This window comes from Neurospora crassa, linkage group III (genome assembly GCF_000182925.2).
Source record: "Neurospora crassa OR74A linkage group III, whole genome shotgun sequence".
Taxonomy (NCBI): domain Eukaryota; kingdom Fungi; phylum Ascomycota; class Sordariomycetes; order Sordariales; family Sordariaceae; genus Neurospora; species Neurospora crassa.
Genome location: NC_026503.1, coordinates 1,042,378 through 1,258,168, shown reverse-complemented (window position 1 = coordinate 1,258,168; position 215,791 = coordinate 1,042,378). Strand labels below are relative to the sequence as shown.

Genomic DNA, 215,791 nt, shown 5'->3' with positions numbered 1-215,791 from the left:
CATCCTTCACTCCTCCTCTAAATTCGACTTAGTACAATTTAAATATTAATTTAACCCTTCCTTCCTACTAGATACAAATTAAATACCTACTTAAAACATTACATTATTATTATATCTTCCAATAATTATACTTCTTCTAATAATAAAGTTAAGGCTACTTCTAATAGCGATAATACAAGTAGATCTACTAAAACTAAGGGTAAAAGGCTTTAAACTACTTTAAACTAAAGCTATATAATTAAATTTAGTAATACTAATAGTAAGCAACTTTAATAACCTATTATTATTCGCAATATTTAACTTTTATACGGTTATAGTAAGGTACCGATATTTAACTACCTAAATAAATGGATAACTATACCGTTATTAAACTTTCAATAGGTATAGATTAAAGAAGCTATTAAACTTATACTTAATTAGTAACTTATTAATTATATACGTCGACCTAATATAAATAAAGCGTTTAAACCGATATTAATTATATTCTAAAACTTTATTAATAAATATATTTAAGATTATTAAAGAGTTTTTCCTAATTTATTATAAAGGATCGAAGTATAATTGAATATAATAAAAATAAACTAGCTATGCAGTTAGGTCCTAAGATATAAGAATAAATTCCTATATTGCGAAGTATATTTTAGTTTCTTTCGAAATTCAAATTTAAAGAACGGATATATACCTTTAAATTATTCTATACTAAGTAGAATTCAGCTAGACTAATAATATAACTTTGTATTACCTTATAGGGAATTAGAATTTAATAAACTATTTAATAAATTCTTCCATTCTTACCTATAGCTTAATTAAATAAGCGTTTTCTTACTAAAGAAGGTAGGTTTTTATAATTGGAAACGATTTGTAATACGCTTAGCTAATCTTTGGTATAGTATCGATAAATATACCTTTACCTATACCGATAATTTAATTACTCTACTTTTGTAGGTAATTAGAAAGGGGGCCTGAATAATTTTTGTACTAAACGAATATATTTAATTTAATAATAGGATTTTGAGATATTTAATTAATCCGAACGATATTGCGTTACCTATAAAAGAAAAGAGGTTTTGAGTAATCCCTCTCTACTTTAAAAACTATTATTTTTCAGTAGCTATTTTTAATTAATTAGCAGGTCAATAGGACTACTACGATTTTAATTTAGAAGACTCTATACTACCGAATATAAAAATAACCTTAATTTTGTTGTTTTAAAAATTTAATATTTAAAGAGTATTAAAGTCTAACCCAGGCCTTATTATTCGACAAATTGAATTTATTACCCAAAAGTCTAATTAAATCTATAGATTAATAGTAGTAGAAGTTGTAAGAATAAGACTAGTAGAATATAATCTAAACTTTTAAATACTTTAATTAAAGACCTAGAAATAGAGTACAATATAGAAGGAATATATAGTATTTAATTAGGAATAGAAAGAAAACGTTATAGTACAGTAATATTAGAGAATAATCTATAATACTTTACAAATAAAGTAATAGTACCCTAATAGTCTATTTTACAAACCTAAATTTAAAGTATTATATATAGTCGATTAAAGATTAGATAGCTTCTTATCCTGGTAAAGTAAATATATATATAATATTAAAGGAAAGCTTTAGCGTTTTATATAGCTAAGGAATTATATTACTTAGAATATTAACAGTTATATATAAAGACTAGGAGGTATAAAGATCCTCTCTCGGTATTAGCTATATAATAGCCCCAATACCTTTATCGACCTTCCTCTATTTTAGTATATATTTACAAGACCCGTTAAAAGAAGTAATAAAGACGATTCCTCGTTATCTAACTCTTTATCGTCTATATTTTCCTCTCCTATTTCTATAGTAGAACGAAGAGAAGTTAGAAGATTAACCTCTTCGTCTAATAATATTTATTTACCTCCGCCTACAGATTCTTCTATACAATTAATTCTAATTCCGCCTTAATAAATTATAATTCGTTCGTAAAGTTCTAAAATAATAAATTAATTATCTTTTATTCTAATTTTGTTTCGTTTAGCGGTATTATTACTCTTAAATTTTTAATTAATTAGGAAATAGAGTACTTCTATTTAATTAACTATTAATAATAATATATACTATAGTTTAACGTTAATTATATTTAACCCTTCTAAAGGAATTAACGTTCTTTTTCTTAATACTTTAATAAATTGGATATAATTGCAAACTCTTCTACCGCCTAAGAATATAAGAACTCTCGAACTATTATTAAAAGATAAAGCTCTATTAGTATTAAGAAATATTAATTTATTAGGTAGTTTGGGATTACTTATAAATTTAATATAAATACCTACTTAAATAAAGCGGATTAATTAATTATTAATCCCCTTAGATTTTAGGAGGCCGTCGAACCCATTTACCCCTCCCTATTCCTCTTAATATAAGCGTATACTATTGAATCCTATATTTATCTTACAATAAGGATTATTTCTAATAACCGGATCTAAGAACTTCTACTTTATAAAAGAAATATTTATTATAGGCCGAAGCCCAATACTTAATAAAATAATTACAGATATACTATTTAATTTTAATTCCTATAAATTTATAGTAAATTTATTAATCTATCCCGTTCGCCGTACAGAGTATAAATTAAATAGCCTTCCCAATTATAATCCGAATAACCCTACTTAAATTCTAATAGAATTTGAAGAAAGGTTTGATCTAAATATTCATTCAAGGCTACGAAGACTTTTAACGCTTATTAGAATAATTTAGAACGATATTATTAGAAATACAAATAATTATCTCCTTATTAACAGTATTAAGGAAAAGGATTTAATTTACAAAGGTAAAAAGGGGTACAGAAGGAATAGAAATAATAGAAGGGGACGCTAATTATATATATATATATATATAATAATAAATCTACTTAAGGGATTTATCGCAAATTCAAAGGGAAGATTTAATTTAGGGTAGTATATAAAAATATATACGTTAATTTTCTATAGTGATTTTTTTCGAATTTTCAGTAAGGATATTAGATTAGAAGACGCACTTCCTAAATTAAACGGATTTAAATAATTAATATAAACGAAAAATAAAATATAAAGGGCTAACCTAATAAGATAATAGATTAAAAAAGGTAGAAAAATAGGGATAATAAAAGGAAAAAAGATAGAAAAAGAAAGGATAGGATATCGAACTTCGGAGGATAATATAAAAAATTATTACAATATTTATTCTTCGCTATACTAGATAATTAGTCTTTTAATTTTAAATTCTTAAAGAAAGAGAATAGTTTTCTTTTAGTAATCTTTAATTATCTATTTCTATTTGCCTATTATGTTAACTAATCTTTTATCCCTCTCGAGGGAATGTTTACTCATTTCTTTATCTACCTCTAGGAAGAGGATATTAAAAGATCCGATAGCTATCCTTACTTTCTAACGAAAATTGAACATTAAGCCATACAACAAAATGCGTAACGCCAATAAATCGTATCTAACTTAATACCTCCTATTTCGACTATCCGAGAAAGACTTAGAAATCACTTACTACCTTACTCTACCTAATTAGACATCCGAGAACTACGGTCCTTATACTGACTGTGGTAGTGGTAGTGTTGTTGTTGTAGTTTTCTCGCCATTTCAATATATATAGCTTTAAAGCGTTACCGACTTTTAAAAAGATAAAGTATACTTTTATAGATTAGTTCGGTTATAATTAGTATAGGTATAATATTAACGGTTGTTAATTAGAGGATTATACTACCGGTATTAGTAAAAGACGGCTCCCTAATATAAACTTTATATATTGATTACTTATAATTAATAGGTTTAATAATTATTATAATATAGCGGTTAAGTAGTATATTGAGGCATTTAATATTTAAATCCTCGCTTTACCGCTATACTCTACTTATATTATATAGCCGCTTAATATAGGAATTTTCTCCTTATTTAAATCTTATTACTAGAAAGTTCTTTATAAATTTATATAGTAAGGAAAATATAATTTCAACTATATAATGTTTGTTAAAGAACTTAATAGGATTATAATTAATAACTTTATAATTTATAATATTATAAATAAATTTAAAAATACTAGTCTTTAGCCAATTAATAGATAAAGGGTATTATTATAGATTAAAACTAAGTAACACTCTTTTAAATTCAATCCTACCTATCCCTTTATAATATTATATAAGGATTATTTTAAAAAGATTATTAAAGTTATTAACTATATTACTAACCGTTATTATTATATATTTAATTCTCCTACTTGTAATAATTACCCTTATATATTTTAAGTTACTAGAGAAGTTATTCTTAACTTTAATAAAATTTAAGAATACAATTAATACGACCGTAAGAGGGAAGCTAACCTTAATCGTTGTATAAGGAGGAGAGTATATAAAATCCTAATTAACGGTCCGTTTCTCTCTCTCTCTAAAGATAATTTTAATACTATAGTAATTGAGTGAACTTAATGCGAAATACAAGAAAAAATCAAGTAGCAAGAGCGAATTATAAAAAGGATTAATAATATTATATAGAAGTAGTTTAAAGAATAATAGAGAGAGGATAAAGAAGGGGGGAAGCTAACTAAGGTTACGTAGAGTACGTAGTTTAAGAAATATAAGAAGGATAATTAATGGGAGTATATACCTGTTTATAATAATAATATACTTAATATAGAGGAGAGTCTCCCTTATTAAGTCGATAAGGAGGGTAAATTGCTAGTACACTAGCAAGCCTAATATTATATAGAGTACCCCCTACTAATTATTTTTAATAATGAGGAGGATATTTAAATTATTACTAGCCGTTAATTAGCCGCCTAATTCCAATCCTAGTCCCAATTAGAAACCTTCTCTTAAGTTATTAAAGACCCCCGTATGTAAGTATAACTCGAAGATAAGATAGATGAGACTCTTATTAAGGATTTCTATAAGGATAATATTACTATAGTAATAGGGGAGAAAGTTAATAACGAGGAGGAGGAGGAGGATAAGGGTAACGATAGGGATAAGGAAGGCGGGGAGTTTCTATTTAGTGAGAGGAGGATTAAGCTAATTGGTTAGCTAATTATTTAATTAATTAAACCCCTAATTATACTAACTCCCAAGAAGAAGTTTGAATAGTGTGTGCCCCTTACTATTAATATAACCTTATTGCCTAAATCTAGTCCTTCCTTAGTAGTTACCCCTATAATTCCCTTCCTCTTATAAGAATGTAAATTTGAGGATACTATATAGGGAAGTATAATAAAGCTATTAATCGAAGGTACAATCCGACTTAAAATAAGGTATTTAAATGGACAACGGCCGGGGTAAGCCTTATTAAAGTAGGAGGAGGAAGTCTGAGGCATATACGAGTAAGGGAGAAGTTCAATTGGCTACCTATATTATATAAAATAGTTAAATAAATAAAATAAATTATCAAATCCCTTATTATATATATACTCTTCCTATTTGGGTAGTTTACTGGGCTTCCTAACAACGTTGTGTTAATAAATCTCGATTTATAGTATGGGTGTTGTGTATGTAGATGGGTCACTTTGCTAGTAAATTTCTATGTGGGGTGTCCCATATTAAAATACTGTCCCAAATTTTTGGCGCCCCCTATATGGAATGTAGGGGGGAAAGAAAGCTTGGCGCCCAGAACCCCCCAAGTACTCTTTCCAATCATCTGTGCGTTTTAGGCTAGGCACAGGGAGTTCAGCTCCATTTCTGTTCAGTTGCATCGCACGTCTTCCAGTCCTTTTTTCTTGTCGTCAATTCCCGTCGCCCTCTTCGCCTCGAGAACATCAAACCCAGCAACCCCGTCCTTTTCTAGAGAGGTATACAGCTACACGACCCGGTCGGTCATGGATTGTGAACTCGGCACCCGGTCATGTCTCATTTCAGCATTTGGGAATCGATGAGTTGATCATGGACGCTGCCTTTCACTACAACGAACGGATTCTGTAACCTCGCTTCGACATCACGCGATTCACAAAGGGCATCATGCCAACCTCGCTTTGTTTACGGAGCTACTGGACCAAGTATGCAGAATGTAAGATCTCGGCAGCAGCACAATCTCGAGCATGTCCGCACCGGCGCACATATGGGCTGAACACATACCTCTCATTTGCATGATGATACTCAAGAGCACCTTGATTTTCCAGAGACTAAGAACACGGCGTTGGAGAAACCGAGCCCGAACCAGGACTGAGGGGTCATCTTCGCCGCATGTCCATGATGGCAAACAAAAACTTGATCTAATCTGACAAAATAACATCTACTTGCCTTCACATTGGTTTCGCCGCATCCGAAGTAGAGAGCCGTTTTCTAATCTCCATCGTTAGGCCTTTCACCCCCTTCAACCTCTTTTCGCGGGCAGTTGAGAGAAACAGCGACGCCACCGGCCACGCGTGGATTCCGCCTTCCTCAACTTCGCTCTCGACCCGCAAGCCTGCTTCGTTGAGCCTCGCGATCAGACCATGAATCTCGGGTGAGAACACCTCCTCCTCCCCGTATGTGATGAAGATACCATTTGACGGACTTGCCCGCCTCCACCACGCCGCGTCATTGCAGCATCCCGGTGATACCAGCGGATCACTCCACGACATTTTGTTGCCGGCGAACTGCTTTCCGTACGTACTCAGCTGCTCGGCGTTCAGGTAATCGCTTGTCGTGTTGGTGTGTCGTGAGGATACAAGAGTCGTCCATGGTGAGATCAAGACGGCCAGACCTGGCATTGGCAGGCCCACTCCATACCTCTTTGCGCTGGCGTCTTTGCAGCTAAGATGCAGCAAGAGGCTCAAAATTAGTGTTGCGCCTGCCGAGTCACCGCTGACGCATACGATGGCTGGGTCGCGTGCCACTTTGAGAACGTATCTGTATCCCTCGATCGCCTCTTGGATTTGAGTAGGGTATGAAGCATCAGGAACGAGTGTATAGTCCAGCGCGAAGATGGCGGGGTTCTTAAACCCGGACGAAGACAACACCGATGCCCAGCTCAGAAGAAACTCGAGGTAGAAGTAGGCCGAGCCCATCGAGAAACCGCCGCCTATCCAAAATCAGCCAAGTACATCGTTTTAGACCGGGAAGATCGTTTAACTTACCGTGGGCATAATACAAGACAAAGTCTGGCGTTGCCAACGGATCTTTGATGACCCATATGCCTCTAAAATTCGCCTATTTCTCCCTCGTCAGCGCAATTCACGGCCTCAAACAGCATCGCACTTACGGTGACATGTTCCCTCCAATGCATAGGACTCCTCAAATACCCATGTCTCAACATGCGGAACTTCAAAAACGGCAGCGCCACCTGCTTGGAGAAAAACACCCGTCCAATCTTCGGCGGGATATTCGCAAAGGCGTACCGCACACATCGGATGACAAAGTCCTCAAACGGCGACGCCTTCCGAACAAACGGTGACTTGTCATGAGAGCTGCTGAGCCATCTTTCATGGATGAACTGGACAGGGATTTTGAACACTATGTAGCCACATCCGGTGTTAGCAGCTTAACACACACACATACACAAATTACTGACAGATCACTGCTCGTTATGATACATGTAAGAAAGGCGAAAAGGTGGAGAAGAACGTACCAACAAAAGGCAGCGCTTCCAGCATGCACTTGATGGTCGGTAGCAGACCGACATTCCAAATCAGTTGTGGAGCAAGGAAGATGCAAAAGACGATACAGTCGAGGTAGGATACTGGTCCGAGGATCATTCCGCCGCCGCCGCCGCCGCCGTTGTCGCGATTCCGGCGGTGCCCGGGCATGCTGTGGACGAAGAGACGCCCGATTAGGTTGCGGATTCCTCCAAAAGTGGTGCGCTACACAGTGATCAGTTAGCAAAATTGTTAATTCATCCGTTGCGAAATTTGGACTGGAGACTTACCAACATCTCAGCAATAACTTTTTTTTCTACCACATTGTTGTTTGGATCAAAATTGTGAGTAGAGGACGGGGTAAGGTTGGGTTCGGTGGTGGCGGGCGCGTTGAGACTAAATGAGGTGACGTCGAAGATAATCAGGCTACCTAGTCGTCGGTACCTTCCACTTAGTTCTCCCAAGTGCGTGCGTGCTTGGCGAACCCCCAAGTGGTCGTTTGTCGTTTCGGTTCTTCTAGGTAGATGATCGAGATGATATCTGATAGGAAAGTGCGGCCTGCAGTATATGATTACGTGGCTTCCACTAACAATCAGTATCGGGAAAGTAATCACCGTGTCAGGTCGTCCCGTTTCAGTCAGGCAGGTAATCTTTCAGAACTCTGCTCCCAAGAATGGGGAAACCACTATCTCTGACCTCTTCGAAATCATGATCAGCAGGCTGGCTTGTCACAAAGTCCTCCTGATGTTGTTATCCAACGCCTTTTGGTGAGGACAATATGTGACTTATGTTTTACTTCTTGGCCGTTCCAGTACCAGCAGCGTTCAGTTGTTAGCGTTGATTCAGGGGTAATGTAAACAAAAGCAGCCACTTTAGCCCCGGGAGCTCGGCTGGGGACGTTTGGTATGATCATCACAACCACTCTTCTCTGGCAAGTGAAGAACGGAAGTATAGAGTTATTGGACGCTTGCGAGCTGAGTCCAAGTATAAATACCTATTCTTCAGAGGTAATGTATATTTTGACAATATCTAAAAGGTCGTGCAAAGTGAAGAGCGCAATCCCCGTCCTTTACAACCAACCTCTAGAATCTCTTGTCTAAGTCATCTTTATCTCACAGTTACAGACGACAGATTTCGGTCATCCCACTTCATCTAAACCATCAATACACCCCCCTTACTTATTCCTCGCCACCTCCAAAACCTTCCCCTCCATCTCCCCAAACGCCCCCAACACATTTCCATACCCCTCAAACACCCCCTTCTTATACCCCTCATCCACCTTCCGTATCGCCCCTTCCTCCTTCCACCTCTTGCCAATCAGCTCATCAAACGTCTCCGTCTCATCCCTTCTCTCAAACGCCCAAACGGCCTTATACGCTCCTCCCAGTGCACACGCATTACCGCCCACGTCGAGCTTGTAAACCCCGTCCACGCCACCTAGCACGTCGCCCATGATGCGCGCAATGGCCGGGTTGAGAGAGCCGCCTCCGACGAGATAGATGCGGCGGGGTTGGGCCGGTAGTGCCGAAGAAGAGGACGACGACGACGTTCCGGAGGGAGTGGAGGGAGGCGTGGAAACCAGGTTCTGAGAGCGCAGACGCATAGAAAGCGCTTGTGACTCGACAATGATGCGCGCATCCTTTTCCACGGGCCAGGGCTGGTTAACCGGTTGGAGATTGGAGCCGTCGGTGGCGGAGCACTCGTACCGCCAGGTGCCGGCCGAGATGTTGGGGACGATTTCGGGGAGGTAGAAGTAAAGGCCCAGTTTGGCTTGATCGGTTGCTGGTGAGGAGACATCCAACGGAGGGGTGGAGAGGGCGTGTTGGTTGAAGGTCTCCCAGGGGTCTTTGGAGCTGTTGGATGGGGCGGGAAGAGCGTCCCGGACCTTCTCGCGGGCCAGACCGCCGTTCTTGTAGCAGAGCATGAACATGTACTGACCCGGGGTGGTCGGGTGGTTGAAGAAGTGGTAAGATGGGTCAGGCTTGTAGACGGGCGTGATCATCAGGAAAGTGGTGGAGGTTCCCAGAGACACAATAGCGTCGAGCGGGCGAAGCGGGAGGGCGAGGATCGTGGCCGGGTTGTCGCCAGTGAAGGGCGCAATCTCGCAGTCCGGGGAGAAGCCGTACTTGCCAACGAAGTAAGGACTGATCTTGCCCATGCTGCCGCCGCCGTCGAGACGGACTTCGCCTAGCTTGGCCTTGAGGTCGGCGGCGCCTTCGGTAGAGCCACCGGCGGCCAGGGCGAGGAGTGTCTCGGACCAAGTGTTGCTGGGAATGTCCCAGAGATTCATGCCGCAAACGTCGGAGATGTCCATGGGGGCCACGGAGCCGATGAAGAGAGAGGCGAGGAAGGAAGAGACAAGGGAGATGCGCGAGGTGGAGGCGTACATGCCGGGGAGCTTGCGGCGGAGGCGCATTATTTGAGGGCCAGTGAAGCGCTTGTGTGGTGCTCTTGTCAGTCTTTCCGGTCGGTCCATTGGTCTGTTTACCTTCATCTCAAAATATGAGAAAAGGGGGAAGTAAACAACTCACATGATGTGCCGCACTTCCCGTAGCGTGGGCCAACCTCTCCGCTGTCCCAAGAGCTTCATCAAACTTATCACACTCAGCCTGCGTGCTGTGGTCCTGCCAGTTGGGCGCATAAGGATGGGAGAAGGCTCCCTTCAACTGATCCACCAGATCCCCCCTCTGCTTATCCGCTTGAAGCTCTGCGAGAAGCTTCTCAGCCTCTCGGCTCCAGTATACACTGCCATGTTGTTGGCAAGAACCACTGATGCCGCGGATGCGGTTGAGAGGGGTCTTGGCCTCTTGAAGGCGTTGGAGGACGAGGTCGAGGGCCTCAAGCCACATGGCAACGGGCGCAAAAACCTCACCATCGACCTCATTCACTTGGACGCCCTTCTTGATGCCATATTTGGCGCCGAAGTCGCCGTCGAAGTCGACCTTAGCGGAGGAAACAACGGAGAGGTCGGACTGGATTACGATTGCTGTGTGAGAAGAAGGTTATTAGTTTGAGCTCGGTGTAAGTGAACGAACGAAGCATGCTTTGTGTGCTTAAACCAACCTTTTAGCTGCTGAGTTGACAAGTCAAACCCAAGGTAAAGAGGTCCCTCCGACATTCTGTGTTTCAGCGTGTAAATTGTACGTTGTCGATGAATTCAATCTTCTATGAGTCGAGGAGAGCTCGACGACAAATATGACGATACTGCGCAAGAGCTCTTTGGGATATCACTCGCTGGCTTCAAAAACTCAAAACAGTACAGATGAAAGACAGGAAAGGTTCAGAAAAAGCAGATGAAGAGTCACAAAGGAAGTCAGGAACCCAATGGATAAAAATGTCGAGGAGGGTCGTAAATAAGTTTAGCAATCGACCGTCACTTCATCCGGAAGAACCTTGAACGTCCATTCCAGTGGGGTGACGTATAGGGATTAGCATCCCGGTATGAACATCCCCATGGCGGGTATAGCGGGGCATCAGCGGTCCAGACGCCAGCGTATCCTAGCTGTGTCAGGGGAATGGTGGAGGGGCAGCAAGCCGCGTGATGCGCTGCGAGCCGTAGCGGACTGGCGCGCTCTCCTATTTAGCCTGAATGCGCCTCTGACCAATCAGATGTTGTAGATGATTCAGGGGTGAGCCGCGAGTTTGATCTCAGTGTTGTCGACGTTCACGAGACAACCTCGTCTTGGTGTTTTTGTTGTCCATGGGAAGAATGGTATAGACATTGTCTCCCGTGTTTTTTCTTGAGCCCATCACCACGTTGTCAAATACCTCTACAGAGTGTTGTGGCCAAAGCTGTATGAAACTGAGTAGTCATCATCTCTTCGCCTTCAAAGTAAGATAATGCTGGCTCAAGTCCAAACGGTTGCCAGCACTTAAGCGGGGAGTGAACGAATGTGGATGATCTCTTAAGGTGAATGCGAAGAGTCTAACTCGTCGTCCGGGTACGATACACAATCACACTATGATTACAATGAAAGTAACGCTAGCGTTGGTTCAACCAATATTAACGAGAGAATCACTTGATCGCTTGCTTGTTTTTCAGGCGAGTCAGAGGAATAAACCAGAAGTGAATGGACGACCATCCCCATCCCACCAGTGATTGACTAAGCAAGTCAGTAACAGTCAACCTCCTTCACCACATAATTAGGTATCCATAGAGGCGCTGCGACAACTGCATAGCAGGATTCCCTTCACTAACTAACCCCTACATCAGTCCACTAACCCAAGACAATACTGCTAGAAAATAGATCACCCCCTCCCCTCCCGATACTCGGTGTTCAACGCTAACGAGGACCCGGAATGCTTTTCAAGTACGACAGCAAAAAGTTGCGATCAGTCGGCGAAATAGGCGTTTGGCTACCGCCACTCGAAGTGGGTCTGCTACCCTGATCATGGCCTTGAGGAACAGCGAGCTCCCCACCGCTCGTCGAGGCAAACGAGGGCACCCTAGACCTCGCCTGTGCCAACATAACAGGCTCCTTCATCTTCAACTTCTCCTCGACATGCCTCGACCCCATTGATCCCGCCGGCGAAGGCTGCGAGAAGCTCACTGGAGGAGATGGCTGATGCTTGCCAAAAAGCGAGAGCAACTTGTTGACCTGCTCGGGGTTGGGACTATCACCCCCGTGGCGCTGTTGATATTGCTGGAGCACATTGGGCACTTGCGAAGCTTGGTTCTGGTATTGCTGAAACGAAGGCGCAACGTGGGCGGTCTGAGGAGACCGATCCTGGTTGTATGGCTGGCTCGCGGTGGCGGCAAGATTGGCTACGGGCGACTTGTTGGCCCTGGCCTCGGCCTGTTGCCTGAGCAGACGGTCCTTGGCAGATGGCAAGTTGGGATAGACTTGGTTCTTAAGATCTTGCAAAACAGTGCTTGCGGGAACAGCGTAACTGCGCAGTTGCGCAGGCGTGAGCTCCTGAGCTTCTTGAGCCTTAGGCCGGGCCAGGATCTGAGGTCTATACGGTAGGGTGTGCTCTGCGTTAGTAGGAACGACTTCTGTGCTGGCACCTGCCGTGCAACCTGGCCTCTGAGTAAGTGGTTCGACATTGTATTGACTGGCAGAATCCGGCCTGGTGGCCAAGTCAGGCCGGCCTGCAGTGTGTAACTTGGGCGCCATATCGCTACCGGATGGCGAGGCCGGTCCTGTTTTCTTGAAAATGTCCAACAAGGCATTTCGATGCGAGTCCGCAGGCTGGATCGGCCTAGGGGCAGCACCCGCAGGAACTCCTCCCAGTCCAGGATGCGGCACGGAATTGACCAAAGGTGGTTGAGTGACCTGAGGCGCATGTTGCCCGTAGTATTGTCCGGCAGGGCTAGGCTGTTGCCCATGCTGCCAACTACTGGGAGGTTGCTGTCGAGGCTGGTCTGCCATTTGAGGGTGGACGTTTTCCTGGGTATTGACACCAAGGCCCCGATCATGGCCAGAACGCACACTGTCGCCCTTGAAGACGTTCAAAAGAGACATTGCCTGATTCGTCAGCTGAGGGGGATGTGGGTTCGACGCCATCTGCCCTTGCGTAGGATCCAGCCTACTGTGAGTCAAGAACGCCTTCAAACTGGCTTGAAGAGGCTGCTGATGTCTCTGGCCCGTGGTGTCTGGCAGGTTAGGTGTTGCCACTCCCAAGATCCCTCTAGTAAGCATGGACTGCTGAACCTGCGGCGGCAGAGGCTGCGGGTGTAGGAGAACAGGCTCTTTTCTTTGGGGAGGTGGTACATTCGTGTACTGATCTTGCCCATAGCCATAACTTGGAAGAGGGGGTTGCGGCTGGTTATGATACCCAGCATTGGGGTTCTGGTTGGCCTGTGGAGGAACTGGAAAATTAGGCGGAGGCTGGAAGTTAGGAACAGGCAAGCGTTGAGCAATGTGGTGATGATGTGGAGTTTCCGGCTCTGAAGGGTTTTGGTAAGTCAGATCCAGAGGCGTATGGGGTACATGATGGCGAGTCGCTTGAGCCTGTTGAGGCGCTTCGGCCTCCCTCTTCTTCAAGAGTGCCATCAACGCCCCGCCCTTATCCGTATTCGAGGCAGCGGCGTGCATGCCCACTGGCGGTTGCGAACCGACGGTCGAACTCTGAACCGACAGCAACCGTCGGAGCTCACGGTTAGCTCCCTCCAAAGTGTCCTTTGATGAAGTTGCTGGTACCTCTCCCATCGTTTCAGTTTGGGTGCCCATGTCATCTTCGGTCAGAGGTTCCTCCAGCTGTGCCGCCGCAGCGAGATGAGGATTCTGACCAGCCCTGAGCGCATCCTTCTTCTTCTGCTGGGACACCCACTTCTTCAGCGGTCCCAAAAACGGAGCTACCATGTAGAACTTGTTGGCATTCGCGGCGGCGGCGGCGGTATCCTGCTGCTGATTACCTTTCTTCCGAAATGCGGGGAGATCAGAGAGCCTATACCACTCCACTTTGCTGATCTCCTTCCTGGTTTTGGGTTGGAAGACTGTGTCCATAGGGACGTTGCGAAACACGTACAGTCGTAACTGTTGATTTCTGATAGTAATCTCGATGAACTTGACATCTTCCGGTTTAGGAACAAGACCGGCTTCTCTGATATCGAAACCGGTCTCTTCATAGACTTCACGTATAGCGCAGTCCAAATCGTCCTCGTCCTTGTTGATTTTGCCTCGGGGGAAGCTCCAATTAGCATTCTTCTTCCAGCCTTTGACGAGAACGGCGTGGTCCATGGCCTCATTCAGCATGATGGCGCCGCGGACAGGGATTCGGGTTTTGTATTGAAGAAATCGTTCGAAGGCCTGCGTATGTTCACCGACGGTGAAGGTCGAGAGGAGCGGACAGTGGGCGAAGATGCGCAGGCAAAAGGTGCGGAGGGACATTAGGGGTAAGCGGTCGTCCAAAGGACGGATGAAATCTTCGTAAAACCATTGTGCCTCTTCAACTTGGAAGCAAATGCGCTCGACAGATCTAAGATCCTCTTGGGGGAGGTTGATGATGAAGCGAACGCAGAGGTCGTCCAACCCTAAGCAGAGGTATTAGCTGTTGACTGCCTCGAGGCCCGGCAGGATAGCCAAGATACAGAAAGGGGACGGACAGTCTTCGAGTTTCAGCTGCGATTCGGTCATATTGGAACGTGTCAACCATTCGAAGCATGTCCACAAATATATACTTGTCGGAAAAGGAGGCAAGGCGCGTAGCTCAAGCTATGCCGTCGTACACCGTCGCCTAATGGACGAAGTTGAACGGGGGGACCGAGCGGTAGCGACAGCGATAATAGCAAGGTGGAGCGGTGCGGTGCGGTTTGTAGTGCGGGATGATGATCGGGTAGGTAGGTCTCGGTGATCCCGTGAGGATGGCGTATTGGGTAGACGGTCTGGAGGGGAACAGGGAAGTTCGGTTCCGATGTGTGTGGGAGGAGTGACGTGGTGATGTTGTCGCAATGGCGTCCACGTTCGAAGTCGGAGATCCCAAGGCGATGTAGTGTGGTATTGATGTGTTGGCGAGAAGCCCTCTGGTGTTGAGGAATTAAGGATGTCGTTGCGGGGATGGAAGAGGGGAAGCTTCCAAGCTCGCCTGTGTTGTTCGGAGCCTTCAGTCGCACACAAGACCGGTTGGTAGCGTAGGGTCGAAGTCGGATGAGAGGGGCAGGTTGGGCTTGGGCGTTGCTTCTTGCGCCTTTGAGCTAAGGTGCTGTGATAGGTACCTAGGTAGTGGTGCAGGTTAGGTAGAGGTACCTAGGTACCTACCTGGGGGAGAGCTGTCACGGTGCCTATCAGCTGAGACGATAAGGAGCGGCCTTTGCTGTGCTTGCGAAGGAACAGAGTGACGACCGAGAATGTTGGCTCTTGGATTGGCTGGAGGGGGGCGGCTGCCGGTAGATGCGCTGGCCGTCACTGACGGGCCGTTCTCCACTTGTGCATACCTAGGTAGCGGACACTCTAGCCACAATCCACTAGTATGTATGCCAGATTATACATCAACCCTGGTTTAATTGTTAGCGTGGTTCTTGCTCCACGTCCTCGTTCATGAGGGTTAACAGTACCAGGCTAACAATTAAACCAGGGTTGGATGGTCAGTTAGCTGGAGACCTCTAGTCACTTTGTCCAGGCGTTGCCACAACAGATCGATATATTTTCTTCAATGATGGGGGCATGAATGTACCTACTAAATTGATGTACCAAATCAGACGTCGATAATGCGTCTTTTGAGTATCGGTTATGCATTTCGAAGTACCATTACAGCGTTCAGGACGGGTCAAAATGTGCCTCATTCCAGGTACCAAGCTAACAGCTGAAACAAGGCAGCATTGACTGTAAGGTAACTTGGCACGGTTGACCTCCAGGTCAGTTTCCAGTCATCCGTCCTCTGTCAATGCATTGATCTGTGGCGCAAGATGGGGGGCGACTTCGTTCGATGCCGAAGCCATTTCAAACGCACTTGAGATTCGGGCGGGATGAACCTTTTCTTGTTGGGCACGAGTTCCCGCCCTATGGCAGATGACAGCTCTTGTGGTACCTGGATGATCATCCTAATGGTGAAAGAGTGGAGGCAGGAGGACACAGCCCGGAGGGAGCACGCATTATTCGCCCAAGGGCAGGGACCCTCCAGAAGAGAATGGGAGGGCTCCCGTCGGGTCTTTTTGGTGTCGCTTGTTCACTCCAGTCCCGTGAAGGAATGGACGTCATCGTCCAAACAGGAAATAGGCACTAACTAAACAGGCGCGCATGCATTCACGAAGCAGATGACCGGTTGTGTCCGTGGAACACCATTTGGTAGTAGATAAAGCCAAGAGCCGCCCACGATAACTGCATCGTAACTTTACATTTTGAACCTTACGTGTCGATACCTCTCTCACCAAAGTTCGAGTCGCATTGTGGTTTCTCAAGCGGCATTCGTTGCGACCCCAAGCGCGGGACGTGAAACCGACAAAGAAGGCGCCCTGACCAATCCACCCACCAAATCCAAACGACAGCGTCAAAGGCTTATAGAACAAGGGTTCGAACTCGATAAAAGGGTGCCCCTGGCGCAGTTGGCCTTCAAAACAAACGGGTTCAGTCCTTTCCAAGTCGAAGCCAGCTGCTCCCTCTGCGCCTTGAACAGAGTGGACATTTACTATGAACGTCCTCATATCGATATTGGGCAAGAGAGCCCTCAAGAGTCTCGACACCGACAAGATCAAGCCAAACTCTGACGTAAGTCTTGGAGCAGGGATTCCATGTATGAGCGGCAACCCTTGCACGCATTTTACTGACACTGCAACTTGATAGAATCCATACGAGGAACGAGTCCCGGTATACAAGAATGGTCAAATCGTCAAGTACAGGACTCAGGAGCGACCAATTCCGGTTGAGCTGTCATCAAACGACCAGGCGATCCTGAAAACGGTGCGGAAGAGAGCATATAAATGGGACATGGGCTTCAAGTGCTGCTGCGTTCCCGTGCGGTTCGGCTGGTCCTTCTTTATTGGTTTAATTCCTATGTGAGTGGTTCGCGACCCACCTACTTCTGATGCGCCGTGTAGCTGACACCATTGTCCCCAGCATCGGTGATTTTGCGGATGCTCTCATGGCCCTGTGGTTGGTAAAAAAGGCTTCCAAGATTGACGGTGGTCTACCAGCAACCCTTTACGCGAAAATGATATCCAACATCATGTTCGACTTTGCGATCGGTCTGATTCCCATCGTTGGCGACATCATCGATGCGGTCTACCGAGCGAATACACGCAATGCCTGGCTACTCCACGTGTACCTGATGGCGAAGGCTGATGCGGTCAGGAACGGAAAAGTCTCTGATCCGGAGACCGGCGAGACCATTCACTTGTTAGGAAATGGAACTGGTAATGGGGTTCTCCAGCCCTCAACTCGACCGGCTCAGTCAACTTCTGCACCGAAAACAACGCACGGCCGGGGATGGGGCTGGAACCGCGGTGGTGGAAGAACAGCAGAACCAGACTTGGAGTCCGGGATTGTGGAAGCTCGACCGGAGCGGGAGCTGCGGGATAGTCACGGCGGTCGGGGTGACGGCCGGGGTGGATCTACAAGGGATTCCCGAAGTCAAGGCCGGAGATAAAGTGGTTTTGGTGGGTCCAACACGAGCCGATCGCGGTCTCGACACTTGACGTGTGCGATGTGGAGAGGTTCGAGCTTCGGAGCTCCGACATGGAAGACCTGGTGAGGTCGCATGCTGAATAATGAATGAACAATGACGGCACGAATTAAGTTGTGAAAAACGCAAAAGATGGAACTATGGAAGCAAGCAAGGGCATGAAGGCACACCTACCTAGGAGTCTCTTTTTTGTTTTTCAATGTCACTTACATAATGCACCTTGTACAACAATAATGATTATAAGCTTTTCACCACCGTTCACTTCTTGACAAAGGTAGCAGTGGACTGTCTAGCAACCCCTTCTTAAGGGTCTCAGACATACTCCCCGATCTGGACTATTGCTCCTGATGCGAACGTGACACGTTGAAAGATGCGGACTCATCGGACCGATCTCAACTCGAGGCCTGAGGCCGATCACACAACAAAGAAGAGTTCAGGATGTTCGTCAGTGGCAACGACCGGTTTCTACCGTCTCCGTAGTGCCATCACATCCGGTCTGGCGTGTTGGATCATCCCATCCTATTTAGACAAAGGGCGCAATGATACTGGAGTCACAGTTGGACCCGTGGAAGCTCCTGGACTGCTGTGTGCGGGCCGGAGGGGTGACAGGTGGATCGGGATGCCTGGAGTCCAAGACCAGCTAGGACCGATTGATGGATGTGTGACGATCTGATAAGAGAAAAAGGCAGGCATGGCGGCTTGACGACGGCTCGGATGGAAACAAGGGAAGACGCGACATGTTGCTCGAGGGTGGATTCGATCATGTAATTGGGTGGTCGGAATGCTGACGGAGCAATTGTAACTGGTTGTAAAGCGGAACAACGCGACAAATAGCGATGGCAATGGAACAAAGTTTTGAGTTGAAGCACGCTCCTACAGGGCGCATGCAGGGGAGAGGCTCGTCTGGCATCGGGGAAACGCTACCTGTGCCTGGAGGTGTTGTGTCACTGCAAGTGCTTGCCGGACGGCACGGCAGCAGAAGGAGCTCCAGGCATGGACGCGCTCCAGGCGTTACTACCTCTAGGTAGAACGCGTATCCTGGTGTCCAGACGCGCAGATTTGTCTGCCAGCCCAGGGCAGTGTGGGTTGCCAGTGGTGCCTCTCGTCCGTTCAGGTTCTCTGGTGTGGGCACCACGTGCGGACGTGCTCAGTACTTAAACCTTCTAAAGAACTGAAATCACGAACCCATCTTGTTCTTCTTCCCCGTCTTTGTCCAAAACCACTACTTCTCTGACGCAACCCATTTTATATCCTCTTCGCACCAAATCGTCTTGCGTCGTCGTCCTTCGCAACGCTTGGTTTTGTGTCATTTCCAACCGCATCTCATCTCTTCGTCCTAGTTCACCATGTCTGTCCAGACCAGCCCGTCCAAGCAGGTCAGTACTTAGCCTACCCACCTTACATCTACATAAACAATCCCGCGACGCGACCTGCAACCACTACCAACTCTAAACCACCGCATCAACTTACATACCCGCCACCAAGACTGTAACTGACACGAGCACTATACAGGTTACCTCCGGTATCCAGAATCTCAACATGGACTCTCCCGCCAAGAAGCTCGACTTCGGTGCCACCGACAAGGAGAACAAGCCCTTCGACGAGGACCTTGCTAAGCTCGAAGCCGAGATCGATGCTGAACACAACGCGAACAAGAAGGCCGCCGAGGCCAAGAAGATGGCCCCTACCCTCAAGCCCGAGGAGGCCAATGAGCCTCTCCTTACCGAGAACCCTCAACGCTTCGTTCTCTTCCCCATCAAGTACCATGAGGTATGCCACGCGTCCCAGACATTCCAAACAACGCGTAAAGTGGTTCACGGACTAATTGGATATCCACATTACAGATCTGGCAAATGTACAAGAAGGCCGAGGCTTCCTTCTGGACCGCCGAGGAGATTGATCTCTCCAAGGACCTTCACGACTGGAACAACAGGTTGAACGACGACGAGAAGTTCTTCATCTCCCACATTCTCGCTTTCTTCGCTGCCTCCGATGGTATTGTCAATGAGAACCTCGTCGAGCGCTTCAGTGGCGAAGTCCAGATCCCCGAGGCTCGCTGCTTCTACGGTTTCCAGATCATGATGGAGAACATTCACTCCGAGACCTACTCCCTCCTTATCGACACTTACATCAAGGAGCCCTCCCAGAGGACTTATCTCTTCAACGCTATTGACACCATCCCTTGCATCCGCAAGAAGGCTGACTGGGCTCTTCGCTGGATTACCGACAAGAGCTCCACCTTTGCCCAGCGTCTCGTCGCCTTTGCTGCCGTCGAGGGTATCTTCTTCAGCGGTGCTTTCGCCTCCATCTTCTGGCTCAAGAAGCGCGGTCTCATGCCTGGCCTTACCTTCTCTAACGAGCTCATCTCCCGTGATGAGGGTCTCCACACCGACTTTGCCTGCCTTCTCTTCTCTCACCTCAACAACCGCCCCAGCAAGCAGCTGATCCAGGAAATAATTGTCGATGCCGTCAGAATTGAGCAGGAGTTCCTCACTGAGGCCCTCCCTTGCGCCCTTCTTGGCATGAACGCCGACCTCATGAAGCAGTACATCGAGTTCGTCGCCGATCGTCTCCTTGTCGCCCTCGGCAACGAGAAGATCTACAGGTCGACTAACCCCTTCGACTTCATGGAGAACATTTCTCTCGGTGGCAAGACCAACTTCTTCGAGAAGCGTGTTGGCGACTACCAGAAGGCTGGTGTCATGAACAGCACCAAGAAGGCTGACGCTGATGCGGAGGTGGCCAAGAACGAGAACGGCGGTGACTTCACCTTCGACGAGGACTTTTAAATGCCGTTGTCGTTGCCGTTTCTCGTTTCTCTTTGCGACGCCTCTTATGACTTTGTTTCATCAATACCCCCTTCACCACACTGTACCTTTCCGTTCTGATCTAACACCGAACAATCCCACACGAGCATGACTAGCAACTTGCTTATCAACTGCCATTTGGAGATGTTTTTCTGTGTTGGATAGAAAAATCTTTGCTGCCATCAGCAACTCACCTCAAAAAAAGGCGAGCGAGTTCAATGTTTTCCTTTTTCCTATCATCAAGCACATGGGCGGAGTTAGAGGCGTTTATTGGGACTCAAGATCATGGCTGATTTGATCAAGCTATCTTGTACATACAACTGGGCTGTAACTTGAATGAGAAGATGGTCGATTATTGATAAACAAAAAGAAAAGAAGCTTCCTAGGCAGTAGCTTCTACATGTATGGGCAGAGTTCGGTCTCTCCACACGACATGGCAATTGAATTATAGACATCAGCGAATTCGTATCGGCGTGAACTTGTAGTGACCATGACGCCTGACGTGACCCGTTCGCCGATGCGCAACCAAGGTAGACTTCACTTGACACAAATGTTTCCACAAAAAAATGTTAAACGCTTGCTTCATTCACTTGGTTCTACCCACCCTTTATTATCATGGCATTTTTCCTGCTCAGCCCCCCGATCCGCGCGTTCGTCCCCTTCTCACTTATACACAGCGCCCTCTCAAAATTCACCTCTTCCCCTTCTTCTTCTTCTTTCCCTGTCCACCGCCTCCTGCCGCAGGCGCAGGCGTACTCGCACCCGCAACAGGCGTAGCAGTCCCACTAACCGCCGCCGCCGCAGCACCCTCCTCCGCCGCAGCAGCAGCAGCAGCAGCCGCATCAGCCATCACCACGTCTGCCGACTCCTTGGCCTCGTCCACAGGCAGCGCAGCCATCCTCCTCCCCAATTGTCCCAGCATCTGAATCAACCGACCCACCTCGGCGGCTTTGGACGTCTTGTATTTCAGGCATACGCCCGAGTGCGGGTCAAAGGTCTTGAGGACCAGATGGCCTCGGGGTGGTTTTGCCGCCGCCGCCGCTGCCGCCGCATCCTTGGGGGGTTCTTCTCCTTCTGTTGTCTTTTTGCTGCTGCTGCTGCTGCTGCTGGTTTCTTTTTTCTCTTTGGCGCGACGAGCTTCCTTTGCCGCGAGCTTCTCGGCTTTAGAAGGGCGGATGGCGGGGCGGAGGGAGTACGAGGTTGTTACTCGGGTCTGATTGTTGGATTTGCATGTTAGCATGGGCGAGAAGTTTAGATAGATAGCTCATAGCTACTACGCTGTAATGATTGGAGGGCGGAGAGAATGAAGGGAGGAAACACATACAGTCTGAGGCCTAGCCTGCAACAGCAAAGCAGACTGGTGAAGCCAGTCCTCTGACTTTTCGTAGTATGGCATCTTATTATCGCCGAATTGTGCTCTAGACGACGACGTGTGATGGGACAGTGGTCGCGTGCCGTGCGACTGGATTGTTCCGTCGAAGTAGTGATCGCTTCGTTTGTACTCTTCGTGCACTGATTAGGATATTCGGTACCCGAATGGTTATTTTGTGATAATTGGTGTCGGCTGGCGGTTTGGGAATGTGGCGCGCAGCGGCGGTTGGTGACTTGGGATAAATGCGAAGGCGTCAAGGCGACGTGATATGTTGGAGGTAAGGATGATGTGGGTTCACCTTGTCGCTTCCCCGGGAAGTTTTGGTGCCACGGTTTCGGTGAGCTCTCTGCTTGCACGCTGAAACGGGTGTTGCATTGGTGGGGTTCACCGCGGTCCCATCCAGCTCAAATGCGGGGCATACCTCTAATGACAGGGGGCAACAGGGGATGTGTTTACTTTAAGCTCCCGTCGTCCAAGGCCTGACATATGGGATTCAGGGTGGTATTGAACTCAACCTTCATCAAGACTACCTGATGGTCAGATTCTTTATGGACAGTAAACAATATTGAGCTTCCTCTATTTGCTAATGCCTATCATCCCCTCAGTGAAAATCAACTTGATCAACCATTACATGCTGTTCATCTTGACCATTCCTTTCCATCTCCTCCTACGAGCCTGGTTAAATCAGCCTTCCAGACCACTTGCCTCGCGACCTGAACCCTTTGAAGCATGCTAACTACTCCCATACGCCGGCGAATAATGCAAAATGGGTATCTCATGTACAGTGCATCAAAATCTTCTTTTGTTCCCGGCGTCTCTCATGTTCTCTTACCACGACGCTCTTCTGCTCTGCCCTGATGTAGCAACAGGATACCATCCAAGACCTTCGTACATCGCGGCATGGGTCCTGTGCAGTTTGAGCCACAACCCCCTTCCTCGTGCGTGCGGCTTTTGGGGAACTCTCCAAGTATCCCGGCGCCACAATGGGGACAACGCCCCCACAACCACGAAGCGATCGGTGTCCAGAAATAATGAAAAGTTATTTTAGAACTCTTGATCATCGACTTCGGCCCAGATAAACGTCGCCAATTCATATTTCTCAAGCGGACGTTTGCGCTGAACCGGCAAAGCCCGGTCCCACATATTCCGTGGGGTTGACCATGGAGGTGAGGTCCAACAGTTTCCGATAGACTCCGTTTATAAATCGGAGACCGGCAGCCAAAACATAAGCTCCTTATCCGCAGTGGCAATCATGTTGAATCTTGGGTTGTACTGCACAAGGACTGGTTCCTTCTTTCCTTCCTGGGGAAGGAAATTCGGTTCCAGAACCTTGTTATTGGGAGTTTGCAATGTGTCCCAAACCAACAGGTCCTTGGCCGCGCCCGACACGACATATCGTCCATCTGGCGTAAAGCAACAGTCTCCACTGCTCTCTAGCGCACCGCTTCCACCATCAGCCTCGCCAGGGGCTGGCCGTCTGGTGCCGCCTTGGGGCTTTCGCAAGTACGCCTTCAGGTTCCCGTCAATGGCGTCAAAGAGGAAGTGTCCTCCGGTCCGTGTTCCTAGAAGAATATGCTTCCCGTCGTTGGAGAACTCGAGTTTCGTCCAGCCTCTGAAGACGGCATCCGCATCAGCTGGCCCCTTCTCTTTCAAAACGTCGATGATCTTGAACGGTTTCACGTAGTTGCGGTAATCGTAAAGGAGAATGCTGGCGCTGGCTGGTAGGGCGATGGCAAAAACGAGACCAGCAGGGTCCCAGGCCGCTAAAGTGGGATTGGTGAGATGGAATTTGGCAACCCAGTTCCTGCTGTTGAGGTCCCAGAGCCTGACTGTGGTGTCAAGACTGCATGAAAGAAAGTTATCGGAGCCGGGATGGAGAGCAATGTTGGTAACGGAGGCCTCGTGGCCTTCGAAATATCGGATAAACGTATTGTCGTGGGTTGCCAGATAGCGGATTGCGTCTGTGGCGATCCAGGTCAGCGAAGAGCAGTCATTGAAGGGAGAAAGGGCGTCCAGTGACATACCGTTTTGCTTCGTGCTCGCATAGATGATGCCCGAGCTGGAATGTGTAAACTTCGCATGCTTGACGCCGTACTTTTTGCTCAGCAAGCTCTTGTCATGCCGACCTTCCCTAACGTTATATATCTGGATGGTCTCGTCGCTTTCAGACGTCATGCAAAGCTCGCCAGGGTCGTCAAAGTCGATCGATAGAACGTATGGCTGGGGCCTACCCTCCTTCACGTCGTCTCTCTGGAAGAACTTTGTCGGCCTAAAATTCTTGATCACCTCACTGATCTTGGAGGTACTGGGCCCATTAGGCCCAAGTAACCGAGTAACGTTCAGGGAGGGTGTTCCCGCGCCGGGTTCGTCGATGTCCATCGGTGTCGATGACATTGCGGTCGATTGATCGTATTGAAACCGGCTAGAACCAGAGAAGATGGCGGGGCAAATATATTGGGTCAAATTGTATAGTATCGGATTGATGGTAGTTATTTGATGTTTGGTTCAAAACTTAGTAGCATCCGTCAACCGCGTTGGTGTTTCTGCCGGGCGGAGAGACAGAGCTTCAGTAATGCGACGTCAAGGTACATACAATGGCTTGGCAGTGGCCCAAGACCCTAACCCTTGTTTCGATCCATGGTCACTGCATGGACAACGACACCAGTTGGGTAAGTAGGTATCGATGTCAGTGACAGCTGGACAAACTCCATCAACGCTGGGATACGTTGGTGATTTGGCCGCAAACCGAGCAGTCAATTGACAACGGTGCTAGTGTATGTTCACGAAGCTAAAATGGCAATCGTTACACACTACGGTAGGATGCTCAATTGAGGTCCCAGTATGACTGTCTTCCAAGCTTTCGGTACCTTCGTCTTTTTCGAAATTGTCATCAAGCTCCGATTCGGACACTTGTTGCCGTCCATCGCGCCTAGGCCCTAACCCTCCCTCGCAGCAACGACAGCGTTCCCCGGCCCAGACATTTCCGGTTCTGATTCAGGGTCCACGTCTGGGCCGCCCGACCCGCCACGCCCCCTTGTCATACCGCAGAAACTCCACATTAATCTGTTGTCCGCGCGCCGAAACCGCAGCACTTACAACTCCTTCGCCTCGTCGCCATTGGGCACCACCCCCATCCACGGCATCGGAGGAGGATCTTGACACCAACTTCCGTGCCTGACCCAAAGCGGGAGTTGGTCCCAGTCGATCACTTCGACCCCCTTGTCTGCCCGGCGACTGACCGGCGAGGCCACCTTGAAGCTCCAATAAATTTCCCGGACAGCTCTCGGTGGTCTTCTCTTTCCTTCCTGTTCCTGGAGAAAGAAGCAGTCGTCGTCGTTCGTTGTGACTTCGTTCAGTTGTACACCTGTACATACACCGATCTGATCTTTCCCCAGATCATCCCCTCATTGCCGTCGTTACTCTCCGTGATACGGTGACATCCACTCCCGCCTTCCCCGGCCTACTCCCGAATTAGTTCCCGTGTTCCCCCCTCTCTCTCTCCGAACACCGGCAAGACTCGGCATTGCGCCTTTCTTTGACTTTGCGCGCCAACTCCGTCGCAATCAACCCAAAGACTCTGGGGACTCGACTTGAGTTCTCCCTGATATTTTCCCCTCCCTCACCCTTCTTCCCCATACATTCTCCCAAAACAGATACCCTAACGTCACTATGTCAACAACAGCAGGGTAAGCTCTCCCTTTCCCCTCCTCACAATGCGCCCAGTGCGCGCGCGCAACCCAACCCAACCCAAACCCCCCCCTCCCGGTCCCAAGCCCAGACTAACATCCCTCCCTCCCTCACAGCGCCTTTATAGCCGGCGGCATCGCAGCCTGCGGCGCCGTAACCGCCACGCACCCCTTCGAGACCGTCAAGATCCGCATGCAGCTCCAAGGCGAGCTCCAATCCTCTACCTCCTCCCCTCACTTCTACCGGGGTCCGATCCACGGTGTCTCCGTGATCGTGCGCAACGAAGGACTGGGCGGCATCTACCGCGGTATCGGGTGCGCGTACATTTACCAGATCCTCCTGAACGGATGCCGCCTGGGGTTCTACGAGCCGATGCGACACGCGCTTGCGACCACGCTCTTTAACGACGCAAAGACGCAAAACCTGGGCATCAACATGTTTGCCGGCGCGGCGAGTGGCATCATGGGCGCCATGGCGGGGTCGCCCTTCTTTTTGGCCAAGACGAGGTTGCAGAGCTACAGCCCCTTTTTGCCGGTCGGCACGCAGCATCAGTACAAGAACGCCTGGGACGGGTTGACGAAAATCTACAAGGGGGAGGGTGTGAAGGGGTTGTACAGAGGTGTTGGGGCGGCCATGATCAGGACGGGCTTTGGATCTTCGGTGCAGCTCCCCACGTACTTCTTTGCGAAGAGGCGGTTGGTAAAACACTTGGGCATGGAGGAGGGGCCGGCGCTGCATTTGGCGAGTAGCACGGCGAGTGGATTTGTGGTTTGCGTAGTGATGCATCCTCCTGGTATGTTTTTTTTTTTTTTTTTTTTTTTTTTTTTACTCCCCTCCTCTTGGCTCTCTTCCCCCTTGACCCTCTTCTGGCACTCTGGGACAACTGAAACTAACAATGAACGAAATTAGACACAATCATGTCCCGCCTCTACAACCAAAACGGTAACCTGTACAAGGGCGTCTTCGACTGCTTGGCCAAGACCATCCGCGCCGAGGGTTTCTTCGCCATCTACAAGGGCGTCATCCCCCATCTTACCCGCATTCTCCCGCACACCATCCTGACCCTCAGCTTGGCCGAGCAGACCACGAAGCTGGTCAAGAAGCTGGAGGACAAGATTCTTGGGCCCGAGACCCGGGTCCTATAGACGAGCGCACGAGTCCTATAGTCTTTGGAGACTGCTCAACCATTGGGCATGGGCCATGGGCCATGATGGAGGTGGTGCCTACTAGGTCACCAGGCCCCAGCTCGATATATGATTGAAGAGGGGAGGGGAAAGGGGCACCAATGAAAGGGGAGGATATAACCAAAAAAGAAAGGAAACGGACGGGTTTGAAAGAACGCGGTTCGGTGGGGAGGAAACGGTGATTTTCTACAATCGAACATCTGGCTATAGACTTCATCGGCGGGCGGATATCCTCTTTTTGTTCTAGACATCAGGCGTTAATCTCTTCTTTTTTTTTTTTTCTTTTTTTTTTTCTTGGCTTATGGGAAGCGTTTTTACTTCCTCTTACTCTTTTTTTGTGGAATTGGTTGTCGGGTAGGGAGGTAGGGTAGGCGACAGGTCGGGTCTCATGGGGAGGTCTGACGGGATCATATACACATTTTCGTTTTTTGATAATCGTGGTTACCAACTAGAGGGCAGCGAAGGCTGGCGTGCTTTTTGTTCAGATCGGTTTTTTGTAAGCATGGAGGGTGATATATCTAGATTTCGGGGTGCTGGATTGTTTGATGTAGGTTAACGTTACGTTACCTACCTTTGCCTTCGTTGTCTCCCTGGTTGTTGAGCGAAGAAGCAACAAGGGAACAAGAATTAAACCACGGCATCTGGGGCCAATACCGCATGATAACCTTTCAGTTTCAAATATAGAGGAGTGGAGAGTGATGCTCGCACCATGCCTAGAAATCAAATGGAGCCTAATTGCAAGTCTACCATGGTTATACCAGGGGTGAAATGTGCACATGTTTCCCGGGTGCCTTGTGCCTCGTCCGCCTTATGCCGCCTCATCATCTTCCTTTCTTCGCCCATAAACTTTAGATACAGCCGGTGAGGACGGCGTGGAATATCTGCTGCCTCCTGTGGTCCTGATCCGCATCATGAACGGGGACTTCTGAGTTGTTTCAAAGGGCCTAGACTTGTAATACTAGAATGACAAAACGGAGTGATATGGTGCCCCCTATGAGCCGTTGTACATATATCCTTAACATGGTCTCGTGTACTGAAGGTAGGCATTCTACGCTTACCGGGACTGGTCGTATGGAACTTCATCCCTTGGTGACGCCTTGGTTAAGTTGTCTTCTCTTCATTCGATGGGCCTGATGGAACTGCCCTACACAGCAATGCCAACCCTTTTTTTAGACTGAAATGCTGCAGCAATTTCGTCCTCGCTATCATCGTCCAAGTTTAGGAGCTGGAAGCGGTTTGCGGGCGCAGCAGGCTTTGGCAAGTTGACCTCCTTAGGTTGCTTTGGAGCGGGCAGTGGGTCATAGGGCTGGGCACACTCATCGACGTCCCAGTCAATCCTGAAGGTCTTGTACTTCCTGGGCACGTTGTCAACATTCAAGTAGGCAGAAGCCAATGACCACCTGTCCATGGTTGACTTACAGACGACTCATCATGCACGTTTTGGCGTAGACGGCCATGTGTACAGCGTTCAGACTGATATAACAGTTTCCGCCCGTGAGTTCGATTTTGACAACAGCAAGGTTGTGAATATGGTCAAGATCCTCCCGAATACCTTCTTCGCTGACTTTGGGACCGCACCGGCGAATGACTAGGTTTCGGGTGGCTCCCTGGGCTATCTTTCCAGCGATATGCCCTGGCAGTACGAATTGGCGGTCACACCACTTGATGTCAACCTGGGTGCCTGGTCAGTATATAACCTCCCCTAATTCCATATTTGACACACCGACTTACTCGCTTGTTCTTGATGTAAAGATCGTTCTTCCGGACGTGTTCAAAGAACTTCCTGGCGTCTGCAGCGTGAAGAAACGATACGGTGGCATACCGATCATGGGCGCGCAAAAACACATCCAACAGCATACCGCCTCGGACAGCATTCGTAATGTCTGCGTGGGTAGTGCTCTCGGAGAGGTTGTAGAGCTGCACAGTTCTGGTGCACTGTCGGTCGAATTGCTGCTTCTTCATCTGTGGCTTGACTTCGCTCACTCCCTCGGGGACACTAGGGCCGTCTGGGGAATAGACTTCGTCGCAGAATGAGTCCTCATCATCAGGTTCGACTTCATCAACCTCTGCCCAGGCACCTCGGCCTCCATACTGATAACCCTCGTTATGACCACTATAGCCGCTGTAGCTGTTGTGGCGCTCGTCATGTTGAGGTCTGGATCTAAATGTTCTCGGTTTGTCGAGGCCGGGAGGGGATGTTTGGGTGGGTGCCGTGCTTACATCAGTAGCACTTTTGTGCGTCGCCTCACGCTGGTGCTGCGATGTCTCCGGAACAAGTCCGCCTTGGATGGTAGCGTCATCTTGACTGAGAAGCTATCGAGTGTGGATTCAATCAGTTAAGCGGCCCTGGGGTCCCCACGGGGTAGGCTCCATATATACGGGTCATAACCGGATGCACCAGGGAGACATACATCAATAGTCTCCTCAACCACTCCACCGCGCATCAAGTTGCGCTTCAGGTTTTCTGGACTCGAGTCAGTTCTGACATGTATTCAGAGTATCTTCCATCTCTCTTTGGCTGTTATTTTTGTTGTCGCGGTGACAGCCGTCTTCAGGGGGTTTCAACTGCCAGTAAACGCACCATACTGCCGGGCAATGAGGTTGAGATTGTCATATTCGGCCTGCGGGAGAGTGACACCCTGGCCGTGGTTTCGATTAAAAGCTTCGGAATTCTTTTGACGGTTATGGCAGGTTAGCTACGGGTGAGCTACGAGTCAAGTTGATTTTATGTTTTGACGGAACGCAACGTACAAACTGGGCCCTGGTAGACGAACAAAGACAAGCCAAAATCAGCAACGGTAACGGGATATACCTAGTGGTTGGCGGGACGGGCCTTGAGTGATCTCTGGTGTTCTAGACAAGAACCGAGCAAAAGGCAGGATGCTACCATGGACAAAGAAGCAGTACTTACCTTCGCACCAGGATTTCATAATATGCCCGATCAATGGTGATATGTGCCTCCATGATGTTGGACGCACGGCGCGGAGAAATATGGAAAGCTGGAGGTTGGGGAGTTTAATGTTTTGGGTGAGCATGCGAGGGGCGCGTCAGATAGAAAAGGAAACGGATCTTCCCTCGTCTACTTAGTCGAAAGTCTCCCGTCTGAACCCAAACATCCCATGCACCTGAGGCGTTCCGGCAGGCGTTAATGTTCGAAGCTTCCACTTCCCGTCCCGTACCCCTCCATTAGAAGTGCATTCACTGCCCGCAGTCACCTCAAACCGAAGTGACAGCCCGAGCTACAGACGATCCTCAGTGCGGGCAGGTGCTGCAACCCACCAAAACACGTCCCCCCAGAAAAGCAGCCAAGCCCGCTACAGGAAGCTAAGGCATGCCTGGAGATCTGCCCCGCCCAATTAGGTTCGATCAAGCGTGCCCAAGCTGCAACCACTTTGACCAAATCACGGCACCTTATCTTGGCATGGAAGCGCAACTTCCACTCGCTAGGTACGTAGTCTGTACCTACCCTAGTGAAGGCATATATCCTCACGTGCGACATGGAAGCCTCAACTTCAAATATCATCAAGAAGAATAAAGGTCTGGAACTTGAACCAAGCCAAACCTTCACCCCCCTGATCCGCACTTTGTTGACATCCATTTCCTTTCCAAGTTGCAAACTCGAGGCTACTTGGATGACTGGCAACAAGAGCACCGTATGGCGCCAAATGATACGGGCCGCCGTCCAAGAGGCAAGCAGACGAGGCAGATTCGGGGGCAGTGAACCACCATCCTATTGCCCAGAAACCAATGGCGATAGTCGAGGTGCATACTTGTCAAATGTGACGCCATTCACGAGCCAATGCCGCATCTCTTCTCCTCAGAAACGACTGCTGCAGTATGCTTCCTCTCGGCTGCGGGACTACGCCATGTCATCCATTGATCAAAGCCGACTTGCACCACATTCACTGCCGCAATGCGGGCGCCCCGGGTGCACATACGCACTCTGCTTCTTCCTATCAGACGCCTTGGATGGGAGGGGCAGTCATGAGAACCAAACCCGCCAATGCGACCAAGCGATATATCCCCAACCTCACATCGGCAGCTACCCACAAAACATACCACGACGGGATGGGAAAGGCCTCCCCGAAGGATGTATGCGTACTACCGTTTTCTTCTACCCTGAGAGACGCGATTTAGGTGCTTGTCAAGGGTTTCCTCTTCACGCCCAGAGTTGACGCCCATCGACGACACCAAGATCCTAACTCAAGATGAAGTTCAACCAATGGCTAGCAAGTAAGCGCGGTAAGTCGTTGCTCGCATAGTTAACCTTCAACTCAACGTCCTCAATGTCAGCAAAGGTGAACGTTAAATACGCTTCTCGAGCCGTCAGGTCGCGCCGTATGTGTTTGGGTGGAGGATGTTGACCACATAACAGCGTCATCACTGCAAAGGCCCCAATTTCGGCTGGCCCGCTATCATCTCGACTAGCCTGCCCAACAGCTTGAACTATTGCTTGACTAAGGCAGGAACCTGAAATTGACACTCACGACAGCTCTGCCTAATTCATCGCATTGCCCAGCCAGGCACATCTACATGCATCTGACATTCAGCAACTGGGATACCCAACGAGAAGGGAGGACGGTCCGAGTCGCCCCCTGTCAAGCACGCCGCCGTCCACCGATAATCGCCATCGCTGTGGATATTTTGTGCTTCGATAGGATATATAAACCCTTTGACCACCCGGCAACGGCGGGCATTCTTTGGGCTGTGATACCGTGTCGGAACGCTAGGAGATGGCGGCACTCGGTGCTGTTCGTGTCGCATCCAGTCAGTGCCAGTGTAGCCATCGGTGTAGGTGCCGGCGAAGAAACGGGCTGTCGAAGCCTCGCAAAGCCCCAAGTCTGAGCGATTCCTGTGCTCCCCATTGACATGCAAGAAAGCTTGTTAGGTAAGTGAGACAACCAGAGAGTGGGAATCTCGTCTGCCCGGTCAACGAACGACATCCACAGATCTGCGCCTGTTGAAGAACGCTAAATTGCCCACCGTCATAACTGGGCTGTACCTTGTGGATGATCATGTGAATCACGGCAACGTGGCTTAGGGGATGCTTGTGTCCAAGGCATTCTGTGCGACTGAATTCCGGTTAATGGTGCTCATCGTTTCCGGGCCGTCTGGGGAACTCTGGGGAACGGCATCGGTTGCCTTTATATCCAAGTGTCGAGGTATGAATCTCGAAGCATTGAAAAAGGGAGATGCGCCCACAATGCTCGGTTATTTTTAGCTCGCACATGATTGTCATCCATGCCGCTTAGGCGAGAGGGGCAAAAGGGGTCCAACACGAGAAAAGCCGAACGAGCACGAGGAGAGTCCAGTCGAGCCCGTGCTCCGCTGTGGCTCGTATCCATCATGGCTTCGATACGACTTTGAACTGAATGGACCTGACTCGGTGAATTTTTCGTCTCATTCACTGAAGGCGCCACAGCGTGTAGTGGTGATGATTCCAATGGAGCCAGAAGAAGTCCAGGGAGAAGCCCAAAACAGTCAAGTTCGAATGTTTACTCGGCCCCTTATTGGCCGTCTCACCCGGTGGGGTGTTGTGGCTTCCCTCTTTTTTCGCTGGTGAGTCCAGTCCTTCCCGGCGGAAAGATGCAGAAGGACGGAGCCACAGACCCGGTCCGTGAAGTTGATCTCCAGCCATTTCAGTCTGGTTCCATGATCGATGTCGCCCATCTTCTCCCTTATCCACTCACCTCACCCCAGTTGCTCTTTCGCTCTCCTTCTGCCCGCTTTCTTCAGCAACCTATTCTAACCCTCACATTCGCTTTTCATTACCTATCCAGACCGTTCGCTCCGTTCGCTGTTCCCAGCATCCTCATCATCCTGGATACCCGTCTCTCGCTTATCTGATCCTGTCGCTGTCTAGCAGTCGAATCATTCCGACGCGAAGCAAAGTTTTTCAGCTATCCCATCGGCTCTCAAGTCACAATTTCTCACCGGCAACGTCCATCCATTCCATTGTTCGGTTAGCAGCCAACCGCTAGTTTAGTGCTCAAGTCCCAGGCTCCCAGCATTAGGGGTTGGTCCACCGCGCTACCCGCACACCAAGACAAGCGTCGTACCACGATTTCTCTGTCGCTCAGACTCTTCAAGCCACCATCGACGAGGACGAGTACCACAACACCCAAAAGCTATTCTCCGACGTTAAACAGCTTTGTATAGTGCAACTGCCGTGCAGCTATTCTATATACTTTATTTTGGGGTGAAACCTCTTTTTTTGGATATCGGGCTTGGATTGATATTGGTCGCTCGGACCTCCTACTCGGGCATATTCATCTGAACGCCTGCTGCAGACTGCATAACGTACTGCATATAACACATCCTCACCACCATCAACAAATACCAACACTATGAGGACATCACTCTCTGTTAGCCAACTGGCCGTCGCATTGCTCTCTTTGTCACCTATTGCGTCCGCTTCTGGGCTATGGCCCAGGTTTCTTCCAGAGATTGACTCCCTTGTCGTGAGGGCAGACCCAGAGCCAGGTACGTTTAAGACGGATTCACCGGGGTTCATCCAAACCCGTGCCGAACCGTGCATCAACTGACTTGGATCAATCGCAGCATCTTCCGAAGCGCCAGCACCAACAGCGACAGCGAAAGACACGGCGAAGCCTACAGGCAGCGCCAGCGATAACCAAGATGCCACAACCACCGCGCCCCCCACCACGACGAAGAAGGGGGGCCCAGTAAGCACCAACTACAACACCGGCCTGCTCTCCGAAAGTGACTCCGGCACCGGCACCGGCACCAAGACGAAGACGGGTACCAAGGCCACAACGACCAAGCACAAGACCTTCGACCCGCGAGACCCGCCAGGCTCCATCACCATGATCACCCCCTCGGCCTTCGCCGGCTCCCAGCTCTACAAGATTGGCGACTACATTACGTGGGGCTGGAACTACACCAACGTTCAGGCCACGCCCACGGCCGTTGACGTGCTCGTCTCGTGCAGGGACGCCTCGGCGACCTGGACGCTCACGCAGAACATGACCTACGCCACCCCGGGCTCCTTCACCTGGGACACGCAGGCTTACCAGACCCAGAACGTTGAGAATCCGCTGCTGGTGGATCAGTACACGCTGATCATCTACGACTCCGACTCGAGCTTCACCGCAACCCCCGAGGCTGGCTATCTCGCACCCTTCGCCGGCTTCACCTTTACTCTGTACACGCCGCAGCCGTACACCCCCCTTTCCAGCGGCTGGGTGTGCGCGACCTGCAGTGGCGGTGTTTCTGATATCGATAAGCGGGCGTTCGGCGCGGTGGTGGCCATGAGCGTGGTCACGGTTTTCAGCTTCACTTGGTTCGTTACCGGGTTTGGCGGACTCATTTGAGAACCTACTCTCGAATTGTTGGTTGACTGGAATATGTTGATGACAAAAAAGAATAAAGGACAAATGAGGCTCTGACTTACCGATCAAACTATGCTGAATCATGTGGAGCTGGAACTGGAAGAGACGCGAGGGACTATGGAAGGATAACGGCCGTGGTATGGAATGGCATGGAGGGTGGAATCTTTGGCTAATGTTTTTGTAATAGAGTCTGTTGGATGGTTGAATTTTGTTTTGCTTGCGAGAAGAAAAGGAAGGAGTTGAGCGTGTGTTGGCATTGCTTTCTGGCCTTTCTGGTCGCTAATCCCATGTTTCCCGCCAGTCGGTCACAGTCGGTCAGCAAGCACGCAGTACGCCACATATACGCACATAATCATTGAATGGAGTCGAGTCGAGTGTGTTTACGCGCAAACGGCAATGGATGCGGCGTCGGTTTTTGTCTTTTGGCTTATGCTAGGAATTGCTTCCATGAATGAAAAGGAGCAGGAGGAGAACAAGACATGGGGAAAGAGAAGTTGGAAGCGAAGCATAAATGTCTGTTGAATTGGGAGAAAAAGACATTGCATTATCCGTTCGCTTTCATGAGAGCCTCAATATGAAGGTGGAACCTGACACGATGATTCATTCCTGTGTGCTGTATCTTGACGTCGCTGTATATGGCCGGTATCATCGACCATATCATTATTGCTCAAGAAGACGGTGCGAGGGTAAACGCCATACCTCGAATATAGTATCGTGCGGCTGTAACTATACGCCAGCATCCGGGTCTCTACTTTCTTCCGCCCAACTGGATAGAATACATACAGATCGCAGGTTGTAGCATACGGAAACACAAATGCTGCCGCCGTCCCAATCAGTCTAGACACATCTGTACCTGGCTCGTCTAATGTTGTCCGATGACTTGTCCGTCGTCTCACATTATACATTGATGGAACTAATAATTTCCCTAAACGCTGCAACGCCCATCAACCCTCAAAACACTCAGGTCCACCAGAGACGGACAAGAAACAAACACGCTCGCAACCCATTACGTCCAATCCTTCCACAACACAAAACCAAGCCTTGTCCCATACCCCAGCCCTAAACCATTCTCAAACTAAACCCCCCACCCCTCTCCTCCCTCTCCCTCCCACTCCCGAAAATCCCACCCAGCGAACTAAAATCCACCTGCCCTAAATCCTGCACCTTCTGGCCCCGCTGGGGCGCATTCGGCGTCTCTCTCCGTCTTCTCTTTTCCTGACCCGCTTTGCTGGGGAAAGTAGGGAACATGGCCTCCTGTTTCGGCTTCGGATCCTGGCGAAAGTATTCGTGCTCCAGCATTTCCGACGCTGTCGGGCGACGGGAGGGGTTTAGCGATAAGAGGGAGGCAAGCAAAGAGACGCCGGCGGCGGTTAGAAGCGGGAATTTGGCGCGGATTAGGCCCCCCGTGGAAGGGGGTTTAGAGGAAGAAGAAGAAGAAGAAGAAGAAGAGGGCAAGCGTAAAGAGCGGGCGTTGGGTAGACGGCGGAAACCGGGCCATGACTCGTCTGTTGGCAAGCCGCAGAGTTCAAAGATTTTGGTGAGCTCGTCGACTTCGTTTTTGCCTTGCAGTAAGGGTTCGCGGGTAAGAAGCTCGCCGAAGATACAGCCCACGGACCACATGTCGATTTCGGGCCCGTAGCGGGCCGCGCCGAGGAGGAGTTCCGGAGCGCGGTACCATAGCGTGACGACCAGCTGGGTCAGTTTGGGTGGTGGAGGGTCGGGCACGTAGCGGGCCATGCCAAAGTCGGCAATCTTGAGCTGGCCCCGGTTGTTAAGCAATAAATTGGAGGTCTTGAGGTCTCGGTGTAGAATATAATGCGAGTGCAGGTAGGCGATGCCGGAGCAGAGTTGGAGGAGGAGGGTCTTGACTTCGGAGGCGAGGAAGGGCTCGGGCATGTCTTCGAGGATGGACTTGAGGTCGTGTTCGAGAAATTCGAGGACGATAAAGATGCTATGGAATAGTCGTTAGTCGAATTCCGACAGAACGTGAAGGAAAGAAAAAAAAAAGGCAAAGTTAGAGAAAGGGATTGTAGCCTACTTCTCAATCTTGCTCGTGTCGTCGCCTACCACCACCTCCTTGAGCTTGACAATGTTCCTGTGACTGCAGTCCTTCAAGATCTGAATCTCCCGCAAGCCAGTGACGGGCAGGCCGCTACGATCCTTCGGATCAATCTTGAGTCGCTTCAGCGCAACAACCTTGCCGGTCTCAATCTCGCGCGCCCGCGCCACCCAGCCGTATGCGCCCTCCTCGATGTCGTTAAGCTTATCGTAGTTTTCGACGCTGCGACACTTGCCGAATCGGCCGCCTTCGAAGCGTAGTAGTTTGCTGCTGTCATTACTGCTCGCTGTCGGTGCTGCTGCTGCTGCGTCGCGGTCGGGAGAGAGTCTTCGTCGCTTGGCCGGGGGCCCATTGGCGTCGTCATCGTCACCGGTTTGTTGTTGTTGCTGTTGTTGTCGTTGTGCCGCCGCCGCAGCTTCTGCTTCGCGCTTCTTCTTTTCGGCTTCGGCTTTGCGCGCCTTTTCGGCCTTTAAACGCTTCTTCTCCTCCTTTTCCTTCTTCAACTGGGCTTCGAGCGCGGCGTCTTCTGCGCTGTCTGCCCAGCGAGACTTGCCCTTGCCTGTCATGTTGTGTGTGGGCGGGCTATCGCGAAGGCCTGCTTGTAATTCGTGATCGCTCGAAGCGTAACTGCGGGTAGATTCTAGTGTCGAGGGTACGTTTCCTGAGTCGACGTGTAGATGTCGTTCAAGATTTCCAGAGCTGGAAGGTTCTTCTCTTAAGACGTGGAAGAAACTCCAAAAGCTATCAAGGTTGTTTTGGAGATTTCCTGGGTTAGGTGTTCGTTCGGAGCTTGCAACACACTGCAAGTATCAGATGTATCATGTCTTGGCGTGGAGGTACTTGGGGATTGGTAGATGTGTTTGTAGTGCGGTCGTCTATTGGACTTGACAACATACTCTGCCCACTTTGATCACAATTCAATTGAATAGATATTTTCATTCATGAAGCTGCCACGGTGCTTCTTGGCCGCTTTATACACTCCTTTCACTTGTTTGATCTAAAGGTTGTTTTCACCGAATTGTGTCCCTCCTTTGGACCTAGGGCCACCTACTGATATGTATCAACCACACCCCTCGACCACAGTACCACGACTTTCTATTGGAAATACGTACAGAACACCTGGACCGAGGATCCCGACAATTATGGCGCACAGCATTTATTGGAACACATAGCAACATAAGACTGATGATGCGCACGCTGTATCATCAGGTATTCCGGAGTCAGGTCCCAGGCCAACAAGAGAAGCTTGGGCCTTCAGGGTCCCTCCAACTTACACAGTATACCCCACCATAACACCTGCCGGGCAACTGTACCTAGGCCAGATTCGGCAAGGGACACGAGACCATAAAGGTTCCCAATTCCGCTGCAACAGCTTTGCGAGCCAAGATGCCGCGTCATGGCATTCGCGTCGTCCCATTCTGAGCCGGGCCATGGTGGACTCTACCTCTAGGTACAGTAGGCTCCGGCTGCCCTGGTGGTCCCTCTCCGATTCCGCATCGTTGGATCCGTCGAGAGAGAGAAAAGACGCCAGTGACGTTGGCCTGCCTGCCCGCTTGCCCGGTCCGATCCCGTGTCCGGGTCTGGCCATGACATGACTTGAAGCAGAAAGGCCGATCAGACCCAATGCGAGTGGGAACAGAGAGCCAAGGGAACGGTTCAGGTTCCCAACGGGAAACGATTTGAACCCTTTCCCGGCCTCTCAAACTTGACTTGTAAACGAATGCGATTTCGTTACATTGAATCCGTCACTCCTCCGATCCAGGAACCACAGCATCATCGTCCTCAATACTCTGGAATTGCTGGAGACTTCGTCCCACTCACAACTCAGGCTCTCTCTCCGCCATTCTGTCCACGTACCTATCTGACGTACGACTGCATTGCGGCATCCCTTGGTCTCCAACAATTCCCCCTGCCACGTCTCATCCAGACGGTCCCTTGCTCATACGGTACTGCAAGTGGCTACCGTACGCGCGTCAGATACTAATCTCTCTCTCTTGACTCTTAGCCGTTCTTCCCTCTCTTCTTGTTTTTTTTCCTTTTTGATGCCTTCTCTTTCGTGTACAAGTAGGCAATGTACGGCCCCGCTGGTGCGCCTCCGTGACACTGCGCTTGCGCCCACTGCTGCCCATCACTTCCATCCCGCCGTTTGCGTCTCGAAACGACCCCGGAGCCTGCTTCCGTTTAGCTCGTCTGCCACTTCGTCGAGGAGGACACCTCGCCTTGAACTCCTACTGCAACGCCAATGCTTGGGGACACATACCTCCACCACCACACCAACAACCACAACTCCTATTCCTCCTAGTCGCTGTTTCGACACTTACTCAAACAGTCGCTCCTTCGAAGATCGCTTACGCCGCTCTTTGATCCCTGTCTCCTCTTCGAGCAACCCCCCTTATCCGTCCCTTCTCTCCCAACTCCTACGACCACGGAGGAGGACAGCAACAACAACGACGACAGCAGTCATGACCACGCCCACCCAGTCTCGAGGCCACGCCGGCCACTCCCACGGCCTCGGCCATCACCACCATCACCACGACAATGTCTACCTGACCTCGCGAAACAAGGCCGACGCCGGTGTGCGCATCACCCGGATCGGCCTCTACTCCAATCTGGGCATGGCCATCGCAAAAGGGCTGGGCGGCTACGCCTTCAACTCTCAATCCATGGTCGCCGACGCCTGGCACAGCTTGACCGATCTCGCCTCGGACATTTTGACGCTCGCGACCGTCTCGTGGAGCTTGCGCCCACCAACCGAAAACTTCCCCCTCGGCTTCGGCAAGGTCGAGAGCTTGGGGTCGCTGGGCGTGTCGAGCATGCTCCTGTTTGGTGGCCTCTTCATGTGCATGAACAGCTGCACCTCTCTCTATGCGCACTTCTTCCTCGACCCGGCCGCTGCGGCGCAACTGCTGGAACACGCACACGGCCATGGCCATGGACACCATCACCACCATGGTGTGAGCGCCGAAGGCCCTAGTTTGCATGCTGCTTGGCTGGCAGCCGGTACAGTGGCCGTCAAGGAATGGCTTTACCATGCTAGTATGTTGCCGTCCCCTTTCTCTCTACCCCCTCTTTATCCCTTTCCCAATTTCACCTCCCACAATCCCTACTGACACCATGTTTCCCCTTTCCAGCAATGAAAGTAGCCCGTGAACGTAAATCCTCCGTTCTAGCCTCCAACGCGGTACACCACCGTGTCGACTCCCTTACCGGTATCGTCACCCTCGCCGCCATTCTCGGTGCCAACTTTCTTCACAACGCCTCGTGGCTCGACCCCGTCGGTGGCCTTCTTATCTCCCTCCTCGTCATCAAAGCCGGCTACTCCAACACCGTTTCTGCCCTCTACGAGCTTGCCGACCGCTCCGTCGACGACGAAGTCAAACATTCAGTCCGCAAACAATGTCTCAGGGCCCTTCAGGGGGTATCCGAGGGCCACGAGGTGGAAGTCGTCGAAATCACGGGTGTTAAGAGCGGTCAAAACTATTTACTGGATATAGAGCTGGCGGTACCCAACATGTGGACTGTGGAGGACGTGCGGGAGGTGGAAGATGCGGTGAGGACGCAGGTGGGCGCCAAGGTGAGGGGTGCGAGGAAGGTCAGGATACGGTTCGTACCTAAGGAGGATGCGGCGGCGAAGATCAAGAAGTTTGATGAGTTTATTCCGGGGGATGTTAGTCCCAAGACTAGTCCGGAGCCGGAGGAGGAGGAGGTTGTTGTTGGTGAGGAAGAGGAACATGAGCATGATCATGACCATGAGCATCATAAGCATAAGTAGAGGAGCAAGCACGCAAGTAGGGCGTGTGTTTGATTTGGGTAAAGGTATCTCTGTTCATCTACGGCGTATATATATATATACAGTACAAATCTGTTGGGTGGTGTTGCTGCGTGGGGAGAAGGTTGAGGGGGACTTGAAGCATTTTGGAGTAACAGGGTTTGCTCCATGTATCGAGGAAAGAATGAGAACAAAGGCCTTGTGTGTGGCTATTGATCCTTCCTTGTACATAAGCTGTGTACATATGGGACCCAGTTTCGCACATACGACCATGTCACTGTACGTATGAAGGATAGGGTTCAAGCTTACTTTTTGGTTGTTGAACTATTTTGCATAAGACGATAAAAAGTCAATGTAAAAAGACCGTTCGACATCTCGTATGCTAGAAACAATAGACGGGCTGGTATCAGCTGGCCAAAGAAGATACAGGAAATTAATTAGAAAGGGTCTTTGAGCTTGGTGACTTCAGCCTTGTTGAGCAAGGCCGAATGCGCCCAGCAGCTTCCTTCCTCCTGTTACGTGTATAGCGATGATGAGATCTCTAAGAAGAGGTAAACCGTAGTTAGGTAGTATTATGGTTGATGTTACAAGTACACAGCAGTGAGGAAACAGCATCCCAAGCGGTTATCGGGACTTCAATGTAGGTAGCTACGTATCAGACTGTAAGAGTAGGGTACACACTACACAACAAAGCGCAGAGGTCTGTGCTTGAGCTTCAATCCATGTGCGCTTGACGCTGGGCAGTGATCGGCGTTGCAGGGCGCCCAAGGGTCAAGTGAAGCGGGAAGCATTCAGAACTCCTGACGCGACAACCCCACGGCTAAGAATATACCTAGAGACACGCCTCCCGCGCTAGCTGCTCCCTCATTCTTTACCGTCCCAAACCTTAGGTTACCTTTCCTGAGCTTTGAACCTTTGTCGCCCTCCTGCGCAGCTGCCCTGTGAATGCAAAGTCCAACCGGAAATCCAAAAGAATTGGCGCATCACTCATCAGCCAAGATTTAACTCCAACAACCCCCATCGACAACGTATCCTGTTCATATCCTGCAGCATCACAACCATCCGCGACCGTCCCTCGGCGAATACTTAGACAGTCCGCCTCACTAACTTCTTTCGACCGACCGCACTTTCTACAGCATCAGTCAACTCGCCGACACAATGGGGAAAGATAGAAAGGTCGCCGAGGACTTCCAAAGGCTCATTCAGGCGGACCGCGAGAAGAAAAAGAACGAGGCCCTCGCGGCCAGGATCTTTAACCGGACCAGCACGCCCGTCTCGACGCCGAAACAGACCACCGGTGGTTCGCTTGCAAGTCGCGCCGGCGTCAAGAAGGTATGCTCGCAACTTTTGGAATGCGGCCCTCTAGATTGCGCTACTCTGCGTTCAGAATCGTTGACCCTTCATGTCTGTTCCAGCAACGCGGCGGCGGCCCCCAGTCAGCACCTTCGAAGAACAACAACGAGAGAGTCGGCTCATGGACCGTTGATCTTGGTCCTGGCTCAAGGTCCGCCAACAATACCCCCAAGTCCGGTGGCCTCGCGGCGCGCATCACCAACCCGAATGCTGGACCTGCGGGTAACCCCCGCCAGAAGAGGCGGGCTGCGCAGATGGCGGAGGCAATCATTAGGAATGAATTCCAGGAGCAGTCGGATCAGCGCAGGCAGCAAGGTCAACAGAGGCGTCAGCAACACCAGCAACAGCATCAAGCCCCTGCCAATGCGCCCAAGGGACCGGCAGCTGCGTCAATTCCTACGGGTCCCAGCAGCAAGGGATTTACAATCAGGGGTCTGGCAGGACCTTTTGCGGTAATGGCGCAGAACTTTGCCCCCGGAACGACAGCGGCAGATATCGAAAACGCCATGACCCCCATTGGCGGCCTAATACTCAGCTGTCGTATCATGAAGCACCACCCGATTGTGATCGCCGAGATTGTGTTTGAAAGCAAGGAGGGTGCCGACAATGTGATTGCTACATTCGACAAGCAGACAGTCAGTTGAACCCCCCATTCCGCTTGACCAAGCTCCAGAGAAGCTAACAATTTTCGTCCAGGCCGACGGTCGTGTTCTTAGTGTGTATCACAAACCAAGCGGTCCTACGTACCCCCTAACCTCCCAGGTACCTCCGTCTCGCGCCCCCACCGGCCCCCGCTCCCAGCGCTCGAACGACTACTATCCCGAGGATGATCTGATTGATGGCACTTTGGGTTTTGAAGACGCTATGGAGGAGGACGACCTGATGGCTAATGGCAACGGACGGCAGCCACCTAAGGGACCGGCAGCTATGAATGGCGGCGGCACTGGCGGGCTTTATAGCGACCAGCTGGTCCGCAATAGGAAGGGCAGAGGTTTCAATGGCAACGGCGGGAGGTACTAGTACTCTCGGAGGGGAAGCTGTTGCGCAAGATCGAGATTGAACAAGGGATAATGTGCGGGTAAGGGTTAGGGTCCCCTGAATGCGCCATCACAATACATTGGAATGAAGGACAGCCGAGCAGGAAGAGGAGGCCACAAGGGAATTTTAGGAACTAAACAATAGACACTTAGGATGGTGCACGTGTGGATTTGTTTATCAGCCCTGTTTGGCAGGAAGGCGCATATGGCGTTAATATGGAAGGGAAAGGCAGGCAGGCAGGTAGGCAGGCAGGGGCTTGCCTTTTGTATGAAAGCGAAGAATAGTGTACGCTTATGAACGTCTCCTAAGTATCAGTCGAAGGAGCACCAGCAAGTCTCTGAAAAGGGGGAAAAGGGGAAAAGGGTGTTAACAATCACCACACATTAGAGCGTTATAGCTTATCGATACCTTGCAAAATGTCGAATGGTATCTCGTTCTACGCCAGTCGAATGGTATCTCGTTCTACGCCAGTCGAATGGTATCTCGTTCTACGCCAGTCGAATGCTCTCTGTCTTCCTTGTCCCACGACAAGACGCCAGACACCATGAACTACCCCCGAATCGACCTCTCACACCCATAACATATCCTCTGCTTCATCCTCTTCGCTCCCTTATCCACCACCAAAGCATCCCGATAACTATCCTCGCCCAACTCTCCCTTCCACCGCTCATCTCCAAGCACATCAAGCGGCATACTACACAGCCCGCACAACCTCTCTTCGTCATTATCCTCACTTCCATCCTCTCCCACTGCCTTACCGCCGCCTTCCTCGTCCCCATCCCCATCCGCAACACCAGCACCACCAAACAACCTCATCAACTTCCCCGTCGTCCTCGCCACATTCGCCACAATGCTCGGGTAATTCTCCTCCACCTCCGCAAAGTACCGGACCATGACCTCGTCGATGCTCAAATCCTTGTGAGAAACCACCGCTGCTGTTGTCGTGAACGAGTCCGTCTCGGGAAGTAACTCCGCGATCGGTGTTGGTTGGCCGGCAAGTTTGGTGAAAGTGACCAGCTCCTTTCGCAGAGCGTCACGAAGGGGGTGGTACACCAGCATTCCTGTTTCCTCCATCTTTGTCTTCTTGCCAGCGTCGGCGGGCGACGAAGGGGGGGAAGGGGAGGAGGAAGGGCTGAAAGAAGGAACACCCAACACTCCATCATTAATCTGCCATGGCAACGAAAACCCTCTCCCTTTGGCCGTCTCGGACAGCGTCAACTCGGCCAAGGCGGTGGTGCTGCTTCCCAAAAGCAAAGCGTGGCAGTGGGATTTGCGCGCTTCGGCAATGAGTAAGTGCCGTGTGAAGAGGCGGAGGAGGTCAGTGCGGGAGGTGGTAGAGGGGAGGTTGTCGAAGAGTTGCTGTAGCTTTTCCGCCTTTGTCGTCGTCGATGTAGAAGAAGAACCAGCAAAATCCTCCAACCCCAACCCCTCCCAATCCACCGTCTCCAACCCAACCACCTCCTCCAAATAAACCACTCGGAACTCAAACCTGGGATACCTACCTCCCAACCTCTTCAGCACCACCTCTTCCACCTTTTCCCTCTCTGTTGTTGTCCTCCCCTTCCCATCATCCTCCAGTCCTCCCCCTCCACCACCACCATCAGCACCAGCACCAGCAGCACAACTCACATGCACCACCTCCAACTCAAAAGGCGCATTCCTCCCCTTGGACAGCTGAAACTCCACATTCTCATTCAACAACTCCAACAAGGCCGCCGAGCTGGCGCCCAGCGATAGTCCCAACAGATACCGACGGGAAGAAGCCTGCGGGGGGCCCGAGTTTTTTTGGGAGAGATGGTAGGCGGAGAGGGATTGAGAGGAGGAGGAGCGCACGTCCTTGTTAAGCAGGCCGATTTGTTTGATGCATTTCTGGGAGATGAATTTTTGGAAGCAGATGCTATCGTGAAAAGAGAGGGGGATGTTAGTTTAGGTATTAGAGATGGTGGGGGGGGGGGGGCTAGAAGGGAGGGGAGGGGGCTAGAAGGAAAAGGAAAAGGAAAAGGAAAAGGAAAAGGAAAAGGAAGAACGAACTGGCAGACGAGTTGGCCGCGGGAGTCGAGGGTTCCTGGATTGGAACGACACTTGATGCAGGGTTTGGCTGTTGCGGTGGTGGCTGTGGTTGTGGTGGACGACATGGCGGCTGGTGAAGATGTGGAAGGTGGCGATGTTGAGGCCATCCGTCTTAATTAAATCTTTTTGGAATGGTGTGCTTGAGTTGTTGGGAAGGATGTGTTTGATAACTGACTTCGCTGGTGAAGGCGTCGTGAGTGTGGTGGCTCTTCTCAGAATTCACGGACTACAGCCCTTCAAGAATTCTGAATTGGGCCTTGGAAAGGGAGTGTGGCAATTGTTGATTTGTGAGGGTTGAGTCACTCGAAAAGTGAGTGAATGTGATCGATGCGTGCTCATCCAACTTTTTGTTGTTGCATGTGCAGTTTTTACAGACTGTGCTTATTGTCAAGGGTTAGGGTTACTTGTGGATGATCCCCTGAAAAAGGGGGTTCGAAGGCGGTTGTTGGAATCGTCAGGATATAGAGTTGCCGAGGAGCTGTGTCATTGTTCACAGAGTGACAAACTATAGCTATATTCATGTCAAGGTCCCTTTTCAGCTAGTGGCGACGTCACACCTCACATCTCCAGTAGTGATACTCAGCATCACGTTCGGCATCGACAGCTGCTATCCAGCACTTAAAGTGAAGGCAGATCATGTAACTGAGCGACTGGAAGAACTATGATCGCTATTTGGTTATTGCTTTGAGACCCGAAAGTAACGCTATTAGGGACGAATGAATATACAATGAATCGCTTATACTCCCTTGGCCTAAGAGCGTATATGTACCCAAACCATGCCAATCCCAAGGATAATAGAGGCCTTTTCCTCTTACTCCACCACTTGATCACCACTCTTCTCTGCGGATGATTTCCTAGCCAACTCCCACTTATCGGGCCCAGGGTGATCTTCGGAATGAGATACGTCAAAGAGACAGCATAGAAGAGGCCTATCCAGAAACCATTTCCTGTCTTCAGGTATAGCATGACGTATAATCATCAGTCCATATTTGAACAGTCCTCGAATCCTTGTGTCGTTTGTTGTATGTTTGGATTTTCCATTGTCATTGGCAGTGCCTCCATTGCCGTTTCCTGCCTGGTTACCATTGTTCTTGTCTTTAGCAGTATTCTTGCTTTTGGCGGTGTTCTTGCTCTTGCCGGTGTTCTTGTCTCTGCCGGTGCCATTGCTCTCCTCCAAAAGGCCATGGCATCGTATAATCATGCACACACCAATGTGTACCAAGACGTGGAACATGAACTTGTTGTTCAGGCAACTACTGTTCTTGACCTTGGCAAAATATCCTTGAGTGAATCCCCGGGCCACATCACCCGCGAGTGTGGTGTTCTGTGCGTGGAGTACAACCAAGTCGGCCATCAACGAACCGAGGTCAAACGCAGGATGCCCTTCACGAAAATCACGCCAATCCGAGACGTAAACAGATGGCACATGTTTTGGGTGGTCCCGCTTATCAAGCGGGAAGTACATGATATGGAGGCTACGTAAAATGATCATGTCAGTCTCAGTACCTTTGGTGGTAATCGATAACACAGTCGCCGTGCCACGCTCACCTGACTAGGTCAAAATTGCCATTGAGAGTATGAAAGGCTCGTTTCTTTCCGGGAACGGCATAGTTTGTCCTTATTAAGTTAAGAACTTTGTCCAAATTTTTCTGAGCGTTATGAGTGTCTTTAGGAAGCTGATGAATGGCCTCCTTTAGCTTTTTGGAGATGGACTTGCAATGCTGGTCAATGACATCTGGGTCTCTCGCAATTGTCTGAAGTTTCTCAACCACATGTTCTTCTGAGCCCCAGTTGTGAAAATGCCCGAGCCAGTTTCCAATGTCATACCTAAGGGGGTTGGCGGCGGCGGGAATTGTTGAATCGAGGTCCTTCGATTCCTCCAAGGCTCGTATGTAGTCCCAGAGTCTCAAGCTGCCGTGGGCGGGAAGCTTTTCAATGACGACGGTTGTTCCGTCGTCAAACATGTGTGAATAGTCCCGTACTTCGTAATGTGAAACTGAGTGCTCAGGCATGGCCTTCTCGTCAGGTAAAGGCATGTGGTTGAGTGCCTCCCGGATAACATGCTTGAACGAGGCCACATGGGCGTCAGTAGCTACAGGTTCAACTGAGGGTGCTTTGCTGTGCTGATTCTGAAAGACTCACCTGGCGGGCTCGAATGTTGGGAACTCGCCCAACGTTGACCACGCAATCTGGTAGTGCATGTTGGGGCAAACCATCTACTACTCCTTTGAAACGGAAATACTGTCTGTCACTCGGTAACTCTTCTTTGATGATTATCGATATCTCACCCCCCGTGTCACAGAGCAGCCGCGCAACCGCAAGGGCAGCGGTGCTGGCTCGCAATTCTTCAATAATCTTGACTTGGTCGGTCTTGCTTTCACGGGATTTGTTAGGTTTGGCACGCCCAGACGACTTCTTGGTGGATTTAGGTTCCATAAGGAAATCTCGGGGCAAGTCGAATGATAGTGTGCGAATCAATTGCTGAGTGATCTCGTGAGGCAACCTCTAATGTAACGAGTGGAATAGAAGCTGATAGGGGTACTTTTGTACTGATTACTTGGACATATCCAACAGCGAAGGTATTGACGTAGGGAGCAAAGGTGAATAATGTGTATGGTCACGTCAAATGCGATCTCGGTTCTCCCATCCAGCAGACTTCAGGCGCTCTTGAAGGCCTTCTCCCATCGCATGACTTGTCTTGAGGAAGGAAGGACACTTGAGGCTTTTCCATTGCCGCAGCATCAGACGGCACCAACCTCGTCTGGAAGTGCAAATGAGGAAGTAAAGATAGCAACGACTCTGATCGTGGCCAAGATGGCCCGAGGTGTCCAAGCAGAAAGGCAAGAACTCGAAGACTGTGACTGCCATGTTACCCAGACAAATTCACCTGTAGAGATGCTTGGCACAAGTTCAGAAGAGGTGTGCGGGTCAATGGGTATCCGGGCAAACTGACGTGCCAACTTTGTATGCACGCACTTGATTGCCGCGAGAAATGAGAAATGGATAGAAAAGGGTAGGAAAGGCATCCAGTTGAGGCTCTCTGGACTGCAGCTTCCCCGCATCTCGGCATTCTTGGTCGCTCACTTCCAGACCTTCTTGGACGTTTCTCTCTTGGTTGGTAGTGTAGTATGGTGTTTCCTGGCCAAGCAGGCCAAGACGGCCAAGTAAGGCCAAGCTCTGGGGAAGGAGAAGCGATTAACCTCTCGATGGAAAAGCCGTGGAATACCGCTCAGAAGACCCCGGGGCAAGGTGAAGGACCAGGCAAGTGGAATGGGATCCGCAGTTCCATGGCAGTAGGTGGTTTCCATAATGAAGCTCCGTATGCTCCATATGTAATTATGCCTCAACTCAATTGTTTGATGTCGGCAATCTCGCTCCTCGTGCAATCTCCGTTAGTTTCGTCTTCATTGTTTTCGTTGTCGCCGGTCTCCGGTCGGCACTTGTGTGCATTTGTGACACATGCCGAAATTGGGTGTGAGTAAATAGTGACTTGTGCTCAACAGTAGCCTCTCCAATGCTTATTCGGTGTCACTGCAGTAGTGTACTAGACGGCGACTGCAAAATCGAGACTGCAGTCCATTCATTGCCGCTGGTCTGGCGCTTGTGAGTGATGGTTCGTTGGAGGTGAAAAAGGTGAGGGGAGTTGGAGAAATGCTATGCAGTCGGCAGGGGCATCTGCACTCTCCGCATGCCATCTCCACCTCTTGAATTGCTTGGGTGGAGTCGGGTTGGTCGTGGGCGGCCAACGAACGCCGGGAAGCGTCAACGTTCAAACGCTCGGCTCCAGCTTCTGAATGTGTCCAGTCGTCGCACCTGCTGTGTTTCTGAAACCATTTCGGACAGCGAGCACAATGCTGACCTACAACATTCAATGCTGGTGTATTCATTACTTTGGTACTCCTAGGTAGTCCCTATAATCGAAGTATCTCTCCCGAACTGTCCCAGCCCCCCTTGCAAGGAGAGTACTTATGAATGGCCAAGTACGATATAGAAAGGCGAAACGAATCAAGTAGATATCAGATGAATACGCCCAGGTGAAGTTGACCTGAGGTCTCGAGCTCCAAACAAATCAAGCGGTTCTCAATCACTAGTTCGGTGACACCACCAGATGAAGCCCCGAAAAACAGAGCATGGACTGCATCCTCGGTAGTACTCGATGCCCCTGATGGATCGGGATTGCCTGCCGATATGTAGTGTACATAAGTAATTTCGATATGGGACATTGATGGAAGGTTTGTGAAGAAGAGAAAGCCCAGGCACCCCCGTCCATAGCTTAAATATAGGTTCATAGGTCGTCGAAGCAACATGGTCTGTACCCGTCGACACTTGTGGCCCTCAAAGGGTAGGTACCTAGGTACCTGTACGTGTCGTCGCTACAGTACATCTGCTCAGCTGCTTCATTACTTATATCATAAACCAATCCATCCAATTCTCACCGTGCACCATCATTATTCACATCACGTACGTGGGCGTCTATGACCTTCAGGTTAGTCAAGAGCTATTGCCCATGGTTCTCTTGGTTCAAGTCTGCCGTGCCTCGCCCTTCTCCCGAGTAAAAGGTTGGCCGGAAGATTAACTTGTACAAGCCTTCCTCAACTGTTTCAAAGTGTCTCGGCCCGGCGAGCCCAGCCTCTGCTTATCATCAACAAACGACGGACCACCTTGAGACGGGCTTCCACCGGATGAGCACCTACGAGCCAGGGTGTGGTCGGTTGCCCTGAAGAAGCTTGGAAAGTGTGCGTCCGTTACCTGAATCCAGGTTAGGTGCTGCTGGAACTTCAGGCCGCACCTACCAGAACCCCTGTGGACTCCCGCCGTGAACTGCTTGCTCCTCCACACATGATTCGAGTGGGCTTCCATTTCCTAGCCCGGATTGGCCGCCCCGGCAACTGCTCCAGAGTCTCCACCCCGACTAATAAGTGGAATGCCCGTCAGCGGGTCTGTGCCTGGGTGGACACTGGTTTCGGACCTCATCAAAACACACTGCACTCACCCCGGTCCATTTCATCAACTCAACTCAAACTGAATGATTTGAAGCTTCTCGCGATTTCATCCTCTCCCCCCCGCCAGTCCGGCTTCTGCATCGCTGCCGTGAGCTCACTCATGTATCCTCCTTTTATTGCTTGACCTGCCCGTCCGTCTGCCAGCTGCTGCACCATTTCGTCCACTCGATTACCTACATTTCGGCTCGCTTCAGTTGCTGCTCCATCTGCCCGCTACACTAAGGTAGCAGCAGCAAGGTCATCATCATCTGTGGAACGGCGTGCTTGCTTCTGCTTCTGCTTCTGCTTCTGCTTCCATTTCCACATCACTTAGGTTCCATTGCTCGTTAGCTGCCGCCTCAACGCACGTTGCCGGTTCTTACCCTGCGGCTTCATAATCCCTCCATCACCCCCGTCGAGGGTCGTCTTCGCTCACATCACATCCTTACCCTTCGTTCCGCCTTTTCAGCATAACACATTGCTCCTTCTCTGCTGCTGCTGCTACCAACGACGACGACGACGACGACGAATAACAAAGAGTGGTTGACATCATCATCATCATCGCCAAACTCACCACCACGATCACTACTAAATCCATTTACATGCGCTATCCGCCATCATGACCGAAATGTACACTCAGCCTCCGGCTTCGTCGGCTACCGCCTCACTCCAAGATCGCCGCGTCAGCGTCGCCACCCCGCCTTCGTCTATTCCTATGCCACCTCCGCCTACAGGTGCCCGGCTTAGAAGTGGTCTTGCCGGCGAGACGTATTCGCCCGTCAACCAGAACGGAAGCTTTGAATTCGACCGTGTGATCAAGAGCGGCTATGTGCAAAAGCGCACCTCAAAAACCAAGGTACGTCTTTGGCCTGTCATGGGGATCGTTTAGGACCGGGCTGTATCTCACCATCGCGGTTCAGGCTTGGAGGACTATTTATCTCGTCTTGCGCCCCAACACTTTGTCCATCTACAAATCGGATAAGGAGGAGAAGCTTCGACACAAGATCTATCTGTCGGATCTGACGGCCGTCACTTTCCTCAAAGACCCAAAGCAGAAACGCCCAAACGTCTTTGGCCTGTTTTCGCCCGCAAAGAACTTCCATTTCCAAGCTCCGACTTTGCAGGATGCCCAGGAGTGGGTTGACTTGATCAGGAAGGATGCCAGGATAGAGGAGGAAGAAGAGGAACTTTTCTTGGCCAGCCCACCTCCCCGACGACAATCCGACCTTAACCGTGACTTTGCCGCTGCTGCGGATCGGGAGCGACTTGCTTCGAGCTCACCGGAACCCCTCGAACCTCCTGTACGGATTCTGGTGTCTCCTGGTGGGCGACGTTCATCGGCCATTGAATCATCGGGAATGTCGGGGACAGAACTTGCGTCGCATTCCGATTTCTCCGATTCGGAATTTCAACGGATACCGGGCCCAACAATCGAAAGTTTGACTGCGCGGTCTCCATCCGTGTCACAAGCACGAGGACGAGCAGCACAGGCACAGGGTGCCCCCATGACCCCAGGAGCGATGAACGTCAGCCAATCTAGCGGCATCAACGTCGAGCAAGACCCGGATCGGATTATCTGGCAGGGATGGTTGCGATTCCTCCGAAGCAAACGCGGTGTCAAGCAATGGAAGAAATCGTGGGCGGTATTACGACCAAGAAATCTCATTCTGTACAAAGACGAATCCGAGTACTCGGTTCTCTTCGTCGTCGCTTTTTCGTCAATCGTCAATGTTGTGGACATCGATCCGCTGAGCAAGTCCAAGGCCCACTGCATGCAAATTATCACGGACGAGAAGAGCTATCGATTTTGTGCTCAAAATGAAGAGGAGCTCGTTCAGTGTCTGGGTGCTTTCAAGAGTTTGCTGGCAAAAAGGAGGGAGTTGGAGTCAAAAGCGGCAGCGTCGACAGCAAATGCTACCACCGACCAGCAGCCTCGCCTGTCCGCATGATTGGTCGAGGCTGTTTTGCATTGCGAGGCTGGGCCAATCAACAAAAAAAAAACATATAAATGGGTTTTGGAATTGAAATGGTGTTGACGGGCATGGTTGGACCGACGGACGGACACATTCGTTGTTGATTGTTTACTTTTGTTTTTGGCGCTTTTTGGAAATACCCGATGCGACGATGAAGCCTGGATAGGTTTGTCGTCTCATCAAACTCTAACTCTTTGTTTTTCTTTTGTTCTCTGTCTGACCTGCTTTTCCTCTTTCGCCAAACCATTGGCGCTAGCCGAAAATTAGGGCATTCATACAGCGGCTTTGGTTCTTTCCGCCTTTTTTTCTTCTTCTATTACTTGTTCAAACCCGGTGTTTGTCTTTTGTAATTGTACTAACCACTATTGCTTACTTGGAAACGACTCACGAATACCATGAAGGAAGCAGGAAAGGGGACACACACATACTTTGTCTGTGTATATAGCACAATGCCACTTACCTGAGCTTGGTGTTAGTTGTCTGAAGAAACTGAGTGTCTACTCTCCTGTACAATCTGGGACTCTCTTAATTCGGCTTATTTCCAGAGGTGCCGAAGAATTGGCCAGGAAGAAGGACGGGATGCAAGGAAATGGTAATGCTGTACAAGCAGGGACAGGAACGGTGAATCAGTATGTTCGATTCATCTGAACTAACACTCGAACATACGGACACTGATGGATCGTGTGACACCGGAACAATGTAGGTAGCTATCGATGTGTACCCATGCGTGATGGAGCTGTAAGATTAAACTGGCAGTTGTGGAATGGTAAGCGCAGCGAAAGGGATCATTATCATGTGAGCAACAGGTCACAACAATAATTAATATGTCATCTCGAAGCAGACGCAAAATGAGGTGAACTTTGAATGTTTTTTTTGACATTTGACGATGGCGCATGCGTCAACAACAATATCAAAAAACTTTCCACGGTCTTTGCATTCGACTTGGCATGGCATTAAGTGTACATGTACATAACCATAACATGACAATTGCAGAGGATGCAGCAGCAGGTACACAGTATTACACTACACTACACTACCGGCAGTTCGACAACACTGCACACAAATGATAAGCAGCACTGTATGACAAAAAAAGAAATAAGCTCGGTATGACGAAATTTTGTCTCTAGTTTTAGTGTAGCTCCAAATGCTTGGTTGGATTGGACAAGCTCCGTCCAGACAAGCTTCTTTTCTACACTAGTGTAGCGGTCCATGATGTGTGTAGGTTGGGTTGGGTTGGGGGGGGGGGGGGAGGGGGGAACGAATTGAAGTTTGATCAATGAAAGAGCGCGAAATGTGGTGGTGATCAGCAACGGGTGATCGACATGAGTCGCTTTCCCCCAAAGCTTTGTGGCTTTCCAAGGCAGAAGAAGTGAAGTGAAGGTGGGTGGTGTGGGAAAAAAAAAGTCCGGCCACGAACGCTTATGTATGCCCAACTACACTAGTGTAGAACCAGCGAGTGTCCGAGTAATAAGGAAAACCTGCAAGGCTAGATTGTTAAAGAAATACAAACCTTTGCACAAGAATATCATGAAAAGGAGGAGGTGCTTCACTAACTGACGACATTTGCTTTGGGAGGGGGGGTTAACTTGAGAAGATCATGATCTTTCTTGCTGTTCGTTGGCGGTGAACATGACCAGTATGGTAGACCTAGACAGATAAAGAATGAATGTGGGACATCCATCCATGTTCAGAGAGCGGATACTTACAAAATGACCGAGCTTCCTACCTACCTACGTACCTCACTGATGAAGAAATGAGGCTGATAGGTAGACGTGGGTGAAGAACAAATACACCGCTGTCGATTCTCTTGTGATCTTCGAAACAATATATATACAAATATGTATGTTTTTATGTACTCGTCTTTGTCTTTTGCCTACCCTGTATTTCCTCAAAAGCTACCTCCTCCAAGCAGCTTCCTCGAAACAAGAGACCGAAATTGGAAGATGTCTCTTCAAGTACATCTTTGACTGTTGGGGGGACAACACATGGGGGATATGTAATCCTGTCTATGCGGACCAACAAAAGCAATGTCCATCACCACCAGCCTTGGCTTTCGCGGGATGTTTTCAGGATATCTGGATAGCGGTACAGAAAGGGCAGTCATACATATGGAGAGCATGGACAACCACCGCAGCTGGGTACTATTCTGAGTAAATGTAGCCATGCAAGTATATACCCCCGCCCACGCTTGTGCGAAGAGATAAAGGGGAAAGCAGCAAGATGTATTTCGTGATACGTGTTGTCAACTAGGCCACACGACATGCATTTATGAACGTCGGGTGAAGAGTGTCTTGAGAGCTTCATTGGTGAAGCTGTGTTTTCAAAGAGAGACTGACCATGTTTCATTCTCCTATTTCGCTACTATCGTCCAAAGATACGATCACGTTATCCTTCCCTTGCTCGTATTTGTATTCTACGCCTTATCGACTTGTATTACGTCCCGTCGCCGTCCCATTTTCCCCCTTCAGATCAATCGCTCGTCGGCAAAGCGGTCGCCCTCAAATATGACGAAGTCGCTTTAAAGACGCCCCCCATAGTTACGTATAAGCCCCAAGTGGTATCGTATCTTATGTACCCATTAAAAAATAATCATCATGAGAACGCCATCTATCCATCCATATTCCTTTGTCCCCTCCTCTTCCTCTCTTCTCTTTCCATATACTGCTCCGTCCAAGTGTCGTCCTGATCCCAGCGACCTTCTCAACTTGACCATCTCAACCCGACCTTACTACCCCTGCCTCCATATGGTTTTCCTCAGATCCCTATCCAATGCTTCTTCAATTAATGTTCGACCGTGTCCTGAATCCCCTCCTAAAAGTTGTAAAAATTCGAGCCATCAAACTCGGTGTTCTGCGTGGTATCGTCGCCTCCGCTGCTGAAGTAGAGATCGTTGAAATTGCTGTTGTCGCCGCCCTCCCCGCCCAGGTCGTAGTTGATGTCCTCCATGTTGTCCATGCTCCCTGACCCCAGGTCAAAGATCTCGGCGTTGGACATGTTAGCGTCCTCTCCTCCTGCTCCATTGCCTGTGGCGTTGTTGATGTTGGCATTCGGAGGAGCCGGTGCTTGATGGCTCACGTTCGGAGCGGGTGGGTTCGTGGCGTTCGTCATGTTGGCGGCCGGCTGATGGTTCTGTTTCGGTGCTTCTCCTGGGGCAGGTGCTAGGGAAAAGGTCATGTTCGTGAAGAGAGCTTCGGCTCCTGGTACTGGCGCTGGCGCTGGCGCTTTGGCTGTAGCGGAGGGTGGAGCGTGGAAAGCCCCTTGATGCCCTTGTGTTGTCTGAGGTGGTTGTGGCCCTGGCATCGCTTGTTGCGGGGGTGGGTTCGATGTGTTGATTTGATTAGGCGGCGCGGTCGGGCCAGATCCCAGATTCCCACCCTGAAGGACCGCAGACTTGGTGTTGTGAACTTGATGGGGGGCTTGGGGTGCTGCGCTTGCTGGTCGGGGCGCCTGTGATGCTGCGTTTGCCGCATGTGCTAGTCGGGAGGCTTGCCCTGGCGGGGCCTTGGAATCCTTTTTCGGAGGTGCACTAACAGGGCGTGCGGCACCCGGCCGAGGCGAGTTCTTGGGATTGGTCTTGACCAGCTTCGGGCTCGGGGAGTGTTTGGCCACGGGAGACGCGGTAAGGTCGAGTCCCATATCAGGGATGGGAGCCACCGACTTGTTAAGAGGCGGCTTCCCGGGCTGGGGTTGAGGGGGGCTGGGACCTGCCGGAATACCGACTGTCATGGGGGCCATTGGAGCCATGGGTGCCTTGGGTGCCTTGGGAGCCATGGGCGCTGTCGGGGCCGGGAGAGACGCCGGTTTTGGCGCGGGTACCGGGACCGGCGGTGGATTGCGCTTTTCCCGTGCTTTGTTCAGATCCCTCAAGATGGCGGCCTTGGCTTGCAGCTTTTTCTCCAAGTTAGCCCATAGCCCAGGTCAACCATTATCTTGCAAACTTACGATCTCGGACTCGACCTCATCTAGGGCGGCATTGAACTCCTCAACATTGTACTGGATACGGCTGGTATTCGCAACAGGCAACTCGGCAACCGAGCTACCACCCTCCTTGGCCAGGACTTTGAAGATCTTACCAGTTTCAACAAGCTACAACAGCCCATGTTAGCGAATACATGTGAAGGAAGGTACAGTCCTGCTTACCACATTATTGTACAGCCGATCCAACTCGTCCAGGTTGAGGTTTGGTAGGTTTGGCCTCGTGGGGGCTGGGGCGGTCATTTTGCAAGCCGATGATGCAAGCAAGCGAGGTTTAAAGGACGAGCCGTGTGCCGAAGCTTCTAGAAATGAGAAATATTGGCCAAGTTGTGGTTGAGTTGCCTTTGTTTTGTGGTAAAGCGGATGGCCCTCGCTAGTCCAAAGGTGTGACAATGGTCGCGCAGCAAAGTGGGATGTTGACGCATATAAATCCCGGGGAATTGTTTTGCTTAGACGGCGGGCAGACAAAGGGGGTCGTCCAGGGTCAAGGCAATCCACGCATGGACAAGTTCCTATCTCCCTGTTGCTGTGCGAGCACACACTCCAGGGATAAACTTCTGATAAATATGGTATCTGAACTCTTCAGGCTCGATGGAACTATGACCTCGCGTCTGATCCAGTGGTGGTTGAATTGAGAGGTATCTGGATCAAGGTTCTGGGTGACTGCAAATGAAGGTTGTCCAAGGTCGTATGAAACCTGGAAGTTGAGGGGATACTGAATGGAACTTGAAGTGGGAATTCAAACAAATGGAAGAATGGTGGGATGTTACTTATGCGGTGTTCAGAAGCTGATGGATGGTAGCTGCTCTGCACCTTGGAGGGGCCGGTGCTGGTATGTAGGTAGGTAGGTAGTAGGTAATTCCAGTTCTAGCGTCGGAGTGTGCAGTCGGGTCCCTGGAACCTCCGCGCGGTTGAGGCTCTTTGTGGGGTTGAAAGGCGTGGGTGCCTTGACCGCCAGCGTCGGGTGCTTCCCCGAGTTGGCCTTGTCGTTCCCGCAATGAAATCCAGGGGACGGGGCGACGGGCCCAGAGGGCAGACAGAATCACCTCACACAGATCCAGCAAAAAAAGGTTCCCTTGCGATGGGACTGTCCGTTTAAGCTTCATCTTGACCACCAATTGCTGTTTATTCAGCGGTTACACAAACTAGAAGCTCTGCGAATCCACTCGATTCAACCCCACACGTAAAGGCTGTATTGTTGCTCGACTAGGTTTAGTTTGAGCTGTCAATAGGTACCTGGCAATTAGCACGGCAGTCAATGACCTATTGTGCGAAAAAGCGGCTGCCGTAAACTCCTCCGTTCGTCACTCTCTACTGCCATACGTCCTGCCAAAGAAGGTATAATTATATATAACTGTGACTTTACTGGACAGAGTGCCAAACCCTCATTGACACAATGAGCCGTTACAGTGGTCGGCGATGACAGATCGGCCCAGCTGGCCGTTCCGTCGTGCTCCATTGGCACGTGTTGGGCGGACTGATGAGATGGAGGGCGAGTCGGGTCATGCATTCACTGCAAGTATCACCCCGGTCTACCCACGCGTTCCATCCCCCTTTTATAGAAAACCATCCAGGTGCCTGCGTTGCGAATGTGGCATGTTCAGCATATTCAGCCCGCGATGAGGTTGTACCGACATCTCTGCATGGATATAAAAGGGCAGTGCCGTTTTGGAGAATGGCAGGGAATGGTATATCTCTTTTGTGTCCATGCAGAGGTGTAGGGCTGGTAAAATCATAGTGTATTTCGTTTCTGCCAAGGTCGTCACAGGGCGCATTGATGATCTCGAAGGGAAAGGAAAGCTTCCAGTTCGAGAATGGAAGAGGGGACCAAACCAAGAAAGCCTGAACCTTGAACCCTTTGGGAGTCAATATCTCAGCTACCCACGACACAGTGTGGTTGGCTACCTTGGCGCCTTGCCTCCAGCCCCCGGGCCGTGAACCAACAACAACTAACCTCCTCGATACCCTCAGCACACACCCATTCATATCTGGTGCTCCGCCTTCAGGATCAAAATGATCAGAATAGGTATGGACAGACAACACGCAAGTCGATGAACGGGAATATACTGATACTCGGACTCCTCGTATCTGTGGTATATATCAGACTATAACAGGTACCTAGGTCCCTTAGCGCCTTACTGGTCAATAGTTTCGATACCTCTACGTCCCAACGATCATAGGAACCACATATGGCATCCATTTACTCAATCAGAGCTCTTGATTCTCTAGACTTTACTCCTATGTTGACACCAAAACGCCCAGAACCTCCATGGTTCTTTCGTTCGAGATTGCTACGGCACGTGTGAAGAAAGGGTTGATTACGAGTATCAGCCCTAGATAAAGACGGCGACGGCCAGTTACTACCTAGGTATACTCTGGTTGCTCGTGCCCGTCCACCAGTGCGAATCGAATCGGCCGGTCATGATCCAACCTGCCTCTGGAGTTCGTCCCGCCCCTCCTCCGCTCTGCAAATGTGCCTTTCTGTCCCTTGACCCTTCCGTCCTCGCGTCTCAGTGGCTGCCTGCCCGCCAATCCCAGGACGATGGCACCATCAAAAATCCCCGTCTTCCCTTCCCCTCCCGTCCTCGTCGCATCTTTCAGAGCTCACCCCGGGCCGTCTTCTCCATCAGGCTCATTGTCAGCTCCAAATGTTTCCCCCCCTTCTCCCTATCTTCTTCTCCCACCGAACAACACCATCGCAGAAGAAACCCAGACAAGTCATCTCTTCGGACAGGCTGTTGTGAATCTCGGGGCGTTTCCTTTTGGGTTTACGGCCGTTTTCCAGTTCATCTTGTCTTTCTTGACTATTTTGCTGTTTAGTTCAGGTCATCACTGCAGTTCCCCTTCTTCTTTTACTTACCTAGTTCCCCTTGTCGGTTATTCGACTGACCGTCACCAACCCATCATCCCTGTCCTCTACTGTTCGCATCAACGGGAGCCATCCTCGTCCCCCGTCTCCGCATCGTCATCGTCCCTGGCTTCAGCTGCTGTTCGCCGGCTCAACAACGATCGCGTGTCTAGACCCCCGATACACGCCGAGATCTCCAGCCATCTACGACAGTGCCATTCCGTTCAGATTCCTTCCATTTCGTGGGCGCAAAGTTTGTCTGTGCACCCAACAGTCTCCTACCCACAGCGAGTCTGCTCCACCGAACGGCCTCCGTTTGCCATCCCATCTTGCGCTACCGCACTGCGCCCGCCCGCCTGTAACTACTATAAAACGAGCTACAAGAACGTGGCCGAGACTCGAGCAATCTTCTTCCGTCGCATCTTTCGCGCGGGGTCAATTTTCTTTTTGCAATAAGAAGTCTGCATCTCCCCGACTGTGATCGGTCAGGTCTTCCTTCTTGCAAGCTTATTCAGTTTCCAGTCAAAGTCCGCTGGAAATTACAGTCGCAGACGCTCCCGTAGTCGTCTACAATCACTGCCTCACCCCATCGTTTCAACAGCTGCTTATAGTGGGGCCTGCTTCGCCAAGGAGGGTCTCTGCGCTGCTCGTCCCCCAATCATCGCCATCGCCGCTCTGCTCGTTGATTTCTACCAGATCCTCGACCATTTCTCCGACATGGCTGACGTTGGCCCGCCTCCCACCACCGGACAGCTTCCCCCTCCACCTCAACCAAACGCAGGCGCGCCCGGCTACGAGAACGGTCAAAACAACAACGCGAATTCCGCACACATGCCTCCTCCGCCGCTGCACATCCCGCAAAACACCAATCCCATCCCTACGGCGATTACGTCGCCCATGGGTGGGAACGGTGACACGAGCGGCATCATGTCGCCCACCAGCGCCGGCAACCCCTTCGGCCGCCGCGCCGCCCCCGAGCCGAACAAGCGCGCTCTCTACGTCGGCGGCCTTGACCCTAGGGTCACCGAGGACGTCTTGAGACAGATTTTCGAGACGACTGGCCATGTCCAGAATGTCAAAATTATTCCCGACAAGAACGTGGGTAAACCTGGCTCCGAGCAGCCGCGAGTTAGTTCATTTTTCACATCAGCCTGTTGAGGCTGCCAGTTTGATTCCTTGACGCCCAAGACATTCTGCTAACAATTCAGGATGACAAACAGCAAAAGGGCTACAACTACGGCTTCGTTGAGTATGATGATCCCGGTGCGGCTGAGCGTGCTATGCAGACGCTCAACGGTCGGCGCGTGCATCAGTCCGTAAGTTCGCCCATTCCACATTACGAATCTTTGGCCATGATTCCATAGAGCAGAGCTGACCACCGGTAATTATGCAGGAAATCCGTGTCAACTGGGCCTACCAGTCGAACAACCAGAACAAGGAGGATACTTCGGGCCACTTCCACATCTTCGTCGGCGATCTCTCCAACGAAGTCAACGACGAGGTTCTGCTTCAGGCCTTTTCTGCCTTTGGCTCCGTCTCCGAGGCTCGAGTCATGTGGGACATGAAGACTGGTCGCTCCCGCGGCTATGGCTTCGTTGCTTTCCGCGACCGTCCCGATGCCGAGAAGGCTCTGAGCTCTATGGATGGCGAATGGCTTGGATCTCGTGCCATTCGTTGCAACTGGGCCAACCAGAAGGGTCAGCCTTCCATTGCTCAACAGCAAGCTATGCAGCAGATGGGTCTTACTCCCACCACTCCTTATGGCCACCACCACTTCCCTACCCACGGAGTTCACAGCTATGACATGATTGTCGCCCAGACCCCTGCTTGGCAGACGACCTGCTATGTCGGCAACCTGACTCCTTACACCACTCAGAATGACCTCGTGCCCCTTTTCCAGAACTTCGGCTACGTCGTCGAGTCTCGTTTCCAGGCCGATCGCGGCTTTGCATTCATCAAGATGGACACTCACGAGAATGCTGCCATGGCCATCTGCCAGCTTAATGGGTATCAGGTCAATGGTCGGCCTTTGAAGTGCAGCGTAAGTGACAATCTCTTATCTTGGACGAGGACATTATTAACCTTTCGTGTGTAGTGGGGCAAGGACAAGACGCCCAACCCTCAACAGTTCGACCCAAACCAGCCTTATAGCCCTCAGAGTGCCCAGACGCCTGGTTATCCCGGCACTCCCTCCACTTATTTCAATAACTATGGCAGTGAGTCTTGACTCGGTGAACTAGTCTCTACATGTCAGCCGCTAATGCACAAAGTAGACTCTTACCCAGGCCAGCAAGGTAACTACAACGGCCCTCAAGCTCAGTCACCTGCCGGCTACGGCTCCCAGATGGGTTACAACGGCCCGCCGAGCGCTGGTGGTTATGGCCGTGGTCAGCCCGGTCCCAACGCCCAGTGGAACCAGCCGTCCCCAGCCCAGAACTTCGGCAATGGGTTTGGTGGTTACCAGGGCTAGAAGCCTAAGAAGCCTCGGTGAGCAGTTGCTTAGTAGTGGTCACAGCATGGGCCACGTCTCTTTTCCGTTCTATTGAAACGCCTTTGCCATGTGGTGGAAAAGTTAATGGCTTTCTCAGCTCCAACTAGAGGTGGGAGGCTTTGCGGCTGCATTCGTGTTAGGATGGTTCTTTTTCACACATCCAGGATGGAAAAAAATCCTCGCTCAAGTCCGGTTGATCAAGGACTGGATTTTGGAACTGGAAGTCATTTTGTTGGGAATTTGGGAGCCTGTCTTCTTTACTTCTCTGGTCTCATGTATCACTCACTGCTCTTCCTTCTTTTCTTTTATCTCTGACCTGTCAAGTTTCGAATGCGTTTTCTTTCTCGCGCTTTCTTCTCTATCTTCGTTTCTCTGAGTGATTCCCACGGGCCAATGGTTCTTTCTGCAAGTTCTTCTCCGTTTGGGTTTTGTGTAATTTCCTTCGGTTTTCTCTCCTCTTCTCTCAAGCTACGATCGAAACGTCTTATCTTACTCTACACTTCTACGTTTGCTAGGTGTTTCTCTCTCGTCTTCCTGATGATATGTTTCCAAAATCTTTCCAACGCTGGATACCAGATTTTCACAAAAGTTAAGTCAGTTTCGAGGTCTTTTACCAGAACACGTCACGACAAGATCTCTTCTTCCCTTTGGCGGTTCTCCAATTTCGTCTCCTTCAGCATTTCAATTCGATGTGTACGCAAGATTCAAGGCGGCATTTTTCTTCCGATATACCCATTGCGCGTTTCCTACCGTTGTATTTTCGTGGGCCTTTGGATGTTTCTTAAACAGATACCCATTTTCCACGTTCCGTTTTCCGGTACGCGATTTCATCTCACGTAGCATCATGTCCTTCAAAATGTACGTTATACCCTTGAAGGACTTAGTAAATGAGGAGGGTAGACTTGTATGAGTCTTTGTATAGAATTGGATGTCCAACAAGCCTCTAGATCGCCGTTTAAAACTTTTGGACTGGATCCAGATGACCTGACAAGATGTCGTTGGTAACCACCAGCGGGGATGATAAGCTTGTTGTGGGACGGAAGAAGGTGTTACGGAGATCGTTCGATCATGACAAGAATTAAGTCCCGTATGCAACGCGTGATAATTATGCAATAGGTGTATGGGACGAAAAGTGAAGGGCAAAGCCATCCCAAGCCTTTTAGGCACGTGGCTTCTGAATGTGCTGATAATGGTCCAGACAATTGATGTCCTGCTGAGCAAGCAGCTGTGGTTCAAGCCGTCTGGTCTTACGGTTCACCTTCAGGTGTAACCCTCTGCCCGTATCTGAGGCAAACATTTGAGAACTAATCGCTTAGTTACCTAAACACTCCTCCATGGAGCCAGACTAACAAGCTCGAAACCTGCGATTTGTTTACCTATTTCTGAGATATGCCACAGGATAGCTGGGCGCGTCGTCCATAACAAATTTGATGAGACCAATCCTCTGACCAGCCCTCTGGTCAGATAGATCAATCCGATACCACTTCTGATAATCATGAAAGGCCGTTGCAAAACTGTGATAGGGAATACGATAATTCGAAAAGACATCGGCCAGAGTCCTTTTGGCATGGTTCTATACAGGAATTACCTGGGAATCAAATTCAAAGGAGTTGTCAAGACGCTTCGGCTACGTAGTGAGAATATACCCAAGGTGTAATGTAATGTCCAAGGTTTCAACCAACAATCTTATCCAGGAACGAGGGCGCTTACATCCAGCCTTGAGAGCGATTGGGATGCAATTACATATGAGCGCTTATCAGGGTTAGGGTTGTCTCGTCACAGGTGAACAATGTCACATCCCAAATCATCATCCCTGGGCTTTTGGACAGCAACAAGTTGATGCCCAATCCCAATCGATCCCATGAACCGAACGAACCAAACCACCACCCGCACCCATGCTGATCTCACATGCCTTGCTAGTACTATGGTAGGTTGCAACTTACTCCGTGTTACACGCACTGCGCGAAATCCCCAATTTGACGGGAGTAAATGGTAAAAAACAAATCCCCCCCCCCCCCCCCCCCCCCCCAAAAATGTCAAGGGACTCTGACTGGGATATGTATGTTGGCTGGTCCGAGTACATAATATTATTTTGTCTTCACCATATGGTGGTTGATACAAATTGGTGATGCGTGTGAAACGAGACACACGGACCAGGATGGATATCATGCACTGAAAGTCGCGACATCCCCAAGGCTCGACGGTCTGGTCGGAGAGGCCAGAGGTAGAGGCAGAGAGGATATTGGAAGTCAGATTATGTAGCTACATAGTACCTAGGACTAGACTCAGTCAGACTCCCAGCCGTTGTCAGCTCGTTTCCAAAAGCGGTGCAGGCGTTTGGAAAGAGTCATTGGTCCACGCTGTCACTGACGACCCTCTGATATCCGCCATTTTTTTATTTTTTTTTTCATCTTTCCTGATGGTGTATGGTATTAGTAGCTTGCTGCAGTTGGTGGTGATGGCCGTCGGTGTGTTTAGAATTGGGACAGATAATGGAGTGCGTGGATGGGAAAAAGGGACGGATGGAAAGCAAAGTAAAGTAAAGCAATGGTATCTGGACACGGTTTGTTTGTTTGTCCGAGTAAGTAGTGAATGCAAGGAAGCATTGAAGCAGTCAAGAAAGATATGATCTCCCACCGACGACGATGATACATATGTACCGTCATCTTTCGTCGTGGTCGTGGCCAGGGAAATTTTACACTACATACATACGAGGAATAAGTCCGACAAAGGTGGGTTTGCATCCCCCAGGTCCTCAAGCCAACCTAAAACAAGCAATCACTCAACCCCCTGTCACTGCGTATGTAATCTCCTTTTAGCAGTACATATGGAATACCGCGGGGTCGTGGATCGTGGTGAGGGTGAAAGGTGAGGAGGAAGGAGCATAGGCGCTGAACGAGGGACTGCCTGGATTATGGTTGCTGATCGCCTGAACAGGATGTGGATATGGATGGGGATGGCCTCGTAAAATAACCCAACACATCGATGCGATCAGTTGCAAGGTAGGTGGGTGGATTTTGATTCGACTCTCAACTATCATATCGGTCAAAAAGGCATTTCAAAATAGGTTCGTTAGAAAGCTGCCTCTTTTCTTTCTTCGTATTGAGTACTGGTGGTGCGGAGTTGTGTGGTGTTGTTGTTGTTGTTGTTGCAGCTTGACGTTCAAGCTGGGATCGATTGATGATGTTGCTTCAGGTCAGTTCGGGTTTTTTTTTTTTTTTTTATGACCGCTTCGCCTGGATGGGCAGCGAGATGGGCTGCCCTGGCTGCTTGCAGCGTGCGTGGCCTGTCGAAACGCCACCTGCTGGAGACTGGGCAGGCACTCTTCGTTCAATCTCAAGGTCCTTTTAGTACTCCCCACTTTATCTGGATGTGTCTCAATGACGGGCATCATGAATGATCTCCGGTGGTTGTTTGCAGCTCCAACCGGACGACGAAAACGTACGCCAAGAGTTTTGTCCGATTACCACCAACTTGAAAATCATGAAGCTTCATAATATATTAGGACCCGAGATCTGCAAAGGGAGTAAGGGAAGAAACGTAACCAAAGAAGGGATGCGGTCGAGAAGAGAAAAGCCATGTCAAACACCAACCGTTGGCGCCAAAGGCGTTCATGGTCAGACCTTTTAGGTCCAGGTTGTTGGTTATGTATTGGTGAAGGTATTGGTGTTGGTGGCTATACAAATTAGCAGTACCGGCCTAACATACCGGACATTGCGGGCATAATATCAGATGTTTCACTAGACAACCGCTTGCGCTGAACTGCTCAGCCAGCTGCACGCCCACAACGATCCATCCTTCAACCTGGAAAGACACAAAAACAAAACTAAGTGCACATGAAGCGCAGATTCGAAATCATCAGGCCAGGTTAGGAACCGGCTGGCTTTCTGCACTGCATTTGGTGCATTTATTGGCAGAGGCTAAAGTTCCTACTCCTTAGAGACTGAAATTGAAGGTTCTCGACGCGGGAGTCTCAAGATCTACGTCGTCGTCGTCGTCGTTGTCAAAACTGGAGAGCAAGGGCTCCTCCACTTGACACAACATTGGCGGGCGGGGAGTCAGACTCTCACCACCCAATTCAACCCACCTGTGTTGTGTACCCTGTCTGGGCATACCTCACCATAACGTTGGGAACCCTTGAATAAATACGAAATCCACCGACTATCACGAGCAACCGGAACAGGAACCGCCTACGGATCGGTCTCGACGGAAGCCCCGTTGTTTCTGCACATGGTGCGAATGACTGCGATTTCCCTGCCGTACTCTGTGTACCTCTAGGTGTACAGCCTTGTTGCCCGGACGTGACTGCTTGGTCACTGCCTCGTCCTCATTCTCGTCCTCCTCCTCCAGGTCCTGCTGCTTTCTCTGACGTACTGTATTTCCCTTCTTCTTGATTACAGCTGGAGAAGCAACAAGCGACGGAGGCTCATTTAACTGGTGTCTCTTCCTCCTACCTGCGACCTACCTGGCCGACTGAACCCTGCCCGTAGGTCTGGCTAAAGACAGCCCGCCAACAGCCCCAAAACCTCTTCCCGGGCCGTCTCTGTTCTGCCCGTCCGTCCCAATCGTCCAACCGAACCGCGTCTAATCCACATCCACGAGACAGCCCACCACAGCTTTGTACTGCCCGAGCTGAAAGGAAAGATTTTGGCTACCAGGGATTACTTGGCATTCCTATAGGAGAGAGTAGGTTTTATTCGCAGCGCCTTGGCACCGCTTGGCCCGCTTTGCTCCTTGCGCTTTGCCCTCTCCGCCTCCCCGTACACAGGTTGTTGCAAGCAGAGAGCGGGTCCTCTCGACGGCACCAACAGCCCAGGACAGGGCACTCATCTGGCTACCTAAACTTTGAGCTGCCCCAACAGTACCAGTGGAGCCCAGAGGTAGTTACTTTAGGTACAGAGGCTACTACAGTCCAATGCTGGTTTGATTGTTAGCTTGGTACACCAGGCACTCCTACTGTACAATAATAAACATAGTATACTAGACAAAATCTATTTCGAATAGTCCTAAAGGTTAAATAGATAAATTAAAAGGTATTAGTTGGATTTAATTTGGCATTTTGAATGTGAAAGATGGCCTGCCCAAAGTAAGATTATACATTAGTTAGCTATGAAAATGCTTAGGAAAGTTGACACGAGGTCTCGAGCTAACAAACAAACCAGTACTGGACTGTACACTAGAGGTAGCAGAACCTAGGTAGCCACTGCCCACTGGTGCAGTCACTACCTCTAGTTCTAGTGCGCACCACCCAAGCAGGCAGTCCGCGGTCCGCACCTCCATCATCAGGCCCACACTTGTGACCTGCCAGCCAGCGACCCGAGTCCATCGTCTTCGAAAGCTTCAAACCCTCCCTCTCCTTCCCCCCTCTCGCGCCGACGACACCACCGGCCACCGCAACAGAATTCATTGCCAAACCAGACCCAGCAACAGCCCCGAGCCCGTCCCGCGAGCTGGCCTTCGCCCTGCCAGCAGCCATGGAGCAGCAATGGCAACCGTACTCTGACTCTGCCGCCAGCGGCTCGTCCAGGAGATACAACAACGGTTCCGGCCAAATGTCCATGTCCCCTCGAGACTACGCCAGCAACGGCCAGGTCCAGGCGCAGCAGCAGCCGCTGGCCGGATACAAGTATGATCCGTACCAGGCCGGTCTGAACCCAAGCGCGCAACCACAGTCCTCCTCCATTTCCCCAATGACGTCGTCCCAGTCGCGCGACGCCAACGGCGACGTCGCTATGCAGGATGCCCACGATCCATACTCATCCCAGAACCCTACCATCAAGTACCCCCTGAGGCCGCATCACTCTCTCTCCGGTGGTCGCCCCGCCAGCCTTAGTACGTCCCAAGAACCATCTGCTGCCGCGCAGCGATACTCGCCCATGGAGGCGCTCTCGCCTGCCTCCCAATACCCCAAGGGAAGCCAATTCTCCCCCGCCCAACGTCAATCCCCTACGCGACCGAACGAATATGCCCCGCCGCAATCACAACAGCAACAGCAGCCGCCGCAGCAGCAACAGCAACAGAGCCCCTACTACACCAGCCGTCAAGCATCCCAACAGCTTCCCCCCATCAACCCATACGCACCCGCTCAACACGACCACAGCTATCCAAACTCGGCAATCAGCTCTACCATGGACGGCTCTTATATGGACCCCAAGTCGCCGCCAAGGCGCATGAACTCGCAGTCGCAACAGATGCCCATGCCCGAAAGGACGCCAGTTCCCGAGTTTAGGAAAATACGAGGACCCCAGGACCTTCGACCAAAGATTAACAAGCAGCCGGCTCATCGACGAGCGAACCCGGAAGGCGGCTTTATCAGTGTATGTACAAGTTCGCGAGAGAAATAGCTTTGGGCAGCTTGCTAACGAACCACGGTAGCCCCTCCAAGCGCTAACAGTTCACCTCCCCGCCACCTACCGAATATGCAACCCCGGCTTCAAGTACGAGTCGTCTAGGAATCCTCGGCGCGTCCTTACCAAGCCTAGCAAGGGAGTGAAGAATGACGGCTATGACAACGAGGACAGCGATTATATCCTCTATGTGAATGACATCCTGGGCTCGGAGGAGGCTGGTCATAAGTAAGTTGCTGCCCACCACGAGTCGAGAAGCAGTCACTTACATATTTGTACCAGGAACCGCTACCTGATTCTCGATGTCCTTGGCCAGGGTACCTTCGGCCAGGTCGTAAAATGCCAAAACTTGAAGACGCAAGAAGTTGTTGCGGTCAAGGTCATCAAGAACCGAACAGCTTACTTCAACCAAAGCATGATGGAAGTGTCTGTTTTGGATTTGGTTCGTTTACCAGCATTGTTGACTTGATTGTTTGCGACACGCGCTAACCTCCTGCTCAGCTCAATACAAAGCTCGACAAAAACGACGATCACCATCTGTTGCGACTAAAGGATACATTTATCCATCGCCAACACTTGTGCTTGGTATTCGAGTTGCTTAGTGTCAACCTATACGAGCTGATCAAGCAAAACCAGTTCCGAGGCTTGAGCACGACACTGGTTCGCGTCTTTGCGCAGCAGCTGCTGAATGGGCTTTCTCTGCTCAACAAGGCAAGACTGATCCATTGCGACCTGAAACCCGAGAACATTCTCCTGAAAAACCTCGAGAGCCCGATCATCAAAATTATCGATTTCGGATCCGCTTGCGACGAACGGCAGACTGTCTATACGTACATTCAGTCCAGATTCTACCGATCTCCTGAAGTGTTACTTGGCTTGCCTTATTCTTCGGCTATTGATATGTGGTCTTTGGGATGCATTGTGGTTGAGCTTTTCTTGGGTCTTCCCCTCTTCCCCGGTTCTTCCGAGTACAACCAGGTGTCACGAATCGTCGAGATGCTGGGAAACCCTCCAAACTGGATGATCGAGATGGGCAAGCAGGCAGGAGAGTTCTTCGAGAAGAGGCAAGATGAGTTCGGCAGAAAAACCTACCACCTGAAGTCTATGGAGCAATACTCTCGGGAGCATGGCACGAAGGAACAACCTAGCAAGAAGTACTTCCAAGCCAACACACTACCCGAGATTATCAAGACGTACCCGATGCCGAGGAAGAACATGAAGCAGTCAGAGATTGACAGAGGTGAGTCGAGCGCATTCGGTGTGTTCGGCTATAAAAGCTGACCTTGTCCTAGAAATGAACAACCGTATCGCTTTCATCGATTTTGTCAGGGGTCTGCTGACGATCAATCCCTTGGAACGATGGTCGCCTCAACAAGCCAAGCTACATCCTTTCATCACCCAATCGAAGTTTACTGGACCGTTTGTACCGCCCATGAACCTCAAGTCAAGTTCGCTCAACAGATCACCAGCCCCGGGAACTCAACAGCAGATACAGGCCGAGGCATTCAGCAAGCAAAAGGCGCAACAAGCGCAAGCCAACGCCATTGCGGCAAACCAGGCCCAAAACCCTTACGGGTCGATGGCCACTGGGCAGCAATATCCCCAGCAGACCCACACGCAACCTCAGCCCTTGTATTCCAACAACAACATTTACGCTCCTGGTGGCAGCAGCAGTCACGCTAGCGCGCCTCCACCCTACGGCTCTCAGCAGGGCGCATACCCCCAACAAGGAATGCCCCAACAACAGCAGCCGCAGGTACCGCAAGTACAGATGCCTCCAGCGAACTACGCGGGCGTGTCCCAGTCAAATCTGTACGCCCAGCAACAGGCGGCGGCGGCGGCGCGCCAGAGGCAACGGTCCTCGACAATGGAGCAACAGCAAAGTGGTATTCCTGTGTCCATCCAGCGCGTCGCGAGCCATCTTGATCCCACCCAGCCAATTCGTCTGCAACCGAGCCCGGCCTACTACCCACCGCCACCAGACGGTCTCATGGGAATGGACTCGCAGCCCAGCCAAAGGATGCCGAGGAGGGGAAGCCGTGCTCAGGCGTCTGGACGGGGCCAGGGCAACAACCGCGACTTCATCAGGAACTTGGAGGAGAGGACGTTGGAGGAAGGGTTTATGGGCGGGAACGGTGGAGGTCAGGGTCAAAGTCAATGGCATTGAGCATAAATTGCTGGACCAGGGAAGGTGGATTGTGGTTGGTAGGGAAGCGGGCTTTTCGTTGTGGTTGTTGTACCATTCAGTTTGTACTCACAGATACGATACCTCTTCTTCTTTTTCTCTTTACCGAAAAAATTGTCATTACGCATCGTCACTTTTGTTGGGAGGGCTGGTTTTGTTGCCGAGCGGAATCGAACGGGGGAAGGGGGAAGAGAGAATCGGTGCAGAGTGAAGAAAGTCAGGGAGCAGGCAGATGGCAGCAGAGCAGGATTTATAGAAAGAAGTAACGATAGTATGATATGCTGCACGAAGGGTATCTTCTCTTGATGATGCTGATATGTGCTTCATGCATTTGTTCGAAAAGGAATCTCCAAGGGAGCGAGTTCAGGGGTAGGCATCCTGCCTGCATTATTATAGAACTCTCAAGCACCAACTGTTGATGTTGTTATCCTACTTACCTTTGTGCGGTTCAGTGTGTTTTCGCCGGCGAGGTTTTCTCTTGTAGTATAGTTATTTACCATTGGTCCCATGGAGCTCAGACAGATACTCCCACGAGAAAAAGGGAAAAGGGGGAGAATATGAAGAACATACTGTATTCAACCATAGAGACACACATATGTCCAACAAGACCAATTGAGGTATCAAAAAAAGTGTATTTATATATACAGTAAATGATCATCTGCCGGGCAATCATCCGGAACCAAACTAACTTACAGCCTTATCTAACAAGAACCTATCCACCATTCATCACCAGCTGGGTTTCCTCCCGCTGCTGCCCCACCGATCCTGCTGGCTGTCCCTATCCCATTTCCCTCCTTGACTCTCTCTCGACCATGACGAGCTGTTATTACTCGTTTGCTGGTACCCGTACTTGGAACTGCTCTTCTCGTCCCTCCGCAACTCGTTCCTCAAACTCCTCGTCTTGTCTCTGGGATAACGACTTTCCGTAATATCTTCCCACTCTTCCTCTTCCTCATCCTCTTCGTTCTCCTCTTCTGCCTCTTTGGGCCGTTGTGCCTGCTCCGCCTTCCTCTTCTCATTCGCAGCAACCGCCTCCTCCTTCTTCTTGTTAAGATTCCTCTCAAACTCGTTAGGCTTCGGCTGGCCAAACTCATATTCTTCCCCGGCATTACTAGCCCCCTTCTTCTCCGCTTCTCGCTTCTTCAGGCCCGCCTCCCCATACCGCTCCACCATCTTCTCTCTCCACCTACCCATCATGTCCCCGTCCTTGGCCACATACCGCTCCACCATGTTCTGCAAAATCACCCTCCGTCGCTTCAGCACTTTGAGGATTTCGTCATCGGCACACATGCTATTCAACATGACCTTGTCCATGGCACTGATCATCCGGCGAGCGGTGACCACGCACTCGGACATGTGCGCCCGCACAGCCTTCCACGCGTCTTCCGGGCTCTGCGCCTGCACACGACTGCCAATCGGGTACGAGTATTGGTTGACCATGATCCGATACGGCTGCCACATCTTGTCGAGGGCGAGTATGATTTGCTTGCCCATTGCCTGGCGGGACCCCAGGGGGTCGGTCTCGGCCATCTTCTTGATGTGGCGGAAATTTCCTTGGGCGGATTGCAAAAACAGGCGCATGGCGATGGCGTCCGGGTAGCGGGTCTTCTTGGTCATCACGTCGAAAATGGTGCAGGCGTGCGGAGAAAAGGCGTGCGGGTTTAGTTCGTCGCGGATGCAGGTCGTGAAGGCCGTCTTGAGGATCATGGGCGTGATGAACTCGGCAGGCATGGACTGGAGGACTGCCGCGGTGGCGGCGGAGCCACGACCGATTTGGAGGACGCGCAAGTAGCGGAAGTAGTTGTCCTTGTCTGGCTTGATGGAGTAGGGTGTGGAGGTGAGCAGGTCCCAGTACTTTTGGGCGAGCGAGGTGCGGCGCGTGTTGGAGAGGACGGAGAGGATCAGGGAGAGGGTGTTGTTGCCTGGTTTGGCGTAGAGGCTGGGACTGTGGGTGACGGATTTGGGTTTCTTATCGAACTTGGGCTTGGTTTCGATAGGCTGGACGGTGGGTGTGGTTGAACCAGATGTGGTGGTTTTCGTTGGTGTCGTTTCTGGTGCTTCTGAGGCGGTGGCTTCTGGAGAGGCTGCTTCAGATGAGACCACTGGCGTGGTGGTTATGTCTACGGCCTTAGCGGTCACTTGGGCAGCTGCCTTCTCGCCAGCATGGAATCGCGGGAGCTGCATGGATGAGGACAGAAGCTCAAAAACTCTTTCGTTGTCTTCCTTGGTACCCAAAGTCAGGAGCCTTCCAAAGGAACAAACCAATTCCTCGTCGATCATGAGGTTGGCCTTCTTCCATTGACGCTGTACATCCTCCCATATTTGCAAGCCCCTGTTGATGGCCTCTTGTTTCTCCCGGTTGATATCTTCTTGGTCGCGCTGCATGGGATCCCGATCGAGTGGCAGTCGTGGGTTGAATTGGGCCCGAAGGGCATTGAAGATGATTGTATAGGTCAGGTTGTCGGGCTTGCGCGTGCTTTCGTTGGCTGTTTGTACTGTCGTGAACATGCTGTCCAAATCGCCGGCGCGGGCACATGTCTCGAGGACAGCGTTAAGATGAATTGTGGTTGGCTTCACGCGCTCATTCCTGAGCAAGCTGTGGTAGATCTTGACGGCTTCTGCAACTGCCTGCTTGGGGTGCTCGCTCATGGCGCAGCCTCGGAAGATGATGGTGTAAGTCCTGGCATCTGGAACCTGGGCGCGCTTCTTCATCTCGTTGTAGATCTTGATGGCGGCAGACAGACGCTTGTTCTTCATGTGGTAGTCGATCAGATGGTTCCACGAGACTTGGACCTTTGCGTTCTTGCTGGCCTTGCGGGTGAGAACAAGGGCCTCTTCATATTTTCCTTTGTCAAGGGTCAACTTGACCTGCTTCTCGATGTGGAAGGGATCCTTGAAGTGCTTTAGTTGTAAAGCCGCACTGCGCTCCAGCTTCTTCCGCTGCTCGTCGCTCAGGTCCCTCTTCTTCCTCTTCCCTTCCGACCCGTCTCCATCTTCTTCCCCTTCCGGCGCTTCGAGATCGAGGGTAACGGAGGGATCGGCGGCAGTCTTTGGCTTGAGGGCGGGCAAGTGGTAGGATCGTATGGTGGTCGTGGACTGGCTTGGTGTAAGTGCGCCTAACCTTGGAAGGGCCAGACGAGATCCAACTGCAGGCGCATTTATCCTAGCCAAAGCTCCAGGAGCCAGGCCTTTCCGCAGACAAGCCCGGCACACAAACATGGTTTGCGGACAACCGAGTTTGCCCTTGATTGTTTTGAATCTTTTTCTTCTGCGAGGTACGGGCCGAGGTACCTGTGTTGCTAATGGTCGGTTGGTGGGGTATCTGGATCGTCGAGTTTCCTGTGACGATTTCCTGTTGTTCTAGACAACTTTGAGAATTGGGCGATGTGGTATCAAAGCTATGGCCCGGGAAGAAATCGATATTTGGTATTTTGCTGCGGCGGGCGCACAACTGCCCTGGACTCTGGACGGAGGATGATGCTGAGATGGAGACCGTGAATGATGGCCAAAAGTTAGGATGACATTCCGAAATTTTGGAGACTGATCTACAAAAATGCCTGCCGCGGCCTTTTGCACTTGTGGAGACGCGGTGGGTCGGGGGTCGGCATCAGGTACACTGACAGGGGCCCCGTTGCTGAAAGGTACGTACACTATGTACGTGGGCCACTACGTTGCTTTCCTTAGGTATCCGCTTAGGCCAAAGCAGCAGAACTGCCCCACCTCTTAAACACGACCGTGACGGGGACAAGGGTTCGCGCTTACAGTTTACAGTAAAGTACGCGACGAGTAACGAAACTAAACGCGACTTTCTTTTTGTTACTGGAGGGGACCAATTGAACCCTGTAATCCCACTATATTTCTCTTACGACTCTTGTCACCAACACTACCACATCACGGTGGCCCCGTCGACATTCTCTCCAGAGTGTTGGCCTGGTGCTCCTCTGTTGTCTCGTCACCATCCAATCTCCAATCCTAAAGGCAACATCACAACGGCCTGTCAAAATGTCCAGACGAGTAGCCAAGCGAGACAAGTACGCTGAGCTGCGCGAACTGCGCCAGTCCGGCAAGAAGAAGACCTACGACGTCGGCGAGATCGACGAGCTCTACGAAGAAGTCGACGAGAACCAGTACAAGAAAATCGTCAGAGACCGCTTGAACGAGGACGATTTCGTGGTTGACGACAATGGCGAGGGTTATGCCGACGACGGCCGCGAAGAATGGGACCGTCTCCCCCAGTACCACAGCGACAGCGAGGAGGAATTAGGCCTACCCGGCAGCAAGCCGCGCAAGTGTGAGCAGATCGAGACGCTGAAACCCGACGATGGGAGCAACTTATAAAGCACTCTGGTTCTGGTACTGACCTTCGTTCTCCTCCCTCTTAGCCAAGAAACAAAAGGAACATGAAGATGCGAAACGAGATGCCAACGACAGAGACATCACCGAATACTTCACGAAAGGCGCCGTCAAAGCCCCACCAAAACAAAAGGTCATCAAAACAGAAGAAGATGAAAAGTTCTTGGACGACCTCATCGACCAGGTCACCGCACAAATCCCCGTCCCGGTCACACGAGTATCCAAGAAGCGAGATCGATCAGTCGAGAGGAGAAAGGTCCGGGTGCTCTCCCCGGTACGGGAACCTCGGCCACCCATGGCAAAGAGAGCCAAGACAGTCGATGATCGGGCATCATCCCCAGCAGGAGACGACGACCTTCTACCAGACGACGACTACCTGCCTGCTATGGACGACGAACCTGCACCAGTCTCCGATTATCTTATGAGCGACGCCATCATGCCCTCCTCACCGGCCGCCAAAGTAGCAACACGGAGGACGTTTGGCAGGCCGGAACCCAAAAAGAATGAGGATGATGAGGACGAAGATGAGGACATGATGGAGGTTGCCCATACTGGAGCGGTAACAGCCGCCAGCGTCAACATATCAGCATCCCGTCAAATCAAAAAGATTCTCAAGACAGAGCCCGTCCCGGCCAGTTCGTCACCCGCAAGGGCACCAGCGCCAGAGGTCGACGCTGCTTCCTGGAACGAGATCAATCAGAAGCTCAATGTCGTATCCATGTCACAAAGCGAGGGCAGGAGCGTTGGCAAGATTGACTACAAGGACGCTATCGAAGAAGACGGCAGCTTGAACATGTTCTGGACAGACTACACAGAGGTCAACGGCAGTTTGTGCTTGTTTGGCAAGGTCCTAAACAAAAAGACCAAAACCTACGTCAGCTGCTTTGTCAAGGTTGACAACATTCTCCGGAAGCTTTTCTTCCTGCCGCGCAAGTACCGTGTGCGAGGTGGCGAGGAAACAACAGAAGAGGTGGAAATGATGGACGTCTACAACGAGGTTGATGAAATCATGACCAAGATGAATGTCGGCATGCACAAGATCAAGGCTTGCACCCGCAAGTACGCATTCGAGCTTCCCGACGTTCCCAAGGAGAGCCAGTATTTGAAGCTCCTCTACCCATATACCAAGCCTGCGATGGAACCCACCCACAAAGGCGAAACCTTCTCCCACGTCTTTGGTACCAATACCGCTCTGTTCGAGCAGTTTGTGCTCTGGAAGAACATCATGGGCCCCTGCTGGCTCAAGATCGAGGATGCAGACTTCACTTCCTTGAGGAATGCTTCGCACTGCAAGCTGGAGGTCCTGGTAGAACATCCCAACATGGTGTCGGTCCCGGATAACGCCGAGAGTATTGAGCCTCCTCCTTTGACGTTGTTAAGCCTGGCTATGCGCACAGCGTTCAACCCTAAGGATAATAAGCAGGAGATTCTCGCGGTTAGCGGGAGAGTCTACCTTGATGTGTCGCTCAGTGACACCACTCCCCCAGACAAGCTTGCTTCTCGTAGTTTCACCGCTGTTAGACCTTACGGTAGCGCATTTCCTATCGGCTTCGAGACGCTTGCCAAGGAAAGAAACAGAGGTGTGCTCAAGCTCTTCAAGCAGGAACACGAGATCTTGAATTTCTTGCTCGCACAGATCGATGTTGTCGATCCAGACGTTATCCTTGGCCACCAGCTAGAAGGTGTTGACTACAGCATCTTGCTGAACCGGCTGCACGAGAAAAAGACACATCAATGGTCTCGTTTGGGCAGACTCAGGCGCTCTCAGTGGCCCTCGTCCATTGTTAAGATGGGTGGCAATGTATTTGCCGAACGTCAGATAATGTCTGGCCGTCTGCTATGCGATCTTGCTAACGATGCCGGTAAATCAGTAATGACCAAGTGCCAGACCTGGTCCTTGACCGAGATGTGCAGTCTGTATCTGGGAGGCGAAAGTCGTAGGAGGGATATCGACAACGAAGTCGCCCTGAAGACGTGGGCTAACGCTGACAAACATGGTTTGATGGACTACATCTCCCACGCCGAGACTGACACTTACTTCATCGCGGCTCTTGCACTCAGGACTCAAATTCTTCCTCTTACCAAGGTTCTCACCAACCTGGCTGGTAACTCGTGGGCAAGAACACTTACCGGTACGCGTGCTGAGCGGAACGAGTACATTTTGCTTCACGAATTCCACCGCAACAAATATGTCGTCCCGGACAAGCAGACCTTCAAGGGTCGGCAACGCATCGAGGAGGAAAACGCAGAAGAGGAAGGCGGAGAAGGAGGAAAGAAGAAGGACAAATACAAGGGTGGTTTGGTTTTCGAGCCAGAAAAGGGTCTTTATGACAAGTTCGTTCTCGTCATGGACTTCAACTCCCTTTACCCTTCCATCATCCAAGAGTACAACATTTGCTTTACCACAGTTGATCGAACATCACTGGTAAGTCAGGGTCCTTCCTCCGTTGACGTCACAAGCTAATGCAAAGTAGTCCGAGGACGATGATGCTGTTCCCGAGGTTCCCAAGGAGCAGGCGCAGGGCATTCTTCCCAAGCTGATTGCCACACTCGTTAGCCGACGTAGGCAGGTCAAGTCTCTGATGAAAGACAAGAATGCCACACCTGAAGAGCTCGCCACCTGGGATATCAAGCAGCTCGCCTTGAAGTTGACTGCCAACTCCATGTACGGCTGTCTTGGTTATACCAAGTCGCGCTTCTACGCCCGTCCTCTTGCCGTGCTCACCACCTATAAGGGTCGTGAGATTCTGCGGAGCACCAAAGAATTGGCGGAGAGCAACTCGCTCCAGGTCATCTACGGTGACACGGATTCCGTCATGATCAACGCGAACAAGGACAACGTTGCTGAAGCCCTGCGTGTCGGCCACGAGTTCAAGAAGGCCGTCAACGAGCGGTACCGCCTCCTTGAGATTGATATCGACAACGTCTTCCGGCGCATCCTCCTCCAAGCCAAGAAGAAGTATGCTGCCATCAACATGGTCGAGGTCAACGGCAAGTGGGTTGAGAAAATGGAGGTCAAAGGTCTCGATATGAAGCGTCGTGAATACTGCGGGCTATCCAAGGAGATCTCCAACCGTATCCTCACCGAGATCCTCTCGGGAGACGATACTGAGGTGTCTGTCCAACGCATCCACGAGTACCTTCGTGACATATCTGCCAAGATGCGCGAGGGTGCCGTCCCTGTGCAAAAGTACATCATCTCGACTCAGCTTGGTAAGGCGCCCAAGGATTATCCCAATGCCGACTCGATGCCGCAGGTCCAAGTCGCCCTTCGCGAGTTGGCCAAGGGCAAGACCATCCGTAAGGGCGACGTCATCTCGTACATCATCACAGGCGACAGCAAGACCACCTCAGAAGCCGTCGCCAAGCGTGCCTACACCCCTCAAGACGTGCTCAAGGCCGAATCTGGCCTGTCTCCGGACGTAGAATGGTACATCGGCAAGCAAATATTCCCTCCAGTCGAGCGTCTCTGCGCCAACATTGTCGGCACGTCGACCTCCCAACTCGCAGAAAACCTCGGTCTCGACGTCCGCCGCTACTCTTCCAACACCAACAACAACTCCTCAGGCCCACAAGACCTCGAAATCCACCCTCTCGAGTCCCAAATCCCCGACTCCCTACGCTTCCAGTCCTGTGCGCGCCTCTCCCTCCGCTGTCGCAAGTGCAAAACCTCGCACCCCTTCGAGGGCCTCGCTTCCCCATCATCCGTCAACAACGTCACGCCCTCCGGCATCCAATGCCCCTCATGCCAATACGTCCTCCCCATGCTCAGCGTCGTCGCCCAAGTTGAAGCCGCCGTCCGCGCCCAAACAGCACGCTACTACGAAGGCTGGCTCGTCTGCGACGACTCCTCCTGCGGCAACCGCACGCGCCAGATCTCCGTTTATGGCACCCGCTGTCTCGGATCCAAGGGTCTGGCGCGCGGCGAGTGTGGCGGCCGGATGCGGTATGAGTACACGGAACGGGACATCTACAACCAGCTGGTGTACTTTGCTAGTCTGTGGGACGTGGATAAGGCGAAGAGTAAGGCCAAGGAGAACAATGATGAAGATGTGGATGCTGCTAAGCTAAGTGCAGAGGAGAAGGAGAGGGTCGCCATCATGGCGGAACATAATCGTGTTAGGTTTGGTACGGTCAAGGGCGTGGTGGAAAAGTATTTGGATAAATGTGGACGGAGATGGGTGGCGATGGATACGCTTTTTGCCAAGTTGGGGTTTGTTCCCCAGTAAGTGGGCATGGACAGGAAAGCTGGATGGATGGGTATGTGTGAAAACGGGTACTAAAGTTGAGCGGATGGTTTCCCTCCAGTGTTCACATTGTCGACATCGGCGTTAAGGATTGGGCTTGTTTCCGAACTACGGGCTTCTTTTCTTGAATGATTATAACTTTTTTTTCGATGCCCTACGTTTGCAACTATTGTCAACCCGTCAACCCCTTTATATATCGTCATGTAACCAGTCTAGGATGGTGTTGGCCCGATCTACAATTTTCTTTGGTATATCTCACTCCCACTCCCAGGGCAGGGATACATCCCCGACCCTCTCGCCTCAACCCTAATCCCCACCCACATCCACAACTACCACATTACAGCCTTATAGTCCATACACCCAAACCAAACATACAATAATAGGCAAGATGGCCGAGCGGTCTAAGGCGCCACGTTAAGGTCAACCCTTAATCCGAGTGAAAATCTCAGTTCCGTGGTCCGAAAGGGCGTGGGTTCGAATCCCACTCTTGTCAGCACATCATGTATACCCCCACCAAGCTCAGGTGGATTTCACTTTTTCAGTATTCTTTTTTTCGCCTTTTTTTCTTATCCTGCCTTTTCCTCTCGGTTCTCGTTTGGGGGTCAATATGATAGAGACATAATATGAATCTAGGCCAGGCTAAGATAAACAAGATGCAAGAAAGATCTCCATATGCTTAATAGCCTTGTAAGACTCCCTTGATATAAACGCCTCCGACGGGACTGCTAAATAAAAGTACAGAGTTGATAGCCGACCATTCTCGATGGATGTGTGTTGAATCATTCCCGCTGCATGAGTAAAGATAAATTGAAATGACTTCCAAGAGACTCATTCCGTTGTTGCCCTTGATGTGATGTGATGTATCAATGACGAAATCACCTAACACCACCCCATCTCCCCCTGGAAGCAGCCGACTTATTCAGCGCCAACCTCCTCCCAATGTTTCCAAAGCACACGCAACTGCAAAACAGCACACTGAGCATCCAAATACCCGTCTCAATGACGGCCGCGTTTTCGCTGCTCGCCCCTCCCATACCGCTCATCCTCGCCGCTGCTGCGCTCCGAGGCAACCCGGATGTAGTCCCATTAAGCACGTCCATCGCAGGTTGCCCGCTCGTCGTCAGAAAATGATGGTCGTGATACCCAGCTCCAGCCACGGGTGCAGGCATCATATCGGGGTTACCCAACCCCATCAGGATGGCGGATCCCGTAACGCCCACGGCGGCACTGAGAAGGAACCCGGGTTTGGAGCGGTCGATCAGGTACCACAGGAACGGATTCGCAAGCGCCAGGGTGATGGATACTTGCATGGTCGAGGCCCAAGGTAGACGGCGGATGGCGAAGACGATGCCGACAAAGGCGCCGATGCTGCGGACGACGAGGGGCCAGTCCGCTTCGGGCGGGCTGGTGACGCCTCCGCTGTTGGAATCCGTCTCAACGGGGAGGGTGGTGGTGACTGGTGTCTTCCTTGGAAAAGTCCTTGATGACGATGGAGGAGCTTGTTGCAACAGAGCGGCGGCGGCCTCTGCAGCAGCAGCAGCTCGTCGCCTCTCCTTCTCTTTCTTGGTCATCCTAGTCCTCTTTCCAAAGGCTTCCTCCCATACTTGATCGAACCAGGGAAGTAGCCTGCCCAACACTACGCCGGCCGCTCCCCAGAAGGTGAGGTACCGCCAGCCGTAGCCGCCCGTGACGCTATCTCCGTTGGGCAAGCGAGTCACGAGCACGCCGTAGCCTGCGCCGAGAGCGAAGAGGAGAGTTGTCCGGAGTAATGACCAGAGCAGGCCCATTACTGGGTTGCCATTGCCGCTGTTGATATCTGATGATGAGGGTTCGCCTCTGAGGGGGGGGATGGTAGATGTTATGGAGGAAACTCGTCGTTGGCGCTTGGGGCGGAGGGTGATGGTCTCCTGGTAGTTCTCGTCCTCGTCCTCATCATTTTCATCGTCCCTTGCGTCCCCGGCAATGCCTAGTACGTTGTCTTCGTCCTCAGTTTCCTCCTGGAGTTGATTGCCAAAGTAAAGTCCATGGCGTAGGTTCGATGCTGACCGACCTACGCTGGGTGTGGTGGCGGCCATCCCGAGCTCACCGGGGTCGGAGAAGATGCCGAAGAGAGTCGAAGAGGTTAGGTTCCGGAAGGAGGTAGCTCTGCTGAGGTTGGATGAATCAAGACCGCTGGTGACGGCGCCGCTGCCAGCGGGGGAAGCGCTGCTGTTGAAGGGAGATCGAGGGTCCAGGAGGAAGCGGAGGTCGGCGGCTGTGATGCGTGGTTGGGGCGAAGTGTTGGAGTCTCTTCCAGGAGCTGGGGAGGGAGACTCATCCTTACGAGAGATGGTTGGTGGTGATGCTAGGCTGAAGGGTCGTCGAGGGATTGGGCGGATGATTTTGGGACCTTCTTGAGTCCCGCCATTGGAGTTTTGGTCCATCTTGGTAAAAACTGCCCCTGGTGGCTTGCTTGCCGTGCCGTGCCGTCCCGTGCCACGCTGGTGCTGAATCGATGTAGACAAAGGCGTTATCAACCTTATTGAAGCTTAACGAAACTCAAAAAGGGTTGAAGATTGGAGCATATAGAGGCTCGGGGAGTCAGGGAAACTGTACGAATATATATCCAGCGTACTGTTTTCCCTCCACAGTTGCGAGACACAAGAGGTCGGCCGACTGGCGTCTATATTGCTTCAGAACCGGGATGGCTGCAAGCCGGATAAATCAATGGCAAGCGCGTTGATGTCCAAAGAGGATGCCCAACTCGGTGAATCCAAAGCGCCTCGAAGAGTCGGGAAACAGCTGAGCTGATGGTTGTGCGGTGGTACAAAGGTTTTGATAGGTCAGTCTTGGGATGCAAAGTGATGGATCGGAAAGGTAAGTAAGTGAGTGAGTGAGTAAGAACTTGAACAACACCCCGCTTCCCAATGCTTGTAGTTTGCTGGACGTGAAGGAGGAACAACAATTCAAAGCTGACGAGTGTGCGGGACAAGAGAGAGAAGAAAAAAAAGTTTATATGGAGATTAAGGATTAAAAGGAGTTATATCCGTCTAGCTCGATTTAAGCACGCGGAAGGGAGACGAGAGAGGAAATAAGAACATGGGTCAGGGATATGGCATGTATTCCCAAGGGTTCCAAGGGATGGTCTGACTTTGCGTTCCCCGTTTGGTTCATCTGGACACACCCAACCACACAAAATCAACCCCGGATTTTTGAGAAGTCGTGATATGAATCAATGATCGCCAACATTAACTAACACCCAGTACCCGTTGTTTTTGCCCACCGCGCCAATGTATGGGGAAACACTACCTACACTAGGTACGGGATGCATCCGAGGTGTGCACCAGATGCACCAGACGCACCCTGTGATGGCCCATCATTGGTACACTGGGCTACGCTGCAGTTACAGTGCAGTTGCATCCACGCGGATTCACAGCCGAAGATGCGGAGACAGGCAACACCGTCCAGTGAGCATCAAGATAATTCAGGAGGAATTGCGCTCGTGCCTTGCTCTTCAGCTTTCCACACTTTCTCATCGTCGGTCACCGCACCCGAATCCAAAAGGATGCAATGGAAACCAATGACTGTTGATTGCCCTGGAAATAGCATGTCGCTACTGCAAGTTGCAAACGCCAAGACTAGGCCTCTTGCCAAGGGAAGTGGGAATGAATTGCCACTGTTGCCCGAGGTCGCTCAGGTCCTGGTCCGAATTCCTGCCCGTGGTTTCCGTTATATTTTAATTGCCCGAGGCACTTGCCGTTTCAGGGACCTTACACACGGGAGAAGCCACAACTGCAACCAGACTTTCTGTCCGTCGAACCTTCCTTCCCAGGCAAAACAAAACGTTGCACCAAGAAGGAATGGAATGGTTGAGGCTTATTTGAAAGCGGGGTTCATCTCCCGTTGTTGCTTGCCCTGAACACGGGACGATCAGTTTCTGCCGATGATTGCCCGACGCTCAGTTCATTCGCCTCTCATTTTCATGGCAGGTGACGCTGTACCAAAACACCAAAGCAGCAATGTCGTCCATTTTTTGCGGAGAAACATTACGCAACACGTGAGCACAGATGCTGTAGAATGACTAAGTAGTCTCAACACCAAATAACTAAACTTCTTTTTCAGTCGGTGTTCCAATCTGTTTAGATCTATGATGCAAGTCCAGATTACCTTACAGTCACCGGACAGCCCTTTCTGCTACATATCTGAATACCTACCTACACTTCTACACTACACTACTCTGCACAGACCCACACCACATTGATCAGATCAATCAATTAAATCACTCCACCCACCACACAACCCAGCATCTGCAACCTCTTTTCATCCATTCAGCCCTGAATCTTACCGCTGACCGGCTCTATCACATGTCAGCAAACAGGTCAATCCTACGCAATCCCGCTCGCCTCCCAGGTTTTCTTTTTTTTTTCTTCTTTTTTTTTCTTCTTTTTTTGACAGGTGTGTACTGCGTACACGTACACGTAGAACACGACAACCAAACAACGCAACCAACAGGCGTTACACAGGAAGCGAATCGACGGACTACCTATGAACAGGGTTCCTAAAACAAGGAGGTGTAATGAACTAAACGAGCTCCTCCTCAAAACAGAATCTCCTCTCCTCTGCCTGGTGGTCCCATGACTTTGACTTTGACTTTTCCACCCCACGCCGCTTTGCTTGCTTGCTTGAGAGAAACCGCATGACGGTAAACGATACCGCGGTATATGCTCTGTGGATTACCTATGCTACTAGGATTGTGAGCGAATCCTGTTAACAAGATGCTATGTACCTACCTATAGGTGCAGCCAAGAAAGAGCAGGCCAAAACTGCCTGCCTGCATAAGCCATCTTTCTTCACTGAAAGAAGGATACATATTTGTTATGGATTATGAATACACCTCTGCTGAGATATAACTTGTTAGTATAGTACGATAGCTCTACAAGAAACTTGGGACGGGCTGACGTTAAGCTGGCTATCTCCTGTGCCAAGTTTCAAGGTTCTTTATGCATCCCGAGAAACCACGCTAACAAGTTATATCCCGGCAGAGGTGTAGAAGCGGTATGTACTATGTATGCTCAGCCCTCTCTCCCCCTCCTCCTCCCCCCTCCCCCCTTGGCAACGCGGACTGCTCGCCTTAATTTATGTCGGTTCCAAGCAGCATTGGTTATTGGACAACCTACTCAAGGTTAGTACTTAGCATGGATGGTTTAGTAGGTCCATTAGTAAAACAGGTTTTCTCCATCATGCATTGCAGCTTCATTCTTTTGGTAAAGAAGCTGGCTCGTACGTATGAACCATCGTCCTCGACATCGTCACAAAGTCCACAAATTCGTATATTGAGATTCTGAACAGCATTCAGTTGACAACACATTTTGCATGATGTAGGACATTGGTGTAAGTGGCAGAGATGACTATGGTACACTACCGCATTGATGAGAACCCCCTTTTGGGGTGGGGGCTTCCAAGGCAACTTGGATCAACAAAAGCGATCGCGTCTGGCCTTGCTTTCGATGCGAACACGACACATGGGCCTTGACCGTGATGATCACAGAGCGAGTGAGCGAGTCGATTGTGAAGGGCTATGGACGAAAATTGGCATAGTCGACTTCGAAGTAGTCCACACACGCCTACCTTGCTTGACGGGCCCGGGATCAAGAGTGAACCTCGATGGGCTGTAAACGATAACTGAGTAACTCAATAATTGGGGGGTGGACGACATCAGACAAAGCAATTCCATCCATCTGGTATTTTTGCAGGTTTGAACGGGGTTTCCGGGACGTTTTTGGAATTGTAGACATGCTGATCAGGTCCTGCTGTGAACAGCTCACCAAAAGATACAACACACGGTAACCACACGTCACAAAGATTATGGAAGAGGACTAGACAAATTAAACCCGTGTATTTGCGTATAAACCGTACGTACAAGAACAGAAGATTTTGTCTCCAGGTTTGCGAAGCCAAAAACGCACATACAAGAGAACCGAACCGAATCAGCCATGCATCTCGTCCAGCTTGCCACGGTCATCCCTACTTCGCTGCCCAAAGTTTTTCCCCGGCCAACGTGAGGTTGATGATGGGTAAGGAGACTCAAAGCCCCGCTGCCAACGGGCCGCAGCAGAGACCCTATAAAAAAAAAAAAAAAAAAAAAAAAAAAAAAAAAAAAAAAAAAAAAAAAACCACGGCAAAAGAGGACAACAAAGACGGTGACAAGGTACAGCAATCCGAAATGGAAACCGGAAAACTCGCATCGAACCCAATGTCTACAAAAGGCACTTCCAAAAAGACGAACGAATGAACCCACCTCCGCGGAAAAGACCAGTATCACATGGACAGAACAAGACTCACAGACAGACAAAGCCTTTGGAATGAGAAAATGTCAATTTTTATCCGTCAACCACAAATTTGATAACACCGACAGGGGGGGAAAAAAATAATTAAAAGCCGCAGTAGTAGTAAGTTATTGTTCGGGAATAAGAAAAAGAAAAAAAAAGAAAATCGCAGAGAAATTGATCATCGGAGAACCAGAGTCATTGCCCAACCTGATTTCCGTGAAACGCCCCCGAAAAGAAGAAAAACAGATCAACCCTTTGTCGCCAGCTGTGTAGCCATGCGCGCGCGTGTGTGTATTCCGTGGGTAAAGAAAAGCGGAGGAAAGCCGGTGGGCAAGGCAAGTTTCAGACATCTTTTTCCGTCATACCTTCATTCACATCCTTTGTCATTTTCCCACAGTCCGAAACTTTCTCATCATAAAATCCTCATTCATAATCCGAACTTCGAAACGTGATCTCATCTTCCATGTTGCTGGTGCTTTGTGTCCGCCATTTTAGGAGAAACTGAGTCTATGGTATGGGGAAGGTAATGGTAATATCTTGTTCTCTGATGTATGTGGGAGAAAAAGAAGAGGTATCACTGAGATATGGAGGAAAAAAAGTTAAAGTAATAAAGCAGAACTTTTGGAATGATCCCCGACCCGCGCAAATGCATAATTTGGAGAAACCCGCCCGGTCTATGCTCACAGAGACAGTTCCGGGTGCTCATGATGCGGCACACCGTTGAACTTGTTTTGGGTAAGAGAGAAAAAGAAAACCATCTGCCTTATTCGTCCTTCTTCTCGTCATTATTCGTAGTATCGGGTGTCACCTTGGACAATGCCGGAGAGGCAGAGGCCGAAGGGGGGGAGCCGGGGTGGTCTCCAGCATCAGCAAGAAGGCTGTAAACTACGTTAGTTTGCAGGTTCAGCATGTTAGGGGGCACAATTATCATACCTGAAAGCATTTGCGTGGGAAACCGAATCGTTACCGCGCATGGAAGCAGTACGGGATGACCCGCCAGAGTCATCACCGCCGCGGCCAAAAGCACCGCCAGGACCACCGACCTGACGACGACCACTGTTGCTCCTAGAATTGAACATGGACGTAGGCGGGCCGAAAGACATGCCCTGGCTACCGGAGCGGCTAGTGTTGCCCTTCAAGCGCTTGAGATCACCAAGCTCGACCTGGTTGTTGGTCATGCTCTGGTTGTAAGGGAAGCCCCTGGCATCTCCGCGACCGGAAGCAGCACGGCCTCCAAGGCCACGCTGGCCGGTGCGAGCATTCTCAACCGCCTTTGCGGCGGCAGCAGCCTCAGCCTGTAAATGTTAGTTAGCATCATCATACCAGAATAACATAGATGATGTTCTGTGTCTTACCTCAGCGCGGATCTCCTCCAACGTCTTAGGACCCTTGTTGGCCTCCTTGGAATGCCAGCGGGCCTTGCGAAGGTCGACAACGTCCATAAGCATGAACTTCAGACGGCTTGGGAGGTCGGGAAGATCCATAATCTGCTGGATGCGACCGAAGTAGACTTCCATCAAAGGCCTGCCCTTTTCGGTGCTGTCGAGGTTGCCACCGACCGTCCTCAAGAGCTTGGTGAGAGACTCAATCTCGGCCTCATCGGGAACACCCGTAAACTCGAGCAACTTGCGGACACACTCGTGCATGATACGTTCCGTAAGCATGCCAAGCTTGAAGAGTTCACCAATGAACTGGACAAGACCAAGACCACGACGCTTGGCGGCGGCGGCGATATAGTACTCATCGGACATGAGAACAGCCTCGGAGGCCTTCTTGTCGCCCTCCTCACCCTCCTTGGGCTTCGGAAGATCCACCTTCCAACCACGCTCGAACTCCTCCTGACACCTGTTAAGGAGGTACTTACGGAAGAGGGCGCCGCCACTGACGACGTTACCCTGCTTGTCCATGATGTTCTCGTCGCGGATCTCGGGGCTCATGGTCTCGAGCATGCGCTTGCAAAACTTGGCATACATGGAAGCCCAGTGGGCTTCGTCCGTAGCCTTCTCAAACGTGAGCTGAATGACCTGGCGCAGAGTGCGACCATCCTGCTCGTTCTTCGACTGGTGAGCGATCTCAAGGATCTGGTCGGAAATCTTGTCGAACTTCTCAGGGGTCATTTTGTTGAGGGCGGCCTTGACCTTGCGCTGAACGGTCTCAGGATCCAAGTGACCGGGGGCAGGCGCCTCCGCCTTCTTAGCTCCTATGCTCATGGGCTTCCAGCCTGTTGCAGACACAGTGATAGGCTTGACCTCCATGCCGGCAGTGAGCGGCATGTTCTTGGCAGCCTGAGCCTCGTTCTTGGAGTAACCTTCACGCGGCTTGCGACGGCTGCCCTGACGAGGAGAGTCAGGAGTAGCAGTAGACGAAGGAGTGCGGCTGAGATTGCCAGGGAATGTGCCCTGGCGGCCAAAAGCCATAGTGCCCATAGCGCCAGGTCTGCCAAGAGAGCCCATACCACCAGCCTGTTGCGACATAGCGAAGCGCTCCGCCGAAGTGGTTCCAGGGGGCAGCGCAGGCTTGCCAGAGAACTGGCCCATGGCAGGGAAGCCGCCGCCGGAAGCACCGCCGCGGCCTCTCTGGGATCCAGCGCCAGGGGTACGAGCGGAGGCCGAGCGACCACCGTCCGAATCTCCGATGAGAGACTTAACCTGCTGATGGAACTCGGGAGACGGCTGCTCCGTGAAGACAGTCTGGAACTGGAGAAGGAAGTTGGCGTCATACTTGAACATCTTGCCCTTCTTGGAAACAGCCTGGTTGAGGGCTGGATTGGGGGAAGCGATGCCGGCAGGGTAGATATCATACTGCACGCCAGGGAGAAGGCGAGCGGAGCGCAGAGACTGGAGAGCAGCGCTGGGCTGGGGCGCCTCAACGGACTTAGTGTTGAGGGGAGCAAGATTGAGAGCAGCAGGCTTGTTCTTGCCAAGGGTCTTGGAGGCAGCATCGGTCTCCTTCTTGTCATCAGCCTCCTTGGTGAGAAGGTCGGCGACAGACTCGCCCTGGCCAGACTCTCTCTCTTTGCGCTTACGCTCGCGCTCTTCCTCGAGTCTCTCCATCTCACGTTCCTGCTCGCGGAGCTTGCGGTCGTTCTCGGCAGCGTTGGCCAAGCGCTCAGCCTCAGCCTTCTTCTTGGCCTCTTCGGCCTCAGCAGCCTTCTTCTTGGAGATCTCGGCCTGCTCCTTCTCGCGGCGAGCATCTCTCTCCTCGAGCTCGTTGAAGTAAGCGTCCATTTGCTCATCGCTAAGCTTGCTGTGATCAATGTTGTTGAGCTCCTTGTCAGTCAGCTTGGCGAAGTCGAGGTTGTTGTAGTCAATTTCAGACTCCTCCTTGGCCTCAGGCTTCTTGGCGGCAGCAGCAGCGGCCGAGGCATCGGCATCAGCCTTAGCCTTAGCCTCAGCTTCCTCCTTGGCCTTAGCTTCTTCAACTGCCTTCTTCTCGGCAGCTTCCTTTTCAGCCGCGGCCTTGTCAGCAGCCTCCTTTTCAGCAGCAGCCTTCTCGGCAGCGGCCTTCTCTGCGGCCTCCTTGTCGGCAGCTTCCTTTTCAGCAGCGGCCTTGTCGGCAGCCTCCTTCTCGGCAGCAGCCTTCTCGGCAGCGGCCTTCGCGGCCTCTTCCTCGTTGGTCTTGTTGTCAGCAGGAGCTTCGGTCTTGGCCTTCTGAACCGCATTCTTAAACTCGTCGCGAAGTTGCTCGGCAGTCTTGCCAGTTGTGCTCTCGGTACGACCGTGGGAGGGGGCAGTGGGCTTAGCGGGAGGGGGTGTGGGTGTCGAGGCAACAACAGGCGGTGTCTTGGACTGTTGCTGAATGCTGGGTGCCGGGGAGACAGGGCCCTTTATCGCCGAAAGGTCGAGAGGGTTGCCGTTGGGATCCTTAATAGTGATGCCTGCGGACTTCTTGGGTCTAGCAAAGTTAGAGGAAACAATGGCAGGGGCAGCTTGGGCAGGACGCTGCGTCGGGGTGCTCTGCGCAACGACGGGCGCTTGGACTTGGCCAGTGCTCGACGCCGGGCGATCAGAAACCTGTGAAGCGTTACGGGACATCGGTTGGGCAACAGGCTGTCCTTGAGGTACAAAGGTAGGAGGGACGTATGCGGGCTGGAAATGGGGCACCGGCTGGCCCATATAGGGCATGGGCTGGCTGTAGGGGTTAAATACGGGACCACGATAGTCCATGGGGGCAGGATATCCGGGCACCTGTTTTTGTTTTGTCAGCACGTTTTCGAATTGGCCGCTCTCGGGTGACAGGTCAATGCCGAGCGATGGCGGAGAAAACATAGGAACGGAGCGAAGGGGTACAAAGTCGTAACGAGCTGGCGGAGCGTTTGAGTATTCCGGCAGAGGCGGACCACCGTCGACTTCTTGGTATCCATCTGCCTTGGAAGCCCAACGCTTGCTCTGACGTCGAGGCTTCTGAGTTGAATCATCGCTCGTACTTGACTTTTGCTGCGAAGGATTAGGGTGCCTAGGATGGATACTGTCTGAATCCCGGCGTGTCCCTTTGTTCTTCTTGTTGACAGGTTTGAAAGAGGAATAATCGTTGCTAAAGGAAGGGGGCTTTACTTGTTGCTGGTACATGTTCATGCCGGGGTAAAAGGGCGGCTGAGTAGGTGCCAGGCTGGCAGAGGCCATGGTAGGGGTGCCGTGAGTAGGCACAGCGTGAGCCGGAGCAGGGCTCGAACGGTGGGGCTGAGGAGAGTTGGGATACTGCTGCATGCCTCCGCGGCCTTGAAAGTTGTTCATGCCACCGCGACCAGCGTTGTGCTGGGGACCGTTGTAGGACCTGGTTGGAGGGAATCCCATGTTGGGGTTGTTGTACGAGTTGTTGTATCCGCCGCGACCACGACCCTGACCCTGGTAGCCACCACGATGGCTAGCCATGTGGCCAACTGTCTCACCGTGGGCAGAGGCCTGCGAGTCCCGTCGTGTGTGGACCGGTCCGTTGCTGTGAGATATGGAGTGTTGCTTCATGTGGCGCTGAAAGGGGGATTGGTTAGCAAGTGTGTTCCAGAAGATCTGCTTGGGGAGGTCTTACATCGTTGTCACCAGGGAAACTGCCGAACGTCATAGGAGCAGAGATGTTGGAGGGAGCCCGCTGGCCACCGCTCTGCTGAGGCACCTGAGGAATAGGCGAGGGCGAGGCGGCGGGAGAGGGAACTCTGGCGTTGCTGCCAGGAATCGGGATGGGAACGGAGCCAGCAGCGTGGGGAGTGCTGTGGGTGATGGCAGGCGACTCGTCGAAGCCGAACTGAATGGCCTTGGCGCCACCGACAGGACCGCCGTTGGCGTTGTGGCTGGGAGGAGCGGCGCTGATGGTGACAGAGCTCTTCCTAGAGTGGTCAGCAGAGGCTCCGTTAAGGCCCGAGCTGCCTCTGGCGATGGGCACGGCGGGGGTGATGTTGGGCCGGCCGTTCACCGGGGCAGCTTGAGGCTTGCCATTCTGGGCAGAGGAACCAACCACGACGGGGGGCTGAGAACCCGTCGCAATCAGCGGCGTGCTTGTCGGCTTCTTCGCACCGGCTGCGGAAGCATACGACGTTGCTGCAGGAGCGGACGTAGGTTGAGCCGGGTTTTGGTTCTGTTGACTCGCAGAGGAAGTCATAAGGGTCTCGGGTGACTCGAAAGCCGGTTTCTTTGTGGATGGTTGGGTGCGCGGGTGAGGAGGGGAAAGGGTCGAGGATGTGGTGGTGATCCCGGGGTGGGAATGTCGAATATCAAACTCGACAGAAGGTCGCCGCGCAGTGGGGGCAAAAGTCACAAAGACTGGGATCAATTTCGACGCGCAAAAAGAGCGGCGGCCGAAAGAGAGAGAGTGCCTGGTGGAAAACCGCGGGTGGGTTTTTGGCGGATTGGATTAGGCGGTTGTGAAAACCGAGAGAGACCGATACCGATGCGCGTTGCACTGACGGTAAAAGTCGAAAAAGACTGGAATGGAGTCTCTGGTTGAGAGAGTGAAGGCGGTGGTGGGTGGGTGGAGGATTTCCTCTTGGTGGGTGGGTTGGACCTGGCCAAGTGGGTTCGTCGCAAAAAAAACGAAGCGGCCGGCGAAAACCCTCGTTGTGTTGCTGCGTCCGCACTCGCACTCTCTGGTGGGTGAGGTGGGAGGTTGCGTTGCCTCAGGGTTTGGGTTGCTGAGGTAACTTTGGTTGGCCTGCCTGCCTGGTTGACCAATCTCGTAGGTCTTGCCACTACAGTACCGCGACGGATAGGGTGTTCGCTCGCCCAACGCTCAATCAAGTGAGTTAGGTATAGCGGAGTGGAGATGGATCAAGGGCAGGCTCTGGATCTCTGGGAAGTGAATCCTGAGAAGACAAGAGTACCAATGTAAATTCCGAGTGGGGAAGAGAAAAAAGAGAACCCTTTGAAGTTGGGTTTCCTCCGGGGTTTCCTTCACAAGACGGATGTGAAGATGGGTTGGAAAGAAAAAAAAAAAGGTTTTTGGGGCAGCCGCTTCAGATACACTTTTTCAAACTGTGTGGAAAGAGGGCCCGGAAGGAAGGGGGGGGTCGACCAATTGCAAACGCGAGGTGCAGGGATGCTAGTGGACGCCCCAGGTACGTAGGTACCTTTTTGAGGAACCCGATAACCCCAACCTCCATGCCCGGTGAACATCACTATAACCAGCATCTCAACGCCTGGCAACGTCTGGCCATTCCCCAGGCAGGGTGCTGTGATATGCGTTCGGAAACACAGTCGGTCTTCTAGAAAAAGATCTCTCTTGACCTCGAGGGAATTTCACTTTTCATTCAGTTGTCCCTTGAAAATCACACCGACCGCTGATGGGCTGTCAGCGATCTGCTTGGACTTGATTAGGTGGCTATCTGTCGTTTCACTCTCGGTCCGCCGTTCGGTCGTGCGTTGGTCGGCCGGAACTGAAACTTTTCTACACACACGTGCGTCTTCGGACTGCCACGCCAGGTGAAAGCAACTGGATTTTCCTATGTCCCCGTTGAGCCTGTGCTATCTCAGCAACTTAATGACCGTGAACGGGGTTGCTTCAAGCACTTGACTTGGTTTTTTTTTCAGGGTTTTTTTTTTTTTTTTTTTTTTTTTTTTTTTTTTTTTGGGTGAGCCATCATGTTCAGTTGATAACCTTGACTAGTGCCCAGATAACCGGGGACCAAAACGATCTGATGCAGATGCGGCTCTGACACTCCGAGCATGGACAATAATGCCAAAGTGTACAGCCACATCACATGTGGCACAGCTCAATTCCCTTCAGGACATGGGGCTACCGCTACCATTGTACAGACGTTCTGTCGGAAGAACAGAAATTATCTTGTAGAATATCAAATGATGTATCATGAGGCGTACCCGAGGGCTGTTGTCGCTTGTCAGTTCGTGTACCTACACCTCGTCCCTTTGTCTAGCCCTCGTCCTAAACGATGGGGGTACGATCAAGCTAAAAATCGAGGGTGGGCCTGGTCCAGGATTCTCCAGACATCTCTTCTCCAAATCTAAGACCGAATGGGGTGACATGGGCGACTGGTCCGGGGAGTTGGGCGCGGACACGGACAATATGAAGAGAGTTATCCTCCAAGGGTGGAAGGTCGACTCTACTAGTATAGTAGTACATCGCGGTAGGCACTGCCTGATTGCAAAGACGACGTATATGTTGTCCCCAAATGGCGTACGGCTCAACGGTTACTGGCCGGCATGAGACCTGACTGGCAGGAAATTCTCATGCCCTAGTAAGTCTCTCTCCCAGTGGCCGTGGTATTGATAAAGCTCCAAGTGAGTCTCTCAATTTTAATGCGTCGAACCAGAATTAACCAGCAGATCATGTTCATCCCCCGATGGTATTTTCAGTCCAAGAGAGGCCCGCATCTGAAGGCGCACAACACGAACAACGTGGTCTATGTGCACCTCCCAGGTCCAACCGGGGCGCCGGCGTCGATGGAATTGTTCTTTGCATGTGTCTTCAACTGATCATAAGCCAAGTGAGCATTTTCGGCCTCTCTGTGAGAGCGCAACGCTACTCGACCGAGCTGGCTTATACTACAACCTGCAACAGTGATGAGTGAGTGGCAACATATACAGGAGGCCGGGGCGACAAATGCTCTTCGTCTGTGCTTACCACTCTGTACTCCCTCGCATGCCTCCTGGTGCCCTCCAGCCCTCTTATCGCCGATAGTATGTATGGTACGTATGGCACACATTTGGAAATTCGGAAAAACACACGAATCACCACGCTGCAACCATATCTGACTCATTCACCACAAGCCCTCAAGCGCCCGTTTACGACGCCACGATCTTTTTTCAGTCAAATTATTTTCCCATATAATCTGCCATTAACCAGTCGAGTTGGTCTGCTTCTATGTCTATTATGACGTCAACCCACAAGTGTAGACCTTATGTTCTCGGGTCTTGGTTGGTATTTGGACGCTGAAGTTTTTGGGTTTGCCGTCTCCTCACTTCTCCAAATCTCCCGTTCTTTGGGACTAGGATTTGAATTGGGGAACTCAAGCACTCTCACCAGCCTCCGGCCCCTAGGACAATGAGCCAAGCTCGTCCGAGACAAAATAAATGAGACCAACCAACAGGCTAGGTAAAACAGTCCACTACTGCTCGTCAAGATTAAAGAAAAGGCTGTTGCAAGATTGTGATAGGGATTACAACAATTCGAAAAGACATCCGCTAGAGTCCTGTTTGTATATTTTCATTTAGAAATTGCTTAGAACTTACAACCAGAGGTGTTACAAAGACGCTTGGATTCGTAGTGGGAGTAATTCCAAGGTATAATGTCAAAGGTCTCAACTATATTGTCCACGACGAGCCAAGTTGAACAACATCTGTACCCAATTGGGGGTTTCAGGGCATCGAGTCTAGGCATCCCAAGTTCCTCCTTGGTGGGCAAAATGTCCCAGCAAGCGAACAGCAACATTCTCGGCGCTGGTCCATTTTCATACCCCCTTGAAGTCTCCGCTGCCCCTCGCTCTAGGCAAGACCCCCACCTCCATGCACCCCAGGAACTCCCCAAAAAAAGTTCGAGTCGATTTCGTCGCCTCCAAAACCAGACACAACCTAACGACCTGCAAGGCATCATCATCTGCGAATCTCTCCAAGAAACATATCTGCTGCCTGAACTCATCACCTCCTAGATTCCAAAGTAAAGCTTAACCTTTGGCCCCCTTCTCACCTCCTGAAATCCAACTAGAGAAAACCACCATCTTGTATATGACTATGCCCGTTCTACTACCCTAGAAGGGCGAGCTCACCTTATCTACCAGGCTATCAGGGCTCCCCAGCGTTGTTCGCATGTAGTGTACTTGTACCTCGCAGAGTCCCAACCCCCTCCTCGTCGTTTGTCGTCGTTCGTTCCAATTTTTCAAAGCAGGGAAACCCCACCTCAACCAAGACCGTGTACACAGTACCTAGTTAGTAGATGGTGGGGCAGTGGAGCCCATGTATCGGTTCGTACCGTCTGCATTTACGAACCCCCTTCCTTTTTTCGTACATACACTACACCATATCGTTTCCTACGATATATCAAACATGATCGGAAGGCCACAATAGACAGTATATTCTTATGCTGGCCGGCCAAAATCTACATAAGAAAACCGTCTAGGTCCTAGATACGTAGATATAACAGGACCTGAGAAGTATCTATCGCATGCTCAGCAGTGGCCTGGACAACAACCATCTTCATTGGTTTCAAGTTACTCCAACCCACCATCCCATCGGCTGGCCATGAACTCTGGCTTTGTCAAAACCCCCAGTCCAAGCCATAAGCCATAGCCATCAACCAACAGACACCCACGCAGAGACCTACATACGTGCCACAGACAATGGAAAGAAAGCCAAACCCAAAAAGCGACGCCGCATTGATACTTGTACCCCCCTTGTCCCCTTGCATAGAACCTCAAATGGAACAACCGACGAACAAAACGAGACGTCAAAACAAAGGTCTATCAAGGCCTGGCCAGGATACCGGTATGAGGAAAAAGTCCGTGCCCTTCGCCTCAGCCTCACACTCTTCAGAGCCTTTTCCATCTATCTGCCCATGTTCGGCATCTGGGCGTTGGGCGTTGTTGTGCGTTGGGCATTGGGTATTGGCGTTGGGGGGGAGGGGAAACTCGAGGAAACCTGAATGAAGCACAATGCCACGCGTTACACAGTTGCTTCTCATTGTTCTCCTTTTCCTTCATACTCTTCCATCACCCAAAGCTGTTGAGAACTTTAAAAAAAAAACGGCCCCACGACCGGACTCGGAAGCGAACTTGCTAGAAGGCTGAGCATTTACAACCACGTGCAGCCAGAAGATGCAAGCAACGCATATTTACTGAGTAGGTACCTACACAATGTATTTGAAACTGGACACTTTTGCGTAGTAGGTTTTGTAACCGGACGTTGGTGGGGATTGATCCAAGATGTGAGGATGTGCCAGCCAGTAGGTAGGTAGGTACGTAGGTATGCATGCCGACTTCCAACTTTCAACTTGCAACCTGCGACTTGCGACTTGCGACCAACGAGCCATAAGGTACACCGACACCGGGCGGTTGTCGACCTCGGAGATTCGGACGGGGCCAATGTCGATTGTCCTCACATCAATTATGAAAAATAGAAAATTGAACAAGAAATAAACAAAAAAAAAAAAAACAATGCCAAAATGCCAAATTACCACGCCAACGAACCGCTGGACCCTTCGCGTAGTAATTTGGGGTTCCTTAACCTCAATTTCTTTGCCGCTTCGTTCGGTAGTGATCGGCTCAAAGGCTTGGGGGAAAAAAAAGTTGGGGTAATATGGTTACTGATCACCGGTTTTTTTTTTTTTTTTTTTTTTTTTGGTATGTTTTTGCTTCTGCTCGTTGGAGATAGCTAGCTGAGCTTGATCAAATGCCATGAGGAGCTAAATACGTATCCTGGTCGGTTGCTGCATGTGATGATCATCGCTCGATTACATCACTTTCATATGCTAGACTAGAGAACCAATTGACAATACTTTAATAGCCAAGAGTTGGACGTGCTTGGTTAAGTTGACGGCTGGGTTGACAAAGACAGTAAAGAGTAGGTCAAGCACAGGCCAAGTTACAAAGACACACAACAAGAGGAGATATTCGTGAGAGGTACATTAGAAATGATGCTGAAGGAGCACTGGCGGTATCGTCAAGGTCACTTCCAAACATATGTCTCATATGGGTTTGTCAAATTGCAGTGTCTTCCAGGTCCTCTATTTTATCGCTTGTTCTCAAACCAAAATACCATCCACATGTACTATGTGGTACAACTAAACACTACCATGCATATCTAAGATTCAGACAACCCAGATCTAAATCTGAATCACTCCTCCTCAGCCTCAAACCCTTCAACTCTTACAGCCTCCTCCTCCTCCTCATCCGGCTGTGCCAGTTCGACAACCTCAGCACCCTCCTCCCCTTCCGCAGCCATCACCTCCACCTGCGCCTCGCTCTCACCAGGAGCGGGCAATTGCTTCCCCTCCTCCTTCAACTGCTCGATCCTGGTCTTGGTCATCTCGAACACATACTGTCCCAAGTGTTCCACGCCCTCCATGACCGTCTCTCCTTCAAGTCCTTCCTTACCGACTTCGTCGGCCAGAACGCGCTGCGAGGGCCACAACTCACCGGTGACGAGGGTCAGCTTGTCCGGACGCTGTAGAAGCAGTTCAAAGGCTTCGCGAAGCTCGTAGCATGATTCAAAGACGGAGCGGCGGCCGAGGATGTACAGACCCAAGCGGGCACGGGAGAGGGCGACGGTTAGACGGCGGATGTCGCGGAGGTAGCCGACGCGGGAGGTGCGGGTTAGGGAGAGAATGATATCTGTGAATTAGCGTCTTAGTGGCTTGCTAGAGGAGGGATAAACAAAGGATATGGAGAACGTACAATCATTCTGCTCGCCCTGGTACTTGTCCACCGTCGTAACGATCCTCGGCATTCCAAAAATGGGATTCTTCGCGCACCGATGGCCCAATACATCCTTAATCAACGCCCTCTGTCCGGCGTAGGTAGCGAGAATGCTGATTTTCTCTGCGGGGTAGCCCAACAAGCGCATATACATGAAGATAGCCACTGCGTACTCAGCCTCGCCCAGGTTCTGGATAAAGTGCGGCGTTGGCTCGCTCTCGCCCTGGCCTTTGTAGTCAGGTACGTCGATGAACTGGTAATCGTACCGGAAGCCGGCGTTGGCAGTGAGGAACTCGGTAGCCGACATGGTGTGCGGGAGATCGTTCAGGGATGGGTAACGCCACTTGTAAAGGCTCGAGATGGAGGGCCTGGCCCGGCCCTGGAGGTCGAGGTTGATGGTGGGCACGCCGAGGCGGACGAGGCGGGAGAAGAGGGACTGCTCAAGGTTGGCGTAGTGACGGAAGGCGAGCGACTGGATAACGGGGGAGTTTTGGTAGTGGTCACCGCAGAGGACGATGCGTTGGAGTGGGACTTTGCCGTCCTTGGGCTTCTGCATGGCAAAGGGGATGAAGTTCTCAATTTCCGTGACCTGAGCAGCTTCCTCCATAACCACGTTGTCGTAGTGGAAGCCTAGAGAGGCGATTTTACCACGCCGCATGGCAGCGTGAGTGGCTGTCATGGCGATAATGCGGGCTTCGTTGGTAAGGAGGTAGTTCTCCTTATCGCGATCTCGGCGGAGGATTTCGAAGGGCATAACATCGGCAAGTTCTGTAAAGATCTTGGAGATGTGGCGGTAGCAGCCGTTGGCAATCTCCCGAACAGTGTCGACGTCAGCATCGGGAGGGAACAAAGGCTGGGGCGCGTCGGCAAAGTAGTAGTGGAAAGGGAAGGCCTTGACGATGTCCTCAGCGGTTGCATCTTCAGCCTTCGTAAGTTCACTGAACTTAGCCCATGCGGGTTGGACATAGACCTTGTTGAAATAGCCTGCTGTTTCGGCCGAATTTCCGTGAGCACCAGGTGCGCCTATACTGGCAGCGAGACGATTGACTTCAAGAAGATACCGATCACGGTTCTCAAGGAAGGATTCTACACGTCCGTGCTTGCTGAAGCTGCCCTCCGTTTCCAAGTCCTCCTCACCATGTCCGAGACGTAGAAGATGGCGCTCATCAATGTCTAACGCCACAATCTTGGCAAAAAGCTGGTTCAGGGCCTGGTTGCTGTGTGCTATGAGCAAAGTCTTCTGCTCAGGAAAGTTGTGGTAAATGTTGTTGATGATCTGGGTAGCAACGTCGGTCTTGCCTGTTCCTGGAGGCCCAACGACTACCGTGAGGCCAGGTTGGGAGCCAGAGATGATGGCCTCCACTTGCTTGGGTGTGAACCGGACCGAGTTAAGCTTGGGCGCATCAATGGGATACGGCCCATTGTTCGGAGGCTTGTAAGATGAAACCTTCACTGTTTCTATCTCGGAGATAAGAGCAGGTTCAGCATCTCGCCTCCTCTTTTTGGAAGGCTTGGAGGCTCCATCTTCGGCCGGCTTCTCAACTGTTTCGAGGACGAAAGGGGGGTTGATGGTTCCGGAGACATCTTCGCTGGGCTCAACATTCTTACCGGGCAAGCTCTCGATCAGATGCTGCCAGTCTAGGAATGTGTCGCGGTAGTCCAACTTCTTTATCCTATTAGGGAGGTTCTTATAAGTCGCTCCAGCTGGATCACCATATCCCAGGAAGACGTCATGCATCCATGGAGCGAGTGGTACTTCGGAGAGGGTGAGGTCCCGAATCGACTCCAAGACCGGCTTGAAGTTATTCTCACGACCGCTGCGACGGACGATGAGGTTGATTCCATCATACACGTTCCGCTTCCCCTCCGAGTCCCGCTTGTAGGCATGAGCGTCCAAACGGACCTGGATCTTTCTTGCGTAGCTCCGATTGTGGTTCTCAAAGTACGCTTGTGCATCGCGGACCGCACGACCTCTGTCATCCATTATCTGAATCACCTCTGCAGTACGGACAGTCACCAGTCCCAACCTTTCGGCTTCGCTAAGAGGCGCCCCGCCGTTTTCAACATTCTTTGCCTTGGAAGCATTGACTTCAACCAGGAACAGCACGTCATCGGGCCGAAGAGCGTCCCAATCACGACGAACATGTTCTGTTAGTCTGCGCAAATCGATGGTTACTTCAGCCTTTACAGTGGAAGGAACATCAGTACCAACAAGCGGTGGGACGACATCGAGTATTGTTGGCTTGCTGATAGGCAAAGCCATCCTTGAGAAACCCGTGAATACTGTCTCGCCGGTGCGTCGAGCCTCGGGTTTTAGCCTTGCCAAGGCTGCCTCGATATCTTGTCGGATAGCGTAGAATGCCTCGCAACGATAGAGTGTCAGCGACCGCCAAAGGAAGTCTCCAACTGATAGATACTGCAGATTCACTTTTGGCAGCGCCAAAGGCCGCGAGCCATCATAGTGATCGGTCCTTCTCAGGCCAGTCTCAAAGAGCGTCTCTTCCGTAGGAAGAACACTCAGCTCAGCCGCCTCTTCTTGGAAAGTCTTGTGACGCTCGAAGGTTGACAATAGCACCTCCATCAGGAACCTCCGGTCCACCACCAAGGTAGAAGATTCTGGGTAGCTGATTCGCAAGCCTAATAATCGAGCCAGCTCGGTGAGCTCTTCGTCGGTCAAGACATCCAGCAGCCCGAAGAGGTCGGATCTCTTGTCGATGGAGCCATAGTTAGACAATGCAAGCACTGTCAGTTTGTCCTTGAAGTGTTTTAAGGATGTCCTTTGTAGCTTCGCGAGCCTGGCGCAGTGTTGATCGTACGCCTCCGTCTTGCTATACTGCACTCCTGTCTGGTCGTCGACCGTGAAGTACACAAAGTGCGAGAGCAGCTTGGCAAGATCCCGCAAAAGACCGTTTCCTTCATCGTTGTACATGGGCGACAGGCGCAGAGCTGGCAAGATGTGGAGGTCTTGGAGCAGGGTGTTGGCGTAGCGTCTTGTTGGGAGTTGGCTGAGGACATCTATCAGGAACTCAAGGAAGCGCTCGCAGTACATGACCTGGTCCTGTTTGGCGTTTTCGGTATAAAGAACCCTGAAGAACTCCAGGACGGAGCTGTACAGCCATGCCCTCTCGAATCGCAGACGGGCTTTCCCTGCGTCGTCCGCCGCATCATATCGCTTAGCGGATGCCCTCCAGGTTTTCCTCAGTTGTGGATTCGAATCCAGTAGCTCGTTGCGCTTCTCTTCGGTGGAGAGGTTGTGCCAGATGGATATCGAGACAAGGGGTGCGCATTCCTTCCGGACAATGGCGCAATCCAAGCTCTCGAAGGCGTAGATAATGAACTGGAGAACCTGGGTCCTAATGCTCCAAGATAACGAGTCGTCGAGGGTCATGGACAGGGCACGGCGGAAGAGGTCGGAGAAGTCGGCCGGGCGGTCATTGAAGAGGCCTGCACAGGTATCTGGTTATTCATCATTGCCATGAAATATGATGTCCTGAGCATTGACTTACCCCATGCGTCCAGTCTTTCCCTGCGCTTGGCATTGACTATAAGAACGATCAAGAGAACATGGTAATTGGATGAATCTTCGCCGTAGCCAGGCCAGAGATAGCTATAAGCCAGTTAGCGACAGGCATCAAGGTACACACATCTCTTTGGGGAGGGCGATACATGCCTCTCTAGAGTCTGTAGGCCTTCCAGCACCAACAGAGATTTGAGAGGGAAGCCATCCTTCTCTAGCGCGTCCCAGATCTCGCTCTTGAGCACGTCGTTCTTGACCTTGACTTTGACGTCGTCGGCGCGTTTTGTCGCCTTCAGCCAATGCTGGCGCGCAAGGTTGGCAAACTCGCTGTCCCCTTCCAAGTCTTGGGTTGTGGGCCGTCCCGAGCCAGCGGCTGGCCCTTTGTCTGCACTCGCGCTGCTTTTTACTCGTTTCGCCGGCGGCATTTTGGGGTAAATGTGTGGGAGAGTCGTTGTCGCGTGCAGAGGGCGAGAGATTCGTCCAACCGCGTTGCTGGTATGTTTGGAAATTTGGAAGTCGATATTCCAATTGCGAGAGTGACGGTACGGGTCACTGCCGGGATCTCTATCAGCGATAAGTTAGAGGTACCTGTGTTAGCGTTTACAGCTCCCAAAGGAACTGCGAGCAGGACGGGAGGTACCTCGAGTGGCAGTAGGTACACCGCAAATTGCAAGGTACCTTTCAGAGTTGAACCTCTTACCTCTAGCGCTCCCACAGCCTTGCAGGAGTATCACAGTCCTCGCATCCACACCTACCCCACATGCACGAATTAGTGTACCGAGCTACCAAACAAGCCATCCAGCATCGGACTGTAAATGGAGCCTTTGCAGCTCAAGCACGGACAAAAGACCCACTTGCATCTAGCCTTGTCACAGCTTCCACTGTAGTGTAATGCTCCCATCTCTGGTGTCTGTCTCAGTAAACAACAAGTGAACTTCACCTGAATGCTCACTCTTTTCCTTCTCCCATCTTTACTTCCACTTCCACCAATCTTACAAACAGCGCTGTTTGCTGATCTTTCCCTTTCTGTCAGGGCTCACTGACCTTCTACACCGGACAAAGGCATTCATTCTCCAATCCCTAGGCTATATCAGCATCATCTTCACAGAGAATTGCTGGCAACACTAGACTCACCTCTTGCCAAACCATCTCGCACTTCGTTCAGCCTTCTCGCGCGATCGACTTCGACGAAACTAATATCGATAGCATAAATCCACTCAGTATCGACATAAGCTGCGAGGCAATGAGTAAAGATGCCTTCCAGCGTGATTGAGAGCCACGGCGTCCCCGGTGTCGCCGCCTTTTCGGCCTTTCTCGAAAACCTCTTGGCACGCGCAGAAGCAGTAAAGCCGACTGCATCCATCGAACCTCCTCTCGACAAGGCCGATTTTCAAGATCTCCAGACCCAGCTGAACGAGGCCCTTGGCGTGGACCCCAGCCAAGCTAGTGAAGCGAACGATGCAAAACGGACACAGCGGCACGCCATCATCGAGACTGCCGTAAGAGATACGTTCAGCAAGCTGATCGTGAGTTTGACTTCAGATCCTGCCGAGTTTGCCAGCTTAGGTTGCGCCCAAGCTGACTGACTTCGCCAGGCCACCACCTCTATCGACTCGCCAGATTTTGCCCGAGTATGGAACCTCTTTGACATCCTGTCCATTCTCTCTGATGACGAGCAATGTGATCCCGCCCTGCTTCTGTGGCTGGTTGAGGAGCTGCTTGACAGTCAGACTATTGCCGGTTGTCGCAAGGTGTTTGACTTTCTTGAGTCCCGCAGAGAGCGCATCACAGCAAAGCATTTTGGTCAAAAGAAGCTGGTCATTCTCCGCACCTGCAATGAGCTTCTTCGACGTCTATCAAGGGCTCTGGATCCAGCGTTCTCCGGTAGAGTGTTTATCTACCTCTTTCAGAGCTTTCCGCTCGGAGATAGAAGTTCCGTCAACCTGAGAGGAGAGTACCACGTCGAAAATGTTACCACATGGGATCAGGAGCCGACAAAGACAGAGGATGCTTCTGCCGATAGAATGGATGTCGACACGGAGACGCAGGGCGAATCTGCCCAAAAGACCGGCGAACAGCGATCAACTCCCAAGCCCGGAGCTACAGATGCCAAAAAGCAGCAGGACAAGGCGCTTGATCTGGAGGCTTTATACCCTATCTTCTGGTCTCTGCAGGAGAGCTTCAATCAGCCAAAGAAGTTGTTTGAGCCCGCGCAGTTTGCCTCCTTCAAGTCTGGTCTAGAAGCGACGATGGCCACCTTCCAGAGCATCAAGGTTGATCAAAGCGCACGTTCCAGGGATTCCAAGGACAAGTCCGATGAGAGCAAGCGTGCACTAAAGAGGAAGCGTGGTGAAGGTGAGGATGACGAGTTGGCTAATGGTTTTAACCCAAAGTATCTTACCAGTCGTGATTTGTTTAAACTCGAGGTCCGTTCCCTGTTTCACTATCTTTATTATGTCCCTTAACTCACCAAGAACAAAACGCAGATTGGCGATCTTGCCCTACGTCGAAACGTACTCGTTCAAGCCTTGATCATCATGGAGTTCCTACTTTCACTCTCACCCAAGGGTAAGGAAAAGATCGCCAGCATCAAAGCACCCAACAAGTCCGTATCACATTCGGATCAACAGTTGAGTGAGGAAGACACCAACTGGGTGCTAGACATGAAGAAGAAAATTGCCGATTACCTCAAGCTAGGCCCAGAAGGTCCTTACTTTTACAGGATGGTCGAAACTGTCCTGAGCAGGGACAAGAATTGGGTGCACTGGAAGGTAGAGGGCTGCCCGCCTATCGAGATGCCCGCCGTTTCCCCTCAAGCGTTCCTTGATGCCAAGATTGCGGCAGGCAAGCTAGCAACAGCAAAGAAAATGAGAGATGCACCGATGGGCTCGATGAACTGGGACTTCCTACAAGATGAGGACCCGGACGAAGCTTGGAAGAAGCTTGAAAATCCGGAACGGTATCAACAACCTGACCTCAAGACACTTGAACGAAAGTTAGAGGATGCCAAATTTGATATCGAGATGGCCAGAGATCCCAAGGAGAAGCAAAGGGCAATCGAGGCCAAGAACAGCCTTACCTGGGTGGCTCTCAGAGTCGCCAGCAGATCCAAACTGGCGATGTTCGACGACATCGATAGTGACGACAACATCGACGTCATTTTTCAGGACAAGCCTAAGCCTAAAGAACCCGAGCCACAAGAGGCAGAGGATTCCACGGCTGCTGCTGATGCCGTCTTCCCCGATGACCGGAAGCCAATAGTTGTCGTAGACGTCAGCCGGACCAGCAAACTCAGTGTTGCGAAGCGACTAGCCAGCCAACACCCCGGCGTCTTCACGCGAGTACCAGCTCACATCACCCGGAAACCTCAAGAAGGCGAAAAGGAAGGACAGGATTACTACTTTGTGGACACACAAACATTCAACATGATGCGAGACGGCGACCAGCTTATCGAGTTTACGGAAGGAGACTACAGCCAAGGCACGAGCAGGAAACACATACAAGCCGTTAGTGAGGCAGGCAAGGTTGCTATTATGGAGATGAGCCACGATGTAAGTTTCGATCATCCCACCTGTCACTCCTAAGCGGTCACATGCTCACCTATTCAACCCCCCAACAGAGCGCACAACAAGTCAAAGACTGGGACTTCTCAGCGCGCTTCATTTGCATCGAGCCTCCCTCGCCAGAAATCCTAGAAGCGCAACTGAGAGAAACCGGCAGCGGTCTCGAAGGAAACGAGGATCAAATTCAAGCCATCCTCAAAGACGCCGCCGAACTCGCAAAGCAACAAAAGTCCCCAGACTTCTACGAGTCAGTCATCGACGGTGGCGACGACTGGACCGCCCTTGAGGTCGCTGTATACGGCAAGGCGATCACCACCACCAATAGTAATGGCTCGACCGAGGAGGACAATGAGAATCGGGAACCTGAAAACGGCGATGTCTCCATGTCCGCCGGTGAGGGCGCAAGTAAGGAGGAACCCGCGGCAACGACAACAGCAGGTGGAAATGATGACGATGTTCAAATGACGGATGCGGCTTCTGCACCTGAGACTTAGAACCACTGGGTTGGGAGCTGGATAAGTCGTAATAATCAAGGTCAGGATCGTGCTATTTTCCTGATGATGATTTGGGGATGGATGTTATTGGTCAGATAGTGTTGACTATGGTTGCTCGAAAGGCACAGCCAACATTGGGTTCGGCGTAGTGTAGTTGCAGCAAGGCTAGGGCTTGGGTTTCGAATAAAATGCAACATTTGTTTATTATCGCCAACGAACATTGAGCAACAGTCTCGTGCCGACAAGCTTCTTGAAGCGGTGCTGTATGTTTTCCACAGTAGGCATTTATTACTAGGAACCGACGACCATTTTGGTCTGCTTTTCTCGAGTAAAAAAAGGTGTCTCATCTCTTGACTCTATCCTTGCCTTTCCGAACAAGCCCGTTCGCTCACTTTACACTCATTGCCCAGCAGAAGAAACACAAAGATGAATTGGTGTAGCAATCTAACCCCATTTATTGACTACCAAAAGCCAACCAGCCACAATGTTAGATAGAGCAAAAGCAGAAAAGTCAAAAGTCAAAAAAGGAAAATGAACTTTTAAAAATAGGGCACCCCACCCGAGCTTGGTGGAGTTGATTGATTGAATCCTTTTGACAAGAGTGGGATTCGAACCCACGCCCTTTCGGACCACGGAACTGAGTATTTAACTCGGATTAAGGGTTAACCTTAACGTGGCGCCTTAGACCGCTCGGCCATCTTGCCTATTATGGTTGTTTTTATCATATTCAGGCTCTATGTAGACAGATCATAAAACTGGGGTCTGGACATAAATCTGTGATATATTTGTCAAGTATCAAAACCACCACTGAAAATCTCTAGGGCGTTTAAAAGGAATATGGTAAAGTGCTGGACAGGGTGAAGGGGCTTCAGACAACGTAGAACATTGATGCAAATATAAAGACAGATCCAGTGACAGAGAAAGGGTCGCAGAGGAGGAACCAGGCGGACGAAGTTGTAATGATCAGCTGGGCAAGCGACGGGTTTTTCATCTCCAAAGTTTCTTGGTACTACACGAATAGACATCTCAAGCACCAACATAGTGTCGATCACACGTCCCCAATACATTATCCCAACTTCGTGAGAGGTCATGACCAATCCTTGCTTTATACATCAATTATGCTAAACAAATAAAAACATCACCTCCAACCCCACACTACTGCACTGCTCTACTCATCATCTGACTCCTCATCCTCCGACTCCTCACTATCAAACTCATACTCGCTCTCGACCGATCCCTCGGGTCTGGGTATCATGACAAACGCGCCCAAGCAAGTGATTCTGTTCTCCGTCTCGTACGTGCCCAACAGCTCGCCGACCTGTCTGCCGGCCTTGACGCCCTCCTCCTCCTTGCCAACACGAAGGTCGCCGCTCTCAAGACGCCAGATCCTGATGCGGCCATCGCTGCCCGCGCTGGCAACGAACCACGACCTCTTACCGCTTTCCTCGTCCTCCACGGGGAGAATGGTAAAGTCCTTGATTCTGCCCGAAACGCCGGCCGTCTTGCCGCCGAGCTGAGCGATCAGCTTGGCGTTGGGCGTCTTGGCTTCGAAGAGCTTTGTCTTGTGCTGCTGCTCCTCCTCCTCCTCCTTGGGAGCAGGTGGCTCAACCAACTCGGACTCAGCCGTATCAAAGAACAATATCCTCCCATCCTCCGTCGCCACCGCCAGGACATGCTTCTCCTCCTCTTGTCCCTCCTCCTTGCCAAGACTGACATACTTGATCTCATGCACCTTCGTCATCTTGGTCCCCACCACATCCTCCCTCATGACCCTGCACCTCGGGCGACAGTCCATGCCAAACACCAGCACATCACGATCAAAAGTAACCGCAAACTCGTCCTCGCCCCACACAATCCTTCTCGCCTCGCCCGTGCTGTGTTTCCCCTCGCCAATCTCCATCAAAACGTCCTTGGGGAAGTTCAGCACGCGGCTCTTCTTGCCCGTCTCCAAGTTCCACAGCCGCATGCTCCTCTCGCCTTTACTAACGCTGATCATGATCTTGTTGCTCGGGTGCACCGCAAAGTCATTGACACCCGCGGGAACCGCTCCCAGCGCAGCCGTGTCGCCCGACGGCCTGCCCTGCGCCTTGGGAATGGGGCACTTGAACGTATGCAGCAACGCCCAGTCCCGAACGCGTGTGACGGCGACGGTGGAGTCCTCCGAGGCCGAAAGCAGCTTGGAGCGGTTGGGAAAGACGAGGCGGGTGATGTTGGAGGAGTGGTGCAGGAGTGTGCCGAGCTCGCGGTTCTTGGGGTTCTCGAGGACCGGGCGGGGGGTGATGCTGTTGAGAAGCTTCTGGTCGTCAGCGGCCTTGGCGGAGGGCGGGTGCGCAGAAATGTTGTAGATGTTGATGCGCTCGTCGGTGGCGCCCGTGGCTAGGAGGACCTTCTGACCGCCCTTCTGGCCGGGCGTGGGCGCCGAGGGAGGGGAGAGGGCGAGGCATCGGATGGCGGAGGCGTGTGCGTTGAAGAGGAAGGTGTCGGCAAAGGAGACTTTGTATGAGGTTTTGGATTCGGCGGCGGCGGCGGCCTTCTTCTTGCTGTTCTTCGAGGGGGTAGCAGTGGTTGTAGTAGTGGTCGTGGGAGTAACGGTGGCGGTAATACCGTGAAGGACGCGATCGTAGGAGCCGGCGACGACTTGGATAGTTATCGGGGAGGTGCTGCCCACTTTGAATGGGGTCGCGGAAGTGCTGGAGTTAGAGCTGGCGCGCGCAGCCTTGGTCGGTGCTGGGGCCTTGACTTTCTTAGTTGATTGCTGTTCTGTTTTCTCGACAGGTGCGCTCTCGGGCGCATTATCTCTCTTTCTCTTGTTGGCCATTTTGAGCTCTGTTGTGGTGGTGGGATTACAACGAAGAAGGTGGAGGTCGGACGATGTTGAAAAAGTGATTGATCAAGATAGGCAGAGAGAGCCAAGTCTTCGGTCTTCAGTCTTCAGGCTCTGGTTGCAGTGCTGAACGACTGCCATTCGATTCCATTGACTTTCCTTCGCAACTTTTTTTTAGTGGGGCTTTGCTTCAAAAGTCTTATCTTATCAGTGCACATCATACGTCCGGGTACACTACATAGAGTTAGGTACGTACCTACACTGGCTGGACAACACATCTTGGCATGCCTGGTCGTTGTCTACGAGCACCGAACCTACGTCTGGTATGGCTAGATAGGTACCTGGACAATGTGGCATCTCGAGTCACTTTCAAACGGAACCGAGGGTATACGTACTAATATCTATATTCAATGCGCTCGTCACTTCGTTAGAACGCCTTAATCATGTGCAATCGCTGCACGACAAGCCTTCCCTATACGTACAACATTCGAGTAGCCCTTACATCTACATGTGCCTTGTGCTTAACTAAACCTCTAATTTCCTTCCCCCCAATCGTTGACCCTATCTCCAGGACCATCATCTGCCGTAACTCATGATATTGGCAGTCAAAGCATGGTATGGCTACTGCTCATTTCCTAGTGTCGGCATGAAGCAAGTATTTTGGTGGTTCTCTCTCAGTTTATTATTTTGTTGGAGCAGGCGCAGCGCTGCCGCTCCCCTGTCCCTGTTGTTGCTGCGCCATTCCCGCCTGCTGAGCAGGCTGAGAATTTTGACTAGTCTGGGAAGCGGACTGGGGGGTAGCTACAGGTTGCTGGGCTTGTTGGACCTGTGGTTGTTGAGCTTGTTGAACTTGATGTGATTGCTGACCTTGCTGGCCTTGTCGGTTCTGCTGGCCTTGCTGTCCAACCAGACCATGCTGAACTTGCTGACTAGCCTGTTGCGGCTGGTGCGCCTGTGGTTGAGACTGAGGCTGCGGTTGCGGTTGCTGTTGTGGTTGAGTTTGCGGTTGCATTTGCCCGTGGCTTTGAGCCTGAGCCTGAGCCTGAGCTTGCTGAGCCTGAGCTTGCTGAGCTTGAGCCTGCTGTGCCTGAGCCTGCTGAACCTGAGCCTGCTGAACCTGAGCTTGCTGAACCTGAGCCTGTTGAGCCCGCGCCTGTTGACTTTGAGCCTGTTGACCTTGAGCCTGTTGACCTTGAGCCTGTTGACCTTGAGCCTGTTGGGCTTGCTGAGCCTGCTGAGTCAGCTTAGCCTGTTGCGGCTGTTGAACTTGCTGAGCTTGGGCTTGCTGAGGCGGCTGAGGCTGCTGGGCTTGAGCCTGGGGAGCCTGAGCCTGTTGAGTTTGAGGATGCTGAGCTTGAGCTTGATGAGAATGTTGAGGCGGTTGTGCCTGCGGTAGCTGTGGTGCAGGGTGAACTTGTTGACGCTGCTGCTGCGTCTGCTGTGCCTGCTGCGGTTGCTGCTGCTGATGCTGGTGCTGCTGATGAAGTTGTTGCCCGTTCCCATGGACTTGTCCGTGTCTCTGTCCCTGAAGCCCTTGAGGTTGCTGGACATGTTGTGCTTGCTGAACTTGTTGGGTGTGATGTGCTTGCTGGGCATTCCGAGCGTGTTGAGCTTGCTGGGTGTGTTGAGCGTGCTGGGAATTAGGGGTGTGTCGAGAATGCTGAGCGTGCTGAGGTTGAACCTGACCCGGAGCTTGGCCTTGGACCTGACCCTGGACCTGACCTTGGACCTGACCTTGGACCTGACCTTGGACCTGACCTTGGACCTGACCTTGGACTTGACCCTGAGCGTGGCCTTGACCCGGAGCTTGGCCTTGACCCGGAGCTTGACCCTGCCCCTGAATTTGGCCTTGGCTTTGAGCTTGTCCATGCTGTTGCTGCTGCTGCTGTTGTTGGTGTTGCTGCTGCTGCGCTAGCTGTGCTTGCTGGGACTGCTGAGCTTTCTGGGCCTGTTGATGAGGCGTTTGTACTTGCTGCTGGGGTTGCATTTGCGGGGTCTTCTGGGATTGCTGAGGTTGTTGAAGCTGCTGAGGTTGCTGGGCTTGCTGTACCGGCTGTCGTACCATCTGAGGCTGTTGCGACTGCTGCCGTGCCTGCGGGGATTGCTGAACCTGCTGCTGAATCTGCTGTGACTGTGAACCCTGCGGCAACTGATGTGCCTGCTGCCCTTGTACTTGTTGGACTTGATGAGCTCGCTGGGTTTGCTGAGGTGGTTGGCCTTGCCCCTGAGACTGAGCCTGAGGATGGGCTTGGGCTGCTTGCTTCTGGGCCGCCGCCTGCGCCTGGAGTTGAACCTGAGCTTGAAGCTGAGCCGCTGCCATTGCTTGTGCTTGAACATGAGGCTGGGCTTGAGGTTGATGAGGTTGATGCGCTGGAGTTTGAGTCTGCATCTGAGCCTGTGCAAGAACTTTGGCTTGGGCTGCTGCCGCTGCCGCTTGTTTTTGCTTCTGAGCAGCCGCCGCTTGTGCCTGGGCTAACTGGGCCGGGGTAAGCTGACTTTGGGCGGGTTGCGGAGCTTGCTGTTGTGCCTGCGCTTGTTGTGCTTGGGCCTGTTGTTGGGCCCGTAGAAGCTGCGCATATTGGTGAGGACTCGTTGTAGTGGCCACGGTACCTAGACTGTGTCCAACTCCACCTGCCGCGGCGTTCATGGCATGTTGTTGGGTTTGAACTATCAATCGACCCAAGTGTTCCGTAGCCATCTGCCTGATCTGGTCTTGGGTGGCGCCGGGATTCTTATTCCTGAAATGGGTCTCAAACTCCTTAAGTCTAGTGTGGATATGAGTATACGGTAATTGCTGAGCGGGTATCTGAGGACCACGCGGCGACCCAGCCGGTAGCATCGGCATACTCAACCCAGCACCTGGAGACGTCACCATCCCAGCAACGCTGTTTGCCGCATTAAACGAAGCCATCATCGCTTGCGCACTGACGCTAGACATGTAGACGCCATTGTTCAGGCTATTCACCACCGGCCGCATTGGTGTTGGCGACCCTTGAACACCGTTGATTTGAACTTGCGGCACTGGCGGCGGCTGCTGAGTCACTTGAGGCTGTTGTGGCTGCTGCTGTGCTGGTTGAGGTGTTTGGACCTGTTGATGCTGCGGCTGTTGCTGCTGCGGCTGCTGCTGCTGTAGTTGTTGTTGCTGTTGCGGCTGTTGCTGTTGCTGTGGCTGGTGTTGTTGTTGTTGTTGTTGTGAAACCACTTGTTGTTGAACCTGACCCTGCTGCTGTGGCTGCTGTGGGTGTTGTTGGTGCTGATGTTGTTGGTGCTGTTGTTGCTGCAATTGCACCGCAACAGCTCTCTGCTGATCTTGGATCCTTCGGGCCTGCATCACGAGGTTGATATCTGGCGTAGGATTGACCATTGGCAGCCGGTGCTGTGCTTGCATGGCCTGGAGCTGAGCTTGAGGGATAGCGGCGACGGGAAGGGGTGGTACAAGACCACTGGCGGCAAGTTGAGCGGGAACCGTAGGGATCCCGGCTGGAGCCTGCATCGGGACGCGTCCTGGAGCGAGCTTCTGGGCCGTTACGGCCATCTGACCTGGAATATTGAGTCTGGCTGCGGCGTTGTTGAGTGAATTGGCGGCGGCAAGTTGCGCTGCTGTCTGGGGCACCTGAGCGACGCCAGGCGTGGCAGCCAGTTGGGCTTGTCTTTGCGTAAGGAGCTATTGTAATGTTATGTCAGTATCTGTGATAACTAGAATAGATGGATCCTGCTCCGCTACTTACCCGTTTCTGTATTATCTCGTGCTGCCGCGCCGCTAGATGAGCCATCTTCTCTGCAATTTGCTGGTCACGAGCAGCTCTCATGAGACTGTACTCCTGAGGAGTTTTCGCCTGGAGGTGGAGTTGCTGCTGGGGTTGCTGCCTCTGCTGCTCATTTGTCTTGCGCATGGCTGTCATAGTGGCCTGAGCCTGCTGTTTCTGCGCCGCCGCCTCTCGTTTCTTCGCCAACTTTCGCATAGCATCAAACAATGCCAGATGTTTTTGGTTCCTACGTCTCTCAACACGCATAGTGTTGGTGGGCCTCTTCCGTGGAATAGGGGCCACCGCACCGTTAGGTCCAACCTGCTGCCCCTGTGCCGCGTTCTGGTTGTGCTGTAGAATGGTCCGCCCAGCAGCATCGATCCTGGCCTGATAAGCCTTGAAGTAGGGCGTCTTTGCAAAATCACTAGGCAAACCCTCGAGGTTCACCCATCGCTCAAAGCACTCCCAAGGGGTACGCCGCTCCACAGCTGATGGGAACGATGACCTGCTGGAGATCATCGAGGAAATGAGAGACCAATTATACGAATACTCACGTACCAACGCCCTAAGCTGATCATCCTCTGCCAATGTCCATTGTGAAGCAATCCGGCTTTCAAAAAAGCTCTGGACAGGCATTGGGTGTTCTGAAGGTGGGCGAAATTGATGGCCAGCATGTAGACGGTCTCTGGTCAACTTCATTTCCGGAGCAAACAAGGCAACATCAGTACTTGTGGGCGGCAGTTTGGCGCCCTTGTCTGGCTGAGCACCAAAGACATATTCCTCCTCCTCCTCCTCGTCTTCACCCTGGAACTGAAATCGGGAACGTTTCTGAGGCTGTGGCTTCACGTCCAAAACCATTTCGCCCTCAACATACTTGCTGAGAGGCACGGCTGGCCTCTTCCACTTGGCGTCGGGATCGTAGTCCGGAATTATCCAGTCGAACTTGGGAACCTTGAGCGGGGAACCATACATTGGCAGATTTTCTAGCAGAAGATCAGCCGTCCGTGAAGGCTGTAGCTCAAAGACCACCTCGTCATCCTGCAAGGCAAAAATGGTTGCTGGTGCAATGGTGGTGATTGGCAGCTCCGGTACTTCTTCATCGTTACCCACGGGCGAATCCGAGTGATCCAGCTCCGGGACCAAAGACTCGCCAGTTTCGGGGGCATCTGCCATGCTGGTATCAGCATTGTCGACCGCCCGGACGGGAGGTATCTTAGCGTCCACCTGTAGGAGTTTCCGATCAGCAGGACTGGAATAATACCATTCTGCACAGGCATACGCAAGGTTTCGAGCAACTGCCCGCTTCCACTTGCGTTCCTCCCGAAAATCTGTCCGCATCCATTTCATCTCCTTAATCAATAAATCCTGATGGGATGCGGGCCTTGCCGGTTCCAGGCAACGGACAGGTTGCCTAAGCGACCATTTGTCGTGCTGTTGGAGATGGTAGACCCTGCGCAATATCTTGCAGGCTTGGTGATCGAGTATTGACAACGTTTGATCAGAGGTGGACACAGTTTTGTGGGCGGAGTGCAACAATTTCTCGAGCGGTTTCATCCAAGATGAAGTTCGAGCAAAACTCTCAATGAAAAGCGTCACGAAGTAGTCTTCGGAAGGAATATGGCCAGGGGGCTTTGGTTTGTTGACAATCAGTGCGGTATCGTCACTAAAACGAGGTTTCCTGTACTGTTTTCCAAAGACAACCGTTGGCACACTTTTCCTCCGCCTTTCACGGAGCCTAGTAGAGAGAGACTTGAGCCGATGAGTTAGCAAGCCCGGAGGCATATCACCTTCTTCGTCCGCAACAGCAGATTCCGTGTCAGGGTGAGATGATTGGGACGTCCTGGCCTGGGTCTCAGTCTCAGTCTCTGGTGGTGCGTTGATTTGAATTCCGGGAACAGTTTTCTCAAGAGATACTGCAGGCTGCGCAGATGGTGGCGTGGTTGACGGAGCGGTCGAAGAGGGTTGAGGCTGGCGAGCAGACTCTTGGGATGGAGCTTTCTCTTGCACTGCGTGCACACTCGGGATTGGTTTCGGAGCCTGCGCAGTTGGAATCCTGTCCAAGTCCATCGGAGTAGGACCAACATCCGCCCTATTATTGCGACTTTCGGGCCCTTGAGGAAGGGGCCCTTGTTTTGCAACCTCAGGCAAAGCGGCCTTGGTCACTGCAACACCTGTGCTAACACTTGCCTGTGAAGCAACGTGCTTCCCTGGGATATCTCCGTTCATCATATTCCGGACCTCACCATTCACAGCTGACGGGTGTTGCGTCTGCAACCCACCAGTAGAATGCGCCCCATGGGGTCCCGCAACACCCGCCTTTCCGATGACTTGGCTCGTCCGCGTTGCAGCTGATTCTTGGAGGAGCTGTGCCTCTGCTCCGCTAGCTGCTGGCCTGACTGAAGGGGCTGACGAGATGGGGACCTCTGGAGCCCCATTGGCATACACACCTGGTTGTTGAGGCTGTGGGCGCAATTCTGGGACGGCGACAGATGGTCCTGTGAACTGACCCACGCCCTTGTTATCGGTGGTGGCCCTCCTGAGTTCCTGCTCGGGCCTGGAGACTGGCTTATCGAAAGACTGCGATGCCTCATTATCGGGACTAGTGCTTGCTGACGCTTCATTACCGAGGGGAGTTGGGGCGGACTGAACAGTTGAGCTGGGTGACGAGAGGGTATCGGGGTAACGAATCGAATCGCCATTCGATAATAGCTGGTTGACAGAGGTGATTGTAGGCTTAGGCCGAGCTTTCTCTTCTGCATCTCCCCTAGACACCGTGTCGTCCTTGGGTCCCGCCCTACCTTCACCCAGATTCGCCGTCTTCGTGGTTGATGTAGGAGCTGTCGCTGGGGGTGCAACCGTCTGCGGAGTCGGCAATACGCGCCCTTGAGGTGCATTGTTGATGATGCCGTTCCATCGCCCATTTCCATGAGGTGCTGCGGGCGCAAGGAGCACAGGCGTCTCCTTCGCCGGCGGTTTCGACTCTCCGCTGGGACCATCGGCTGTCTTGACTGCACTCCCTTGAACCGGCGCCAGCTTCTGAAACTCCTGTCGAGGGGCGAACGCCTTCAAGGCCTCCTGCGGTCCGGCAGCCCCATTAGGTACTTGGTTGTATGGCACGGTCCGTTCGGGTTCATGACGGATGCTCGACGCTGGCGGTGCCGGCGAAGGTAATCCGTTGTGCTGTACATTTTTGGGAATCGTATGGTTTGGGTGGATTAACGGCGAAGGTTGAACTTGTTGGACGACATGAGGGCCATGTCCGAGAGAGGATTCATCGGCGGTTGCGATATGTTGTAAGGTATCGAAGCGAGGCCGTTGGAATACGGGCAGCAGTCGCTCGGCCAGTCGTCGGCCTCTGAAGCCCAAGGTTAGCCAAGTTACCGAACAAGACAGGGTGCAAAGATGGGCGCCTATGCACCGGAGAAGTGGACGGTAAAACGTACTGCAGTATTTCACAGTCGAAGAGAAACTTTGCTTCGCCGGGGGAGGCGGGACGCGTGTCGAGGTCATTCAGGTCGTGATTGGGGAAGCCATCTTCGTCGGTTGCTACAGCATACAACTCTCTGAGCTTCCGTTTGCGCGACGTCACAATTGAACTGTGTCGAGTCAACACCAAGTCCCGTACACCAAAATGATCGGAAAGATTCGCTCGATCGATTGGGACACATCTTACTTTGCTTCCGCCCGCTTTGAATGCAGCAGCTTCCGGCGGTCGGCGGGTCCGACCTCAGTCATGTCATCGGCGGCCGCGACATCCGTTTATCAATTAAACGGATGTTCACCTAGGTGCTATGGGACCGTAGCAGATGGAAAAAGAGGCGGCGATGGACAGATTACGATGGCGTTGCGATCTTGGTCGCTGCGTTGATTGATTTAGCGACGCGAATGAAGGTGATAAATTCTGTTTTTTTGCCTTTGGTCGCGCTTTTGGAGGGGGGTTCATGCCAGGTAATTGGCCGAGACGTTTAGCACTGGTAGGGAGGGAACTCTTTTGATGGAGGGGAAGCACGGTAGATAAGGCTAAAAATGCTAAGGGTCTATCGGGCGGCAAACAGCAGTGAAAAGAACAACAAAACCCGAGTGAGTATGCCGGGGCGTTCCTGCTGCAAAAAGGTGCTTCGAGATGCAGTACTATAGGTTGTACCTGTGTTGGATGGGAAACGGCGCTGGGGGGGCGAAGGCTTTCAGCGCACAGAGGTTCTGTAAAATGTGGCCCAGGAACGAACAAACCCAGGAGGAGGTAGGTACCTGCTACCTACCTACCTCGTCCTGGACAAAATAGTTGAGACCCTAGGAGAGAAATATCCAAATGGGACTCTGGCTGGTGTATTTTCGAATCGTTCTTTAATCCCTATCACTCTCTCACAACGGCCTTTTTTTTTTTTTTTTTTTTTCTTGACGAGCGGTAGCGGACTGGTTTCCCTGACCTCTTGGTGGTTGGTCTCATCTATTTTGTCTCAGACGAGCCTACCTACCTAGAGGTACCGAACCGTTCCCCAACTCCGGGCAGTCCGGGATGGCATGGGAAAGGCAAAATGATGGCAGGATTGAGTATCAAATGCTACTGCAATTGAATAATTCGTTGCCTGGGATGCGGGGTGGAGTTTTCCTTCTTTGAGAAGAAGCAGCTCTCCAGAATCTTTGATCCCTCCTCAAAACAAACGGATCCCTATCATTCGATTCCCTTCATTGTAGTAGTTTCAGAGGGTGAGACCTTCTCGTCACTTATTCTTAAACCAACGAGGGCTTGATCTTGACGCCCGACATCCATCCCCACTGCTCGGTGCGTTCCTGGGCAGGAGGCAGATCTCACTACAGGATCCATCCGTCCACGGCCGTGGGAATTCTCGCGGGAATCGCAATTCGAGCGAGTCAAGTTTATCAAGTGTGTGATCCTGGGCATGGCTCGGACGGACTCTTTTTTCATCGGTACAACTCAAACAACACTCGTTGTGAGAAAACCTGGGAGCGGACGGAAGCAAACCATTGCATGTGAACAAAAGGGGCAACCCAGAAGTACCTAGAGGTAAGTGAAGACGGTGGAAGTAAAGGTGCTGGATGTGGTAGGATAGGCAACAACTTCATTCACCTACCACCAAGCTTGAAGAAAGAAATGTGCGTTTGGGGGGTTCGGTTCCGGTAGCATCCAGATGGGTGCGGCATGATGACGAAGAGATCTTGCAGATCAAGTTGCTCTGGCGACTGCCTTGAGTGCGAAGAAGAGGACAAAAGAGGCAAAAGAGGTCTCTTGAAAAGAAGAGCAACCTGCTGGACATGGGGCATCAAGAGAAGACACGCTTGTTGCTGGAGTCGCAGCCCGCTGTAGAGTCCATATAGAAATTGGAAGTAAAAGGCTGAGTAGACAGGTTGTTCGTTGTATACTCATGTTCAGGACATGTCTCCGTCGGTGTTGTTGACGCGGGCTACATCCAGTCGTCCGCTTGTACCAGACTTGTGTCAGTCAGGAGACTTCTGTTGCCTGCCTGCGAGTCTTCAGCCAGACGTGGGTGACATTCCGTGGTCTGTGCACCACCCAAGCGGCTCTCCATTGTAAGCGATAAGCAACTTAACTAGTATAGCAGAACCCTTATCGCCTCCAGCGCGTCAACCAGATCGCATTGATCCATCCCCAACAGCCAAAGTCTAATCCTGACAACATCAACCATTAAAACAACAGCAACCACAATGACCGACCAAGACTCCAAACCCCGGGTGACCATCGCCCTAGGGACATCATCTTCCTCGTCCAGTTTCAAAACCAAGAAACCTAGTCGACCAACCCACACCAGGCGTCATCACGCCCGCGCTTCTTCAAACCATTACTCCTCCGAATCCGAAGACGACGATGACGAAACCGGTGGACAACGCACTGGACGAGTGCAAGCAATCACCGAAATATCAACCTATGGCGATGACAACGAGTTGGAAAACCGAGATCGCTCAGATCGCCGCAGAGACCGTAGCAGAGATAGGGATAGGGATAGAAATAGGGACGGGGACAGAAACCGTGATCGCAGGAGAGACAACAGGTCCCAAGATAGAGACAGACACAACAACAGATCCAGCAGGCCATCAAGAGACGATGATGCTTCTCGCTCCCGCCGACGGTCAACATCCCGTTCCCGCGACCGCGACCATAAGCCCAAAGACCCCAAAGACCTCCAAGAACCAGAAACCGCTCCCCCCAAATGGGGTCTAACAATCAACCCAAAATCCACCACCACCGCCACCTCCTCCTTTCACCACCAACGACAACCCCGTTCCCCCTCCCCAGAAGAAAAACCCCCACAAACACTTGAAGAGCAAGCCCTCTCTTCTCTCCTCTCTCTCGATAACAAAGGCTCCTCCACCGCATCCAAGCGCAAACGCTCCCACTCCCCCTCTTCCCACGACCGCGATCGCTCTCCCGATCACTCAGACTACCGTGCCGTGCCCATCGACGACTTTGGCGCCACTTTACTCAAACAGTTTGGCTGGGACGGCAAGATGCGCGGAAAGGTGAAGGAGGTGACGCACAAGCACGCGAACCTGGCCGGGTTGGGAGCCAAGGACGCCAAGGGGGCGGAGGAGCTGGATGCGTGGAACCAGAAGATCAGTGGACGGGGCGGAGGAGATTCGAGGGGGAGGGACTCGAGGCCTGTCAGGCTGGAGGATTATAGGAGGGAAGAGAACAAGAAGAAACAGAGGATGGAGTATCGGCACGGGGAGAGCAGCTACAAGCAGGAGAGGGAAAGGGAGAGGGAGCGGAGGGGGGATAGGTGAGAGGTCATCATGGCTCGAGGTGCTCTCATTACCACCAAACCTGAATGCTGCAAGAAACAACTCATTGTCACTATCTCGAGCGGGCCGGTTGCTCTTGATCCGGACCTTTCATGTGGCCAGACAGCTCAGGCCTTATCCTGACAGCCACCACATCAAACGGAATTCATGGAATCATCAGGCGAGGTACGATTGTGTAACGTGGTTTTGTTCCTAATTCAATAATAGGTAATAAGGAAAGACTACAACTTAACCCTATAGAGTAGGTCAATACTATTTTTTTTTAAATCCCACGTCACCGGCACCGTTGTTATCCAGTGCTAACTTCCAAACCCCGCGATGTAGAGGGAATGACAGCACCGCGTGTCCTCCAGCACTGTCTCCGTCCTCCGTCATAGGTATTTTGCCTCAAAAGCTCCATTCCTCCATCCTGCGCCGACGCCAAAACTAGGTAATCTAGTTCATAGGTAACATCTTCCTGCTCAGTTGTTGTTCTTAACAGACGCAGCCCTAGCGGGAGAAGCAATCTTAGGCTCCACAGTCTGGTCAAGGACTGAGACGGTGTTATCGCTGATGCTAGTCATGGAAGCTGCAGCCCCCTGCGATTTTTCCAGCTCCGCAGCCTTCGTAGCGCTGAATTTGCTCGCCTTCACTTTCTCGTTGAAAAGAATGCTGAGTCCTCGGACAGAGATATCCTTGGTTTCCGGGATGCGGTAGAACGTGTACAGAGCTCCGAGACCACAGATGCCTGCGTAAAGAAAACCCGTCTTGGCGCCCCAATTCCAGCTCTTCGAGTCCATTCCGAGCATCTTGGGGGTAAGGAACAGATTGAAGAGATTGGCCGCCAGGTAAAGGCCACGTGCGAGAGCAATGGTCTCTGTGCGGAGGCGAACCGAAGGGATATCGGAAACAATTGAGTAGCAAATGGGGCCGATAGTCAGGTCATAGATGGCAGTATACACAACAAGGATCGCTCCGGCAGCGGACACGGACTCCGGAGTTGTAGCTAGTGAGGCGGAACCGCACACAGTGAGCACGATGGCCATGCTGATTAGGCCCCAGAAAAAGATCCGTCGACGTCCCATCTTTTGCATCAACCACCAAGACGCAATTGTGCCCACAATTCCGGCACAGGGCAAGGCAATGTTCATGGCCAGTGCCTTGTCGCTTGCCATGCCGACAGACTCGAATAGCTTGGGAGCCCAACCAATGAGGCTCGAACCGCAGAGGGCTTGAATCATCCATGTATTGCAGGTAATTTCGGTACGCCTTCTGTCAGTGCCTCTGAACATGGCGCTGATTCTCTGCCATCTGGTCTGGTTGTCGGCAACGTGCTTCATTTCATGGCAGATGGCGTGCTGCATCAAAGCAAGCTTCTCCTGGGTGCGTTCCTCGGATCCCTTGCGGACGAGCTTCTTGATGGCCTTGTGAGCATCCTCTACCCTGTTTTTCTGGAGATACCAGTATGGAGACTCGGGGGCAACGAAAATGGCAACAAAGAGAAAGGCGATGAAGACCCAGTTCAGGGCGAAGGGCACCCTGTAGGCCCACTCATTTTGAAGACTATGGAAGCCATAGGCGACGGCAGAGGCCAAGAGTTGACCGATGATCCAGCAAAGATTGTTCCATGTGGTCAAGATTGGCCGCATCCGCAATGAAGCAATTTCGGAGGAGTAGGCGGGACTAGCGACTTGAAATAGGCCCCACGGGATGCCCTGGGCCAGACAGCCGATCGCCAAGATGACGACGTTGTTGGCGAAGAAGGGTACGAAGCCAAATGCCGCGCAGAGGATGAGCATGAAAAGAACGGTGTGCTTGTACCCAAACCACTTCACGAAGAATGATGTAAGGACGACGCCGAAGATCGCGCCGACTTGGGCCAACAAGGGCAAAAGGGCCTTCCATTTGTACGCAAGCTGATGAGATATCCGTGTTAGCATTGTCCTCTATTCTAGACGACACGGTCCCAACCACTATGGGACTGAGCAGTGCAACATACCTCATATTTTCCGGTCGTGGTGTCGAAGACACCGAACTTCGCGTTGAAAGATTCCACGCTGAAGAAATACGTGAGGAGTGCCATGCCGTAACCCTCCATGATGATAGTCCCGGAGTAGCCGAGCGAGTACATGATCAAACATAGATCTCCCATGAATGCGCGCTTGAAACTCATTTCTTGCTCCCTTTTCTCGGCAAGAAGGGCTAGATCTTGGTCGTATTCACTCGCACCGAAGAACTGGGTGCGGTGGGGTGTGGCATTTTCGTGTGCCGCGGTGGAGAGAGGGGGCGTTGATGCTGTTTTCTCCTCATCGTCGGATGTGTGTGGTCCTCGAGGGGCAAGGTTGTCGTTATTGGACATGGTAGTGATGCGTTAAGTGTGGTTGTGAGGTGACGGAATTGTCGACACGACGGAAGGTATCGAGCTTGGTGATGGTGACACTGTTGGTGATGCCAGAGACACGGGAAGGTGTTTCTGGTTTGGGATCGTGTAGTGTGGTAGATGGGTTTGATGATGAAGCGTATCGATGCTTCGTTCAGAACGACTGATGGCAAGTTTGAATGATATGGAAGCCAATGGAGAGAGTGTGTGATGGGAGAAGAGACACCATCAGAATCTGGGTTGCGGGCTGGGTATTTAAGGAGCTGAAATGACAAAGCTTTGGGGAAAAGAGTGAAGTGGCCAACTGCGAGAGGAAAACTGTTGAAGCATGCAGTCCTGCTTCAGTTCTTTCTACAAGCCGGTCATGTCCGTAACCAGAGAGAGAGGGGGGAGCTGCATTTGTGGCCAAGTGGTAGCAGATGCATCTTTGGAGTTGAGCATTCGTGGCGGACCTGCCATAAAACATTGTGCGGCAGGATGGTTTCTGCATTCCACTTGCGGCACCGCGTGCGTGGTTTTCCTTGATATAGGCACCTACTAGGTAGGCATGCAACAAACTACTTTCCAGTGTGGCCTATGCTATCCTCAAGGGAAAGAAGTACGCAGAATTTTAATAGAGAAAGGAAGAAATGAAGGATCACCAGAGACTGCAAGAAGGGCACGACGGGGGAATGAGCAACTTTCTAGTAACTAGTGTCGGTGGGTGTCCTCAACAAAATCAAGTTGTCAAGAACAACAGGTAGAGAGGTAAGTAGGTCTTGAACTCTATTCCGCATCGATACGACCTGCACCTCCATATGACTGATCGATCCAAGATGCGGGCTTTCCCACATATTCAAATATGCTGACCATGACTTGGTGGCGGATAGGAAGGAACTCCGGTTTGTGTAGTGATCCAAGCATCGTCCCGGCTTCCGCATTCGATGAGCACATGACTGGAGTAGCAGCCAACCATTGATGTCATCACCGCCGCCGAAGAAGACAGCATCTCTCTTGCAGTTTTGGGCTCGGGGAGGAACCTCCCAGCTTTTACAGACTGATGCGTGAGGACCCCCTCTGTAGCACTGGTCTGATAACTTGGAATCTCATGTTGGCATCAAACCCCATCAGCGTGGTTAGGTACTCGTCAGGGAGCTACGATATTGATTTTATGCTACGTATTCGCTGACTGAAGATACCTGTGAGCTGGAGATTTTCGACGCAACGGAACATCCGGTCTGAAACATTGAGGGACCGGTCCGAGTTTCCCAGGTCTCTACGATACTTCAACCAAACAGCCGAACATAAAAGGGATCCCCGAAATGCAGTGCATAAATGCCATGCAAGGGAGCCGAGTGCTGGGCACAATAACGACTTGGCCGGATAAAGCAAGTTGATACCTCTACGCTTGCTGTCCGGCATCGACCTCCAAGGACACTTACCGCAAGAACTCGGCCGATGATTTTTTGGGGTTTCCTGGATATTAGACATATGAATGTCTGATCATGTACATTCTATGCCCCCACGAAATATCGGGAGAGACGCGTTGCTACCTCGAAACACTAGTATACGTTTAATTCTTTTGGCGCCCGGACTTTCTCCCTATCTTCTTACGGGCACTGGAGGATGGGGACTTCAAGATCACCGTCTTATATACAATCTCTGGCGGGCACGAATGTTGCAGTCTGCCTTACAGAATGTGCTTGATTTCCTGGAACCTGAAAACCAACAGCCCGAGCCTTTGTGGCATCATAAAAACTCGTTGAAATCAGAATGGCTCAGACGCGGGCTAAATCAGTCGTCGGGGTTTATCTATGTCAGTCGCTTTGCATTTATCATTAGGCAATGGTTTGACTGCCGGGCATGTTTGACCCTATAGTGCCATTTCTGAGTGACACGAGATTTCACAGTATTCTTTGATGTTCGGATGCCATATGTCACAGAATTAACATGCCGAGTTGACAAGATCAAGTCACGATCGCTTTTCTCCGTCATTTTCTTTTCTGGTTTCCTTCTCTTCGGATTGAAAAGAAGTTGTGTTTGCCCTTTTCAATTATATCGCCTTCTACCGGTATTATGACGACAACAAGACCACCTTAGAAAGGGGCCGCCCTAACGATGGCATCGTGGTCAAGACTTTACCGTGTTCAATGAGGTGTTGGTGTTTCTGTTCTGAGCAACCACAATCTGTCTACAGAACCAGGGAAACATCAAATTTCGATGGACTTTTGTTTCTTGTTATACAACAGCGAATCGGCAGGCGTGCCGTAGTGCATTGACCACTCAGCTGTGTCTTCCTTGCTTTATCATACATATCTGGAACCGATGATCGGCAGTTTAGCTTCAGGTTGGTGGACTGTTGACGTCGATTGTAACTACCTACTGCAGTAATGCCTAACGTGTTATTACCGGCTCTCTTATCTATAAGCTGAAGAAATATATGTCTCTTCACCTCACTTCTCTCGGCTTCTCAAAATAGCGCACACAACATCCAACATCTAATTTCAGAGTGATTTCTGGCCTACTTCTCAAGTCTGAATATAGTTTTTCTCCGAGAGACTTACAGAAAACAAGCATCACCATGGCCGACAATCTCGACAGGGTCTGGTGGAAAGATGGAGTGGTCTATCAAATCTACCCGGCGTCTTTCAAGGACTCGAATGGAGACGGGTTAGGGGATATACCGGGCATCATCAGCAAGTTGGACTACATCCAGAATCTGGGCGTTGATATCATTTGGGTTTCTCCAATGTATGTGTGCGCCAGTTGTCAAACACTTTGAAATTGATGGTGAAGCGCGAGTGCTGACTTGGGTTGTAACAGGTTTGAGAGTCCACAGGTAACAAGCCTCTTCCTCATCAACGGTTGTGTTCTTACGCGCTGATGACCTTTTTATATAATTCCTACAGCCTGTTTGGAACTACTGGCTGACACGTCTGATATGCTAGATTGACATGGGCTACGACGTCTCAAACTATGAGGAGGTCTACCCCCCGTACGGCACAGTCAAGGACATGGAGAACCTCATTGAAGCTTGCCACAAGAGGTAAACCTCATGCATCGCAATGCCATAATTGGACCTGTACTAACGCGTATTTAGGGGAATGAGACTGGTCTTGGACCTGGTTGTCAATCACACCTCTGATCAGCATGCCTGGTTCAAGGAGTCGCGATCCTCCAAGGACAATCCGAAGCGTGACTGGTACATCTGGAAGCCTCCTCGTTACGCCGAAGATGGAACACGCCTTCCACCGACGAACTGGCGGAGTTACTTCTCAGGCAGTGCGTGGGAGTATGACGAACATACAAACGAATATTATCTTCATCTGTTTGCCAAGGAGATGCCAGACCTCAACTGGGAGAGTGAAGAGTGCCGCAAAGCCATTTACGACAGCGCCATGCGCTTCTGGTTGGATAAGGGCGTGGATGGCTTCCGAGTTGACTGTGTGAACATGTTAGTACTCTTTATGCCCTGCTCTCCTTAACCAAGACCAGATACTAACTAACATTGGTTTCTTTCAGGTACTCAAAGTCCACAGAATTTCTCGATGCTCCCATCGTTGACTCACGCTTCTACGAGCAGCCGGCATGGTGCTATTATGCCAACGGGCCACGCATGCACGAGTTTCTGCGCGAGATGAATGAAAAGGTGCTCGACCGCTACGACGCTATGACCGTCGGCGAGTTACCGCACACTCCCGACCCGAAGAGGGTGCTCGACTATGTTGGGCGCAAAGATAAGCAGCTCAGCATGGTGTTTCAGTTCGACATTGTGGACATCGGCCAAGGTGGCACCCACAAGTACCATTTTGAGGAGTGGAAGTTACCTGTGCTGAAGAAGATTGTCGAGAAGTGGCAACGCTTCATCGAGGGCACTGATGGATGGACAACATCCTTCTGCGAAAACCACGACCAAGGCCGTTCCATTTCACGCTTCGCCTCCGACGCCCCCGAATACCGCGTCCTCTCGGGCAAGATGCTCTCGCTGATGATGTGCTCTTTGACGGGAACCCTCTTCATCTACCAAGGCCAAGAGATCGGCATGATCAACGTGCCCAAGGACTGGCCCATCGACTACTACCAGGACATCGAGTCGGTCAACTTTTACAAGCTGATGGCCGCCAAGACCAACAACGACCCCGAGGAGATGGCGTACGTGATGCGCAGCCTCCAGACTCTGAGTAGAGATAACGCCCGGATACCTATGCAGTGGGATGACAGTCCGTATGCTGGGTTCACTGAAAGGAAGGAAGGTGCCTGGGCGCACGTCCACGACCTGTATCCCGAGATCAACGTGGCCAAGCAACTCGACGATCCGAACTCGACGCTCAGCTTTTGGAAAGACATGATCCGTTTCCGCAAGCAACATAGCGAGGTACTGGTGCATGGAACGTTCGAGGCGTGTGATATCGAGAACGAGAAGACGTTTGTGTTCGTCAAGAGATTCGGAGGTAAACGGGTTGTAGTTACTCTGAACTTCAGCAATGAAGAGCAGGAGGTGGTGTTGCCGGAGCATGAAAAGGGGTTGAAGTTTATGGTCGGAAACTATGGCAACGAAGAAGGGGGGATGGGCGAAAGGAGAAGGTTGAGGCCATGGGAGGGAAGGTTGTACATGGCTGGAGGTGAGGCTTGAGAGGTGTGAGACACACTGACCGACCCCCTTTTCAGTTGATCTTGGATTTCAGCTTGAGCTTCAATGACATGTCGGCAAAGTGTCTTCAATAACATGCAAACGAATGTTGACTTGAGGCTCCTCGCTTGCGTCCAAGACATACGCTAGGCTCCTTCTAAACATAGAATAGGGGTCCAGGCCAAAGTGCAATCTAGATTCTCAAAGGTGGAATACTTGAACGTGGCTGGTTTCTGGGGACGAAAAGGTGAGTTTGAGGATGTTGTCGATCGAGGTGATGCGGATAGTGATCCACTTACGTTACGAGTCGTTGGGTAATGGTATGGGGTCGATACAAGGATGGGGGGACTTGATCGTTTTCTCCAGTGATTGTTCGATTTTATCTTGGTTTCCACTTGAGTCCTGGCATAGATAGATAAGACCGGGAGAGCTCCGATTTGGTCACGGAACTGAATCTTCGCGGGGCAAGACCAGACACACAAGACATGACCACACCGAAAGGAAGGAAGACAGAACATTCCATCCTACTTAGCTACCCAGCTTTACAGTATCTTTGGAACAAAGCCCCGGGCATTCTGAATGCCCCTTTCTTTCCCCTATCAACGTTTCACCAAACCAACAATGATGGGATGCATATCCGTGCCAGCATAGGTGGTTTGGGGAACCCTGAGTGCGTGATGCGGGCAGCTTGGAGGAGACGAATGTGGGAACATGGAATGAAGTTGAGCAAGCGTTCAGTTACGACTGAGGATCCTTGCGGTCTCCCCGGGTGCCCGTGCACGGTTACTACTCACTTCCTTCGTGTGCAGTGGCAGTCGGTCTGCTTGTGACAATGGAGGACTGAGTACTATGTGTAGTGTACCTAAGGTAAACAATACCTGTCCTGTTTGATGCCATTGCCCATTGTCGTCGTCCCGTCCCGCCAAGGCACAGCTTCAGGTCCCATCTTCAGACTACCTACCTTACCTAGCGAATGGGTTCTACTATGTACGTACCTACAACCCCACATCAAGTGGCCGGCCAGCTGTCCCAGTCCCAGCCACGCATCCACACCGCCCAGTAGCTCATGCACCTCGCAGCGAGACCTAGGGGTCCAGCCAGGCGCACCTCCAGTGAGAACGCGTGAGAGTCGGGTACTACTATCAACTGGGGCGGGGCTAAGACCGTCCAGTTGCTGAGGAAGTGGAAGTTGTGGTTTACTCATTCCACTTGGGTTGAGACCACAGGCCACACACACACAGAGCGGCGGCGGCTTCAGAAGCTGCCCGGGATTGGGATTTGGGACATGGGACGGGACACACTGGCATAACCGGGCACTAGCTCCAAGTTCATCCCATCTTTTGCTGGAGACCTGTCACGTAGTAGTGTCCTCAAAACGAACCACCCCCTCCTCTTCTCTCCTCAGTCTTGTTTTTTTTTTTCTTTCTTTTTTTTCTTTTTCTCTCCATGTACTACTTGGAATCTTCCTGATCCCAAAGTACACACCACCTCTCTTTACACCCACAACCACACAGAGTCCGTACCGCATTGCTCTGCGGCGAGCTTCTGTCATCATGTCGGAGTCGCATAGCGTCAGCGGCGCGAGTCCCGCGTACACCTTCGTCGAGACTCCCGCGCAGCCCCCCTCCAACACCGAAAAGCCCAAGGAGGAGTGTGGTGTTCGCACCACCACTGTATGTCTCTCTCTCTCTCTCTCTCTCTCTCTCTCTTGCTGTGTTGGAAAGACGCGCTTCAACAACGCGTCCGGTAGAGCTTCGCTAACACTCCGTTTCCTGTGCTAGTTCCCGGCCATCAAGAATGCCCCGCTGCCCGCCGATGCTGCCGGTACCGAGAGCTTCTCCAACCTTGCGCTCTTCAGCATCCTCTTCGGTGTCCCCTACTACTTCTCATGGAAGGTCGGCGGTGGCTTGAAGACCACCCTCTTCTTTGCCCTCTTCACCACTGTCCCCCTGCTTGCCGGCTTCTGGGTGGCCCATTCCATGTTCTCCCCGCGCAAGAATGAAAAGGCCAAGTTCCCCGGTCGCCCGGTGGAGCACTACCTCACCTTCAAGAACCCCGAGGACAAGCTCAAGTACAGCGGCAAGAACAAGATCCCCATGGAGACCTTCCACGAGATGTACTTCAACGAGGAGGTTGACTTCAACGGCGATGCTCTCGACGTCATGGAGTACCGCCACGACTGGGCCAGCTTCCGCTTCACTTATGGCCTGATCAAGTTCTTCGTTACTGGCATGATCCCCGAGGTTCTCATGCACACTCGTTCCCAGGGTATGTCTCCGCCTTCTTCCGTTGCTGCCCAAGCCATGTCTTGAACACTGTGCTAACAAGCTGGCGCCACCAGATGAGGAGCAGGTTCGCGACCACTATGACCGCGGTGATGACTTCTACTCCTGGTTCCTTGGCCCCCGTATGATCTACACCTCTGGCGTCATCTCGGACCCCAACAAGGAGGAGACCCTCGAGGAGCTCCAGGATAACAAGCTTGCCATTGTTTGCGAGAAGGCTGACCTCAAGGAGGGCGAGAGACTGCTCGATATCGGCTGCGGCTGGGGTACCCTCGCCCGCTTCGCCAGTGTCAACTATGGTGTCAAGGCTACCGGTATCACTCTCGGCCGTAACCAGACCGCCTGGGGTAACAAGGCTCTCCGCAACGCTGGCATTCCCGAGGAGCAGAGCAAGATTCTGTGCATGGACTACCGTGATATCCCCGTTCCCGAGGGCAAGTACAACAAGATCACCTGTCTCGAGATGGCTGAGCACGTCGGTGTCCGTCACTTCAAGGGATTCATGAAGCAGGTCTACAACATGCTCGATGATGATGGTATTGCCGTCTTCCAGCTCGCCGGTCTCCGTAAGAGCTGGCAGTACGAGGATTTGATCTGGGGTCTGTTCATGAACAAGCACATTTTCCCGGGTGCTGACGCTTCTACTCCTCTCGGCTGGTACATTGATCAGTTCGAGAAGGCTGGTTTTGAGGTTCGCGCTGTTGATACCATTGGTGTCCACTACTCTGCTACTCTCTGGAGGTGGTACCGTAACTGGATGGCCAACCGTGAGAAGGTTGTTGCCAAGTACGGCAAGAGATGGTTCCGCGTAAGTTTAATATTCATTCGTCGTATTGTCAAGTGTTCACGACTAACACGATCCTTCAGATCTGGGAGTTCTTCCTTGCCTACTCTACCATCATCGCTCGCCAGGGATCTGCCACTTGCTACCAGATGACTCTGGTCAAGAACCTCAACTCTGTCCACAGAGCCGAGGCCATTCACACCCAGCAGGGTTTGCTCGGCGCTCTCAAGAACACCCGCGCCAACCTCGAGTCTTGGGCCCAGGCTAACGCCGTCGAGTTCCCCACTGTCCCTGCCAACTAGAAGCGGCAAAGGACGACAGATGGATCGAATGTTCATGGCGTTTTCAATGCTATCCACTGGCCAAGCTAGGATCTTGGCCATGATATGAATGAGCGCGAAATGAAGGTTAGGTTCTCGCATATGCTCTAGATCTATCAAAGAGATCAGGTCGTGTGGAAAAGAACTTGTACCCTCGGATAAGTCACGGCATACCGGGAAAATTCCGTTATGTAGACTGATATATGTCTGACATGACCGTGTGGGATTAGACAAAACAAAAAAGAATGATATGCACTGGCCACACAAGGTGGTCTATGTAGGAATATGGTTGAAGGAGGCGAGCATAGCCTTGCACAATCACATGTTTGAGTAGCAGTTTTGCCGCGAATAGACCTATGTACAGAGCGATCTTGGAAGCTGTCGTCAACGTGGCTTATAAGTGATGTTATATAGTGTACCATTATGTATCAAATGCTCAGAGTCCGTTGAGCTTTCTAGATCATTACTAGGAGCTTTCCTTATATTCGAATGGCTGAACCAGATGTCAATAAACCTCAACGGAAGTGGATGCAATTCTAAATTCGAGTTGAGCGGTGCCCCTGCCTATCTCCTTGATCTCGTTGTCCTAGCCATAACATATGTCGAAATACCCCCCTGGTTCGGAGCAAGGAGGTAAAGTCCGGCATCCACGGAGGACCAAACAAACAATTTACAAAGACTCAGAGAACAACTCGCTAGTAACTCGTAGAGGCCAAAAGATGATGACAGAGGAGCGAATTTGCCCAGCAAAATACATAAATAACATCATACACCCCACACTCTTCTATACTCGGCCAACTGTAGTTCATCTAACCTGTTCCTCTACCTTGTATATTATCTCCCTACGATATCGAGTCCTGTTCTGTTCTGGTCTGTCTCATTTTGTTCTGTTAAACCACCAGAACCATATCCTCCCCAGCATATGGTGCTCTATGTCTTTTCTGCCTCGAATCCTAATGGACACCGAGTCCTGTTATCATCGCCGCCAGCCAGCCAATCATCATGAGTCGAATGTCACTTCCACATACATATACAAACTTCGCCCTCTTCCCCCACCCCCTCATGAATCCTCATAACCATTTACTCCCCCCCCCATCCTTCTTGCCCAGATCTCACTCATACCCACAGCCTAGACTTACTCCCTCCAACCAAGCGGCACCAACGCAGCAGCAACCTGATCCACTCCCCTCTCCGTCGCTAGCAAGTTGTACTGCGATGCCGCATTTCTCGTGTCCAGCACTTCGACGCGGATGCCCATGCTGTTGATCATGGCTCTAGTAGCAGGTGAGAGGGGACGGAGGGAGGGACCGACGCCGAGGATCAGGAGGTCTGTTTTTTTTTGTTTTTCCCATTGGGTAGGAGTTAATGTTTTTAGTTCTGTTCTGTTGTTGTTCCTTATTCCTTGCGGTACTGTAGGTAACCATAGATCCACTGTCATTGGGGGAGAGAGAGAGAGAGAGGATACGACAAAAGAAAGAAGAAAAGAAAGAAAAAAAAAAAAAAACAGAATGAGAAAAAAGAATGAGACGTACCTGGCCGAGGCCACAATCTTCCCAGAAACCCCCACTGCTCTTCACTCGACACATCCCACTGGCCCTTTTCATTCACAAGCTTTCTTCTTTTTGGTGGTACTGCCGCCTTTCCCATCTTCTCCCCCTCAGTACCAGTACCAGTACCGGTACCAGCAACAACCGGCACCCAAGGCCTCCACTCAAATGCCTCACCACCCACCAACAACACCCCACTACCCCCCGTCACTTGCACCCCACTGTTCAGCGCAAACCCATCATGGAAGCACTCGTCTATAGCCGTGGACGGGACGGGTGTCTGGCCTAGCATGTCCATCTCGCCAAAGTCGGTGGTGGGAGGAGAATCGGGAACGGGTTCATTGTTGTGGGCTAGTTTTTGTTTCGTCTGTTTCGCGGCTTGAGGGGTGGTGGTGAAGCGTCTGAAGCCGGGTGGAAAGAGGGTGGTGGCGGCATCGTTGTGGTTGGTGGTGGTGGTGGTGGTGATGATGAGAAGTGAGGGTGAGAATGAAATTGGGCGGGAGATTGAGACACGCGGGGTGGAAAGAGTCAACGCTGTTGTGCGCTGAACAGCATAGCGGAGGACTGTTGAGCGCATGGAATTGATTGAAAATGTCATCGCGTTGGCATATACGTTTTTGCGGAGGGTGATGAGTGGTGGAATATGTAAGGTTGATGTTTTGAGAAGGTGAGGTGTTCATAACTGGGGATTGAAAATAAGAAATCGATGAGACCTCGACGTCATATTCTCGCTAGCCAAAGATTGGGTTGTGCATGCCCAAACTAACCCCCTTTTCAGATGACACAGACTGAAGGGGAAAGTCTCTAATCGAGCAGCACAACGCGACTGAGGAACAAGTGAACATTAATGGAAAACAAGCACTTAAACTGGGGTATTATCATTATCACGTAAACCAGATATTGCTGCACAAATTTTTGGCGGTCGTATTGAGTGTCTTGCGGTTCATCGTCTTGCAGTCATCCACGGACGCCTGGACGCCCTCCAAATCCTAAGCCAAATCTAGATATATAGAGATATAGCAGAGGCAGGGCAACGCCTAGGCGGCTGTTCATCTCCTCCCAGCAGCATTGCCCAGGTTCGGTTCGGTCGGTGTGAGCACGGCTTGAAGTCCAGTTTCATTGATGGAACCTCATTCCGGGTGAGAAAGCAGCCCTAAGAGAACAAGAGACAACCGATAAGTCCCCGGCTGTATTGTGTTGCTGTGTTATGGCATCGCAATGCTGTGCAGCCCCCTTTTCCCAATTGAACACCGAAGCAATGAGACCGTCAACCTTGCGCAACCATATTTGTTGATTTCCCCCAAGACAAAGACCCAAAGAAAGCTGACAATTTAACTTGTTTACTTCTTGGACTTCTCGGCCTGGCTCTGCTCCTTGAGGACCTTCTTGACGATCTTCTGCTCCTCAATGAGGAAAGCACGGACGACACGGTCGCGGACGCAGTTGCCGCAGCGGGAACCACCGTAGGCACGCTGGACAGTCTTCTTGGGCTTGGAGAGCTGAGCGTACTCGCGGGGGCGGAGGGCAGGGACCTGTGTGATAGCAAAGGCTCCGTCAGCATATGTGTTTCGGCGCGTCGCAGTCGTTGCGGTAATCCATAATTCCTCCTTCAAGATCTGTCATGCTGGGGGGGGGCCGGGCCACGTTGTCGGTCACAATCTCGTCTCCGCCGTTCTCGCTATAGTCGTCGCCGTCACGGTCCTCTCCATCCCCCACCATTGCCGGGCATCGTATTTGCTCTCAGTCCTCCCAAGTTTGTAAATCTTCCGTGATCTGGTCGTTGGGACGTGGTTCGTTCTTCGCGCGAGTCGGTCGAATCGTTTGGCCGTCCGGTACTCCCCCCACCTCATCTCTCCAGTTTGTCTGCTTCGCGAAATCGCCAAAAAGTGTGATAACTTACACCAGGGAGCTTGATGCCGCAGTCACCGCACTTGGGAGCAGTACCGCGCTTCTTGATGTGCAGAACACGCAGCTGACCGCCAGGGGTCTTAACAATCCGCGTCTTGTTAGACGTGGTGTTGTAGCTGTTGCGTGAAGAAAAGGCAAAAAGTTAGCCCATCGTGTTCTCCCTTTTCCCAGCAATTCTCCTCATGGGAATGTGAAAAAGGATCAAAACTCACGGGTTGCGGCGGCGGTAGGTGACACGAGAAGACGCCATTGCTGCGGTGTTGCTGTCGAGTTTCGATGCTGCAAAACTATCGCTCACGACTGCGAAGTGGATGAATTTTGAAGATTGGTGGTTAGGAAATTTCTGTGCGGGCGCCCAGCGCAAGCCCCACCCAGCCCCAGTGCGCGGTGCTGCCGCCCAGTGCCGTCCGCGAAAGTTGGCTAATCCTGCTTAAGTAATGATGTGGCTGGTGCTCTAGCTCTCAGCCATTTTGTGGATGAGCACCGGACAAGGCTAAAGGCCGCTTAAAACGAACGAAGCCAGCTGCCAGGGTGCACTGTCCACCTTCAACTATCAACTTGAGCACGCACCAGCTGTCACGTCACCCCTTTGTTGCAAGACATGGTGACAACGAGGAATCGATAGTTTGTGAATGTGAACCTTCAACGACAGCGCTGGCTCTACTAAATCTGTCTTGGCATCAGCCAGCATTACCGCATTATCAACGTCAGCCATGCCAGTTTTCTTTGCACACCAATGTAAGAACGTACCACTTCGCATCCTCCCCTCCGTTTATTAGTGACTAGCAAATGTTTGCCTCGATCGACATGTGAGATAACGACCAATCGCAATCGTAACTTTGCTTCTCAGACCGCTTCAGTTTTCACTGCATCCTTCCAGGTGATATGAACGCAGCCAACTATTCCCATGCAAGAACTGTGCGCCCAGAAATCCCTTTATGCTGTTACTTGATAACTCGTTGGGTATTACCAGAGCAGCCCACTAGAATCGCAATCATGTCTTCCCAAACCGACCCTAACTCCCGGCGCCAATCCCATACTCCAGAAGCCAATCCCAGCCCTTATCAAGGAAAATTTATGAGTCAAAAAGCATGTATATGCTGGTGTCGTGGTCCATCGTTCTTCGTCAAGACTGCTTGAGCCCGTTGTCCAGCTTTCTCCTCTTTCTCGTCGTCCATTCGGGATCGTCCCTAGCTCTCCATGGCTTGATTCCCATGGGATTTGCTCGCCGGCTTTCGTTGGCCATGTTGAAGACCTTTTCGCTCTCGCTGCTTAACATAGTGTCTTTGAACTGGCGAATTTCCTTCCCCGTGTCTTGCACCGCATCCGAAAATGCGGCGAATGTATTCTGGGCTAGTGACAATGTTAGCTATGCGAAATGCCCCGGATAGGGCTATGGGTGTCCGGATGTGTTTGCCCATCGGGCGGAAGATAGCACTTACGTGTGGATGACTTCACGGCCATGGGGTGAAACATGCGCGGTATGGCAGACCGAAGACGCTGAAGCTGTTGGCCCAAAGATGGCGAGTTAGAATAGGATCCATGGAGGGGACGATAACCGGTATGTCTCTGACTTGCCTGCACGTGCAGCTCGTTCAGGTAGTCGAGCGCATCCTCGAGACGCTCCTCTTCCTGGAAACTAGCATCTTTGGGCGTTTGCGTGTGGTTGTTTGCCATGGCGGCTATCGAGGATGCGCTCCTGTGCTGGCACAGCGACGGGTCCTTGGGGGTGCAAGCAGCTCGGACCGCAAGGTTCTAGAACGCGTAGCGAAGCACAGCGTGACAGCAGGCGTGATAATCCAGAGGGGGAAGACGGCGAAACAACATGGAATGCCAAATGCAATGGCGATCCAGTTCCGCATCCGGTCCTCTGTTGAATCACAGGGCACCGCAACGACACTCCGAGGCCAACTCTCACAGCCCAGGCGCAGTTGGAGGGGGGCTGCGAAGCTAATAACGGAGACAGCAGTCACCGATACGGACGGGATATGTCAGGTGGGGCAGAGATTGACAAGTCGCAGTCGGTCCCGAGCGATGGTGGGAATGGATATCAGGCCCTTGAACCAGTCGTTGTTATCGCCAGGCGGGACGGTTGTTGAACGTCAGCTCGACCAGGAAACGGGAACCTCGACAGGGACCAGGGTGTTGAGCAAGGAAGGAGAATGGATGCGGAATCACCAGGAAAGGCACGCGGCTTGGCTGAGGTGGTCTCGGGGGCTACGGCCTGGTGCGCAAGGTAGGATAGTGTAGCGTACTGCGTAGGCGCCCCGTGTAGCGGTACTACTTCTAGGTACCTAGGCAATTCACGAGCAGCTGTCGTTGAATGATTGAATCGCGTGCTGCGTGGGAAGAGAGGGGGGGGGGGTCTGGCCGGACGGAGAAAGCGAGAAGAAACAAAGAAAAGGGAGGGATGCGGTGTGATGTCCAGAGCTCTGGATTGGTGCAAAGTCGTGGCTGATGGATCGATAGTGTAGACGGAAGAGGGGCGTACCCTTTTGGAGAGTCGGTGCGGGAAGCGCAAGACAGAGGGAAGGGCCGAGCTTGGAAAAGGGAAGGGGGTGTGTCGGTTGTCGGGTGGTGACGAACGGGTGTCTCTGGCAAGAGGTGGACATTTAGGTTGAGATGGGAAAGGTACCTCTACAGGTACAAAGCACCAAGGCCCCGGTGTGCGGGCCCAGGCTTTGTTTTCCTTGCGCCTGGAGCGAGCTAGTGATCCGGCTTGGATGCATTTGGCTGGGCTTGCCGGGGGGGCCAAAAGGCCAAGAGGGTGCGCGCGCTGTGGGTTTGGCAGGAGTGCGTGTGTGGTGGAGGGCGGGCAATAGGTTGGTACGGGAACGTTCCTTCTCACTGCGTGGGATCCCATCCCAGAGGTGGCCCAAGCTCATATGGATGAATTTTTCGCGGAATTGCCTTGTTGTGCTAGCAAATAACCGGAGGGAAACTTCCATGGGAAAGAGGAGCGAGGGCAAGCCACCTTCTTCTCAATCAAACTTTGCTCATCAAATTTTCAGACATTACCGGGGCGTGGTTCACAAACAGACAGCTAAGTCTAGGCCGTTAAAAGCGTCCGAGACGGAACGACCTTCATCCGAGTGCACGACGTTGATCTCCAGCAAGGCAAAAAGGCCCCGGCATCGAATCGAGGCACTCGACGACGCATCCAAGAAAGAGACGGGCTGCGGTCTATCTTTGCAAGTAGTGGTTCTGGCTTCAGTTCGCTCAAGTCATACCTTGCCTCTAGGTCTCGACCAAGTTCAACTTGTCTTGCAACTAAGAAGTCTCGCAACCAAGGAATCGTCCAAGTCTGCCCACTGTGAGTGCTACACACAGTACTACTTTTACCTGTCGCTCATCCCACCTGCCCGCCCACTCGCCTACCACGGACCTGTCCCCCCAAGCACCAAGCACGACCCCAACTGCACACAGTATCCCTCCACTGGCTGCGACTGGCCTGGCTTGGTCACCACAGACAGCACCAACAACCTTTCCATTGCTCTCATCTCACTGCACCTAGCACCACCACCAGACCACTCAGCAGCAGCAGCAGCAGCAGTAGCAGCACCACGGCAGCAGCTTGTCCTTTCCATCTGCCCGCCCGCGCGCTCTGCTTCCTGTTCCGTTCCAGTGCGTACAACCTGTACGGAGATCCACGGCAGTCCCTCGCTCTCGCGTCCCCCCCGTCACGCATAGTCTGTGCCGTACCTCTATACCAGCCGTCCTGCTTACTTTCTTTTCGTCTTCTCGTGCTGGACAAAAAGACAGCCCGCCCGTCGCTGCTGTCTGTCTGTCGCCAATGGAAGCCCACGCCCAGCCACAACGCTCGCGCAAGCGCCCCTCTCGCACGACCCGCGTCCCTGACGCCGGAAATGGTGCCAGCGCTGCTGCTGCCGCACAGGGCCCTGGAGTAGTCCCGGTGAGCCAAGGTTGGGGCCAGCACCCCGTCCAGAGCCAGCACCAGCACACTGTGCAGCACGGTGTCCCTCAGCACTCGCAGCACGCCCACCAAACCCACCAGGTCCAGCAGCCACACCCCGGTGCTCACCCACACCAAGCCCATCACCAGCAGGTCCAGGTGCAGCACCAGCACCAGCACCAGCATCCGCAGGCCGTGCGCGCCCACCCCGACACGGTGTCTGCTCAACCTCCCACCTTTGCATCGCAACAGCTTGACACCAGATCCCACCAGGTCCCGGCCGACCCTGACGGCTTGATGAACGGCTACAACGCTCCTCAACACCAACAGTACGCTGATCCGCCTTCGTCGTCTCTCGCTCCCGCCCCCCAGCCCGACAACTCCGGCCTCACCTCGCTCAGCAACCTGACCGGCGATAACGGTGCCAGCCATCAGCAACACCATCAGCAGCGTTCCCAGCATCAGCAGCTCCAGCTTCAGCACCACGCACAGCAACAGCAACAGCAGCAGCAGCAGCAACAACAACAGGTACAGCAGCAGCAGCAGGCCCAACAGGCCCAACAGCAGCAACAGCAGCAGCAGCAGCGTACGTCTGTTGCCCCGTCGAGTACTACGGATCGCGTCAATTTCAACACGTACCCCAACCACTCCGCTCCCAACGACTCATCCCCTTCCCCTGTCACCGTGGCCACCTCCAGCGCCGGCTACAACAACCTGTCCGGGTGGACGCAACCCGTGGCGAACTCGACCGCGCAGTCCACAATGCCGCCCCCTTCACCCGCGCCCGCGTTGGCCCCGCCACCCGAGGGTATCTATCGCACCTTTGAGGATTTGCTGGCCTCGGTTCAAAAGGTTGCCAAGGATCAGGGTTACGGAGTTGTCAAGCTGCGTGCCAGCAACTACCGCGAGGGAAAACCGACGCGTTACGACCTCGTTTGTGACCGCGGCGGCGTCAAGTACAGCAGCACCGCGAAGAAGCGCAACCCCAGCACTCGCAAGGTTGACTGCCCCTGGCGCGCGAAGGCGGTTTGTGAAGTCAATCTCGGTAACCAGTGGCGATTTGCAGTTCAGGAGGCTCGTCACAATCATGAGCCGCGTATACCCGCCGCTGTGCCAGGACAGGAAAACACCCCCATCGCACAAAGCATCCGCAGCATCACCAACAAAATTGACCGGTTGCAGCACGATCAGACTACGAGCTTTCAGAGGCTAGAGGCCAATGTCTCTACCATTCTGGCGCGAATCGACAACATGGAGAAGCGGCTTGACGCGATAGAAAGTGGCCGCCCATCGATGCTTGGAGGCAACGGCGTGCCCTCGATGGGCACCCCGAGCATGCCTACGGCTAATATGGGAGGCGGAAATCTTGGTAATGGGCCCATGACGAACGGTGGTATGAGCGGCGGCCACATTGTTGACACTCGGTTGAACAGTATGGAAGCTCGAATGAACGCCATGGAGCAGCGCGGCAACCCGATGGACGGCCTGCCCATGATGGACGACGACACAGGCCGCCTGGCTATGAATCAAATGATGGTTTCTACGTAGTGCGAAGGACCGTCATCACATCAGACGCACGCCGGTCCTCAGTCGGTCACCCCAGGCAACCCGCCTCCTCGAGCCCGACACAGTACGCCATCACAACCGACCGGCAAGAACGAAGAGCCGCGACAACAGCAAGAAGAACGCCGATCGTAGGCCAATCCATTTGCAGCCCAGAGCGATAACGAGGAGTGATGATGACGATACACGCTTCACACCCTTTGTTCTTTTGTAGAACTGAAAGAGTGGTTAAAAATGACTGTTATGATCGAGCTCCCCTTATTAGAGGGTTTGAGCACTCATCATGTCTTTTACGATTTCCCTTCTCTTCATGTCTCATCACCCTTGCTATTCTGCCGTTTGCTCGCACTCTGTCAGTACCAGAGCGACAGGATTCACATTTTACATTGGCATAACACGGCTATCACGTACTACACAATCGGCGTCATAAAGGGAGGTTGGAGAGTGCGGCTGTTAGGCTGGTGTGGGTGCAGGGAGGTCAAAATGGAATACGGTTTTTTTTTTGGCTTCTGTCCTCGAATACCTAACGGTCTACCTATTTTTGTATTTTTTCTTTTTTTTGCTTTTTTTTCTCCCCAATTGCCTCGCCCGAACCTGTCAGGTATAGGGATTCTTTGCAACAACGTACACGCGGGAAGTGAATGGTCTTCCCAGTCATTTTTATTATTATGCATTTATGTTTTCTTACTCGCATCAAAAGTGTAGGTTAATGGCCTAACATCATACTTGGCGTACCGGGTGCGGGCTACAGCGGGTTTGAGTTGATCCTGTCTGCTGCTATATGGCCTGTTATACGTCATATCACGGCCCAAATGGGCTTTTTGTCCTTTTTAGCTCTCTACCAGGAGAACAGATACCGGCTTGGGGTGTTGTGGGAAAGGGGTAGAACAGGGGGCGATATTTGGGTGAATGGGGATTATCAAGTGGTGAAGGCACGTTTGAATGAGGTTGTTGTCACGCAGTTTGCTGTCTGTCTTATATTCAGTTATCATCATCTGGCTTTTTTGGAGGATCGGTACTTTGCAACAACTCTTCCTAGCTCATGTCATGACCCTTCTTTGCTAAGAAAAGGCAAGGAGACGCGGACATGGACCGAAACGGGGAGCAGGAAGAGGAGGGAAACAACCAAAGCGCCGGATTCAAACCGAGCTATGGCGATATCTAAGAGGCGAGGATGTTCAAAGGAGGACTTGGGAAAGGTAGAGAGGAGAGAGGATAGAAGAGGAGAGGGAGAGCACACCAATCAATGTGAAGAGGAGAAGGGGAAACAACATACAACAACAATGTACAGTGTAATCTGACACAACATACACGCACGCACGCAAGCCAGCATCCGCAACCTTGTGTTTGGGAAGAAGACCTGGGAAACCTGATCAGTTCTGGAACCGCTTTATCTCTTCTGATCTTGCACAAAGCTTTGGCTTTGGCAAAAGAAGGGCAAACCCCTCTTAATTCTTCCTACTTTCTCCTCTGTACTCTAACTATCAACCACCAACCAACACTACCGCTATAATCCTCCTCCCATTGATACCTTAGTCAGCTTAGGTCATCTAGCTCGGCAGTGTGCGATTAGAAAGAGAGAAAATCACTTTGTTTCGAGAAATCTCAGGGTCCCGTCTCTTTAATTAGTACCGTGTGGGATGACGAGAGACAGTAAACAGTGCGAGCTCATGCCAGAGAAACGCGATGCTTACCATCATGTCTTGAAGAGTTGTAGCGGTGATCCGGATTTCGACTTGTGTGACTGAGGGGATGTCAAACTCAGGGGGCTCAAGGTGCGAAGCCCGTGAGACTGCGTGCCCTTCACTTCACCAATCTGACCTGCCTCATGCTGTAAACCCAACCCAGAAAATCACCGGACCGTTGAACAAGTCAGAAAACATGCAACAACTACCATAAGAAGGCCACCAACACGCCCACGCTCGACGAAGCTTGTTCTATTCTCTATCTGAACATGAAAAACTAAAACAGAATGATGTCGAGTCTGTCATACCAACTTTATTCTAGATGTCCATCCTGCAAAAAGCCATATTGCCTCGCCCACATACGCATACATAGCAGAAGAAAATCAACTCACCGACCAGCCCATCGCAACGAGAAAAAAAACAAGAACGCCACTAATGTCGCACTCAGAATGAATTCATCATGATGCAAGAGAGAAGACAAAATCCAGATTAGAAAACACCAGATCACAGCTTCGCTATGTAGTGTAGGAACCCCATCCATATATGCTCCATCCGCTCTACAAACACCAACCAACCAAGCGACCGACCGACCGGCCGCTGACACCTCATCCGCTCACATGCCCCCAATTTCTTCTGTATATCGTTCATCTAGCTAGCTTTGTATATAGAGAGCCAAGATGAACACCAGCGTGATAAGGAAGACGTTGAGAATATTGCATATCCTCTACGCCTGACTGCCTGCCTGCCTGCCCAGTCCAGCCCGACCGACCGACCGACCGACCGACCGACCTCCTTCCAATGCTCACGCGACCGCCGAAGGGTTATATATCCTGAAAAAAACGACACCAACTCTGGAACAAAAAAGCATCCACCCACCGCGATCACCGCCTTACAGCCGCCACGCTACCTAAACGGCCCTCTGATCATGGAATGCCTCTCTAAGTCCGCCGGGTCACTTATACTCCTTTGTCGTTCTGTCCTCTGTTGCTCGTCCACCGAGCCTGAGACCGAGCCTGAGCCACCTCCCGAGCTCCCAAAGCTTCCAACAACAGCGCCGCCGCCACCGCTGATTCCGCCAACCTGCTGTACACCGACGACACCACGTGGTGGCGGATTCATGGCATACCTCCTTCTTGCTTCTTCCAGCCCGCCATGGTGGAGATGACCGTGCTGACCACCGCGACGGTGGAGGTCTCGCTCTTTGAGGGCGGGAGGGGATGATTTATCCTCATCATCGTCATTTTCCTCCTCCTCCTCTTCATCTTCGTCCTCGTCTTCACTCATCCCCATCCTAATGTCATCGGAACTCTCTTGTCGCCGCCCGTCTCGGAGTTGGACTTCGTCTTCTTCGACCTCCTCCCTCACGGAATTCATCCCTGTGGCCGACATGGTCGCATCACCATAATCCTCGTCTTCGTCACCGTCCTCGTCCTCTTCCATGTCCATTTCCATCTCGCTCTCCCCGCTTGTTGTCTGACCTTCCTCGAAGATGACTACTCGCATCACAGACTTATCGAATAACCCGACAATCATGCTCCGGTCTTGCAGGCGGTAGTGGTGGCACTCGAGCAGACTCATGACCTTCCTGAAGAGCTGCGGCTGGTTGAAGCCAGCAGCCTTCTTGGTCGCTTTGATCTGCAGAAGCTCAGCGCGCGAGCGGCGGTAGAGGACCATGTTGGCCAGGTCGATGATGAGCTCGAGGATGCGCTGGTTCGTCGGGTCCGGATCGAGTTCATTCCTGGGAGCCAAATCTTCGGCCGGCGGTGGGTTGCCTCCTGACTGGGTAGCAGTGCTGTTGTCGGGTTTGGAGCTCATTTGCGTCGCTGCTGCCGCCGCCTTTTGCTTCTCCTCCTCTTCTTCCTTGATAGCGTTGATTAAGCTCTGTGAGCGCGGGCGAGAGGGGATGGCGGGAAGCTTGGTGGTCTCGGTCTTTTGACTGTCGGGCAGCTGGATGGCCGTTACGGGGATGTACTGCCACGGTTTAAGAGAAAAGAGTTTGGAGAGGTCGGAGGGGATACAGAAGCCTAGTGAGTTACCGAGAACATTGGTGTTGGCGTCCCATCCGTTCTCGAGGAGGATTTCTAGGCCGTGGACGGAACGCGAGATGAGACCGAGGACAAAAAATGCCGTGCCACGAAGACTCATCACCTCGTGGTTTTGGGCAATATGAACAATCTGTTCTACGACGTCGCAGGACTCCAGGAATGGCGCGCCGAGCTCCATGGAACCAACATTGCCTACCGCCCATAGACAGCCCTTGACTTTGACGATCATCTCTGGATCATCTGACTGCATACCGTACTCGCGGATTGTTGCCGCGAACTCGTCAAAGTGTCCCTTTTCCCTCAGAAGCTTGCAACCTTCTTGTGTTCGGGTGAGCTCGCGGTAGAAATGTGGAGGAACGTGACTGTCCGCCTCGATTTCTTGCTCGTCATCGAAGACACTGATGCGGTTGGTATGGTCGTCTTGGTGTTCTAGGAAGGAACGGGCAAGGCTTGCCTCAATGACGCTGACGTATGAATCGTTGCGGCCAAGGAACCAGTCATCCATTTCGTTGCTGATGTAGTCTAGGCCGTCAAGATAGTGGTAGCCGATCGAGGTCGACAGAAAGCGCAACAGAAGGGGAGCCCCTATCTCTCCTAGATGATCTAACGCTGGTCGACACTCGACGATGTACTCGAGATTGTTCTTGGTGTTACAGGCCTTCTCAAGAATTTTCACAGCCGTGGCACAGACTTCAATGTCTGGGTCATACAGCTGGGTTACCAGGAGCTGAATGGCCCATTTGGAGTCACTTGGTTCCTGGCCCTGCGTTGATATCCTTGGCCGCGTGGCATACTTGCGCAAGGCATTTGTGGCGTCGATCCGGATGTCCTTCGTCCCAGCCGTTAGAGCCTTGGAAAGGAGCACTCGTGGGTGGCCATGTAGAGAGTAGTCGAAATTTGCAAGCATCAGCTTGATGATGTCGGGCCGTTGTTTCAGGTCAACAATGCGATACATCATGTTGAAGATACGCCACCTATCGAGCATCTGAATGCCCTTCTGGTCCCCGGTAAGGATACCAAGCATGGGAAAGTAACCTCCGCACAAAGTATCTGTGAGACGATCCCGAGCAAACATTGGATATTGTGCTGTCAACCCGCTTGTTGGGTCACATTGTGCCAGACATTCAGCAATCTGCCTGAGAAGTTTGTTATCCGAGAGATATTTGCAGCCCTCGGGGCTTTGTAACAGAGTATGCATGAGAGAGCATCCCACTCTGACGTACTTTTGCGTGTTTCTTGTGCTCTTGACCTCCGAGAACCGGTATTTGAACGGGCGGTAGAAACTCATGATACGCTTTATGAATTTGGATGCTTTTATGGCCTCTTCGAGCCGCTTTCCACTTGTCAGGGGCCCTTCGATTACCCTCAATATTATGTCCCAATTCCATTTGGCATAATTAGAGCTGCTTAGGACGTGTGAATCAACAAGTAGCTGTCGGAATGTCGCATCATCAAATGTGATGGCGGAGTTGCTTTTGGGATGGTCATCCAGTATCCCCAGATCCAAAGAGTTGCTCGATGGTACCACCGAAGGGGTGAAGGTTGTTGGCGATGATCTGTAGAGCGTCTTGCTGACGCTGCTTATTTGGTATACTACTCCAGAAGCAATAAAATGTTTCTCGTCTTTAAGATTGGCGGCAGCGCTGAACAGTTCTGGCAGCATCTGCAGACTGCTACTCACAGACGGTGGGAGAAGGCGGCTTGCGAGTTTGAGAACCTCTCCTATAAGCAGGGTTGCCTTCCGCTTGACAGGCGGATTGTCAAGTTCTTGGGTCAGCCTTAGGAGGCCTTGTACCACGCCAGACTTGACGAAGATGGCCAGCAATAGTGCGGTATAGTGCTCAGCAAAATCCTGTTCGCCACCATCATCATCAAAGTCGCCATGTGATCCTTTGGTGGACGTAGACCTGAGATTCGTAACTCTACCATAAGTGGTGAGTCGCCTACCGGCCAGAAAAGAGGTAGCCCACGCCGGGGACTTGATACGGAACAACGAGTAGAGGAGATCGAGGATGGTCTCTCGTATTGGTCCTGTGTTCACGACCATGCTGTGAATCATGGACTTGATCGCACGAAAGTTGTACATGGACAAAGTCATCAGCCCAGACCATGTCTTGAGTGCCGATGCCACAGCCCTAGAGTTCTGCTTGAGAATGCGCTCGTTGGTTGAGAGGTCGTCGGTGAACGCGGTGAATAGGATTTCCAACTCGTTACCGGCGCAAAGGTATTTGCGTCGTTGTGGCGCATCCAGGAGGTAAAGGAAAGCACTTGTCAAACTCTCCGAGGCCTTGTATGATCCGTCAGCTAAGGCGTCACGCAGTGGCGCCAGTCCTCCAGCAGATATGAGCAGGGCAGGATCGCGTATTAGAATCTCGGCCAGAGTCTCTATGCAGATTGGCCGTAGCCGCTCATCAGGCTCCTCAGCTATCGCGGCGATGGTTCGGACGACTGCTCTCGAGATCTCCTTGACGCCGTCTTTGACATCGAGAAAGGCGCGAACAAACTTGAGAGCCTGCTCACGCTCGACGTCCGATTTGCGGTCTTTGATCAAGGACCTGGTATGATTTGGTTAGTCTTCGACTGAGATGGACACTGGCAAAAGTGAACGCACCATGTAACCAGGTAATCCGTATTCAGGGCACGGATTCTCCTGAGAGACGTGATATCAGAAATGGCGTATCGTATCATCCTGTAGCCTGCAGCAACGACTTCGCGACTTTCGCTCATCAGCATGACCTGCATGCGAAGGCCAAAAATGGACCACACCAAGTCGTATTTGAGAGTTGGATGACGCTTGAAGAGATCAACTAGACTGTTTGCCCTCGAAACATAGTAGTCCGGTGTCATGCCGTCGACCTCGAGGGCCTGTAGGAGCTCGGTAAGGGCGTACGTGGGAGACTCGGTCGGCTCGTCAAAATCAGAACCGGCGCCGCTCCTTGAAGCACTCGGCGGGGAGCGCATACCATTCGAGTCCTGAAGAAAGGCAGTGGTTCTGGACCTGACGGGAGTCGTCGGTGTTGCTTTGGTGGTTTGGGCAGCCGTGATCTTGCGACGCAATTCCTTGATCTTTTGAGTGGAGGAGTTTAGCTCGGCCTCGATCCTCGCTCGCTGTTCTTTCGCTTGCTTTGGCTTTTTGGTATTCAGAGCCTCCAACATGTTCTCGCTCCCCTCCTTGATCTTCATCTCGCGGTTCAACTCCTCCCGTAACTGCGACAGGGGTTGGTCATGCGTGTCGCCCACATTCTCGTCCAGCTTCTCGAGGGCATACATTTCGGGGCGAGAGCCAGTACGGGTGAGGTTCAGCTGGCTCCGCAGGTCCGAACTGAAGCTGCCTGGCATGGGCGACGGGTTGAGAGCGGTACCGCGCGGGGCAAAGCTCACGGCGGACGCGGCGAGGTTCCGACCGCCATTCTGGGGCTGGGCGGGACCCGGGGGTTGCACGCCATCGCGATCGAAGCTCACTCGGGAAGTCTGCGAGGTTCCGGGCTGTTGCGACGAGTAGGATCTGGCGTTCTGGGGGTTTGCTGATGCGTTCAACATGGTGGATGGCCCAGCCATTTGTCCTCCACGCAGGACGCTTCCGCTTCCGGGCTCGCTATCGTCACAGGCATTCGATTTGGATTTTCAGACTCGGATTCGCCAGTCGAGGGGGAGCCCTGTGTGTCCTGTTGCGCATCGATTCCCGGCGGCGTTGTCGAGGGGAACAGGAGTTGTGGTTTGGTTACCACCTGGGCGCCGGCCGGAGAGGCTGGTGTTTCGTCTTGTCGCTCTCGTAGTCAGATGAGGTCTTCTTGTCTCGGTCTCCGCGGGTTATGTTGGGCTATCAGTCTGTTATTCCGCGTCTATCATGCTGGCGGACAATTGCAGATGTTGCTACTCCCAAATTGCCAACTGAACTTCAAAGGTACTAGAGGGACGCGATAGATGAGCGGGGTCGCATGCGCCTCCCGTCGTCGGGATGTGCTGGCGTCGTTTAGTAAAGCCGTTCGTCACCCTTGAGGGGTTGGATTGATGTGATGGCTGTTAGGTATTCGCACGCAGGTAGCCAAAGTGGTACCTTTCGGAATATGATAGTGTAATGCGGCTGTATCCTGACTGTGGTCTACACTGCACTGCACTCTCGCACAATCACAACGGGGGTACCGCCGTCATTGCAATAGGGTGGATCGATGTCCTGGATGTTCGGTCAGGGCATACATAGGTACTGGTCGGTGCACTGCCGTGGACCTGGAGATGGATCCCACTTAACAATTGAGCCCCCACCTCAAGCCCAGTTTCCACGCCTATAACCCTGACAGGTCCTGGCTGCCCTGGCTAGACTGTCACCCCAAAAGGGGTATTTTACGCCATGGCTTCTTCCAGCCCTCATGTGCTTTTTCTCAGTCCATTACAATGTGCTGGACGGACTTTCATATGTATACCTGCTGGCTATGTCTTGCTAGGATTTTCCACGCCCCTGACCATACCTCGTGCTATGTTCTGGCTTTGGTGTCTGAAAGTCCAAAGCATTGCTGTTCTTTCATCACATGGTCTCAGGGTTATGTGGGCGCTTGCCCTCTCGGATGAGGATACCTTCTCTTGAAAAAACACAGAGGAGACGGAAGTGCTCAAGCTGCGTCCATCCACTCATGAACAAACAGAAATCCGACGTCTGAAAACGGGTCATCAAGCTTGGGAAGTTTCAGAAAGTAAGAGCTCCGGTCAATACATAGGGAAGGTGAAGATACCTAGAGGTATCTATTATCCAAGGGAAATGATGGACCTTATAGTGAAGTTACAGTCGATCCTTGGCAGCTGATCCAAATTTGATATGAGCAAGACCTCAAACCGTGACCTGATATTCCAATCTTCCAGCTATTGGTCAAGGTCACCTGAAACAGAGTACATGGTAAGCCTTTAGTGAAATCCAAACTCCATGTACCCGCCCTCTTTCTTGAATGGTCTGGATATCGATGGCTTTGTTAACCAGCCTCTAGTACCAAACAACTGTGAACCATTGACTACCATAGGATCCCATGATTCTGGCAGAGGACTGACAAAATATCGCATCCAAAGGATCAGGTCTTAGACATAGTGTAAGTAATAAGGCTCTGATAAGAACCATCAATATGCCGATAAATATAGTATGATGATGCTGCTGCTGACGGCGACGGGAAACATAGCGCTCGGGCCATGCCGTCGTACGATGCCAATCGAGTCTCCGTCTGTGGCGTTGCGGCGGTCCGACCCCGCAGACTTTCAACGCCGTGCAACCCCCTCTCGTTATCGAGTTGATGCAAACATTGTTGAACGACATTTGGACAATCTCCATGGGTGTACCTTGAGATCCAGTTGCGAGCAAAAGGACGTAATCTCATGGTATGAACCGACAAGAGCTGTGGCCGTTGGTGACACGGCAAGAGGACCACAAAAGAAACCGAAGGCTAAAAGCCAGAGCAAATCTGCCTTCTAAAATCCAGCACCTGATGACAACGGCAAACGGCCCTGGGCGCGCAGAGAAGGGTCCAAACAGGAACAAACGTGCTCCTGCGGCCGTAGAGGTAGGCTCGTAGGGGCCGTCAGCGGGCCTTCTGGGATGCAAATCCCGTGGCATTCGGCGGACTCCGGAGGGTCCACCCCATCTGAGGAGCTCGACGTTACTTGATTTCCCCACAGACAGGAGGGCAAGCTAACCGTTCCTTACCGTCAAACCAACACATCTGGATGTGGATGGGCCACCAGGAACCGCCGCGGGAACGTCTTTGTCTTCCCGGACATGGGGCACGGGGCGGAAGGCCGCGCACCCGCCGCGCCACTGTCCTGGTGCTCTGCTGCGCTCCAAGGCGCATTCCGATATGTCCTCGTAACCAGTTCGTTATCGGACGTTATTCACCGTTCCCAAGCTGCGTTACCACATGGAACGCTCGGTCAAGGGGGGCGATGAGGTAGGAGGTGGTGGGAAGGGGGAAGGAAGTCGCCTGTCTGCGATGACACTTGTAGACAGATGAAGCTTCCAAGTTGGTATATAATTCTTCAAAGCTCCTGTCCTCAACCCAGTCTCAAGTGAAGATTTCTTCTCCTCGTTCTCTGTCCCATTTCTCTACATCCAGCTACTCTTCAGCTACAGACGATATCCACATCGCCGCATAAGCTCAAGCTAGGTTTGCTTGCCAGACTTGTTTGCCCCAAATTCCTCTCACAGCTCCTCGTCATTGCATATCCAAAGCGTCCACCTTCGTTTTCATTCCCGGATCTCATCATCCCCGCACCGTTCTTATCAACTCCGAGCCGTGGTCCCCTCTCCAGTCTACAAGCTTCAACATAAGCCATAAAAAATACCACGATCAACGACACGATGGCCCGCCTTTCTGCTGCCCGCTATGGCAAGGACAATGTCCGCGTCTACAAGGTCCACAAGGACGAGAAGACTGGCCAGCAGTCGGTCACCGAGATGACCGTCTGCTGCCTTCTCGAGGGCGAGATCGACACCTCGTACACCCAGGCCGATAACAGCGTTATTGTCGCTACCGACTCCATCAAGAACACCATCTACATCAAGGCCAAGGAGCACCCTGTCAACCCTCCCGAGCTGTACGCCAGTATCCTAGGCCAACACTTTCTCGACAAGTATGCCCACATCAGCGCCGCCCACATTGACGTGACCGTCCACCGCTGGACGCGCATGGTCATTGACGGCCAGCCCCACCCCCACAGCTTCCTGCGCGACGGCCAGGAGACTCGCAACGTCGAGGCCACTGTCACTCGGGACGGCATCACCATCAAGAGCGGCATCGTCGGCCTCCAGGTGCTCAAGAGCACTGGATCCGCCTTTCACGGCTTCGTCCGTGACGAGTTCACCACTCTCAAGGAGACGTGGGACCGCATTCTCTCCACCGACGTGGATGCCGGATGGACTTGGAAGAAGTGTGCCAACCTGGCGGCCGTTCAGGACGGTGTTGAACGCTTCGACGCTGCGTGGGAGGCTGCCCGCAACATCACGCTCAAGACATTTGCGGAAGACGAGTCGGCGTCGGTACAGAACACTATGTACAAGATGTGCGAGCAGATCTTGGATGCGGTACCCGAGACGGAGAAGACCAACTATTCGCTACCCAACAAGCACTACTTTGAAGTTGGTGAGTACCCCTTTCGCAAATCCACCAAAAAAAAAAAAAATAGGTCCAGATAAATTTACACTAACACCCAAAAAAAAAAAACAGATCTCAGTTGGCACAAGGGCCTCCAGAACACCGGCAAGGACGCCGAGGTGTACGCTCCCCAGTCTGGTCCCAACGGTCTCATCAAATGCGAGGTCTCTCGCTCGTAAGACTGTTGAACTTTGTTTTTAAAACGTCACACATGTTTCTTTGGCTTTCTTTTATGATATCACCATTTTTTTTTCTTCTTTTTTTTTGCATTCCCCCTCACGTTCCGAGGGGTTGGTTGGCGGGCAGGCGTACGTTTTGAAGGTGGAAAGATGATGATACCTTGATGCAACGGATCATCATGAGACGGAGGCTATGGACATCTTGACTGGCGCTAATTTTCAGGGGTAATCAAATAAACTTCCTATTATGAACAAGCAAGCATCCGAAAAGCACTGCTAGCTGCACTCTCGAATTACCAAGTGAAAAAATATGCCGTGAAATCGGTGAGGCTGACTTTTTGCCTTCGCGGGCCTTCAGCGTGTTGGACATGAGGATCTGCTCATCGCTTATCAGATCAAACAATCAATGAGTCTAAACAGCTCTCATGAGTCGTAATCATGGTATCTTGTTGAGTGATATATTTGTACAATGAGAGGCCCCCTTTTTCTAACCCAAGTTCGTACACTGTCCGTTGCGCGCTGGGCTCATGAACCGGCTTCCCATGTAATATACAGACTGACACTGGCGGCATTGCCCGTGAATCACACGGCCAAGTGGGCTGTAACAGACACAAGAACACACGAGAGAGATTTCTCGCCCCAACGAGGTGGTTGTCCACACAATCTTCCTCACAGTTGACAGAGTTCTCAGTCTTCGTCGGCTAGATGGTTCGTAACGGCTCGATGTAGATTCGTCCCTACATCTCTTTCTCTCCCGTTTCTCTGACACTCTTCCATGAGTAGATAGCCAGCTCCAGCGCCTTCAACCAGACCTTCACACCTCAAAGCCATGGTCGCTCATAACCTCTCCATGTCCGCCTCCCGGATAGCCTTGACAGCCTCCTCCCAACCTGGAGCGCCCACCACCTTACCGCCAAATCGCACCAAGTTCTCCTTGTACGGGTGCGCATCACCCTCAAACGCCTTGAGCCTCGCCAGTCTCTTGTCGCGCAGCCTGTTCTTGGGAAGCATGCCGCTGACGGCCTTGCGCAGCACCTCGGCGCCGCCGTGCTTCTCCATCAGCGCATCCATGGTGATGGCCTGTAGCGAACCGGGCCGGGTGTTGTGGCGGTAGTACGTCTTGCGCCACTTCTTGTGGCCCGTCGTGTACAAACCCGCGCAGTTGGTCACCACGACGTAGTCGCCGCAGTCGGTGGAGGGATCCCAGATCGGCTTGTGCTTGCCCATCAGGATGGTGGCAATGCGCGAGGCGAGGCGACCGAGAGAAGGGGGAGTGATGGCCTCGGAAGGAGCCTTGATGGTCGAGAGGGTGGGGTGAGGGGTGACGGCGGAGATGTGGTGCCAGACACGGGAGTAGGCTAGTCGGGTCTACACGTTCGTCGCAAGACGGCGGTGGTTAGTGACGGGTGGTGGAGGTGGTGGTGGTGGTGGCGGGAGGGCGAGCAAGTGCCAAAATTGTAAGAAACACGACGAAATTATGGGACAGTTGTGTCCGAACAGGAAGAAACTTACAGCTCCGACTGTTTGCGACATGTTGACGGTGTTGCGCGGTGGTGATGTAGGTCGTATACTATGGTGTTCAAGAGAGGATTAAGGTGGAGAAGGCAGGTATGAAAACCAGTGGGAACGAGTCCCTCATCGACTGGTGGTAAGTGAACCTCTATGTGTTATCGTCCGGGTCAATTGAATGACACGGGATCGGGCGGGCTCCGGAGTGTTCGAGACGGCGGGTTCGGCAGGCGCGAGAAAGTCCGGGGCTTGTCGCGGCGAACGGGTATCAAATGTGGTCCGGTATCACGGGAAGCAGAATGGAGCTCCTGCAGAAGGGCAGCAGCAGAGCCTGCCAAGCCCAAAAGCTGCAATCACTTTTCTTGCCGGAAAATTTCCACGTACGATTGGGGCACGACGGCCCGCTGGCGGTTGGCGGGGTGGCTACGGTGGTCCGCAAGTCTTAGTGTGTAATTGAGGAAAGCACTAACAAACACCAACTCGGCGCACTTAGAGCTCTCTTTTACTGATGTCCCATGTACCAAAGCCTGCACTTCCTTTCCCGGTACATATCACACGCTTTCGGGGAGCAGGATTGCCCTGGCTTGGGCCGATCGAGGAGCCGGACACAGCGGAGCCCCAGTTGGTCGCCCGCAAAAAGTGGTCCCAGAAAGGTGCCGTCGCTTTGAAATCAACATTTTGGCAGGCCGACATCTACCTTCCTGCCGTCTTACAGTGAAGATGGGAAAACGACATTTCGCACTCCAGTGAGGTGACTTCATGCACTCTCTTGTCGAGAAACAATGAGGAATCTCAGCACAAGAGTCGCATTTACCCCGTCTCTTAAGCATCCGTAGACTGGAGCCAAAACGTTATTAATTGTACCTAGTCGTCCCCTCCTTCGCCGAACGTGGGGCTCTCCTCCATCGCCTTCTATACAAATCCATCGTCTCACGTTGGTGTTGCTTCTCACACCACCACTTCTATACTGTCCTCAGTATTGTCTTTGCTACCTCTTAGTGCCTGAAACCGATGCCACCGTACACGGCCAGACAAATCCTAAGTATTTCTAGTCTAGCTTTAGCAGGTTTTGGAGGCGCATACCTTTGGCAACAACGCCAACAACATAGGAACTATTTTCAGTCACAGTCATCCCCGGCTGCTCCCAAATCATCAATCCCGAAGATAGCCGGCAACATGGCTTCCATCACAACCCCCTTCAAGGTTTGTTTATACCCTTTTACAGCCTCATTTTCATATATGCCTACATATGAGCTTCGGTCCAAGCCCTTCCTTTTCTTTAGATAAAGGGTCCAAGCCTGTCTCACATATCTGACTCACCTTGACATACTTCCAGAGGCACATCATACTAACTCATTTCACAGACTCTCTTCGCCGTGCCCATGCACTGCGAAAGCTGCGTGAACGACGTCTCCGGTGCACTCTACAAGCTCCCCGGAATCAACAAAGTGGAGGCCAACCTGAAGGACCAGCTGCTCACGATAGAAGGCACGGCCGCGCCTTCCGCCATCGTCAACGCCATCCAGTCCACGGGCCGTGACGCCATCCTGCGCGGTTCCGGCGACTCTCAAGGCGCGGCCGTCAGCATCCTCGAGACTTACCACAAGCCCACCCTAGACAAGATCACGCCCGCCCCGGGAGCCTCGGACCGCATGGTCCGCGGCCTGGCGCGCATGGTGCAGGTGAACAACTCGACCACGCTCGTCGACCTCACGCTGCGCGGCATCGCGCCGGGTACTTACCGCGCTACGATCCGCGAGTTCGGCGATCTTGCGCGGGGTGTCGAGTCGGCCGGCCCGGTGTGGTCCGGCACTGCTACGCTGACGGCCGACACCAAGGCGCAGATCTCTGGAGACCCTAACGCCCCGCGCGGCGTATTGGGAACGGTGGAGATCAACAAGGACGGACGCGGGAGCGTGTTCCTCAGCCACCCGTTCCAGATCTGGGAGGTGATTGGGCACGCGTTCGCTGTTGCGCCGGTGTCGGTGGATGAGAGCGCGGGAAGTACGTTGGAGAACGACGAGAATACGGTGGTGGGCGTGATTGCGAGGAGCGCGGGCGTGTGGGATAACGATAAGACGGTGTGCTCGTGCACGGGGAAGACGCTGTGGGAGGAGAGGAAGGATGAGGTTGAGAAGGGGATGCTGTGATTACCATGCGAGATGTGTATGGTGTGATGAGGTCACTTTGCTAGATGTACAATATGGGCAATGGATGGGTGGTTGCTAAGAGGCGGACCTGTGTAGATATTGGGAATATGCATAGCGGTTCGGAAAGACCAAGCTAACACGTACGGGCAGGTAACTTGTAGGATATGGTGGAAATAGTCATATTCTATTGCGATCAGAAGACACAGGGCTCATATAGGTAGATGCCAATGCGTGCAACTATGATAAAGCAGTTCGGTTTAAACTGAGGGTTAACTCCATCACAGATTTTCGATTGAAATGGATGAATGTAAGTCGGCGACCATGTCTATCACATAAACTTCGTCGTATCCAAACATCAGAAGATTTTTGCAGGACACCAGTTGAAGCCAACCTATTGTATATCTTTCGGCATAACAAGTCGAGCGTCTTTGCTTGACACCCATTGATAGAGCGTGTTAGTGAAACAACGGGTTTTGTGTGTAACCAGCCCGAGACACAAAAGTTATTGTCTTGTCGGTAACTCTACACTACCACCTTGATAGACGACAACGTAGCATACAGCCAAAGAACCGTGAGAACATGGGATTCGCGGTGGGGGATGGCTGAGTGAAGTTCAAAGTGTGTTGTAAATCCCATGTGTCTTTCTGGTTCTCCTTGCATTTCTAATGGGATGCAGTAGAGGGATTAGGGTGTCTTGGTTCTTCTCAGGTGTCGTTGACGGGTAGAGAAGTACTAGTGCGGAAGTCTTGGTGTTTCCTTGTGTTACAGTCATGCGGGTAGAGGTAGGAGAAATACTTCGTCGATGGCTACTACTTTGTCTTATAGGGAAATGACCCCACGCATCACAAACCGGAAGTAGAACGGAACGAGTGTCATCCAGTGACCAAAATCCGGGCGGTGAGACAGGTAACTTGGTCTAATGTTATGCCGAATTCAACCTCTTGCCTCGCGGAGCGGTGGATGAATGTGTTCTCCTGATGCACATGAGATTGTTGGACACACGGCGTTTTAAGACATTCTGTGTCTGGCCCTGGTCTGTGTGCCTTCTTGGCGGATTTAAGTTGTTTAGGCTGGTCAACGGTTTCCAAGCTGTCCTCCACAGATTATCGTGTTGGAACAGCCCTGGACTTGGGTATCCTCGGATTTGCAGCTCGTCATTTGAATATTCCGAAGTTCCGTGCTACGCGATTGGATTCTTCAGGGTCCTAGTGCAAAACAGATTGAGCATGTAGGAGTACAGCGTCGGTCTTTGCCCCTTGCCTACCTTACTTAGATCTGGCCCGTTGAAGACCCGGCTGAAATGCCGATCGATGCCCGGGAGGTGCCGAACCATATCTTTTCTTTGGTAACATTACGGTGCCCCAAAATCCTGTTGGCATTCCACGCTTGCTGCGCCGTTACGGCGCCGTTGTTGGCAATCACAGACTCTGCAAACACAGCTATACAATCAGAGAGCCTCACGAACAACTGTATAAGCGCCGGGGCTGTTTGAGGCCGTAGAAGAGACCTGATTGAGCCACAAAGTGGGAGTAAGTCTAACAAATCAAGACCGATGGAAGAGAGAAGATGGGATAAGATACACAAGCGGTTTCAAGAGAGAAGTCGATTGCGATGCCTTATAATTGGAAGCGTTAACTGGTGGTCCTTGCCCTACGTCACATTCATCCCGGGTGCTAGTCCAGTGATAGGAAGAAAGTTACTTACCACACTCAATTCGAATCCGAGATGGTGGAATGACAGGGCATCTTATTTTTGGGTCCAAGCCGTTATCCTTCTGTCTCCGCTCGCCTTGCAATCGACAAGACGAACAACTCTAGCTGGCATGGCCCAGTGTTCGTGCGTCATTTTGAGGGTCGTGATATTGGCAATCACAGGCCATCATATGAGAAGTTTGACACACATCCAGCTGAGAGACATCTCTATCATTGTTGCCGTGTCTGCAGGGCCCAGACGTAGTCACTGTCACTGTTACAGAAGGTTGGCAATGCATTCAACCAATATCTCGACTCGCTGGCCGTGATTGGGTTGAGGCGGTTCGTTTCGGAGGAATTGATGGCGCTTAGATAGCACCCAAGAGGTATTTTCCCAGAATTTGGCAATGGGAAGCTTCGAAAAACGCTCGCATTCGTTGCTCCTGAAGGCCATGGAAAAAACGGCCTGGCTGCCTGTACCTCGGGACAAGCCCGAGACCCTGTTGAAAGACTGAGTTAAGCTTCTTGTTGTTGAGAGATGAAATCCCCGCAAGAATTACGGTATGGATTTCCACGTGGTGCCAGTGGGATAGCTTCAATTTGTCGTTGTAACCCAGCAGCCAAATGACGATGAGGGTCGGGAAGACGTTGGAGATGCAAGTCTGGAATTTACGAAGTTGGAAATACGCGCCAGGACACCAGTTCCCAAGAACCAACCACAGAGTGGAATGGTCGTGTGGATTCCATCTTGCATGAGCGAGGTGGGTCGTGATTCGCAAGGGTCCAGCAGTTCTGTGACAGTGCCTGGTGCACGTCCGTCCCCCGACCACATTGCACCGAAACGAACCCCTTCCCCCCTTCGAGCTGTCAACTCGTCAGTCTCACTCTTTGGCATGCCGCATGTACGCAACTGCTCAAAAGGCGGAAATGAGAGAGAGACATGGACCATGAAGCTGGCTCACCTCCCAGAGTGGAACTGAACGAACACAATCAGAGCAAGACATGGGAAGTTTACGGTTTGGGAAACTACTGGAAGAACCCCTCGCTCATCAGAACCCACGAAGCTCCCGACCAAATACACGTACTGGAAATGCTACCCTGCATGCTCTACACGTGTGCACTATTTTTGCTTTGTTACTTTGGGAGACTCCTACCGTTGGATGCCGCAGCAGGCAATCTCATCACATTACCTGTTCCCTTTCTGACGTCCAGTCCTCTGCATTCTGAGCAGTGGTCCTATAAATTCGGTCTTTGTCCTGGCCATGTACAAGACCATTGCTTTCCTGCGCCCTTCATAGGCTATGCATGTGACGGGAACCAGAAGCTTATCACGGTGGTGGGCTGACCAAGTCTTGGAAAACATGCGATGATAGAGCCATCTGCAAAAGATAATTTGTTCCTTGACACCACCGTCACGATATTGCTAGTACTGCCAATATGTACTCGGCAACATCAGGGAAGCCAGGAGAGCCCTCGTTTCGGTAGACAAGAGGCCGAGTGAAGATGGGGAGGAGGTTCAAACCCGGATGCCCCTGGAAGTGTCACCATCAACGGGCCATCCATGCTGAATCCCTTTGCAACCGATATTGACCTCTTGGGTCCCGTCCGTGTTTCTAAACTCTGTCTCCTCGTTTACGCTCCGTTTTGATCTCGGTTCCCACATCATAGTCGTGATGAAAGAGTCCCAGGCCGGAGATTCAGTTGCAACGTTGAATTCCGTGCAGTTGAGGTGCAAGTTGGCTTTGGATTCCACTTGTCCTGACTAGCCGGGTTGCCCCTGTGGGCATGGACCCTCAAAAGGCTCGGAGGCTCTTGCCCTAGCGTCATCAGTGTTTTAGCAACCCGGCAAGCACGGTTCACTCACCCATGATCGCCTATGTGAACTCACAACCCCAGACACACCCCCACAACTGTCCACCATGTCCACTGTACCTTGCTGCCGCCTGCACTTCAACAGCCTTGATTTGTACCTGCTACTAACTCAACGCTCCGATCTCATCACCCTCGTTCTCGACTCCTCCACACAAAGACCAATTATTCCCTCTGCCGATTCCCAAGATACCTATTTTCGTTGGCTACACGGCCTCTTTTCTTCGTCACTTGACGATATCCTCTCATTTCCATTGTTCCGGTCACGATCGACCCCCAAACGCCAGTCCTTTCTAGCATCCCAAACCACACAGCCAGCAACGTGCATCCATTCCTCCTACACTTACACCATTCCTAATTGGCAACTGATAGCCGCCTGCCTCTGAGCCGATCAGAGACGTTCACTCTTCGGGTTGATCCCAATCCTTCCCCGCGATCTCAAGGACAATTTCCGAGCAGCTGGACCGGGCGCCTGTTGGCTGGTGGCATTGCTGGATCATCAATTGATACCCCAGCACACCCACCTCAGTTATACTTACCACTGCCTAGAGGTCGACAAGCTATACCAACTGTTCAGTTTCTGTCAGGGACCAGAGGCTACAGAGTACAGGTTACCTTTCCTGCTGTCATCATCTGCATCCTGCAATTCGATATTGCTCCCGCCAGCCTGTACCCGCTGGTACCTGAACATCATCATCTGGACCTGCGTCGTGGGGTCCAGTAACAAAGACCAAAGACGGACAATACCATTGTGCGAAAACCTCGAAAGTCAGATCACAGGCCGTCACATGCCAAGCTGCCGCTAAATCAGCAACATCAGGTCGGTGGTTAGCATTTTAATAACGGCCATCGTCCAGTCCCACAGCCTCCTACCTCTACGACCCAGTTCCCACGGACGGAGCATCGGACCCGACTCCACTGAGAAGTTGCAGGAGGAGCTTTTGGGCCCACGAACAAGGCGCGGAGATCTCGCTGTTTCTGCCCAGGCCGACCGGCCCAACAAGACCAGCCAGGCTCAGCACCTGCAAACTAAGCACAGCCAGACCCGTGAGGAGCGCTGCTGGCGGTGCAAGAAAAAAAAATTACAAGTGTGGGAAGTGGTCGAAGCGGTGCCATCCTGCCGCTGACTCGACCAGCCAAGAGCAAGTACCCCTGCTGCCACCCTGCTCCCACCCGCTACTGGTGCCCCAGGTCGCAGACAGTGGACTGTCCAATCTGCCGCCCACTTATACAAGACAACAGGCCTGGCCACGCACGCTCAACCCCTCTGCATGTTTCGCTGTTAATCTCGAGTCGTCCCGATACACCACCTCCCATTTTTCCATTGCTTCGGGTCCGCGTGGGCCAAAAGTTATTTCAAGATTCTCGCGACTTGTTTTCTAGAAGGGCTTCCAAGTGTTCCTTTGTCTGTGTTCGCATCTCCCGCTGCTCTTTGAGCCCGGCATCGACCCGATTGTACGCACCTTAATCAACACCTCAACATGTCGCTAAAACAGGTCAGTACACCTTTTGGTCTCATATCGCCTCCTTTTATCCGATCTGGTTCACAAAGCTCACATACCATGATGGCTGTAGGAAATAGAGACCTGGGTCTCTGCCCTGGCGCAGTATGACAACAGCGAGTTCGATGCTGCATTGCAGGAGTTCGAAAAGATTGCCGACACCTCCAAGATCCTCTTCAATATGGGCGTTATTCATGCGACATTGGGTCAACACGAGCAAGCTGTAAGTCGCGAAACATGCTCTTTTTTTTTTTTTTTTTTTTTTGTTACACGGACCTAAGCTTACTGATACTATTCAATCAGGTCGAGTGCTATCAACGAGCGATCCGGCTTGATCAGTACCTAGCTGTCGCATACTTTCAACAGGGTGTTTCCAACTTCTTGCTTGGCGACTTCGAGGAGGCATTAGCCAATTTCAACGACACACTTCTATATCTTCGAGGCAACCAAGTCATCGACTATGCGCAGCTGGGCCTTCTCTTCAAGCTTTATTCATGCGAAGTCCTCTTCAACCGTGGTCTTTGCTACATCTACCTTCAACAAATCGAAGCTGGTATGCAGGATTTGTCGTATGCGGCCAAGGAGAAGGTGGTTGAGGACCATAATGTGATCGATGAAGCGATCAAGGAGAACGCAGAGGTAAGCGCATCGCGGATCTCCAAACTGTACTATTGCTGACAAGTGCTTAGGGCTACACCGTTTTCTCTATCCCAGTGGGCGTCGTCTACCGACCAAACGAAGCGAAAGTGCGAAACCTAAAGACCAAGGACTATCTTGGCAAAGCCCGCCTAGTGGCAACATCAGATGCGAACAATGCATTCACTGGTTTTGCCGGTGCTGAAATCAAAAATGTTAGTCTCTCTATGTTGCCCTTCTCCTCTTTCGCAGTTGCTGACATTAGGAAACCAGGCTGGGAAGCTTGAGGTGAAGGATGATAGGCCAGTCGAGTCGCTGTCTTTCGCCGCTACCAACCTCGTCAAGCCTGGGCTACAGAGCAGAAGGCAACAGTCGGAGCCCCCGACCAACCGCAGCATGTTCCCGCCGACACCGCCCCCCGAGAATGAAAAGTCGCAGATGAGCCGCGGGGCTTCTGTCCGAAACGGACCTAAACCCATGCCGGCTAGGCTTAACCTCGATAAAGTCCGACCGAGTGATCGCTACGAAAAGACGTCACCAGAAGAGCCCTCTAGGCGGCCTTCTCGCGCAGCATCGGCCACCCCATCGCGAGGTTTCTCCCAACGCGAACAGCCCCCGCCGCCAAGAATGAGACGGTCTCAACAGGAGGAGGAGGACAGCTACCCGAGCGAATTATACGATATGTACGGCGGCCCCGGCCCCAACCGAAACAGCCGTGGACAGAGGAGCAACCGAAGCGCCCCGCGATACATCCAGGAAGAAGACGATGAGAGCGACTACGACGTTTCCTTCGATGAGGCTGAATTTGAGATGGTATCTGGTCGTAGGCCCAGTCTCAGCACGGTTCGAAGCTCCGGAGGACGCGGTTCTTCTAGGCGGCCTGAACTTCGCAGCATCCGTGTTAAGGTGCATGCTGGCGATGTTCGCTACATCATGGTCGGAACTGCCATCGAGTTCCCCGACTTTGAGGAGAAGATCAGGAGCAAGTTTGGGATTCGCCGCCGCATCAAGATCAAAATCAAGGATGACGACTCGCCAGATGGTGATATGATCACGGTGGGCGACCAAGACGATCTTGACATGCTCATTCAGACAGTCAAGCAAAATGCAAGGAAACAAAGATTGGAGACCGGGAAGATGGAGGTAAGTTTTGCCGCTTGGTAATTGCCCTGCTGCATTGTTCATACTAACAACCTTAATAGGTCTGGGTCCAGGAGATATAGAACCAATTCGCCATATCGGTTTTGCTACGCTCACCAATTATACCCTCAGACCGATAACGACGGATTGATGCATGAACTTAACGATGTTGTCCTCTTCTTTTCTTGTTCTGTTCTTCGGGATTTACTTTCGAGTTCAAGTCCTCATTCGAGTATTTCGTATGGGCCCTGTCGACAGACCTGTACTTTTGGCATGAGAGGCTGTGCCCTCTATGCTTTGTATCGCAATACCCCTTTGGCATATCAGACTATTTTGTTTCTATTTTTGCATGGCATATTTGGATATATAAGGTGAAGGTGTTGGGCACCAAGGAACAAAAAGATCCTAATATGTTGTAGCCTTGAAAACATTTACTTGTCTCTCAGGTCTTTCTTAAAATCCTCCTGCTGACATCCCATATCGATATCACCCCCTTACTATGTTTTATACCTCTTGTTTTTCCCCATTCTTGAATTTGAGACGTGAAGGTTTTTGGAGTCGGGTCAAGCAAGGTGTATAAGAATGATGATTTTCAAAGAAAACAAAGTTGGATAATCGCGTGAGCACGATTCAGTTTATCATCATACCGTTCACAATGTTGAGGCGGGTGATGGATGGAGGAGTCATGACGGACTGACGAGTTTCAGAAGGAAATGTTAGTGTAACAAGGAACCCCACTGTAACACCCCACTCCTTGGAAGCTTGGAATGACAGAGCTTCACTTTTTTGAGTGACTTTCGTGCTCTAGCAGTTGCGTTCGGTTATCGATGGCATGATACCTGCCCTTGACGAGAGAACCTTACTGGCAGGCACGCCTCTCATAACGCCCACTCGTCATCTATTCCGCTTCCCTAGCAACTAGGTAACCACTTCCAGCCTGCTCTCTTCACTTGTTATTGCCTCACTCTGTTCCGTTCTTCTTGGTTTGATTCATATCTCTATTCTCCCTATCACCTAGGTATCCTAAGCCCATCAAGGATCAATCGGCTTCTTCAGCATGAGTGCCTCCAATGACAGTGGTAGGACACTACCCAGAGTATTGGTAATAGCAGGGTCGGACAGTTCGGGCGGAGCGTTAGTACCTTTTTTCATTTTCTTTGTTTCCAGTATCATCAGATCTACGCCCATGTTTTCTCCGATATCCATATTTTCGTTGCCCTTATTTCCTCGGACTTGGAACAGCGATCTGACGTAAAACAGAGGTCTCGAAGCAGACCAGAAAGTCATTGCCGCTCATGGATGCTATGCTATGACAGCTACCACCGCATTGACGGCCCAGAATACCAAGGGAGTGTACGGCATTCACGAGGTTCCGGTGGACTTCCTAAGGAAGCAGATTGATGCTGTAGTGGGTGATGTCGGTGTTGACGTTGTCAAGACTGGTGAGCTCGTCTCCTTTTAAGGAAAGTCGGAAATGAGCACTGATGACTTTACTGGAACTAGGCATGCTTGCTTCGGCCGGCACTATCGAGGCTGTTGCTCAGGCTCTCCAGGATCACAAGCTCAAAACACTGGTTATTGACCCGGTAGGTTTTTGATTTTAGCTTCTTTGTTTGTTTGTTTGTTTGTTTACAATGCCTTACCCCTTTCTGTCTCCCCAGTGCCACAGTGCACCATCCTCTACTGAGTTCCCCACCCACCCACCATGCTAAGAGTTATCTTGTGACATCCCATCGCCTACCACTTACCACAGCACTTCCAAACATATACTTATACATTCTCGTAGGTAATGATCGCGACAACAGGCGCTGAACTCCTCCCTAATTCGGCCTCCCGTGCTCTCTGCGAGAAACTCCTCCCCATAGCCACCATCCTGACGCCTAACGTCCCGGAAGCGAACAAACTCCTACTCGAAACCGGCCACGAAGAGCGCCCGGTTCAGTCTGTTGTCGATCTTGAGGATATTGCCATCAAGGTGCAGAAGCTTGGGTCAAAGTGGGTGCTCGTCAAGGGCGGTCATACTCCCTTCCGCAGGGATGGCACTGAGGCAAAGACGGAAGATGAGATGGAAATCGTCGTCAATGTCCTCGTGGGACCTGCTTCAGGGAAGACGAAGAGAGACACAGAGGGCGAGGAGAAGTTACAGGCAGTCAGGATCGAGATGCCGTACCAGAGATCTAGGAATACCCATGGTACTGGTTGCTCCTTAGCTTGTGAGTTTGAGTCTCTCTTACGCCCGCCCCCAACAAAGAACCCGCAAGTTCGTGGACTTTGTGGCAATGAACTGAATGGCTAATCATCATCATCAGCCGCTATTGCCTCGAACCTCGCCAAGGGGATGGACATGGTCCCGGCTGTCAAGGCCGGAATTAGATATGTCGATGCCGCAATCAGGACGGCGCCTGGGTTAGGCCAGGGGAACGGGCCCCTCAATCATTTTCACTCCGTCAAGGCACTTCCATTCTCTTCGTGAGCTTTCCCTTCCCTACATGATCTACCTGCATCTTACTGCTAATGCTTCATCAGCGGTCACTTCCTCGATTATCTTCTTGAACGACCCGACGTGGCCCCAGTGTGGGACCGCTACATCCATCACCCGTTTGTCATGGCCATGGGTGATGGGACTCTGCCAAGAGAGTCATTCAAGGGATATCTGATGCAAGATTATGTCTATCTCGTATGTCCTGGCTTGTGTTGCAGTATCAGATTTTGTCATATTGGTCTTTATCTTCCCAAGTATACACTTTCTAAACTCCACGGTACTGACCCGTTACCTGGTACAGATTCATTACGCCCGTGCAAACGCATTGGCTTCGTACAAGGCCAAGAACATCGAGGACGTTGCTGGTGTACGTTTACCATCATGAGTTCAATGCTTTCCATAAGGGTCAGGCTAACAAAAAGGGATGGCAAAGTCGGCCGCTATTGTTGCGAACTGCTTCAGGGAGATGAATCTCCATGTCCAATACTGTGCTGGTTTCGGCATCTCCAAAGAGCAAATGGAGAAGACCGAGGAACATCAAGGTAAAACTATCCGTTGGCTCTCTGGAATCCATGTATCAATTTTCTCAAGAGCGGGATCAGCTAACATCCACGTCTTTAACAGCATGCACGGCATATACAAGGTAATCCTCCTTACACTCTACCCTACTAGGCCTACCAACCCTTTTTCCCGCTTTCTTCGTCCCTTCTCAAGCCACAAACCCACTAAACACCTGACCACCCAACCCTACAGATACGTCCTAGACATAGGCCAATCCGAAGATTGGTTCGCCCTCCAGATGGCTCTGGCCCCATGTCTCCTCGGCTACGGCGCCATCGCCAAACACTTACATGCCTCCCCCAACTCCAAGGCCAACGAAACTGACAACCTCTACTGGACCTGGATTACCAACTACGTCGCGGATGACTATACCACCGCCGTCAAAGCGGGCTGCGAACTGTTGGAACGGCATGCCGTGCTGCAGAGCTCCGGGAGGATTGAGGAGTTGGTGCGCGTGTTTATACATGCTACCAAGGTGAGTGACAATTACTTGTTGCTTCGAACGGCTGGGCGAAATGTGGGATACAGAAGAAGGAGAGCGGAGCTAACGAAGTGGTTTGATGTGGCGATTTAGATGGAGATTGGATTCTGGGAGATGTTTCCGTACAAGGCGGAGGAGGGTGGGTCCCAATGACCGTGGGCCGAGAGTAAGAGAGGGGGGCTTGATGGACGGAGGCACATGATATGACAGACAGCGTTGGACACAGCAGCATTCAATTTCTGGGGTCGGTTATCTTTGACTGAGCATCTGACTTCTCTCTGCGTCGCGTTTCATTCCTCTAGCTCTCTGAACTTTTGTTTGTTCAGCTGAATCTTCGGTTCTTCTATGAGCGAGTAGCGAACAAGTGTGAAACTGGGTTCCTATTTTAAACACTGCAGGCTACAATGGTCGGCTAATGTACTTGAGTTGCTCAGTTGTCTCGCGCCCGCCGATGGCACTTCAAGTTGACTGCACGCACTTCGATTCTTTTCACTGCCTCTACTCACACTCTCCCATTAACCGTGGGTTCTAACGCTGACGGAGGCATAAATCACCTCATTGATCGGGTTGGTCTGGTCTAACAGCACTGTGCTGCACTCGAAGTGTTCCTTCCTCACCCACCACCGCCCCGTCCCAGGCAAAATATTGACATCACCATCACTCCCCAACAAATCGCCATTGTAACCGGAACACCCACGACGAAACGAGTAAGTCGTAAACGAGCCAGCGGTATCGAGGAACTTAGGCACCTTTGTTAGTAAGTCGAAGCTCAGCACTGGCAAAATCCATCGCTCTACTACCCGGCCCCTCTAGCAAGCTTCTGGAGAAAAGCCCTCTCCTGATTTGCTGAGTTATGTGTTGTCTTTGCCTTCCACTTCTCGCCAACCTTAGCAGGCCGCTGCACAAGTCGGTTGGGGCAAATAACTCACCGGGCGTAAGAGAGGAGTACTATCGCCGGCGAAGGAAGTCGTCGAAGGTCGTTGACAAGACTGAAACACTACCTACTCAAGTGTTGAAGTTCATTGACTGCGAGACGCCGCCCTAGCTCAGCCCGGAAAGTCCATCAATGCTTGAGGTGCCGCACTGCACTGCATTTTTTTTTCCAAATCAGTTTCAGTTCCGTGGTTTGAGTAAGTCACTGCAGTCTGTAGTACGGCTTCTTGGTCAATGAGTACAGATATTTAGAGGCATGTTCGCTCTACAACATGCCAGTGCTGATCTGTTCACTCCGTCCAGCCTCGTACAGACGAACATCGTGGTTGCTGTCTCGCCAGCACTGCAGCTCACACAATGCACTTTCGTGGAGCGAGTTCGGGTTTGATCCTCGCAACGCTGCACCCGCCCGCCGAATGTACCATTTCACCGATTCTGTTAGAGGGGGTAGTAGAGCGATCGACTTTTCCATATACAAACCTAGGCCCACTAACAGTTACAAGAGCTGGGTACTTCTGCATGACAATTATTCCTTTGCCCTTAGTGCATAGAGGTACTACCTACTTAGTGTACGGTACCTCTAGACGACTGTACCAGAAGGAACTAGGGAGGAGGGAGGGGCGTCCGTGAGGGAAGGAAGTGACGATGCTCTCGTGCTGGAGCTCAGGGTGAGCAGTGACTCTGACAGAGGAAGGTACGGCTCGTGTGAGTGGGAAGGACTGCCTGAGTGCCGCGATGTAAGGAAGGCGCACGGAACTGCAGCTCATCACAGGCAACTTGAACACACGAGTGGTAGTGACGACCAAAGACCAGCGGTCGATTTATTGAACATTCCCTTGCGGCGCTAACTGAGGGCACAACCCCGTTACGGTAAGTAGAGGTACTTGCCGTAGGTATGAGCGAGGGACAGATAGACTACGGTATTCAACGGACTTGTAGAAAATCACCAATGCACTGACAAGTGAGCAGATAATCAAGTCTAGGTAGTACGATAGCCTTTTAAGTCTACAAGCTTAGTTCCGTACCTCTACTGACTGACGCCTTAGCCTGCACTGCAACTTCATCCACTGCAATGCTCTGATGTATATGGCACTGCACTGCGGTTGGGACCACAAAGTTCATTGATTTGTAAAGTGGAAGGTAATGCCATGCCAACTGCAGTGGGTTGCTAACCTCAAGACTCAATTGAGTAGAAGAATCGTAGCCACATTGCTACACCGTGACTATATAAGCTACTGAGATGTAGCGAATGACTGGAAATGACAGAGCGATACACCATACAACATTCAGTTGCGAGAGAGGAAAACACCAAGGTACTGATAACAAGCACTTGGTCGTTTTTCAACATGATCTCAACTTACTCAAGTCTGCCATATCGAACAGCATCTTTGCTGGCTGAGGTTGTGACAAGATGTGCTTGTAGATAGGTAGGTAATTATGCGAAGCAGCTTGGGACACTCATGAATGCCTTCCCATACGAACTCGCTGGAAATCTACCGACAAGCCAATCTCATTCGTAACCAGTCAGTCCACATCGTGGACAGCTTCTTGATAGCATGGCACGTCGGAGACAACTCCGTCATCAAAGTCCAGCCAGCTTCAAGACCGACCTGAGTTTACCAGCAAGGATCCTCAGACCGGGTGCTCTGACTCATGCACTTTTCACTCACCACCTCAGTGCCGACAACTGAGTCTATAGTGACCTGAGTACTTACAGGAAATGAAACTGAAGATGATTGTACTGTGTATCCAAAAGAAACTTCCACTTACCATGCAGAAACGAGCTGATAATCCAAGTCGAACACCGATAGATAGAGGTACCTATATGATTTCGACTCGCATCTCCGCGGTTGGGGTGTTTTCTGACCGCCGGCGGACTCACCGATGGGTACAAGCAGACCTTCCACACGGAAGAGTTGCGATTCTCATTCGACTGATCACCAATTGCACGACCTCGCTCGAAAGTGCAATTGCGACGAATGGACATTGATTGCATCGCTGGCGCCCTCCGGAGACTCGTCCTCCTGAAACGCGCCTCCTCCCTGTTCCCCAAGTATTTCGATATTTCACTTGAGGTCACCCTTCGGTTGTTCTATCCTGCGTGATTCCACGTCAATAACCAAGTCGGGAGAAGGTGAGCTGAGTTGGCCTGTTGGTGTTCAGCGAGCGGTCTGTAGTCTGACTTGTCTGCTTGGTCTGCTGACCGCTCGCTGTTCCAGCCACTGTTTTGACACGTATGTCTGTGTGTACATAGTATATGTGTCCGACGGGGATCCCCTCAGCACAGTCCAATAACACATCGATAGTACCATTCACCAGCTTCACGGTTTGTATTCCGAGGCCGTCGGGAATTGCGACTGGAAAGTTGGAATTTGTGGTTGTAGCTGGCGCCAGCCCAAAGTTAGTTCATGGACAGAGCCTCACCTGTAATGGGGAAACTACTACACTAGACTGATGCGTACGATATATGGAGGAAGGTACAAGAAGCAACGATGCCACAGTCGTAACGTTGCTGCCATGTACTAAAGTTGGTTTTCCCCCCGTATATTCCGGTTCCTTCCTCCGCGGAGCTGCAATAGCCATCTCGCAACTTTTTCAAGTTCAGCCTCCACACTTCATCATCCGGATATGGACTGAAAAAGAACTGCCAAGCCTGTTTCCATTCAAGTCTTCTCCAACGAGAAATGAAAGCGGCTTTCGCTATCAACGATAATTCCGGTTGGTGTTGACAACCAGAATCACAGGCTTTCACTCCGTTTCCTCTTCCCCGTACATCGATCGGCCTAGCGCCGGTATCGGTTGGTAATCACCCACCACAGCCGATGACTTCAAGCCATCGGATTACGGCTTATGCTTGCTCCCATCACGAGGACCACGAGACCACGCGAGAGTGGGAGTACTAGCGACGAGACAACCTGCGACAAGAGGCTAGAGAGCACTTGCTAAGGTGATATTGTGGTGCTGTGTTGTACATGATAGCCTGTATCCATGCGTTTTCGATAGCACACTACATTCAAAGGACATATAGAGGGGGTTGGTTACATACCAAGGGGATCTGATTACAGCGAGGCGCGGCATCCAGCGGTACAACCAGGTCCTCTGTGTGGACAGAATAAAACCGCCCATCGCGGGTTTAAGGCGGGCCCCGGTCCCTGTCCCCGGCCCCCGGGGGCGGAAGAGATGTTATCCATGAGGTATCATCGCCGAATCCCATTCCACTGAGTGACCCAAAGGTGTACCATGCAGTCTCTAGTACTGTATGTACATAGCAGCAGGCAGCGGCTATCGATATACCTAGCTGTCAAGCAGCAGTGCAGCCTAGACCAGCCCCCCCCTCCCTCTCTTATACCCTGCGTGCGATCAGCCTCGAAAAGCCCACACATGATCGCGTTCGACCGTGACCGCGTCTTGCTGCCCAAGAGCCAAGCGTGAGACAGAAAAGCCGCCAGTGATGTACAATGTAAGACAAGAGGCCCTGAATGTTGGGGAAAAGGAGTAAGGACCCCTTTTCTCACTCTATATGGGTTGCTAGTCGTTCGTAGTGTAGTCGGACGCTATCCCGTCCCATCTTTACGGTCCGATTTCACAACACAAATCTCGGCGGCCATGATGATCTCGGTGGTCATCGGCCCGGCGATACGAGAACCAGGACGCGGCATCTCCCGTCAACGGGCCCAAATGACCCTCAACCATATCCATCGAGTAATGAAAGGGCTTGTGTCTGTGTCCAGCACGCAATCTTGGCGGAGACTAGGAAGTGCCGCCGTAACGACCCCCCTAGTGGAGATTTTTTTTTTTTGTCAGTGTTGAGCGGGCACTGACCTAAAGAACTCGGCCTATCGTTACCGTCCACCCGTCAGCGGCTGACCATCTTCAAAGTGAGGAGGAGGAGAGGCCCCGGGCGGGAACCCATTGTGTGTCTCGGCATCCGCAGTGAACGGAGTTTCAGCGGAGTTGGTCCAGGGAGCAAGAGTCGACTGAACATAATAAACAGGGAAGGTCCCTGCTTCTTATGTGCACACCATTTGTGACCCCCGTCTTGGCTAGCGATATCCTCCTTGGGGCTCCACGTAGCCCCCCTCCCCTCTGTTCTCCTCTCAGCCTCTTTCCCAAGCCCGCACACTTGCGGGCTCGGAAGCTTAGCGCATGGGGCTTCAAAGCGGAGGCAGGCTAAAGAGAGCCTATCCGTTGAACTAACTCTCGGTTCAACTCTCTTCTGTAAAACGAACACGTCCACACAACCAAGGCCATCCCCGTCCGCTATGTTTCTGTTGTGGTCTTGAGCGAGGTGAGAAAGGGAGTTGGAGTCCACTTGCCAAATTTGATCTCCGTGACTAACAGCATCATTGTTTCGGGTGGTTAAGAAAGGCCGTTATGGACCCGCGCCTTGATGGACACTCCTTTGTTGTAAAAGGCCTTTTTTTTTCTTGTTTTCCTTGTCGACAGATGCGGTAAGCAGACGCCGTAGTATTGGTTCGTAAATGCCTGAACGGGATGTCGTCTCGCGGTGCTTGCATCAGTGGCCCGGACAGTCTTGACCGATTGTGGTGCAAGCGCCGTCCTTGATCTTTGGGCATGCCACATGCATGCGATGTCCAACGAGGTCTAGTGTTGCGGAGCGATCATGCAGTCGACACAAGTTACCTGCCTCGAATGCACCATGTACACTACAATGTGAGCATCTGTATCAGAAAAATACATGCGTACGGTACGTACCAGCGTTACGAGCTCGCCATTTGGGTAATCTCCAAACGGTGGGGACAGGCCAACAAGTGTGAACTGTGTAAACAACTCAGCGGAGAGGATGAAACATGCAAGGCCCTTTTGCCTGGCGCGCCTGGGTGGAAAGAGAGAGAACTGCAGGCAGGCAGCGTCGGCAATTCTTTGGGCTAAGGAGCGAGAAGGTCCTTGGTCAACAGCCTCAAGCTCAACGCTATGCTACGCTATCCTTAGTGCAACCACTCTGCTGGCACGACGCGGCTCTGGGGATAAGAAGACCCTACAGATTCTTAATGCTACTGCGTTAACTGCGCAGAGTTAGGGGCCCTAGGGGACGATCAGGAGCCGACTAAGCCCTGCCATCAGCCAGGAATGGCTTCACACCTTTGGATCTCACCGTTCACCACCCGACAGTAGCAAGACGACTTTCAGTGGACCTCGATCTCCGGTAGGCTTTAATTGTCGTCGTATGTATGTATGTATGTATGTACCGGACATTGCGATCTCAGGTTTGTATCTACAAACATTTGTCGACCACCAGTTCACACCGCTAGCCTGCAACGGACAAGTCAGCGTTGAGAAAGATAGGATAGGGGAAATGACACAAATTGTTATGATAGGGTGAATCAGGCTGAATTTGGTACTGTGCGGGCAGTGAGTACATGGTTTAGGAAGGAGAAGGCAGAGCGAAGATGTTTTGGTGCGTAATCAAAACCCACGAGAAAGGGTCCGAATTGGGGACCAGGAAGAAATCTCGAGTCCAGCGAGAGGAACGTCTTGTGGAGCTCCCGACAATGGCTCTGGCTTGACTGGTTAGCGTGTGGGGGTGGGGAAAGGCGCAACAAGAGGCGATCCATGAGACTCGGCGGAATGTGGGAGACTTGGCTTGAAAGGGTCATGGTGAGAGCCACGGCATATCTCGCCCACGTAGCTAGTGTAGAAGGCTCGGCATCGGTATGGTGCCGCTATCATGGTGGCCTCATGGATCTTGTTAGCTAACGTGTACATCGTCGATGGGGGAACCCTTGATCAGCAGATCACGTCCAAATGCATCCTGACCTCGCCCAAAATCCATCACTTTCGCTCTGACTGTTCTGAATTTCTGTGATGACACGGCTGAGCACGCACTTGCAACTTGGCTACCAGAGGAGCCACAATGTGAGCTGATCTGAGATCTCAGAACCCAAGTCTAGTGTAGACTTGGTCAGATGACGAGTGGTACACATAGATATGCGAGGGCTTCTCCCGCCGTTCTAGAGGCCATCCAGCTCTATCCTCTGTCAGAGACAGGTCAATGCGAATCGGAAGCTGGCCAATTGAAGCACTCAATCGCGGAATGGAAGACGAAGAGGTAGCTCAGGGACATGTTCACGCGGATGGATCGCGGCTGGCACTTGGGCGTTAACTACCAACCTTGGCTCTACATAGTGTGAACGTGGCCCAAAGAATTCCTGGTACACGACACTCATAGTCAGTAGGGTGTAGTCTGAATGTTAAACAGCCTTGGGAATCTAACTAACCCTTCGTCCCAACAAGGAGCAGCCGACGGGGCGATCCCCCGCCTGGACGCTCATGGCAAAATCGGCAGTGGTGTGTGTTCTGGTGAGGAGAAAGAAGCGTTCACTCACCCACCTGCAATGGGAAATCGAGCCGCAAGGTAACCCCCGAGTCACGCCAGCGGTGAAGGGGGACCACCTGCCAGTGATGGCCAGCAGAGATAAGGAAAAGACGTGGATGATGATGCCGTCGGCCAGAAAACCGCAATTCATTCATCGTCTGAGGTTGAAATTAGGTGCCTGGTCCTGGTATAAATGCACGGCCAACTAATTCCCAAGTCGCCCAAGTAACCCAACGAAGCTGCAAGCCCGGAGACTAATGACTTGACGGATCCACGCGGTGCTGTACCGCACAGTGTGTAGAGCTGCACCTTTGCGCCCGTCGTAACTTACACAGCGATGGGCCAATTGAGCACACAGTGCTTTCTGTAATTTACCCATGACTGCACCGTTCGATGCTCAAGCTTCCGTATCTGTAAGATACCAGGTAACCTGTTACCTCGTTACATGGAGCTATTGACCAGCAAAGGACATCTTCACCAGATCATGCCAGATCAAAATGGAAGGAAGGCAGCGTCAAGCAAAAGACTTCCCAGTATGGCATCTCAAGGTGGCATCGTTGCTACGCTGCTGACTTCACGTCTCCGCCTTCGTCGCCGATAACACTTCAACGACGTTCGAAGTCGACGGTGTTTGACGACGTTTGGCGGGGACGAGAGAAAACAGACCGCAACGAGTTCACAAAGAGGCAGAGGCGTGGCCCATCTGTCAGTCTGTCACTCACTCACTCACTGCACCATACTGCACCATACTGCACCGAGCTGCATCGGCGCGGCACCGTGAAGGCTGCACACCGTGATCACCAGCGAGCGACTGACAACGACTTCCCGCCCCCCCTTGGCCTTCCATGGGTCTCGTCTCCAGATTTGCGCGAACCCCTGCTACGTAACCGACCATCGTTCGCTGGCCCTCGCTGGCCGCCGTCAATCCCTTGCAATCCGGCCATGCCACTCGACCACTCGAGGCCATACTGCGGTTGCGAGCAAAAGTAAAACCCCCTTGTCAGGTATCTTGCACGGACCACCACAGCCAGAGCTTCGTGAGCACTGTGTGGTCGACGACCTGATCCACGGGTTTAACTTACCCATCTCACCATAGTATGCTGTGTTGCCTCCGTCAAATAGGATTGGGTGCCTTCAGCGCGGAAATATGGCCGCCAGCTTCTGCTGTGTGTTGGTTGGCTCAAAGCGAAGGAATTTTTTTTTTTCTTTCGGGCAAGTGGGCAAAGAAGCCAGAGCCGGTAGCCGAGTTGCCATCCTTGCCAGCCAACAATGACATTCGATAGATGGCGTCGATGGCAACCTGCACGAACAGAAAAACTCTGTCACACACAAAACAAAGCATTTAAGCAACAACAAGTCAACAGCGACCGGGCTTCGATATTCTCTCCGGGACATACATAGTAGGCAGTGACAGGGCATCCACTGGCCGAATAGTTTCCAGGGGCTACACAATCTGGATGGCAATGCAAATGCGCACTGGCATGGTGCATCACCTTCATACGAATACGGTCATTGTTCATCTTGGCGGTAGGGTTCCAAGCCGAGATCGCGGTACGGTGGAGTCCGGTGAGCGACGGGCGCTCCCTATCAGGCCAACTCGCTGTTGCTTCATTGATTGCACCTTCAGCTGTGTCTTCCCCTACACGCCGCCATGATGGGGATAGGAGAAATTGTAGAGAGGGTCGCGAAAACCATCTGCATACCAAGTATCTTAGTCAGACTCCTCCGATGGAAGTTTCGACGGGAGGAGACGTGCGAGTCAGCTACAACTAAAAAGAAGGGTTCAACAACGCTGCCATCACGTGCATTCGCGTAGCTGCAGCTTTACTCTGAGGTTGTACTGAACTACGTCACCGTCAGCGCGGTTTCACGCACCTTCAGCGTTCTATCCTCTGTGTTTCAAAGGAAATATAATGCGGCTAAAGCCTAGTGCAAACGGCGCGAGCGCTGAACGGCCCCCAACAGGATGAGGCGGTTGAACGTATGTAGTATGTAGCGACCTACGTGTTACGGTGGGTTCAGTTGAAGCTATCAACAGAGCCTCTTGCAGTTTGGTTAGCAGCAACCCAACAGAAGCATGGGAGATGCACAAGCAGTAAACCATACCCGAAGAAGCAAGGCCTATCAAGCAATGGATGCGATGGCTCACCAATCCCCGGCTCACACTTGACCAAAGGGGGCAAGGCCGCTTTGTCTGCGCTAGTCCAGGCTGATTGATTGGATCGTAAACTCCTTTCTTCCCCCAACCGTTGTCATCACAGCGTTACCCTCGTCTCAGTTGGTTATGCTTCCATGCCGCCTCCACGCTTATCACCCACAAGAGAAATCATCCTCCACCATCATCCAGGCCAAGGAGGTTGGTGAGAAAAAAATTATATCAAAGCAGTCAGATTATACTCCTAGTGCCTCTACTTACGTTTACTTCCACCAATTCTTGCGTCCTCTAGCCAAGTTCATGGTGGCGCGACAACAGGTCGATGATGAACATTGTCTCTACCTACTGTCGGTAGAAGACGAAACGGAGTGGTTCGAGGCCGTACATTACCCAATGAACATATCTGAAAGGTGCTGGTTGTCGGGTTTCCTACGCAAGTCTACCGGGGAAAAACAACTTGTAACATTCTGAGCTGATGCTTTCAGCGCACACGGAGAGAGCGAGTTGACTGACCATTGGAATTCGGTCATCTTTTTCGATATGCACTGCTGACTGGAGGGCTGAAATCCAAACGGGACGAGTTTTCAACGCTCGGCGACATCAGCTGAGCATTGAAGCCGTCCTTCACCAGTTGGGTTGTACCTGCTTGAACTGCCCACACCGCTTCGCTTTTGCTTCCATGTTTCAACGTCTCCCCAGCCATGTTCTTTTATTGTTGCGTTGCTTTTACTACAAAAGAACTCACCGCGTAGACCGCGATATGCATTCTCTTGTCGCGACAAGCACATCTCTTGCTTGGAGCCTTGGCGCACCGATCAAATCCACTCAGGTGGTGTGAAAAAAAGGTCCGGACACTCGCTGGGTCTGATTTGGTATAAGCGTGTCCGGACTTTTGTTTTCCACACCACCTGCCACTCTTCCACTGATCCAAGGAAACATTGGATGATGTTCAATGTCGCCAAGAATTGCTGTTTCGAGACAGAGAGCTTGGGGGCTGTCGGTGGCAACGCAAACAAAGCCATGACGGCAGCACGGCAGCCACACATTCACCCAGATTTCACTGGATGGCTGACTTTACGGAACGGTGAACTGGGATGGGCTGACATTGCCATTCCCGACGGACGGCTTTCTGTTCGTTGCAGACAGCCTCGGTGACAAGTGGAAGGCGACAGCCAAAAGCATCATGTAGGTGTAGTTTGGCTTTCTCGCTAGCCCACTTTCCGACACGGAAGGAAGGAATATTCTGGGGTAGGTATTGAAGTATCGACGGGCACCAGTGCAGCCACTCACTAGCGGGCATCGTGTCACTAGGGTAGGTACCTGTTTTGGCGCGTGCCTCAAGCATGCCTACACGCCACTGAAAAGTAGTGTACACGATCCAAGTGATAGGTAGTGCAAAACACGTCAAACCTGGAATGGGAATGGAAAAGGCCCTGGCAGTTTGTCCATGGTCATCGTCATCATGCGAAATGGTCAGGAAGGGAAGACTTTCCGGCATCCGCAATGATCCAATGCCGACTTATGACCGCTACTCCGGATTGGCTTTTTGGAGTTTTTGGGCAAAGAAGGTTGGCTTTTGGTGTTTCGAGACAATACAAAACTTTCAGCTTGGCGCCGGCAATTCGGGCATACACAAGCTCACGGGTGTGGAGGTGTACCTCATGGTGACAGGTACGTAGTACCTGATACGTCTTGTAAGTTACCACTACATACCTTACCTTTTAGCGAGCCGACCCAGCGCGGGCGGCCCCGAGAAATTGGTGTCGCGCTAGTCAGGAACAGTGAGCGGCCATACGTTCGTACTAGCTTAGTGCCGAAGAAAACACAGACTAAAAACAAAGGTAAAACAAAGGGCACAAAAGCTTAAAACGTCCTTTTTCTCTGGTAGCGGCCTGCCACCCCCAGTTTCTTGTTGGTACCGTCAGTTCGGTAAGGGGAACCGGATACATACACAAATCGGGTGATCCTTGCAAGCACTGCCAATCGCAGTTAGTGGCCTCGCGATATCAAAAGGGATAAAGAAAAAAAAAATTGAAAAAGTGAGCTGCCTGTCGGTGAATCGAAATGTTGGTCACATTCGCTGTTTTCAATTCTCTTGCCTGGTATGTATGTAGCGGACATACTGTATGCATGTATAGATACGCCCGTCGACTGTGGATGCCAAAGGTGAGCCCCGTGACGGCAAAAATGATAGGCAATGCAACATGCCAAGGGATGTTCGCAAGATGCCTGTCTTTCCGGATGAAATACCAACTGCCAAGGAAAAGAGCGTGTTCCAATTGCTGGACGGGATTGGGAGCCTGTCCCACATCGGAGCAAAACAAAGTGGCCCCCCCCCCCCCCCCCCCCCTTTGTGGAGGTACCCGACCTGACTACACTATTGATCAACGACAGTTCGAACTTCAACGTCAATCCCAGGCGCGCTCGATGATATTGGGTCACCAACTAAATTGGTATCCATCGGATAGGAAACTGAGAATCAGTTCAAGATCATGACATGTTTGGTGTAGAATCCAAAGAACATTTTGTGTGTCTCAAAACTGAGGAATGGAAGCGACACGCAGAATCGGCATAAATGCGGACGGATTGATGTATCTGAATATCTGGGTGCATCTAGGCGGGCCGAAAGCTCGGGAGTTGTTGGCAAAGAGGATGGTGTACACACAATGCTACGGGTTAACGAATTTCCCACGACAATGGACAAGACAACCTTTGTAGTAGGGAGTGGAAGCACGAAAGGGAAAATTCATTCTTGACATTTGATGCTGCCTTGGATTGATTTGACAACGCGTTTTGTATTCCTGAACGGTTTTGTGCCAGCGGTAACGGATACAATGCTTGATTTATCAGGCCAGAGACCGCGACTGCCGCCGGCGCGCTCGGCGCCAAATGTTGGTATTGAGTATCCGGAAGACAAGATGAGACGTACCGTTTACGCCTTAGTAACCAAGCCATCACTCTTGGCGCCAAGTCACAAAGTCACTCCTTTATTAATGCTTCTTTATAACTTTACGAAGAGGAATTGCAACGAAATGTTGGATGAACTAATAAACGCAGCGCGCCCAGTAGCCGGCTTTTTGGGTGTAAAGCTCTATACTGGGTTGTGGTGAAGTTGAATGCAGCGGCCGGAAGAGAAGAAGTTAGAACTTAGGGTTTGCTTGGGCGTGTGGAGTTCTGCTGGTAAGTTCAAAAGGTACGTCTTATCTTGTCTTCCGGATATGCACTCCCCAAATGTTGATGTCGTCGGCGGCCAGCAATACAGCCATGCGGATTGACGTCTCCGGAAGCTGCAAAATATCCCTGACTTTGACTCGAAAGACCAAAAGGGTACGTATTACACGTGGCAAACCCATCTTCGTGTAACAATGCTAGTAAAAGGGGGAAAAGTTGTGCAACTGGCGCTATTTCTTCCCTCCCGCCTGAACCCTGGACCCTTCCATGCGACCTTCCAGCCGAGACTCGTTCGGTTGGCGCTCCCCGCTATGAGACAGACAGACGTCGAAGGCCTTTGACGTTGGTATGGGTAGAAGCAGGTTGCACAATCCACTGCGTTAACGAGCAGTGAGAATAAGTTAATGAAAATGGTAATCCGCCTTCCGTAGCATAGTCCAAGAGTCCGCAGTGTCTTGTTCTAAGGCTGGGGACGAATACATATATCTACTCTGGTTGCACTGACTGGTGTCCGAAAGGTATTGTGCTCATTCTCAAGCTTCGGTACCCTGAGGTGGCTACCTACCTCTAGAGGTAGTCATGAGAGTGCGAGCAATGAGACACTCCCCATCTCACGTTACACACACGCGCGCGCGCGAAAAAGGTTCAATATTCGGCCAGTTCCATAGCGGCACGGCCGCGGCGCAACGCCCTTCCCAAGTTCCATGGGGTTGGAAACCGGTCAACTAGCCTTAAAGAAGTAGTGCATCCGAGATTTTCTCACAAGAACCCCATACATTCATCACGCAAAGACACCAGACTATAGTGCGGTCCCAATAGGCCGGGTCGCCTATCTTTTATAATTGCGATCTGACCTCCAATGGTACAGCCTCCACGTTCAATGGTGCAGTCATTCGGGTCGTTTCGGTTGGCTGCAATCTGTATTTCGTACTTATGAGTGGTGGGCCTTTGGTTATGCGGCTGGCTTAGGTTGCCTGCGTTTGGACGAACGTTCTTTTGAGTGTACATGGAATAATTCGAACTAACAGTCTTTGATAGATGTGGAAGTTTAGACCATTGTCAATTCCTCGCGTTACGTTTTAAACGTGCTAGAAAAAAGCGCGACGCACAATGTAATATCTTCGTCGAAGTTACAATCCAGTGTCGTATACACCAGTTCCTTGACATATCTACACCGGCCTTCTCTTCTATCATTATCCGGTTGTCCGGCACGCACTTTAATGTTTAGGTATCTCTCTCGCTCTAACTCGCAAATGTGCCCGCTTTCTCTGTCGGCAAAGGCAAGGACGGGTATCCTTCCGGACCGGCATCATGATCTGTGGTGGTGCGGAGTCGTTTGGAGTGACTTACGCAGTCTCCGCTATTGATCAAGCTACGGCGCCGGGCGCCGTCTCCATACAGCAGACGGGGAACCGGTCCGGTGGGGATAAATCCTCTCGATCTTGAAGCTCCGTCCCGCTTCGTTGTCTCCTGAAAGGCGCTACGCTAACCACCGGAAATCATAGGGCCAGGCGCTAGTCATTGGCATGCCTCCAATAACGAATTTGTTTTGGATAATCTCGCGGAGGTTTACGAGACACCTTTACAAGAGGATAAGGTGCTCGCGGGTGCTCTCATGAACCGTCAGCTTTCCATTCGCCACATGAATGACTTGTAACCCTCATTGCGGCCCCCGAACTTTGCAGGCTCAAGCCATGGGCAAGAGGGCCTTATTGTCCATCCGTGCGGCTTCAGCTTGATTGACAAAGAGTCCTGTTTAGGCAGGTTAGCACTGGCATGAAATTGTATCAAGCAAATTAGGGCAAAGCGGGAGGTTGAGGAAGAAAATAAAGGGGGGAAGGGGGGCTGGCACCCCCAACCCGACGGCTACACGGTATTGAATGGGCAATAAAAGGCTCGCCGCTCGAGGCGATTGGATTGTGATGGGTGGGGAGAGTGAGAATGTGTGAGCAGAATAGCGGCACGAGTGAGAAGCGCGTGTCACGCTTCGGCGCTGATCATTGTAGCCCATCTTTTTTCTCCTGGGTCATCCCTTCCTACACTGGTGCATGGCAGTATGTATGGGCGTGATGAGCAGCTCCCATGCCTCCTGCGGACATTGAATTCCCCAAACTTGCCGTCCGCAGGGCTGTGCTGGTGGTTGGGTTGACAGGGCCGAGCGTCCATGCGGCACCAGGGAGGAAGCAGGAAGGTGAAGAAGCCATTGTAGTGTGGAAGCACACCAGACATAGCGTTGAAGCCCTGAATTTTGGATCGTCGCCAGCACAAAGTTGGGGTGGGCGACACTGGCAACTCTAGACCATGTTGTGCGGTCCAAAGATTGATTCCAGAGCTGTCTGATGTCTCAGGCTCCGCGTTGCCTAAGCTCCGACGCCGGGCAATCAATGTTTCCTTTGTTTCGAGGCAGAGCCCTGTCTCTTGTTCGTTTTGTTTGCGGTCTGCCTCGATTTCAAACTGCAGCAATGTCATTGGTTTCACCTCTAGTCAGACCATACGGGCGGGCCTCGAAGCGATCTGCTGCGGGGGCTAGCCGCTTGTCGCTGGAGTGCCTCGGCCCATTGGGCATCATCCACATTATCAACACCAGCACATCGTCGGGGTCCTGGACCGGGGTCATCGCCGTGACTCCGCTTGTCCTCACCCCCTCTGCGAACGGAACGGTAACAGAACCCCCGCGCTGGATTCCTCGTTACATATTACGCCGGCGGGCTGTTTCTACGCGACGATAACAAAGAAACAGCGGTAGTTGGGGTGATAGTGTTTACGTCTGTTTCCATATATGTCCGCGCTGTTTTGTTCGTGCGTGATTGCTGGTGACGATGATGGTGTTGCAGAGTAAGAGCGGAGAGCAACGCGATCTACCGCTCCGAATTGAAGCTTCCATTTTGCCATATGCGGATTGAAAAGACCGCATGTGGCCATGTATTAATCTGATCCGCGCGCATCAAGCAGAGCGGTTATGTGCCTTCTCTAGCGCCAGTATGTTCACCAAACGCTTCATGGCCGTCGAACTGCTTCATCAATCGCGGTGAGTTGGGCAACAGTGATCAGCTTGAGGACTTTAAACTTTTGGTCTCCTTTGGAAGTTGTAGCCCGCATTATCTCCGCCCCTTTAGGGCAAGGTCGGCAAGCAGGGAAGGCACCCGCCAGTACACTACGTATCCCGCCTGCCCGCTTCGCGGTCTTTGTTGAAAACAGCCCTGAAGGTACTTTCGCTGGCTGGGCACCCAACCCTGTTCAATGTCGACGGCAAACATGATGGTGACTGCTGAAGAATGGAGCAGTGATATCAATGTGATGTGCCAGATATATAGGTAAAGCAGAGGCAGTCACTCTAAGACTCGTTGTCGTTGGAGTGAAGGATACATGCGCCTCCAGATTATCGGAATATGGGACGACATCAAGGAACGACAAAGTGGAGGAAACTATGGGCAGCAAAAATACGTCTTGGTCTCCAAACGGTACAATGGATTACCGTCACCCCGCACCGGATTACCATAACCTGTCAGACAAAGCAAACACTGCACAGTGTTTTACTCACTCCCCCCCTGTGACGGAACTGCAGTCCAACTTCAGTTGCTGGAGCACGAGTCAGAACGCAGCCGGCACCGGCGTGGAGAAGCTCATTTACTGCGAGCAGCGATAGACATGGTCATCGCTGGTTTCCTGTCTTCTTTTCTGTCGATATCGGAGCAATTCAGCACCTCAGCTTTCATACAGTCAAATCTTTTGGTGATGATTATGGGTTCAAGCATATGAATCAAATCGATCAGTCGCGACCGCTCAATTGGATTTCTTAACCTGTGGTCGTTGGGCGGCTCAGGTTGGGCGCGCCAGCACTGCACCACCTCCACCACCACCCGACCAGGTGTGCGCAGGCAGATCGACGGGACCATGCTACTTACTGTATGTAGACCAACGTTGCGTTCTGGAGGCTGTATGAATTACATAGTACCAGCACCTAGTACGTATCTTACAGCAGAGCGGGTGGACACCAGTTAACTCCAAGGAAGTACGTATCTACTTGGGTACCTTACCTACAGTAGCTCGACGAAGGGTCCTGCAGGCAGGCTCTTCACTGCAGTTGCAGTAGGTATTTTACACTACACTACAAAAGGCGATTGTGACCACGCACCAGGGTCCAGGGTACCTACCAGGGGACCCGGGCCTTTCACTGGGTCTCTCGACGGGGTCCCAAGGCAGGTAGGTTCCCAAGGTTCTTCACTTCTGGGGAGTCCTGGGAGTGAAGGGTGGATGCGAGAACGGACGAATCCTGGCCACCCCTACGGCATCTTTTGCCATACGGCATCAACCGTGACCCCTTCGACTTTTCCTCTGCGAAGGAGGTGGCCCATGGTCCGATATAAAAACCACTTGCGCCCGTTCTGCACGTGTAAACCCCAACTTGTCGGCTTGTAGTGGTGTCGCGCCCTCAGTTATAGGACCGTTTCTCTCCTTCCTCCATCGCCTACAAAGTCTCCGAGGCTTGATCTCGACCCATCATTGCACCGTCTAGACGCACGTCATACATCGCGTCAGGAACGGCTTCCGTTAGTTATAGTCAGGCCAAACCGACAGACAGCGTCTGCGACCCTTTTCAGTTACGCAACAATCCGCCGCCTCTCACTTTGGTCCAGTGAGATATACCCACGACCTGCATCTCAGAGATCGCCCGCCGTCTCTTTTTTTCCGACTCGGCCCAGACTGCTTATTCCACAGGACCCTTGCTAGTGTCCGGCTTCTCTTTGGTGGTGTGGTCCGGCCTAGTTGTCCGCCTCTTCTTAGCCGTCCTTGCCCCGTATCGTTAGTCTCGCGCTATAGCTGTCCGGCGTTTGTTATAAGTTTGAGACGTGGGAACCTCCATCCCGAGCCAAGTCTATCCCAACATGTCACACCATACCAACAGCACGACGAATAACACGGACCGTACTCCCCCCGAGTACTCTCACTCAGGTTTGTTCTTACCTTGGCTAGTCCTAGCAACACGACAGTCGCCCAGTCTTACTAAAGCTTCCATCTGTTACAGAACAAGCACCTGGCCCCGTGCCTTACACAACACAGCAGGAAGGACGCCCTCCCGTCTACCCAGCCGCCCCTGCCCCCGGCCAACCCTACCCGGCCCCGTCTGGAACCCCCGCCTCTGAATACGGCTACTCGGGCCACCGTGGAAGTACCAGTTTCCCAGACACGATGATGGGATATCGCTCCTCCCAGAGCCACCCCAGCAATGGCGTCCCTTCGTCCAACAGCATGTCGGGTCCTGGACACGCCTATCCTCATCCGGCCTATTCATCCTACGCGCCTCCTCCTCCCGACGTCACCAGCCCATACCAGCACAGCGGTCCCAGCGCAGGGCTCTACGCCCAACCCCGTCCCGACTGGGCGACGTATCAGCAAAACGGTCCCATGCAGGGCCATGCCGTCTTCCCCCCTACACATTCCCCGGCTCCCGCTCAAACTAGGCAGAATCAGGTACGAACTTGAAGAGATTCATGTTAATGACCAATTGAGTCTAATCAACATGTTAAGCAGGTTTATTCGTTTGTTCCTATCCCCGGTTCCACGCAGCACAAGCGACCACGTCGGCGCTTCGAGGAAATCGAGCGCATGTACAAGTGTGGATGGAATGGCTGCGAGAAGGCTTATGGTACACTCAACCATCTGAATGCGCACGTCACCATGCAGTCGCATGGAACGAAACGGACTCCTGAAGGTTCGCATGGCATTTTTACTTCTATCCTGGCCTTTGCGCCTTTATCGCGAAGGGCTGTTCGCTAACGTTGGGTTTCGCTTTCTAGAGTTCAAGGAGATTCGCAAGGAGTGGAAGGCGCGCAAAAAGGAGGAGGAAGCGCAACGCAAGGCTGCCGAGGAACGAGCACGCGCTGCCTCCACCTCCCAATCAACACAGAGTACCGACAACAGCTCCTATGCCGCGAGAGGCGCCGTCCAACTTCCACCAATTGGTTCCAACACGCCAGTGTCGCAGTACCCCCTACCAGAATACAATGGCCCGGCATACCAGAACTACCCTCCCGGCTCTGGTTCCCCCTACCACCCCAACGGCTATAGCACAGCTCAACGTAAGTAATCAAAGGTCTCTTGCTTCCCGACAAAGCATATACTAATCATCCCCAGATGCCAATGGGCAGGCTTAGTAGTGTATTCTTCTCGTGGTGATTAAGAGTCCCCACATCGGAAAGAGAGAGTGTTTGTGAACGACACGAATCGATACTGGTCCTCCGGAGGCGTTGAGGTTTTAAGGCGTTGAGGAAAATATCCAGAACTATTCTGTACGCTGTTACGATATTGGTGTGCTGCATTTTGTCACTGTTTGGATGTAAGAGAAAGAGGGTGTTACGATGGATGAGGCAACTCGAGCAATGCTCGAATGGCTGGTGTAATATTTGTTTATGGGCTGGTGTAACAAGAACCTTTTCCTATGCATTCTTCCGGTACTATACCTTTTCATTATATCGGCTTTCGGGGTTTCATTTGGGTTGCATGTTAGAAGGTGCATGGGGAGCGGGGGTTGGAGCGGTCAAAAATGAAAGGCGAAGATACCTACCTGTACGTTGTCAGTCCCTGAACTGGGACAAAAAGCACTCAAAGAAGTGCGCCGTGAAGAGAAAGGTGTTTGAAACTTCAAAGCTTGCTCCTCTCTGTATTTGCTTGGTGCCATTGCTTGATGATACAGCTTCTCCTTCTTTATTCAAGGGTCATGGGCCGTATGAGGTGAGGCTCTTGAGGCTCAGCGGAAGAATGGTTGAGAACATTGTCTGTATGACGTGCATACAAGGGGGCTAGTCAAAGTAGGTATCCGAGTCTGTTTTCTTGTTTCTAGAAAAGACGCGGAACATCGGTTCAGGTCAGGCTGAGACTGAATCCAGTGAGTACCATACGTACTAGTGAGTGAGTGGACGTGTGCTCCTACAAGCAAACCCCGCCGTCGCCTTGTACCACCACCACAGTTCCGAACCTCCCTTTCCTACTCCTGTGACCATCCATCGGATTGGGTGGAATGCAAGACAACATCGCTACGAATACTGGACCCCAGTGTCTCGCAAGTAGTCCAGATGGCCACCGGTTAGCAGGCCGCGTGAACGCAAAAAGGGGAGTGCAGTTGGGAAGATTGGGATACATGCTCCTGGAGTCACCAAACATCAATCGACAAGATTCTGTGGAGGCCAATATCTGGCTTTATACGACACCAAGATCTACGTCGTCAGGGATCCAAGTCCGTCAACGGTCCTCTTTGGGATACGTAGACAGCCCCTAAGCACGGGAACTAAACCACGGCAAGAATAGCGTACCGTAGCAGCGGTACACTAGTAAGGTTAGTCAACACGTGGTAGATGGTGGGATGATGGCATAGAAGCAAAGTGGAAAGGGTCAAGTCCGTGTCCAGTCCAATCCCAAGGAGTCCCAAGCCCAGCAACGGCGAGCAAGCGGCGACGGCGGCCGGGCAAAGCGGGAGCTACAGCTAAAGAGATCGAAACACGCTAGTATCGTTCAAGTCATATCTTGATTACCAAGGCGAGTTTAGTTGCCGTTCCTACTTCCCATCAAATACAACTCTCTTGAATAGAAGCCCTACTTTACCATGAATTGTTTCCTTGCCTCTTCTGTCCGTTGCTTGCCGCTCTTACAGTAGCGTGCAGTTGGTAGGTGCATGCCCCGGTCGTCGTGGGTACATACGAAGGGGTCAGTGATGCGTTGTGTAAGATTGACTTCATAGCTACCTCACAGCTACGTACCGCATCCCTACCTACCGTACCTCTCGCCTACTTACCCGACCTTACATAGTACATTAGTCCTGCCTAGCGTCAACCAACTAAGCGGGATGCACTACATAGTTACTTAACTTGCAGTCATACCCGTTCAGGCCAGCCCAGCCAGCCAACCAAGTGTTTCCCGTCTGTCTGCTCGAGTCCTCGTGGATTTATTTGCCTTGGCGCAGAACATAAACTGAAGCGTGAACGGGAACTAGATCCGAGAGCATCCTAGCGAAAAGCAACAGCAGCAGTTAGGTAGCGCTGGACTGCCTGCCCGCCTTTTTTTGCCGCCACGCATCCGACCGACCGTCCAGTCGTCGCAGGGTGAGCAACAATGAAATACTGAATGAATACCCTGGGAAAGGCAGGGTCTCAAGAGAAAGTGTGTAACGGATGGTAAGGTAGGTAGGTAAAGTACCTGGCTAACGGCGGCTGTTAGAGCATCCAGCATCCGCATGGGGTTTCACAATCCTGTCGGCGTTGCTTGGCTTGCATGTTGGTGTTACGTAGGTACATGTACTTACAGGGAGAACCTCTTCGGCCACGACCGGATACCCGGGCTTCCAACACCAAGCTTAGAAGAAAGATCTATAGATTCGCCATAAATTGTGTCTTGAACAAAGGAATGACTCTTCCACGGGTTTCCAACCATGGAAGTCACCGGAGATAAAGGATCCCAAGGCCACTGAAGGTCTCCATCTCGACACGTAGAGGTATCCATGTGTCATGTAACCATCGTGCTTCCGTTGATAGAGTACCTCTACCTTCTAAAAAAAACTCAATGGTACTGCTACGCCTCATGCAGTCACATTGAAATTTCCATGCGATCTTCAGTCGATTCGAATTAGCGTCTGATAAGAAATTAGCTCCATATCGATCGCCACTTAGCTCCCGTCTGTATGAATGAAATCAAGATAGAGGATTTAGCGTACGTTTAAAAAAACATCTACCCGTATTCTGAAATGTTCTGGCCTTGTGTGACCACATGATACTATGTGTCCCATCGTTCCTTCTCTTTTCTTTTTGAATCAGAAGTTCGTTGTACCTAGCGTGATGGCGGCGCTGAGGTAAGTCTACAGGGACCACTGCTTCCTTCGGAGCATACCGGTTGTTCTTTCTTCCGCGATGCCATCTCTTTTCAATATCCTAGGCCGAGAACAGCATGGTTGAAGGTGTATATAGGTGAATATGGTCACGATACAATGTTGCGGCGGGGGAAAAAAAAAAGACCAAATGAGAGCCGCTGAAATGGTTGCTAGACCAAGGAACTGATGGACCGCTTTGTGCCTGGAATTACACTTATCGGGTTGACTTCGGAGCTCATCGCCTGACAAGTGTATATTGTCAACCTCCATCGACCCAGGTGAACTCACAAGATTTCAGGAAGATACCGACATCCGAGGGTGAACTCAACGAGAACGTGGACACGAGCACACATTGATTAAAGGTGTGCCCCAACATACCTCAGTTAGACAGGGGACGAATTCGTCCGCAGACGGAAGAGTACAGCATGAGGAAATAGCCCCGAGATACGAGCCACTGTGTTACGTTGACTTGGACATTTCGAAGCATCTGATCTCGTTGTAATTCGCTGGCTAAAGCGGCAAACGCAGCTCGCCATATCGGTATGGTCACTCCGTGGTTCAGTAGAAATATTTCTGATTGGAGGAAATAAGATCTGTAATTTTGGTTTTAGAGTTTGCGCATCGCTGATACGGCATATAAATGGTATACATACTCGATTAGCCTTGGTTTTCTGGTCCCCATGTGGATGGAAGGAGTTCGCATTCAGCGGCTGGGATGGCTGTATGGAGTGTTCAAAAAATATAAACATGCCCGAAAACATAATAAAACGTGATTTTGGGAAGCAGATGGACTATGTATGAACTATTCATCAGCAAAGATATGGTTACACCTACCTAGCAACTGTCCAGCTCAGGACCTGCTCCTAGGCACAAACTGACTCGTGACAAACCTTTCAGGAACCTCAATTCACATAGCTTGGGCTAAGCACTCGAAAATTCCCGGAGGAAGCTTCGCAACCATCAAAAATACTTTTGCGAGGCAACTGAGTGAAATAGGGTTCAATTGGAATGACTTACTGGTTAGGCATATGATGCCAGCACCTTACAAAAGATCCCGTCCAGTTACCCTTGTACGCACACCTTTGCTCCTCGCTAGGGTCACAGTAACACCACATATCGGGAGGTTCTCCGAACAGCCACAGGGTATTCACCCCCGACAGGCAGCAACACGGCCGGAGCGGCCGATCTCTCCCGGCGCAATGGAACAGAAGGTTCGCGTGGCTGACCATGGCTACACGGCCAGGCTTGCATCCTCCAGGGAACCCATGACAACAGACCGGTCATGCGAAAGGTAGCAGGGTCGGCTCGGGTTACAGCGCAGTGTCTCTGGTCGTACCTGTACACCGTAAGTATATCGAATATTCATGTCGAGTCGTAAGGTCATACATACAGATTGTGTGGCCTTCACCGTCCAGTACATGAAACTGGATGCCATCACAAGTGGTCTGCACATTCGTGCCTTGGGATTAGAAAGATGTTGGAAGGCCAAGTCAGCACGGCTGGTCTGAAGTTGAGAAGAAAAGTCAGTAGCAGACAACCTCAACCACGCATGGGAAATGGGTGAAACTACGCACGAAGCAACTTTCTCCCTGGGGTGAGTTTAGAGTGTGATATCAGTTCAAGTCGAAATACTTCTTGAAACAAAGGTCTCGCACTTGCGAAAGTTGTAGTCAAGAAAATCACAGGAGGTGGAGACCATGATGGCGCTAACCTCGCGGTTGATGTGTTGGAATATCAGCCCTAGGACACTAAGCCCTACGCCATTCCGCCTGTTTTTACTGGTGCCCCGGTCCGGCGGTGGCACTGTTTTTAGTGTCCCCCACTCACCCGCAAACTCTTTCCAAGCGTTAGGCTGTCGCGTGCCGGGCTGGATCATATCGTCGCATAGACGACCTCACGATAGGACGACCAAAATTCATCAGAGTTCTGAAGGGGCCTTTCAACAACCATGCTTTGAAGCATCATACCCAGGCTCAGTCGTGACAAATTCAATGAGACCTTCGCTTAGCGAGCGATGAATTGATGAGTCAAGTTGAACCAGTCGGATACCGTTCGTTACAGTTGAGAAAGGTTTTTGCAAAATTGTAGTAGGGAATATAATGATTCAGAAACGCATCAGCTAGAGTCCCTTTGGCACGTTTCTGTCCTGGAATTGCGCAAAAGTCAAGTTCAAGGGAGTAATGGAGACATTTAGATGCTTAGTAGAAGTATTCCCAAGGTATAATGTCAAAGGTGTCGACAATTTTGTCGGGGACGAGCCGGGGTGGACAGCATAGGTGTCTCGCGTGCAAGTGCCGCGGATCAGGCATGTCCCCAAGTCGTTTTCGAGACTCCTTATCGCCTTAAAGTGAGGAGCTTAGTAGTCCTGAATCTCGTTACCGACGAGTCGGCTACACTAAGGCGTGTTTGTGTGACTCAAATGGAGATGATGAGCAGCGAGATGGCAAGACCGTCAACTGAAAACGAAGTTTTCGTCATGATATCTTCTTGTGAAATGCCATCGTTGACATTTAGTCTCGGTGGCTTTCCTTGGGTCGCCATGTCGTCAGTTGTTGAAGCATTTGAAAGCTGCAAAACACGGGCACACTTGTGGCCGGGGATCCCGGAGTCGGCAGGCAGTAATAGCGCCCCACTTCGTCATAATATCAGCCAATCGTCGAACTTGCCGAAACTGTTGCTTCAATATCGGACTCACCCCCAACAAGTCCAGACTTCCAGCGACTTGTATTCTCACGCCATTCCCATCCACCAGTATGAGCTTTACCGCCAGAGATGATGAAGGAGACCATGACATGCCACCGCTGGCGCAGTCAAGCAGCAGCATTGGCCACGGAGATGTCTTTTTACTACTATCTCTCCCCAAAGACTTTATCGTCGGCCATGACGACATGGCCATAACCACCAGCGAAAGCCTTCTCGGTTTTCGTGACATACCTGCAGGCACTCATTTTCTGTGGGTTCAGCAACCCGGTGCCACATCCCGAAACGGGTATTGGTATGTCACCCAGGACCAAAACAGCCGAGTGCACGTGAAGCAATGGGATCAGTACAACGAGGTCCTCTCCAGCCTCCCAAATCAGGCCGAGGAACGACACCAGGCCGAAAGGCTCGAATCCATATACCCTAAGCTAAAGCCGTACGACATGCGCGGTGGTTCCAAGAGGAGGTCTGCCAGAGCCTCGCAGCCGATGCCGTTCTCGATCGCTGGCCGGAACGAGCCATCTTTCATCACAGACCCAGCCAAGATGTGGCAGCAGCTAACCCACGCCATATCCGAGCCATTCCTAACTCGAATCACTGGTATAAAGTCAGTTGATGCCTGGCTCGTCGACTCCGCCGACTGTGCTGCTGGAGAATCATACCGAGCCCAATACAAGTCGGTGCAGTCCAGCGAGTTCAACTTCCTCTTTGCCCAAGACTTTAAGGATTTAGAGCTTCTCGACTCTGACCCGACCAGACGGGACGTGGTCGAGGACACCACGGATCGAGTGCTGGCTCTTCTTCGGAGCACCGACTCCAATTTTGACCCGTATGAGATCATCGCCGAGCTTCAGTTCACGTTCTTGACAGGCACCCATCTGGGCAACCACGCTTGCATGGAGCAGTGGTGGGATCTTGTGCTCAAGATCATTGTGCGCGCGTACCGCCTGGTTCTCTTTTACCCGGTCCTCACTATTGAGCTTATTAGGACGCTGCATGCGCAGATTATCTATACGGAGGAAAATGTCGAGTCTACCTCGGAGGAAGAACAAGAGAAGGGCCGCAGTGAGCATACCATCGGGCCGTGCCCGGACAGACCCATTTACCAGTTCAATCTCCAAAATCGGCGAAGGTTGAGAACTGCACTGGCCAAGTACGCCAGGAAGCTTGAGGAGGTATTGAATGGGCTGGGCGATGCCGTGACCATGGAGCAGTCGACAGCGAGGGCTATTTTCGGCGAACTCGAGTCATGGTTGTTTACCCGCGGATGGGACCTGGGGTCCAAAAATGCAAAGGTTGAGGAAACTAAACAGCGGGATGAGATAGGCGAGGATGATGACGATGATGACGATATGCCGGTTGTGGTGGATTTGGATGAGCATGGAAGGGAGGTTGGATTGGTTTCATTCAATGATTGAGGAGATGAAGTACGGTTGGGTTGTTAGTCCACAACACGGACAAGAGATTGCTCGCATAGCATAAAACTTGTGAATTGAGTGTGATAACATGTGAAAGAAACACTACAACGTGCATCTAAGGGAGCATGAACCAAGATGTTTCCATGGTCATCTGTATGCATATGTAGATCGCTGGATAAACAAGAAAAAAGTGCGTTGGTGAAGTTGTGAAATGAAACCGTCGCTCGTTTGATGGTCTTACCTCATCAGTCCAAGGTCTCAACGCGTCCACATCATCTATGCAACCAGGGTACAATGGTATTTTCATAGACTGTCGATGTTGAACTCCAATATTACGAGCAAGGGCACAAATTGGAGCGTACGGTGTATATAGGTAACTAGGTACGTAAGTAACAGTGGAACGTCCCTGTTCTGGTGACGGGACGGGAAGGGGCTACTTATGTACTCATGCGCCCCACATGCCACATGCCCCAAGCACTCCATCAACCCGCTTCCCGAATCCCACTCCGACTGTTCCACCCAACGTCAACCTCACATCTCCGCTTTTGACTTTCCATCTTCATCCTCATTCCCAGCTTCACTCAATCCCACTATCACGTCTCACCTAGACAAACAAAGGCCTTTGGAACTCCAACCCATCCCAGTCAGTCACCACCGAACACACCATTTCTATTGGCAGCCACCAGAATACCCATCCACTCAAGACACATAACCGAACAGACCAAGCAACCCTCACAACTCCCACCCCCATCACGCACTCTCCCGCTTCCCCTCTCCCTACCAAAAAATGTCCCACCGCAAAAACAAAGCAGTCGGCCTCGCAGCCTTTGACCGCTCCCGCCTCACCTCCGCACAATACGCCACGCACGGCTCCGCCTTGCGCTCCTCGCAAGCCTCGGCTCTCGAGACCCAACTCTCCGTCTTCCGCTCCCTGCTACAACAATTCGCCGCCACGCACGCCAAAGACATCAAGTCCAACCCTACTTTCCGGGCACAGTTTGCGCGCATGTGCGCGGCTATCGGGGTGGATCCGCTTCTGGCTAGTAGTGGACATGGCGACAGCAAGGGGAAAGGGGATAGTATGTGGGCGCAGTTGCTGGGGCGGACGGTGAATGACTTTTATTTTGAGCTGGCGGTGAGGGTGGTGGAGGTCTGTGGGGAGACGAGAGGGGAGAACGGAGGGCTGATTGAGGTGGGCATGGTGAGGGAGAGGGTGGTGAAGGGACGGGTAGAGGGGATGGGTGTCCAGGGGGTTACTGAGTAGGTTTATCCTTCCGTTTTTTTTTCTCCTCCTTATCTTCTAAGAGTGTGTCGGCGGGGTGGATAAACGAATGAATGGAGAGGCTGACACGGTTAACAGAGATGATATTCTTCGCGCCGTAGGGACACTCAAGCCTCTTGGGTCGGCTTATTCGGTTATCAAGGTTGGGAGCAAGCAGTATATTCGCTCTGTGCCCAAGGAACTAAATACGGATCAGAGCGCCGTGCTAGAAGCAGCCCAGGTGTTGGGATACGTCAGCGTGTCAATGTTGATGGATAACCTGCGATGGACGAGAGCACGAGCGCAAACGGCGTTGGAGGATCTTGTGGGCGAGGGTATGCTTTGGGTTGACAAGCAGGGTATTGAATGGGAGTATTGGAGCCCTGGGTTTATGCTCGAAGGTGATCTTCCATTAGATGGGTTTGACTGAGCGGCGGCGGTGTGAAGACAACATCGGCATGAGATTAGCCAGAACGTCGCTATGGGTTCTCCCGATAGGCACGCACTGAATTGCTTGTCCCAAAATAGCAGTGTCTTCACGTGCATCAGCGATGACCGGGCACTGTCGCGCGCCGTGGTAATTGGGGAAGCACCCAAATTCATCGCATTCTCCGGAACGCCCCAACCATGTCTCGCAGCCCGTGCCGACTGTCAGGTGGAGGGAATGGAAGGAAAAGCACAAAAAGCAGCCAGTGGCAAAATAGGCACTTCACATCTCGCATGTCCATCAGACATCAGACAATCCTGGGCGTCAGCTGGAAAGCCTTAGGCGAAGGTTCGGATGCTGGAGGAAGGTGCTATCATGAGATACGTACGAGCCTGGCTGGACTATGATGTGACTAGGCTCAATTGGAGTTGTGGAGTCTGATCCAAGTGCTAAAACAGATTTCATTTTCCGCTGAAGCGAGAAGAGCGGGTGTACCTGTATCAAGGGTAACGTCTTTTCATCATTCCATCCCCCTTCCCAATTACCGAGAACTAGAACATGTAGTCTAGGGACCGAGAATGGAGATCAGAGCAGGAGTTCACAAACAGTAAACGCGGACATCTCAGTGACACATTCAAGTATACATCGTCGAATAAGCACACGTAATAACAGAGATAATACATTCATTCACACGCAGCATCCAACTTGCTCCGGCTTTTTCCCGCGCCTTGCAAAAAAAGGTTGTAAAAGAAGCCAGTTTTCAAAAGATCTCGTTTCTTCCTTAATTCTCCTCTCTCCAGTGTACAACCCCAGGTATCTTCATCTACACATAATCGTTTCGTCAGGAGATCCGTTGTATTAGTGTCGCTCTATGTGTGTGGCTGGGTTGTACCTGTCTTGTTGTGGTGGGCCTACCTGGCGGACTGGCGCGGATGTTGGTTCAACGAGGACCCCACTCTCATAATTGGTATCATATATCAGGGGTAATCCCGGGGCAGTGTGTTCACATAGCAGTCACGATCCATCCGCAGCTCGAACTCGATGTCCATCATCGTAACTTGAGCTGGCCCGATGAAGCATTTTTGCTTAGTAACGGGGGTTCTGGCCGAGAGAGGGGTAGTCCTGAGGAGGCGGGACGGGACCACCTCCGTGATGGCTGCCGAGAGTAGGGTTGATGGGACGGCCGCCGTGGGAAGGGCCGTGGCCGTGAGGGGGGCTGCTATGGCGCTCACGCTCACGATCACGCTCCCGCTCACGATCATGTCTATGATCGCCGTGAGCACCGTCGCCGAAGTGCTTCCTGCGCAAAGCGGCGAGGCGCTTCTTCTTGGTAATGTAGTTGATATAGGTACCGATGAAGAAGGAAACAAGGTTGAAGAAGGGCATCCAGGCTGCTTCGGGCAAGAACTTCTGGGCAAAGGCCAGGCAGAGGGGCGATGAGAGCCAGCTGACCTTCATGACCTTCCAGAAGCCGACACGTACGGTCGCTTGGACTTGCTTCCATGTCTTGGCGCCGGCAATGATGGCCATGGCAACAAGATATACCGAGTTTTGAATCGGGGCAACCTGGACATGGAAGAAGATAGGGTTAACCACGCTCAAGGCATAAGGGTCAGGGGACATTGACGCACAATCAAGTTGCTGACAAGAATCTGGAGGATCTTGGCCCTCAAGCTCTTGCGGTTCTGGAACATCTTCTGAAGGATCCAGATGAGGAAATGGCCTAAGGGGGCGCTAACAAGGGCGCCGTAGGTGGCCATCTTGGGGACGCGGGCCGTGAAGTAGTTGCCATTCTTGTTGCGATCCTTGGCGAGCCATGATGCGAGCAATTCTTGACTACCTGCCAGGGTACCGGCAGTGAGCATCTTGGTACGGAGGGGGTTGGTCTCCAGCTGCTTGAGGTAGGCCTGAGGTGAACGATGAGGTCAGTATCCATTACCATGATGCTTTCAATCCTTTATGACGGCCTTCCCCTGTACCTGTTCGACTTCATGGTGTTGTCGTATGAGCGCATCCAGGACGCGCATGTGGAATAGGAGTAACGGGATGACGTACAGTCAAATAGCCCTTAGTGCCGGCATTTTGCCTGCCGCCGGTGATGGCAGTACCAATGACGGCCGAGATGGGATGGTGGCCCTTGGTACCGGGCAAGTCACCGTGGGCAGCTTCGGCGACAGCCTCGGCGATGGCACCAACAGTGCTGTGGTGTTCTTTTACCGACATGGCGAGAGGAAGGTAGCGGCGGTCAAATCGACATCTAATAATTGGGATGCGTCAAGCCTGCAGAGGAAGGGCAGTTGGTCAGCGGGGGCGCACGGGTATATGGTAGCGGTACCGGTACGGTACGGGCAGGCACCGATCACAAAGGGAAGACGTTAGTGTGAATCGGCGGGCGCGGACAAAATCGCCGTGATGCAACGGTCACGCCCGGAGCGGTTGCGACGGGTTTCTCTCCGTGATTACGGGGCATCCGGCCGGGGAAGCTGAGCTTTCGCTGGAGGTTGGGGCTTTTGGGGGGCCGTTCGGAGTGGATAATGCAAGTTGCCAATGCTCCGCAATGACGCCCCGTCAGGCCCCTAGCCCGCGCCGTCCGGGCCCGTCACCGACTGTTTGGGACTCCTTCTGTTCGGGTTCCAAAGGGCTTCTCTGTGAGCATCTAAAAAGAACAGCAAACTCACCGACGATGGGATGTACGCAGCGACAGGTGGAGAGGACAGCAGAACAGCACGAGTCGACGTCGATTGGAACCGCTAGAAGCGCAAGCAAAAAAAGAGTGAAAGAGGGTCAGGGTTTGGCAACTGGCGCGATCCGGGGGGTGGTTCGAGGGAAGGGGGAAATAGCAAATTGCGAGTCTTGAAGGCCTTTACGAGGAGGCTGGTAAACAGGAGCTGACCAGCCCCAGCTTGCGCCCAGGTCCCCGGCCCAGGAGCTGACCAGGAGCTGAGGGCTTGCGACTTGCGAGGGCTCTCTGCGTTTGCCAGATCGCCGCCGTGTCGCTCCCAATATCAAACCCCCGTGGCTCCCCAGGGTGGCTTCCAAAACAGGGACTGGAGCGCTGAGCTGCCCGAGCTCGAGCTCTCAGAGGTCCATCGCAGCTGCACAGCTTTGTTGTGGGGACCTGAAATCTAGGCCTACCGGGGTCCAGTCCCGACGTGATTGGTGTTTTTACCCAACCGGCCGAGGTTCCATTTCGTTTCCCAACCCAGAAGAGAAACAGACCGGGGCCGCACAGATCATCGACCCGCCCCCAGTGTTCACTAGCGTCCGCCTGAGTGACATCCCTGTCCTAGTGTCCCTTGCAGTCTCTGCGAGTGCTGGTCCACGATGCAGCCTTCCATCGCCGGCCGGCCGTGAGCGCGTTTTATTGGCTGTACTGGACCTCTGACTTTCTTTGCTGCTTCTTTGGGCATTAGGGCGCTGGGCTCGCCGGGGCCAGGATCTGCTGCCGTCATCGATGCTTTTGTCCCTGTTGGCTCTCGGTTCTCCACAGATCGGAAGGTATCATGTTCCCCTGAGTCCAGGCCGGCAAATGGTAGGGCAGCCAGGGGAAAAGAAGACATGACATGCTTTTGAGCCGCATTGGTAGATTGGGTATCAGCTTCCTTTTTTCCCCGTAGGACCGGTCAGCACATGTATGACGACACATGCGACGACAAGAGCCCATGTCATGAGATCGACAAGTGGTACCGAGAACCGAAGATGATCTGGAGAAAAGGCCGTTAGCAGCCAAGGGCGAGAAGGGTGGGATGTGGTGGAGGGATTCGACGTCTGGCAAGTGCCATGCCATTCTTTAGATGGTGATAATGGATATCCCATCAGGGGAAATCTGAAAGGCTGTTGTGTCGCGCGGTTAAGGGAGAGATGATTTTTGTTCTCGAATGGTGATACAGAGACTGTGGATGTTGCGAATGGTGGTCGATCAAGGGGATCAATTTGCTGGGTGTTGCAGGCTAAAGATGAGCCGTTTGGAGCGGGAGTTGGTTGCCGATTTTTCCCAATAACCTTCTTTTTTTCTTTTCCTGTGCGTCTTGCGTGCAAAGCGGGCTTGGGGCAACTTGATAAGATTGAAAGCAGGCGCGATGAATTGGATACTTTTGGCAAGTGTCTACCAACGCATCCGTCCGTTTATGCAGTTCAGTCTTTCGAAAATCTGGGAGGACGGGATTTCAGGTTGATCTCATCTGCGTCGCTGGAGCGACTTTGGCAAGTAATGGAGGATGCCGACAGAGCACTGGCTAGAACTTGATGTTGGTGCAGGATGTGGGCATCCAATTCTTGTCATCCGGTTTTACTGCCCTCGAGGTTTGCAGATGCTCGACGCGGGCACCACCGTCGCCTCACCTCGTCTTCGGCCTGCTCACAGCGTTTGTCCAACAACGACACTAGCCCATTGACGCCCCCCCCCCCCCCCCCCCAGGTATCGTCCTGCAAACATTGCGAGGATTCTTGGTCGAGCTGGTCTTCGCTGATCTTCATCCTTCCCCTTCGGCATGGCCAAAGACCTCATCGCAGCTTTCTCCACCGCCATCTATTGACGATTGCTTCTACAGTGACAGTATTCACGACTGCGGCCGCGCCAGCAACTGCTCTTCCCTGCCGACATTATGGCCGGCCCTGACCTCCCGCGACAGCTTCCTGTCCGTCCTCGAACACCAAGGCATATTGTCGACGCAATGGAGGCGCCCGGCATGGGAAAGCCGCTTCCGGCGTTGCCAATCGCGACTCTTGCGTTTCCACCTTTAGCCATCCCCTTGTCCAGTTTCGCCATCCATTCTCAGCGTTCCTCGAAGCGCCGATTCCAAATCAGATGCTCTCACTCTGTCATGACCCGCTTCTACTCTACGGGAGACAAGTGTGCTCTCTGCAGGCGAAAGGGCGATTTCGGTTGGGTCTACAGATGTATCGTCGATCGCGATGCCCTGATCATGGGCAAACAGGCCAATGGAATTCCTGTGGCCTTTGACGGCATTGGCTGTAGGTTCGCTGAGAAGATGACTCTAGGGAAGCATGGTCCAGAGGCCCGCCACGAGGATTATAGCTTTCTCAGGGAGATTACTCCCGAACAGATGGTTTCTTACACCCCGTCTCAAATCCAGAAGATACTGAGCCAGCGTGAGAACGTACGTCTGCGTGTAGCTTGAGTTCACGTCAAAAGGCATTCGGTTTACTAACGTAAGCACGCAATCAAAGGTCAAGAATACTATAGCAGAAGAACGCCACCAATTCGATCACCCGCGCTACAAGCATGCTAAAAAGAGATTCCCCGACGACGACCAACCGTGGATGCCAAGCCGTGAAACAGAGTGCAGCTTCACTGTCTGCCACAATTGCTGCCCAAGCGCCACCGAAAAGAATCGTATCAGCATCGATTCGGTGGTCGAAGACGATATCCAACCAACCGTGGCTGTCGGCTATGGCTTTAGCAAGTTAAAGTCAAGGCCCTACGCAAAGGCTGAGATTGTGCGCAACATTGGCTACCGACCTGTTCCTATGGTATGCTGTATATCGGCCCCACCTACACGGTTTCCTTGTCTAACATCAAGTTGAAACAGCCCATTGAACGCTCTGGACAACATTCCGCCAACGCTTGGCTTTCCACACAAAGCAATGAGGCCCTGGATATCGCTGACCAGTACCTCGGGATGGCTGCGCATGATGGTTCCTCTGACGCCGGGAACGTGATCACTCCGGTATTACCGTACCGCTTGAGTCCGCCTGGCACGCATCCCCATTCACAATGTATGGTTGGTTCCTCAACGGATACGTTCGACTTTGCGTACGCGAACGGTTCATTTGCGAGCAATTTTCTCCATGTTCGACCTCCGTGGACTCCTCCACCGACACCCCGAAACACCCCGGAAGATGGCATCAATGAATCCGAAACACTCCCTACTTTCGATACCTGTTATCTCGTCTGCAATGGGCGCAGGTTTGTATCTGGCCTCTCCCACTGTCAATGAGCTATCCCATCTAACTATTCCATAGCCCAGCTTCACTGGAGGTCAGTCCTGCAATGAGAAACATGGCCTTCTCCTCGGTGACCGATTTGCCAGTTTCTGAGCGTCAAAGGGGAACAGAGAGCACATTGGCCGAGCCTTGTCCTGAATTTTTGGACGAAGATCAGATCCCTATGCAGTTCGAAGAGAGGTACAATCCTAGCCCAATTCAAACCCTGAAGAGTAAGGTATACGTCGAGGCATGCACTACACCTCTTCCCCGACCCAACATGGACGAGATCATGTTTTTCAGCAATCGGGCTTTGCCGAGAAAGCCGAATCTTGGACGGCACCGTTCGCAGTGCGAATTTGGAAGAGGTGCAAGACCTCTGACGCCCATTTCAGTCGCGGGGCAAGATAAAAAAGTAATGAAGTCCTTGAGTTCCGAGCCGATTACCTTCCTCAAAGGCATCGCTATTACTGAAGAGGCAGCGGAGTTTGGAACTCCTGATGTTTCTGTGGCGGTTGATGTGCAGCCGCCAACCTCTGCTTATCCCAAGCAGGGTGGCAAGGCGCTCAAGTTCTGAGTAACTTCGGACTTTATTGATCGATGGCTGTCTGATGAACCAGAGGCACCCGACATGAAGAAAGCCTAAAGGAAACAGGATCAGCACACACCAACTGTAATTGCGCTACGCCACCGTTTTGGTGACACAAGAATAAAGTCCTGTGGATTGTGTACCACCGCCCAAGTCAAAGAATCCACAAATTTACAAAGCGTGGATGTCTGAAAGCGTTGTGGGAAGAACTATCTGATGATGAGCAGCGTCTCAGTGGGCTCTAGGTCAGTTGTTCAGATTTGATTGCTGGTAAGAGAAATTACATAGCCTGACAGTTAAGGATTTTCGAGTGGCAGTGAGATCGGCACCTCACTTGATCTATGAACGTCTTCAAAATCTAAAAGACTCTTTCTTAATTCCGTAAGAGAACTGGTCACTGCTTACCAGCTAGTCACGATGCGCCTGTTTGAGCAATCATTTGTGGGAGGCGGAGTTGCGGCGGTGCATGAATGACTGCTCGTACAACTTTGCCTCCTGGCCAACCAACTCGCTAGACCTACATACAGCCTTACTGTGGCCTTGGTTATATATTGAAGCCTTATTTCGAAATCACTAAGACCAGTTCGTAGGTCACCATTGTTGCCAAATGAAACAGTTCAAAGATGGAAGCCATCAAGACGTTGCTCGACAAACTGCGAGAAACCGTGACGCCGAATTCTGCTGCCATAAGAATCTCCGACAACGGCCGTATCAGTCTCTTAGCCATGAACGACGAACCATATGACGACGAGAATCACTCCAACGAAATCCAAGATGACACTCCTCAAATCCAATTGAGCCCTCAACAACTATACTCCCACCTCCGCCTAGACCCTTCCAACCCCTCCATTCGCGTTTTGGACATCGATCCACCCCACCCAAGAAGGAACCCAGACGCTCCTCTCCGGGGTACCCTCCGCGTAGTCCATCTATCCGGCCTCCCCGCCTTTACGGCCCTTTCATACACCTGGGGTCCTTACTCTTCTCCTATCGTGGACACCATCCGTTGCAATGGCTATTGTGACATACGCATTACTAAGAACGGCCGCGATGCACTTCTCGCTCTTCGAAAACGGCATTATGCGGGGGGTCCGGTGTGGAGTAGGACAACTCTCCCGCTTACTATTTGGATTGATGCCATCTGCATCAACCAGGCTGATGACGCGGAGAAGGCCGGGCAAATTGGGTTAATGGCTGAGGTGTACACGTGGGCGAGGACGGTGTGGGTGTGGCTGGGGAAAGGGGACGAGAGGACCGCCAGGGCCGTAAGGGGTTTGGAGAGAGCGGCAAAACTCAGGATTGCGCCTGTTGGGGTGCCGTGGATTGAAAAAGGCATGTACGCCGCCCGCGGTCCGAGGCCGGTGGCGTACTACAAGATGCAACTGGCCAAGAGTATGGTCAGGGTGTTCTTGCGGACCTACTGGCACCCCGTTCTATCGTTTCTCGAAGCATGTGCCCTTGGTAGACCTCAGAAGGGCGGTTTGCTGGCGTCCGGAGATATCGATTGCTTGCTGGATAGGGAGTGGCTGGAGCGAGTGTGGACATTCCAGGAGATTGTGCTGGCGAGCAATCCCATCATTGTCTGTGGAGAGGAGACGATCGGTTGGGCGCAATTCCAGCAAGGGCTCGACTGCCTTGATCGAATGAGGCCGTCCTTTCCAAGCACGGGCAGCATCTGGGGCGACAGCAGCAGAAACGGGCCCGCTTCATCCATCAAATTGCGGTACCAGCTTTTCAAGGGCTGGGCCATTTCCGAAGACTTCCAAACTGGCAGCGATTTGACGAGTCGGGCTGATGAATCCATGACAATATCAGATGTTTCACAGCGATGGTCGAACCTTTTCCACGTCTGGCGAACGGTTTCTCGCCCCACGAGCTGGAATGGACGAGCTTTTCGCAGTGTGCCCAAGCTGAATGGTCCAGAGCAGAACGGCAACAGCTTACAGAACGAAGGCTTTGCAAACTATTTCTCCGTCAAGAAATACGAAGGCCAATTCAACATCGGAAGACTATGGAATCAAGTCAGACTCATGATTCTACTCCCATACGTCGGGCTCTTAACAGTTTCTATTGCCATCGCAATATGGGCTACATGTAGCTTTGTATTGGCTGATGGCTTCGCAGAGGTCAAAAAGACGTATTTCTTTACTTCCATGTTTGCAACATTCTTTGTTTTCAGCAATTTCATCCCATTTCTTATTTATGTTTCTCTTACCATGGGCTATCCTACTGTAGGGACACATGCGCAGTCCGACGTCGATGCGGCCAACGGTTTGGTTGCAATCATCCGCGTCCTTAGGGACCGTAAGGCCCAAGAGGCCCACGACAAATCATTTGCCACGCATGGTGTACTGAAGCGACTGGGTATCTCGCTTCCACAGCCTGATTACAAAAAACCGCTCGGAAAAGTGTACCACGAGCTATACACCGAGTTGGTAAAACGGGAACCATCGTGTATCGCCCTCCTATCGGACGTAAAAGGACCAGCACTGCAAGGAGCACCGAGCTGGGTTCCGAGCTGGGGATCAGAGAAGCTACATTTGGTGAAAGATGATACTATCTACAGCCGCATCGAAGATCCGTCAAGGCCAGACTCTTTGGACTTGGTGAAGTGGAATTCGGAAACCGAGATCGTCGTCAAGGGATTCTTCATTGGAGAGTTAAGTTACACTTCACAGCCTATCGGACGCGAAAAACGAATGGATAACGTTGAGCCCGTATGGCGTGGCTCCCTCACTGCTATTGACGAGTGGCGGCGAGAGCTCGTCGAGTTATACGCACGACAAACGCCCCGGTGCGAGTACAACTCGTTCTCGATATCTCTGACGCTGTGCCCATCCAGTCAGTCATCGCCAGCAGATTGGTGTGAAGAGGACTTTAGGCGATGGCACAAGATTCTGACCTCACCTGGCTATGATGATGCCTCTAGGCATGAGTTGATTGAGCTGGCGCTGTCAGAGCGGGAGTTCCAAGCGCGCAGATTTACCGATTATATCTGCCGAGGTTTTGCCGGCACTGCCAGCCTGTTTGTTTCGAATGATGGATTTGTTGGAAAAGGACCGAGCGGGATAGAGAAGGGAGATGAGATATACCTGATCGATGGTGTCGGTCAGCCCATGATAATGCGGAAGCAGGGGGTCAGTGGCAAGTACAGAGTCATCGGTCCAGCTTTTGCTTGCCATATAAAAGATCTTCATACATTCGAAGATGGAGACCGAGGGGTCCTGGATAGCAAACGGTGGGGGCCGGTTACCCTTGTCTGAGTGCTCTACAATACAATGCTGGTTTGTTTGTTAGTTTAGTATTTCGGTTAGAGGTTGAACAGGGGAGATATAGTTCTAGAACTCTTGTTAGCTCTATTCAAGTTTCCATCTATAGCGACTGACAATGACCTGGGTATCATACGCCACAGAAGCCTCTTTTTATGCCTTCATCCGTTTCCCTCAGGACCCCCAAAATTGGAAGATATAAGAGTGTAGTCCCCTTTCAGTACTCACGGTTTGAAAATTGAAGGCTTTTCCTACATTCGGTGGCTCTAGAGTGGAAAACGGGCGCTTTTTGTACCAAACTAACAAACATACCAGGACTGGATTGTACAACCAAGTTTCATTCGTCTAGGACTTGGGGCGGAGGAAAATTGTTGGCTTGACGTTCGACAAACGAAAGCAAGAAATATCCACGCGAATGATTCAGGAAGAGGTTCATAGAAACTGAACGTGCTGCTAAAACTCACATCTATCGCACCTGCCACTCGTTAGCCTCTTCACAACATGCAAAACCTCAAGTGTGGGATCACCAACGAGATCAAGCGGTTGGATACGATTGATTGAATACTATGGAGAAGAAAGAGGAAGAGGGAGACTGGCCGAGTCTGGAAGGCTAGATATAGTACGGTCTGGGCAGGGCACAAAGTAGGGACTGGGCTATGCCCAGTGCTATGCCCAGTAAATGCCAGAGACCCACCAACACACCCCCATAGACTAGAAGACTGCCAAAGAGTATCTACCTCTATACTATTTATATTATAATATCTTTCATAGTGTTGATAATATTTTCAAGCCCAAGGAACCCTCTTCTAGACCATACCCATCAACTTAATAAATTTAGCGTACTTATCTAGCTTCAACGGCTTTATCAGACCGTCGGCTAGCATCTCGTCACCTAGTAAGTACTTAATTATAAATACCTTCCTTTCCACCTCTTAAATCAACTATTTATACTATATATTAATATATTTGTTTCTAGTAGGTAGATTGGGGTTAAGAATCCGGTCTTTAGCGTTACTACTATCCGTATAAAGAATCCTATTAATCTTATGAAGGCTTAGATTCATATTCAAATTATCGAATATACTACTAACCTAATTAAGTACCTTAGCCGTAGGTACCAAATTAGTAAACTCTACTTCTATTATACTAATTATAATGAAATTTTACTATTTAAACTTTTAAAGGACGGGGTTATAAGTAAAGAATATAATGTAGCTAACTATATTCTTCTTTAAAGGAATATTGTTAATAAAGGAGGCGTTTATATACGTATAGAAGGACGGGGTTATTAATAGCGAGAGTATACCGCCTAATTCAATACTTAAATTGGGGTACTTAGATAGATATTGTTATAAATATTTTATAACGACGAAATAGTAGTTAGTAGGCTTTTTAATACCCTTTAATAGCTTATTGACGGTAAATATAATATTTAGCTGGGTGCTTATCGAAATCTAATTTAGGGAGCTAATCTTCTTAGGGTAAAACTTAGCTTCCTTTAGTAATATATTATTACCCCTATAGATCTTATAGTCCGGTAGCTATAGTATTTTAATGCTATAGAGCTTACTATTATTATTAAATTTAACAATAACCAATTTAGTATATCGTTATTAGGATATAAAGACTATACGAGTCTAGCGGTCCCTTACAATATTGTAACCTAGAAATGTATATACTTATCCTAATTCTTTAAGTTTAAAATAGTTAGTAAATTAGTTTTTAATTTAATTGACAATAGCTACGGTTAGCGCGGCGATAAGAAGGTCGTTAATGTATAGTACTAATAGTATTCCCAGTGCTTTATTAGTAAATAAATAAGAGTTTGCAAATACTAGTATAAATCCAGCTTCTTTAAATACTAGGACGAAGGTATTAAACTAATAAAGTAGAGAACGTTTAAAACTATAAAGTACCTTAGTAAACTAATATACCACATCTTCTTTACTATAACCGGGTATAGCCTTCTTAAGTACTATCGGCTGCTTAATATAATACTAAGTATCGTTAGGAATAGAAGTATTTAAGAAAGTAGTATTGAAATTAAATTAATAGTATTTGTAATTGTTTATAGCTATAATTATTAAGAATAGTCTGATATTGATAGAGTATACTACCGTTATATAGATCTCTTATACCGCCTAATTACTTTATTCGAAATTACTATAGACTACCTATCTAACTCTAACTTTCTAGTCTTTAATATCGATATCGTACTTCTCGTTATATACCTATTTTCTAAGCAAAACCTCTATATTTAGAAATCTAGGGACTAAAGTATAAATTCCCCTATCTTCGAGTACCTTAACTTACTTCTTTATTATTAATAACTAGTATAATTTAAAGTTATTTTACTTATGTACTACTTAATAATTCTTAGGGATAAAATATTAAACTTTACCGGTAGCGATAACTACTATATTATAGTTAATTTTAATAGTAGTAAGGTAGTATACGGGTATTATACATTTTACTAAATAACCTTCTATTATACCGTGAAAATTATTAGGTAAATCTATTGAATTTTAAATAATATTACTATTACTATCTTTTACCTATTAAACGTTGTACTTAAAATCTATTAACTTCGCTGTAGAGCAACGAGGTCTACCTTTACTTACTTCTATATTTAGTAGTTATATACCAAACTTAAAGGGCTAGCTTCCCTATCTTAATTAAGTCTATATAGATTATTAATTTATAGGGTTTAGCGGAATTATTGTAAGGTTTGAATTTGGGATTGGAGGGCCTAAATTCGAGGTCGAAGGCTCCGAATTCGGGTTCGGAGGGTCCGAATTCAAGGCTTATTCCTTTAAATTTATCTTCAGTTAAAACTATAATTTACTTATTTATAATGTTAGCGACGGGGTATATTGTCGCGTACGGGCGGGATTCGGTGTGCCTATCGGCGGTAGTCGCGCTACTGAAATTGGTTATTAAAGACTATTAAATAACGGGGTACTTAGAGTAATATATATAATTAGTTTATTAGAATCGTATCGGCCGTATTAATCGCGGGGTATAGGGTTTTTTTTATTAAAATTTTTAAAATTAAAAAGGTCGTCGTTATACTCGATGGTCTCTCTAACCAACGAGTTTAACGGTTAATACTATAGCGGATCTAGTAATAAGCGCGCTAGTAAGGTTTTTAGAGCTGGAGTCGGGGTTAATAACGGTAATACCGGTAGTATTATATTAATTAGAGTATTCGGCGGAGGTGCTATAGTTACTAGAGTCGTTGAGGCGATTGGAGTAGTTGAGTTGATTGGGGCAATCGGGTGGATTAGAGTAGTTATAGTAGCCGTTGCGGTTGAGGGTGCTAGTATAACTTTTGGCGAGAGTAGTAGTATAATTGTTATCTCCTATATCTTTTTAACTTCTTATTGGGGTAATTCTACTACTTTCTATAAATATACTTATAGAATCGTACTATCTATTTTTACTTAGATTTAGTAGCCGCTTTCTACTACCTTATTAATTTCATTAATTGTCTAGTTTAAAAAGATAATATAATATTCAATAACGTTACTATTACTACTACGGACTGGATCCTTATAGTTAACCGGGTCTTTTTTAAGGAAGGTTACTGCGTTGGTTCTAACGATTTCTGTGAGAGGAACGGTACAATAGATGCGAATAGTCTGAATGTATTATCTAGAGAAGAATCTAACTATTAGGAGGTTTACCGCTACTCGGGTCTTATACTCTATTCTATATCCGTTGATCCTGCCTGCTAGTGGTCGTCTCGGTCGTCCTAACTATAGTAGGGTTAACGTCCTCAATGGTCGTCCTAACTATAGCAGGGTTAACCTCTTACAATGCCCCCTCCCAAATTAATAATCGTCCCGATTATCGCTAAGTATATAGAAATGGATAATCTTTGAATAATCTGGTATAACTATAAAAATAATAGTAATAGTTATAGTGATTGGTAGTGTAGTATTGTAATTAGTCTATAGGTGAACAGCCTAAGGTTTTATTAAATTGTAATACTTAAATATCGTAGTATTGTACTGAATAATAATTATCTTTTATAGAAAGATTATTGCTAGTACGACCGATCGATAATAAGGATAATGTAATGAAGAAGGAAATGGGTTTGAGCTGGATAATTGGTATTGGATGAATAATTTTAATTGAGAATAAAAGAAAAAAGGAAAAAGAAAAGAAATAGTATTATTATAAATATAGTAGCGCCATTATCCTTTAAGAGTAACTTAATAAGGATAGGCTATTGCAATATTTTTAATTATTGTCCGTTACTATACTCCAATTATCGTTAAATTAAATTTTAATAGGTTCTAGAGCAGCGGCTAGGTTGGCGATAGGCGCTAGGGCAATAGGCGCTAGAGCGATAGGCGTTGGGGCGATAGCCGTTAGGGAAATAAGCGCTAAGGCGGTAGTTAGTTCGGCGATAGGCGCTATAGGTTCGATTCGCTTTTCGAAGCTTATCTAAGGTCCGGACTTTATATACGTATATTATTGCCCGGCCTATATTTCTATAAAGTACGGGTATTTAGGGCCGGTGGGTGAGCTGATAGTTTTAGTAGTATTATTAAATTTTAATTCGTCCTACGCGATTTGGGCTACGCGCGGCGTTTTAAATATTATATTAATCGTTATACCGGTTCTAAATCTCCGATTAATAGTTGTACTAATATTATTCTAGTAATTAATTATATTTATAGTTCTATCCTTGGGTAGATTTTTAATAATTTTAAATATTTCTTTAGAATAGTATATAATATCTCTTATTTTATTTACTATTTATTCATACTCTCTAACTATAAGGTTATGTTTGTGTTAGAGGCTATTGTATTCGTTGCGTAGATCGATATATTTATTATTCAATTTATAGTAATTGTTGCGTTACTTTTCTAGGTCCTTATATTATTTGTTTTGTTCTTTATAAAATTCGTAATAAATTTATCGGAATTCATTTAGCTCAGCTTGGATAATGTTCTGAAATTTCTATTTTTTAATTAAACTATTATTAATTGTATCGGTTGGGTATTTAGTTACTATTAGGTTAATAGTATTATTATTAATAGTAATTAGTCGAATAGCGGTAATTAATTAAATGGCAGTAATTAGTTGGATAGCGGTAGTTAGTTGAATAGTGCCGATTATAGTCTATTTAATAGAATTAAAGGGTTTAGGGACTCTAGGTTTTTTTAATATTTAGTATAGTAGTATTCGGTTCTATAATATTAGGGGCGGGGGCGATTAGTTTGGGTTAATTAGGAATTAGGTTCGTTAGTTCGGTTAGGCCTTTAGGGTAGGCGAATTATTAATTATAGCGCATTTTAACAATAATTATATATTGTATATTAATTAATTTAGCGTCTCTTAAGTAAATAACTATAATATTGTATACTTTTAATTTTAATTATTCGCGGGCGATAATTAGTATATTTATTAATTTATTAGTATTAAAGGTTTAGATTATTTTATCGATAATAAAATCAAATATTTCTCTTATTTTACGCCGTACTAGAAGCGCTATATTATTATCCTAATATATTAGGATTATAGATTTATTACCGGTGTAAATATAGTATTAGTTAGTTTTAATTATTAATATAAGGTTAGCGGCCTTTAAATTAGTGAATTATTTTATTATATTATAATTTAAGGTAAATATTATAAAGTAAACTATTTTAATAATAATATAGTTCAACGGCTTAATACCGTTTTCGATAATAGCGTTATCGATCCCCTTCTATAAGTTAGTACCTTTAATAGTCGTAATAATTTTAAGGGCGTTATAATTACAATTATAATAATTATTATTAAATATCTATTTATAAATACTATAGTTTATTAATATATTTATTACTATAATTGTCTTTTCTGTAGGTAGGTAATTACGGATAATTTATTTAATTTTAGGTAGTAGATCGTTATCGGTACGTTCGGCTTAGGGTTTCCCGGTTCGTTTCTTCGATAATAGTTAGATCTACTATTATCCCGTTTGCTTTTGTACGTTAATTAAGTATATAATTATTGTTCTATACTATTTATTATTAGTATCTATTTTCAGTAACTATATTTAATAGATAGTGTATTGCGTTTATATTAGTAGTAAGGTGAGTAGGTATTGAAATCCTTATAAGTTGATTTAAGGTTTATTTAGTAATAGTATTAATATTGGTAATAGTAGTAAAGTAAGTGGGTATTGAGATCCTTGTAAGTTGATTTAAAGTTTGTATAGTAATAGTATTTCTTATTCGTAAAGTGATAGTATAGGAATTAGTAGTAGCGACGATGGTTATTTAGGGAGCGATAGTATAATAGATAATAATTTTAGTGGTAATTAAATTAAGGATAAAAAGGCTTTTATATTCGAGATGTACTTTCTAATAGATTTTATTATTAATAGTATTTCGAATAAGGTAATAAGTAGTACTATATTTGAGGTTTTTAACGTTTCGCTTTATTTATATTTTATTAGGATAGTAATAATAATATTTAATTTAGGAATATAATCTACTTTAATTACTATAGTTTTATCCGCTAATAATTTATTTATACGTTTAAATAATTTAAGGTTAATAGGATAAAGTCGTTCGTAATTACGAACGAGATTTTGGGCGTTCTCTATTAATCCGTTAATATATAGACTACCTCGTAGGTGCTATTTATTATATTCTATACTATAACCTCTATATTTGACCTAATACTTAATAAACGGTTTATAGCTATGCTATAAGATTTTTCGATCTATTATTTTTTTAATTTCGTATAATTGCTAATCGTCGGTATCGCCCTTAACGATAATACAGTCGCCTAGTTACTCTTTACGATAAAATAAATCTTTACCTTAGGGGTATTCTCTCAGATAGCTAACCGAAATAATTAAATGAATTTTCTATATGCAAGGCAATTCGAGTTCGTATATAAGATTATTAATTTTACATTTGACTAGAAACGGGCTAATTCGTTAGTTAGTATATTTATATAATTTAATTCCTAATTAGGTATAGTTTTTATATAGTTGTAATATAATTTTATCGCCTTCGGCGAATTAAAGTAATCGATAATTCTAATCGAATATTAATTTGTACTTTGTTGTAGCCTAATTAATAATTTTAATTACTTTACGATAATATAGGTGTTTAATAATATTAAAATTACTTTCTTCGAAGTCTATTAGTTTAAGTAGGTCGAACGCTATATTTAGTTTAAATTCTATTACAATTTCGTTAGGTATACGGCCCAACGGTATTAAAAGACTATTATTAAAATTATATTATAATATAGGGAGCATATTTAGCTATAGGATTTCGGGGTTTTCTATTATATAATATTAAATTACTAGTTTAACCTCCTAGTTTCGTCGTTCAATTTGGTTATTTAATTTTAAATTCTATGCCGTAGTGTATATTAATATTATATTTAATTTCCGGAAGATTACCTTCTATACTGCGGATAGGAATTTCGTATCCTAATTTGAAATAGACATTCGAAATAAACCCCAATTATAAAGTAAGAGTATAGTAATTAGCTATTCGGCCTATTAGCCGGCGGTATAGTCCATTTAACCGGGGATTAATAGCGTCTTTTTATTAAAATTATAAATAATAATTATTAATACATTATAATAATTTCCGTTCTAGACTATTAATTAATTAATTTACTTTAAGAGCCCCAAAATAAAATTTATATAAATAGTATAGAAGGGTATGGGATGAGGTCGAATAGGTTTTATTAATTTAGGGGTAGCTTTACAATCGGTTCTAAATTTAAGGTATTACAGGTAATATTCCACGTACTACTTTAGGGCTTTTATTATACAAAGAAAATAGAGTCCTTCTAACTTCTATATTATTCTTACTAAGTTAAAATAATAGTGTTTATCGTATATAAGGGCGAATACTTCTTATAAAGTATTACTAAATACATATAGTTTTATTTTACCTATTCGAGGAAAGTAGTATAGTAAACCTTCTTTAAAGCGAAAGGGGAATTGCTTATTAACGTTAAGGCTGAGTTTCGTACTACGTTCGTTATATTCTTTAAGCTTTTATATAATAGTAGTATAATAAGTATCTTTTATATAATTGTCGATAAACTTCGCCTTTATTTTATTATTTATATAAATATAAATAATATATACTGCATCTTTCCAAATATTATTAAACTCGTTAGTCTCTAAGTATAATTCGGCTTCTATATTAGGAAGCCTAAATAGGGCGTTTAATATAATATTAACTTTACTAGGAATATAACGTATATTGAGGTTAAATTAGGATAGATATATAGAGGCAATAATTAATTGTAAGTTTAACTTCGTAAGGTCGGTAGTATTTAGATTAATTTATTTAATTATATTAATAAGGGCGCAATAATTTATTAATATAACGATTAGTTTGGTATATAATTGTACGAGTTACTAGAGGGATCGGTAGGCTTATACTAAGTATATAATTTCGAATTTAATTAGCTAATAATTCTTTTTTGCGGCGGATAGTCGTTTATTATAGAAAAGGATAGGTTGGATTTTATAAATAGGAACCGATTTACTATCCTACTAATCGCCGTCGATATAGAAAATTATAATACTAAAACCCTACCTCTTCGAAGCGTCGATCTTGAAAAAGGTAGTTCGGTTAGGGTAGTAATAGAAGACTACTATCTCTTTAATTAATTAATTTTATAAGATAGCGAATACTTTTTTTTTAAATTCGGTTAGTACGAAGTTTAATGTACTAGTGAACGTTTTTTATACTATTAAAAATTTCTTTTCTAGTATTTTACTATCCTTTTTACTAACTTCGATAAATTTAGCCTTCCTTTTTTCTAGCGGACCGATTTTTTGGGCGAATTAAGGGATAAATCTTTTTAGGAAATTAGTTAAGCCGATATAATACTCTAATAATATTAAATTGGTAGGTTATTAAATATTTCGAATAGCCGCAATATAGTCGGTTATAGTTACTATATTTAAATTATCTATACAGTGATTTAGTAATTGAATGGACGGATAAGCGACGAATGACTTTTTTAGTATAATATTAAAGTTAATATTTTTAAAGAGTTTAAGGATAATTTCTAAATATTTAAAATAGTCTTCGGTTGTATTACTAAATATAATAATATTATTGATATATCCTATTGCGAATACGTAGTAAGAATAAAGTTTACGGTCGATAAACCGTTATATATAAATTAGCGAATTTTTATAACCTATTAATGCGATATTCGATTGTTCGAGTCCTCTTAGACTAATTAAAATTATCTTATTTTAGTAAAATAAATAAATATTAATTTAATAGAAAAACGCCGAACTATCGAAATAGTTTATAAATCTTTTACTTTTTATTTTAGCGATAATTAAGTCCTAAGTTAGGAGCGGATAGAAGTTACTGATAATTATGCGATTTAATAGTTATAAATTAATTATAATACGACCTTTGCGAATATTATCAATAGTATATTAAATAATAAAATAGGGGTAATTAAATAGTATTACTCTTTATATCTACTTAAATTTACTATCTTAGTACATTTTATTTAACGTTTTATTAAAGAATTAATAGTCTTAAACTTCTAATTAGTATAATTTAAATAAAACTTTCTATTTATACTAATTTTCAACGAGGTTAATGCGGAGTATATCTTTTTCGTCTATTTTAATAATATTACGACTATTATATATATTATATTTATTTAGTAGTATTTTAATACGTTATATATATATAGGGTTGCTATTATAAATTTTAATACTGTAAATAGATTCGATTTCTAGGATATCTTCGTCTTTATTTATACTGAGGGACAGACTTTATTTCGATAATTTGTAGAGGAGTTTTAATGCGTCTTCCTTAGTTAATTCGTAATTATAAATATTATTAATTATTTTAGTAATTATTTTATTAGGTATAATAGTAGTATCGGGGGTTAATATAATATTCTTAAATTTTACTATAAATACGAATTCTTTACTAGGTTGAACTTTTGCTACGGCTAGTAGAATTTAAATTTATATAAAAGAAATAGCCCGGTAGCTATTACTATCAAAATCTTTAATTATATCTATTTACTAGGAGCGATAAATACGTATTAGTTTATTTATAGTATTAATAATATTTATAAGTTTAAGAGTCTTAGTATTAAAAAGATAGTTTTAAGTATAAGGATATTTGGTTTTGAAGATATAGTCTTTAGGCACTCCTATTAGCAATTTGTCGGCGATGTATATAAAATTAATAGGGATGAGCTATTTAGAGTGCGGTAGTACGATTATATTATATATCGCTAATACCCTCTAATAAATTAATTTAGTTATATAATTAGTTAATACTACTATATTACAATACGTAGGAATTCGTATAGTATTTAACGCGGAATCGATAATAATTTAATTGGGTTAGATCTATTGTATTCCTAGTAATAATTTCGCTACTAACCCTTTAGTTACTTATACGGTTAATATAAAGGTTTACCGGGCTAGTCGGTTATTAATAGTACCTTCAATAAAGAGGTTAAATATTGCTCGTTTCGTAAGGATAATACGGTTATTAACGACGTTGAATAATTTTGTTTTAGAATTATTAAATTTTATATTTAGGCTCTTATTAATTTATTATTTATTAATTAAAATATTAGAGTAATTAATATCTACGTAAATACTATATTCTTTACTATTTAGTACTAGGCGAATATTTATTTATAAATAGCTATAATGTATAGGGTTATTTAATAGTTTTAAAGGGCCTTAGTCGGTTTGCTCTACTACTCTAAAAGTTTTAATTACTTTATTATATTTAACCCTATTTATTATAAAGCCTACCGAATTATAATTATTTTAAGATTATAGAAGCAATTAACGGGGTTTAGATTAGTTGGGTAGAGGTTTTAAGTTTAGTGGTTTGGGATTGGTGCATAAGTTAATATATATATAAGTGAATATTTTATTGCGTGTAGGAAAAAGTTCGCTATACTTTCTATATATTCGGCGACTTATATTGTACAATAATAAATAAATAGAATAGGAATTAATATTGGATTTAAAGTTAGTAGTAGTAGGGATACTTATTAATATATTATCTATAGACGGTTTAACGGTTAGAAATACTTCCTCCTCCTCCGAATTATAATTATAATTAATTTCTTCGAAGCTTTAACCCTTTAAATATTCTCCTTTAGAATTTAATTTATTTATTTCTTTATACGTTTAATGTTCATTTTTAATAATAAAAATATTGTTGCGTACTAGCCCAAATTTAATATACCGGTAATAAATATATTAGTAAGGGCGATTTTAATAATACTAGCCTTATTTAGAGGAATTACTATATTAATTAGATAAACCGCCTTGCTAATTAATTAACGGACCGTTATATTTATTAAATAAACTTTAATTTCCAAACGAATTATAATATCTATACAAACCCCTTCAATATACCGATAAACTACCTTTATATCTATTAAATAATAATCTATAATATAATAATACGGATCCGCCGTAATACCTATTGAACGAATTCCTACGACCTCCGGGAAAATAATTAAATTATAAAGCGCAATATCTACGTTAGTCGTTGTTTCTTTTCTATAAAGCGACGTCCAAATCTTTAGTATTCTCCTCGCTCTTAATAAAATTAGTAGTTTTAATAGCTTTAATATTAGGAAACTTACCGTTAAATTCCGCTTGTAGCATCCGTTTATTAAAACTATTGCTATAATTGTTTAGATTATTAATAATTTTAAGCCGATGGGTTTTTGTATGGCGATCTAAGTGAGTTAGCTATTTATTTAGTATTATATTATCGGCCGGCTCTATAATTAAATCCTTTAGGCCGGGGTATAAGTAGTTATAAATACGTACTATATAAGTACCTTTATCCTTTTTACTAAATTCTTTAAAGTATTAAATAACTTCTATAACTATATTTTAAGGTAATTTACTAGTACGACAATCTTTATATAAATATTCTAACGCATTAAACTTTATTAGCGCCTAGGCGCGGAGTATCTTCTAATATATTAAAATTATAATATATTAGTTTTTAAAATTCTATTTTATTACTACGCGGGTCTTTATATCGAATTAATTTATATACTATACTTTTACTCCGTTTATAAAGAATTGGTAGAGATTTTTGTAGAGGGTATTTACTTTAAAATTATTATTAATAGTATTATTTTATACGCTTTTAATAAAAAAATATAATAAGGTAATATACGTCTTATTTTTCAATTAGAAGTAATCGCTATTTGTATTACTATCTTTCTCTTTTGTATTAGGCTAAAAGTAACTAATTATTGAAATTTTTTAATTATTTAATATAATAGATTGAAGGGATACGGTAAAGCGATCGGCTATAGCTTTGAGTTTATTATCGTTAATTTTGCCTATAGTTTTAACTATATATATAATATAATGGAATTCTTTATTAGCGGTTATATCCGTTGCTCCGACTATACCGGTGCCATCTTTATTAGTACTTTAGCTACGGTTATTACTTCTAATAGCTATATTACTACTAGTATCCGTCTACGCGGAATTTATATTACTAGTTTTTTATTTAGTTAATTAATACTAACGTTAAATAGTTGCCTAAAATCTATAGGGTATACGAAGAAGACTTTATAATACTTTCTATAGCTATTCTTTGGAAGAGTAGGAATTAAAGGGTAATTTAATTATATATTAATCCTTTAAGGGTAATCTAATAATATCGGGGGAGAAGGAAGGTAGTAATAATAATTAAGAATTTGAGGGTTCTAGTAATAGAGCGAATATAATACTTAGAAGACTTCGTAATTTGTATTAGAGGGTATGGGGATAAGGGAAATTAATGTTTGGGAGCAGGGTTTTAATAGATTTAAGGGCGTAGAATAATTTAGTTAGCGCTTTCCCTTTTTATTACTTTAATAGCCTTAAAAGCGTTATAGAGTTAATATAATATTTATTCTATAGTAGTAGAGAAGGAGTTTAGGGTTTTTATTATTTTAATACCTTTCTAAGTAATTCTAACAATACCGTCCGGCTTACTAATATTCGTTTATTTTTAACCAAAAGTAATTTAATAGTATTATTCCTTCCTATATCTATTATCTTTATAGGAGGCGATCGTAATTATTTACCTACTGTAACTTCTAATATACTATTTAATTCGTTAAAAGAAATCGAATTTAAATTGGAGGAAATAACGATTATTATTCTATTTTATATTTATTATAATAGGTAATATATAGTTAACTCTTATTTTATCGGTAGGGAAGTCTATTGAAACTTGATTTCTATTAAGTGCTAAACTATATATTAAATAAAGTTTATTATTGCGTCGGGTAGTATATTGGGTATAAATATATTCGACTCGGCTAATTGCCTATAGTTATAGGGATATTATATTTAATTTAATTTATAAAAGTTAAATAGTATAAGTAGGTCGGTTATTGTTATATTGCTCTCGGTTTTATACTTTATATTTATTATTTCGGTATTGATATTTTTAATATCTTTATTGCCTAGTAATATATTTTAAAGTATTTTATTGTACAATAATATACTTTAAAAGAAATTTAATTTATTATTATTACTATATCCTTCGATATATTAACTATAGTTGTTATTAGGGAACGGCTCGATGTCCGGCGAAGAAAACGGTTCGTCCATTGAATTGAGGAAACTTCAGCCTTCGAATTTGAATAATATAGGTAATATAAGTATTTAAACGCTACCCCTTAATTGAAAGTTGGCCTACCGATATAAGGGAGGTAATTCTATTAGTATAATTAATTTTTAAAATTGGGCTTCGTTTTAAGGAATCTATTAATAGCCGACTAATAGTTAATTATTAGTATTATTAATATCCTTAATTAGAGATTCTTTAGAGATAATTATATTTTATTACTAAGTAATAGGCCCTTCTATATTAAGGTTTAGCGTTTAATTATTTTATTTATAGGTTTAGGTAGTTGTTGGTTTATTATTAATTTCTTAAGTAGTAGGCTACTTATTATATTATTAATTCTCCTTTTATTTTAATATAGTAGGGAGGGGTATAAGGAGTAGTTGATTGTTAATAACCGGTTATTCTCTTTAGTAATTATTGTCTTATTCGATTAATAGTAATATAGGTTGAAGTAGTAGTGCTAATTTGAGTATTATATTAAATAATTATTTAGGGATATAATAATTAAGAATTTAATTTTCCGGGTAGGAGGTTAGGGGAATTCGTTATAATCGATATATTGCCTATATTATTAATAATAAGGCAATTGATGTATTTTCGTTGGGTTGGGGTAGAGTTGTAATAATTCGGTTAAATACTTTATATTTTAATTGGTTTAGCTGTCCGATTTATTAGAAACGCGGGTTCAAATAGATGAAATCCGATACGTAGCGTAGGTCTCTAATAGTTACTGGGTTGGTTAAATCTATTTTAGGTATAGCGTTAATAAATAAAAATAATTAATTAATTAAATAATAGCGGTACGGGAATTGGTATATAGCTTACAATACAAACGAGGTATAGTGGTTGGGCGAAGCGCTTGTTAATAAAAAATAATTCTAAGAGAATTTAATAGTATAGTATAGGATAGGATAATAACTTAATTTAATTGTTTATTGGGCACCATTGTGAGAGGAACGGTATAATAGATGTAAATGGTTTGAATGTATTGTTTGGAGAAGAATCTGACTATTGGGAGGTTTACCGCCACTCGGATCTTATACCCTGTTCTATGTCCGTTAATCCTGTCTACTAGTGGTCGTCTCGGTCGTCCTAACTATAGTAGGGTCAACGTCCTCAATGGTCGTCCTGACTATGGCAGGGTCAACCTCTCACAATTTCGCTAATATGGGGATTCTAAATAAATATAATACGATTGTAAATATTATTAAAGCCGATAAAATAGCCTTTCTATACTCTAATACGAAATTTATTGCTTTGTAATCGCTTTTTTAGCTTAATAAAGTAATAAGCCGTGTAGAAGTAAGACCTTAAGTACTTAAAATATAGTTTCTTAATTTTGTTTAGGAAGTTGGCCGCCTCAGTTAATAATTCCTATAGCGACTTACCCTCTTTATTGGCTCTTAAAGGAAGAAGGTTAAATATTTTAACAATGTAATTAATAATAAAGGGCTATAAATACTCTAGGATATTGAAATTTATTATTAAAGTTCTAGCGCGTTATATAATAATAGTACTAACTCTCTCAATTTTACTTTATATCTATAGGGTATAGGGTATTAATTTTAGAAGCTCGATACCTTCTATACGTGCCTAGTCGACGATTTTACTATATTGAAATTCCTTAGTACTAAAGCCAAATTCTAGACCGCTATTAAAATTAAATACCCTAATTTTAAACCTACCGCTTTAAAACTCAGCCTATTTTTTAAATTCTTTAATTTGAATAAAAGCATTGCCCTTATTAACTATAAACCTTACCTAGTAGAAACTAATAACCTAATTAATAAAATAAATTATATATCTATATCCCTTATAGCTAGGTAGAGTATAGGAAACGATATCGATATAAATATATACTAATAATTGAATCGTAACTTTATTAGCGATTTTGGGGATTATATTGTAAGCCTTAGCTTTAATATATACCTTACAAAAATAGTTTTAAGTATTATTTAACTTAATACCGGCCGCTTCGTAAATTCTAAGAACCTAGTCTTTGCCTATATATATTAGGTAACGATATATTATCGAATAATTAATTAAGGCTATTATAGTATAACGAACGTTTTAGGGGAAGTTTAATTAAGTATATACTAGAAGGATAGGAAAATCGTTAATCCATTTACATTATATCGTAACTTTACCGTACGCTAATATCTAGTTAGACTTCATATCCCAGACTATACTATTATTAAGAAGACTTCTTATAGTCAATAAATTTACTAGGGTAGAAGGACTATAAATACAATCCTTAATTCTAACCTTAATAATTATATTATTTAGGGTAACTATAGTTAACTCGACGGTACTAATATAGTAGGCATAAATCGAAGTTCCATTACTAATCGTATAAACAGCGGAATAGGGTAGTAGTTATATATTTATAAACCATTTAAAGTAATTAAAAATATTACTAGCGCAACCAGAGTCGTAAATAACCAAATCTCGAATACTATCTAATTATTAATATTGCCTTAGAGCCTATTAATCTTTAACTAAATTACTATAAGTATATTAGAGTTAAAATTAATAAGAATAATTAATTAATTAACTACCCTAATTATAATTAACACACTCAATAGCATTAGCTAAGAACTCTAGCAAAAATCTATACTACTACCTATACTCGATATACCTATAAATATTCCACTTCTATATAATAAGGTAGAGTTAGTAATAATAGGAGTAGTAAAATTAGTAAAAATATTATTAGCGAGGGTACTAGTGCCAGTATTAGTTGCCTTCTTAACTATAATCTCCTTCTTAAGCTTCTATATATCAAGTACCTTCTCAAGGAAGCAAACCCAGTAGGTATCTACCTTCTTACTAATATAATAACTACAAGAAACGTACTTCTAAATAGGGTAAATCTTCTTATCGCAATTAATACAATCGACTCTCTTATTATTATCCTTCTTCTTATCGGCCGAACCACTATTATTATTATTTTTATTAGTATTATTATTATTATTAACCAACCTCTAAATATTAATATTAATACTAGTACGGGATTCAACATTACCAATATTACCAAACTTTAATAGGAAAGTACCAATATCCAACTCTTTAACTTCTAAAGCGACTACCTAATATCTAGCATCGATAGGGTAGGCGGTCTTTACGGCATTATAAAGAAAAGTAACCTCGAAGTCATCATCGATCTTAAACTTCGCATCCTTAATACACTTACGTAGCAAAGTATAACGAATAAGGAAAGAAGCTATAGTATTAAAATTACTACGCTTAATAGCCAAGTACTCAGCGAAAACTTCGCTACAAGCCTCATTAATAATACAAATAATATATAATTAAATAAAATTATACGTAACCTTAGGGTCTCTACCGGTTCTATCCCAACTATTAACGTTTAAAGTAATAGTAACATCAGTATTCTTAAAGGTAGAAAATAGAATCTTATTAATATTAGTATATCTAATCCACTAAGTATTGTACTTCTCGGACTCAATCGCTTTATTAGGCTCCAGAACTATCTCGAAAATATAATTAGCGAACTAAAAGCAATTAAACTCAACTATAAATCCCTATTACTAATCGGCAATATTCTAATCGCCAAGGAGGGGAACCAGCGACGAACTAGTAATTATAGTAGGTATAGGAGGGTTCGACAATATATTAAGAAGAAGGAAGTTAGTAATCGCTAGACTAACTATTAATTAATTTAATTAATTCGATAATAGAATTATTTAAATTACTTAATTCGATAATAAATAAACCAATAATTAATTCATTAAATAAATTAATAACTAATTCGATAGGGTCGCTATACAACAAATATTAACGAGAATCTTCATATAGCAATACTAGCTTATAGGCGAACGGGCAAATCGTTAAATCAATAAGGGTCGCATTACTTCTTTTAACCCGGTACTATAGCGCCTTATTGAAATTGGCAATTGAAGCCGACGATACA

The 215,791-nt window shown here is 49.8% G+C and overlaps 52 protein-coding genes and 3 non-coding genes across 60 annotated transcripts; 27 read left to right on the top strand and 28 right to left on the bottom strand.

Annotated features, from left to right (window-relative positions):
- Positions 1–5,759: 5,759 nt before the first annotated feature.
- Positions 5,760–7,988, bottom strand: NCU11352 (hypothetical protein). The gene is made up of 5 exons (XM_001728084.2): positions 7,860–7,988; positions 7,563–7,794; positions 7,197–7,447; positions 7,072–7,144; positions 5,760–7,016 (listed from the first exon to the last, which is right to left on the bottom strand). The coding sequence occupies exons 1-5, from the start codon at positions 7,863–7,865 to the stop codon at positions 6,256–6,258; spliced, it is 1,323 nt and encodes a 440-aa protein (XP_001728136.1). The 5' UTR covers positions 7,866–7,988; the 3' UTR covers positions 5,760–6,255.
- A 556-nt stretch (positions 7,989–8,544) lies between these two features.
- Positions 8,545–10,945, bottom strand: xyk-1 (D-xylulose kinase). The gene is made up of 3 exons (XM_001728085.2): positions 10,633–10,945; positions 10,101–10,555; positions 8,545–10,006 (listed from the first exon to the last, which is right to left on the bottom strand). Exons 1-3 carry the CDS (start codon positions 10,685–10,687, stop codon positions 8,744–8,746), a joined length of 1,773 nt encoding a protein of 590 aa, XP_001728137.2. The 5' UTR covers positions 10,688–10,945; the 3' UTR covers positions 8,545–8,743.
- Positions 10,946–11,446: 501 nt separating this feature from the next.
- On the bottom strand, positions 11,447–15,229 carry NCU07889 (hypothetical protein). The gene is made up of 2 exons (XM_957729.3): positions 14,618–15,229; positions 11,447–14,545 (listed from the first exon to the last, which is right to left on the bottom strand). The coding sequence occupies exons 1-2, from the start codon at positions 14,646–14,648 to the stop codon at positions 11,853–11,855; spliced, it is 2,724 nt and encodes a 907-aa protein (XP_962822.2). The 5' UTR covers positions 14,649–15,229; the 3' UTR covers positions 11,447–11,852.
- A 1,051-nt stretch (positions 15,230–16,280) lies between these two features.
- Positions 16,281–17,885, top strand: NCU07888 (hypothetical protein). Its single transcript, XM_957728.3, has 3 exons — positions 16,281–16,715; positions 16,791–17,002; positions 17,064–17,885. Exons 1-3 carry the CDS (start codon positions 16,638–16,640, stop codon positions 17,590–17,592), a joined length of 819 nt encoding a protein of 272 aa, XP_962821.2. The 5' UTR covers positions 16,281–16,637; the 3' UTR covers positions 17,593–17,885.
- An 817-nt stretch (positions 17,886–18,702) lies between these two features.
- NCU07887 (ribonucleoside-diphosphate reductase small subunit) lies at positions 18,703–20,897 on the top strand. Its single transcript, XM_957727.3, has 3 exons — positions 18,703–19,004; positions 19,141–19,398; positions 19,473–20,897. The coding sequence occupies exons 1-3, from the start codon at positions 18,975–18,977 to the stop codon at positions 20,415–20,417; spliced, it is 1,233 nt and encodes a 410-aa protein (XP_962820.1). The 5' UTR covers positions 18,703–18,974; the 3' UTR covers positions 20,418–20,897.
- On the bottom strand, positions 20,897–22,113 carry NCU07886 (hypothetical protein). Its single transcript, XM_957726.2, has 2 exons — positions 21,760–22,113; positions 20,897–21,648 (listed from the first exon to the last, which is right to left on the bottom strand). Exons 1-2 carry the CDS (start codon positions 21,829–21,831, stop codon positions 21,127–21,129), a joined length of 594 nt encoding a protein of 197 aa, XP_962819.1. The 5' UTR covers positions 21,832–22,113; the 3' UTR covers positions 20,897–21,126.
- A 245-nt stretch (positions 22,114–22,358) lies between these two features.
- Positions 22,359–24,328, bottom strand: NCU07885 (WD repeat containing protein 82). The gene is made up of 2 exons (XM_957725.2): positions 23,832–24,328; positions 22,359–23,768 (listed from the first exon to the last, which is right to left on the bottom strand). The coding sequence occupies exons 1-2, from the start codon at positions 24,199–24,201 to the stop codon at positions 23,005–23,007; spliced, it is 1,134 nt and encodes a 377-aa protein (XP_962818.1). The 5' UTR covers positions 24,202–24,328; the 3' UTR covers positions 22,359–23,004.
- Positions 24,329–24,941: 613 nt separating this feature from the next.
- Positions 24,942–27,364, top strand: NCU07884 (mitochondrial oxaloacetate transporter). The gene is made up of 3 exons (XM_957724.2): positions 24,942–25,493; positions 25,611–26,287; positions 26,404–27,364. The coding sequence occupies exons 1-3, from the start codon at positions 25,477–25,479 to the stop codon at positions 26,637–26,639; spliced, it is 930 nt and encodes a 309-aa protein (XP_962817.1). The 5' UTR covers positions 24,942–25,476; the 3' UTR covers positions 26,640–27,364.
- On the bottom strand, positions 27,330–29,922 carry NCU07883 (hypothetical protein). Its single transcript, XM_957723.2, has 7 exons — positions 29,590–29,922; positions 29,430–29,439; positions 29,260–29,350; positions 29,090–29,142; positions 28,410–28,991; positions 28,098–28,351; positions 27,330–28,033 (listed from the first exon to the last, which is right to left on the bottom strand). Exons 1-7 carry the CDS (start codon positions 29,640–29,642, stop codon positions 27,823–27,825), a joined length of 1,254 nt encoding a protein of 417 aa, XP_962816.1. The 5' UTR covers positions 29,643–29,922; the 3' UTR covers positions 27,330–27,822.
- A 362-nt stretch (positions 29,923–30,284) lies between these two features.
- Positions 30,285–31,853, bottom strand: NCU16625 (hypothetical protein). The gene is made up of 2 exons (XM_011395719.1): positions 31,166–31,853; positions 30,285–30,945 (listed from the first exon to the last, which is right to left on the bottom strand). Exon 1 carries the CDS (start codon positions 31,619–31,621, stop codon positions 31,277–31,279), a length of 345 nt encoding a protein of 114 aa, XP_011394021.1. The 5' UTR covers positions 31,622–31,853; the 3' UTR covers positions 30,285–30,945; positions 31,166–31,276.
- A 400-nt stretch (positions 31,854–32,253) lies between these two features.
- Positions 32,254–35,723, top strand: NCU07881 (hypothetical protein). Its single transcript, XM_957721.2, has 2 exons — positions 32,254–33,161; positions 33,240–35,723. Exons 1-2 carry the CDS (start codon positions 33,026–33,028, stop codon positions 34,010–34,012), a joined length of 909 nt encoding a protein of 302 aa, XP_962814.1. The 5' UTR covers positions 32,254–33,025; the 3' UTR covers positions 34,013–35,723.
- prk-6 (protein kinase-6) lies at positions 34,730–36,850 on the bottom strand. The gene is made up of 2 exons (XM_957720.2): positions 36,069–36,850; positions 34,730–35,981 (listed from the first exon to the last, which is right to left on the bottom strand). Exons 1-2 carry the CDS (start codon positions 36,653–36,655, stop codon positions 35,090–35,092), a joined length of 1,479 nt encoding a protein of 492 aa, XP_962813.1. The 5' UTR covers positions 36,656–36,850; the 3' UTR covers positions 34,730–35,089.
- A 566-nt stretch (positions 36,851–37,416) lies between these two features.
- On the top strand, positions 37,417–40,248 carry NCU07879 (mitochondrial metal transporter 2). The gene is made up of 2 exons (XM_957719.3): positions 37,417–39,125; positions 39,221–40,248. Exons 1-2 carry the CDS (start codon positions 38,132–38,134, stop codon positions 39,859–39,861), a joined length of 1,635 nt encoding a protein of 544 aa, XP_962812.3. The 5' UTR covers positions 37,417–38,131; the 3' UTR covers positions 39,862–40,248.
- A 415-nt stretch (positions 40,249–40,663) lies between these two features.
- Positions 40,664–42,717, top strand: NCU07878 (hypothetical protein). Its single transcript, XM_957718.2, has 3 exons — positions 40,664–41,190; positions 41,274–41,846; positions 41,908–42,717. The coding sequence occupies exons 1-3, from the start codon at positions 41,017–41,019 to the stop codon at positions 42,229–42,231; spliced, it is 1,071 nt and encodes a 356-aa protein (XP_962811.1). The 5' UTR covers positions 40,664–41,016; the 3' UTR covers positions 42,232–42,717.
- NCU16624 (hypothetical protein) lies at positions 42,696–44,640 on the bottom strand. Its single transcript, XM_011395718.1, has 2 exons — positions 44,281–44,640; positions 42,696–44,146 (listed from the first exon to the last, which is right to left on the bottom strand). Exons 1-2 carry the CDS (start codon positions 44,424–44,426, stop codon positions 42,799–42,801), a joined length of 1,494 nt encoding a protein of 497 aa, XP_011394020.1. The 5' UTR covers positions 44,427–44,640; the 3' UTR covers positions 42,696–42,798.
- A 490-nt stretch (positions 44,641–45,130) lies between these two features.
- NCU16623 (hypothetical protein) lies at positions 45,131–46,283 on the bottom strand (the record flags this gene model as incomplete). Its single annotated transcript, XM_011395717.1, has 2 exons — positions 45,131–45,794; positions 45,868–46,283. The coding sequence occupies 2 exons, from the start codon at positions 46,281–46,283 to the stop codon at positions 45,131–45,133; spliced, it is 1,080 nt and encodes a 359-aa protein (XP_011394019.1).
- Positions 46,284–49,321: 3,038 nt separating this feature from the next.
- On the top strand, positions 49,322–52,067 carry NCU07876 (PH domain-containing protein). Its single transcript, XM_957716.2, has 2 exons — positions 49,322–50,157; positions 50,222–52,067. The coding sequence occupies exons 1-2, from the start codon at positions 49,921–49,923 to the stop codon at positions 51,248–51,250; spliced, it is 1,266 nt and encodes a 421-aa protein (XP_962809.1). The 5' UTR covers positions 49,322–49,920; the 3' UTR covers positions 51,251–52,067.
- Positions 52,068–53,613: 1,546 nt separating this feature from the next.
- On the bottom strand, positions 53,614–56,143 carry NCU07875 (hypothetical protein). Its single transcript, XM_957631.2, has 3 exons — positions 55,415–56,143; positions 55,217–55,360; positions 53,614–55,162 (listed from the first exon to the last, which is right to left on the bottom strand). Exons 1-3 carry the CDS (start codon positions 55,490–55,492, stop codon positions 54,086–54,088), a joined length of 1,299 nt encoding a protein of 432 aa, XP_962724.1. The 5' UTR covers positions 55,493–56,143; the 3' UTR covers positions 53,614–54,085.
- Positions 56,144–57,858: 1,715 nt separating this feature from the next.
- NCU07874 (nuclear and cytoplasmic polyadenylated RNA-binding protein pub1) lies at positions 57,859–61,575 on the top strand. Its single transcript, XM_957630.3, has 5 exons — positions 57,859–59,195; positions 59,318–59,413; positions 59,491–60,138; positions 60,193–60,313; positions 60,371–61,575. The coding sequence occupies exons 1-5, from the start codon at positions 58,815–58,817 to the stop codon at positions 60,565–60,567; spliced, it is 1,443 nt and encodes a 480-aa protein (XP_962723.2). The 5' UTR covers positions 57,859–58,814; the 3' UTR covers positions 60,568–61,575.
- Positions 61,576–65,800: 4,225 nt separating this feature from the next.
- On the top strand, positions 65,801–69,530 carry prk-2 (protein kinase-2). The gene is made up of 5 exons (XM_958040.2): positions 65,801–66,905; positions 66,964–67,163; positions 67,218–67,377; positions 67,437–68,175; positions 68,228–69,530. The coding sequence occupies exons 1-5, from the start codon at positions 66,063–66,065 to the stop codon at positions 69,100–69,102; spliced, it is 2,817 nt and encodes a 938-aa protein (XP_963133.2). The 5' UTR covers positions 65,801–66,062; the 3' UTR covers positions 69,103–69,530.
- Positions 69,531–69,734: 204 nt separating this feature from the next.
- NCU07871 (hypothetical protein) lies at positions 69,735–72,605 on the bottom strand. Its single transcript, XM_958039.2, has one exon. The coding sequence runs from the start codon at positions 72,337–72,339 to the stop codon at positions 69,847–69,849; it is 2,493 nt and encodes an 830-aa protein (XP_963132.1). The 5' UTR covers positions 72,340–72,605; the 3' UTR covers positions 69,735–69,846.
- A 342-nt stretch (positions 72,606–72,947) lies between these two features.
- NCU07870 (DNA polymerase alpha catalytic subunit) lies at positions 72,948–78,103 on the top strand. The gene is made up of 3 exons (XM_958038.3): positions 72,948–73,411; positions 73,503–75,898; positions 75,948–78,103. The coding sequence occupies exons 1-3, from the start codon at positions 73,123–73,125 to the stop codon at positions 77,700–77,702; spliced, it is 4,440 nt and encodes a 1,479-aa protein (XP_963131.2). The 5' UTR covers positions 72,948–73,122; the 3' UTR covers positions 77,703–78,103.
- On the top strand, positions 78,103–78,213 carry NCU15222. Its single transcript has one exon. It is a non-coding gene; the product is annotated as a tRNA-Leu (tRNA).
- On the bottom strand, positions 78,161–80,764 carry NCU07869 (INSIG domain-containing protein). Its single transcript, XM_958037.3, has one exon. The coding sequence runs from the start codon at positions 80,141–80,143 to the stop codon at positions 78,596–78,598; it is 1,548 nt and encodes a 515-aa protein (XP_963130.1). The 5' UTR covers positions 80,144–80,764; the 3' UTR covers positions 78,161–78,595.
- A 3,268-nt stretch (positions 80,765–84,032) lies between these two features.
- NCU07868 lies at positions 84,033–90,432 on the bottom strand (the record flags this gene model as incomplete). 2 transcript variants are annotated; one of them, XM_011395652.1, is made up of 6 exons in its annotated part: positions 84,033–84,906; positions 84,962–85,323; positions 85,384–87,516; positions 87,607–88,215; positions 88,582–88,995; positions 89,054–90,432. In XM_011395652.1, 6 exons carry the CDS (start codon positions 89,618–89,620, stop codon positions 84,792–84,794), a joined length of 4,200 nt encoding a protein of 1,399 aa, XP_011393954.1. In that variant the 3' UTR covers positions 84,033–84,791. The 2 variants fall into 2 exon arrangements, with proteins under 2 accessions (XP_011393954.1, XP_011393953.1); XM_011395651.1 differs by having other exon boundaries at positions 84,059–84,906; positions 85,384–88,995; positions 89,054–89,620.
- Positions 90,433–91,321: 889 nt separating this feature from the next.
- Positions 91,322–92,042, top strand: NCU07867 (hypothetical protein; the record flags this gene model as incomplete). Its single annotated transcript, XM_958035.3, has 2 exons — positions 91,322–91,580; positions 91,795–92,042. 2 exons carry the CDS (start codon positions 91,322–91,324, stop codon positions 92,040–92,042), a joined length of 507 nt encoding a protein of 168 aa, XP_963128.3.
- A 3,105-nt stretch (positions 92,043–95,147) lies between these two features.
- On the bottom strand, positions 95,148–100,047 carry NCU07866 (DEAD helicase superfamily protein). Its single transcript, XM_958034.2, has 4 exons — positions 99,550–100,047; positions 99,386–99,486; positions 95,859–99,323; positions 95,148–95,795 (listed from the first exon to the last, which is right to left on the bottom strand). The coding sequence occupies exons 1-4, from the start codon at positions 99,819–99,821 to the stop codon at positions 95,299–95,301; spliced, it is 4,335 nt and encodes a 1,444-aa protein (XP_963127.2). The 5' UTR covers positions 99,822–100,047; the 3' UTR covers positions 95,148–95,298.
- Positions 100,048–100,259: 212 nt separating this feature from the next.
- On the top strand, positions 100,260–103,671 carry NCU07865 (THO complex subunit Tho1). Its single transcript, XM_958033.2, has 4 exons — positions 100,260–100,922; positions 100,992–101,822; positions 101,883–102,947; positions 103,016–103,671. Exons 1-4 carry the CDS (start codon positions 100,650–100,652, stop codon positions 103,451–103,453), a joined length of 2,607 nt encoding a protein of 868 aa, XP_963126.1. The 5' UTR covers positions 100,260–100,649; the 3' UTR covers positions 103,454–103,671.
- A 375-nt stretch (positions 103,672–104,046) lies between these two features.
- NCU15221 lies at positions 104,047–104,157 on the bottom strand. The gene has a single exon. It is a non-coding gene; the product is annotated as a tRNA-Leu (tRNA).
- Positions 104,158–104,378: 221 nt separating this feature from the next.
- Positions 104,379–106,545, bottom strand: NCU07864 (60S ribosome biogenesis protein Mak11). The gene has a single exon (XM_958032.2). It carries the CDS (start codon positions 106,269–106,271, stop codon positions 104,622–104,624), a length of 1,650 nt encoding a protein of 549 aa, XP_963125.1. The 5' UTR covers positions 106,272–106,545; the 3' UTR covers positions 104,379–104,621.
- A 118-nt stretch (positions 106,546–106,663) lies between these two features.
- Positions 106,664–113,986, bottom strand: NCU07863 (hypothetical protein). Its single transcript, XM_958031.2, has 4 exons — positions 113,697–113,986; positions 113,467–113,619; positions 110,006–113,378; positions 106,664–109,941 (listed from the first exon to the last, which is right to left on the bottom strand). Exons 1-4 carry the CDS (start codon positions 113,756–113,758, stop codon positions 106,960–106,962), a joined length of 6,570 nt encoding a protein of 2,189 aa, XP_963124.1. The 5' UTR covers positions 113,759–113,986; the 3' UTR covers positions 106,664–106,959.
- A 1,645-nt stretch (positions 113,987–115,631) lies between these two features.
- Positions 115,632–118,040, top strand: NCU07862. 2 transcript variants are annotated; one of them, XM_011395649.1, is made up of 3 exons: positions 115,632–117,044; positions 117,128–117,791; positions 117,851–118,040. In XM_011395649.1, exon 1 carries the CDS (start codon positions 115,709–115,711, stop codon positions 116,783–116,785), a length of 1,077 nt encoding a protein of 358 aa, XP_011393951.1. In that variant the 5' UTR covers positions 115,632–115,708; the 3' UTR covers positions 116,786–117,044; positions 117,128–117,791; positions 117,851–118,040. The 2 variants fall into 2 exon arrangements, with proteins under 2 accessions (XP_011393951.1, XP_011393952.1); XM_011395650.1 differs by having other exon boundaries at positions 117,128–117,249; positions 117,471–118,025.
- Positions 116,971–119,410, bottom strand: NCU07861 (hypothetical protein). The gene is made up of 2 exons (XM_958029.2): positions 118,782–119,410; positions 116,971–118,698 (listed from the first exon to the last, which is right to left on the bottom strand). The coding sequence occupies exons 1-2, from the start codon at positions 119,139–119,141 to the stop codon at positions 117,265–117,267; spliced, it is 1,794 nt and encodes a 597-aa protein (XP_963122.1). The 5' UTR covers positions 119,142–119,410; the 3' UTR covers positions 116,971–117,264.
- Positions 119,411–121,494: 2,084 nt separating this feature from the next.
- Positions 121,495–124,413, top strand: gh13-5 (glycosylhydrolase 13-5). The gene is made up of 4 exons (XM_958028.2): positions 121,495–121,892; positions 121,965–121,980; positions 122,090–122,595; positions 122,664–124,413. The coding sequence occupies exons 3-4, from the start codon at positions 122,246–122,248 to the stop codon at positions 123,772–123,774; spliced, it is 1,461 nt and encodes a 486-aa protein (XP_963121.2). The 5' UTR covers positions 121,495–121,892; positions 121,965–121,980; positions 122,090–122,245; the 3' UTR covers positions 123,775–124,413.
- A 531-nt stretch (positions 124,414–124,944) lies between these two features.
- Positions 124,945–127,650, top strand: NCU07859 (cyclopropane-fatty-acyl-phospholipid synthase). The gene is made up of 4 exons (XM_958027.3): positions 124,945–125,444; positions 125,553–126,039; positions 126,113–126,864; positions 126,924–127,650. The coding sequence occupies exons 1-4, from the start codon at positions 125,325–125,327 to the stop codon at positions 127,140–127,142; spliced, it is 1,578 nt and encodes a 525-aa protein (XP_963120.1). The 5' UTR covers positions 124,945–125,324; the 3' UTR covers positions 127,143–127,650.
- Positions 127,651–127,975: 325 nt separating this feature from the next.
- On the bottom strand, positions 127,976–129,365 carry NCU07858 (DUF498 domain-containing protein). Its single transcript, XM_958026.2, has 2 exons — positions 128,693–129,365; positions 127,976–128,489 (listed from the first exon to the last, which is right to left on the bottom strand). Exons 1-2 carry the CDS (start codon positions 129,303–129,305, stop codon positions 128,296–128,298), a joined length of 807 nt encoding a protein of 268 aa, XP_963119.2. The 5' UTR covers positions 129,306–129,365; the 3' UTR covers positions 127,976–128,295.
- Positions 129,366–129,559: 194 nt separating this feature from the next.
- Positions 129,560–131,285, bottom strand: NCU07857 (60S ribosomal protein L34). The gene is made up of 3 exons (XM_958025.3): positions 130,828–131,285; positions 130,608–130,731; positions 129,560–130,239 (listed from the first exon to the last, which is right to left on the bottom strand). The coding sequence occupies exons 1-3, from the start codon at positions 130,863–130,865 to the stop codon at positions 130,048–130,050; spliced, it is 354 nt and encodes a 117-aa protein (XP_963118.1). The 5' UTR covers positions 130,866–131,285; the 3' UTR covers positions 129,560–130,047.
- Positions 131,117–132,764, bottom strand: NCU07856 (hypothetical protein). The gene is made up of 4 exons (XM_958024.2): positions 132,194–132,764; positions 132,058–132,121; positions 131,366–131,968; positions 131,117–131,284 (listed from the first exon to the last, which is right to left on the bottom strand). The coding sequence occupies exons 1-3, from the start codon at positions 132,290–132,292 to the stop codon at positions 131,742–131,744; spliced, it is 390 nt and encodes a 129-aa protein (XP_963117.2). The 5' UTR covers positions 132,293–132,764; the 3' UTR covers positions 131,117–131,284; positions 131,366–131,741.
- Positions 132,765–133,582: 818 nt separating this feature from the next.
- On the top strand, positions 133,583–137,490 carry NCU07855 (hypothetical protein). Its single transcript, XM_958023.3, has 2 exons — positions 133,583–133,928; positions 134,374–137,490. Exon 2 carries the CDS (start codon positions 134,409–134,411, stop codon positions 136,074–136,076), a length of 1,668 nt encoding a protein of 555 aa, XP_963116.2. The 5' UTR covers positions 133,583–133,928; positions 134,374–134,408; the 3' UTR covers positions 136,077–137,490.
- Positions 137,491–138,006: 516 nt separating this feature from the next.
- On the bottom strand, positions 138,007–143,871 carry NCU07854 (cytosolic regulator Pianissimo). Its single transcript, XM_958022.2, has 2 exons — positions 142,433–143,871; positions 138,007–142,376 (listed from the first exon to the last, which is right to left on the bottom strand). Exons 1-2 carry the CDS (start codon positions 143,377–143,379, stop codon positions 138,680–138,682), a joined length of 4,644 nt encoding a protein of 1,547 aa, XP_963115.2. The 5' UTR covers positions 143,380–143,871; the 3' UTR covers positions 138,007–138,679.
- A 1,744-nt stretch (positions 143,872–145,615) lies between these two features.
- Positions 145,616–147,459, top strand: NCU07853 (uricase). The gene is made up of 2 exons (XM_958021.3): positions 145,616–146,936; positions 147,021–147,459. Exons 1-2 carry the CDS (start codon positions 146,156–146,158, stop codon positions 147,125–147,127), a joined length of 888 nt encoding a protein of 295 aa, XP_963114.1. The 5' UTR covers positions 145,616–146,155; the 3' UTR covers positions 147,128–147,459.
- NCU07852 (mitochondrial 54S ribosomal protein YmL23) lies at positions 147,350–148,988 on the bottom strand. Its single transcript, XM_958020.2, has 2 exons — positions 148,640–148,988; positions 147,350–148,495 (listed from the first exon to the last, which is right to left on the bottom strand). Exons 1-2 carry the CDS (start codon positions 148,658–148,660, stop codon positions 147,965–147,967), a joined length of 552 nt encoding a protein of 183 aa, XP_963113.1. The 5' UTR covers positions 148,661–148,988; the 3' UTR covers positions 147,350–147,964.
- A 216-nt stretch (positions 148,989–149,204) lies between these two features.
- Positions 149,205–151,197, top strand: NCU07851 (superoxide dismutase 1 copper chaperone). Its single transcript, XM_958019.3, has 2 exons — positions 149,205–149,839; positions 150,001–151,197. The coding sequence occupies exons 1-2, from the start codon at positions 149,648–149,650 to the stop codon at positions 150,784–150,786; spliced, it is 978 nt and encodes a 325-aa protein (XP_963112.2). The 5' UTR covers positions 149,205–149,647; the 3' UTR covers positions 150,787–151,197.
- A 3,020-nt stretch (positions 151,198–154,217) lies between these two features.
- nor-1 (NADP oxidase regulator-1) lies at positions 154,218–158,427 on the top strand. Its single transcript, XM_958018.3, has 6 exons — positions 154,218–155,842; positions 155,922–156,071; positions 156,152–156,487; positions 156,538–156,699; positions 156,758–157,627; positions 157,687–158,427. Exons 1-6 carry the CDS (start codon positions 155,828–155,830, stop codon positions 157,705–157,707), a joined length of 1,554 nt encoding a protein of 517 aa, XP_963111.2. The 5' UTR covers positions 154,218–155,827; the 3' UTR covers positions 157,708–158,427.
- Positions 158,428–158,442: 15 nt separating this feature from the next.
- thi-4 lies at positions 158,443–161,662 on the top strand. 2 transcript variants are annotated; one of them, XM_011395647.1, is made up of 11 exons: positions 158,443–158,758; positions 158,885–159,066; positions 159,128–159,210; positions 159,411–159,837; positions 159,934–160,093; positions 160,151–160,301; positions 160,408–160,473; positions 160,540–160,648; positions 160,731–160,749; positions 160,860–161,142; positions 161,242–161,662. In XM_011395647.1, exons 1-11 carry the CDS (start codon positions 158,682–158,684, stop codon positions 161,299–161,301), a joined length of 1,617 nt encoding a protein of 538 aa, XP_011393949.1. In that variant the 5' UTR covers positions 158,443–158,681; the 3' UTR covers positions 161,302–161,662. The 2 variants fall into 2 exon arrangements, with proteins under 2 accessions (XP_011393949.1, XP_011393950.1); XM_011395648.1 differs by having other exon boundaries at positions 158,551–158,758; positions 160,151–160,344; positions 160,860–161,585.
- Positions 161,663–167,801: 6,139 nt separating this feature from the next.
- NCU14107 lies at positions 167,802–168,530 on the bottom strand. The gene is made up of 2 exons (XR_897845.1): positions 168,321–168,530; positions 167,802–168,251 (listed from the first exon to the last, which is right to left on the bottom strand). It is a non-coding gene; the product is annotated as a ncrg149 (non-coding RNA).
- A 685-nt stretch (positions 168,531–169,215) lies between these two features.
- Positions 169,216–170,361, bottom strand: NCU07848 (hypothetical protein; the record flags this gene model as incomplete). Its single annotated transcript, XM_958016.2, has 3 exons — positions 169,816–170,361; positions 169,501–169,737; positions 169,216–169,386 (listed from the first exon to the last, which is right to left on the bottom strand). The coding sequence occupies exons 1-3, from the start codon at positions 169,936–169,938 to the stop codon at positions 169,216–169,218; spliced, it is 531 nt and encodes a 176-aa protein (XP_963109.1). The 5' UTR covers positions 169,939–170,361.
- A 1,681-nt stretch (positions 170,362–172,042) lies between these two features.
- NCU07847 (hypothetical protein) lies at positions 172,043–172,345 on the top strand (the record flags this gene model as incomplete). Its single annotated transcript, XM_958015.1, has 2 exons — positions 172,043–172,244; positions 172,299–172,345. The coding sequence occupies 2 exons, from the start codon at positions 172,043–172,045 to the stop codon at positions 172,343–172,345; spliced, it is 249 nt and encodes an 82-aa protein (XP_963108.1).
- Positions 172,346–178,000: 5,655 nt separating this feature from the next.
- On the top strand, positions 178,001–180,388 carry NCU07846. 2 transcript variants are annotated; one of them, XM_011395646.1, is made up of 5 exons: positions 178,001–178,697; positions 178,771–179,216; positions 179,277–179,457; positions 179,543–179,824; positions 179,880–180,388. In XM_011395646.1, exons 1-5 carry the CDS (start codon positions 178,631–178,633, stop codon positions 179,897–179,899), a joined length of 996 nt encoding a protein of 331 aa, XP_011393948.1. In that variant the 5' UTR covers positions 178,001–178,630; the 3' UTR covers positions 179,900–180,388. The 2 variants fall into 2 exon arrangements, with proteins under 2 accessions (XP_011393948.1, XP_011393947.1); XM_011395645.1 differs by having other exon boundaries at positions 178,176–178,697; positions 179,274–179,457.
- A 3,311-nt stretch (positions 180,389–183,699) lies between these two features.
- On the bottom strand, positions 183,700–184,477 carry NCU07845 (hypothetical protein; the record flags this gene model as incomplete). Its single annotated transcript, XM_958013.1, has 3 exons — positions 183,700–183,937; positions 184,176–184,190; positions 184,257–184,477. 3 exons carry the CDS (start codon positions 184,475–184,477, stop codon positions 183,700–183,702), a joined length of 474 nt encoding a protein of 157 aa, XP_963106.1.
- An 818-nt stretch (positions 184,478–185,295) lies between these two features.
- On the top strand, positions 185,296–186,812 carry NCU07844 (hypothetical protein). The gene has a single exon (XM_958012.2). It carries the CDS (start codon positions 185,355–185,357, stop codon positions 186,717–186,719), a length of 1,365 nt encoding a protein of 454 aa, XP_963105.2. The 5' UTR covers positions 185,296–185,354; the 3' UTR covers positions 186,720–186,812.
- Positions 186,813–187,207: 395 nt separating this feature from the next.
- NCU07843 (ELL complex subunit Eap30) lies at positions 187,208–189,009 on the top strand. The gene is made up of 2 exons (XM_958011.2): positions 187,208–187,979; positions 188,080–189,009. The coding sequence occupies exons 1-2, from the start codon at positions 187,507–187,509 to the stop codon at positions 188,408–188,410; spliced, it is 804 nt and encodes a 267-aa protein (XP_963104.1). The 5' UTR covers positions 187,208–187,506; the 3' UTR covers positions 188,411–189,009.
- Positions 188,813–191,352, bottom strand: wsc (Woronin sorting complex). 2 transcript variants are annotated; one of them, XM_011395643.1, is made up of 4 exons: positions 191,086–191,352; positions 190,463–190,687; positions 190,039–190,314; positions 188,813–189,973 (listed from the first exon to the last, which is right to left on the bottom strand). In XM_011395643.1, the coding sequence occupies exons 2-4, from the start codon at positions 190,628–190,630 to the stop codon at positions 189,494–189,496; spliced, it is 924 nt and encodes a 307-aa protein (XP_011393945.1). In that variant the 5' UTR covers positions 190,631–190,687; positions 191,086–191,352; the 3' UTR covers positions 188,813–189,493. The 2 variants fall into 2 exon arrangements, with proteins under 2 accessions (XP_011393945.1, XP_011393946.1); XM_011395644.1 differs by having other exon boundaries at positions 190,387–191,107.
- Positions 191,353–193,011: 1,659 nt separating this feature from the next.
- Positions 193,012–194,961, top strand: NCU07841 (hypothetical protein; the record flags this gene model as incomplete). Its single annotated transcript, XM_957629.2, has 4 exons — positions 193,012–193,527; positions 193,598–193,900; positions 193,960–194,336; positions 194,393–194,961. 4 exons carry the CDS (start codon positions 193,012–193,014, stop codon positions 194,928–194,930), a joined length of 1,734 nt encoding a protein of 577 aa, XP_962722.1. The 3' UTR covers positions 194,931–194,961.
- A 579-nt stretch (positions 194,962–195,540) lies between these two features.
- Positions 195,541–198,205, top strand: NCU07840 (hypothetical protein; the record flags this gene model as incomplete). The annotated part of the gene is made up of 1 exon (XM_957628.2): positions 195,541–198,205. The coding sequence occupies exon 1, from the start codon at positions 195,566–195,568 to the stop codon at positions 198,203–198,205; it is 2,640 nt and encodes an 879-aa protein (XP_962721.1). The 5' UTR covers positions 195,541–195,565.
- Between the last annotated feature and the right edge of the window lie 17,586 nt (positions 198,206–215,791).

Excerpts from the sequence above, each read along its gene's own strand:
- NCU07862 (XM_011395649.1), top strand. The coding sequence starts at position 115,709 with ATGACCGACCAAGACTCCAAACCCCGGGTGACCATCGCCCTAGGGACA.
- NCU16624 (XM_011395718.1), bottom strand. The coding sequence starts at position 44,426 with ATGGCCTCAACATCGCCACCTTCCACATCTTCACCAGCCGCCATGTCG. Across the intron at positions 44,147-44,280 it reads CGCGGCCAACTCGTCTGCCA|CATCTGCTTCCAAAAATTCA; the intron begins GTTCGTTCTTCC and ends TTTTCACGATAG.
- wsc (XM_011395643.1), bottom strand. The coding sequence starts at position 190,630 with ATGTCGGTAAAAGAACACCACAGCACTGTTGGTGCCATCGCCGAGGCT. Across the intron at positions 190,315-190,462 it reads GCACTAAGGGCTATTTGACT|GCCTACCTCAAGCAGCTGGA; the intron begins GTACGTCATCCC and ends CGTTCACCTCAG. Across the intron at positions 189,974-190,038 it reads TTCTTGTCAGCAACTTGATT|GTTGCCCCGATTCAAAACTC; the intron begins GTGCGTCAATGT and ends TTCCATGTCCAG.
- thi-4 (XM_011395647.1), top strand. The coding sequence starts at position 158,682 with ATGAGTGCCTCCAATGACAGTGGTAGGACACTACCCAGAGTATTGGTA. Across the intron at positions 160,094-160,150 it reads AAGGCACTTCCATTCTCTTC|CGGTCACTTCCTCGATTATC; the intron begins GTGAGCTTTCCC and ends ATGCTTCATCAG. Across the intron at positions 160,474-160,539 it reads ACATCGAGGACGTTGCTGGT|TCGGCCGCTATTGTTGCGAA; the intron begins GTACGTTTACCA and ends GGGATGGCAAAG.
- NCU07869 (XM_958037.3), bottom strand. The coding sequence starts at position 80,143 with ATGGACCAAAACTCCAATGGCGGGACTCAAGAAGGTCCCAAAATCATC.
- NCU07843 (XM_958011.2), top strand. The coding sequence starts at position 187,507 with ATGTCCCACCGCAAAAACAAAGCAGTCGGCCTCGCAGCCTTTGACCGC. Across the intron at positions 187,980-188,079 it reads GGTGTCCAGGGGGTTACTGA|AGATGATATTCTTCGCGCCG; the intron begins GTAGGTTTATCC and ends CACGGTTAACAG.
- NCU07887 (XM_957727.3), top strand. The coding sequence starts at position 18,975 with ATGTCTGTCCAGACCAGCCCGTCCAAGCAG. Across the intron at positions 19,005-19,140 it reads AGACCAGCCCGTCCAAGCAG|GTTACCTCCGGTATCCAGAA; the intron begins GTCAGTACTTAG and ends AGCACTATACAG. Across the intron at positions 19,399-19,472 it reads TCCCCATCAAGTACCATGAG|ATCTGGCAAATGTACAAGAA; the intron begins GTATGCCACGCG and ends TCCACATTACAG.
- NCU07858 (XM_958026.2), bottom strand. The coding sequence starts at position 129,305 with ATGACATTTTCAATCAATTCCATGCGCTCAACAGTCCTCCGCTATGCT. Across the intron at positions 128,490-128,692 it reads AAGATTGTGGCCTCGGCCAG|ACCTCCTGATCCTCGGCGTC; the intron begins GTACGTCTCATT and ends AAAAAAAAACAG.
- NCU07881 (XM_957721.2), top strand. The coding sequence starts at position 33,026 with ATGAGGACATCACTCTCTGTTAGCCAACTGGCCGTCGCATTGCTCTCT. Across the intron at positions 33,162-33,239 it reads GAGGGCAGACCCAGAGCCAG|CATCTTCCGAAGCGCCAGCA; the intron begins GTACGTTTAAGA and ends GATCAATCGCAG.
- NCU07853 (XM_958021.3), top strand. The coding sequence starts at position 146,156 with ATGGCCCGCCTTTCTGCTGCCCGCTATGGCAAGGACAATGTCCGCGTC. Across the intron at positions 146,937-147,020 it reads CAAGCACTACTTTGAAGTTG|ATCTCAGTTGGCACAAGGGC; the intron begins GTGAGTACCCCT and ends AAAAAAAAACAG.
- NCU07859 (XM_958027.3), top strand. The coding sequence starts at position 125,325 with ATGTCGGAGTCGCATAGCGTCAGCGGCGCGAGTCCCGCGTACACCTTC. Across the intron at positions 125,445-125,552 it reads GTGGTGTTCGCACCACCACT|TTCCCGGCCATCAAGAATGC; the intron begins GTATGTCTCTCT and ends TTCCTGTGCTAG. Across the intron at positions 126,040-126,112 it reads CATGCACACTCGTTCCCAGG|ATGAGGAGCAGGTTCGCGAC; the intron begins GTATGTCTCCGC and ends TGGCGCCACCAG.
- NCU07886 (XM_957726.2), bottom strand. The coding sequence starts at position 21,831 with ATGCCATACTACGAAAAGTCAGAGGACTGGCTTCACCAGTCTGCTTTG. Across the intron at positions 21,649-21,759 it reads TGCAGGCTAGGCCTCAGACT|ACCCGAGTAACAACCTCGTA; the intron begins GTATGTGTTTCC and ends TCCAACAATCAG.
- NCU07865 (XM_958033.2), top strand. The coding sequence starts at position 100,650 with ATGCCTTCCAGCGTGATTGAGAGCCACGGCGTCCCCGGTGTCGCCGCC. Across the intron at positions 100,923-100,991 it reads ATACGTTCAGCAAGCTGATC|GCCACCACCTCTATCGACTC; the intron begins GTGAGTTTGACT and ends TGACTTCGCCAG. Across the intron at positions 101,823-101,882 it reads GTGATTTGTTTAAACTCGAG|ATTGGCGATCTTGCCCTACG; the intron begins GTCCGTTCCCTG and ends AACAAAACGCAG.
- NCU07879 (XM_957719.3), top strand. The coding sequence starts at position 38,132 with ATGCCTTCTCTTTCGTGTACAAGTAGGCAATGTACGGCCCCGCTGGTG. Across the intron at positions 39,126-39,220 it reads GGAATGGCTTTACCATGCTA|CAATGAAAGTAGCCCGTGAA; the intron begins GTATGTTGCCGT and ends TCCCCTTTCCAG.
- NCU07863 (XM_958031.2), bottom strand. The coding sequence starts at position 113,758 with ATGACTGAGGTCGGACCCGCCGACCGCCGGAAGCTGCTGCATTCAAAG. Across the intron at positions 113,620-113,696 it reads TCAAAGCGGGCGGAAGCAAA|TTCAATTGTGACGTCGCGCA; the intron begins GTAAGATGTGTC and ends GACTCGACACAG. Across the intron at positions 109,942-110,005 it reads ACGAGATAATACAGAAACGG|CTCCTTACGCAAAGACAAGC; the intron begins GTAAGTAGCGGA and ends ACATTACAATAG.
- NCU07856 (XM_958024.2), bottom strand. The coding sequence starts at position 132,292 with ATGGCAAACAACCACACGCAAACGCCCAAAGATGCTAGTTTCCAGGAA. Across the intron at positions 132,122-132,193 it reads TGAACGAGCTGCACGTGCAG|CTTCAGCGTCTTCGGTCTGC; the intron begins GCAAGTCAGAGA and ends TTGGGCCAACAG. Across the intron at positions 131,969-132,057 it reads GGCCGTGAAGTCATCCACAC|CCCAGAATACATTCGCCGCA; the intron begins GTAAGTGCTATC and ends CATTGTCACTAG.
- NCU07876 (XM_957716.2), top strand. The coding sequence starts at position 49,921 with ATGACCGAAATGTACACTCAGCCTCCGGCTTCGTCGGCTACCGCCTCA. Across the intron at positions 50,158-50,221 it reads AGCGCACCTCAAAAACCAAG|GCTTGGAGGACTATTTATCT; the intron begins GTACGTCTTTGG and ends ATCGCGGTTCAG.
- NCU07884 (XM_957724.2), top strand. Across the intron at positions 26,288-26,403 it reads CGTAGTGATGCATCCTCCTG|ACACAATCATGTCCCGCCTC; the intron begins GTATGTTTTTTT and ends GAACGAAATTAG.
- prk-6 (XM_957720.2), bottom strand. The coding sequence starts at position 36,655 with ATGACAGGCAAGGGCAAGTCTCGCTGGGCAGACAGCGCAGAAGACGCC. Across the intron at positions 35,982-36,068 it reads GACACGAGCAAGATTGAGAA|CATCTTTATCGTCCTCGAAT; the intron begins GTAGGCTACAAT and ends ACTATTCCATAG.
- NCU07852 (XM_958020.2), bottom strand. The coding sequence starts at position 148,660 with ATGTCGCAAACAGTCGGAGCT. Across the intron at positions 148,496-148,639 it reads TGTCGCAAACAGTCGGAGCT|ACCCGACTAGCCTACTCCCG; the intron begins GTAAGTTTCTTC and ends ACGAACGTGTAG.
- NCU16625 (XM_011395719.1), bottom strand. The coding sequence starts at position 31,621 with ATGTCGTTCGTTGACCGGGCAGACGAGATTCCCACTCTCTGGTTGTCT.
- NCU07851 (XM_958019.3), top strand. The coding sequence starts at position 149,648 with ATGCCACCGTACACGGCCAGACAAATCCTAAGTATTTCTAGTCTAGCT. Across the intron at positions 149,840-150,000 it reads CCATCACAACCCCCTTCAAG|ACTCTCTTCGCCGTGCCCAT; the intron begins GTTTGTTTATAC and ends CTCATTTCACAG.
- xyk-1 (XM_001728085.2), bottom strand. The coding sequence starts at position 10,687 with ATGTCGGAGGGACCTCTTTACCTTGGGTTTGACTTGTCAACTCAGCAG. Across the intron at positions 10,556-10,632 it reads GTCAACTCAGCAGCTAAAAG|CAATCGTAATCCAGTCCGAC; the intron begins GTTGGTTTAAGC and ends CTTCTCACACAG. Across the intron at positions 10,007-10,100 it reads CGGGAAGTGCGGCACATCAT|CGCTTCACTGGCCCTCAAAT; the intron begins GTGAGTTGTTTA and ends GCACCACACAAG.
- NCU07846 (XM_011395645.1), top strand. The coding sequence starts at position 178,631 with ATGTCACACCATACCAACAGCACGACGAATAACACGGACCGTACTCCC. Across the intron at positions 179,217-179,273 it reads CTCAAACTAGGCAGAATCAG|CAGGTTTATTCGTTTGTTCC; the intron begins GTACGAACTTGA and ends CAACATGTTAAG. Across the intron at positions 179,825-179,879 it reads CGGCTATAGCACAGCTCAAC|ATGCCAATGGGCAGGCTTAG; the intron begins GTAAGTAATCAA and ends AATCATCCCCAG.
- NCU07874 (XM_957630.3), top strand. The coding sequence starts at position 58,815 with ATGGCTGACGTTGGCCCGCCTCCCACCACCGGACAGCTTCCCCCTCCA. Across the intron at positions 59,196-59,317 it reads AAATTATTCCCGACAAGAAC|CAAAAGGGCTACAACTACGG; the intron begins GTGGGTAAACCT and ends GATGACAAACAG. Across the intron at positions 60,139-60,192 it reads GTCGGCCTTTGAAGTGCAGC|TGGGGCAAGGACAAGACGCC; the intron begins GTAAGTGACAAT and ends TTTCGTGTGTAG.
- NCU07870 (XM_958038.3), top strand. The coding sequence starts at position 73,123 with ATGTCCAGACGAGTAGCCAAGCGAGACAAGTACGCTGAGCTGCGCGAA. Across the intron at positions 73,412-73,502 it reads CGGCAGCAAGCCGCGCAAGT|CCAAGAAACAAAAGGAACAT; the intron begins GTGAGCAGATCG and ends CCTCCCTCTTAG. Across the intron at positions 75,899-75,947 it reads CAGTTGATCGAACATCACTG|TCCGAGGACGATGATGCTGT; the intron begins GTAAGTCAGGGT and ends AATGCAAAGTAG.
- NCU07871 (XM_958039.2), bottom strand. The coding sequence starts at position 72,339 with ATGTTTGTGTGCCGGGCTTGTCTGCGGAAAGGCCTGGCTCCTGGAGCT.
- NCU07854 (XM_958022.2), bottom strand. The coding sequence starts at position 143,379 with ATGGCTGGGCCATCCACCATGTTGAACGCATCAGCAAACCCCCAGAAC. Across the intron at positions 142,377-142,432 it reads ACGGATTACCTGGTTACATG|GTCCTTGATCAAAGACCGCA; the intron begins GTGCGTTCACTT and ends AAATCATACCAG.
- prk-2 (XM_958040.2), top strand. The coding sequence starts at position 66,063 with ATGGAGCAGCAATGGCAACCGTACTCTGACTCTGCCGCCAGCGGCTCG. Across the intron at positions 66,906-66,963 it reads CGGAAGGCGGCTTTATCAGT|CCCCTCCAAGCGCTAACAGT; the intron begins GTATGTACAAGT and ends GAACCACGGTAG. Across the intron at positions 68,176-68,227 it reads GCAGTCAGAGATTGACAGAG|AAATGAACAACCGTATCGCT; the intron begins GTGAGTCGAGCG and ends ACCTTGTCCTAG.
- gh13-5 (XM_958028.2), top strand. The coding sequence starts at position 122,246 with ATGAGACTGGTCTTGGACCTGGTTGTCAATCACACCTCTGATCAGCAT. Across the intron at positions 122,596-122,663 it reads CGAGTTGACTGTGTGAACAT|GTACTCAAAGTCCACAGAAT; the intron begins GTTAGTACTCTT and ends GGTTTCTTTCAG.
- NCU07875 (XM_957631.2), bottom strand. The coding sequence starts at position 55,492 with ATGACCGCCCCAGCCCCCACGAGGCCAAACCTACCAAACCTCAACCTG. Across the intron at positions 55,361-55,414 it reads ATCGGCTGTACAATAATGTG|CTTGTTGAAACTGGTAAGAT; the intron begins GTAAGCAGGACT and ends GGGCTGTTGTAG. Across the intron at positions 55,163-55,216 it reads ATGAGGTCGAGTCCGAGATC|CTGCAAGCCAAGGCCGCCAT; the intron begins GTAAGTTTGCAA and ends TTGGAGAAAAAG.
- nor-1 (XM_958018.3), top strand. Across the intron at positions 156,072-156,151 it reads TGGGTCAACACGAGCAAGCT|GTCGAGTGCTATCAACGAGC; the intron begins GTAAGTCGCGAA and ends CTATTCAATCAG. Across the intron at positions 156,488-156,537 it reads CGATCAAGGAGAACGCAGAG|GGCTACACCGTTTTCTCTAT; the intron begins GTAAGCGCATCG and ends ACAAGTGCTTAG.
- NCU07857 (XM_958025.3), bottom strand. The coding sequence starts at position 130,865 with ATGGCGTCTTCTCGTGTCACCTACCGCCGCCGCAACCC. Across the intron at positions 130,732-130,827 it reads ACCTACCGCCGCCGCAACCC|CTACAACACCACGTCTAACA; the intron begins GTGAGTTTTGAT and ends TTCACGCAACAG. Across the intron at positions 130,240-130,607 it reads GCGGCATCAAGCTCCCTGGT|GTCCCTGCCCTCCGCCCCCG; the intron begins GTAAGTTATCAC and ends GCTATCACACAG.
- NCU07878 (XM_957718.2), top strand. The coding sequence starts at position 41,017 with ATGGGGAAAGATAGAAAGGTCGCCGAGGACTTCCAAAGGCTCATTCAG. Across the intron at positions 41,191-41,273 it reads GTCGCGCCGGCGTCAAGAAG|CAACGCGGCGGCGGCCCCCA; the intron begins GTATGCTCGCAA and ends TGTCTGTTCCAG. Across the intron at positions 41,847-41,907 it reads CTACATTCGACAAGCAGACA|GCCGACGGTCGTGTTCTTAG; the intron begins GTCAGTTGAACC and ends ATTTTCGTCCAG.
- NCU11352 (XM_001728084.2), bottom strand. Across the intron at positions 7,145-7,196 it reads ATTGGAGGGAACATGTCACC|GCGAATTTTAGAGGCATATG; the intron begins GTAAGTGCGATG and ends AGGGAGAAATAG. Across the intron at positions 7,017-7,071 it reads TGTCTTGTATTATGCCCACG|GCGGCGGTTTCTCGATGGGC; the intron begins GTAAGTTAAACG and ends GATTTTGGATAG.
- NCU07864 (XM_958032.2), bottom strand. The coding sequence starts at position 106,271 with ATGGCCAACAAGAGAAAGAGAGATAATGCGCCCGAGAGCGCACCTGTC.
- NCU07889 (XM_957729.3), bottom strand. The coding sequence starts at position 14,648 with ATGACCGAATCGCAGCTGAAACTCGAAGACT. Across the intron at positions 14,546-14,617 it reads GCAGCTGAAACTCGAAGACT|GGTTGGACGACCTCTGCGTT; the intron begins GTCCGTCCCCTT and ends ACCTCTGCTTAG.
- NCU07866 (XM_958034.2), bottom strand. The coding sequence starts at position 99,821 with ATGCCGCCGGCGAAACGAGTAAAAAGCAGCGCGAGTGCAGACAAAGGG. Across the intron at positions 99,487-99,549 it reads GGCCTACAGACTCTAGAGAG|CTATCTCTGGCCTGGCTACG; the intron begins GCATGTATCGCC and ends ACTGGCTTATAG. Across the intron at positions 95,796-95,858 it reads CCAGGGCGAGCAGAATGATT|ATATCATTCTCTCCCTAACC; the intron begins GTACGTTCTCCA and ends GCTAATTCACAG.
- NCU07844 (XM_958012.2), top strand. The coding sequence starts at position 185,355 with ATGAGCTTTACCGCCAGAGATGATGAAGGAGACCATGACATGCCACCG.
- NCU07888 (XM_957728.3), top strand. The coding sequence starts at position 16,638 with ATGAACGTCCTCATATCGATATTGGGCAAGAGAGCCCTCAAGAGTCTC. Across the intron at positions 16,716-16,790 it reads AGATCAAGCCAAACTCTGAC|AATCCATACGAGGAACGAGT; the intron begins GTAAGTCTTGGA and ends GCAACTTGATAG. Across the intron at positions 17,003-17,063 it reads TTTATTGGTTTAATTCCTAT|CATCGGTGATTTTGCGGATG; the intron begins GTGAGTGGTTCG and ends CATTGTCCCCAG.
- NCU07885 (XM_957725.2), bottom strand. The coding sequence starts at position 24,201 with ATGTCATCGACACCGATGGACATCGACGAACCCGGCGCGGGAACACCC. Across the intron at positions 23,769-23,831 it reads TGCGAGCACGAAGCAAAACG|ACGCAATCCGCTATCTGGCA; the intron begins GTATGTCACTGG and ends GGATCGCCACAG.
- NCU07883 (XM_957723.2), bottom strand. The coding sequence starts at position 29,642 with ATGGAGGCACATATCACCATTGATCGGGCATATTATGAAATCCTGGTG. Across the intron at positions 29,143-29,259 it reads CCTCATTGCCCGGCAGTATG|AAAACCTGAAGCGCAACTTG; the intron begins GTGCGTTTACTG and ends ACTCGAGTCCAG. Across the intron at positions 28,992-29,089 it reads TGGTTGAGGAGACTATTGAT|CTTCTCAGTCAAGATGACGC; the intron begins GTATGTCTCCCT and ends CACACTCGATAG.
- NCU07855 (XM_958023.3), top strand. The coding sequence starts at position 134,409 with ATGGAAGCCCACGCCCAGCCACAACGCTCGCGCAAGCGCCCCTCTCGC.
- NCU07861 (XM_958029.2), bottom strand. The coding sequence starts at position 119,141 with ATGTCCAATAACGACAACCTTGCCCCTCGAGGACCACACACATCCGAC. Across the intron at positions 118,699-118,781 it reads CCACGACCGGAAAATATGAG|CTTGCGTACAAATGGAAGGC; the intron begins GTATGTTGCACT and ends ATATCTCATCAG.